Source organism: Anarhichas minor, unplaced genomic scaffold (genome assembly GCF_050575085.1).
Source record: "Anarhichas minor isolate MPS153535 unplaced genomic scaffold, ASM5057508v1 ptg000003l, whole genome shotgun sequence".
NCBI lineage: Eukaryota > Metazoa > Chordata > Actinopteri > Perciformes > Anarhichadidae > Anarhichas > Anarhichas minor.
In genome coordinates, this window is record NW_027466449.1 from 10,375,584 (window position 1) to 10,643,970 (window position 268,387).

The 268,387-nt window shown below is 39.7% G+C and overlaps 15 protein-coding genes and 1 long non-coding RNA gene across 36 annotated transcripts; 6 read left to right on the forward strand and 10 right to left on the reverse strand.

The window, feature by feature from the left end:
• The first annotated feature begins 11,462 nt into the window (after positions 1-11,462).
• On the forward strand, positions 11,463-59,275 carry xkr7b (XK, Kell blood group complex subunit-related family, member 7b). Its single transcript, XM_076091459.1, has 4 exons — positions 11,463-12,076; positions 53,667-53,866; positions 57,338-57,557; positions 58,468-59,275. The coding sequence occupies exons 1-4, from the start codon at positions 11,463-11,465 to the stop codon at positions 59,273-59,275; spliced, it is 1,842 nt and encodes a 613-aa protein (XP_075947574.1).
• Positions 59,276-68,282: 9,007 nt separating this feature from the next.
• Positions 68,283-78,247, forward strand: ccm2l (CCM2 like scaffold protein). The gene is made up of 11 exons (XM_076097098.1): positions 68,283-68,515; positions 70,806-70,973; positions 71,104-71,187; positions 71,894-72,077; positions 73,301-73,938; positions 74,128-74,257; positions 75,005-75,068; positions 75,497-75,653; positions 76,213-76,351; positions 77,156-77,303; positions 77,807-78,247. The coding sequence occupies exons 1-11, from the start codon at positions 68,486-68,488 to the stop codon at positions 77,937-77,939; spliced, it is 1,875 nt and encodes a 624-aa protein (XP_075953213.1). The 5' UTR covers positions 68,283-68,485; the 3' UTR covers positions 77,940-78,247.
• Positions 78,248-81,590: 3,343 nt separating this feature from the next.
• Positions 81,591-113,374, forward strand: cables2b (Cdk5 and Abl enzyme substrate 2b). The gene is made up of 10 exons (XM_076097099.1): positions 81,591-82,233; positions 92,803-92,898; positions 103,015-103,092; positions 104,019-104,127; positions 104,213-104,381; positions 105,297-105,394; positions 107,164-107,270; positions 107,430-107,549; positions 108,243-108,327; positions 109,011-113,374. The coding sequence occupies exons 1-10, from the start codon at positions 81,635-81,637 to the stop codon at positions 109,161-109,163; spliced, it is 1,614 nt and encodes a 537-aa protein (XP_075953214.1). The 5' UTR covers positions 81,591-81,634; the 3' UTR covers positions 109,164-113,374.
• Positions 109,770-121,549, reverse strand: LOC142955924 (uncharacterized). Of its 2 annotated transcripts, none has more exons than XM_076097190.1 (6): positions 121,466-121,549; positions 118,127-118,480; positions 117,580-117,702; positions 115,987-116,079; positions 115,778-115,815; positions 109,770-115,696 (listed from the first exon to the last, which is right to left on the reverse strand). In XM_076097190.1, the coding sequence occupies exons 1-6, from the start codon at positions 121,503-121,505 to the stop codon at positions 115,619-115,621; spliced, it is 726 nt and encodes a 241-aa protein (XP_075953305.1). In that variant the 5' UTR covers positions 121,506-121,549; the 3' UTR covers positions 109,770-115,618. The 2 variants fall into 2 exon arrangements, with proteins under 2 accessions (XP_075953305.1, XP_075953313.1); XM_076097198.1 differs by having other exon boundaries at positions 118,127-118,477; positions 121,466-121,548.
• Positions 121,550-122,767: 1,218 nt separating this feature from the next.
• LOC142960603 (uncharacterized) lies at positions 122,768-128,803 on the reverse strand. The gene is made up of 8 exons (XM_076102515.1): positions 128,791-128,803; positions 128,276-128,422; positions 127,996-128,088; positions 124,457-124,810; positions 123,905-124,075; positions 123,664-123,756; positions 123,485-123,522; positions 122,768-123,403 (listed from the first exon to the last, which is right to left on the reverse strand). Exons 1-8 carry the CDS (start codon positions 128,801-128,803, stop codon positions 123,326-123,328), a joined length of 987 nt encoding a protein of 328 aa, XP_075958630.1. The 3' UTR covers positions 122,768-123,325.
• Positions 128,804-129,413: 610 nt separating this feature from the next.
• On the reverse strand, positions 129,414-137,960 carry LOC142955747 (uncharacterized). 2 transcript variants are annotated; one of them, XM_076097102.1, is made up of 8 exons: positions 137,353-137,960; positions 135,879-137,024; positions 134,959-135,306; positions 134,346-134,576; positions 134,100-134,204; positions 132,061-132,098; positions 131,809-131,970; positions 129,414-131,133 (listed from the first exon to the last, which is right to left on the reverse strand). In XM_076097102.1, exons 2-8 carry the CDS (start codon positions 135,916-135,918, stop codon positions 130,960-130,962), a joined length of 1,098 nt encoding a protein of 365 aa, XP_075953217.1. In that variant the 5' UTR covers positions 135,919-137,024; positions 137,353-137,960; the 3' UTR covers positions 129,414-130,959. The 2 variants fall into 2 exon arrangements, with proteins under 2 accessions (XP_075953217.1, XP_075953216.1); XM_076097101.1 differs by having other exon boundaries at positions 134,959-135,309.
• Positions 137,961-138,085: 125 nt separating this feature from the next.
• Positions 138,086-146,126, reverse strand: LOC142955773 (uncharacterized). 3 transcript variants are annotated; one of them, XM_076097104.1, is made up of 7 exons: positions 146,018-146,126; positions 143,721-144,074; positions 143,107-143,277; positions 142,862-142,966; positions 140,738-140,775; positions 140,486-140,647; positions 138,086-139,810 (listed from the first exon to the last, which is right to left on the reverse strand). In XM_076097104.1, exons 1-7 carry the CDS (start codon positions 146,055-146,057, stop codon positions 139,637-139,639), a joined length of 1,044 nt encoding a protein of 347 aa, XP_075953219.1. In that variant the 5' UTR covers positions 146,058-146,126; the 3' UTR covers positions 138,086-139,636. The 3 variants fall into 3 exon arrangements, with proteins under 3 accessions (XP_075953219.1, XP_075953220.1, XP_075953218.1); XM_076097105.1 differs by lacking the exon at positions 146,018-146,126 and having other exon boundaries at positions 143,107-143,232; positions 143,721-144,271; XM_076097103.1 differs by lacking the exon at positions 146,018-146,126 and having other exon boundaries at positions 143,721-144,271.
• A 951-nt stretch (positions 146,127-147,077) lies between these two features.
• On the reverse strand, positions 147,078-160,571 carry LOC142955876 (CMRF35-like molecule 5). 9 transcript variants are annotated; one of them, XM_076097143.1, is made up of 7 exons: positions 151,581-151,755; positions 149,426-149,776; positions 148,874-149,044; positions 148,633-148,731; positions 148,420-148,457; positions 148,232-148,338; positions 147,078-147,204 (listed from the first exon to the last, which is right to left on the reverse strand). In XM_076097143.1, exons 1-6 carry the CDS (start codon positions 151,618-151,620, stop codon positions 148,261-148,263), a joined length of 777 nt encoding a protein of 258 aa, XP_075953258.1. In that variant the 5' UTR covers positions 151,621-151,755; the 3' UTR covers positions 147,078-147,204; positions 148,232-148,260. The 9 variants fall into 9 exon arrangements, with proteins under 9 accessions (XP_075953258.1, XP_075953276.1, XP_075953230.1 ...); XM_076097161.1 differs by having other exon boundaries at positions 148,633-148,725; positions 151,581-151,747; XM_076097115.1 differs by lacking the exons at positions 147,078-147,204; positions 148,420-148,457; positions 148,633-148,731; ... (1 more) ...; positions 149,426-149,776; positions 151,581-151,755 and adding exons at positions 156,374-156,411; positions 156,583-156,687; positions 156,819-156,989; positions 157,365-157,715; positions 159,506-160,571 and having other exon boundaries at positions 147,236-148,338.
• A 1,176-nt stretch (positions 160,572-161,747) lies between these two features.
• Positions 161,748-169,550, reverse strand: LOC142955809 (uncharacterized). Of its 6 annotated transcripts, none has more exons than XM_076097110.1 (7): positions 169,371-169,550; positions 167,408-167,758; positions 166,858-166,983; positions 166,611-166,715; positions 164,388-164,425; positions 164,136-164,297; positions 161,748-163,457 (listed from the first exon to the last, which is right to left on the reverse strand). In XM_076097110.1, exons 1-7 carry the CDS (start codon positions 169,408-169,410, stop codon positions 163,284-163,286), a joined length of 996 nt encoding a protein of 331 aa, XP_075953225.1. In that variant the 5' UTR covers positions 169,411-169,550; the 3' UTR covers positions 161,748-163,283. The 6 variants fall into 6 exon arrangements, with proteins under 6 accessions (XP_075953225.1, XP_075953221.1, XP_075953222.1 ...); XM_076097106.1 differs by having other exon boundaries at positions 166,858-167,028; positions 169,371-169,548; XM_076097107.1 differs by having other exon boundaries at positions 166,858-167,028; positions 167,408-167,755; positions 169,371-169,544.
• A 656-nt stretch (positions 169,551-170,206) lies between these two features.
• hsd17b10 (hydroxysteroid (17-beta) dehydrogenase 10) lies at positions 170,207-175,730 on the reverse strand. Its single transcript, XM_076097210.1, has 6 exons — positions 175,664-175,730; positions 173,540-173,704; positions 171,902-172,066; positions 171,178-171,306; positions 170,966-171,074; positions 170,207-170,663 (listed from the first exon to the last, which is right to left on the reverse strand). The coding sequence occupies exons 1-6, from the start codon at positions 175,685-175,687 to the stop codon at positions 170,473-170,475; spliced, it is 783 nt and encodes a 260-aa protein (XP_075953325.1). The 5' UTR covers positions 175,688-175,730; the 3' UTR covers positions 170,207-170,472.
• A 1,486-nt stretch (positions 175,731-177,216) lies between these two features.
• Positions 177,217-179,493, reverse strand: LOC142955971 (uncharacterized). Its single transcript, XR_012955982.1, has 2 exons — positions 178,868-179,493; positions 177,217-178,491 (listed from the first exon to the last, which is right to left on the reverse strand). It is a non-coding gene; the product is annotated as an uncharacterized LOC142955971 (long non-coding RNA).
• Positions 179,494-180,166: 673 nt separating this feature from the next.
• fam120c (family with sequence similarity 120 member C) lies at positions 180,167-202,251 on the reverse strand. The gene is made up of 17 exons (XM_076097220.1): positions 200,673-202,251; positions 198,428-198,674; positions 198,181-198,263; positions 197,529-197,657; positions 195,824-195,926; positions 195,635-195,699; positions 195,011-195,285; positions 193,422-193,584; positions 193,239-193,322; positions 192,927-193,098; positions 191,871-192,120; positions 190,477-190,591; positions 189,943-190,152; positions 187,826-188,060; positions 187,415-187,550; positions 186,623-186,686; positions 180,167-186,066 (listed from the first exon to the last, which is right to left on the reverse strand). Exons 1-17 carry the CDS (start codon positions 201,189-201,191, stop codon positions 185,800-185,802), a joined length of 3,117 nt encoding a protein of 1,038 aa, XP_075953335.1. The 5' UTR covers positions 201,192-202,251; the 3' UTR covers positions 180,167-185,799.
• On the forward strand, positions 200,561-208,215 carry LOC142955960 (isocitrate dehydrogenase [NAD] subunit gamma, mitochondrial-like). The gene is made up of 12 exons (XM_076097231.1): positions 200,561-203,162; positions 204,538-204,585; positions 204,868-204,873; positions 205,074-205,171; positions 205,296-205,411; positions 205,664-205,724; positions 205,878-206,010; positions 206,097-206,230; positions 206,336-206,438; positions 206,676-206,822; positions 207,399-207,554; positions 207,653-208,215. Exons 1-12 carry the CDS (start codon positions 203,094-203,096, stop codon positions 207,752-207,754), a joined length of 1,173 nt encoding a protein of 390 aa, XP_075953346.1. The 5' UTR covers positions 200,561-203,093; the 3' UTR covers positions 207,755-208,215.
• Positions 208,216-211,173: 2,958 nt separating this feature from the next.
• On the forward strand, positions 211,174-217,594 carry LOC142960607 (vasopressin V2 receptor-like). The gene is made up of 7 exons (XM_076102530.1): positions 211,174-211,258; positions 213,594-213,871; positions 214,326-214,571; positions 215,147-215,293; positions 215,393-215,690; positions 215,806-216,024; positions 216,731-217,594. Exons 1-7 carry the CDS (start codon positions 211,174-211,176, stop codon positions 216,913-216,915), a joined length of 1,458 nt encoding a protein of 485 aa, XP_075958645.1. The 3' UTR covers positions 216,916-217,594.
• A 2,099-nt stretch (positions 217,595-219,693) lies between these two features.
• On the reverse strand, positions 219,694-236,669 carry LOC142955977 (monocarboxylate transporter 1-like). Its single transcript, XM_076097248.1, has 5 exons — positions 236,496-236,669; positions 228,340-228,630; positions 222,506-222,649; positions 221,212-222,030; positions 219,694-221,005 (listed from the first exon to the last, which is right to left on the reverse strand). The coding sequence occupies exons 2-5, from the start codon at positions 228,554-228,556 to the stop codon at positions 220,728-220,730; spliced, it is 1,458 nt and encodes a 485-aa protein (XP_075953363.1). The 5' UTR covers positions 228,557-228,630; positions 236,496-236,669; the 3' UTR covers positions 219,694-220,727.
• Positions 236,670-248,691: 12,022 nt separating this feature from the next.
• Positions 248,692-265,949, forward strand: lima1a (LIM domain and actin binding 1a). 4 transcript variants are annotated; one of them, XM_076097260.1, is made up of 11 exons: positions 248,692-248,982; positions 249,930-249,975; positions 253,831-254,280; positions 255,372-255,461; positions 260,980-261,046; positions 262,416-262,510; positions 262,979-263,044; positions 263,211-263,262; positions 263,658-263,722; positions 263,814-263,947; positions 264,772-265,949. In XM_076097260.1, exons 1-11 carry the CDS (start codon positions 248,858-248,860, stop codon positions 265,892-265,894), a joined length of 2,313 nt encoding a protein of 770 aa, XP_075953375.1. In that variant the 5' UTR covers positions 248,692-248,857; the 3' UTR covers positions 265,895-265,949. The 4 variants fall into 4 exon arrangements, with proteins under 4 accessions (XP_075953375.1, XP_075953384.1, XP_075953393.1 ...); XM_076097269.1 differs by having other exon boundaries at positions 248,693-248,982; positions 253,834-254,280; XM_076097278.1 differs by lacking the exon at positions 255,372-255,461 and having other exon boundaries at positions 248,701-248,982.
• The last annotated feature ends 2,438 nt before the right edge of the window (positions 265,950-268,387 follow it).

Sequence of the window (268,387 nt, forward strand, 5' to 3'; positions counted from 1 at the left end):
AGTCTTTAAGAGGTACCTCATGTTACCCTCTCCCTGCTGAATTAAACCATTCTCTTCTACATCTCTACATCTTCTCTGCTTCTAATTCAGGGAAGAAACTCTACATTTTTTAACCTCCATACCTTTGTATTTTGACATGAATATTTACCTAAATCGCTTGTGTGACTTTGTGCAAATAGTGAAGCAAATACATTTTTGTTCAAAATTGTGGCCATCTAGCAGAACTATTAAAGCCCGTCATTTTTGCTACTGTCATTGTCTGGCAAGGTTCAACAGGCATCTATGATCAGCTCAGTCGTTATTTGAAGCAGCCCTCAACAAGTCAGTGAATTATCAAATTGTTAAAAATTGTCCTTCACCCGGACCTGAATGGACAAATCATTTGGTATATTAAAAACATGGCGAACCTTTTAGTAACCTTAAGACAACTTAACAACTTAAAAACATTTTCTGGATAAATCTAGGACATGCAATTTCATATTTGTATATATTGTATTATAAACACCTTTGAAAGTTTCGTATCAAACAAAGTTATTTTAATCCAAGCCGTGAACTTTTCCTAAACTTTTAACCAAGTAGTTTTGTTGTTACGTCATCAGGCAAGAAGCCACGTGGGCCAATCGGATATGTGCAATCACACATTCCCGGTAGATTCCTTTGCAACATGAAGAGCAAATTTCTGTTTACATGCAGATGGTCATGATAGACGACAACATAATTGTTGTTACTAACTTGAGTTGTATAATCATTGCTATAGGAGTAAACCTCTCTGCTGTGTTTTGGTGTCTGATAAGCCCTCAAATCGATGGAGCTATGTGTCAATCCGGCCTCTGTGGATCATATTTCATCATCTCACCGGCACCTTTAGAAACATGTCAGCTGCAGTAATGCAGCCTCTTGCATTTTTTAAACAGTCCAACTTTTGGTGTGATTGCAACTAAAGTCCACATATTTAGAACATAGTCAAATACGGGCCACGTCTGGCTTACGTTTGGTCGCGCGTTGCAAAGCACACTGTCACTGTCAGCCACAATGTGCCCGAGATAATTATTAGCTCCTTTTGGTTTTTATACTGTTCTTCTTTGGGAGAATAAAAATGTCAGCACAAAAGACCTGCAATCTGGCATGCAGTCTGTCACTGTACACGATTGAGTAGATGATGTGCCTGTGTATTTTTAACGTTGCATGTACATGTTTAGTTACAGATCAATTTAGATAGATCGATTCCTTGCACTTATTTTCCACTGTTTCACTGTAAAAAAAAGACTTTTCTTTGATAAGTCTACCCCTTATCCTTTCCCTTATGTCATTTTTCATGCACAAGGCATATTTGCATAAATGCCTGCATGCTACAAAATATAAAAATGAATCCATAATTCCCTGAGTGTGTTGTAAACACAGCAGCTGTTTTGTTTGTGTGGATGGCTGCAGCTCTGCTCTTCAGTCCTCTCAGCCCTGCAGCGAGTCTCCGTAAGAACAAAATCCTAATGAAGGGTTGAGTAATTACTACTTTTAATATACGTTATAATGGGATTAAAACGATCCCACATCCTCCCCCTGCCGTCCCCCACCAACCCCTTCTCTCTCTCTCTCTCTCTCTCTCTCTCTCTCTCTCTCTCTCTGTCTCTCTCTCTCTCTCTCTCTCTCTCTGTCTGTCTGTGTGTGCGTGTCCCTCGGTCTATCCTCTGTGTTCATTATTTATTTCAGGCTGTCTTTATGAATCAATTGTTGAGACAGTGAGCTCTCGAGGGCCAGTCAGCTGGACAATATACGTTGTGTGTTTTTATGTGTGTGTGTGTGTGTGTGTGTGTGTGTACACTTGTAGCAGACAGTATGTGTAGAGTTTGTACAGTAGGTGATTCTACTTGAATGTTTCTTCTTCTTTTTTCTGTGTGTGTGCGCGCGCACTCTGAACAGCATGCGACTAAACAACAGAAAGTGAACATGACAGCTGCCATGCTGCACAATCTCTCCTCGGATGAACCCCACGCACACACACACACACACACACACACACACACACACACTTGGACCACTATTATGAGGACCTTTCTAGGGATAATACAGTGCTAGCCCCCTTACACTCAACACTAACCTAAACCTAATTCCAGTAAGCGCCATTATTAATCAATTAATCCATCAACACAAAAATGATTGAACAATTTTTATTATTGATTTACTGGTTTCAGATATTTTCTCATTCAAATCCCAAAGAGAAACAATAATTAACTGGACTATAAATTCAGTAATAATAGTTACATTTGGCTTCAGGAAATTGTTATTTTATTGATTTTTCACAATCACGCTGCAGAGATCACATATCTCGTCTGGCTTGTAAAACATTGCTGAGAGGGAGGTCTGGAGTGCCCCTCGATAATAAGCCTGCTGCCTCCTCAACCTGTCCCTGGATCAACAGAAGATAACTTGCATCGCTGCCGATATGAATAGTTTAGATGCTAAATATTTCCCTGTTGTTTATTCGTCACCTAGTGTGTAAAGGCCTTTAATTAAGCTTCAAAGAGCTTTAAATAAGTGAGGACTGGACAAAATGCCCAGACTGTCTGAAATTGAACACTTCTGAAGGACTAAAACTAAAACCTGTCCTCACATCAACGCACACATACCCAAGCATTCAGAGGCATGTATGTAACACTATCTTGTGAGGACATCGCTGTTGTGTACAGTCAGCTTGCCTAACCCAGCATGCCTAACCTTAACATTAACACTGTGTTACTGGCCTTTCTGTTCTCCTCTCATCTCCAACTGAGTATAATGAGCAGTGAAAGACTGCAGTTGTCACTTTACACAAAAAAACAACAACAAACAAACATATAAACTAGAGAGAGCCGTCTCTTCTGCAGACATTTCCCCTGTTACGGGGGCGAATCTGGTTAACAGTCATCGCTTTAATGAAAAATAACCTTCTGGTGAAACAGCCATGGCAGAGAGTCCTGCCTTCTTTTATTCCCATTGGATGCTGAGAAGAAAAACTTTTATTGTTTATCATCTTTTTGATGCAATACACTTTAAAAAAAAAAAAAAATGTAGTTTCAGGATTACAGAAGCAAGTTGCTTAGCCATGGTCTGCTCAAACCAGCAGAAGTTTATTTTAAATTACAGTCAGGAAGGCTTGGGGAACAGGCCTGAGAAAATAGACATATCCAGCGTAGCTAAACCCATTCTTAACTGCAGCTAGGCTATTGTTAAGTTTGGAGAAAGTAATTCGATGAATCACTTTTATCAAATTGAGAATTTTGTTCGAGGATTTTTATTTTTTTTTTAGGGTGATGTCATCTGAAAATATGATGACAGGCAATCAAAGCTTCTTCTCACCTCGTTAGAAGCTTCAAATGTTGTGGTAGCCTACAGCCCTAATTTAAATACAACTTGTTTCTTTTTTTTTTAGAGCGAGCGAGAGAGTGATTTGAGTCGAGCGGGGTGAAATCTGAAATGAGCGAGTGTAGAAAACATCTCTGGGAGCAAGTTGTGAGAATTCTCATACGTCCACTCTGCTTTAATGACCCGCTCTGATTTCCATTACTTCTTTTGTGAAAATTCATGATCCCCAGAAGATGAATTCTACCGTTTTGGTGACCTCAAATTGTAATAGAACTTATTATTGAACCTCTTGGTTCTTCTGAAGGAATAAAAAAAAAAAGCAATGATTTGAATTCCAACACAAATTGAATATGCAAGTATTAATTTTCTACTGCCTATTCACTTGTTCAACACTTTAATAATGGTATGTAATCACCATAGCAGCTTTGAGAGAGGCTTAAGACTCATAACTCACACTAAAATCTTGACATAAATTCATGTTGCAATGACTTTCAAGCAATAAAAGCTAAAGATCATGAAAACTCTGATAGGAGAATCTCTCACATCAGAAATATATAGATGTTTTACAACTTCAGTCAACAAGTACCACCAGGGAACTCGTCATTAAAGGCTTATTTTGCATTATGATTATGGAAGTCTTAAACAAAAGGCTTAATGAATACTTCAGGTTTTATTTTGCTGAAATGAATTATTCACTGTTTGCTTCATTAACACCAATGAATTAACTCCAATTCCTGTGGATTGAGCAGATTCCTGAAATCCATCTGTGTTCCCAGTACTGTTAGAAAACAATCACAGAATTGTCTGTCTCTATGTCATACGTGCGTGTGTCCTATCTATCTATTTATCTTATCTGTCTTATCTGTCTTATCCATCTTATCCATCTTATCTATCTGATTCATCCTGTTTTATCGATCATATTATCTAATCTATCCTATTTTATCGATCTATCTTATTCATCTTATCTGTCTATCCTATCTATCTTATCTATCGTATCCCATCTTATCTATCTTATCTATCTTATTTAACCTATCTTATCCATCTTATTTATCCTTATCTATCTATCGTATTCATCTATCTTCTCTATCAAATTATCACAGATAATCTTCACACTGCTGTTTTGCTGTGTTGGTTTATCCACCTACAGCCCTCTGCTGTGAGAAATCATATTTATAAATGTGGTAAAAATGCAACGTTATTGCCTCTAGGATACTGTGTGTTGTGTGCATGTCTAATTGCAATCCTGCAGCATCCATGTTCATATTTAAAATTGTACTCTTTTAATTGCAATATGTACAGTAGATGCTCTAATAGTCATTGCCCAAAATACTTTTGGTCTCTACATTTAATTTATCCGTTCATGACAACGGTATACATTTTATAACTTACTCGTTTAAGGCTTTAACATATGCATATTTAAGGGCGTGGACAGTTTGAGTGACAGGTGGGTGCCATCTCAGGTTGTTCACCGCTAGATGTCTCCTCTGCTGTGTTGACTTGGCCGCCAAAGATCCACCTCTTTGGCTATTTTTAGATTAGCCAGGATTTAGGCTAGTTCGCCATTGCCAGGATAGTGACGGCCGGAGCCACCCACTTTGAGCTTCAAAACGGCTGCTCGGAAACTTATGGGTGACATAACGGAGAGTATACATCCACATTATGTACGGCCTTTGATTTACACATATAGCTGTTATGTGCACTCTTTCAATACAAGTTCAAAAAGTCTTTTATGTTCGCTTTCTATTTACCAAATTGAAATGTTTCAGAACTCTCTATCTTCCACTTCGCACGACATTATAACACATTAATTACATTTTTTTTGAGCGTTTTAGTTTGATAAAAAAAATTATTATTTGATTGTTCCCAACAAACCTATTTGGTAAAATGAAACAGAACATTTGTAGACATCTGTTTATGAGAAAAGTTAACATTCAAATACTATTGCCTAAAATCAACATGTGAAAATTCTTCAGAAAATCTAAAGACATTTATGACATTCACTCCCCAGATTATCTCCTGTATATTGACCTTGTTTGCTGCGGGTATTAATCTGAGTGAGGTGTAGCCAGTGTTGGTATATTGAGACGGTAACTTCCTTCCAGTCAACACTCAGGAAAGTAAAACCTGGGTAACTGAAAATGACTTGATTTTTACAAAAAAAGACAGGAGACCAAAAAGCACAACACAAACTTTTACTTGGGTTTTGCAACAAAAAAAAAAGAAAAGAAAAAAAACGTACTGCTTGTGTTTGTTAGAAGCAATTTAATAACATAAAAGCTGAGAAGGAGCCTCCAGCCTGATCAGCCTGCTCAGCCTGGATGTTCTCTGATGAGGAGGCAGAAAAGTCTGCTCGACGGATTTATGAGGGTGAAGGGGCAGTAATGAGCTAAGCTAGCTGATGGGGCCGAGCTAATGGACAGGAGACCGCTCAGCAGTTTGTATTCCATTCACATACAGCTGTCAGCTGGAACCCACATAACTGCACACTTGTTTGGCTGCTGGTGAAACAAAGACTGTTTCGTTATCACTTCACAAAAGATTCAATATTTCACATATAAGACTTGAATGATACTTAACGAGTTGAAATTAAGCTTTTTTTTTTTCCTTTTTCTCGTTCAGCTGAAGTTGACAGTCAAAAAAGGATTCAATGTTCATTCACATTCAGTTAAAATGTGATTGCCTTTCTAAATCAATTCACGAAATATCCTTGAAAGTGGCATCATTGTGTAACATATTGTTTCAGTTTAATAGCCACATGGTGAAAAACAAAACAAAAAACTAGCCACTTTCTGTACTTTAAAAGGTCAGTTAATGCTGATCATGATTTATTTAGTAGAACCATGGAGACAGAATGGACCCAAGAGTAACCTTAGTGTCTTTATTAAACAGGAACATCTCAGGAAATCTGCATTTGCCCTGATTATTATTTATTTCTCTTTGTCTATCGATGTTATTTGCTCTGATTTGATCAAACTGAAATAGTTCCCACAGACCCTTCATACATTTAAACACATCAAGCTGATAATGGGATTCAGCCATTCCTGCTTAGAAATACAAAGTGAAGCAGTTTTTGAGAAAGCTGACATTTTGGGATACTGAGGGCTCTCTCAGATCAGTGTATAGGCTCAGTGTAATTCTCCATGCTATGAATTACTTTAAAGAACTGAGTTTCATGGACTCCTTTAATGACTCCATGTGAGTTTCTGTTTCCTCATAATCCTCTTACTGATGCTGAAAGTGAAAGCTTCAGGATCTTCAGTTTGTTTATCTGACCACAGAAAGAAATGTTGTGTTAGTGTTTTTGTCAATCCAGCTTTCAGGTTTCTGTCAAAATTTTCAAATTTCCTTTAAGCTTTCTTTTGAGCTGTTTTTTTGCAAGATTTAAATTTCTCATCCTTTCTTTTCTTTCAAAATATGAAGATTTCTTTGAAGATTTCTTCAGAGCTTCTTCTCAACTTTCTGGGATTCTAGGTGTCATATATGTATTTACTTATCTTTCAGTTTTGAGGTAAATGTTTTTTCTACCGGATTTACCGGTTATTTTTTGACACGAATACATTTCTGATCATAATCCGTGGAAGTCTGATTAGGGAGTAGGTTGTGTTGGTGGATGGTTTAAAAAAAAAACACCGGACTTTCACAAGAAAACCAAAAGTCAACGTTGACTTTTCTTAATTCACATCCTTACTTAAATATCATAACAAGCATGCTTATTTTAAGCCAAACCGTGATTCACTAAGTATTTTTTTTTTTACAACGTTAACCATGTGTTTAAAACTGCAAAAGTAATCCGGGAGAACATTTTGCACTTTAGTTGTGTGGGAATGTAATTTTAGTGTTGGCCAAATAAATGTAAATTAGGGGAAAGAAAAGGTTTTCAAAATAAATGTAATTGAGACTCTACATTTCTGCTTTATTTGCATAAATAAGCCAACAATATTTAATAATAACAATAATATTGTTGGCCACTCCACGTGAGGGACATTTGTCTGCAGCAACCTGGGAGCTTAACAGACTCCAACCGTATGGATGCACAAAGTTGCGCATTCATTAGCCAACTCCCGTCTTTTCTGTCACTCTCCACTGAAAGTTACCAAGCATTTAAAAACAAAATGAAAATCATTATTTTCGAAATGGTGGTGGACTGGTGCAGATGTTTTAAGAGTCGCTCTGAAGCTCGGAGTCTGTGAGTGTTCACCAAAGTGTATCACAGCAGCAGCAGCACTGATCTGAGACCTCTAATTAGCTCCCTGTGCTCTCAAACTCGTAATGACCCTCATTTGTCAGGGAATGTGCAGCTTGTGAGCGATACAACAGAGTGTGTGTTGAGGTGAAGCAGAAGGAAGAGAACTGCGACTCCCAAGGGAACACAGTGGATGTGCACTCCCTGGTCTGATGGGGGCGCTCTAATTAAAGGCCAAAACTTAATTTAAAAAGGATATCTCAAACACGACAGGTGTAAGTGGAAAGTTATGATGCAATTCATGAGGTTTGATGGTTGAACACACTACACCAATTAAACAGATCACTGTAAAAAAATATATTATTTTCCTGTGAACACGGAAGTTTATTTTGAAGGGACACTGTGTAATACGCCTTAGCTGACATTCTGTTCCTGACCAGTCCAAAACACTAGAGCGTCATAGTTTGAAGAGTAGGGCCTCGGAACGAGCATCTGTACTGAGTACTTTAGCACTGTCACCAATGCAAACAATATTTATATGTGAATTTCCAAAAGGAGATTTATATTATAACAATGTTGTTTATGTTGGTGTAATAATTGATTAAAGGTGAATTTGGTGTGATCATGGCAAGGTTGCATTACCCAAACACACTAAGTAGGAGGCCCATAGCCAGAGGCCCCAAAATCCTCTGATTCACTGTTTGTCTGTTGTTTTTCGGTAAATTCATTAACTGCACATTTGCGATAATAATTTGAACATCATACAGTATCAACAAAGGATGGCCTTGCAGTATTGGCTACTTTTGAAGCCCTGTCTTCCAGAGAAGTCCTCTGCTCACATGTTCCTAAACAAAGTGGTGATAACGCAAACTACTGTTGGGGCTCAATCCAACAATGACATGCGTGGGGTGGACCCCGGGGCCCACTGCACTGAGGTGGAATTTCTTATAGTTTGAAGTGTTTCCCTGGTAACAGCAATATCTGTATGTATTGGACATATTTTGGTAATGATATGCTATTCCTTTGGGTTATAGAGCAATTTATTGTTTTTGTATTTTCCTACCTTGTTGTGATGGTAGACTGTATTGACACTCTTACTCTATATGTTTAGCCTGAATGGCTCCAGTGGTAATCATCCCCTAACCCTGGCAGGAGTCATTAAGAACTTTTATAAACAACTACAAACTATATTTAATTCAGGGTTGTTGTGGAAAACTTTGCATATAACTTTTTATTCTACAATAAATAATGAGAATGTGACAGCGTTTTCTACTCAATGCAGAAACTCTCTGTTTTTCTAAAGTGTGTCAGAGTCAGAGCTGTGATGATCTAGGTTCTCTAATTAGCTCCCCTTAGTCTCAGGCTCATAATGGGTAAGGTTTATCAAAAAGATTATTCAGACAAATCTGTGTATTTTTGATATATGATGTGAAACAAAGAACTAACACTTCCAGCTTTGAATTAAACAGCACTGAGCCGTTATAAATCATCTAGGGGAGTAATTTTAGTCTCTGTTGTTCAGACCGTTTAAATGTCTGAAATATGTGGGTGTACAGATGTTATAAATTGCTGCTATTGAAGGAGATTGTATGAAATTGAGGCTGAACTCTTTTTGAGATTCAAAGGACACAAACCTCATCTCAGATCATTTCATATTTCAAATTCAGTCCATTAATGAACAGTTTCAGGATAAGTTCTACCAGGATATTCAGAGTTAGAAAGTTCCTGTAACATGGCCTTTTGTTGTTATTTCAGAGCATATCAGGGCTCTTCATGCAGCCTCACCCATTTGCCAAATCTTGTTAATCTCCACACCAGAGCGAAACAGGGCCAGGACCCAAAACACACTGCGATGGGATTGCTGCTGAGGTGGTTCATGAGTGCGGCGATAGCTTCTGATTAACAAACTGGGCTTCGTATCTTGTTCCACAGATATTTTGAATTGAGCACTGTTCAGATAAGCCCTGTTTTGCACCGATGTGGAAACACAGTGACTGATTGGTTTATTGAGGGCAGTGAAGCGCAGAGCCGTAATTCACCAAAGACTTTTATTGCCTATTCTGCACAGAGTTTATGGAATCTTTTCAATTAGTACGGTCACTGCTGTAAACAGACTTGGTTGTTCGGTCTCTTGTCAGCTTGATGCATCACTGCTTCGTTAGAATCTGAGAAATGCACTTTAAAGGCCTCGACGTTAAACAGTTGCTGGTCTGGGACCAGCTGAGGAAGAGGAGACAATACTGAGGAATAAACTTCCCTCTTTAAGAGTTCAAGGATAAGTGTGGTATGTTGTCTTAATTCTTAACAAATCCCATGAAAAGACCAAACAACAATGAAGAAATCCAACCAATAAGTATTGTGTGTATAAGCCTGATATATCTTTTTCCTCTGTGCCGAAGCGCTATTGCTGTCTAGAAACAATTAAAAACACATTAATGAGCCACAGTGTTGCACTGGGTGACATGTTCCTTCATTACCATGAACACACAAACTGTTTGTTCAGACACAATCCAATAAACACGGTCCTGCTACTGGAAATACTCACCATCAAAGGCACTATTTCCTGAATTTCACCAATTCTTTTGAAAACTAAATTATCCAGTTTTAGCAAATTACTACTGTTAAAAATAAACAATGTGTATCAACTATATGTTTGTGACCCATTTTAAATAAATTGAACATGTTCCTTCATCTCTCCGCTGTCTGTAATGAATACACCAAAAATACTTTTTCTTCAGGAACCATTACGCAGGAAAGTTGAAAGATGCAGACTACAATGTTGTTGGTTTTGGTCCCATAATGACTGATCATATTTGAAACTATTCTCAATTCTGAAAGATGCATTTTGTAAATAGTCGTCATTTTGCATCTTTGTAGTAACTTTGGGACACTTTGTGATTGTATTCAATGTGTGTTTTTGGTAATGTTGTGTCTATTAACAGTCATTTTGCATCTTCTTGTAATAGGTTTGCATCTCTGTATTAATTTTGTTATTTTGTCAGATCAGAATCAGAAACGGTTTATTGCCAAGTACGTTTACACATACAAGAAATGTGGCTTGGTGATTGATGCACGGCAATAAACAGTGCAATATGAGACATCATTTAAAAATGTGAAAATTTACAATAGTATATAATGAACAAGCAAACAACAGAGGGGAAAAACTGTGGCATCACCCTTTAACCTTTCGGTTCCACTGAGGCAGCGTATTGTGATTTTTCTGGAGAGCTCATAAGAATGTATAGGCCTACTGTCAGAATGTGAAGCAGGACAAGACCTCAGCAAACCCTTTCTCTCGATAAATTAAACCAAAACATGTTGCTGTGAGTTACTTTCATGAAGACTGCTGAGTGCTTTGTCTCGCAGTCTCTCATCGAATAAAGGAGGGTCATGATTTTGAGTCAATGCACAGCACATTTATTGTCTGGAGGGAGATTCATCTCGCAGGAGCAGCACAGGAAACATTGGACAGGATGCCGGTTTACAACATTCATAGTAGGCTAAACATGACGAGTCCCCTCGGCGACAGCGAGTGCCAAGTCAGAAACTGATACTCCGCCTTATTAACCGCTTTAATATGAGTTTAACAACAGTCTTGTCATGTGCAGCAGCGTGCTGCAGAGGCAGCGCAATGTAACTGGGAGAGGTTTTTTATGGACAGCAACGCAAACTAAAAACCCTGCAGGTCAAAAATGTTTGCAGAACGCTGAATGTCCTGAAAACATCGCGCGGTGTCATGGTGTTAAACGCGCTGTTAGTAATGATGCCTCGCAATTAATTGGCTGATGATGAGGCTAGTTATGATGTAATCTCTCTCACTCTCTCTCTCCTGCACACAGCCAGCCCCCTCCCTTCTCTCTCTCTCTCTCTCTGTGTCTCTCTCTCTCTCTCTCACGTATCCCCACCTCTTTCTCTGTCTTTCTCTCCTATCCTAACCAACATGGCCGCTAAGTCGGATGGAGCAGCGGTGTCTGTGGAAGATGACAACACGCCCAGGAGCCTCTCGGAGCCGGGGAACCCCACCACCCGGCCCCGCTGCAGCGCCGCCGGCGGGAAACCCTACACCCTGCTGGACTGCTGTTGGGTGCTCTGCGCCCTGCTCGTCTTTTTCTCCGACGGCGCGACCGACCTGTGGCTGGCCGCCGACTACTACCTGAGAGGTGACTACTGGTGGTTCGGCTTGACGCTCGTCTTCGTCGTGGTGCCCTCCGCTGTCGTCCAGGTATTGAGTTTCAGGTGGTTCGTGTATGACTACTCGGATCTGAGCTGCGGGGACGGAGCAGCGAGCGGCAGCGGCACCGGCGCGGCGGCGGCGGCGGCAGGCGCGGCATGCGAAGCAGCCACGGCGGGCGACCACACTTTAAGCACCAAGGACAGCAACCAGCGCGGTGGGAGCGCGGTGGTGGGCAACGCCGCGAATGCCACCCCGGTTTGCACATCCTCTGTCCCGTCTGCGACGGCAGGGACAGTCGGAGCCCCCCGGAGGTGCTGCATCGTCTGCATGTGGGTCTTTCAAACCGTGCTTCACGTCCTGCAGCTGGGGCAAGTCTGGAGGTAGGACCGCTGGGGGTGGTGTGGAACAGGAGGGGTGTGCATGCATATGTGGTGGTGTGTGTTTAATATGTGCGTGGTGCACATGTGAGTATTGTATTCCCAAGTGTTGGAGATATGTGTGTGTGTGTGTGTGTGTGTGTGTGTGTGTGTGTGTGTGTGTGTGTGTGTGTGTGTATATATGTGTGTGCTTGCTACGTGTGCGCGCGTGCATGCCCGTTCACGTGCATGTGTGTGTATGCTTATCCTCCTAAATATATGTCCTTCTCATCCAGTGGTGACAGAAATGTGTAGAAATTGATCAGGAAAGAGTGAGATTCAGTTGCCACATTGTTGGATTTTTAGCATTCACTTTCACACAACAGTGATAGTAAATAATTACTGGCTTTTTGCCCATCTTCCTTTCTTGTCCTGGTTGTGACCGAATCTGGAGGGTTGCTTCCAGGCGCCTGAGCTCTATAATACTCAGTTTCATTCTCTGGTACCTCTGTTTCTCATGGTCCGGACAAGCTGACAGGAATACCATCAAAGCGCTGGCTGCTTGTCGCGTTAGTGATCTTGAAACTGAATCTTTTCTTCCTCCACACTCAGTGAGATTGATAAAATGTAAAATGAGAGGAGGCATTGGCAAAATATTTAAGGCAGCATTCCACCCACAACACATCCACACTAATGGTCCTATCCTGTGCTTTGAAGTGTGTGTGTATTCCCCCAATGGATATGTGGTTGGCTTTGAGTAAAGTCCTCCTGAGCCACGTTCACTTGATTTGAGATAACGTGTTTGACTATTTCAAAGACTGTAAAACATAATTAACATCACAACACCTCAGGTTCACACACACATTGTGAATTTGTCAGTACATCACACATGTGGTACTCTACAGTATGAAACCACAGTACATTAAGTCTATAACAATCAAAATCACATGAAAATGTCCTAAAATAAATGTAGTTTATTAAATAGGCAATAAAATGGCAGAACAACTTGATGTACAAACATGTTAACTAATATTTTTCATAATGACAAAAATATTATTATGTGCATCAAGTCTGAGCAGTTTTAAGACTCATTCAAGAGAGAGTCCAAGACCGAGACCAAATGTGCATAGTGAGAGCCAACAATATGGGTTGGGTCCTTCGGTGTTTGACAGTGATTGTGATCGGAACAGGAACAAAATAAGTGCTTCAATATCTTCATAACAACTTAGAAAAATCTATAATACATATTATATACGATTTTATTGGAAATACAACATACGTATACAATATTACAAGCTACTAGTGTTGGTCAAGTACTGTATTTAAGGTGCTTGTATTTGATTTGAGTATTTACATTTTCTGCTACTTTTTAGTTCAACTCCACTCAATGTCAGAGAGAGATATTGTACCTTTTACTCCACTACATTTAATTGACAGCTGTAGTTACTTTTCATGTTAATAGTCAACATAAAAACCACATGATCAGCTTCTAAAATACAATGTATTGTGAAAGGTGAAACCAGTGGTTCCCAACATTTTTGGCTTGTGACGCCATACATAGGGACAAAGAGAGCATATTTTTCTTCTCTACGTTAGTAAAAGTACAGGAGTATATTTACATCATGGTATTGGTAGTTAATCAAATGTTCTGAATATTCTTTCCACCATTGCAATGAAAGTATATCTTTATGTACATTTGTGGATAAAACTATACTTCTACACCTGCACTGTAATATTGAAGAATTTTTGGTGAACCGACACCTGACTGACAGCAGAGCAGCCTGTCTAGGCTGCTACAAGAGCAGCTACTGATGTTAGGCAGGGAAACTGATAAACAAAGAAAAAGGAAAGAAAAAAATCCAACTGGACTTGGTCAAGACCAAAGAGTGAAACAAGTCAAGAGTTGAAACACCCACGAGACTGAGACAAGTCTGAGATAGAAAAAAGAAACAGACCAGACTTGAGCAATGCAGGAATAATATACAAGCGTTGCAAACAACAATGTAACCTACTCCAGAAGCTTTTGAAAAACACACAGTCACCACTCAAAAATCCATGTCCTACCCAGCAGCGTCATTATTTTTTTATTGAATTTGATATTTTCGAGTCTTTTATTTTCTGCTTGTTCGTGTTCTGTGAATGTGGAAAGCTGGTGGAGTAAGTTGTGTGTTACAAGTTGTGTCAACTTTTTGGAAAACAGAACATGGTGTAAAAAATATACATGACAAGCTGTCGGTACCTTTTGAACTTGACTCTTTGCTGGTCAAACTCAGACAGCAGAGAAAAAATGGTTAAGGGCCTTGCTCAAAGAGTAGGATAAAGGATAAAATCACAGACCATCCTGCTGAAATGTCCTTCAGCCTACTGCTCCAGGGCTGCAGCTGACCTCTGACCTCTCTGTGATGGTGGAAGAAGATAGGAAACTACAATATGGGATGTTAAGGGATGTTACCTGAACTAATTAAAAAATGGAGCATGTGGGAATTCACACAAGCATAATTACATGCAGATTCGGTAATGAGCTGCATTAATGAACAACAATAAGATGCTGAGAGGTGGAGAATGAGCATGAGTTGGTTTTAATGTGATAGTTGCAGCCAGGAGAGTTGCTCAGTGTGACTGGGATTTGAGTGTGACTCCAGTTACAAATTTAATGAGCTGAGATGTATTCAGCACCTGTGGAAATGGCTCGCGAATTTCACCTGCAGCCAATCAGTCCAATTTCAGATTTATTTTCCCTCCACTGTGATTCAAATCTGATCTTCTAATCAATGTGAACTGCAAAATATCCTGTGTTCCCAATTCACATCTGCACCACATCATTGGCTCAATAAAAATCAAATCTTGCAGTGAGAAACCTACATATAAAATGCATTGTAATACTCAAAACGGGAATTTGTTGGCTCATGTCAATCACCTGAGAAAATGTGCCATCATTTTGCAATGTAGCAGCTGGGCAGAGCAGAGAGAAAGAAGAATGGCTGAACGAAAGGTAACTTGAATGGCATTTGGCCTAAATTTCACTAAAATGCCCACTGACTGCTTAAACCAGTCAGCAGACAAAATGTTGGCATTGTACAATCCTGCAAACCATAGGGTACATTGAACGTGTCTGGACAAAAACATGCAGGGAAATGCATAATGAATCGTCAAAATTGTGAAACAATTCATTAGGCTCACGCAACAAAACTACTTGGCGAAGGTTAGAATAAAAGTCATGGTTTGTGTTAAAATAACGTAACAATGTACTGTTACAGCATAATGTAACGAGTGTAAAAATACAACTAGACAAAAAATCACCCTTTTAGCATACTCGTTTATGTACCGCGATGTAACAAGTGTAACAACGTTAGGTACACAACGTTAGGTAAAACAACGTGAGGTAAACAACGTGAGGTAAAACAACGTGAGGTAAAACAACGTGAGGTAAAACAACGTTAGGTAAACAACGTGAGGTAAAACAACGTGAGGTAAAACAACGTGAGGTAAACAACGTGAGGTAAAACAATGTGAGGTAAAACAATGTGAGGTAAAACAACGTGAGGTAAAACAACGTGAGGTAAAACAACGTGAGGTAAAACAACGTAATGTAAAACAACGTAATGTAAAACAAGGTGAGGTAAACAACGGGAGGTAAAACAACGTGAGGTAAACAACGTGAGGTAAAACAACGTGAGGTAAAACAACGTGAGGTAAAACAATGTTAGGTAAACAACGTGAGGTAAAACAACGTGAGGTAAACAACATTAGGTAAACAACATTAGGTAAACAACGTAATGTAAAACAACGTAATGTAAAACAACGTAATGTAAAACAACGTTAGATAAAAGCACGTTAGGTAAAACAACGTTACGTAACAAGCGTGAAGTCAACGTATACTTTGGTTTCATAAGAGATAGTGGTCTTCTGGGTGAAAGCCCTGTGTTTGTTTGTAACCTACCGTAGACAATTTGTAAACACCTGTAATAGCATGTAACCTACCTTCAATAACGTTCGCTTGCTTCACTTGCTTCCGAACGCAAAAACGTCCACATTCATCGAATCAGTGGTCTTTATAATCTTTTAATGCCAACATTTTTCCCTGTCGTCTGTTGGCTGTTGACAAATCGTGTTTGCCAGAATCGATTTTGGCAGTAAAATAATAGGCTGTACCTTACATGTATTCATCAAAACTCAAGAGGGGTATTTTAGATGCGTTTGCTGTGCTTTTCTATCCCTTTTCTCCGTCCCTGGCTGCCTACAACCCCATTATATTTTGCAGAGACCTTCCTCGCCACAAACAACACAGCTTCAGTCGACTCGTGTTTATGTTTTCCTGACGAGCACTTTTAATGGTGAAGTTTTTTTTATCCTTGTCTCTGCAGTGTAAATTTAGTTAGAAGCATCAGATGCATCTTTAATCAATATATAACCTTTATTCATTCATAGTAGATTAGCAGCATCTTGTGTTTCTGTCTCCCTGTTGCATATCCTGCTCGCTAAACATGTTTTAATATTCAGCCTGTTTAAAGTGAACACTGATCTCATGGGTTTAAAAACCTCTTTTCCATTTTTGTTTTGCATCTCTCTGTCATTCATTAAAGGATATTTAAAGTAAATTCTGATAAAGAAACAGAGCAGCTAGAGATCACACTCGGTTTCTATCTTTTCCACACAAATATTATAATAATTTAAATTCCTTTCCAGATATTTCCTGCAGCAGTGCAAGGGCAGAGGGTTTTTCCACATTGACAACCAAACTAAATGTTTTTAATCATCCAATCTTGGGGGAAAAGTCCTTCTCAAAGGAGAAAAACAGACCAGTGTCAGTAGCCACGGCAGCAGGGCAGAGCCAATAATGCATTGTAGTACGAAGACAGGTTGAGGTTTGAATCAAGGTCGACTCACCTTTCCTCGACAGGAGACTCGCTCTGCTGTTGATATCGCTTCCTCCATCTACATTTGAAATCCACAGCTGAAAAGCAGCAAGGTCACATCTCTTTATCTGGTAGGTTGTTGAAAGGCGTTCTGGGGAATGTAGCGAATTTTTAACTGAAGCTGATGAAGCACTTTGGGAGAATGTGGATCACTCAAGAAGAGAATGTTTGCACCTAATCAATAGTGATCTTGATATAGTGTGTGTCTTGTACTGTAAAAAGATGAATTGATGTTGTATTTTAAAGACTTTAAACTGATAACAAATACAATGTCGGTGTATCAATTCAACGCATTCTCATTCCAGACTAGTCAAATACCAACGCATTGGTCAGTGGCCCGAAGCTTCAAACTGTGACGCTTTAAGTACCTCTTTAGCCTCACTTTTTGGACATGGCAGGGACGGCGTGATAAAATTCTTGACATGCGTTGTGTCTTTTTAAAATAGACTTCAGTCTTCACAGGAAGTAAGGTTTAGGCAACAACACCACTTAGTTAGGTTGTGGTTGCGCTGGCCATCTGTTTACATTGGAGTTAGCTGAAAGCCCAGTGCGTTGCATACAGAAGCTAAAGGGTGTGTCGATACCTGACTACGAGGGGTACTGACCAAGCTGCAGTATTTTACAAGTTAGAAGTGAATACTACTACTATGGTACGCCTTGTTAAAGCAAATGCAGTCTGATACATAAATCTGCAATAAATCCCTCCTGCATGAAGATTATGATTCGTTTTTGTTGAAACTGTTCCAAAGAGAACTATGGTCATTTTGGAGGAAGCAGTTTGTTGCATCATACAGAGAGGTGACATTCCCATCATCCTCATCTGTCAAAACAAAAAATGCAATTCAGACATTCATCCCCTTTTCCTGTTTTAAAATGCGTGTGAAGAAAAATCTTCAAACAGACAGACACACACACACAGAAAGACCGGTTGTGAGACAGAGCATAGACAGCCGATCAGACAGGTGGACAGACCAGCAAAAAGAATCATCCACTCCTGGAGTTCAATGGTCGGACAACGTTGCAGTTTTTGGGACAATCCAATTGGTTCCTGCTTGTGCCAGACCAGATCAATCAATCCCAGAAATAATTGAATCAGTTCCAAATGGTCACTCAGCTCAGGTGGTCTGCCCGTTAGCTGTGTCTGTCCGGCCGCGGCTAATAATCAGTCCGAGGGGATAACTGGCAGCATCAATGTAGCTGAATCATTTAAATCTTGGTGTGTGTGTGTGTGTGTGTGTGTATGTATGTGTGTGTATGTGTGCGAGAGAGTTCAAAGAAGGGTTGCTTCACTGTTCATTCACATATGAAGTGGTTATTGCGCTTAATTTTTGTTTTTTGCATTTTATTTCATGGCCTGTCACTCAGAGTCTCTTTAAATGATGGTTGCGTGGGGTAATAACCTATTGGCAGCCATGTTGGATAAATGACAGTAAAAGGAAGAATGTTAGCAGGTCTTCCTGTCAGACATTTATATGTATATGTATAGAATAACAAATCATCCTTTCTATCACACAAACGAGAGCAGATCAAGTGTCCGGTCAAACACAGGCAGAGGGTCCTTCTTATCTTGTATCTTTGTGTTAACATCAGTCCTTTTCACAGAGCCTTGCACTGCTGGATCATTGATATACTGCCAAAGAGTCCCATGATAAACTGAATCTCTAATTTCATCCACGACAAAAGATTCAGTTTTATTATGTTCTATTGATGCTCAAGTTCGTGTCACTTCTCATTTATTTGTCTTGAGATATCTTTGATTGACATTTATGTTTACAGTTATGGTCGTTCTTGAACTGTGTCCCAATTGACCCTTCTTAAGTCCATCCCACCAACAGTTAATGTTGCTATAGGTCTGACAAACTTGACAAAAAGAAATGTGGGGATGCCGGCTGTGTAGTACTATTTATCCGGGTGCTGCATTGTGTATTAGATAGTTTCTGGGCCTCATGCAATATAGCATCAAAAGCCAACCGCAAGGGCTTGAAGTTTTCCTGCTGGGATGTTAGACGTGTATATCCAAACAAATAGAACCAAAAGTTATATCAGGGCAACACGTAGCCTTGTAACCATGTACTTTTGTTGCATTTTTGTTCAGATTTGTTTACATTTCCGTTGTAATTTTAAGCCAAACCATTGTGTTTTGTTAACTAAACCTGACCAATACGTTTTATTGCCTTAACCTAACCAAGTCTATTTTGTTAGACCAGGGTGTGTTCAAGTGCAGAGATGACATCATAATCAGGTGATTAGAGACAGATGCGACACACCTGGGGAGAGCAGGAGAGACTGTGGCCTGAGTTTATGCGATGTTGAAACAATAATCTCAAGGTAATGATTTTCATTTAGGTATTTGTTTTGGACGATCACCAACAGAGAAAATCACTTGCAGCTGCTCCACAATAAACGCCTTATACTACACTTGATACATTTAATAAAAACATTTTTTATATTTGCTCAAGCTGTCACTATATCCTGACAGTACATGAAACAGATAATCTGCGGGAAACATAAACTAAGCTTGTGAACTCTAATGAAACTTTCAAACTAGGCATCACTGATCGTCTTTTTTTTTAACAGATTATCGTTCTCATGTACAACTTTCAGGATATAGTCACTGTTTTTTTTATTAATGTTACCAACTCTAGCTTCAAGCCATAATCAATTCACCTACCACGAACACTCTTACTGTGAAGCAGCAGAATGTGATGTATACTTTATCAGTGTATTATGTCTTTCTCAGGCTAAACTGGCACTGTTAGCTGAAAGCTAATTGGCTGGCATTTGTTATTGGCTGTGATGCTTTTTGAACTACAAGCTGTTTTTTGGTTGATGTTTGAGTTGTAACTTTCCTCCCTTGTGGTGGACAGCAGCAGGTGAAGGAACACGCTGAATTTCAAAAGGCATCTCTTTAAGAATTTATAGTCCTGGGACTGTAAATGCACATAGGTTTGTGTAAAATTCAATAGAGTTATTGATTATGAATAAAAATATGCCTGGAGGGATGTTTTGATGATCCACAGCCTCCTGGCTGCCTGTCTTGTCTGTTTGTATGTCTCTCTCTCTCTCTCTCTCGGTCTGTCTGTCTCTGTCTCTCTCTCTGTCTGCCTGTCTCACCATCTGTCTGTCTTTCTCTCAGCCTGTGTCTCTCCGACTGGTGTCTCTCTGTATGCTCTCCTGTCTGTCCGTCTGTCAGATTGTGCTGAATAATTCACTACAGTCCTTGAGGGAGCTGTCAATCATTTCCAATGTGCCTGTATGAGTGTGAAGGGATGTAGCGTTTGCTGCTAGCTTCCCCTGTCATCCAATCTGTCTCTGTCACTTGCTCTCTCTCTCTCTCTCTCTGACTCTGTTTACAGTCTATGTCTCTCTGCTTTTACTGATATTTGTTAACCTAAACTCAACACAGGTGGGGTTGGGTGGCATCGCAGGGTGCAGGGATGTCGCATTTAATAGTCTGACATGTGCTTCCCATCCCCCCCTTCAACATCGTCATGTTGTGCATCTGTGTGCGTCTGTGTGCTGTATGTAGGACAGCTCACATAGTTTTGCACATCCTCAGTAATGCGTGTTATTAGCATGTGCCCTGCAGGTGGGAACACACACACACACTGAATTGTGCGACTAATGAATTCACAGACACGAAATGAGAGTATGCACATATACCAACACTCTACTGTGATTAAAAGCTTACATGTAATGTTGGTTTTGCAGCCAGCGAACATCCAAACCACACCTGCACCCGTTAAATTGGCCGGTTCTGATGTTCCAACACCAGCTCTAAATTATATATGAATTTCCAACAACATCCTACGCACTAAGTAATTCATTAAGAAATATTTGTTAATTATTTTGTGATTGTTGCATGCCCTGTAACCGCAGTCATCAATGGTGAGACCAAACTGCCTATTACTGTGTAATTAAACACAAACTCATTAAGGCTGAGGAGGAGCAGGGTGAGAAGCTAGAACTAATCTCAGGAAACAATGTGTTTTCGAACATGTTCCAATGTTTTGACTGTTTTTATCAGTTAAGTCTATATAGCAATCAAAAGGAAGAATTGTGTGCAAAGCCAAGCCAGACCATTGGCTGATTGTGCACTTCTGTGTTGTCCGTTTTGAAGCATTCCTGAAAAAACAGGTATTTCATTTCTCAACTAGCGATATTAGTTTCGGAAGAATCAGAGTGTACATGTCACAAAACAACCCAGTCATCAATGTTGGCATTGTACATTTCTGCAAACCATGCGATACGTTGAATGACTATATTATTAAACCAAAAATGTGTTTCATAAATATGTTTCTTGGTTACGGTTAGAAAAAAGATTGTTAGTTTGTGGTAGAACAATAACACAACAACATAACGACGACTACCTTTCGCCGACTTTCTTATGAAAAAGCAGATAAGAAATGTAACAATGTTGCGTAACAAACAGTAACAACTTAACTAGCGTAAATAAATAACAACCGCCCATAGCGAACTTAGAAGACATTCCGCATTAAGTCACGTCTGACTTTCAACTTCACACGGGACACGAACAGCTGTCTCCTTGGAAAAATATTCCTTTGTTTGTTTCACGCATCCACCACCTCTGCCACACGCCTTCAGTGGACTTTCTAGCTTGTTATACTGGTTATTATACTAATTCATTTTCAATAACAGTTGCTCCTTATACTACGTTACTAGCTCTGACTGAATGCAATATTGTAGACGTTCAATGTATCCGCGGTTTGCAGAAACATACAATATCTACATTTGTTTCCTGGCAAATGGGTTACACAAAGCCTTTTATACGTAGATAGATGTGACGTGACACAAACGGCACATAGGTAGAACACATAATAACTGGAACACCACAGCGTTCTGTGTATAAACATCCTCAGCAGAGTTTGTGCCTCCTGAACAGTGAACCACTCGCTGCTTGCTCCGAGCCTCAGCGCTGCAGTAATGACCCAGTTTCTCCTCTGGGATCAAGTAAGTTCATCTTGTTTCACAGCCTTTTGCTCCAAATTAACTACAGTCAGAATATCTCTTTTTCACCATATGAATTTGATCATTATTAGCAGAAAAGCAGACTGTATTTCAATTTGTTTTTTTTATGGTTTGAGTCAGTTAAAGCCTGACAGAGGATAAGTGCATCCCTCCTGAAGGCTCCTTCATTCAAAAATTCATTGAAATTGCCGGCCTTTTGCAGCTGCTATACCTGCAAAAATAAGACAATTGAGAGAAACTGTCATTTTCAAAGCACCTGCAAAGGGTGAAATGCACCCTTAACTGTGCTGCTGAGCAAACAGCGTCTCGGTGCTCCTGTGCTATCAAATTTAGTAATATGCAGACATTTGGTGCAAAATTGGCCTTGTTCTATGCAAATGATAATCATTGGAAAAACAGTCCAATTCACAAAGATCCGTACTAATGGCCACACGAAGGTTCAGTTTCAGCATTGGGGTTAGGTAGCTACGATGGGCCGCAGTGCACGCTTTTATGACGGGCCCGTTACTTACTGAAACTTTTGTGTTTGAAAGGCGTAACTGCGTGCTTGGTTGGCAAATGTGCTTAGCGTGGCAATCTTGAAAGACTTTGCAACTAGGTTAACTACTGGATGTCATATTGTCTCGTCACATGATGAAATAAAGACTTGACATTGGACATCATCAACATACATATTATCATCATTCCATATCCGAATGACAAAAATACCAAAGATGCAATTTGTTTATAGATTGACAATTTTACCAAAAACTGTGACATGGGTTTGCGTTTTTTCGAGGGCATATGTAGCAAATGGTACCATATTCAAATTAACGTGGTCTTCTCGGAACACAATCGGCTGTAATACCGAGGTGGGAATCTGATTCACTCACAAGAATGACACATTGTTGGAGGACCCGCTCCCTAAATGGGGTGTCACACCCAGACTTTATGGGGGCAAAATATCTTTTGTGAATCTGACGGCGCAGATAACGGTTGCAAGTAATTTGCAATTCATATTAACCGTCGCAATCCATTATTTGCCAGCCTCAGTGCGATAACTCTATGGATGAGAGTGCAGCCGTATGTGGCACACGACGACCATCCTGTGAATAAATCAGTATCAGTAATATCTTATTAGTCAAGTCAAACCACTAATTGTACCAGCTAAATAGCAGAAAATTACACATCATCAGTAAATTACCTATGTATAAAGATCAGTCGAGGCCTTTTCTTCCGTGTCTGATTTCGGTTTTGGGATTAACCAATTTTATGTTGACCTCGATATATTCTCCTCATGGTTTCAGGGTAAAGCAACAGAAAACTGATGGTGGGATGGATATAGACATATAGAGATCTATAGATGGTGTAATCTGGGACAGAACATGGACTCGGGCCTGCACAGGGTTTGTTAGTTTAACTCTGTGTGCGCTTCAGTGACGCATGTTATTAGCATGTACCCTGCAGGTGCACACACACACACACACACACACACACACACACACACATAGATTTCTCTTCATCTTTTGGTCTCTCTCTTGCTTTGGTTCATACAAACACATTCAGACACGTTCTCCTCGAATGTGTGAACTTTATGTTCCAAGCCCAGAGGAGCAGTTGTATCGCTGTGGATTCTAGTTTTCTCTCTCTGAGCTCTCTGAACTCACACTCTCTGATCTGTCTCTCTGGATTTTCCTCTGTGCGTCTCTCTCTCTCTCTCGGTGTGTGTGTGTGTGTGTGTATGTGTGTGTTTCAGAGGAAAATCCTCTAAAGGAGAGGACCTTTTTGTCTTTCCAAACTAAAACACAGGGACCATTTTAGGCCTTAAGTTCAGGGCTCCAGTCAGATGATTGATCTGTAGTAGTAGAACCAGTTCATGAAAGATTTCCCATTTGGTGCTCCAACACTCATGGTAACCTTTTCTGTCAAAGACGTTTTGCATTTTATATGTTCACTCTTTTTGGAGCATATGCTGCCTTCAAATGGTTTTGAGTTTGTCTTTGACATTGGAAGTCGAGAACAAGAAACACTTGACAGTTGATTAAACATGTGAAACACTGTTGCTGTGCATGGACGTCATGCGACTTCTCTTTATTCTATTAAAGACAATGTGAATATTTTCCCCTCTTCTATTGCTTTTATAGCTGCTCCTCTTTTTTACACATCTTAGAACCACACACACTCATACCAAGTCACCGTGACTACTTTAGACCTGCAAGACTCCATTCAACACCATATAATCCATTTCAAGATTCAAGTTGTAATTACAGCTGTAATTCAATTTAGAGTTTAGTAATACACAGCATCAGAACAGGTTAAAAACACCTACATATTATCACCTTTATAAAGATTCTATGGACGACGTTTCATCAAACAGTTGCCTATTTACACATCCAGCAGTTACAGAGCAACATTGACCACATTGGAGTCATGTTTCGTCTTACCTGCTAAATGTTGATCCAATATTTACTCTCACAGCAACAACTCTAAATCACAGTTTGAACTATTGTGTTGCATGTTCTGGCTGAGAAAAAACTGAGTACATCCTATCAAGCCTAACTGTGGAACCCAGACAGCGTACGCACACATTCCCCTAATAAAACATGAGAGGAACTACAGGCTGCAAGATTCAACAGTCTTTCTGCACTTGCAGCCTGTAATTAACAATGATAGGATTTTAATTGTTTTTTTGAGTTTTCTTCAGATTATGTGTTTTTCTTAGTGTATAGCCAGTGTATAGCTTAGTGTATAGTAATACATGTTGTGTTTCTCTTTATCAGACCTATTTGAATCGATGGACAAAGCAGAAATGTTGGCAGCGACTTTTCAACATAAAACATACTACTGTATATCAATAACTGGATAAGCTGCGTCAGGCAGCATACAGTAAAACCAAGTACAGCTATTTCAGCCTGCAGTCATTGTGAACTGTACGTCGCTGTGTTTGTGTCTGTAATTTACACTTGCATCTGATCAGCCCTCTCCTGTTTGTAGTGAGAAATGAGGCCCTGAAGGAACAGGCCTTATAGATCGATCATCAACCTGTCCACAGTACAAAGCGTTGGTCCAATCCTCTCTGGACTCGACTCGTTGGGCCCCGTCATGCTCTCCATTGACCTCGAGCACAACTATAAAGAAAAGTATAGTTCTGGGAGGCTTTTTCTTCAGGAGATAAAATGCGTAAATAAGCTCATGGAAAACAGCCACATTTTATACATTACACCTTCATTGTGTTTGAATTAGTCTTGATTTAATTTTCACAGAACTCCAGTATTTGGATTGAAGCTGTCCTTTTCTACTTCTCACTTGCTTTCATATCAAATACTACTGAAGTCTATTTAAAGAAATAATTTGATAACTTTGAAACACTTCTTTCCGTTCTTAAAGACATCCACATCCACATGTAGTTCATCATCCAGAGTCTCTGAAGTAAACGTCATCAGGTGTGTAAATTCTGTCAGCTCGGTCAAACAAAGACACAAGTTTTCTTCCTTTAACTTAAAAGTATTGTTAATTGGTGTCACCTATTAGAATCGTTGGAGCTTTTATTTTGGAACAAAGCTTTTGAAACCGTCTTTAGAGGAAATTCAAGCATCGGGTTTGACTTCTGAGCTCTTAGAAGTTTTTGGGATATTTACTTTTAAAGACTTTTGGCTTCATGGTTTGTTTCTTATTTATTGAATAATAGCATTGAGCAGTTTAACTGTGCATTCATGATTTTGGCACCAAGAAGAGATTTTTAACTATACCGCTAGGTACTTCTCTAGCATCACTTTTGGATGGGACACTAACAGCTGCCTCCTGGGTGAAACTCTGTGTTCACTCTTTATACTACCTCAGTTGATATGGCTGTCCAATACTAATACAGTATCATACGGACACTAAAGGATGCCCTGGTGTGTCTTCTGGTTAAACACATTAACAAGTGTAGAGGATTGTGCAGCCTCAGTGGAGGTTTCGCTCTCTGCTATCTAGTTTCTATTGTTTTGGCTCTTAAAGAACAAGTTCCACCGCCCCTTCTGTCAGTCAAACCAGCTAAAGATTGCAAATCCTGACATGCAGACAATCACATCAAATCTAACATTTTCAGTCTTGTTTTCTCGCTTGCTCTACATGTCCATCTGTCTCTCTCTCTCTCTTTCACCTCGTCCTCCCTCCCTCCTCCCTCCCAACTTCTCTTTCTTTGTTGCTTTGTGTTTTGTACTTTGCTGGGTGAAAGAAAGAGAGGAGACTTGTCTGCAATTCACAGACAAAATACTTCTGTCGAGGCGTCCTCTTGAGAGAACGCCCGTTTTTGTGATTTCCGACATCCTTTCATTTCAAAAAGAGAGAGAGAGAGAGAAGTAAAAGAATGAGTGTGTGAATGTGTTGCTTGTAGATGATGGGGAATAAAAAGAGAAAATGCTCATAATCAATAGTGAAAATTACTGTGGATGAATGAAAGGAGCACAATATAGTAAAAGGCAGAGCGAAGAGAGAGAGAGCTGAGACTTAGACGTTTGATTTTTTTTTTCTTTTCACAAAAATCCAACGAAAACAATGTTTCATTACTGGAGCAGAGAGAGAGAGAGAGACTCAAAGGAGTTAAAGAAAGAAAAAGAGGGATTGAGAGTAAAGGCAAAGGAGTAATGAGACAAGAGGAGAATATTCCTTAACTGAGCGCTTAACCTCTTTTTGACTTGTCCCGATGCAAATTCATCTCTCTCTTTCTCTCTCTGGGATTTAGGGGAGGATGGATATGACGATAAAGAGAAGACATTAAGTAGGAGAGAATATCAGGTAGGGAATAAAAAGAAGACACACAGACGGATGGGTTGACGGCTGCGTTGAACCGAAGTCACTTCACTCAGAGTCCATGGTGTTCAGTCTCAAATCTCCAGTAGTCAGTCCAGTTCTCTTCCAGCTGCGTGCGAGTGAGTGTACAGTATATGCACAACCTATCTTCATACAACGGTTCACATTATATCTTACGAAAAGTTATTTTGTTATTTTTTATTTTTCTACGAATTTCCAGCAATATGAGCATGCAGTGTTCTTGGTTAGGGTTAAAATGACTTGGGCCAACACATGCGTCAAATTACGTAGCTTGGTCAGTGGCACTAAGCTTCAAACTATGACTCCCTTTGTACTCCTCCAGTGTCATTCAACTGTGTTTTTAGTTTCAAACAATACAGGAACACGCTTTGACCGTAATGCACAAACACGTGCTAAGTGAGTTTGGGAATCAGACGCCGAGGAGCACTGACCAAGCTGCGTTATTTGACACGTTGGGTGTGAGATCGGGTTGCTACGTAAGTGGCATTATTTAAAGTATGTAAGTTACGTGACAAATAAGTCAATGTTGACTTCTGGTTTCACAAAGAGCACAAAGTCAGGTGTTTTTAGACCCACCCATCCACCTCTCCTGCCTTACGATTACGTGAATTATATGCAAACTGTGGTGCATAACTCTTCCTATAGCTAGAAACAGTTTATGAGAACAGCCCGATATACACCAGTGTTTTGTTGTGCTTTAAACATTCACGTTCACATTCAGTCACAAGTTCTGCTCGCATTTTTATATGTTAACTCACTCAGAGTATTTAAGTAGCAGTAGTGCAGTGCCCAATGGGTCGATTGCTTGGCCTCCAGTATTGCTGCTTGCGACTTTATGGAGAGCTGTTGGCCCAAAAAACGTATCAACACATGACACTGAGCACCCTCGGGTCCTGAGCAAAACAGCTTCCATGACATAATTGCGTCCGCGAGCAATATTGTACATGTCATTTGGGTGTAAAAGCTCACACAAACATCCGCTTGCCTTGGAGCGGAATAAGGCATAGAATAACTCTCGAGCTTTTTTGTCGACAAGGATATTCTGCCAAAAATGCGTAATTGATCTGTGCAGGGCGTTTTTATGTGTCCAGGCACACAGGCTGCTCTCATTTGTTGTTTTGGTATGTTTATGAGTAATTATTGTGTGCGGTTTGTTTCTAAACGACGTATGCTAAACTGATGGATTTGATGAATGCTTCTGATTGGCTGCTATATATGCACAGGTGCGTGCTCCACTCAAGTAGAGTAGTTAGTCAATAAAACAAAAACATATGATGATTAATAATGTAATAACGATCATCTCACACTAAATTCAAAGGGCAAGTCTCACACATATAATGTTAAGAGTTTGTTTTGTCACTCTTGTTTTCGTTACTCTCTTCTTGTATCCTTCTTATCAGATGTTTTTTGCCCTTTTCCCTTCATTTCTCTTTTCTTTTGTAATTTTTCTCTCTTCAGGGACAAAAAACAATGAAAAATAAGTTTGAGCTTCCTTGCTCTTCTCACCTCTCCTTCTCCCTCCTGTTACATCAATATTTCATATCGGCTCTTTTGTTGTTGTTGTTGTTGTTGTTGGTTTGATTTGTTTTGGTCTTGTTGTCATGTCTCCTCTTGTTTTTCTGCAGAGACGTTTGCACAGAAACAAGGTTTGGGTGTGTTTATGCGTTTATATGCAGTGGTCAGTCCATTATTTACATGTACACACATAAAAAGCCAATTATTTAAAGTACACCTGAATGCACATGCCCACTGATCCATGCAGTAATATGGAATTCAGTATGACACAAACGCACACATTCTCAGGATAATGTAAACCTGCTGACCTGTAACATTGAGAGTCTCATAAATACAGACCACAAACACACAATCCCATAATCCCTCAAATCCAATTAGAACACAAACAGAGACAGGTGCTTGATGAATTAAAGGCTCACTTCTTCATTGAAACTGCAAACAAACAAACAAAGAGAACAGTGTTCATCCTGAAAAGTGGAAAAGACGTCAATGTGCAGAAGCAAGAAATAAATAAAGTGGATACAGTGAAAAACAATAAAATAAATCAAATTTTAAGAAAATATGAAAGAATACAACAGAGAACAGAATATTATATCAACATCCCAAAATCTCTCCAACTGGGGTTTTATCTCAATCTTGAGAATAATCAATAAAACCTACAATAAAATGTGAAGCAAGAGTAGATTAACAGCAGAGCTTCAATCCCTCAGTTCTGAGCTAAGAGTGACAATAAGATCTGCAGACAATCGAGTTGAAGACACGAAACACTTTTACAGAGTCTGTTCATGATTTTAAATCAGGGCTGCCAGCTGTCACGCACTGACTGTGAAACATGATTCCATCCCTACTTTGATTTTGCTGCTTGGGGAGAAGCGGCCCCCGCATTTTGCGTAGTATCACAGAAGTTTAGCACATGCTAACATTGTGAAATGGTGGCGGTTATGTTTAGTCAGCCAAACTATTTGGTATGGTTAGGAGAATCATGGTTTGGCTTAAAATGTGTATTACTTGTAACATAACCTAAGCTACGGACATAATGATGGTTACAATAGTATAACCTAGTTCCACTGGAAAATTGCATCAGGGTAGCTGGTCAATTAGAAAGTGCATCCCAGAATCGTGCGGACCCCATAGTATATATGGCAGGTCACATCGCTGCTCAACATCCTCTTCAGGGATCGGCAAAGCAGCAACAGGGCTCTGCTGGTGCTTATAGAACTAGTGTTACAACATTGTAACCTTGGTTCTAACTCATACAGGCCTATTAGTTGCATTTAGCCCAACTAATGCACGGGTGTCTATTCGTGCTTTTACGGTACCGGTACTTGGATCGGCCAAAAAGGATAAAGAAAGAATATCATTATAGTATTATATTATATAATTTCTCATATTTTATAAACATAAAACACCGTCAACCAACAAGACCTAATTGTTAAAACAATCTCCATAATATATTTTCTTAAACAAGTCAACAAATTTCTTCCAAGTCAATAGATTTCTGAAACTGTCAAAATGACCTTGACAGATTCAAATTTGAAGTAGTTTCACTGCACATTACTGTACAGGGAAAGTCAAATGTTATTGTCACACATTGGAAAAACACTTTTTTCTCATTAAGCCACTGTTTATTACTCAAGCTGCAAACAATGATTGTTTTAATAATGTATTAATAGTATAATAATAATTATTATACATTTTTATAAACTTTTTTAAATATTATTGAATCTCTACTAGATTGATATGTCAGCTACGGTATAGGTCTACAGACTATCTGTGTAGCTAGGACAACCAAGAACACAACCTATTTTCCTCTCATTGAAAACGAATGGAAAAAAAATGGAAAGTGTCCTTTTAGCTGAGAATGAACTACAAGGCTATATTTTAGAGCTCCCCAAAAAGTAAATAAATAATAAAAATAGGCTTTAAATAGTGTATGGCACAATCCCTGTCCGTCATACCAGTTCGATCATTACCTGGAAAATGATCTTGCACTACATAACTCCAGTTTATCACACACAAGCCACAACAAAACATTCAACACTGCACACATAATGCATTATTTGACACACAGAGTACAGGTCAAGGTGAAGTAGTCTGACTTACCAACACACTGTAGCTGTTAATATTGCTGCTTGTCTGGAGCGTCAACATGCATCAGGTCACTGAAATAGTAAAAATGTTTGACTCGGCTTCATGAATTAATCTGTGATATGTCTTGACAAAGACTACTTACGTACATCGTACATCAATATGTTTGTTTTTTGGAAGAAATCTAATTGTGCTGGATATGCTAGAATGATGTACTGATCACCAATGTAGGAAAAAAATGTGTCTTACTTTGGCTGCACGCTGACTTTAACTTGACAGAGCGGCTTTGCATTTTCTTTAAAAAAAAAACTTGAAAACATTTTCTGACATCCTTTGTCATAAAATGTCATTACATGTTCTGCCTCATAATCAAAGTCTCCCCGGCCGTGTAACACCTGCCGCTTTCATGAGTTGAAAGTGTTGAATTCTTTGAACGTGAGCATCCAAAATGGGAGGCATTAGGCAAAATGTCTTTTATTTCATTGCTGCAGTAGTTGTTGGTATAATTGAAGCCTGCTGGGAAGGCACAATGAAAGGGAAACAAAGGTCTCCACAATTTTCTGTTTTTCTCCCTCTGTTCTCTTTTTATATTAGCTCCTTACAGTAAAACTGGTGCTGACAATACAGCCAGAAGAGAGTCCAGCCTGACTGTGCCCCCCTGTGGGCAGAACAATTAAGATAGGAAGTGAGGGATGACGAGGAGGATGAGGAGGTGAGGGACAGACAGATGAAGGGAAGAAGGAAGAAGGAGATGAAGAGAAGTGGAAATGGGAAATAGTTAAGATAGGGAGTGAAGAATGGATGTGAGATGAGGACAACAGAAGGGAGGAAGGGGGGAAAAGGAAGAAAAGAGAAAAGAAAACAAGAGTGAGGACAAGAGGGCAAGAAAGGCGGGCAGATAAAGAGATGATTGGAGCACAGACAATAAAATGTCCCAATTTCCCATAATCCTTGCAGTTGTGAGTAAGTGCCCATAGAGCGATACGAGCCAGTAAGGCTTTGGTCTCTCCGCTGCGGGTCACAATGTTCCCATTTCTTCTTTTTCTCTGTTCACTCAGAGCAGAGATAACAGAGCAGCAGGCAGCCTGAGCCTGCAGCCTATACTGAGGGCGACAGCAGCACATAGGTCAAGGTCAGAGGTTCGAATCCTCAGAGCGGCGCTGGGAAGAAGAATGAGTAACACTGGGCTCCTGCACAGAAGAAAAGACAATTAAAGTGATGTTGAACTTTGGGTTGTTGTGAACGTGAGATCAGTTCTTAAAGACATACTCTCTGTACATGAATAAGAGGAAAAAAGTGAGTCCTATCTCTGGTAAAGGTGCTAGAAATGACTAGTTACCGATGCATAAGAAAATAGACAGCAAGAACAGGACATTTTATTTTACAAATCACATTTATACATTGGCTAAAAGTGTGAGTCTATAGGAGCTGCACGGTGTCGTTTTGTAAACAATGTTTAAATTGTTAGGGATTCAATCCCTTTATAAAGTGATGCCAACCAGAAGCTGCATGTTATGAAGACAAAAGCTTACGTTGCTGTTCTCCTCTGGAAGTAACTGACAGCATTAAGAAAAAATAATTTTCAGAACATTTCACTCCTGAAAAGCAAGCAAGGGAAACAAGGACATACGTACACCTTAGCCAGCCTGGTTTCCTAAAAAGTACCTTCCCATACAACAAAATGTCATTGTCAATTACATTTTGAAGTTAAAACGTTGTCTTCCATATTGCGTTTTTCACGAATCACAGGACTTTCACCCAGGACACCGCTGTTTGTGTCTCGTGTGAAACCAAAAGTCGATGTTGACTTAATTTATGTCTGTGACTTAAAAAATATAACAAACCTTCTTATTTTAAGCCAACCCAAGATGTTCAACTGAATATAACCAAGTAGCCTTGTTTCTTTTGTTTCAATTGAGTACGTTAACCGCACGTTTAAAACTGCGACCGCAATCCAGGAGGAAATGCGTTTCTCTAAAAACATATTGAGAATGCACTTTAGTTGTAACCGGACGTAATTTTGTAGGAGACTGGGTTGACTGTAACACAACCTCAGAGCTAACAAGGTAACATGTTAAATTGTAAGAAACATTCGGTCGATTTAGTATATGTTTTGGAGGTTGCCCTTTTGTCCTAGAAAATGTAGACATTTCAAGTTTTACAATTTTTCTTTAGTTCAAATACGAGATTGAGAGCATTTTGGTTGTCTATCAACCTCTTCTTTGTCTTTTCTTTGAAAGACAATAATAGCCAAAAGCCATGGCTGAGACTATGTGCATGTTGATGCGAATAGCTGCATGCAGGAGAAGTTTGTGTGACCCTGATCCATGCGTATGCATGACGAAGAGCAGGGCCTCGCACCCCACCTGCGTTGTCCCTGCCTAGAAGTTCCCTCACGTCTAAAGAGTGGTGCCCGCTCACGCCGGGTTTGTTCCGAACAAGTGCCTCTTTGGAGCGTGCTGATTGCTTGGCTCCCCGACCGAAACGTGATGCAGGGAAGTGAAGAAAAGTTTAGTTGTAACGTTAGTACATCCACAATCCAGTAGCAGAAGTGAACTGCAGTCACTGAGCCGTGAGTCCACCAGAGCCCTGTAGAATTCCTGATTCAGTTCTTGCTACTCTTAAGTTCCTGGGACTGTTTGGTCTAAAAAGTTCATTGGATGATGTTATGTGAGCAGAGTGACTTTTCTCTTTTAGTTGAAGCCCTGAGAGGAGCCCAGGGAAACCCCTTTGATTCTGACCTGAGGCATTATTAAAGCCAGTATTGTCATGTTTGCTGTGAAGCCTATATTCCCCTGCAGAAACACGGCCTGACATATACATCTCCCTCATCAAGCCCAGCCGTCTGCTCGCTGATAGAGGAAGAGAGAAAGAGGGAGAGGACAATATGATGAAGATGAAGACAGTGAATAACAGTGAGAAATAGAGGAAGCAACTGAGAGAATATAGAGAAAGAGAGACAGACGGTGGGGTGGAAAAAGGAGATGCATCCAGAATACAAAGCAGGAGATCAAACGGGAAGATGAATAAAAAGACAGCAAAGGACGAGAAGGAAAACGAGTGTACGTGATTCACAGAATGGAAAAAAAACAGAGGAAGTGATGAAAAAGACGACTGAAAAGAGAGATAAAGTGAGAACGAATGAGCAGGAAGATGGACTATAAAAAGACGAAACCCTATGGAAGTGTGTGTGACGGGGTTGACAAAGAAAGTAGAGTGGAAGGTGGAAAATAAAAGATATGGTTGATAGTCATTGAGGGAGTGTGTGTGTCTATATATTGTTTATGAGCATATGCCTATGTACTGTAATATTGACTCTGACCGAAGAAAACACACACACACACACACACACACACTGACATTTTCAGTGAAGATGTGACTCCTGGCTACAGATTCTCTACTGTCAGCAGTATCACACTCTGTGTGAGACACACACACACACACACACAATTCTCCCTTAAGCAATAACAGCGGTGGAACATCTGTTGTGTTGAATGCAGGCGGCAACCTCCTGTTCTTTCGAGTGAAGCTGTTGCGGAAGTGTCTTAAAACTTGTATTATCTCTACTGACCAGCAGGGGCCGACTCCTCCGGTTGCAATAGAAGTCAGAATGTATGGAAGTCTATGAGAAAATGACCCTACTTCTGACTTGATTTATTACCTCAGTAAACACTAAACATGGGTTTATGGTCTCAATCACTAGTTTTCATGTCTTCAATACAGCATGATGTTTATTTAGTTAATTATGGTCCCATTTAGAGTGAAATAAACTATAAAGCGGAGTATGCTTTAGGGCGGGATTACTGTGATTGACAGTAAGCCCGTATACAGCGTCTCTACGTCACTTCTCAGCATTCCAAATATGATAACTCAAGTATGTGCAAGATGATTTTAACAGAATTTAAGTGACATCAATCTATAATCTGATTTGTAAAATGCCTGCTGATTTAAAGATTGAGCTAAAAGAGGCACAAAAGTTCCACAGAGATGCAGAGAGGGTGGTAATACTCTTCTTTGCAACGAGAGACCTTGACATTAATGTAGTCGTTTGATTCATTGCTACAATAAAAAAGTATTGATTTTTGGAGCTATTAACCACTACACTACCACTCTGTAAGATCAACATTATGCCATGTCACCACATCTTAAAAACACATTAATTCAGATTCAACTGTAGCTTTAGTGCAGAGACGCTGCTCCACACACACACACACACACACACACACACACACATACACACACATCAACCCGCCCATCAAACTGTCAGCCTTCACAGAGAAATTCAACCCACTTCGCTGTGTTAGAAATGTCTGCAGAGAACTCTGAACAAACAGGACGCCTCAGATATACAAATGTGCACACTCAAAAACACATCAGGGAGTTGAGTCATAGGAGGGGAGGAGTGACTGTCAGAAAGATGGATGGATGAAACAATGAAAATCAATGAACTGTGTGTGTGTGTGTGTGTGTGTGTGTGTGTGTGCACAAGAGAGAGACATGTTACATCCAGTGTGTATGACAGATGAAGAATTGCAAAGTGAGGGAGAGAGAGAGAGAGACTGAAATGCAGTGGGTGTGTCTCGCTCTTAACGAGTTTTTCTTTTTAATTACCTTCGCTTGACCACAGTTTGTTTCCCGGGAACAGAGCCAGAAAATCCTACACACACACACACACACACACTGACAGAGGAACCACATGATTGATGTTTTGATGTTGTTGGAGTGTGAATTTCCTCTGATTGAAGCTGATATTAGCCATTCTCCCCTGATTTATTTAACACAAAGTTCTTCACACTCTATCCATCGTCTTTAATATCGTCCACCAGTTTATCGTCTGTAAAACTTGTGGTTTATTGTATCAGCTCGTCTTCTTTCTCTCTGTTTGCATCATCCTGTTTGTAGCTCACAGGCGTCAGTCTTTCTCCCCTGGGTTCTGTAGGATGTTGTCAGCCAGGTGTAAGTCGAACCCTGTACGGAAACGCCCGATAGCCAAGGCAGCGCGTGTCTGTCTCTCTCCTGAAAACACGAGCAATGAGGGGAACTTTTCCCAATGTGATGACGAAGGCTCAGAAAAGTCCAGAGCCACCAGAAGCTAATTTAAAATTGCAGCACGCCGATGAAGAAGCAAAGAACAAATCCGTTTGAAGGTTTCGTTCAGAAGGCTAAATATTTTTGATGGTGGGCCAGATTTCATGAAGTTTAACATCAACAGCTCGATGACTGAAGCGAACTAAATGTGTGCCCCTTGTTACCGACATTTTTTCTTGGTGTAAAATGTGTTTCCTGTAAAGTCAATTTCAGAATCTCTTACTCTCTGTCCCCCTTTTGAGTCGTCCTCTCTCTCTTTCTGTGATGACTTGTGATTGTGTTTATTCAGCAGAACACACAAAAACACATCATGTCACATTTGCATGCTGCACATACAACCACATATTAACAGCATTCCATCCTGGCCTATTTATTATTTGTAATACTTACCATACAAACTCAAACAACAACACACGCACACACACACACACACACACACACACACACACACACACACACACACACACAGAGAGAGTCTCATCCTGGTCTATTCATGGTGTGTATTCCTCATTAGCGTCATTCAGAGTTATTATAATGATATGAATGGACTGGCAGCTGCTGCAGCGATAAGGACTCTTTTCGGCTCATTCGCTTTGTGTGTATGTGCATTTTTTGTGTTTGTGTGTGATCAAGGGAGTACGGATGAGTTTGGGGGTATTTTTTGTGCATAAGTGGGTGGATGGAGAGAAAAAGAAGACGGGGGGGGGGGGGGGGAAAGGTGAGGAAAATGTGTGTGAAGGAGCACAGAAAAATTCAGAGTGTGTGAGTTTGTGTGTAAAAAGAGAGAGAGAGAGAGAGAGAACAATGCAGGCAGTATTCATGCATATGGTTTGTTATCTCTCTCTCGTATATCCTCTGCCTCGACACAATCCTTTCCGTTCATTTTGCCTCTCGAATTAGAACCCCCCTCCCCCTTACCTCCTCCTGCTCCATTCCTTCCCTAAGACACGTGCCCCATTTGCAATCTCCCCTCCCTTCTTCTCTCTCTCTTTTCTGTCCCGCCTTCATCAATCCTTTTAACTCTCCTTATAAAAAATCAGATTCTGTATTTCTTTGGGGGGGGGGGGGGGGATGCCGTTCACCTCCAGCTGTGATCTGGCCAGTTTTCAGCTGCAGCACAGACACCCTTGTGGTTTCTGAAGAAGCTGCAGCTTGGAAACTTTAACCAGAAGGTGAAATGCTGAACGCAAGCAGATGGAAAGAAAATGCTAATGGTTCATGCCAACTGATGTCCGTGTCGGAGCTCTTCGTCTTTGGCCCCAAAATAAAAGCTTAGATCTGGGAACATGGCAACACCACAACAAAGTTCGAGTGGCCAAGAAATAACAAATGCAGGTTGTAAACAAGCCAGCAGTCTATTAAGATTATCTAAACCACTTTATGTGGAAGTATAACTCTCCCACCACCTCCTCTTCCTCCTCCTCTCTCAAAGCTCTGCTCCTTTTTTCAAACACATGGTTAAAAAAAGTTACATTGATAAAATTTGATCTCATGGGAAGATGTATGAATAGCACGTCCCTTTTAGGACATATCACATGTCATGACTTAGCATTTTGATCTTTTTGTGTGTCATTTAACGTCCCGTCTCATTCCACTTGACTATTGGTTTCACACAGGTCACATCACCTGACTCTCAGAGCCCTGAACTTCTAATATTGCAGTGGCCTGAAATGACACGCTAAAAGCAAAACATGAATATTGATAACATGTAAAATGACTTTACAAATTGGCATGTTATTCATACACCGTTTGGTGATACCTGGCTGGTCGTACAGCGTTGCTATTCCAGTTCTCTTTTCGGACTGACAAGATGAAAAATTATAGTGTACACTAAAAATAGTTGCTGTGTGTGAACTGTCCACTCTCTGTCAATCATTTTAAAATGTTTTCCCAACACCTCCTAGTTTTGAATTGTGCAACAGAGATCTGCTTCATTTGAAATCTGGATGAACTCATTTTAAACATAGTTTTTCTAAAAATCTGATTAGAATTCATCTTACATGATATTTATACTTGTTGGTGCAACTGAGCCTAAGGGTCTAAATCTGGAACTTAGGTTTGCGTTTTCACCAAACCTAAATAAATAGGATAATAGCAATACTGGATGAAAAGTGATTGCTATGTTTAAGAACACTACATTTGAGACACACGTTCTTTTAATAAAAGCCTGAGGAGGTGAGAGGCAGAAACATCCCTGATTAGTAGATTGAACTGTACCCGTCGCTACTGAGCCAGAATATGCAGAAACCTTAAGTCAGTTTGCTGGAAAACACACAACTGTCACGTTATTTTCACGCGGCGACACAAACATGAACAAATGTTCAGACTGAAGCGGAACAACAGAGAGGAGATGAGCAGAGATAATCAGCAGGCTGTTAATGCTTTAATGGCTTCTCATATCACTGGACTGTGTTTAGTACTGGAGCTGACAGAGCTGATTAGAGACAGCGCGTGTGTGTGTGTGTGTGTGTGTGTGTGTGTGTGAGTGAGAGAGAGAGATTTTGAGATATGTGTTTGTAAAGAAGTGGTTGACGTTAGTGATAAAAAAAACTATGTTGGATTCAATGATGTTTCACGAATCTGCAGTTTCTCATCTCAGCGTGTCTCCAGTTTGAGTTATGAGAATCAATCTCTCTTTGTCAGTCGGTGTAGCTGCTGCTTCTTTTTTTAACAACCAAATCACTCTGAAGCCACCAGAACGCCTCCACTAATCCTGGCCGAACATTTCGCGAGTTTGTTTCCAAAATGAAATCGCCGCGGTTTGAAACAAAGCAACACCTGCTAAAAAACAAAAACTAAAGAAACAGCTTCTTGTAACACCTCATTCAGTCACATGTAGAGGGTGTGAGAAACGTCAGGTTCATTTTCTTTTTTAGCGTTTGCTTTATTTATGGAACTTCAAAACACACACACATTCAAAACTGAATTCCATTTTAAAATGAGAGAACTTCTCACATGGTCCCAACTGCTGTTAAAGACGGACACAAAACGTATCATATAGTAAAGCAATATTACAACAGAACTTTTTTTCAAACAATGACATCAAACCACCTAAATACAAAAATAACAAACACATATAAAATAATACTTGTCAAACTCGAGACCTTAAAAAAAAGGGAGGATTTCTAAACCACAGCAGAAACAGTGTTATAGACTTTGTTTCCTGCATTTTGGTGAATTTTAAAGAATGAAAATATCAAAATAATGAGTACACTTCAACTTCAGATCTTTTGATTAAATCAAACAATCGATTAGTGCCGATAAGGCAAGAGTACAGCATAATAGGTCCCTCTGGTGAACTTGTGGGAATCTCTTGAATAAACAACAGCTATTTTCAGTCATTCATTTTTTGTGCCTGCTTGAGTTGTTCCTTCTCTTCGTACTCTCCACTTCTCTCTCCGTCTCTAACTCACTGAAGGGCCTTTCACTGTGACGATGGCACCACTGCACTCTGACCCAACGTTTCCTCATACAATGCTTCATGATATCCTACGAAACGTTACTCCTCGTTTGCCGTGCGTTTTCCGATGAAAGCCAGAAACACTTGTCAATTTCATCTCGTTACACGCATACAAGCTTTTCAAAATAAACTACCGTCTTCATAGGAAACCCAGTTAGGTTTAGGAAAAGATAGTAAAATGTCCAGCGTTTTGGTTAAATAAGATTCCCATCAGCCTCAGCTCTACTAACTAACTAAGCTAGTGAACATAGACATTAAACCTAAACATCAGCATGTTGCCATGTCATTGTGAGCATGTTAGCATTTATTTGGGAAAATACGCTTACTGCCCCCAGGTTGACAATGGCAGGGCATAACCCTTTGGTTTTTACCTTTCACAATAAAATCCCTAATCACAAAAACACATATAATCAGTAGTTGTAAAACAGTGAGTGATCTCCGACACAGCCTTCCGCTTTAATTTAAAATATAATAACTTAGAAGCTTTACCTTCCAGCCAATCAGGCCTTAACCTTAGAATGCCAGCCCCCCCGCCCCATCCCCTTGTTGACAAACAAGCCTAAAAACAACAAAAAAGTTACAAAAAAGAGACTGTAGGGAGGAATATAGATATAAATATGGATGGAAATACTTTCCAATCTTGAACAATTGAGGAAGAAAGCTATATTTTATGAGCTTTTCTGACATTTCCAAGCTTTTTCATTTCTTCTTCCCCGCAAGAAAAAGGTTCAGGTTTGGGCGATGAGGATTTATTTGAGGTGAATGTAAAAGAGAAGCAGATCTCCATGTTGGCTGAAATGTGGGTCAGTATCCATGGCGACTGTTTGATGGGGGGAGGGGGGGGATGACATTTTGTGATGCTTAAAGAATCACACGCTGAACTGTGGGTGTGAGTTTGGCTTTCTGTGTGTACGTGCGTCTCTATGCATTTGCCGTATGCCGTTGTGGCGATTTTCAAGCATCTGCAATATTTCACCAGTGATGTATCTCCACAACGGAGATAATCGAGTTCTATTGGTGAACAAAATGAAAATATGCCAAGAAGAGTGTTTGAGGCAGGAAATATGACTACTGCCTGAATACAGTCTTCCTGAGTGTATACTTAGATATTTAACACATCACCCATCTGCTTTCAAAAAGCCTCCCTCCGGTGCTGCTGAGCTCTTGGCTTCAGAACGATGAATTCCTCTTCTTCAACCTTTTATGACCTCATTGAAGACTCATACCAGCGCTTCTAAGTTTAATCTCTTTTACTACACATCATTTAAAAAGTCTGCTTCAGGCTGGCGGTGTGATTGCGACTGACACCTGTTGCTGTGGTGCAGTGTGTTCACGGGCTGTAGGGACAAAGAATATCCTATAGAAAAATAATCAGAGGCTACCAAATTGATATGTTTCCCAAAAAGACCGGGTTTTGTGTTTTTGTTCCCGAGGTTTACTGCAGTGACATAACCATAAATTAAATGTGCTCATGAGATACTCATGAGTGTAAATGTGAAGAATGTGTATTAATCACCCGCTGACAAAAGTCCCGAACAAAGACCATACTGTATTCACACTGAGCCTTTGTGTTTGTGTTTGATAATGAAACTACTCTATACATTGGCAACTTGTTATTAAGATGAATGTCTTCAGGAGGAGCAATGTGCTTGTACAGTATATGTGCTGAGAGCCAAAGGCAGGGTAGGAAGTCAGAAAGTACTAAGAGACGCACTAAAACGTTGCTTTCTGACTTTTTGTGGGGTTTGTTGGCATTAAGAGAAATGTATTGTAGAGCACAGATACGTTTTTCACAACAAGCTCGGGGAAAAGAACAGCTGATGCAAAATCTCTAGACGACAAAGAAAAAAATATATAAAGAGAGTGAACATTCAATTTAGTTGAGCTTTATTCCAGCATTTCCAAAGTTTGCACTGATTGGCCTGAGGGGGGCGACACAATCATCCGTTTAATTGCCGTTATGTCGAGCAGTTTATCTCAAACTTCAGAGCCACCTCGTTCCGACTTCCTTCTGGCTTTTCTAAAGCTGCTCTGATTGGCCTGAGGGGGGGCGCAGCGTTTATTTATTCATTACTGATTGGCCGAGGGGGTGCCTGCATCACTTGCAGGGAGATGAAATGTTTATTCTGACACGCATAATAAAAAAATATGCATCGCAAACACAAAACATACACACACACTTCCTCTGACTCACACAGACTCTCTGTCTTTGTTCTTCTCCTTGGATTTCTCCCCCTCGCTCCGTCGTTCAAACACACAACTTAAAATAACACTTTCTCTCTCACACACACACACACACACACAGCTCAGTTGAGTGGCTATGTGGGACAGCAGCTTGGGGATAGACAACTGAACACTTTGAGTGGCACATGGATATTTATAGCGTGTGTGTGTCAGACAGCAGGTGATGGGTGTTGCCTTAATAGCAGCTGCAGATTTAGTGCGTATATGTGTGTGTGTGCGTGTCTTTACATTTATGCATCTGCATCACTTACAAAGATGCTGTGTGTGTGTGTGTGTGTGTGTGTGTGTGTCCGTGTGTGTGTGTGCGGTGGGAGAGGAAGCGACGACCAGGTGATCAGCAGCGCGCATGCTCTCACGTCTTTCTGTTTGTTTCTGTGGCACCTTATATGCCTGCGTAACCATGGTAGCGGTGTGTTGGGAAAAGCTATATTGGACAGAAAGTCCTAGACACCGCACACACAAACACACACACACACACACACACACGCTCGCACACACAGATAACGGATTGTGATCGGTGAAGACCATTTTTATTTCTTCTTCTGTCTGTCTGCTGAAAGCGACACACAGAGGTTTAACCTGCAGTCGTGCATTTTAAACAAATCTACTTATTTGTTTCAAGTATAATCGTATTGACAACAACAAACTTTTACCAACATGGATGGATGTAGAACCAGTGCTCAGGTGTCTTAAGCTGCAGCCACTAGATGTTACTCCAGGTAAACATGAAGAATATTGAAGTGAATTATAAAAATACCCAAATCTTTAAAAGATATAGAAAATCTGTATTATTACAAAGCACGTGTTGTTTTTTATTTCTGCATCAGGCCTACTGAATGAAGTGAAATGAAATAGCTATTCAGTGTTCTTGTTTGGCTAACATGTAAAGACAAAAATCAGGCACAAATAAATTGATGAATCAATCCAGATGAATTTCACTTGTGATCTAAATTCACATAATATCCATTACTGCAATGGTTATTTATTATTGATGTCATACCATGAAGCATAGAAGCACAGAAGCACACTGCATCAAAGAACACGTCCCTGACTCTCAACACCTGCAGCTTCATGAAATTCCGGCCGTTTCGCAAATGTAGAATGTTTCACTCGTTGGTGCCCGTATACTTCAGACTGAATGCAGGAGTGACAGTAATTCATCACTGGTGGTGAATCAGAACATTAAACTCAACCTGAAAAGCCTTTTAATTAATCATTTCAACTCCCACAATGTCTTTATACAACGTCTTGACAAGATGCATGAACTTGGCTCCTGCTCCTGTAATAAAAACCAGCTGTCGCCTGAGACATGACAACACCACCGTGTACTGTTGATGCGATGATTGTTTTAGAACGCTGAAACATTTGATGCCATCACAGACATCTCAATACCACCAGCACTCAACAAGCAAGAGGCATCGCAAATAACTGAGTTTTGGAGCGTTCAGCTGAATTAAACTCTTCATGGAAGTTTGAATCATAAAAATGATCAGTTTGTTCTGTTTTGAGGAAATTGGGCCTCAGAAAAATTGGGATGGAGCAAAGAGAATAGAGTATATATGGATTATATAATCACAACAGCTTCAGTATAAAGGTTTTGGTTATGAGCATCGTGGTTTAATAAGATATTTTTTTAAGACGTCCTATAAAACAAGTCATTTTTCTTTCATGCTTTCTTATTGATCTCTTAATTTAATGGTTTTTAGGTTCTAATCTTTTTAATTCTTTTGGGTCCCTGTGAGATTATTTTAATTTATTTTGTTCCATTTCTGTTCTTTTCATGTAAGGCAGTTTGTACAAGCAGCTTTTAGATGAACGTGATTAAAAAGCAAAAAGACTGCTTTTAATAAACCTCGTCTCGCTGCAGAGGAAGGGGAGCAGCAGTTATTTAATCTGTTTAAAACTGGGAATGACTGTTGAAATGTTTTTGGGCTGACCCTTAGCTGCAGGAGGCCACGCAGAAACTCAGCCTCCGACTGTGATTAAATGCTGTGAAAGTAATGACCTTCACAGTCTGTGGAGACACAGCGAGGAGAGGAGAGGAGAGGAGGAGTGGTGCCCTATTCCACCTGAAGCAAAGTGGTGAAAGATGAAAGAAAGGAAGGAAATATGGAAACTGAACAAAGGAAGAAAGGGGGGGAAGGTGAGGAAGGAATGGCATGGGGAAGGAACGAAGGAAAGAGGAGAAAGAAAAGGAGGTAAAAAAAACAATAGGGAGAGGGTAAGAAAGGTGAAGAGGATAATGGAGGAAGAACGGTGAAGAAGGAAAGATGGGGAAAAGGAAGGAGAAGAAGGAAGAAAAACGGATACGACATGGGAAATATGAAAGAAGGGAGGGAAGATTGAAAGAATCAAAGAATATCTCTCTCTCTCTCTCTCTCTCTCAAGCAAACGTGACTTTTTGCTGGTGTTAGTTTGTAATGTGTCTGTTGAGAACATGGTGGTTTATGTGGGTAATTGTTGCTGTCCAAAACAGCTGGAGTGCCACGTTAATGTAACATTTGTTTATTTGATTGGAGGTAAATTGATTGAAGTGTTAATATTTCACACAACAATCTGCAGAGCTGTTTTTATCTTATTCACACTTATCACCCTTTTAAAAAGAAATCTGGAACAGAAAGAAAATGTCTCAATTTTTGATCCCATCTACAGAGCTGTGATTGGCTCACTCGTGTTTTGAGGGGTTTTTTTCCATTTGGAGGAAACAGCCGTCATTAAACACAACACCAGATCTATTTGAATAGCCAGAGAGAAAAGAGAGAGGAATATATACAACGATAAATGAGAGGAGAGCAAAACGGAAAGAGAAAAAAGGTACAGAGACAAACAATAAGCAAAGAGGGAAAGGCAAAAATAAATAGGAATTTGACTCTGAGCATCCATCTCTCTTTCACTGCCCCATTATCGTTTATTTCTCTCTGTGTAATAAATATCTTTCCCTCTCCATCCATCCCCCTCTCTGTGTCTCTGATCGTTTCATAAACAGTGATTGATCAGCGCAGGCAGCAGCTCACCGATCATATCCTCGTCCATTCCTCTTTTCTCTTTTCCTCCATTACCTTTTCTTCTCTCCCTTCATTACCCTTTCTTCACGCCATAAATCTCCTCACCTTTCCTCTCCTTCTCTCTCTTCGGTTCCTCTTCACCTCCCTTCACCTCTCTTTATCACTTCTTCACGTCTTTCTTCACCTGGCTTATTTTTGTCCTTAGTTTCTTTCCTTGCCTCTTCATCTTTTTCCCCTTCACTTTCTTTCTCCTCCCTCCTGTCCTCTCTTCAGGCTCTTCTTCAACTTGTCATCTCCTCAGTTTTGCCTTTAAGTTCCTGGTTTCCTTCTTCCTTTTGATATGCTTTCAATTTCTTTAGAATTTTCCTTTCTTCTTTTTTTCAACATTCTACTTTATTTTCCTTTTCCTCTCTTTCTGTTCCTTAACTTTTTTGTTTCTTTCCCTTTTCCTCTTTTTCTTTTCCTATTTTGATTTCCCATTTCTTTCTTTGATTAACTTTTTCCAAGCTCTTTTTTCCTTTATCTTTCCTTTGGCTTAATTCCCACTCCCTTTCATTTTTATTTCATTCAATTTTATTTTCTTAACTCTATCCTCCTTCCTTGATCTGTCCTCCTCTCTTTTGTTCTTTCTCCTCTTTCCCCCTCTGCTTTTTCCGCCCTCCCCTTTTCTTTATTTCCTTGAATTTCTCCTATTTAATTCCCATCTTTCTTACCTTCCCTTTCCTTTCCTCACTCTTTTTCTCTGTCCTTTCCTGTCACCCATTGTTTTTATTCTTCTGTCTCTCCTTCTTTTCCATTTTGTCTCTCTTATCCCTCCTCTCATTTTTTTCATCCTCCTTTCCAATCTTTTTATTTTCTCCTTATTTAAACCCCCTGAGACCCACATTAAGACCATACCTCTGTACCTCAAGTTTTGTCCAGCATCTGTCTTGGACATGTCAGGGACGGCGTGTCAGTTTCTGCTCGCTCCATGCATATTTTTAGAATTGACTTCTGTGTTCACATGAAAGTGTTCACTTTTGGCAACAAAACTACTTGGTTAGGCTTAGGAAAAGATTGTAGTTTGGTTTGAAATAACTGTAAAATAAGGACGCTAGTTAAACAACTGGGCGTTAGTTATGAATGCAAGTGACGTAACCAAACTACGGTAAAATAAGTACACGTTGACTCAGTTTCACACGGGACATGAACCGCGATCTCGTCTTCAATTCAATTCAAATCAAATCATGACAGATTTGACAGTTATGTATTTTTTCCCTACTCCATAGCTTACATATTTCATCACAATTTGAATTACTTACTGGTATTCGTAAGGATCTCACTGCAAAAAAAATCGTCACCATTTTCCTCGACATCCTTGCCTTGAAAAATCTGCTCCCAATCCTCATATATGGCCTTTTTTATAACTCCTTACAGGGCGTTTATTGACTGAAGTAAAGAGCTCGCATGGACAAAAAGGGAATTGGCCTTAAGCACCGTTTCTCTAGTTTAATAGGAAGAAATTTCATGTCTCTAGCTCAAACCATTGAGGAGTAATGACGCTGCAAAGACACTGAAACACAAACATTGGGATCTTGATTACGATAGTAGATTACTAGATCATATTAGAATTGAGATTACGTTTCCCTTTAACCTGTACATCTCCCTCTGCTCCGCTCTGCTCCTGTTTCTTCCTCCTCCTTTTACCCCTCCTCTTCCTCCTCCCGTTCATTTTCTCCTTGAAGCCGTCACACAGCAGAACGACGGCTCGGAATTTTGTACAACTCCTGAATGACGGATATGAGAGAGGGAGAGAGGGAGAGACAGAGAGCAGCGGAGAGATAAAAGATCAAACTTGAGCCCTTGAGTCAAGTGATAACATCACCCGCTTCACACACACACACACACACACACACACACACACACTTTCCAATTAAACACTTCATCGCTCGATGTGATCTTATCTGATCGGCAGCTTTGGCAGCAGCGATCAATGCTCGTTTGCCTCCGTTGTACACACACACACACACCGACAAGCACACACATACGCACACACATACGCACACACATCATGTCCTCCCTTCCTGTCTCTCCTCGCTCTCTCTACATCATTCGTTCACTTTTTCCTCCTTCTCAGCTTCTCTGTCTCCTTTTACATTTTTCCATCGTTCATACTCACACATAATCTCATAACCTCGGTTTTTCTTCTTTTCTTCTCCTCTGTGCTTTTTCTTCTTGTTGTCTTTCTCTCTTTCCTCCCCTCACACTCTCCCATAATCTCACATCCTCCTTCTCTCTGTGCTGGGTTTCTCAGTGTGGCAGTCTAAGTAGGTCGGTGGTGACAGCTGAGCTCTACACAGACAGAGAGGCGACATTATTTCTGCTCTGTGTGGGCTTCCATACAAACACTCACTCACTGCTAGCGGCTCAACCTCTCTGCACTCAGTATACAGATCTATGGGCAGATCTAAATCACCGAAACCCAGAGGACCCTATGAGCTGGATATCAGGTCCACGCTTTGTAGTTCTCCTTGGCTCCACATCAGTCTGAACTCTACAGGTCCTGACATCTATGCAACATTTCGCTGGGACCCAACAGGATCTGTCAAGGCCTCTGAGAAGTTGACTTTATGAGGGGCTGAGAGACTGTGGCTGAGAGACTGCAGACAGAGAGAGTGGAGGAGATGCACTCTGCAGCGTGATAATAAATTAAACATAAACATTTAGAATAACTGATTAAAAAAAAGCAACAGTAACGATGCAGCTTATCAATACTTAATACTGAGTTTCGGAACTCATCGTAGGGATACATCAGGTAATGTAAAAATGCAAAAGGCTCTCGCTAGGAAGAGGATCTGCTCCCTATGTAGATATATGAGGCTCTTAAGCTAACAAAAATCACAACGGTTCTTAGTTTCATGTGATTATATGTGCATTATAGGCTGTGTGTATCTGCCTGCATGCATACCATGTGTGTTTTTTGCATGTGTGTTGTACGTAGAGTGAGTGAGTGTGTGTGCGTGTGTGAGTGTACACGCGTGTGTGTGTGTGCATGTGTGCATTTGTGCGCTGTAGAGTGGAACAGAGCCCAGGGCAGTCCTGTGTGTATTCAGTGTGTTTAATTTTGAGATCTTTGACAGCTGCATTATTCACAGACTAGCAGGAGGTTGACTGTTCTAACCTCCATCCACCCACTGCAGGGGGCTTGTCATCCCTGCTGGGGTGGGGGGGGACTGCTTGCGCTCTGCCATGATGCTGTCATAGTAACGTATGCCTGTGTGGCTCCATTACACCAGTGCATTCTTAAATATTCAACATCTTTAAGTTGCATTTTGTACCAGTTTAGAGGTAGAAAAAGAAAAAAACATGATCCTCAAAGTTAGACTGCAAGCCCGTCCTCGTCCCACAAGTTTTACGTTTGCCTAATTTGTCTGAATTACATTTGTTGTTGTTATTATTATGCTGATGTCACTTGATGTCCACAAGAGACGCATTATGTTGGAAAGATGAGGTGAGACTTAAAGCTGGGGTAGGCCGTACATATTTGGTATCATTCAACAATATCATTTCGGCATTCACTCAAAAATTCATATGCTTGTCATGACAATTTCTAACAAATGTCGATAAGGATAACATGATAAAGTGATGACATTTTGGACAGACAGACATACAACTATGGGGTGGTATTTTTAGTTTATTATCATTATTTGAAAGTCTATCCCTCACAGTGTCTGCCTAGAAACATTCTGTCCCTTGGACAAATGTAGTTGATGACCCTTTCTTTATTGTGTAACTTCAGCTCAGCAGCAGCATCGGTGCAGCAGACTCAACATGGCACCACATATAACCCAGAGCGAGCTCTGAAGGAAGGAATTCAAACGAAAAACGCCACATCCTCCAGTCGCCAAATGCACCGTAACATATAATTATATATATATATATATATATATATATATATATATTCTTCAGTTATTGCACAACATCTTCCAATGTGACTCAACCAATCAGAAGTGAGAACCAGGACAGTGTGTTTCATAAGAGACATTAGATCATGCTGGGTATATAGACACACAGAGAGACGTGCACACATAGAGCGGCAATAAATGCCACTGATTGCTGGCGTGATAATGGGCAGGTTGAGAGTCTCTTCAGACAAGTGATGAAGGTTAAAGAGCTCTCTCTCTCTCTCCCTCTCCCTCTCCCTCCCTCTCCTGTTAACGGCTGAAAGATTCACCGGATATGTAGAAATTTGCTGCGGATGTGCCCGAGTCAACTAATAGATCAGTGGCTCGTTAAAAGCCTGGTGCTGGTACCAATTTATCACCGTGGAGACTGACGAGGGGGAGGGTCAGAACTCCAGTCGAGTCTTTGATCAAATCATGGACGAGTTATTAATAAACACCCTTCTCTCTCTCTCTCTCTCTCTCTCTCTCTCTCTCTCTCTCTCTCTCTCTCTCTCTCTCTCTCTCTCTCTCGTCAATGGAGGATTTACAGTAATGGCCTGGCTGTCAGTGATGTCACAGCGGTTAAGATGTAGTTATAACATCAGAAACCATACAGAGATGTCATTAGTCTTGTGAGCAGTAGATATAAAAATAATCATGAGGAAATAATTGAGTGATTTAACATCATAACAGCCTCCTGGTACCAACTATCCACTTCAGTTATCATCATAGTTTTTATTATTGTCGTTTGGGAAACAAATCATTAATTATTCCTGACTCTAATATCTGTTTCCTGGCCTTTGTTTACTTCATCTCACTGTGTCCTGGGCATGCTGATCCATTTCAAGTCAATGAGCTGTAGTGATGGAATCTGCGGACAGTCAATTGATGCCTCAACAGTGTCAATAATTATTATAATCATGATCGTAATTATAAAAACGTTCAAATGTTCAGAATGTCTGCCAACAACTACAACATAATAACCTTTAATACATTTACAGCCACATGATGACTTCTCTTGTTTGTTTGACATCATGGAGACAATTGTCAGTCTGGTTGAACCATTGTAGCCATAGAGTGTATGAATAGAGCCTTCATTTTGTTATTTTTATTACACTACACTGCATTACAAGCATTTTTAAAGCTTTCAAATGATTGATTTCTTTTGTAAGTAGCTGTATAATAAGCGTGATAATGTACAGAAAATGATGTTAAAAGAGCTGCTGGTGATTTCAGTTAAATTACAAATCTTTGCCTCCGTTTCCTTTTTTGCTGCTGATCACTGTATTTCTGTTGACCTGTAAAATATATTTAAAGGAGATTTAAATGAAGTGTGTATAACAGTTTGATTTCTTCTCTCGCTCCTTGGGCTCATTCTTGGCTCACCATCACACTTGGCAGACATTCTCCAAAGACTCTACTCTCGCTCTTTTCACAAATGTTCAGGGTCTCAGAGGTCCAACTGTGGCCTTGTAGATAGTCTCCTTGAGTTGTTGCCCAGAGGAAAGGAAAGGGGAGGAGGAGAAAGTAGGAATAGAGAAGGAGAAAGAGGAGTGACGGAGGTAAGAGTAGAGAGACGATTTATATAGATTTTATAGATTGGAAGCTGGAAGAAGAGAGCACGCTCAAGGGAAGAACACAATAAATTGGTTGGAGAGAGAGAGAGACAATAGCTGCATGACATTGGATTGAGAGAGAAACTAAATAAGAGATAACAAGCAAAAGGAAAGGAGGCAGAAAAAGAGAAGGATTATGAACAATTCCTAGAGAAAACACACAAAAAAAGGTATAGAAGATGAAAGAGAAAGGCCTACTCAACAAGTAAGAAATACAACAAGGGATTGTTTGAAAAAGTCTAAACGGATAAATAGCAACAGAACAAAGAGAAATGTGTCAACACAGAAAAAAGGGTAGAGGAATAAAACACGTCCAAATTTTGAGAGACAACAAAAGAGAAACAAAAAAGAAATGATGAGGGAATTAAATGGTAACCAGACTTACACTGTGTCTTAATTCAAATACTTTTTTTAGTAAGCCTACACTTATGTAGTACACTGTGTACACTATGTACTTACTTTCGTTGTGCATGAATTTCGAATCTTCTTCCTTGAAACGGCAAATTGCAACGGAGCTTCACCGCAAACATTTGATCGCAATTTGTGCCCGCCAAAATATTTGCCGACTTGCATTCGAATAGTGCAATGTTCACTGGAGCAAACACAACCGCTAGAGCGTCCTCGCCATTTTCATGAGAGGCTGGCCCCTTTACTCCCACTACGTAGCCAAGATGGGGATGGTGAATGCCCAGAGTGTCCATCGTTCCACACCCAACTTCTTGACTGTTATGAGTACACCATCTGGGTACTCAGTGTGTACTGCCTTTTTGCCATACTTGTCAGTGTGAACGCACTTATGCATTCAAAATAGTAAGTGTAAGTACAGAGGTACACAAGTTGAGGCACACTAATAGAGTCTACAGCCATGCTAGAAGCTCTGCGAGACTTTACTAAATGTGAGCTAAAACATCAGCAGGCTGATGGAAACGTCAATATAGTTTTGCAGGTATTTAGTCATAAACCAAATTATTGGACACATTCAAATTGGCTCCATGTAAAATCAGAGGATTATATTTAACCCTGATGGGCACATTAATGTCACATGCACAAACATTGCAGTCTGGACCAAAGTAATTGACCCACTGAGCCGTCAACACCGCCGTCCACAACCAAAGAGAAAGAAAGCAGATGAACAGAAAAGGAGAGATAAATAAAGAGACAGAGATAAAAGGGTGAAAGTCAAAAATAACAGATACTGAGGTGGAGATTAAGATAGAGGCAGAGACACACAGGGACTGAATGGAGGAGTGCCAGTAGTGCTTGGACAGCAAATTATTTGCAGAGATACAGATTTCCAGGCTGCCTCGTTGGCCTTCCTGCCTGTCTGTAACTCTGTGTGTGTGTGTGTGTGTGTGTGTGTGTGTGTGTGTGTGTGTGTGTGTGTGTGTGTGTGTGTTAGAATATGCATATGAGGCATATCATGTGTGCGCATGTGTATTTAGGTGTGTAAGACAGTTTGCATGTCAAACACATACACCTGTGTATCCGTGCTTGCCTGTGTTTTGCAGACTTGAACAGCGTCATATATGCTGACGTGTGTGTGTGTGTGTGTGTGTGTGTGTGTGTGTGTGCGTCTGCTTACACTTCTAGGTTATTTTTACCCCTCTATTTAAAATCTGCTTGAAATGCAGAAGCGCAGGAAGTGAGTGTCGTCTCACTTTTCCTCCAGCATAGCTTCATCTCTCCTCATCCGTCCTGCTGCACTACTGCTACTGTCTGCCATCCTTTCACTCCCATGATGCCTCACTCCTTCCTCAAACACACACCAACACCAGATGCATTTCAGCCACCTTGTTTTACTCCTCCATCTGAGATGAGACCCCTTAAAATGAAGCAATGTCTACTTGACGAACCTTGCAGTCACAGACCTTAGTCTTACCTCAGAGTTGTTTTAAGTAACTTTCTTTTTTAAAACCTCCAACGTTATACTTAAAGCCTTTTTTTTTTTTTTTTTTAGATAAGTGAAAACAGTGAGAATTTGACTGTTTTTATAGAAAGTGCCTGTGTCTTGAAAGAAGAAGGCAGCTGGTAGCAGGTAGAAACTGTGAGTGCAGTGAGAAACATTCTTACTGCACTGACAGATTATCTTTTTTTTTAACTGTAATGAATCAAGTTCCACGCAAAAATGAAGCAGATTTTTTGCAGCGATCCAGTGACCTCTCAGGTGTGTCTTAGGGACCTCTTGGACCACTCATGTAACTGAACCCACGCCACAGTTTGTGTTTACTTCTCGTTCACCATCGGCTTGAAACCACGTCTGCCTTATAAGGCAGAACAACCTGTTTTCCAAAAGGTATCTTGTGTTTTTCTGTCACACTTTCTTACTCCACTCCTGTTCCCGACTGACAGCTCTTTAATGCAGACCTTGTGCTGCACCAGCAGGTTAAAATAATACCTCCAACAAAACAGACCCATCTCAGTTCTTTGAACGGCGCTGCCTCGTCCTCTCCTCACATCAAATATCTCTCCAAAAAACGAGGATACTAGTTGACCCGCTGCAACCCGGCAACCGATATTGTCGCTGACACAAAAGAAACAGCAAAACAAAAGCACAACAGAGTTAAACAGTGACAGGTGAGGGTCAAGGTCTTTCCCTGGAGATTCACACATCACTCTCAGGTGTTTTTATCTCCCAGGAGAACAGCGTGGTGAGGGTTCATATTTCTCCTGGAACATGTCATTTAGATTTGTTTACTGTTATAGCCTTGCACCCGTTTGAATTTAGATTGCTGCTCTGACATAATGCAAGAAAACCCTTGAGATTTTTGTTTAGCATTAGTGATGCACTGCCACTACCTTCATCACACACAAACACCTCAGTGTGAACAAAAAGCCTCCTTGACTGACATCCTGTTGTTTTTTTTCACTTTTTAATAAGTGATGATTCTGTGTATTAATACAGTACAGGGCTCAACAGTGAGCGCCTGGAAGTTCTCTACGATGTGTTTGAGGCGTGAAATAAGGCAGGCAGTTACTGAATCTCTCTTCATTTTAGATAACGGTTTTATCTGGAGTTTCGAGGGGCGACTATTCACAACGGTTTACGGGATATAGTTCCTTCACTCTTAAAATAATTATTGACACAGTCTTGTACCTTTGCCATTTTTGCATTATACATCATGCTGGAAAATCATTTGTTTCCATTTCTTTTACCAGTTTTGGGTTTTAGTTTTATATTTTCACTAAAGCATTCAATATTTGATTACTTTGAAGCAATTTTGAGTTTGAAAGCCTTGAATAAATTACACCTCATAATTGTGTTAACATTATCCTGTACCATTCAAATTACAGGCTAATATGATTTAAAATGTGTACACATAACTAATGATATCAACATCAATTTAAAGTGTCTATTGATACTTTTGTACAACACTAAAATACCAATATGACCATCTCAATATGCAAAATGACCTACATTTTTTGACCCCCTCCCGTTGCAGTCATTGATCGCTGTGGCGAGACGTTTTTCATATCAAACAGTGTCTTCTTTATTTCGGTGACACGGCATTAAAAGCACTCATTGTTTTCTCCACTCCTCGGCTCTAGCACCTTAATTCTGCTGCTGACGCTGTTAAAAATTGTAGACTTTCCTTTATGAATCTCCAAAAGCAGGACTTCAATATAGGAGATATGGGGCTGGACGCGTAGCCTTATATGGTAATATTGGGGCGTTAATATGATCATTTACAATTCTCATTCATCTGCGTTCATTTACAAACAGGCGGCATTCGTTGTGTTTACGATGGTCGTTTACATAGTTATCTCAAGTTAAAAGCATTTATCTGACGTGGCACACTCGTACCGGCCCACCAAAGTCAGAGAAAGTTAATAATATGAAAAATGTCTTGCATGAGGTCAAATGTACAGATTCTAAATCCCTAAAATGTCCTTTAAAATGATGTTCTGAAAGCAGTGGTAATGCAGGGCTGATAAAGAAGCATCGAGCATCACTATTCTGAACCTCTCTCGCCCTCAGGTACGTCCACGCTCTCTACCTTGGTGCCCAGAGCCGTTGGCACGGCAACGGGCCCCGTCGCCACTTCCACTGGCGGCTGATGTTCGAGAGCGCTGACATCACCATGCTGCGCCTCCTGGAGGCCTTCCTGAAGTCCGCTCCGCAGCTCGTCCTCCAGCTGAGCATCATGATCCACGGAAACATCGTCCTCCCGCTGCAAGGTGAGCGAGATGCACTTCCTGCTCCGCTGTGGAAAGTGTGACACGTCAGTGGAAGCAGGTTTCACTGACAGAGTGCCTTCGATCAATATGATGAAGTTGTACTCACCGAGTTGCTGAAATTTTGTGACACAGCTAATAGAGCCATGTCAGATTCAGCAGGAAGCCAGATCATTTAAACAACTTTACCACAGTTTTAGTACAATGTTTTTATTACTGATTAAGAAATTAAAAAATACGATAGAAGACTATGAACACATATAGACCCCGGTAGTAATAGGTCGGAATTATCCTGATGGTTATCTACTTTCTATTGGACCTATTTTATTGGATTTTATTGCAATTTCTGGTTGTTACAAAGGCTTCTCCTAAGAGAGAGAAAGAGCGTGTGTGTGTGTGTGTGTGTGTGTGCGTGTGCGTGTGCGTGTGTGCATATGCATGTTTAGACAGCAGATATCAGTAGTGGAGTCTATACTTTATTTATGCACCTCTTACAAGAAGCAGATTGGCCTTTGATGAATAAAACAAAACTCTCTCTCTCTCTCTCCCTCTCTCTCTCTCTTTCTCACTCACTCACTCTCTCACACACACACACACACACACAGACGCTCACACTGTACACACTCAGCATTCACACACACACACCTGGCGGCACCGAAGTGAAGAATCAGACACATATTTGAATTGTACGAATCACGGGACACATATGAAAGCTTAAAAACACATGACCAACAGAAAAGCTTACAAACTGAGTGATATGCATAATTTGTTATTAAGTCCATACTTATATTCTACGAGGGGACACGGGGACAGTGACTGTCTGTAACATCTCAGTGTAGCCAAGGTACAACATACAGGGGAGCCAGGGAGAGCTTGGCTCCTCTTAGTAAGACATGAGGTCCTTTTGAAAACATGATCTGTGAAATCTTGGCGGTCTCTAAACTACTGACAATATGCTATTTTTGCCCTGCATTTCTATTTTTCTGTGTTTTCATCATCATGGATCATGCGTAAAATTCGGCTATTATCGATGTATGATTCATTAAGGAGGGTAATGCATCAGTATTTTACTTTAATAAAGATACCGGCTTGTCATGACCAGCAAAGTATGGTGACGCAATATCAAAAACGTTATCTTTTTATTTAGTCAGCAGCGTACAGATATGTGAAAAAGAAGGGACAAGGGCAATAGAAAAGAAAGTGAGCTTCTCCAGAACCCCAGGGTATTCTGTAGTTCACACACTGAGTGTAACACAACGGCATGCATGACATGAGCAGCGACTACCGGGATCTTAGGCCGTGGTTACGCTTGTCGTTTCAGTGCAACTTTTGTCATCCGATCATGCCAGGACGCATCAACTGTCAAGTCTTTGCGCTCCGTGATCAGCTCTTGCTCGCTCTGGGATCGGATCAGCCAGACCGCATGCAGAGGGGGCCTGTCTCATTCTAAGCTCAGACCTCAGTGAGGTGTGGACAGCATGTGGGCACGATCGGGACAGTTTATCAAACGTACTGTAGGTCTCACATCTAAATTACCTTTCTTAACTCCTGCTGAAAATCGAATCGCTCTCCATGTGACATTTGAAAATCTATTTTGCGCGTGATCTTGCTTAATTTCCTTATTACTTACCTTAACCTTAGCCGTAACGAAATTCTACCTTAAACCCTAAAACCATGTCTTGAACCTCAAATAGACTTTTGAAGAAGTGAGGATCAAACACTTCACAGTATACAACACAGACTCTCCCACGTATCACCTTGGTGCTGATATGGCTCATTGGTCAGCAAACCAATCAAATTAACAAACTTTCAGTTCTGCCAATTAATCATCCAAGTCATCTGTTATTATAAATCCCTGCTGGTTATAGTTTCTCCAAATATTTGGGATGTGCTGGGTATTCCAAGCATAACAAACTGCATCTGTCTCTTTCCACCCATAATCCCCTCTGCTTCATTTCTTCTGTAGCTGCTTTGGTTTATTTCCTGAAGCCAGGAAACGAGTCATGTCATTGGTCTGGCTTGTAAACCCAGGTGGGGTTTATCAACTCAGCAAGAGAGGGTTGTTCCCTGAGACCATTGGCTGTGGTCAGCTTGGGATGATGTCAAATTCCATTTTGTATAAAAGGAAAAAATGTATCAAGCTAAGGATGATGTTGAAAACATCCACAGAAATCTCTCCTGCTGCAGAACACACTTAGGTACGAACCACTAATAACATGAAACCAAGAAACACTCTAAAAACATAAAGTAAGAAATGAATATTAAAACAAACTGAGATCAAAACAAAAATGGAATAATTTAGCACTCTGCCCGCTGTGAAATAGACGCGCTCTCAAAGGTGCCGTGCTGACATAAACATGGAGGAGTGAATTCCACAACTGAAGAACACAAGTTATCTTTGTGTTTCGCTAAAGCAACAATCAGTTTTGTTTGTACAATTATTATTGTTGTTGTTTTTTCCGATCTCTAACGACTTTGTAATTAAAGAGCATGAGCGGGCATTCAAGGTGTTTCAAGTACAACAAACAGAAAAACTAGATTAGAAGAAAAACATGACAATCTGCATATCATTTGAGTACGATGTGATAAAGCAAAATGTCCTGCGTTGCTTTTAGGCCATTTGATACAAGTGGCTAATCGAGTCCCTCTCCCGCCCTGCCTTTAAGAGTGACCTTATGGACCTTATGGACCTAAAAACTGCAACTCTGAGTCTTCAAGGCAAAAACTTGTTTTCAACAGCAGTAATCTTAGTTTTTTAAATATCAGTAAGTTTCTACATGAGAGGAATATTCAAGTTCTCTCCGATCTCTTCATAAAAAAATTACATTAAAATGCAGAGTCGGTGCAGCTCTTTCTCTGCTCAAATTTGAATGCCTTCTCAGTGTGATTCATGGCTAATTTGAGACAAGACTGCATGATTAACACACATGAATGTTTAATGTGTTTAAACTGCACTCTGGGCGGCTCACAGGCTCACAGTTAAGTGTGCGGGCTAATGATCCTTTTACTTCAATTGAAACTAGTCCAGGTCTACTTGAATGAGCGAGGAAGCAAAACATTTAAAGGTCCCATATTAGAATTTTAGCATCAATTGAGACGTTACGCCATCTTTTGGTAAACAGAAATTCTTTACCTTTGTGTTGTTTTCACTAGCAGTTCAGTTTGTTCTGGTCCAGGAAAAATATATCTTAAAGGTCTCAAACATTTGACAGTGATTGTCATGGTTGTCATGCTGTGAGGTATATGGTTAAAATTGTCACATTGGAGACACTTGTTCACATTCAATATCAAAGTTTCACAGTTCATTTGACTGAAATATTGGTATTTCATGTCAGTGTGTATTTGTTATAATTAGCCAGCTACTACCTTTCTTTATTTAACTTCCCCCTTCATCACCCAAATGTTTTTTAATTTGTGCCTCTTTCTTCCCTTCCTCTTATTGTTTTCTCTCTCTCTGTTCATCTGTCCTTCCAGGGCTCTCTGCCTCGGCCTCCCTGGTCTCTCTGGCCTGGATGATCGCCTCTTACCAGAAGGTTCTCAGGGACTCCCGCGACGACAAGCTGCCAATGTCTTACAAGGCCGTGATCACCCAGATGCTGTGGCACTTCTTCACCATCGGGGCGAGGACCGTGGCCTTTGCCCTCTTCGCCTCCGTCTTCCAGCTCTACTTCGGCATTTTCATCGTCAGCCACTGGTGCGCCATGTGACCTGATGCAAAAGAGTCTGGACCCACTATGAGAAGCTTAGTATTTGACAAAATGATGAATACTGACGAGTTTTTTTAATAGTTATCAGGAGAAAACTCTCAATTATAGTAACCAGAAAAAATATTTATTGTTCGAGTGTTTAGTACAAGTTTACAGTTATTACCCAACCATTGACTGGCTGCATTGACATCAAATTAATATTGTATCAGTGGTCTTGTATCTCAATGGCAGGTACACAAAAGAAATAGAAGATCAATTATTCAATAAATATGTGTCCAAAATTAGAGCCTTTAGATAGTCATGCTATGTATTTACTGAAATACATTGTCGTTTACAGTATTGTACAGGGAAACAGCTTGATTAGGTAAATCGTAAGTAAAAACTGTAAATATATCCTCTTTTAAAATCCCTAAAAATGCATTACATTACCCAGGTAATAGATTGAAATCGCTAAACATGCATCACATGATAATTCTTATGATTACCTGCGTTGCCAAATCTCATTGTTATTGGGAAGTAGGTGTTAAAACGTGTCACCGTACACATTTTGAGAATATGCTCCCTAAATTGCATTGAGATCAGTTCATTAGACTACAAGTTATATTATGTTATGACATTGGGGTGCATATATAGGTGTCCAAAATAAAGAGAATATGAATGTGCTCAGTGAATTTCATGTCCATCTGCTCATTAGAGTTTTAACTTGAATGATGGTCATAGTACAAATAATAAAATGCATGTCAGTATTAAAACAAAGAATAGGTGCTATGTTTTAGAAAATAGAAAATACACAGTCATTACAAAGTCCTTTTGAGGTTGTCCATCCGAATGACCTTATTATTCTTAGTAGCAGGACTCATAGTGCCGTTATTAAGGCTTTTGTTTATTGTCTTTCAGGTGTGTCATGACCTTCTGGATCATCCAAGGTGAAACTGACTTCTGCATGTCCAAATGGGAGGAGATCATCTACAACATGGTGGTGGGCATCATCTACATCTTTTGCTGGTTCAATGTCAAAGAAGGACCCAGTCGCCTACGGATGACTGTCTACTATTCTGTGACGCTGGTTGAGAATGTGGCGCTGACCGCCGCCTGGTACACTTACCGTGGCCCACACACCTCCGACTCCTACGCCCTGGTGGTGGTGTGCCTGGTGGCCTGCAGCTTTGCCCTGGGAACCTTCTTCATGTTGGTGTACTACTGCTGGCTGCACCCGGATGGGCCCGTTCTGGGCTCACAGTGGGGAGGGTGTGTGGATGAGGGTGCGGTGAGTGCAGTAGGGGTAGCGGGAGTGATTGATGCTTGCCTCACCCCATCCCATGGCTCCCAAACAGACATGGTCATTACCAGCCCTCCGAGGACTCTCCCCAGGACTAAAGACACGGGGGAGCCGGTTCCCGGAGAGCGAGACAAGGACAGAGACAGGGACAGTTGCCTGCCTGTCTTCCAGGTACGTCCCTCCCCTTCATCTTCTCCTGCACTCCTTCACAGGACCTCCTCCTCATCTCGTGCACAGGAGGGACCTGTGATCCGGATTGACCTCCCAAGGAAGCGATACCCGGCCTGGGATGCGCACTTTATCGATCGGCGCCTTCGCAAAACCATTCTGCTTCTGGAGACCTCATCAGCCGTCAGCCCGAGGATACAGTACAGGAGCAGCATGATGGGCAGCAAAGAGGTTTTAGAATATGAGACAACCGTCTAAGCCAACGGAGGCTTTTAAACTTAAAAGTGCAGTCTGAGACCAAGGTTCAGCCTGAGATCAGTTCTCATCCCAGGACTACCTATGCCCAGGAGAAGCATGGAAAGGAGACAGAGTTTCAGGCAACTCTTCTTTTATTTTTTTTTAAAAAGGTTGTCAGACTTGATTGTAAAATGTGAAGCGCAATCTGGGACCAAAGCTCTCCCCTTAGGGCGCAGTCCGGGAGTACGTAGCATGAATGAGCCGTGGGAAGTAAAGGGAGTAACACTGAACTGAGATAATCTTCGTCTTTTCTAAAAGCTTGGAGGTGAGACATTTGATTGCTCATCCTGGGACCAAGGAGTGTTAGATTTGGTTTCATCCTGCATGGTTAGAGCAAGAAGTAAAAGGATTTGAGGGCAATGAAGTTGCGGAGTTTGAGATAATTGAGAAACAGTCCGCTGCATGAACTTGAGCCTTGGACTCGGAGATTCAACAGAGACTTACCTGGGAACTTTTAGAGACTGGAGTTTGCACGGGACATGCAATCATTTGGTTTGGAAAGAAATTAGACAAGAATGGGGACTCACTATCTCATAAATATTGCTTACGTGATTTGCAGGGCAAAAGACGCCTAGACATCTAGGTTAAAACTAAGTTAAATTTGGTTGAAAAGTTCCGAAATCTGGGTGACGTATAAAAGGCTAAATATGATGTTTCAACATCCCTTAATTAAAATGTGTTAACGTAGTTATGACCAGTGACGCAGGACATAACTACAGGATGAAATAAACTAAAACTTGAATTAAACAATGACTGATGATATCTCACTTTTTAACAACACTTAGTCGGGTTTTAATCAAGACGTCTAGATTTCTTTTTACCTCCAAATCACCAATTAATTGCCAATTGAGTACTCTTTAATATTTAAAGAAATGCAATCACTTTGCAGAGTATACATACAGTGAATAGGAGCATTTGTCTTTGCAATTAGACAGAGATTAAAACATTTTACACTTGCTGTACCATCATGCTTCCAAAAGGTTGCATGTCCCTCACATTCTGTCCGTGGTGTCGAAAGAGAAATGTAGTCGTATACATCGGGCTCAAGTCTCATGACAAAACAAGGACCCATCATGTGAATGGCTCACAAGTGATTCTGAAATGTAAGCCTGAGATACAAGTGATAACAGCCAGCCATCCATATGTGGTACAAAAACAGCCATAGCAAAAGCTCCATTGATTACATCCCAGCTGCTCTGTCACCCCCAACTTGATAAAGGACTTAATTGGAAAAAAATCAATCAGGTCTGGATGTAAGGATGTAAGGTGGACGACTTCCGCGATGGCTACCCCCCATATGGCATGCTCTAACTCGCCACAAACAGGCCTGTGATGTACAGTTGAATAAATACAGATGTCAGATATAAGCTATTATAATAAGCTCTCGTTGATGAATGACTTTTGGATGAAGAAGCTTCATTTACTCGTAAGAGTCTAAATGTTTTCTTAGAATACATAAGATGTAGAGGTATAAAGGGTGTCATTAACAACCTCATTGTGCTATGAAAACATTTTCAACAGTAGCTGATAAACAAATGTCTCTTAGTCACATTAACAGACCTTAAGGTATCCTAAACAACAGTTTGTTGGAATGTGAAAACACTAGAACAAATCCAGTGAGCAGTTAATACAAGTAACAATATACACGCAAAAGAAATTGACAACAAAAACTCAGAGTTGCAAAGTACAAGGATTGTTTTTGCGGGCTAGCTAGTTAGCAAAAGCTGCTGTTTATTGTTACAGATAGGATGGTGACAAGGGTTTGGAATTTTTGAAAGAAGATGTTTACAAAATGAAACCATGTACAGGCCTTCAAAGTCGATAGAGTCAGGTTTGTACTGGTAAGTGACATCATCAGTCGACTGACAGGAAAAATGAAATCGTCAGATGAGAAATCCTCTTTGCTCCTTTTAAACTGCTGTTGTGATGCCCGCACAACTTGAACAAATTCAGCGGAGTTGATCGGCACACAACTTCAAGGGTTGAAGTTTAAAGGCAGCAGCTCCCAGGTGTGAATGTGTTACTATCAATTAGAAGCAGCTAGATGCTAAGAAAGTCCAGCATGGTCAGCAACAGTACCTGGAGGCAGAACAGTGAAAAAAACAAAAACAAAAAAAAACACTCTCATCAAAGCTAATTTGTGTCCTCTCTCATATTACACAACAGATCTCTCTTTGGCAGTCTCTTTGAAGTTCTTTGAAAAGTTTCTTTAAAAGCCTTAGGTTAGTCTGTGCATATAAGGTGACTTGTGATTTGTTATGAAGAGGACGTTCTTCGAGTCCATCCAAGAAACATTTATACCAATGTTGTGATTGTTTTAGATAAAGGCAACACGAGATGTTAGCATTTTTAGCAATGCACTCAAAAGCATTTCTCTTAACACCATTGCATTCCCTATGTGACTCTGATGCATCTCAAAAAGCATGTCCATCAAAACACCATTGAAGATGCATTTGAGATACTGTGTAGCTCCCAGTTCATGATGCAGTTTAACTTTCATTTATTTTTCCTTCGCTGCAATACCAAGATTTTTAAATGACAACCCAACAAGCATTTAGAGGATGTGACTGTTCAGGGGGTCACCAATGTAAGGTTGACTGACACAAGCACAAAAAAACAAAATATTATGGCACAGTAAAAAGTCATATTTAACTACTATAAACTTGTGTCAAAGTTGTTTAGATTCTAGTTTTTATTCGGATGAATATAAATGACATCTCAACTTTACTTTGGCACTTCCCTTACCCTTTTCAAAGCTGGGGCATGCTGTTGTGTTAACATGAACATTTTACGTTCCCTCCTGCTGCCACCTGGGACCAACACAAGTCTTTATTATGCAGCATCTAGGGTGGGTTTAATTATCACCTTTATGCTGATGACGCATGTGTATATTCTGAAGTGGCGAAGGGACTCCCAGTAGAAGTATTTCCAACCTTGTGTACTTTAGGTCGATGGGTGGAGCAAGTCACAAAGAGTAGTTTGTATACTTGCCTTTTAACAATGCGTTTACGAAGATAAGGGGTTGTGATGCAGTATCTTTCATAGACTTCATTCTACCTGTAGGATAAAAAAAAAGTGTATCCTGTAGGGGGCAGATCGGGCCGAGTCATCCCTGGCTGACACCAGAATATATAGTCGTGAGAATGTCTTAGTTACTTAGTTTGTCTTTAAAACCTTCCATCATTGTTGTTGAGAGGCCATGTTTCTAATTGCATCCTGCAGATGAGTTGCATTATTATCTGATGTTGTGAACAATCAACGCTCCGGAGCATTGGGTGCACGCGTGGCCATCATGCACACACTAATGCATTGTTAAAAGCAAGTATGTAAGCGCTCAGATCCTCAAAAGGTTTTTGATTGTATTCCCAATTAGACAGCAAGGGCAACATTTCCATATCAGCTCTCCTACCTGCTCTGCGTGAAAACTGTGTCTGTGGTGGGTTGAAATGGATAAATAACAAATCAGGAATAGAAATTAAAAGTCAATATCAGTAATAACTTGGTATTAGCATTGTCCTGACAGTGTTGTGTCCTATGAACTAGTGGATGTTGGTACAGTGGTGGCAGTCACTGCGATGTTAATGGTGCTGAAAACAACAATTCTATGTCATGTCAAGCATGATAATGTACAGATAATGCATATGGTAACCACCCAATCGTGGGCCGAGGGCGAGGCTTCGCGTTCTCTGATTGGATAATGAAGCCCTTTGTGTAGTCAAATAAAAGTAAAAAGTGGTGCGCTGGTTATATACCGACTTGAACAAAAACATGTTAAAAAAGTAAGCGAGTTCAAAAACTCAAATCATCTTTTATTAATTGATGCAAGTATTTATGTTTATTTATTTTTGTATTTGTTTTATATATATTTATCTATTGTTTACTCACTCAGTGGCCATGTCTTTGGTATGACTCTTATATTAAGATGTAAAAACTGAAAATAGATTTTCTTTTCTTTTTTTACTCATTCTATATATCTGTATATATCAGAGTGGCGCTATACTAGGACGTGTATGAGTGTGTGTGCTTTGGTTCGTATGTATGTATTGTATGTACAGTATGTATGTCAGGATGTGCTCTAAATTCTTTTGATAATGCTGCTTCAACATCCTCTGAGTGAATGAGCAGAAAAATAAACCAGTGGTGAAAATATCTATGACGCTGTTAAAAAAAGAGCTCAACAAGATGTGCTGATAACTGTAGATGGGAATAATACTGTAGTAAACATGGCTGAACAGCCGGTGAAATACACTGCTGTCTGTGTTTTCTGTTACAGCGTATGGAAAATAAATATGAAGTCATATATTGTACTTAATTGCAATGTTTAAGGTACTTGTACTTAACTTTACTTAACTTATTTATCTGCTGTTATACATTGGTATTATACAATATACCCATATTTCAAGGATATAAGTTTAGAACAGCAGATTTCAGATTTTTTTCAAACTAAGCCAATGCACTTTCTGGAACAAATCACAATTTCCTAGTTTTTGCAAACAGTTCATCAAGAACATTAGTTTTTTTATCAATTGGCTCTAAATACTACAGTACCCATGAGCCTCAAAAGCTTTGTATTTCATTAAACACTGCTGCTGAATTTTGTTTTTTATTTGACTTACTGAATACATCCAACAAGCTCTACAAAACCTGTAACTTATGTCTCGCGGTGCCACTGAGACAGAATCTAGCTCATTCTATATGGCTGTTTCTTACTGGCCGTGGTTTTTCTGTGTGTTTGGACTGTACTGAGGAGTTCCCAGGTGCGATACCGGAGTGAGGCGGAGCTGAAACTGAAGCTGGAGCTCCACCAACGCTTTCCGCTGAATCTTCCCGCCCGGTTTCTCTTGTTTCTTCTTGAATCTCCTCTTTCTTTCCTCTCGAGGCGACAACACAAAATCTCTCCCTCAAACCAACATTCTTTGATCTCTTTCTCACATCACCATCCCTCCATCCTGAGGAGTTGTTGTTTATTTGGCAGGCATCTCTGGAGATCCAGCAACCCAACAACAATCCCTCCTCCTCCCTTTTCTCTTCAAGACTTTTTCCCTTTGCTTTCCTTTTCCTTTGTCTGTTTTCACTCTGTTTCTTCTTCTCTGTTTTCTTTTACTTCGCAGCAGGAGGAACTCATGGGTTGAGTATTCCGCCCCTTATTTGACCTTTTGTTTTTCTTTTTCACTCCTTGCTTCCAAGCACTCCTTCCTTTTTTCCCTTTTTTCTCAAGTTCAATCAACCCCGTTCTCACTCACTTGGTCAGCGCCGCTCGGTGTCTGATACCGACGCACCAAGGCACTCTTTGAGTCCTTTGAGACACACCGGGCTTTCAGCTGACTCCAATGTAAACCCATACGCTTCATTCATCGACGGTCAGAGTAACTGAAGTAGTATAAAGAGCGAGAAAGTCCACTTAACGGAGGACAGTGTGGATCACCTTCGACACAGACTTTCGCCCAGGAGACCGCTGTTAGTGTCCATGTAACACCAAGTCAACGTTGACTTACTTTTGTTACAAAAATTACGTGACATTAGTTAAGTACATAACAAACATACTTATTTTAACTGAGGCTGCGATTTTAAAGCTAACCAAGTAGGTTTGGAAGAGACTGTATGACTGTATGCATGTAACAAGCAGAAACTGTAACCCTTGCCTTCTCTCCAGTCTCAATCCCTCTTTTACCTGTCTTCATCTTGATCCTCGCCTTCCTTCCTCACTGGTCAGCCTCATTGTTCCGCTTCTTTGTTTTTTATCTGCCCTTCCAATCAACCCTCCTCTACTTTCAACGTTTCTTCCTCGTCTTTAAGCTACATCTTCCTCGTTTTCTTCCATCCCTCTCTCCATCTTCTCTCCTTCCCTCCTCCCTCCTCTTCCTCTTCCACCTTCGTCTTCTCCTTGATTCTTATTTTCCTCCTTGTATTTTTTTCTCCTCTTGCGTCAGACCTCATGTGTGATTTTGAGGTGTTTTAAGGATTCTGCTTCTTTGATACCACTGATGCACACACACACACACATACACACACACACAGATGTACATGCATAAATTCACACATAATACACCCAATACACAGTCTCACACACACTTGCAAAGACACACACATTTTTGGAGAGATAGAGTTGATGCAGCACCAAAACACATCAAGATCTGACGTACTTTGAAGTTCATACAAGCATGAATTATTGTGTGTTTTTGTGTGTGTGTCAAAGAGAGAGAGAACATCAAGAGCAGGTGAGTTCATGTATATGTGCATTTATTTTGCATGACTCATGTGTCACTGGTGAATATAGTGTAGAGACCTGGCATTGTGTGGCCATTCTTAAGTACTGTAGATTAAAATTGATATAAAACAGTGAGGAAATCTTGGTTCCGCTGTCTCTCGACTCTCCGAGCTAATCGACTATCCCGTAGTTCCTGCCACGCTGCTAGCTCTCTCTACCTACTCAACCCACGTTACTAACTGCTTTTCACTTTGTACTGATCTCATTTGTTTTCATTCTAGGGATCCAGTTACTAAGTTAAATATTTTTCTCCAGAATACTATTTTGAAATGGCATGTTTTGATTTTGTTTGATCTGTCACTTAGAGTTGATCTTTGTTCAGAGCAGAACTTTTGATTCATCCTCCATTCATTTTGACACAGTTAAGCCCCTGTAAGTTTCTTCTCAGGGCAGAGAGAGAGAGCGAGAGAGAGAGGCCCCATCTTTGCCTCCCGTTGCCTAGGTAACTGGGCGATCGTTAAGCTGTTAGCCCTCCGGTCACCATGGAGTGGTTACCCTCACGATAGGTGTGTGTGTGTGTGTGTGTGTGTGTGTGTGTGTGTGTGTGTGTGTGTGTGTGTGTGTGTGAGTGTGTGTATGTGTGTGTGTGTTTGTCCACAACTGCATTTCGTTATATTGTCATCCGTTGCATAATGACAATAAATCTTTATTGTTTCCTTGAATGTGAGCATGGTTACATGGTGTGTGTGTGTGTGTGTGTGTGTGTGTGTGTGTGAAAGGTCACAGGTTTGATGTCATCTCTACTGCCTCCATCAGTATCCTGCTGAGAAGAAATATGTCTTTCCTTCCTTCCTCTCCTCCCCCTCCTCCTTCCTTCAGATGTCACAGCTCTGCCACTCTGTGGCCAAACCTGCTCATTGCACCTGAAGACTAACAAGTCCTAAATTAACTCCTAAATGTTTTGTTTCTTGGGAGTAAATCACCTTTGAGTCCCATTGGATGACAATATCACTGATTGTGGTGTGACTAGACATGAAATATTTCTTCTGAAGCATGACTTTTTGTTAATTTTTTTGACAGTCCTAGCAACATGAGCAAACAACCTCACAACATGTCTTTTTGATTTGATTTGCATTCATATTTTGATTCCAGTGTTGCTAAACTCTGGTTGGTGCAGTGACGTGTGAAACTCTTGGGATTCTGAAGATGTGTGTTCATGTACGATCCAATTACTGATAGGAAGCGTATAGAGTCAATAGCTTTGCTGTCCCGTTAAACTGGAAATTACATCATCACTTCAAATGCGATCAACACTAAAGACAGGAGCAAACTTGCAGCCAAACTTAAAAGTGCTGTTCTACAGCATAAAATTCTTCAGTAAATATCTCACTCATGAATTTTAAAGCAAAAATCATAAAAGGGGTCGTTTGTGAAGATGATCTTGCTGAACAAAATGTGTTATAAAGCTAATTTTCTGTAATATTCCAAAATTCATTTGAAAAGTCCCATCAAATTGCTTTCGAGGGAACCAGGGCGATGCTTGGCCTACGAAAATGTGTCATCCCTGCAGCACTCACTATTTAAAGTTACATGGTGTAGTAACAAGAATAACAAGCGAGAAAATCGATGGGCAGTTGGTGCACGAGTCAAACAAACGCAAGTCTTTGACCAAGGAGCCCACTGTTTATGTTAACTTTATGCTTGTTACGTAATGTTAGTTAAGAAAGTCCGCCAGGTTCAGTTGTTATTTATTTACGCTACATTGTTTTGTTATCATTCTAACAAAAACATTACCTTTTTTCTCACTTCAACCAAGTATTTTTCTTGCCTAAACCTAACCAAATCATTTCACAGCGTTCACCGCGTGTCATTGTGTGTTTCTGCAAGCGTGATACAAGGCCGATATGAGACGTATTCATGAAATGTCTTTTTGGTTCAGAACGTCAACATTCACTTAATCCTGTGGTTTGCACAAACGTACAATGCCAACACATTTTTTACTGGGAATGGGCGAGGGAGGTAAAAGAACAACAACTACCAATGAAATGCGGTGTACATCAAGAATAATGGAGAGAAGTTAAAACTGGATCAGTCGAGAAGTGTCATAATAAGAGCATGGGTTACTCTTCCCAAGTCTTTGGGCAGCTGAAGGGTCAATTTTTTATAATGTTCCTTGGTTGGCGTGAGGGAGATCTTAGGTTCAGATTCAAATAAATCCCACAGTCTCAGTCTCTGTAAATAGGTTTGCAGTAAACATCATCACATGATGTTGCATTGTGAACAGTGTCAATGTAGTTGAAAATGTAAAGGGGTAAAGAAAAGAAAATGCAGGTATTTTACAATCCTGGTTATGTTTTCATAGTTTATCATAAGCAAAATGAATGATAGGTGCTAATTATTGATGAGCTCCACAACTCTCTGTTAGTAAGTACTAATAGTTACTAACTCATAGTTGTTCGCACCTCCAAACCAAATTTTCCAAGGTTTTCAATAAAAGGAAACTTAAATAAGAGAAAATCTCTTAATTGTGTGTGTGCTTGCGTGCGTGCGTGTGCGTGCGTGTGTGTGTGTGTGCGTGTGCGTGTGTGTATGTTTGATCCGTGTAGAGAGAATGGGCCTTATCAGTCTCTGGTGGAGTTTCCTCTCGGACAGGAAGTGGGCTTCCTCTGCTTCCTGTTCTTGTGTGTGTCTGTGTGTGCGTGTGTGTGTGTGTGTATGGCCCCAAAAGAACAATCAGTGTAGAAACAAGAAAGAACAAGAATGAAGCAGCCGAGATAGAAGCAAAAATAACTTCAACAGAGAGAGACGTTGAAACAGTAGGAACGATGGAAAAAATAACTGGGAGACAGATACAAAGACAAGAAAAGACAAACTGAAAAAAAAAATACCTTCAGTTGGAGTGTGACCAGAACCAGGACTCATCTGACCCACAACAGGACCAGTACTGGGGGGGCTGAATCGCAATGGACTATGAACCCAAGAAATCCAAGAAGGTAGGCCTGCAGTCACGTTTGCTCTGCTCTGAGTGCCTTACGGCAAATCCTTTTTAGTGTCATTGTTGAGCCTTTGAAAAATGCTGCTCTTTCCAGCAATCCTTAGTTTCAAACAAACACAAGTGTATGCCTGGTCACACCAGCATTTAAAACGACATAAATTGTGAGGAAATCAATTTATTTCAATGGAGCGCAGCGACGCAGTCAGTGAATTCACTTGCAGGGGTGAAGTAAATCAGTGTGAATCTTTTGCAGTTCAGTAAACTCTGAAAGCCAGATTTACGCTGTTGACCAAGAGCAAACTGTTTCAGTGAGTTCAGACTGGTGGCTCTAAAAACTCTAAATAAAACAGCATGCGAAAAGAAAAATATTTTTAAAAGAAAAATGCAGACATCAGAAGAAGGAAAAAAGCGCAAACCTCCAAATTAATTTGCTCTGCAGCACTTTAGTTTTATTAAGCACATTCATTACAAAAATCCAATTATTTTCCCCTTTATGTCTCCTCAAAAAAAAAACTGGAACAAGCGGAAGAACAAAACTCATTATAACACTCGTCTGTCTTACAATGAAATCCAGCTGAGTGCAGAGATGTTCATCAGACCTCAGTCTGATATGCAGAAACCTGTCCTTGTAATTCATAAAGACAAGACAGGTTTTTCATTCTAAAAAGCTAATTTCCTCTCTCTATTCAGTGTGTCTGTGTGTGTGTCTGTGTCACGTTCATTCGCCTCACGCCTTCCAGCACCAGTATATCAATGTGTGTGTGTGTGTGTGTGTGTGTGTGTGTGTGTGCGTGTGTCAGTAGGTGTCTAACAGTGGAAGCTTTGTTGACAGTGAGTCTCAGCAGGGAGCTGTCAAAGATTACTGCTTGTCAATCACTGCTGGAACAGCCAAGAGGATGTACTGCATTAACACACACACGTACACACAAATACACAGAGGCATGTATGTTCACACAAATGAACTGTCTTCTATGATATTCTAGTTCAGATTCAAAACCAAAACCTAGTGACTAGAGACTGCTGGGATAATTATATCCATGATAGTGTACAGCATACTCCCGATTTAGTCATTTTTAGAGACTCCCCAGTTGTCGAGCTTAAAGTTTTGGCTGCGGGTAGGACTAGAGAGAAGGTCATGGTCATTAAAATCAATAGGTTACATCCACTGGCAACCAGTTCTCACTCCCAACTCGTGAAATGCCGGTGCTTGGCACCCTTTAGCGTCAGTATGAGGCACACTTTGCTTTCAACTGACTCCAATGTAAACCCGTCCTCGACAATATTAGACGGTCTGAGTAACGGACTTAGAATAAAGAGCGAGAGGGCAGGTGGGCGGGGTCTTGGGATGGTCAAACAAACACAAGACTGTCACACAGGACACTGCTGTTTGTGTCCCGTGTGAAACCAAGTCAACGTTGACCTATTTTAGCTTAGTTTTGTTGACTTATTTTATGTGACAAATGTACTTATTTTAATCCAAACACTTATCTTTACCTAAGCCGAACCAAGTACATTTTTTGCCTAAACCTAACCTAAAGTAGTTTTTTGCCAAAGTAAAAACAAAAAACAAAGTAAACGTAATTGGAACTTTATTTTGAAAAGACACTATGCAGGAAATTAACGGATCTGACACGCTGTTCCTGACACGTCCGACACTGACGCTAGAGGAGTACCCAGAGCATCATACTGTTTGAATTACCTTACACAGCAGGTGGATCACAAAATAATGCTTTTGTGTTCAGGGCGTCGACCAATGGCGGCTCCTGAAGACGTTAGCGTATGCTGCTATAGCATCAGTTATATCAGACATGGAGAGAATTTGTCCATTGAAAGAAGAACACAGATTGGCACTGAAGGCTTTCCTCGATGAAAAATGTGTTTTTATTGACAGATTGACAGATGATTAATCCAATCACCTGCCAATCATTCTCTGAAACTGCCTGCCCTTTTCCAAACAGCTTTCAATGACGGCTGCTCTGAAAGCTGGTTAACTGATCAAGTGTTGGTTTTTAACGAGTTGGGAGTGAGAATGTGTTGCCCCTGGGGACCAGGAATGTACTCAAAATGTTTATGACGACAATGTCGAGATAAGGGATTACTTGTGTGCAACATTTGGCTTGATGGTGGCGCTAAAGGAAAGGTCAGCAAAAAAGCTTGTCTTCATTATCACGGGGCCATGAACATGCAGAGAAAATGTTGCTGAAATGATGACACCTTAAAATGCTTAATGTCTTCTTCTCTTATCTTCTTCTCTGTCTCAATGCCTATATGCATCTCTCTCCTTTCAGAGTTTTGTCTCACCTATTAAGCGGCTTGTCTGGTCAAAATGTGGTCGCAGGCCGGTGGATCGAGGCAGCGTTTACCGACGCCCGCTGCACACTGTCCCTCTCTATCCCCCGGACTACCTCATCCACCCTGAGAGACTCATCTTCGACTATGTAGAGAAGGAGGTCAAGGTAGAACCTGAAATACACTACAGTACAACAAAATGCATATATATATATAGCAACTGTTTTTCATATTCAATATATAGTATATATATACACATACAGCAACAGTTGCTTGACCTTTCACCTCTCCCTTTAGTTCCTTGGTCACCTGACCTGGGTGTCGGTTTCACTGAACCCCTCCAGCCGAGACGAGCTGCTTCAACTATTGGACACAGCCAGGGTAAGTAATCAATAACCTATCTATAAGTAATCACTGCTTAGTTATCAATAACATAGCTATAATGAAGCATTTCTGTCGATAACGATGTACAACATCTATAACTAAAAAAAGCCAGGCTTAGTAATCAATATATTATTGATAATGAATCACTAATGTATAAATAATCCAAGCCAGGGTTATAATAATAATAATAATAATAATAATAATACGTTATAGATTTAAAAAAAATTGCAATGAAATAATATTCACACAGAGATCAAAGCTTTTAAAAGAAGAATGTTTTAAGAAGTGATGTAAAAGTGGTGATAGATTTAGATGGTAAATCGCTCCAGAGTTTGGGTGCCGAACTGCAAAAGTCCAATAACCCAGTTATTCCCAGTTAGTCACCAGTCGGGCTCTGGAAAAGCTCGGGAGGCAAATATCAACTGGTCTAAGAGGGAGCATGGGCTCCTATGTTAGTAGGTCTGTCTTATTACTAGGGGCCTGGTTATTTAAATCATTATTAATTATTAGTAATCAATAAGCAGTGATTGACGGCCAAGCTTAATAAATAATTGTATGTATTAATCATTTTAGCACTGATCAAAAATCATTAAATCTCTTATGAGACAATGCCAATTTTCCCAGTGTTTCATCTATCAGGGCTGCAACAATGTCTGAGTGATCCATAATCTATAATCACATCTCCCTGTGTGTTGGTCAGTAGCAGCTGAAGGTGCTGCCGTTGAAGACCAGCGTGGATCAGGACTGTATTCTGAGTCTGTCCGCTCGCTGTCTGCTGCTGACGTGGAGAGACAACGAGAAGCTGCTGGTGAGGATTCCCACACATGAGATCGCTGCTGCCTCCTACCTGAGAGACGACGCACTGCACCTGCTGGTCCTCAAGACAGGTGAGGACACACCTGATGACAAGACGTTGTCATTTACTGAAGGACAATAAGCAATGAGTGTGTTTTTAATGATGCCTCCACTTCTCAGTTGACAAAAGAGTATTTAGAATGGAAGATAAGCTCCTCACATCACAATTTTGATGATGTTTGTCACTAAAGTTTAGAGTATAGGGCTGTAATGGTTTGTGTATTTGTACTTCATGGTACAGGGGATATGGTTATACAGTGCCATAGACTGTAGAAAAGAAGTGGACGCAGTCAACGTATCGTCACCCATTGGTTTGCCGTTTTTAAGCCTCGAGTTCGGCATTTTGGTCGATACCATCTTGGTTTTTAGCCGTTGGATTCTGCTTGCAACAATAAGTGAGACGAGAGGGTTGAGCTAAGTACAATCGAACGCTGAATAAGACATTTTCAGTCGACCAAAAATGTTACAATTAACTTTCATGGAGCTGAAAACACACTGTGAAAGGGTTAAAGTTCTAAGACGAAAACACAGCAACTACCAAAACGGACCGTGGCAGCGACCTGTCAATCACAATGTTGCTTTATCCTCCACATTACTCTAAATGGGACCATAATTTACTAAATGAACATCATGCTGTGTTGAAAAAGATTTGAAACTCATTGATTGAGACCATCAACTCGTGTTTACACTGTTTACTGAGGTAATAAATACAGTGAGAAGTAGAGTCATTTTTTCACTGACTTATTTACAATCAGACTTCTTTTTATAATCTGAGGAGTTGCCTCTTGTGGCCATTAGAAAGAATGCAACAATACGACTAAGACCATGCAGAGTAAAAAAGTGTTAAATTAAGTTAAATTAGATTTCAGAGCAGTAGATGCAGAAATGTGTCGGCTCTAAGCAGGTATTTTTCAAACAGAACCTGTAACCCCGCAAAATGATGTTAGCTAGTAACAGGCCACCTTGCCTTTGGAAGTAAAGCTGGTTTACTGCTGTTGTAGTAAGCTCATTGGCCGGACAGGCAAACGTTTGCAGACAGACACACAGTTTAATCCATTCCTTAATATTTTCTCTTGGACTTCTGAAAAGGCGCCAATCTCTCTTCAGGGGCGGTTTTGCGAACAGATAATCAATGTCTTTTACTTGTTTTCTTTTTGTGTATTCGTTTTTGGTTTCGTGTGAGTGAAATTTGGTAGTATGGATCATCTCTTCTATGAGAACGAGAGCGTACACATTTTTAAACCTCATCCCACAGGTCTGAACGTGGATACAGTGGTTGCTGGGGACGACAGCTTGGACAGGAAAAAGCCAACGGGCGTGGATGGCCGACGTCAAACCATGAGCAGCAACACCGACCCTCGTCCGGCTGGGGGCACGATGGAGCGACGGCACACCATCTGTGGAGTCGACTGGAGGACGTCGCTGTCCAGGAGTAACCACGACAAAAACCAGAACGTGGAGAGAGGGGGAGGAGGTGGGGGAGAGAGAGGAGGAGGAGGTGGGGGAGAGAGAGGAGGAGGAGGAAGTTTAGAGAGGAAGAGAGTGGGGGGGAGCTGGGAGAGGAGGCAGCAAACACGCAAAACAGGTGGGAGCTGGGAGAACCGCAGAGCGAGGCCAATGAGTGGGAGCTGGGGGTTGGGGGTAGGTAGTGGTGGTGGAGGGAGCTGGGAGAGGAGGGGAGGAGGTGGTGGAGGAGCTGGAAGCTGGGAAAGGAGGGGAGGAGGTGGTGGTAGTGGTGGCGGGGGGAGCTGGGAGCGGCGGCAAGCCTGCACTGGAAGCTGGGAACGGGGGAAGAGCTACGGCAGCTGGGAGAGGAGGAACCACAATCCACTGGAGCCGACGCCCTGCCCTGACGCCTACTGCAACCTGGTCATCCTGGCTGTGGAGAACAGGGTGGGTCTTTGAGACTCCTTCATTCATCTTACACCCTCCATATATAATATAGTTGTTGTTTTTTTCTTTCTTTCCTATGTGGCAAATTGGGACTACAATTTAAATTTTGTTGTGCAGCCCTGTTGTAAAATGATAACCAACTCAGTGTGATGACAGCGTCTTTGTTTGTTTATGTGTGTGTCTGTGCAGGATGCTGCAGAGGAGTACTGTTCTCTGATCTGTCAGATGTTCCAGATCATTTACGGCCATCAGACCATCGAGTGTGTCGACAGAGCAGGGTTTCACCACTCCATGCCGGACCGCTATTGGCTGGAGAGAAGTGAGTGACACATGGGCTTTCTCTATGTCAAAAGTAGAGCAGAGGAAAAATAGTGGCAGAGTATAGGACACACATCTCATCTCATACTACCTATTTCTGGTTAGTATCCTGACCTGCAACTACACACGGCAGTAGGTCAGGATACACCACTTGTCAATGCTTCAGAAAAACTGCAATTTAATCACAACTTTGAAATCTAGCTTCATTAGCCTACTGGTAACGCTCTAAGAAAAGCTGCAGTACATCATCAGTATGTCTTTGCATTTAGTTTTAGTGAATACTGCAGCCTCTACATGGATGCTAACAAGGCGTCCGTGTTTGAAATTGCGTATACTGATGTATCGTACAAACTCAATTTGTATGTATTGCATACTGCCTTTATTTTGGATAAACTGACAACACATTGTAAATCTAAACAGTTACTTTCTCATCAGAAAACATTTTAAAACTTAATAAAGTGACATTATAACGGCTTTAAGCCTGGCTTAAAATCTCACACAACTGACGGACGGTCTCCAGGAACACAGACGCAGTGCATTGTGGGGCAGTCGAGTATGTTCAGTAAGCTTACGTCTCATACTCTTGCTAAGGTAGCATACATCCAGACATTTTTTGCGAGCACATAATACACATACTGTGCAGTGTGACAGCACTATTTTCTAAACTTTCAAACACAGCCAGCTGTGGGTCTCTTATTCCTTAGAGGGTGTTAATAGTGAAGTTTACACTTAAGCTCTGTCTCTGCAGGTGACAGCTGTCTGACTGACATGTCCTACGGTTATGATCCAGAGTTTAGCTGCTGCAGCTCATAGTGAGTAACATTCTGTCCTAACTGATTCTGTAACTTTTAAGGTCTCCAGATGAATATATTGTGTTATCAATTCACAAAATATCCTAAATATTTAGGCATTTCTTTTCTTACAGCCTTGAAAATCTTTACCACATTAAATAAACTTATTACCAACCGCTCTACTGTAGTTATGGGTTTTGGTACTATTGTCCAGACACGGAATGCATTTTAGATAAAGCAGAGGGTCTATTTGCAATTCTTTTTATTGTGAATTGAAATAATGTATGTGTAACTTAACAATAAAAGCCCAGACAACTGTATGATTGATCATTCAGCGACTGTGACTTCTATTAAAATTAATTTATCAATTACTCCGTCAATGTTTGTTGATAATGATAACCTGGCCATGGTGCGATAATATAGTCCGTCACTCTCTCTCGCTCTCTCAGTGAAGGCTCCCAGGATGCTTTTGAGCTGTACTACAGTGAAACGTACAGTGAGAGTTCATCTCTCTCGCTGCAGGACTCTCATCGCAGTCTCGCTTCAGCCAGTGAGGGAGGAGACAGTAACCCAGCCCTGCTGCTGATGCAGGAGTACATGATCACTGTGAGTATGTGTGTTGCCTAGAGAAGAAGAGTTTGCTGCCAACAAAAGCCTCAAGATATATTGAATGCTAAATATGAGCTAGGCTACTGTAATAGCAAGAGCGATACAACTTTACTCCAAATACACAGGGACAGTAACAAAAGGAAGAGCGGTTCTTGCTGTCTGTCTGCAGTCTAAAACAGGAATATATTCCATTGATATTTCTAATAGAATACCCATTATTCAACTATACATTTATTAATTGTCATATATAAATTGTATTCTCATAGAAGCGTTTTGATTCATAATCGTCATAGTTTGTTGGCAAGTGAATGAGTTAATGTTAGCTGCCAAGCAATTACTTTATGCAACTAATTAGTCTTAGCTCACAAGCTAACAAATGTTACCTATAATGACAAGAGGGTCTGTGAAACAGTTTTAACTGAACTACTCAGCCATGACCTAGCCAGAACAGTAGGCTAGGTCACGGCTGAGCTGAAATTGGAAAATGGAAACAAAGAAAAAATATTGTTTGTGTGTTTGTATGCTCTTCAGAGTCTCTCTTTGTGTGCATGTGTAGCTGCGTAACAAGCTGAGTCCGGTGGAGTTGCAGCACTTTGCGGTGTTGCTGAGAGAATATAGACTGGCATCAAACATCGACCACTTCTGCTACGAGCTCCTGCAATTGTACGGAGACAACCGCAAGTTCCTGCTGATGGGTAAGGCACATAGCGACTGACAGGGAGAGAGAGAGAGAGACATGCACACACACGTGCCACAGAGCTCATTAACAGACTGAAACTTTGCAGCAAGCCACAACTTACTATTCCTATTGGTATTAGTGTTGCAAAGGAAAGAGCAAGCGGCAACTTCCGGGTCTGAAATGTGAAGCCTGAAGTGCCTTAAACTTGCATTCTTTCTAATGGCCAGCAGGGGGCAACTCCTCTGGTTGCAATATTAAGTCAGATTGTATGGAAGTCAATGAGAAAATGATCCTACTTCTCAACTGATTTTTTACTTCAGTAAACATTGTGAGTATGAGTTTATGGTCTCAATCACTAGTTTCAAGTATCCAAGTTTAAAATCGGAATAATCTTTATTTAGATAATTATGGTCCCATATAGAGCAAAATAGACCACAAAACTCTCCATGAAACTTGAAAATTCATAAAACTCTCAAGCAAAGGGGATCGTTTTATAGTTGTCAATAGTATTGTAATTTTTTGTGATTATGATTGAATAGACTACAGATATCCCCAGATTGAACATCACGCAATTATTCCTTTTTTATGCTAAATTCATTAGAAATCAGAAGTAATGTTTTGAACCTTCAGGTAAAATTATTTAACAATAAAAGTAATGTTGAAATGATTTCAGTTTCTATCTTTCTTTTAATAAATGTTAAGCCCTACACATGTGTTGCTATCTCTCATAGTGCTAGAGAGGACACAACCCAAACACAATGCTGAACAACAAAAGTCATTTTTATCCATAAAAAACAGACTCGTTATCTTTGTTTCCCAGGCATGCGTCCTTTCATCCCAGACAAGGATGTCGGGGTGTTTGAGAGTTTCCTGGAGAGTATCGGGATCCGTGAGGGTGGTATTTTAACCGACAGCTTTGGACGCATCAAACGCAGCATGAGCAACACATCAGCTACGGCCATGAGAGGGTATGTAGATCAGGAGGTGTAGGTTATAGGTTTGTGATCGTCTCAAGGTTTGGTTTGAAACCCGCTTCTGACTGGTCTGTGAGGTTGCTTCTAAATACCACACTACTGTCTCACATTCCATCATCTCTTATTGGTATGGTGCATTTTGTTGAGCACCAATCTCCTGTGAGCCTATGAGAGATGATGGCCCTATTCTTCGTGACATAATTGTGTTCCTGAAAGGCTTTTGGTTTACATATTTGGGGAATAAGGTTATTGTAAAGTTAGGGTGTACCCTAACTTACCTCTATACCCTATACCCTTTTTCACAGTGTGGCGTTTGGTCATGCATTCTCTTACTTTGATGCAAGACCACTCCAGTTTCGACCTTTAGTAAACACAAAAAATACCTTTTATTTACTTTTGTAAAAGCAAGTTCATTCTAAACTGACGATGATTTGAATAAGCAGGAAGTCAGAGAGATGCGTTATCATTTACATCATCTGTCTTTTACCCCCCAGCAGGTATGATAACTGCTCTCTGGCCTCAGGATCTCAAGAATTCAACCGACGCATTACTGACATCACCCACGACATCCAGGCGCTTGGCTTCCAGGACACACACGGAGACATTGAGGAGGAAGACTACTACCTCTGATGCAGGGAATGAAGGAAAACAGAGAGCGATTGATTCCTTGTTGAATTCAGTTTGAACTTTGAATCTGCCACGGTGCACCTGAGCAAGAGCAGCGTGTCCACAGTTCATTTTCTCTCCACAATAAACCGCAAATATAAATCATCTGACAGAGGCAGCCTTTTTAATGTTGACAAATGCAGTTTTGAATGCATCACACAGTAAATGGACAGCAAAATGTATACTATGATTAAACTTGTAATAAATAACTGCTGCTAAAATGAAAATGAAAACTACAGATTGTGTATTCTAGTGCATCGGTATTTCATTCGTATTAAAATGTACCTGAATGAAACTGAATTTTCTTCCTTTGGCTATAATTTAAGAGAGAGATCAATGATATCTAAATGTGAAAAATGACATTTTCAGAAGGGTATATATGTCGACTAGTGTCGGACAAAATTATCCGAAATAAATGAAATTTCAATCTAAATATCTCATAACTATAAAAGATATAAAAAACAACATTATACAGTTATTACCAGGTAATTACTGTGCTTCAGTTTCCACAGTTTAAATGATAGTGGAGGTTCAACAGTGTTTTATGAAGAGTCTGATAATGTGACTCACTGTATTTAATTTCTTACCTTTAACAAATTTGTAAATGGAATCAGAAAATACAATCTAAATATATATGTTTTTAAATACATATATCACCATGAAGAGCTCCTGAATCCATTTTGAATCGAGTCTCTGTTACTCAATTTGCATAAGATCAGGGCATCTAAATAATTCACGAAGCTGCTTTCCAGTATAACGGTATTTTCTGTAGGGGCTGTAATACCTAACAGTGACCACATGGTGGCAACTGAGGATGAAAGCTGATTTCCATTCCCACTGGTGAGCTAAACAGTTATTAGTCAGAAATTATAGGATTATTTTTTTTTAAAACAGATGAATGATAGATGGATAGATGGATAAATATATGGATAGATGTACCATATTGTTAGTAAATGCTACTGTTTTGATATAAAAATATCAAAGAAAGTACAAACTGAGATTATTTTTATGAATGTGTTGGTATTAATATGATGAGAACCCCCCTTCTCTCTCTCTCTCTCTCTCTCTCTCTCTCTCTCTCTCTCTCTCTCTCTCCCAACCATACAGTCTATGCTCTCAACTCTGCATTGACCCATTATCCTGGCAGCAACATCATGACCTTCCCATGGTGCACTGCTTCTCTGTGCCCCCCGGTCCTCTCCTCTGCCAGACTCACTGAACATCAGAGCGGCAGAGTCAGTACAACCATGGGCTTCACCCGAGTCACGTTAGTCTCCTCACTCTCATGATGCAATAGACTCACGCTGTGTGCATTTACTTTTCAATTCATTTATCATGAACAGAGTAACTTTATTAATCAGCAGCAGTGAAAACAATACTATAAATGTAACAGGATTGATGGAACAAATACATAATAACGGTAAAAACATAGTTATTTAAATAGCATACATGCACAGAGAGTACTGGGTGTGATGAGAAAAGAGATAGAGGGAGGTAGAGAGAGAGGCGCGCGGAAAATAATGAAAAGCTTTCCTCTCTGTTGGAAGTTTGGCTAATTGAAGGCATATTGTAGATACATCTTGAACTGCTTCTAAAGGTTAAAGGTCATCAGAATTCATATCAGTCAAAATGATACCAAGAAATACTATTAGAAAATGTTCTGTTCTGTTATCAGAACAGAACATAGGAGATAAACTCTGAGGTCATTTAGAGCTGTGTGTGTGTGTGTGTGTGTGTGTGTGTGTGTGTGTGTGTGTGTGTGTGTGTGTGTGTGTGTGTGTGTGTGTGTGTGTGTGTGTGCGCGTGTGTGTGCATGAGTGTGTATTTGCATGCAGGCACATTGTATGAACCTTATCCTCATCATCGGATTACAGCTTTGCAATCATCATGTGGCGGCATTTACTATCATATCATCGTCATCCCCCACATACACAGAATCCCCTCCGCCTTGTGTCATCATGGATACACTGTTTACTATCAGTCCTAGGCAAAATATTATTTTGTGTTCTGCTACAACACAGTACTCTATTAAACCATGAATATTTGTTATGGTTTGCATTTGTGGCAGGAATGAACATTCTTTGAATCCATATTTCAATTTGGATAGTATTTATATATCTATAAAGTAATATATATGTCAATAATTATGTTTTATTTCAGCTGACCCACCAATGTATTATTGTCAAAAGTAATAACATCTTACAATAATCCTAAAAATATATTGCAATGCTACATCGCAGCCATGAATACAACAGACCACACCTAAGATCAACACTTAACAAAGGTACCGTACACCTTTCAGTGCACAGAGTGCAGTGCAGAAATGTTTTTCTTTGTTACAATCTCTATTGTGGAGCTCGTAGTTAAGGCCCCAGCCAGCTTCTTCACATGTACAAAAACATGTGTTATGATCAAACATGACATCATGCAAATGAAAAATACTTTCCAGTGACATCAAACTGAAATAAATGATGTCACTTTTTGGATTTCCATCCTGCTGTTGTTGCAGCTGGAAGGTCAGTTGTGTTGCATGTGTTGCTCTGCAGATGTAGGGGATCAGGGTGTTAGTATAAGATAACAAACTCCCAGTTTGCAGGGATTACAATGTGGCGTGTCCCACGGATTATATTTAGCAAGCTAACAGTCATACTATATAGTGTGGTCATCCTGCTGAGCTGACCAGGTGCCCCTCCGCCCATGTGTTGGTGTCACTGCAGAGATCAGTGCAGAGAAAATCCACTGAGGTTTCATAACAAAGTGCCAACAGCCAATCAACGCTGCTGTCAGGTAGAACTGCAGTGACAGCTCACTTAATGCCTCAGCAGCCCTGATACTGCAGAGATGAACATGTCAGAGGCATTACACGGACACTGCCGAAAACAGTAACAGGAAGATAACACCACTTGAATGCAGAAAGAAACAAAAAGAATAGAGCGTATACAATTAGCATACATACATTATATCCAGGTTGGAACCATAGTACCTTGTTGCATAACAATAGGACAGGAGTTATTTATAATATTTTTGTTTATCTGATTGTTTATATAACAGGGACATAACCTAAGACTTAAAAGCCACAAATCTAAACCATGATTAAAATCAACATTTAGTCAAAATGAGATTTTAGAAACAGACACCTAGTATCATTATCATTATTATCAGATTAGTTGGCTGAGGGATTCATATTTTTAATAGTGGATTTAAAATGTTAAAAGGCACTACACTGACTCTCTGGTAAAAGGATAATCTGCTTCCACTTCAAATATTATTGTATATTTGTTACATTGTTTTCATCTTTTTTAAGTGTATTATTGCTTTAAGGAGATACGCAAAAAAGTATGAAAAATGGTGACCAGGCCCAAAATAATTAAAAAAACATTTCTTGATCTCAATTTAAATCAATGTTTTATTAAAGAAAATATATCAAAAATACAATAATTTGTTATAGTGCATTCTTTACCACTTATGATCAGTATATTTACATGTTTGTAACAGAAGGAAGAGTTCAGAGCGTGGCGAAACGCACGTTATCACGTTCTCCTGTCTTGGCCAATGAGAGTGGAGGAGGGCGTAAAGCCGTCTCGCGCCGGGTAAAAGGGATTTGACAGCAGCGGGTCTCGAGCTGATCCTCCACTAGACTTCCTCGGTGGGACGGCGGCATGGCGGCGGCTGCTGCGTACGGCCAGCACAGCGCTGCGATAACCGCCAGCGGCAAAAAGACGCACGGTAATAACAGGGAACACATGCGGAGGAACCGGGAGAACTCGCGCCGGAGACAAGCAGCTCTTTTATTTCTTAGTAACATCTCTTTGGACGGACGGCCAGTCCAGAGTAATTCAGCCGACCACGTAGGAAGCCGTCACCACAAAGAGACCGACTTGGAGGGACTCGTCTCCGGCTCTGCAGCAGCGGGCGAGCTGTGTCCGGAGCTTGGTGCCACTGGAAGCTACGGGCTATTCTCCAGTTTGGCAGCGGCCGTGAGCTGCGGGGACGTTAATCCCTCCTCGGCACCGAGGATGGGTCTCCTCAACATACCGCCTATCCTCGTCCTGCCGTCGGACACCGGGTTTAACGGCGTGGGAAGCGCAGAGGTGCTGCTGGAGTGCCGCAGAGACTCGTTCCCATCGGGGAACAGTAACCTGCTGTCTCCGTCTCTGTCCAACGCCAGCATGCTGCCGTCACCTCTGGGACCGCGGAAGTCCTCCACACTGCTGTCTGTGCAGAGCTGCAACTCGGTGTCCTCAGAGCCGCGACAAAGGTGAGAGACACACGGCTATGTTTTTGTTATCAGTCTCAACGTTACCTTAAAGTTTGAGGAAGGAGATGGATGTCATTGGTCGTGTCTTTATCTGGGCTGTGTGGTCAAGTTCAGCTTTGGTTCAGAGTATTCGCACTCACGTTCCCTCTCTGTTTGAGGCTGTAAATCCACGGTGCCCTTCAGCGTTTGTGGTGCGTGTCACTGGTCGTGATGCAACTTTTCTCTTTAAGTTATCTTTTTCCTCACTGCCTGGAGGTAAAAGGCAGAAAGGCAACATTCTACCCACACATGCTCGGATGAAGTGCTCTTTGAGAGGAGATCATGACTAATGTTGACCTAAGGAGGTGGCCTGGTGTAGGTGTGGTCTTATTTATTGGGTTTAATTCATGCAAAGTCCTTCTCCGTCTTTAATAAGACATGATTGAAAAGTATGCATCATACTCTTATGCATCATTTTTAGGTTTTGCGTAATTATGCGTTATACTCCTAAACATGAGGTATTTAAAGTATTGTTTTGTATATGTACCTATTAATTAAATACATTAATAATGGATGCTCGTGCGTCTGCACCATGTTGATTTCTGGCAGCTGCTTGTATGCATTGTTTTTTTCATTGTAAACAGATAATGTGCATTTTTTGCTTATATGTTTACTTTGACAGGCTGTGTAGTGGCCAACACTGTTGACTCACAGCATGGGTTCGATTCCCGGGCTGGACGGGCCTTTCATGTCACCAACCTTCTATCTCCCCCTTTCTAAAACACTGACTCGAACTTGCCTTTTTGAACATGAAGATTTGTGATATCTCTTATAAATATATCATATGTTTATTCTCAGCCTTAATAACTTTGAGCTTGGTTGTAGTCTCATAGGACGCATCATTTTGATGTATAGCCTGCTGGAGGAGATGGTGGCTTTGTAGAGGGGAAGTGAACCTGGTGACAGTTAAAAACCACTAACAGACAACATGAAGTCAAGCTGTTTCTGTGGCACAGTAACCCAGAATCACTTTCATTTGGTGTGTTTACTACAATAACTCAGGATTAGTTTTGATTGTCTCTGCTGAGAGGGAGACATTCAGACGGAGAGAGAGAGAAATATGGGATGGCTGAGATCGGAATGATGAAGAGTAAAAGAGATTAATTTATATGAATGTGGTTTTATGAGGATGTGAGGTAGTGTGTTTGTATGCAGCATCTGGCAGTGGTTCAGACTGTGTGAGTGCTGATGAGCTTTGTCACCACGTTGGCAGCGCATCAAACCCTGAGAATCAGCCCCGCTGAGATAATGACTGCTTAACCTATTTACACCCAACGACAGGCTGGAAATTAGTGACGGATAAGAGCTCATCAGACACCAACCGTCACCTGCGGCTACTGCTGCGTGACTTCATTTTGTTTATGTACTGCGATGCTGCATAATACAGGATTGCATTGTTCTTCATGCCAAGATGGTTGTTGTCAGTGTTACTAATGAGTGTGATTCACACACTAAGTATTCGTTCGTGACCAGACGACTTTGCAACGTGAGGTTTAAAAAAAGGTTCTTTTGCAAAAGGCTTCATCTGATTATTATTGATTATTCAAGCATTTTTTTAAATAGATTGATTGATTAGTGAATTCCTAAAATGTCACAAAAAAACTGAAAAATGCTCCATCACCGTATTTGTTTGTTTTCCAACAGTCCAGAACCCCCAAAATATTCAACATATTCAATTTACAATGATATAAAAGAGAGGAAAAGCAGGATATTCACACATCAACTAATCAATGATTTGACTCATTATTTATTCTTCATAAAATGTAAACTTATATCAACTGATATATATATATTTTTAAATAAAATAAGAACATTAACAAACGTTTTTGATTGGGATCGGTTTAATTTAGCACATATTTCTACCAATATATCTACTGGGTGGGACACAAACTCTTTTTTTGTGGATGAAATATGGAAATGGAAATATTGTTCCTCAGTTTCTGCGAAGTGCAAACATATTTCTGAACTGCAATGTCTTGTCTTGTGTGTGTATATATTGTATATATATATATTTGTGATGAGCAATTATACCTCGATAATATTGTCTTACAGATTTATTGGTTGGACGCTACTTAAGAACTTCTTCCTGCATGTTGATGTAAACTGTATTTGAATTACAAATTCATAAATGTATTACCTTCCTTATGTCATTAACATGGTATTAGGGCGAATGTTTCTCGTAATTAAAGCTGCTGGTTTCTGCAATGATGTTACTTAATTATTGCAGTACTTACTTATTGATTTTAAAATACTTTTTTTGACATTTAGACAGCACAGCTGTGGTGTTGCGGTTCCTTTGCTGAGCGCCCTTCTCCTCACCTACACACTTCCTGGTGTGATGAATTTGGCTGTCGTCAGATACGATCATCAGTCACGCTCCGTTTAGCCTCGCTGTCTGTGACAAAGCTCCGTGTGAAGTCCTGCCAGCCAGCTAACCGACCAGCCAACTGCTTCATTAGCATGATCACACACTGACACGTATGATCAGTTTAGCTGTTTAACTGATGCTCTTTATATACAGGAAGCGAGGACACTCGGCTCGTAAAGTACACACTTCTACTACTTCACCTAAAATTGCTGTTGCATTAGCCCCTAAGGCTAAACTTGGTCTTTTTACTGTAGCATTAACATTGTTAGCATAGATTGTAGTGTTTTTTTTTTTTTTACACATGCTATCTTAAACCGATCATGGGATGAGGTGCGTTAATATCTGCTGCTTTTATTGGGGAAAATGTGCAAGTATGCATTGTGCGATTTTATTATTCGGCCGTGGAAACATAAAGTAAAAATCAGATAGGGGCTATTTATTGAGTGACTCAGCTAAGGATCCATTGCAAAGAACATAATTGGGATAGTCCTAGTGGACCCATGAGCAGTATTCTCATCGGTCAGTGTAAGGTCAGTTTCTGTGGAGAACGCAGTGAAACTCTGCTGACCGACAGCCCTGAGAGGACGTTCAGGCAGGTCTGGAGAGGTCACGTGATCCCCGAATGACATCATGGATTCAGTGACGTGTCCAGTCAAAGCCTCGACACTGAGGTAATGAGTGCTGTTCCTGGCTCAGATTAGGTTTTGGCATTTCCCCCTGATGACATCGGGCTAAGAAGGGCAAATATTCTTATTTCAAACGTTTACGTTTCAAGTTCTCTGCATCAAGGTCCATCTAAGACTCAAGGTTCCTCCAAGAAATTACATCACATAAGCAAAAATGTAGGCATGGGCGGACCATTTCCGCCATTTCCGCCATTTGAGTTCAAAGGGACACGGGCACAGTTTACAGGTGGTGTGATCGTGTTGTAACAAGCAGAACATCTCCATGATTTCAATTCTGCCTTATTAGTCACATAATTCATTTGTATTTTATTTGAACACTAGTTAAGAGACGGCGTATTACCTGCTGTTAAATGGCCAGGAAAAACAATGCTTGAATTGTTCCTGAACTCTTGCTATTAACTGATACTACTAACCCCAATCTTTGAAATTAGATTTCTTCCATATCGCCCAGCCCTGATTTACAGCCGGTTTATCTGTACAGTCTTTAGCCCTCTCTGTCTCTTCTCCAATGTTTTCTCACGGTGTCTCCTCCCTTTATTTTCTCTCAGCAGAATAAACATCATTTTAGGGTTTGGTTGTTCAAACGTTTCTTTCGTTCTCTCCCGTGTGTCTCTCTCGGGTTTCTTTCAAACTCCCTCTCTTGTTTCTGTGTTTGGAGTCTTTCCCTTTTCTTTATCTCTTTACTTCACACATGGGTTGAACTGACACTGGGGCAATATGGAGAAAATCAAATATCACAATATTTCTGTCCAAAACCTCAACATCGGTATTATGACGATATAGTACGATTGACCATCGGTGCTTTCACAAAAAAATGTACACAATGAGATTTTTGAAAACTCATAGGTAATGTGAATATTATGACTAAGTGGGTAAAAGCAAATGATAGAACAGCTAGAACAGTCTGGCAAGTTCCGAAAATCACATGACTTTACTATAATGCAGCCTTTAAAACCAGGAAAACACTTATATCGTTATATTACGATATCCAAAATCTAAGATAATATCTAGTCTTGTATCACAATTCTGTATATTGCCCAGTGCTAACTGATGTATGTTAAAGGTTGATACTGATGGGTGTAAAGCTGCGCACATTTTTTATTAACATTTATCATCAGAATTTGACAATTTTCAAAATATAATATGAATAATAAATGCTAATACTACCTTGAAATGTCTGTAATCAAGTACTGTGCCTGGTTCCACTGCTCCAGCACCTGTGTAGCAGTGTTTTGTCGACAAAAATTGCAATTTGGTTGATCAGTCCGACACTCGCGTACAAGCAGATACATTTTGTTTTGACTTTGGCCTTACATTTATTGTCAAACTCCTTCCCCTGTCTCATCACACACACATCAAACTTGACTGCATGTAAGTTTAAGCTGCTCTGTTCCCAAAACGTTGTGCTGAACTTTGTTTCCTTAAGCTGAATACGTATCAGATTCAGCATAAATCACTGATTAGACACACCCTCTGGACCAACACACACAACCCAAAGAGAGAAGGAATCTGACTGACATCATCGTGCGTGTGCGTGCGTGCGTGCGCGCGCGTGAACATGCACGACTCCAGTGAAAACAGAGCTGAACTCCACTCCCCTAACACACACATGATTTATCTTAATCATCAACTTTCCTGCAGACCGTGTCCTGAATGTGGATAAATCATAAGAAACACTTCACAAGATTATATTCATTATCAATAATCTGCTGATTAAAGTTAGCTAAACTGAGCACCGCCCTAGAGCCCTTGCAAAAGTATTCACCCCACTTGGTGTTTTTCCTATTTTGTTGGATTACAACCTGAAACTAAAATGGATTTTTAATTTGGATTTTGTGTAATGGATCAACTAAACAGTCAATGTTGGTGAAGTAAAATATATATATTTTTAATCCTGGAAAATAAAAAATGTATATAAGAGTCGTAGCAGCCAATGGCTGACTGACATCCACTGTATTTTTATATTTTGAATTTCACCTGGCACCTGCATTTTGTGTTTTCCTTTCTGTAAATAAAGACATTTTCACCATAAATGGATACATAAAGATTCACCTGAAAAACAGGAAATTAAAAAAACATGTCTCAGTCCACACTACAACATGAGAATGGTATTCATTGTGGATTACTTTAGAGAGTGGAACTTGTGACGGGTTAATGTGTTTTAAATGTATCACCATGTGTGTGAACAGGCCGCAGTCTTCCTATCACCATGTATGTGTGCGTATGAGGTCCGGTTTGATAATAGATGCTAATCACTCCCACACACACACACACACACACACACACACAGTCTTATCAGTCACATCCAGTTTGCAGTATTCTGTTCTCAGTGAACATTTGAATGTCGCCAACATGCAGCACGCCGTTCTCCAAAGACGCCCTGCTTCAAATGCATACAGTGTGTTTGTATAAACTCTTCTAATTCCATTATACCCCCATCTAATTAATCCCGTCCGTCACATAAACCCCTTACCCAGATTATGTCACATTTGGATTACAATCATAGTGAGAAGAACAACCCCATTAGCAGAGCTGGATTATACAAATTAATCTGCTAAAGATACTCTGCAGGTACACAGTCGGGAAAATATATATATATATATATATATAAATAAATAACGAGCAGCACGTGAATGCAGGGATTTTCCCGACTGTGCTCCGTTTAGATCTCTTCTAAGAAAGCTTCCTGAACAGTTCACGAGCAGTAAAAGGATTTATTACAATAGCTTCTGAAATTGTGGTAAAATCATAAGTAGTTAAACAAATCCTGCGGTAAATCCTGCAGAAGAAGAAGCATGAGGATTCTGTTAATCTAGTGATGTAAGACACACAACTGTGTGTGTGTGCGCCTCTCAGCCAGAGCTCCATGTAGTGTAATCTGTGGAACGTCCAGCAGTCAGTCTGTGTCGGAGGTGTGGACAGACACACTGCTGCCTGGTGTGTGTGTGTGTGTCTGTGTGGGAGGGATGAGGATTTAGACAGCAGGACATTTAATATGGTTTGTGGTTGGTCAATGACAAAGTGTGTGCATGCATGCGTGTTAGAGTTAGTATGGGTGGTGTTAAAAAAAGCTGTGTGTGAAAGCCTCTGTGGTCTCACACAGACCGAGGGAGAGGTGAAGAGACAGTGAGTGTGAGAGAGTCACTTACTTCCCTCTCTGTTTTTAGCTGAGCAGACGCTGCAGGTTTTAATCAATCGTACATGTTTCCTGAACTCGCACTACAAGTTTCAATTTACTTTCTGTACAGCTCGAGCTTGCAACTGCTATGCTCACACTGCACAGGTGAGCTGAGTTTATAACAGCTCTTTTTGACAGCCGCCATTTAGCAATTTGAACTGTAAAAGTGCTAAAACGGCATAATCGTGAATCCCACTGCACATCTGCTTTACCAGTGTGTCGGCCAGCAGGGAGCCCGACTAATCCTAGCGCACCTTGTCTACGAGTAAGTGAAGTTGAGGCTGTAACTAAGCAATAAGTCGTAACTCTAAGATAAGAATTTATATACCAACATCCTTTTTACACTCTGTGAAAATGTTAATTACATTTTCACCACAATAAACAACCACAATGTTTGGATTTACTGACGAATCGATGCCAGACGAATCAGTCAACTCCAACTCGGAGGAGTGGATGGATATAAACCTCTAGACCCAGTCTAGACCCAGGCAAGGGACTATCTGACCACTGACTGCACTTTAAAACACGGAGGAGGACAAAACACAGTGGCCAGAATCTGTGTTATTTTGTACAGCTTACAAGTGTGCATTGTTACTATGTGGTTAAGACAATACAGTGACTTCTGTAGATGACCTTATGAGTTAATATTGATCCCTGTCCCTACAGACAGAGAACAGATGCAGATTAAGCCAGTGTGTGTTGATATAAACCAGTGGTGTGTGTGTGTGTGTGTGTGCGTGTGTGTGCAGAGTCTATTCTGAGCTTCACTGCCTCTGATCAGTGGAAGCTGTATGTGGGGAGGAAGCAGCTGTCAGCTCGCTCATCAAGATGCAACAAGAGCAAATATCATTGATCCTCGAGGACGAGTCAGGACAGAGACGGCAGCGATGTGTTCGGTGCAGTATTTAGTACGACACCTGCAGTTGGTGTGGTGTCGGTGTTTATTTGTATCTTGGATTAAATTGAATGGAACTTTATCCCTTCTTAAAACATCTGGTCAGATTCTTTCAAGCTTAGAATTTCAGTTCAATGCCATCCTTTAAAAAGTGTGTGTGGTAAAAGTGTGTCATAAATATGAAGTTATAGCTGTTGAAAAATGTGATGCCTATAATAACTTCATACTATTTTTGCAGCGACAAAAGGAGGGATCAATGAAGAGAAAGATTATTTTAAGATTAAACAGCAGCTATTATTACTGTGACACTGGTGTTCATGAGTTTAAACTGAATAAAATGACTCGGCGTCCTAGAAAAGTCCATCACCACAGTCCCCAACAACAGGCCTGCAGCTGGTTCTAGGCCCCGAGCTGCAAAGTCACTGTTTCCTATTGGATTTCATGAAGCTCTTGTTAGTGTTTAAAGGTCATTCACTTCACTTAAATTTCACATCATACGGTCATTCTCAAACATACAGTTGGTGCTCTTTAATATATAGATATTTAAAAGTACTATTTTTCAGTAGTGGTAGTATTAGTCAGATGTTTTACTTAAAACTATTGTGAGGAACCCTGTTTGCCTCCAAAATGTAGTGGAGTAGATGTATAAAGTAGCATAATGGAAGTACTTCAGTAACATTTTGAGTTACTTGCACTGTAGTTAAGTATAGTGTGTATATATATATACTGTATGTTACTTGAATATTAGGTACGCTGATTTTGTTAACCGACCCCTGTGCCTAACAAGCCGCCCAGCTGCAGTGATAACCGATGCACAAACAAGTCATATCTATCACTTATTGCCAGCTGCAGGGTATGCACAAAGCAGGCAGCCGAGTCTCTAGTTCACCCGTACAGGAGAGTTGGCAGCACGTTGTTGCATACATTGTCATGGACACATTCTCCCAGTAAGTCTCCATCGCATCAATGAGTTTGGCTGCGAGATACTGTTGTAGTTTAGACATTGTCCTCTGTGACTTCACAAAATTAAATTTCACACAAATGTCTTAACAAGATAAAATGATGAAGTGAGGACATTTTGGAGAGTCATGAATGTAAACTGCAACATAACTTGCAGTTATTCTAGTTAATTGAAGCCCAGCCACACTGTCTGTCTAGTGAAGCCGTATTTATGACATAATCCTCTCAGCTAGGTATTTAAAATGTTTTGCAATGCTAGTGCATATATCTTTATAAGTCTCTATTGCTTTTTTTAATGTATAACCTGCTGTTTCCTTTCATGTATTCATATATTCATGCATTAATTCACTCTATTATCTGTTGTCGGCAACATGAATATTTTCTGAAGTCTGAAGCTCTGTCCTGCTCCAACATTTGTAATCGGCCAGACCTAATGTGACGGCAACGAGGGAAAGCGTTGCTGTTTTTGTTTCGGCTCGTTGGTCTTAGCTTGATGGCACAAGGATAAAAACATTTAAAGAAAAATGTCATATGTTCAGAAAGTCTTCTTCTAAACGTAGGTTAACTGTACTCCAATCATCATCATCATCATCATCATCATCCTCAGCAGCAAGGGAAACGACAGACTGGATGTTTCCATTCCCACAGAAAGGAAAGTTTCCACAACATCCCAGAGAGACAGAGCAGGTTTTCATGGAAATGGGCCGTCTGCAGATCCAAAGCTCAGATACTGGGACACATTTAGAAAGACTGTGAGAGCAATGGTGTCAGCCAGATATTGTTGATGTTTATGATTTCAGTGTTTTCCTTATGGACGCCTCCAAGCTGAGAGGAATGATTTAAAGTTAACATAGATTGTTATTGTATAGTATTTTCTATCATAAACCTTATTAATGGTCAGTCACTGCTGAAGAACCTCATGATTGTAATTAAGGGGTTTGTTTGTGGTCCATCCAAACATGTTGTTAACTTAAGTCCTAATTGTTACTTGTAGCAATCAATCAATCATGAGATGAGTAAGCTACAGTTCGTTACTGCTGCACTGAATATGAACCAGCTCATTATTCCTACATGTAACATCCTGGGGAAAAAAAACACAACAGTACAAATTGGCATTAAATGTCTTGTTGGACGTATAGTGTTTACTTGTTTTATCAGATGGCTCCTGATTTGAATTATCATTTTGCCAATGTGAGGACTTTTCATTTTGCCAAAGGTCTTGTGTGGCTGCTTGTGTTTATTCAACATTCAACATAATGTGATGGTTGACTTCGTTTGCTAAATGAAAAACGGATGTTTGTAGAGGAACATGGAGATTTTTCGTAAAGCAATAAAAAAAACGTTTTTGCCATTTGTAACAAAACTTTTCAAACAACAAGCATCCCTACAGCCTTACTACTTGCTAATGTTAGCATACTTGCACAAACCGAGAAGAAACGCATTAAGGATATCCTATAGAGGGTCAGGTTGCAGCTGTGCCCTGCTCAAAGGCACTTCGGTTCCGCTGGGAGGGTCCTGGGGTTGGTTTGAGTTTTTTTCAATTGAGTGACAAAAATATCAATGCATTGGTGACTTGCTTCGTTAAAATTAAAAGAAAACTCTTGAAACAGTGCTGTGCTTCACACAACATCCAAGTGAAACGGTGGCTCTAGAAAGAAGCCCTCACTCTTTGATTGATGTTGCTGCTCAGGACTACAAAACACTCTCACGGGACAGAGTGACGCTTCTCTTACCTCATAAACAAAACAAATGTGTGGATTGTTGTTTTGGGGTGGAATGTTAAAGGATCGTCAAACTACCCAGATGTCACTGCCACATCACACACACACACACACACACACACACACACACACACACAGCTCCCTCAAACATCTGCTTCACAAATGAAGCAGGTGTTTGTGTGTATGTTCAAACTCCATGTGGTGTGGACTCACCAGGTCAGCCATACAAAAACTAACAGATGCTGTCTGTCTGTTTGTGAGCACAAGTGTGTTCATGTTTCTACATTAGTGTGTGTGTGTGTGTGTGTGTGTGTGTGTGTGTGTGTGTGTGTGTGTGTGTGTGTGTGTGTGTGTGTGTGTGTGTGTGTGTGTGTGTGTGTGTGTGTGTGTGTGTGTGTGTGTGTGTGTGTGTGTGTGTGTGTGTGTGTGTGTGTGTGTGTGTGTGTGTGTGTGTGAAGGAGTTCAGCCCCGACACAGAGCAGGGGAGGGGCTTTAGCGTGATGATAAAGACTACAGTCTTTAGCCCCGGGGCCCGTTTAATACCGGTTTTCAGTAACCACTCATTAACAAAATGATTGTTCTTAATCACTGTACGCTATATTCAATTTGATTTCAGGTCTAATTTTGTGTGTATGCTTTAAATCCTTATTCATGAATTGCTACAATGTGAGCGAAACCCTTCATTTATCTCCATGTCTGTCTGTCTGTCTGTCTCTCTGTAGGACTCGTAACCTCTCCGGTGGCTCTCCAAGACCTCGACACACCAAGAAGATGCACTTCATCAAAAACATGAAACAATACGACACAAGAGGCAGCAGGTTAGACACACACATTATTCCGTAGTTGCTGTTGTCTGCAACACCACAGGTTCAAATCCCGTGGCCTGTCCAGTAATGCAGTGGTGGGTTTTTATCTCTTTTTAAAGGTAAAAGTTGAAAGTAGCACACATCACATTGTTCCACTGCTGAGTCTTTGTCCCGGTTTAGACGGGGTTGAGCAGCATGTCGATCCCTGCTGTTCACAGCGTGTAGCGTTACAGAGCTAAACCTAAGCACAGCAAGGTCATGGCAGTGGGCTTAGGGTCTAAATTCAAAGAAAGACACAGCTATTCTTTGTGCAATCTACCTTGTTATTCTTTTCAATTTTGTGTTGTTTTTTGACTGAGAGACCTGTGTTGTCGGGGGCAATATCCTTTTTTCTATGTACTCAGAGCTATAATCTCTGCAATAAGTCAATCCACTTACTCTAGACCTGTGGAGTTATTCTGATCACATCCAACTGGAACAAAAACCCTAAAATGTTTTCATTTAAAGCCACAAACGGTATTTCCTAACCTGAAATAGTATCTCTTAAATCTCCTATACTATATCTTCTACTGTATTTATAGTCATTTAAGGTAGTTCTTTGTAGGAGTTTTCTTAAGGTCAAAGTAACTTTGAGTATTCCACTCTGGCTTAGTCTCTTCAGCCTTGAACCGTTACAAACTGCCGACATGCAGAAGTGTGCAGCCTTCACTCTCCAGGTGAGGAACGGAGCTGAAGCCTGGACAATGTCATTCTGTCCATTTCTTCTTCTATCGTCTTCTATCCTTGTCCTTCCTTGTGTATAAATCAGAGCTCTGTGTCAAAGGAACACAGACATACTCATCAGATAATAATAGACTGAGGGCTGATTGTTTTAGAATAGATCCAGCTAAGAGCAGCAGAGCTGTTGTTTGTTGTTCAGCCAAGTCGCCATGGCATTACGGGGAAGAGACGGCGGCTTAAAGAGAAACGCAAACGTTAGAGTCTGAAGCAGGAGGGCTTAACCCTCCTCTGGGTCATGGGAGATTTTAAATGGGTGACCAAGTATGCATCTGTATGTCAATAACAGAGCTTCCAGCTTGCTGCTTCCAGCAGTGCTGCAGTTCTTTCAGTGTCATAGTCAAAGTAGTACAGTCGGACAATTGTTAAATGATTGTTGTCTGTATATCCATAACTATAGCTGTCACGGTGCACCTAAATGTAAATAACTTAATATAATAAAGTGAAACAGAAAACAAGCTTCTTATGGATTTACAATATCGGTACATAACTTGATGTATATTGTGCACTACTTTGTCCATTTAAACTGTCCCAGAAGATATAAAGTACCACCTACAGTATGTGTCCATTGATGGTATTTCTGAGTAAACTAACTAAACAAAAGCAGCACAAGTTTAATAAAAAACAAAAACCTGCTAGAATATACATCCTGTGTGATAATTAACTTTACCCGGACACATTTAAAGTTAATGACAGGAGGTCATTGGTCACACTCTTATCTCACCCTTTAGTGTTTTCTGCATCAACGTAGAGTTTATTTTAAAAACGATGCACATTTCCCTCTGATTTGTTAGGATGTTGACTTTGTTTTCCTGTGGGCAAGTCTTGGTGTAGCTCAGAAGTTACAGACCCTGGGCCATGGGTCCAGCTCCCAGTGGCATTCGTCTGGTGTTTTTCTTTAAAGTGATCATGGAATAATGTGCCCCCGGTGTTATGAAATGTGTGGTAATAAATGGAATGTGGAGGGGGCAGAATTCCCAGCAGAGTCTCATTTCCAGCAGACCTGTTTTGACGCTTCTGCTGTTTCCTCTGAGCTCCCCGGCGACTTCCTGCTCTCCACTTTTCCCACGCATCATAGGGAACGAGCTGAGTGTGTGACTCAGTGGACACACAACCAACAACGGCATTAAATCCAAACTCGTCTGTCTCATGGGACGGACAGAAGAGGAGGAGGAGGAGGAGGAGGAGGAGCAGCAGGGGCAGAAGAGGACGGTCACTTCTTCCACAGTTCAGTTATAAAGATGTGGCCAAGTTAAAAATGATTTATTCACAGTAAAACATTAATACTTGATGTATTTTTCCAGAAGACAACTACATATTTAGCTCTTTGAACCAGAGCGTTTCATTTACTTCCTTGGTTGTCTCCTTTGAATGATAATCACCTCATAAAACAGTTCTACCTCCTCCTGGGATGATGAATTACAGCTACAACATGAGATTCCCCACTTTTTAATTGCCCAATCAAATGCAAAGGATCTGATTTAAAACCCTCTTGTAACTCTAGACCGCTCAAATATTCCGGTTCAGTGGGGAATGCTTCACAGCACAGAAGCTAAAGACGCTCTAACTGTAAAGGTACTGTCACTGCTACAGAGATGAAACTGGAATCATGTGGCGTGTATTCATCACGCTCCTGGTGTGTAAAGGCCTTAAGTGTGCCGGCTCCGTAGACGGTTATAAGATTCAGATTTGCACCTCTTTGAAGCTTGTATTTTATTCGCTCATATTGTTTAATCCAGGTTATGTAACTCCTTCGGTAGACTTACTGCTCTCTCTGCCAGTATTCTGCTTAGCTGCAGAGCCGGTCGGTGTCTTAGATTTGGCTGTATTAGCGTCTGGTGCCGTTCCCTCGGACAGTCTCAGGATGGACTTGATGTTATTTCTGTGGTCAACCTCAGTTCTCTGTGGAGCTGCAGCTCAAACGCTGTGTGGTCTGTTTTTAATGTGTACGGCTGTCAGAAAAAGTCAAGGTTAATGATTTGAGGTCTACTGGCTGTATAAAGGACTAGTAGTGTGTATATATGTATGTATGTATGTATATATGTATGTATGTATGTATGTATGTATATACATACATACGTATATACATACATACATATGTATGTATATATGTATGTATGTATGTATGTATGTATGTATATACATACATACGTATATACATACATACATACGTATATACATACATACATACGTACGTATGTATGTATATACATACATACGTATGTATGTATATACATACATACATACGTACGTATGTATGTATATACATACATATGTATATACATACATACGTATGTATATACATACATACATACGTACGTATGTATGTATATACATACATACGTATATACATACATACATACATACGTATATACATACATACATACGTACGTATGTATGTATGTATGTATGTATATACATACGTATGTATATACGTATGTATGTATATACACGTATGTATGTATATACGTATGTATGTATATACGTATGTATGTATATACATATGTATGTATATACGTATGTATGTATATACGTATGTATGTATATACGTATGTATGTATATACGTATGTATGTATATACATATGTATGTATATACATATGTATGTATATACATATGTATGTATATACGTATGTATGTATATACATACGTATGTATGTATATACATACGTATGTATGTATATACGTATGTATGTATATACGTATGTATGTATATACGTACGTATGTATATACATACGTATGTATGTATATACGTACGTATGTATATACATACGTATGTATGTATATACGTACGTATGTATGTATATACATACGTATGTATATACATACGTATGTATGTATATACGTACGTATGTATATACATACGTATGTATGTATATACGTACGTATGTATGTATATACGTACGTATGTATGTATATACGTACGTATGTATGTATATACGTACGTATGTATGTATATACGTACGTATGTATGTATATACGTACGTATGTATGTATATACATACGTATGTATGTATATACGTATGTATGTATATACGTACGTATGTATGTATATACATACGTATGTATGTATATACGTATGTATGTATATACGTACGTATGTATGTATATACGTACGTATGTATGTATATACGTATGTATGTATATACGTACGTATGTATATACATACGTATGTATGTATATACGTATGTATGTATGTATATACGTACGTATGTATGTATATACGTACGTATGTATGTATATACGTACGTATGTATGTATATACATACGTACGTATGTATGTATATACGTACGTATGTATGTATATACATATGTATGTATATACATACGTATGTATGTATATACGTATGTATGTATATACGTACGTATGTATATACGTACGTATGTATGTATATACGTACGTATGTATGTATATACGTACGTATGTATGTATATACGTATGTATGTATATACGTACGTATGTATGTATATACGTACGTATGTATGTATATACGTACGTATGTATGTATATACGTACGTATGTATGTATATACGTACGTATGTATGTATATACGTACGTATGTATGTATATACGTACGTATGTATGTATATACGTATGTATGTATATACGTATGTATGTATATACGTACGTATGTATGTATGTATATACGTATGTATGTATATACGTACGTATGTATATACATACGTATGTATGTATATACGTACGTATGTATGTATATACGTACGTATGTATGTATATACGTACGTATGTATGTATATACGTACGTATGTATGTATATACATACGTACGTATGTATGTATATACGTACGTATGTATGTATATACATATGTATGTATATACATACGTATGTATGTATATACGTACGTATGTATATACGTACGTATGTATGTATATACGTACGTATGTATATACGTACGTATGTATGTATATACGTACGTATGTATGTATATACGTACGTATGTATGTATATACGTATGTATGTATATACGTACGTATGTATGTATATACGTACGTATGTATGTATATACGTACGTATGTATGTATATACGTATGTATGTATATACGTATGTATGTATATACGTACGTATGTATGTATGTATATACGTATGTATGTATATACGTACGTATGTATGTATGTATATACGTATGTATGTATATACGTACGTATGTATGTATATACGTACGTATGTATGTATATACGTATGTATGTATGTATATACGTACGTATGTATATACGTACGTATGTATGTATATACGTACGTATGTATGTATATACGTATGTATGTATATACGTACGTATGTATGTATATACGTACGTATGTATGTATATACGTACGTATGTATGTATATACGTATGTATGTATATACGTACGTATGTATGTATATACGTACGTATGTATGTATATACGTATGTATGTATATACGTACGTATGTATGTATATACGTACGTATGTATGTATATACGTATGTATGTATATACGTACGTATGTATATACGTATGTATGTATATACGTACGTATGTATGTATATACATACGTATGTATGTATATACGTATGTATGTATATACGTACGTATGTATGTATATACGTACGTATGTATGTATATACGTACGTATGTATATACGTACGTATGTATGTATATACGTACGTATGTATATACGTACGTATGTATGTATATACGTACGTATGTATATACGTACGTATGTATGTATATACGTACGTATGTATGTATATACGTACGTATGTATGTATATACATACGTACGTATGTATATACGTATGTATGTATATACGTACGTATGTATGTATATACGTACGTATGTATGTATATACGTACGTATGTATGTATGTATATACGTACGTATGTATGTATATACGTACGTATGTATGTATGTATATACGTACGTATGTATGTATATACGTACGTATGTATGTATATACGTACGTATGTATGTATATACGTACGTATGTATGTATATACATACGTATGTATGTATATACATACGTATGTATGTATATACGTATGTATGTATATACGTATGTATGTATGTATATACGTATGTATGTATATACATACGTATGTATGTATATACGTATGTATGTATATACATATGTATGTATATACATACGTATGTATGTATATACGTATGTATGTATATACATATGTATGTATATACATACGTATGTATGTATATACGTATGTATGTATGTATATACGTATGTATGTATATACGTATGTATGTATATACATACGTATGTATGTATATACATACGTATGTATATACATACGTATGTATGTATATACGTATGTATGTATATACGTATGTATGTATGTATATACGTACGTATGTATATACATACGTATGTATGTATATACGTACGTATGTATATACATACGTATGTATGTATATACGTACGTATGTATGTATATACATACGTATGTATATACATACGTATGTATGTATGTATATACATACGTATGTATGTATATACGTACGTATGTATATACATACGTATGTATGTATATACATACGTATGTATGTATATACATACGTATGTATATACATACGTATGTATGTATATACGTACGTATGTATATACATACGTATGTATGTATATACGTACGTATGTATATACATACGTATGTATGTATATACGTACGTATGTATATACATACGTATGTATGTATATACGTATGTATGTATATACGTACGTATGTATGTATATACATACGTATGTATGTATATACGTATGTATGTATATACGTATGTATGTATATACGTACGTATGTATGTATATACGTACGTATGTATGTATATACGTATGTATGTATATACGTACGTATGTATATACATACGTATGTATGTATATACGTATGTATGTATGTATATACGTACGTATGTATGTATATACGTACGTATGTATATACGTATGTATGTATGTATATACGTACGTATGTATGTATATACGTACGTATGTATGTATATACGTATGTATGTATATACGTACGTATGTATGTATATACGTATGTATGTATATACGTATGTATGTATATACGTACGTATGTATGTATATACGTACGTATGTATGTATATACGTACGTATGTATATACGTATGTATGTATATACGTACGTATGTATGTATATACGTACGTATGTATGTATATACATACGTATGTATGTATATACGTATGTATGTATATACGTACGTATGTATGTATATACGTACGTATGTATGTATATACGTACGTATGTATATACGTACGTATGTATGTATATACGTACGTATGTATATACGTACGTATGTATGTATATACGTACGTATGTATGTATATACGTACGTATGTATGTATATACATACGTACGTATGTATATACGTATGTATGTATATACGTACGTATGTATGTATATACGTACGTATGTATGTATATACGTACGTATGTATGTATGTATATACGTACGTATGTATGTATATACGTACGTATGTATGTATATACGTATGTATGTATATACGTACGTATGTATATACGTACGTATGTATGTATATACGTATGTATGTATATACGTACGTATGTATATACGTACGTATGTATGTATATACGTATGTATGTATATACGTACGTATGTATATACGTACGTATGTATGTATATACATACGTATGTATGTATATACATACGTATGTATGTATATACATACGTATGTATATACGTATGTATGTATGTATATACATACGTATGTATGTATATACATACGTATGTATGTATATACATACGTATGTATATACGTATGTATATACGTACGTATGTATATACGTACGTATGTATGTATATACATACGTATGTATGTATATACATACGTATGTATGTATATACATACGTATGTATATACGTATGTATATACATACATACGTATATACATACGTATGTATGTATATACATACGTATGTATATACGTATGTATGTATATACATACGTATGTATGTATATACGTATGTATGTATATACGTATGTATGTATGTATATACGTATGTATGTATATACATACGTATGTATGTATATACGTATGTATGTATATACATACGTATGTATGTATATACGTATGTATGTATATACATACGTACGTATGTATATACATACGTACGTATGTATATACATACGTATGTATGTATATACGTACGTATGTATGTATATACGTATGTCTGTATATACATACGTATGTATGTATATACATACGTATGTATGTATATACATACGTACGTATGTATGTATATACGTACGTATGTATGTATATACGTATGTATGTATATACGTACGTACGTATGTATATACGTACGTATGTATGTATATACGTACGTACGTACGTATGTATATACGTACGTACGTATGTATATACGTACGTACGTAGGTATATACGTACGTACGTATGTATATACGTACGTACGTACGTATATACGTATGTATGTACGTACGTACGTATGTATATACGTACGTACGTAGGTATATACGTACGTACGTATGTATATACGTACGTACGTACGTATATACGTACGTACGTACGTATGTATGTATGTACGTATGTATATACATACATGCGTACGTACGTACGTATGTATGTATGTATGTACGTACATGCGTATGTACGTACGTATGTATGTATGTACGTACATGCGTATGTACGTACGTATGTATGTATGTACGTACATGCGTATGTACGTACGTATGTATGTATGTACGTACATGCGTATGTACGTACGTATGTATGTATGTACGTATGTATATACATACATGCGTATGTACGTACGTATGTATGTATGTACGTATGTATATACATACATGCGTATGTACGTATGTATGTATGTATGTACGTATGTATATACATACATGCGTATGTACGTATGTATATATGTATGTACGTATGTATATACATACATGCGTATGTACGTATGTACGTATGTATATACATACATGCGTATGTACATACATGCGTATGTACGTATGTACGTATGTATATACATACATGCGTATGTACGTATGTATATATATATATATATATATAGAAGACAAAATGATTCATCACCAGCATGACACACTCAAAGATAAGTGTGTTTATGTTTTCACACACTGTGAATCATCTTCCAGTCTCTTTGGTGCCTGAGCCAAAGATAATGACTGTAAACATGTTCCTCTGAGAAACGAACCAGGCGAGGGTTGTGCAGTTTCTGCTCCACTGGGATTTCTACTCCAGAGGATCTGCAATAAGAAATACACGCACACACACACTCTGTTCCATTGAAACCCCGTTGTAACAAGTTGATAATAAGCTCTGGTGAGATGCAGGTGGAACACTTGGGTCAGTTAGGAAAGTGTCTTTTGAGGGTTCGGCAAAACATTCAAGTCCATGCTGAAGAGAGATATGATCCTTTTGTGGTCTTTTAGCTTCGTGTTGGAGCTCAGCACATCCACCGTGTTTGTGTTCCTGTAATAGCACTCTGAGGTACTGCAAGGTGTCTCATGTGTTCGCAGTCCAGTTTTAATGAGTATGAACCTGAGAAAACCCAGAGGGACTGTCACAATGCAAAAAAATATCATCAAACACGCATCTGTTTCACTTGTTTACAGGTTGAGTCATGTGTCTAAAACAGTTGAAAAAAGGAAAATATGTTACAAAATGAAATCAGTTTAGTTCTGATATTTATTGTGAATGCTCTTCATACATTACAAAATATAATAAAGAGCCAACGTGGTAATGACTGCATCAAAGTAGAACACTGATGAGATAAAATACCCGGCTGTGTCGACAACTGAGAGATGGTTTATTTGAACTGAGGGTTCTGCACCCAATAATGTAATAATTTCCTGCAAATGCAATCAAATGTGTGCTGAACCTGATCCAAAATCTAATTAAACTCAATCATAAAAGAACTTGAGCAATAACGTACGTATATTTGCTTGATAACAATGTACTGCTTGCCATCTGTTCCAAATTTCCAACTATGTTTTTTACATAACCTTTCTTCAAAATGATTACGTCATCAGTAAGAAAAGAAATAACCACCTGAAGAGTATTACATTATTGGTAAAATGTCAATATTATATCAATCTGTTACACGTTATATTCAGACGTGGGGTTTTTTCTCTGACCAGAGGGGCAATATAACCTAAAAACAATATCACCATTAATTGTCACATTTACCTCTGTGTTTAGTCCGCTAAAAGTGTATCATAAGGAAGGTTGCTGTTCAGCTTGACGATGCTAATTCCTGATGTTTCCTTTACAAACAGACAACCGGACAGATGTTGTAACAACCATATACCAATAACCACCAATGTGTGTGTTTGGTTGTGTTTCAGGATCGTGCTGATCTGTGCGAAGAGGTCTCTGTGTGCTGCCTTCTCTGTTCTGCCCTATGGAGAAAGCTTCTACCTCAGGTAATGAACACACCTGCACATGCACACACATTTAGGTCAGTGTCTGGCTGGATGAAAGAGTAGGAGGGGAGCTTAGGAGAAGAGCTACAGCTGGCCACAGAAAGAAGAGGGAGGAGAGGAAGTGATTTCCTTCCTGAGAGACGAAGAAAAAGGAGTTGCCTCTGGAAGACAACAATTTTTCCCATGTGCCTAAGAGCCTCCTAACTTGACTCGAGGACTTTTTAGCGGCTGACACACACACACACACACACACACACACACACACACACACACACACACACACACGCATACACTCAAAAAGAAAAACCACTGACATAATCACACATAAACTTTCCCATAGATAAAAACTTTACAGACACATTTACAGATAAACATGGAGCAGAAAGTACGCTTATCATGGTCTCTTATTCTCTCTGACTCCAACACATACACACACTCAGATACTGTATAAACACAGCTGAAAATACAGATGTTATTACAGTTATGTAAACTTCTCCTAATCCCTTTCTCTCTATCACGTTCAAACACACACACACACACACAGAGTTTCACATGGTAATCTACAACTGCTGTGTGCGTGCTTATGTCACGTCATACTCGCGCCACACATGCACATTGTAGGAAGTATCAGTACACGGGGAAATGACGTCACTTTGCTAGTGACGGTGGCCCTTACACCGTTACATGGCTGAAACGCCTCGACACCTCTTCCGCAAGATCAGTTTTTCATGATGCCAACAGACCAACAGCCATTGCCCTTTGAGGAATTTAAACTGCTGCAGTGTTCTGGCTCACATTTCTCATGTTGTGAATCTTTTATCTGAGCTGTCCTTAATTTACATTCCTGATGGTAAACCTGCTGCCAGGAACGACTCTGTTCTCACGTCACCTTAACAACCTCTCTCTCTCTCTCTGTCTTTCTCCAGTGACCCTACATTAAACCACCCGAGGAGGAGACACTCGTCTGGTAACATCTCCACCACCCTGGAGATGCTACCGGGGCTGGAGGGTTTCCAACTGGACACCTACGGCAGGGTAGATAAACACACGGTCAGATGTTGTTATGATTAGGGAGGTTTTTGATTCAGATCCTATGAATTCATCTCTTTTTCTGTCTCAGTCTGTGTCGTACGCCCAGTTCCTGTACTCTACTAACGCACTGGTGAGGCAGAAGCCGTCGTCGACCAGCGACCTGATGCTACAGATTCCAGTTTCCAGGAGTACACACAGCATGCAGGGCAGGAGCTGCCCACCTAGCAGACTAAACAGCGCTGTGGGGCTGGACCTGGGTAATGCATGCATACACACGCATTGTGACCTCTGCCAAGGAGGTTTGGTTTTTGGTTCTGTTTGTCCGCAGGATTGTGGAAAAACAGCTGGCCTGATTTTCATGAGACTTGGTGGAAGGGTGTAGCACAGGCAAAGGAAGAGCCCATTAAACTTGGGAGCGGATCCAAATGATGGGGCGGTTACACACATTATATTTCACTTTTTTTAACATTGCTTGACAGAGGTCTAAACTCTTCTTGTGCGCTTCTAGACGTAGTTATTTAATAGTATTGATGTGCCTTGCCATACCCCTAAATATTGGATTATACCATTACACCAAATAAAATGTAATATTGCTAGTTGATGTGTCCCTGCATTCAGAGTAAGCGTGAGAACATTGTGACAGGAAGTAGAAGCAGAAGGGGTGTGATTGTGGCTGCAGAGAGAAGGAAAATAAAAATACAGAAGGACTAGCAAACGCAGGATGGAGGGATGAGATTAGAGTGAGGTTGGGTGAAGAGAGCATAGAGAGAGAGAGTTGTTGCAGTCGTACTGGAGTTCTTGTTGTCTCATGCTTCTGCTATCTATAAACTCTCACCCACAGTGACAGAGCCCTGTATTATCCTCTAAACCTCTCTTTCTAATCTGGAACTGGAACCTTTCATTAACACAACACAGCTGTGCGTGTGTGTGTGTGTGTGTGTGTGTGTGTGTGTGTATGCGCGTGTTAGTTAGTGTGCATATTGATAGCAGGTTTATATTTTTAGTCCTCTTGTGACGCGTCTATTCAGTCTCTCAGCTTCCAAAGCTGCCATATTCACACATCTTTTCTTAGTAGGCTAACTAGTCACAAAAACCTCTAGCAATCATGTGGTTTATTGACAAATTAATTTCTGATTATCATATTTTTTATAAGTGTGTGTGTGTGTGTTAAGGTCTTGAAGATGTGACGGACTACGACCCTAACCTCCTCAGTGACCCCCAGTGGCCTTGTGGGAAACACAAACGGGTGCTGATCTTCGCCTCCTACATGGTAAAAAACACTTTTTGATTATTTCAAGAATGTGCTGCATTACATATCATTCTACATTTTGATTATAATTCTCCTAACCTAACTCCTAACATGTATCAGCAGTAAATATCCAGGGATTATTTATGCGTGACGACAGTGTTTGGTAGTTTTGTTTCTGTCTGTCATTTGGTTTCACGTCTGGATCTGGTTCAGTTTTGTAGGGATGAAAATGATCTTTAGAAGCTTTATCCAGAAAGTGACAACTGCACTACTGTGAGATTAAGAACAAACGTGCACCAACATTTTTAATGTTCAACAAGCAGAATGACAAAGTGAAGGAGAGACGGGCAGAGAGAAAATAAAGATGCAACGACAGAAGTGCGGAGGAGAAAGAAGGATTGAGGATTATAGACCCCTGAGAAGAGAATAATCGCTCCTGAGAAAATACATACACATTCATGTGTGCGCACACACACACACACACACACACACACACACACACACACACACACACACCTCTTTTACATCAACATAATTATCCTATAGGCAGCAGCTTAGTTTTATCCTTCCACTGAGATAAATGTAATACTACGGACACACACGCATGCTTTATCATTACTATTTAATCCGTCGAGAAGATCACCGCTGAGGTGGGCTGCTTTGTCACTGATCGTGCGTGTGCGTGTGTACTTGTGTGTGTGGTTCTGGTGATCCATTTTCTAAATCTGATATAAAATGTTTTCTCTCCTGTGTTTACGCGTGTATAGATTTTGACAGGACAATCTTTCTAAGTTCCTTAATTATGTTGTTTCATCTGTGAAACAGGTGGAAAGAAAACATTTAGGCAGGTGAAAAAAAATTGTTGTAGTCTTTGTTGTTGTAATACTTATTTCTGTCGACAAGAGGCTGAAGTGCACCCCAACCACATGTTCTAAATACAATTTAAAGCATTCATGTCTTCTCCCTGGTGAGATCCATTATTTCCATGTACTCTAAAGATGAGGTACAGGTGTTAGCCGTTAGCAACTTGTGTAATGTCACATCTCTCTTGGCTTTAAATGTATTTCAATAGGTGCTAATCTGCCGTTAGGGAAATCATGAATGCTTTTAGCCCTATTAAGAACATTGTGTAGTGGTCCACTTCAACCTCTTGTGGCATAAATGAGTATTACAACAACAAACTCACACACACACACACACACACACACACACACACCATAGAAAGTCTATCCTGGCAAAACCTTTTTTCCCCTGTTTACAGTTTAGTTTAGATTCAATTTAGAAAATGGTTCACCAGGTTCACTTGCCTCTCAGGACTTCTGTTATGATGTGTACCTGAAAATAAAAAGATGAACTACTCCCACCATTGTTCTCACACTCTAATTGTAAAGCTAGAGTCTTTTATAACAGTAATAAAGACATTCATTCATGTCTGTGAAGCAGGATTCAACCTACATTATTCCAGGTTGTGAACTGCACATACACAACACTTATTTTATTAACTGATGTCTAATATTTAATAAAATACCAATAAAAGCACAAGGATACTTAACAGGCATGGCATGGCTGTACTGTTGGCAGTTTGTGCTCAGAGTGAAGCAGTCGGTGTTTACTTCATCGTGAGGTTCAGTGACCGTTGTTTGACTTTTAAATGTCTGTGCTTACACTTTCACATGACGACACATCTCTCCTTTCCTGTTTATGCATTCTTCTCTTCCTCCGCTCCTTTTCCTTTGTTCTGTTTTCTCTGTCTTACTTTACATCTTCTCCTCTCGTCTTTCATCCTCCAGACAACAGTCATAGAATACGTCAAACCGTCTGATCTGAAGAAAGACATGAACGAGACGTTTAAGGAGAAGTTTCCTCACGTTAAACTCACTCTCAGCAAGATACGCAGGTAGTATTTGAAGTGAATTGACAAAATACGTTTAAATGTATTATTATGATGATAAAATACTCAATTTGTTTTTATATACAGCACGGCATTCTACATGTTGCTGAGACTACTGTAAGAATATCAAACCTGTCTGACTTTTATACGGTCTTTGTCTCTCAGTCTGAAGAGAGAGATGAGAGTAGTTGGGGAGGATTGCGGCATGCAGCCCGTCACCATCGCGATGGCGTTCGTCTACTTTGAGAAGTTGGTGCTGCAGGGTCGACTCAATAAACAAAACAGGTACTTTAACATATACATATATACATATCAGCCTCTTATGTTTATTTAACAGAACAGATATGCAACATGGATCGTCAATATGGACATTAATTGACGGTTTACGTGTTGAGTCCACAGTGTGTGGTGTCGGAGTGGCTCTCTTTTGTGTTCATTTTTAGTTAATATCATAAAAGTGGTAAAAGAAACATCAACACTTTCCTATTACCATTTTCATGATTTATTCAAGACATTCTATAGATTATTGACCCATCTCTGTTTAACACAGCTGCTAGCCTCTCGCAAAACTCAAAACTGAATTCTCTCCTTCATATTGACCGTGTTTGGTATAACTTTAATTTATACAGTTTTAACGCCACTTTGGATGTTGTTTCAGCAGAACTAGCTCGTTCTGGCTTCCATCAGTTAGTTGCACATACACCACGGGGTAAAGCAGTGCAAAACAAACAGTGAATGTTGTTAGACTGGACAGTTCAATCTAAATGAGGGTCTTTTTTTCTTTTTGTTGATATTTTGGATGTAAATGTGGTATCCCCATATCTTTGTCCAAAATCTCAACACTGTGGATGTTGCCTGTTAATGTTTAATGTGATGTGGCTGTTGTAATGAGGTACAAACACATGAATCTCACCTGTTCCAGGTCCATTAGTCATTATCTTCTCTCATGAGCTCCTCTTTACTGCTGTGGCTTTACAGGAAGTTGGTGTCGGCTGCCTGCATCCTACTGGCTGCTAAGATCAGCAGTGATCTCAAGAAACAGGAGGTCAAACACCTCATAGATGTGAGTCTCTCACTCACACACATATATATATACACACACACACACACACACACACACACACACACACACACACACACACACACACACACAATAGGATCATGGTGGTTACCTCTGCCTGTCAGTGAGCTCATGTTGCTCAGGTGCTTGTGAAGCTGATCTACCTGAGCAGATGGAAAACTGACTGGGTTTTTGGACGGTTAGAAAGACAAAACAAGTCTAAAGACATCATCATGTTGTTGACAGGTTAATGTAAATAATCTATTGATTACTGGGATGTATAATACTGATGAATCCTGTCTCAGATTACCAGATTTTATACTAATTATTAGTAATTATTTATTTAATTTGAAACTTTTATAACTTAAACCATTAATCAATGCTTTTGATGCAGTCATATCAGAATTGTGTTGATTTTGGCATTATTTAAGTAAGTAGGGTGGCCCTGTGGTGAAAAGAGAAGATACCTGATGACATGTTTTTACACTTGTGTTTTGTTAAGAGTTGCATTTTTTACCTCAGAGCCACCTTAAGAAGGTATTGTATCTCAACACTGAATTTTAGCTTCAAAAGGTACAAAATTCATCCTCTAATAGTCCAATAAAAAAGAAAAGAGAAAGTTAAAAAGCCATGTTGAAAGAAAGCATCGTGTCTCTCGTGCTTTTGTTTGTGTTGCATCTCTGTAGAAGCTGGAGGAGCGTTTCAGGATCAGCAGGAGGGAGCTGATATCGTTTGAGTTCACCATCCTGGTGGCCCTGGAGATGGCGCTGTACCTACCGGAGAGCAAAGTCATGCCGCATTACAGGAAGCTGGTGCAGCTGCAGCAGTCAAAGCAGTGACACGCTGATCCCTCCCTCCAGCGACTCTCAGAGGTACGAAGTGATCCTCCTCCTCTGTGCTCACAACGCAGACACCAAAGCTCATCCACACTGTGACGGTAGTACGACAGCCCAACGGCTCGGCATCACAGACAACATCGCCTGCTCTTCTCCCTCAAACACCAAAGTGACGACACACTGTGATCGATGGTTCAGCAGCAGGACTGATGCCTGGCTCAACAGCACCACGAGAATCACTGATCACTCATCATAAAGCTCAAAAGCATGTCTTTCTTAAAGGAAATTATGTTTTGTTTTGTTGTTGTAAGGTTTCCCTCACTATCTTAGTAATGGAAACTCTGCTGAACACGGCTCTCTAAGGGTTGCTGGTTGAAACTTTAATCATTTTGGTTAAATCTGAGTTTATGTGGAACGTTTGTTAAGCTGTGTTTAACAGTTGAGTAATCCTTTCAGACATTTCTGCAGTTGAGAATGTGAGTAACTATTGGCCCAAAAAATCCAAAGGTTTCCCTTCAAGTTTTACCGCTGCACCTGTAACCTCTTCAAGTTTTACAGGATAGCTTCACAGTTTTTCAAATCAGTGGAGACAATTAGTTCCAAACTAAATCTAATCAGAAGAGCCATTTTAAAAAACACTTTCATATTCACATCCAATCAAATTACTGCCATGGGGTTTCCAAAATTACAATTTCCCAAATTTCTTGACAACTTTAGAGTTGACTGTTTAACACTGTGGGCCGAAGACACTGACTGTGAGAACGAAGAAATTGGAGATAAAGGCTGAAAATAACCGTCCTTACTTTAGTTTAAATGTGCTGACATGACAGTTACTCAACAAAACGTTTTGTGCATTTGACAATCGTTGCTTTTCAAAGCATCTTAAATCAAAAGTGCCGAGTGTTTTCAGCAAATATAGCAAAGATTTGAACAACATTCACTTATTATTGTATAATGTTTTGTTGTGAGATTCAATTTAAGCAATACATCCATGGGAGGGAATTGATCGAGCACTGTGGTGACTGCAGTTCCCAGTGCTTCCTCGCATCCTGTCCTCTCTTCACACTGGTTTCACTGGTCAGAAGTTTAGTTTGGACTCTCGCTCGCATTGATGACATTGCGTCAGCACTTTTCTGTGTGCAGTCCTGATGTTACGTCCTTCGTTCTCTCTGAACGTCCAGACGGCTTTTTTCTGAATTATCGGCATGATTTTTCGAGGCTTCTGAAGATGTTTACACCACCACTCAATCGCTTCTTCACTGCTCCGATCGTGATTTCATTTATCAAGGGGTAGGTTATCATGAGCCCGCTTTACTGTAACAAATATTACGATGTTTAAGTGCCTTGCCTAAGGGCACCTGAATTTTGGTTGTTTTTCTATTTCGTCCGTCCGGATCCAGGGATTCAAACGAGACACTTTATCTCCACCTCTCCTCTGTGTTCTGACCTCTGTCTTGCTCTGATGTTGTCGTCCCTCCACCAGCAGACAGCTGCTCACTCTGGTGGTCACAGAGAAGCAGTGCATCCTCAGAAACATGCTGTGATGATGAGAAGAAGCAACAGATGAAACCATCACTGTCATTGTCGTATAAACACCGTGTCCGACATGCTCTGCATTTCAAGGCTTCTTCAGATGCAACCTGAAGGATTCCTTCTTTTGCCCAAGTTTGGGGGACGCAACAGGTGTTTCCTTTTGAGGGTCTCTCGTGTCCCAAAGCGATGGAACTCATGATGATACTATGTTGAATCAAATATGAACATTTGCTGGTTTTCTTGTTCTGACAAAACAAACGATTTGAATATGTTAACCTACATTTTATAGACCAATGTTTAATGAGTTTATTGAGAGAATAAATTACGGATGGAGGCTGTGAAACAAAGCCCTGAAACAAACACACCAGCTCACTCAAGGTACAACAGGCCTGTAACGACAGTCATTATTATTATTATTATTATTATTATGTTTTTGGGACAGGACGGCTTGTAAAGGTGGAAATAACTGCAAAGACGTTATTCATGTTTCTTGAAGGCAACTTGCTGTAGCTACAGACTTCCTGAGGCAACATCAAGTACCAACAAGACCTTCCTGTTCATAAACTACCTTAGCAAGAACTCAAATATTATTTATTCCGTTATTTATTATTTTACTGTATCATAAAGGGACAGATATTTAACCTCTATCAGGTGGTTTGTGCCTGTTTTTCCTCCATGCAGTGAAATCTGATTTATCCAAAACCAAAGTGAGTACTTTCTTTTAGAAGTGGTCACCATTTCCCACAGACGGCCATGTTGGAGGAGAGACTACAGCACAAACACTTCCTGTCGGGCCTCTGTTGTTTTTGCACTTTGCCTTTTTGCTTCACAATCCTGACTCTTAATTTCATCACTAAGTAACGAGGATAATAATATTTTTCTACATTAAATGTGTAAAGTATGTTCTTGTATTATTGTATATTGAAATCTGACCGATTCACTGAGATGTATTTATTGCTAATAATCCTCCGGATGAAGAATCATGTTTACGATGAAACTCTGAGCCGATGATGCAAAGCAGATAATTCAGTCGGAAACAAGGTTCTGGTTTTAAAATATGATTCTTCATCTGGAGGTTTCCCTTCAATGGTCTTCCTCTGATGTTGTTTTCTTGTGTGTGTTAAAGGCACTTTGTTGTATTTTGGAGTCTGAGTGTTGGAGCTGAGGAGCTGATGGGTACTCTCATGGTATCGTGTTTCAGGTTGTTTTGTAGCATAAAGCTGAGGGTTCAAGTAGGATTCGTTTTGGTTATTTCAAACAAAATGTTCTTTCCTCTCTGAGCGGCAATCATCTTCAAAAACACCAAGTGGGAAGAAGGGAATGACCGTTTCATTAGCTTGAATTAGCCAATAAAGGCTGTACCGAATAGTTCGAGGCTTCATTCATTACGTTGACATTCAAATTTTAAATCAACATTTGAATGCTGCAAAACCATGTTGTAGTATTCATAATATATTTGTCTTTCCTGCCATGCAGCCACTGTTTGCCATTCACTCTGGTGCATCATGCAGCACACTCTTGAAAATCAAGTTGTGTAACATCACAGTGAAATCTACTTCTTTTCTAGTCTATTAATTGTTGTGAGCTAATGAGAGGAAATATTTTCGCATGAGTTTGAACTAAAACTGCATTATAATTATTATAATTAATATAAATGTAATTTTTTTTGATTGTTGTACTCTGGTAAATGAAACCAGTGGCTGCCTGAAAGATGAGACAAACAATTTGATCCAAAATGTTTTTATTTGTCATTGGTCAGCAGAAATATAAATTGTACATAAGTTGAAGTTAAGGAGCTAAAACTTGGAGGAACATGAAGACATGTTCCTGTTGCAGTTTTGTATCCTGCTGTTCTAAGCAGTGAAGACGACTCCATGCTTCATAGTTTGCACTGTAACAGTAGAATCATGTATTTAAACTGTTATCTTTGTAAAAATCCATCAAGGAAAAAAAGCACATTTTGGCAACAAACAGCTGGGATTCTTCTGTTAAAGTTGGTGAAATAAGATTTAAAGAAGCACTATTACTAAATAACTATATGTTAAATATAAGCTTGAACGACGGCACACAATCGTCCAAAGTTGTCTTCTGAGATTTGTGATATTGATTCTATGCAGCCATCAGTCTGTCAGCTGACCTTCATCCTCCTCCTCCTCCTCAGTGTTTACCTTTAATGTGTCACAGCATTTATTTTCACCTTTTATTTTAACCTCACGTGTTTATGTTATTGTTTTGTATCAAGTAATTATTTGTATTCTTCTTTGAGCACTATAAGGCTGTAAAGGGAAATATTTACCAGGTGTTTGTCTTCCATTTATGATTATTGTTCTTACATTTTAAGTGCAATGAATTAGTTTTTTGTATGTTTTGGACATACGATATGGACAAGGCACGCAGCAGTTTGGCAGCATTGCCTTCGTGGCGTCACATGAAGTTATTCTGTGGAAATATTATTTATGTTTTTGGTTCAGCTGTTGTTGCCACATGTACTGATGCAGATGAAAGCAACAGAGGTTCGGGACATTAACTTGTGGTAAGAGCAATTCATATATTTTGTGTGTTTGCAACACAAAACTGAAGGATATTAGTGGATGAAAATATTTAATAAAAGATAAAGACCATGTACTGTTTAAACTGCCAATGTTATGTCAAGTTTATTTTCATTAAAAAAAAAATGTAAATTGCTTGTTCTGTTCCAATTCATTATTTTTACCAAAGTTATTTTCTTTCACTTCAAACAGAAACTGTGTCTTTACAGTTAGACATCCGCTGGTAGTCGTACTTGATGAAACCTGTTGACAGTAAAGTCGTAGATGAGACGGCGTTAACCCCAAATGATAATCAAAACACCATTTGGCTCCTAATAACTTTTACCTTACAAGTGCACGGTGTTGAAGCTACGGATGTAAAGTAAAAGTACAGATGAGCTGAAGCGTCTTCGGCGTGGTTGCAGTCAAAGCACGCTTCTACCCGAAGAACAGAGTAAACAACGTTATCGACATATATTATGACTTTTATTGATATATTATACTTTCACTTTTCTTTTTACTTTTTTCAGCACACTATACTATAACTTCTTAACTTTCTTCATACTATACATGACTGTTTCTTACTTTTTTGACAAACTATACTATGAATGACTTGATTTGACTTGACTTTTATTTTACTTTTTTTGACATACTATACTATGACTTTAAAAAAAAAAAAAAGATTTGTTTTTCTTTTTTTCACATACTATACTGTGAATTTATTTTTACTTTTTTCTACATGTTACACTGACTTATTTAATGACTATTTTCAACATGAAGGTTAAGCACAAGTTCAGTCAGGAAGACTCTCTTTACACACTTTTTCATTCATAATCTCTCAGTCTCTCTCTCTCTCTCCCTCTATCAGCTGATTTGGGGCGTTCACTTTAAAGTAACCAACCAGATTCTGCACAGTTCCCTTCAGCCAATCACATCATTGCTGTCAAACTTTCAAAGGTGTTCTCCTCTCTGCTGCTTCAGTTGTCAATTCAGCTCAAGGCAGATGCGACCCTCCACCACAGTCACCTCCAGTCAGCATCACAGACATGCTGCAGTGGATTGCAGCAACTCGCTTCACCACCACCACCAGTGTCTGGACTCCAGAGGGGATTAGGCCTCATCTGACCTCAGCATCCCATAACCCTCAGTCGAGTCCAATCGCCAAAGACTTTGTACAGTACAAATTTTATGCATGTATAATAAATTATTGTTAAATTCTAATGAAGTCTCCTGATTGAAATACTATAAAATTACTTTTTGATGACATTTGTCGGCGTTGACTTTGTTCATGACCTTTTTCAACATACTACACCATGACTTTTTATGACTTTTTCAACATAATACACTTTGATTTATTTAACGATTTTTTTCAATATGCTAGACTATGACTTTGATTAATGACTTTTTTCGACATACTATAACTATGACTTTTTTCAACATGCTATAATATGACAATTTTCGATATACTATACTATGACTTATTTAATGACTTTTTTTCAACATGCTATAAAATGACTTTTTATGAGTTTTTTCAACATGTTACACTATGACTTATTTAATGATTTTTTTCAAAAGTTGTATTATATTTTGTACTTTAATTGTAGATTTTTTGTCTCCATATTCACCTAATCTACAGAGCCTCAAAGTCCTGAAAGATGCTATTTTTCTATCATGTGCATACTAGTTATTATAAAATAATAACCAACAACAATGTCATTTTTCTCTTTGTTTTTGACACCAGAAGGGTTTTGTGTTCTGTGCACTAATAAAGCAAAACCAAGCTCTAAGCTAAGATATGTATTGAGCATTTTACATTAGAAATAAACAATTTTTTTGCGTCTTATATTTTGTTAAATGCAATCGAAGAATGTCCAGTAACTACAAAATTGATAGTATTGTACTAAAAACTGTTTGTTTATATTATGTGTTGATGTTTAAAAAAAATATCAGCAGATATACAGTAATCTGAATTTTTATAATCTAAAATATTGCCAGCAGTATCAACCACTGACTGCGACTGGCTGCTAGAGTGCTGCAGGGATGATGTAATTTATCAAACAATGTTTGATGCAGCACTCTTTTTGAGTTTACATATCTGTACTTCTCTCTTGTGGCTTTGTTATATTTCCCAAACTGGCCTGGTTCCTGTTTCTTAAGAAGGCACCACCTTACTCTCAAACATAAGATGTGAAGTTTGTTTAAGACCATATTTTTGAGGACATGTCCACAATCTGTTCTGTATTCTGCCACTGCAAAAATATTTCCTCTGCTGTACAATGAAGTTGTTACACGTTATTTTAGCAGATGAAGTGTAAAGATACTGTGACCTGAACCCAAAGCTAAATTCCTTCCACATTTAATCTTACTTGCTTCTGAAAACTGGCTTCAGTAGAAAGTTTAAACTGCAGACATTTCTAAAGGAGGAGTTCTGCTCTCGTCGTCTTCCTCTCTGATCTCCTCAGACACCCGGTTGGCCTGCAGGAGAACAGGTCTGTGTTAATATCAGGTGGTTTAAATATTAATAATGCTCAATATCCCAAATTTACTCAAACTCACCTCTGTGATATTAGCGTACACAGCTTCTACAGTAGGTTCTGAAAAATATGTGGTTCAGAAGATTAGGTCCACTGCTTACACATCTGGCATGACAGGCAAAGTGTGTGTTTTTTTCTGTGAAAAGTTTTAGACGTTCAGTTCCATTTGTGTGTGTGTGTGTGTGTGTGTGTGTGTGTGTGTGTGTTTGTGTGTGTTTCCTGTAGCCTCACCTTTGGGTTCACTCTTCCTGCAGATTATCAGCACAGCCGTTGAGAGTACGATGATCATGATGACCAGAGTCAGACGCACATACAGCAGCACACCTGTGGTTGTTTGAGCAGATGAATGAGTTTGTTTTACACTTTATTATGCAATATATCTGGAAGTCTGCATAACTGTCAAGCTAATAATAACATCAATTAAAACCTTCTGGCTACGAGCGCCCCCCAATTGGGGGGCGCTCGTGTTGAGGGTACCCCAAAATCAAATGCGGAAAATAGCATGATTATTAGTCAGTAGTGTGGACACGGCCACTTTTTTTTTTGGATGAAATAGCAACGTGTGGACAACAACATCATATAAGTCACTTATTATAAACTCCAAAGACAACTATAGGCTACTCATATAAGTATAACAATATCGTGGCATAAAAGCACCAAATCCGGGCCAGAAATCGGCGCTATGAGTACAGTAAATCAATGTTTGTACCCTCATGCTAACAGCTACCCAGTCATACAAAGCATTTATTAGCATTAGCACACGTGGCGGAACACGTAACTAACTTCTGTTTTACGATCCGTAGAAGCACTAAACCCGTTGTGGATGATCAAACGTACCTTCATGCTGAACTTCGCCGACAAAAATCGTGGTTATGCGCCCAAGTTTTCTCAAAATATGGATAATAACGTCGCGGAATTTCCGTTCCAAAGCTGTAGTCATTGCTGCCAACTGCATACTGTTGACTTCCGACTTGTTTCCAGAATAAGAGCGGTCAAGGGGGCTTGGGCGAGTGGTCAGACTGCCTGCGACCGGAAATTTCCGCCGGGGTACACGCCTCACTTCTGGCAACTTTATTCTATGAAATCTGTTGACGATCACCACCAAATTTGGCATGAGTCTTCCTAAGACGATGACGCGTCTAAAGAGGGGTTGTTTTTGGAAATCGACCGAGGATAGGCTGAGATCCAGCCACACACACACACATGCAATGAGAAAATCCTACAGATGACAGCCAAAACTGGCTCTGATGATGTTATGAATATGAATATGATTCCTATTATCTGTATTTGGATGTATTGAATCATATGAGTGATAAAGAAAGTGAAATATATAGTTATATAGTGTATAAAAGTACAATGTAAGAGCTGCAACAGCTGGTTCGAAAATGATGACCTCGCCTGACCCCTTTGTAATAAAAACCTCTTATTATTCACTTTATTCCACTCTAACCATTTTGTAATAACTACTGATCAGTTATGCTATGACTTAAGAAAGTTTTTAGGGATCATACTGCATTATTTCAATAACTTTTTATCACTGAAAGTGCATTTCTTCCAGGCGGAGCTGAATGTTTTCAATTTCAGCTGTGTAATTTCTTATTTTTCTATATTAACCAGTGACATATACATCAATCAATGTATATCAACACATCTCACAAGTGTTACCAGTATTCTAGCATCAAAATTATTAAAATAGACCTTGTAGTTTGGGTAGTGTACTCAAAGGAGTAGGAGTATGCAATTTCCGAGCAGGGGGCTAAAAACAGGCCTAGTAGTTAAAAGGTTAACATTTCAATCATTAAATTCATAATAAAATGTTCCAACCTGCAGCTGTCTGTTCCTTTTGAGACTGCTGGTTACCTTCAGGGGAGGCTGATGAAGGTGTGTAGCTTCCTGTACTGGAGCTCAACTGTGTTGTATTCTGTGTGGAGGCTGATGGGACTGATGCTGAAAGAGGTTTAAGAGTCACGTTTGGTTTTGAAGAGATTGGAGCTCAGAAACAAAAAGAAAACAATGAACACACAACTACACAATCAGATACTAATTGTACAAATAAATCTGTGGTAATATTTCACTTCAATAACACTAATTATCTGTGAATGCATCAATGTATTTCTAATCATACAGAGAAATGCAGAAGGTAATCAATGTGTTTGATGCAACACTATTCAAATCAGCTGTAGTGTTGGACAGTCTGAATGTATCTGATATGTTAGAGTTGAACTTCTGGATTTAATTAAAGGAGCATTCATCAGTTTTTACAATGATGAAAATATGCAGCTCTAAATATAATCGTTAGACTAAACACATCGAGGTGTTTGAAACATCAGCAGCTGTCAGTGAACAGTTAATTCTCTCAGTAGAAACTCACCTTCTTCAACTCTGATAACAATATCCTGGTATGATAGGAGTGGTAAAGATCTGTTCAAACCACATCTGTACTTTCCTGCATCAGACTTAGTCAGCTTTGTGATGCTCACATACAGAACTGTAGACCGTACTGGAAACGCTCCTTCTGTATATTTAATGCTGTATCTGCCCCTCTGAGCTGTGACATCCTCTGTTGCAATGAGAATGTCTCCTTCTTCACATGGTTGCTTACAGAAGATCTTCTTTATTCCAGAGAAAATGAAGGTACATGCAACTGTGATGTTTCCTCCTTCAGTTCTTGTACGGCTGATGATCTCTGCATTGATGAGACCAGTGTTTCTGCCCCGCAGTGCTGCTGAAAGGATGATCAATCAATAGTTATTATCTGGACTTCCCTTCCTCTACTGAGATAAACTACCCAGTTCAACTAGTCTGTGACTGAGGGGTAACAATTTAATACAACAATAATTTAATTTTGATTCTTTCAACCAAGATTTTAAGCATTCTAAGCAGGAAAAATATTATTATTAGAGTTTGGGGTAATAATAATATTAAAAACTTAGAGAACAAAGTCATACATTTAGGAGAGAAAAAACTATTTTCTGGATTAAAGTGGCAGATTTACGAGAAAAATAAACACAAATATACAAGAAAAAAACTTTAATAGTCTTCGAGATTAAAAAAACGTACAAAATTGTTTTTTCTGAAAAATAGTATTGTTTATGTCTAAAGGTGGACAACTCAATGAAAGATATCACTTCATTACCCAGTTTAGAATTGAAAGAAGAAAAGAAAAGAACAGGCTACCAGTGACAAAGGTTTATATGATAAATAATGAGTTAATTGTTTGAGTTGTGGAGAAGAGCTAAGACCATAAAAGTGTATACTTATTCTTACTCCTTCTCAGAGATGAAATATTTATTTATGTTGATTATTTTTGTTGGTTATGAGAATTAGTTAGACAGTTTGCTGTAATTACTGTTAATTTTATTTCATTGTTTTGCTGAGAGAGATGGAGTCTCTGCTGAGTTCATTAAGAGGCTGAGCTGACTACGTACACACACACACACACACACACACACACACACACACACACACAAAAACACACACACACACACACACACACACACACACACAAAAACACACACACACACACACAAAAACACACGCACGCACACACACACACACACACACACAAAAACACACACACACACACACACACACACACACACACACACACACACACACACACACAGTGCCTCTGTTGCTAGCTAGCTTGTAGTTAACGTCTGTACAGTTGGTACGTTGACTGTTTGGTGCGAATCAACACAAACAGTCAAACTGATACAGATGATAAAAGTCAAAAATGAGCTTTGTCTTCTTTCTGAACACACGTTTATTTTACAGTATTTGTTAGATGCACAAACATTATTGAATGAACATTATTAATGAAAACAAAGACTTTATGCCGATCGATTTAATTGATCCCAACTCATCCAATGGATGCAGCTTGTTTTCCAAGATTAGTTTTCAACTGAACTATCTGCAGCTGTAGTCAGAGTTACTTAAGAGTTTGACCCTTTAATTTAATTATTTATTTAAAGTCTATTTTGTTAAAGTCACCAGTACTTTTAATGATGTCATGTCAAAGTGAGCTAGTGGAAAGTAACCAAGTACATTTACCAAAGTACTGTAAGTGCAGTTTTGAGGTACTTCATTTCTATTTTCTGTTACTTTATGCTTCTACGCCACAACAATAATTTCATACCGTCAGTTACTCTGCAGACTTAGATAACAAATACAGAATATAATCAATATGTCAATTATAATGTTTTATTATAGATTATAATGAAACTGTATTGATCTCCAGGAGGAAATCAGCTAAGCAGCAGTACATAGTAATCAAAATCAGCTGCACCTCTACCAGCTGACACATTACAGTGATGAACACATTAATGCATCAATAATTACAATGCAGAATTATGAGCACATTAGCATATTAGAGTATTTTTTACCTCTTTACCTTTTACCTTTTTACCATAAATATTATTTATGTTTTTGGTTCAGCTGTTGTTGCCACATGTACTGATGCAGATGAAAGCAACAGAGGTTCGGGACATTAACTTGTGGTAAGAGCAATTCATATATTTTGTGTGTTTGCAACACAAAACTGAAGGATATTAGTGGATGAAAATATTTAATAAAAGATAAAGACCATGTACTGTTTAAACTGCCAATGTTATGTCAAGTTTATTTTCATTAAAAAAAATGTAAATTGCTTGTTCTGTTCCAATTCATTATTTTTACCAAAGTTATTTTCTTTCACTTCAAACAGAAACTGTGTCTTTACAGTTAGACATCCGCTGGTAGTCGTACTTGATGAAACCTGTTGACAGTAAAGTCGTAGATGAGACGGCGTTAACCCCAAATGATAATCAAAACACCATTTGGCTCCTAATAACTTTTACCTTACAAGTGCACGATGTTGAAGCTACAGATGTAAAGTAAAAGTGCAGATGAGCTGAAGCGTCTTCGGCGTGGTTGCAGTCAAAGCACGCTTCTACCCGAAGAACAGAGTAAACAACGTTATCGACATACTATATTATGACTTTTATTGATATATTATACTTTGACTTTTCTTTTCACTGAGACCTTATGCCAAAAGATTTAATTGATCCCAACTCATCCAATGGATGCAGCTTGTTTTCCAAGATTAGTTTTCTACTGAACTATCTGCAGCTGTAGTCAGTTACTTAGAAGTTTAACCCTTTAATTTCGTTCCTGATTTAAAGTCTATTTTGTTAAAGTCACCAGTACTTTTAATGATGTCATGTCAAAGTGACTAGGTGGCTGATGACTAGTGGAAAGTAACTAAGTACATTTACCAAAGTACTGTACTTACGTGCAATTTTAAGGTATTAATTCCCATTTTCCAAGTACTGTGAGTGCAGTTTTGAGGTACTTCATTTCTATTTTCTGCTACTTTATGCTTCTACGCCACAGCAATTATTTCATACCTTTAGTTACTCTGCAGACTTAGATTAAGTACTTAAGTAAAAATTTGAGTGTATGGCTTTTATTTGTAACAGAATATTTCTACAGTGTTATTTATAGTATTTCAAGATCTTAGTTCCCCATCATTGAGTGACTCATACAAACTCCGATCATCCTGTTTAACTACAGAAAGCAACAATGTGTGTTGAACAGATATGAGATGTAATGAAACACACTTCACTCATGAGAAACTGTTTCCCATCTACTGCAAAGCTTAACTGACCGACTGAAAGAAATAACATCGTAAAATAACAGAATGAAAGAAATAGAAAGTCAGCGTACTCACTGAAAAAGAAGAAGCAGATCAAAGTCTGACGAACGTCCATGTTTGAGGTTCTGATCGTTAACGCGGCCTCTCTTCAGTCTTCACTTCACTAAATGATAGAGCCCCTCCTCCAAACACATCACATTCTCTACTTTACTCTACTCCCTTCCTTGTGCATTTTTTCCGCTGTATTATATTTTGTACTTTAATTGTAGATTTTTTGTCTCTATATTCACATAATCTACAGAGCCTTAAAGTTCTGAAAGATATTATTTTTCTATCATGTGCAACTAGTTATTATAAAATAATAACCAACATTATATGTAATTGTTTTCTTTGTTTTTGATATCAGCAGGGTTTTGTGTTCCGTATACTAGCAAAGCAAAACCAAACTCCAAGTTAAAATATGTGTTACTATCGAGCGTTTCTGAGCATTAGAAATAAACAAACTTTTTAATTCTTGTATTTTGTTAAATGCAATCCAGGAACGTCCAAAAATGTTTGTAGTAACATAGAACATTTTTTATTTTGTCCACAAAAGAGCACTGACAAGTAAAATGTCTCACTCAGTAATATATTGGTCACAATTATTTAGAAATACACACAGAATTGATAGGATTGAATTAAAAACAGTTTGTTTATATTATGTGTTAATGTTAAAAAAAATAGAACATCAGTAGATATACGGTAATCAGAATTTTTACAATCTAAAACATTACCATCAGTATCAACCACTGTGACTGGCTGCTAGAGTGCTGCAGGGATGACGTAATGTAGCAAACAAACATGTATAATACTGACACTTTTTGTTCAGTTACTGACACTGACGCTTGAATTAGCCAATAAAGGCTGTACTGAATAGTTCGAGGCTTCATTCATTACGTTGACATTCAAATTTTAAATCAACATTTGAATGCTGCAAAACCATGTTGTAGTATTCATAATATATTTGTCTTTCCTTCCATGCAGCCACTGTTTGCCATTCACTCTGGTGCATCATGCAGCACACTCTTGAAAATCAAGTTGTGTAACATCACAGTAAAATCTTTTTTTTCTAGTCAATTGTTGTGAGCTAATGCGAGGAAATATTTTGAACTAAAACTGCATTATAATTATTATAATTAATATAAATGTAATATTTGTCCTGAAAGATGCTATTTTTCTATCATGTGCATACTAGTTATTATAAAATAATAACCAAAAACAATATAATTTTTCTCTTTGTTTTTGACACCAGCAGGGTTTTGTGTTCTGTACACAAATAAAGCAAAACCAAGCTCTAAGCTAAGATATGTATTGAGCATTTTACATTAGAAATAAACAAACTTTTTGAGTCTTTTATTTTGTTAAATGCAATCCAAGAATGTCCAGTAACTACAAAATTGATAGTATTGTACTAAAAACTGTTTGTTTATATTATGTGTTAATGTTTAAAAAAAATATCAGCAGATATACAGTAATCCCAATTTTTATAATCTAAAATATTGCCATCAGTATCAACCACTGACTGCGACTGGCTGCTAGAGTGCTGCAGGGATGATGTAATTTATCAAACAACATGTTTGATGCAGCACTCTTTTTGAGTTTACATATCTGTACTTCTCTCTTGTGGCTTTGTTATATTTCCCAAACTGGCCTGGTTCCTGTTTCTTAAGACGGCACCACCTTACTCTCAAACATAAGATGTGAAGTTTGTTTAAGACCATATTTTTGAGGACATGTCCACAATCTGTTCTGTCACAGATTTCCTCTGCTGTACAATGAAGTTGTTACACGTTATTTTAGCAGATGAAGTGTAAAGATACTGTGTCCTCAACCCAAAGCTAAATTCCTTCCACATTTATTCTTACTTTCTTCTGAGAACTGTCTTCAGTAGAAAGTTTAAACTGCAGACATTTCTAAAGGAGGAGTTCTGCTCTCTTCGTCTTCCTCTCTGATCTCCTCAGACACCCGGTTGGCCTGCAGGAGAACAGGTCTGTGTTAATATCAGGTGGTTTCAATATTAATAATGCTCAATATCCCATATTTACTCAAACTTACCTCTGTGATATTAGCGTACACAGCTTCTACAGTAGGTTCTGAAAAATATGTGGTTCAGAAGATTAGGTCCACTGCTTACACATCTGGCATGACAGGCAGTGTGTGTTTTTTTCTGTGAAAAGTTTTAGACGTTCAGTTCCATTTGTGTGTGTGTGTGTGTGCGTTTCCTGTAGCCTCACCTTTGGGTTCACTCTTCCTGCAGATTATCAGCACAGCCGTTGAGAGTACGATGATCATGATGACCAGAGTCAGACGCACATACAGCAGCACACCTGTGGTTGTTTGAGCAGATGAATAAGTTTGTTTTACACTTTATTATGCAATATATCTGGAAGTCTGCATAACTGTCAAGCTAATAATTACATCAACTAAATATTCAAATCATTAAATTAATACTTTATAGCAAAAAAATGTTCCAACCTGCAGCTGGTGTCTGTTCCTTTTGAGACTGCTGGGTACCTTCAGGGGAGGCTGATGAAGGTGTGTAGCTTCCTGTACTGGAGCTCAACTGTGTTGTATTCTGTGTGGAGGCTGATGGGACGGATGCTGAAAGAGGTTTAAGAGTCACGTTTGGTTTTGAAGAGATTGGAGCTGAGAAACAAAAAGAAAACAATGAACACACAACTACACAATCAGATACTAATGATACAGATACAAAGAAATCTGTGGTAACATTTCACTTCAATAACACTAATTATCTGTGAATGTATCAATGTATTTCTAATCATACAGAGAAATGCAGAAGGTAATCAATGTGTTTGATGCAACACTATTCAAATCAGCTGTAGTGTGGGACAGTCTGAATTCATCAGATATGTTAGAGTTGAACTTCTGGTTTTAAAGGAGCATTTATCAGTTTTTACAATGATGAAAATATGCAGCTCTAAATATAATCGTTAGACTAAACACATCGAAGTATTTGAAACATCAGCAGCTGTCAGTGAACAGTTAATTCTCTCAGTAGAAACTCACCTTCTTCAACTCTGATCTCAATATCCTGGTATGATGATGGGAGTGGTAAAGATCTGTGCAAACCACATCTGTACTTTCCTGCATCAGACTTAGTCAGCTTTGTGATGCTCACATACAGAACTGTAGACCGTACTGGATACGCTCCTTCTGTATATGTAATGCTGTATCTGCCCCTCTGAGCTGTGACATCCTCTGTTTCAATGAGAATGTCTCCTTCTTCACATGGTTCCTTACAGAAGATCTTCTTTCTTGCAGAGAAAGTGAAGGTGCATCCAACTCTGATGTTTCCTCCTTCAGTTCCTGTCCTGATGATCTCTGCATTGATGAGACCAGTGTTTCTGCCCCGCAGTGCTGCTGAAAGGATGATCAATCAATAGTTATTATCTGGACTTCACTTCCTCTACTGAGATAAACTACCCAGTTCAACTAGTCTGTGACTGAGGGGTAATAATTTAATACAACAATAATTTAATTTGGATTCTTTCAACCAAGATTTTAAGCATCAAAACTGTGTAACATTCTTACGACGGCGTTTTAAGGTCACTGTGATATTATTACAGAGTTTGGGGTAATATTCAGAGAAAAGACTCAGAGAACAAAGTCATTCATTTAGGAGGAAAAAACGATTTTCTGAGATTAAAGTGGCAGATTTACGAGAAAGAAAACACAAATATACAAGAAAATAAATTCTGAAAAATAGTATTGTTTATGTCTAAAGGTGGACAACTCAATGAAAGATATCACTTCATTACTCAGGTTAGAATTGAAAGAAGAAAAGAAAAGAACAGGCTACCAGTCACAAAGGTTTATATGATAAATATTGAGTTAATTGTTTGAGTTGTGGAGAAGAGCTAAGACCATAAAAGTGTATACTTATTACTCCTTCTCAGACATGTAATATTTATTTATGTTGATTATTTTTGTTGTTAATGAGAATTTGTTAGACAGTTTGCTGTAATTACTGTTAATTATATTTCATTGTTTTGCTGAGAGAGATGGAGTCTCTGCTGAGTTCATTAAGAGGCTGAGCTGAACACACACACACACACTCACACTCACACACACACACACACACACACACAGTACGTCTGTTGCTAGCTAGCTTGTAGTTAACGTCTGTACAGTTGGTACGTTGACTGTTTGGTGCGAATCAACACAAACAGTCAAACTGATACAGATGATAAAAGTCAAAAATCAGCTTTGTCTTCTTTCTGAACACACGTTTACTTTACAGTATTTGTTAGATGCACAAACATTATTGAATGAACATTATTAATGAAGACAAAGACTTCATGCCGATCGATTTAATTGATCCCAACTCATCCAATGGATGCAGCTTGTTTTCCAAGATTAGTTTTCAACTGAACTATCTGCAGCTGTAGTCAGAGTTACTTAAGAGTTTGACCCTTTAATTGAATTATTTATTTAAAGTCTATTTTGTTAAAGTCACCAGTACTTTTAATGATGACATGTCAAAGTGACTAGCTGGTGACTAGTGGAAAGTAACTAAATACATTTACCGAAGTATCCTAAGTAAAAATACAAAATATAATCAATATGTCAATTATAATGTTTTGTTATAGATTATAATGAAACTGTATCAGCTAAGCAGCAGTACATCAAGTAGTCAAAATCAGCTGCACCTCTACCAGCTGCAACATTAAAGTGATGAACACATTAATGCATCAATAATTAAAATGCAGAATTATGAGCTACATTAGCATGAAATAGGCCATTCTGCATAATGAGTACTTTTACCTCTGAATACTTATAGTACTTTTATTTCAGTAAAAATTTGAGTGTACGGCTTTTATTTGTCACGGAATATTTCCACAGTGTTATTTATAGTATTAGTATTAGTACTTACTTCTTCCATCACTGAGTGACTCATACTAACTGATCATCCTGTTTAACTACAGAAAGCAACAATATGTGTTGAACAGATATGAGATGTGATGAAACACACTTCACTCATGAGAAACTGTTTCCCATCTACTGCAAAGCTTAACTGACCGACTGAAAGAAATAACATCGTAAAATAAGAGAATGAAAGAAACAGAAAGTCAGCGTACTCACTGAAAAAGAAGAAGCAGATCAGTCTTCACTTCTCTAAATGATAGAGCCCCTCCTCCAAACACATCACATTCTCTACTTTACTCTATTCCCTTCCTTGTGCATTTTTTCCACTGTATTATATTTTTTACACTAATTAAGATTTTTTTGTCTCTATATTCACATAATCTACAGAGCCTTAAAGTTCTGAAAGATATTATTTTTCTATCATATACATACCAGTTATTATAAAATAATAACCAACGTTATATGTAATGTTTTTCTTTGTTTTAGATATCAGCAGGGTTTTGTGTTCCGTATACTAGCAAAGCAAAACCAAACTCCAAGCTAAAATATGTGTTACTATCGAGCGTTTCTGAGCATTAAAAATAAACAAACTTTTTAATTCTTGTATTTTCTTAAATGCAATCCAGGAATGTTTGTAGTAAGATAGAAACAAAAGTCTTTGTCCATAAGAGAGCACTGACAAGTTTATCAATATACAGCATATATTTATTAATATATTGGCCACAATCTTTTAGAAATACATTGATAGGATTGAATTAAAAACTGTTTGTTTATATTATGTGTTAATGTTTAAAATAAATATCAGCAGATATACGGTAATCAGAATTTTTATAATCCAAAATATTGCCATCAGTATCAACCGCTGACTGCGAGTGTCATGCCAGAGTGCTGCAGGGAGGATGTAATTTATTAAACAAACATGTTTGATGAAGCACTCTTTTTAGTTTATTCGCCTGTTTGTCACATGAGCATAATTTCAGTATGTATGCTGCTTCATGTGAACTGTTAACCATCTATTTCTTAGTGTTGAACTACATATCTGTACTTCTCTCTTGTGGCTTTGTTATATTTCACAAACTGGCCTCGTTCCTGTTTCTTAAGACGGCACCACCTTACTCTCAAACATAAGATGTGAAGTTTGTTTAAAACCACATTTTTGAGGACATGTCCACAATCTGTTCTGTATTCTGCCACTGCAAAAATATTTCCTCTGCTGTACAATGAAGTTGTTACACGTTATTTTAGCAGATGAAGTGTAAAGATACTGTGTCCTGAACCCAAAGCTAAATTCCTTCCACATTTATTCTTACTTTCTTCTGAGAACTGTCTTCAGTAGAAAGTTTAAACTGCAGACATTTCTAAAGGAGGAGATCTGCTCTCTTCGTCTTCCTCTCTGATCTCCTCAGACACCCGGTTGGCCTGCAGGAGAACAGGTCTGTGTTAATATCAGGTGGTTTCAATATTAATAATGCTCAATATCCCATATTTACTCAAACTTACCTCTGTGATATTAGCGTACACAGCTTCTACAGTAGGTTCTGAAAAATATGTGGTTCAGAAGATTAGGTCCACTGCTTACACATCTGGCATGACAGGCAGTGTGTGTTTTTTTCTGTGAAAAGTTTTAGACGTTCAGTTCCATTTGTGTGTGTGTGTGTGTGCGTTTCCTGTAGCCTCACCTTTGGGTTCACTCTTCCTGCAGATTATCAGCACAGCCGTTGAGAGTACGATGATCATGATGACCAGAGTCAGACGCACATACAGCAGCACACCTGTGGTTGTTTGAGCAGATGAATAAGTTTGTTTTACACTTTATTATGCAATATATCTGGAAGTCTGCATAACTGTCAAGCTAATAATTACATCAACTAAATATTCAAATCATTAAATTAATACTTTATAGCAAAAAAATGTTCCAACCTGCAGCTGGTGTCTGTTCCTTTTGAGACTGCTGGGTACCTTCAGGGGAGGCTGATGAAGGTGTGTAGCTTCCTGTACTGGAGCTCAACTGTGTTGTAGTCTGTGTGGAGGCTGATGAAGGTGTGTAGCTTCCTGTACTGGAGCTCAACTGTGTTGTATTCTGTGTGGAGGCTGATGGGACGGATGCTGAAAGAGTTTAATGCAGAAGGTACTCAATGTGTTTGGTGCAAAAATATTTAAATCAGCTGCAGTGTGGGACAGTCTGAATGTATCAGATATTTTACAGTTGAACTGTTGGTTTTAGGAGCATTCATCAGTTTTTACAATGATGAAAATATGCAGCTCTAAATATAATCGTTAGACTAAACACATCGAGGTGTTTGAAACATCAGCCGCTGTCAGTGAACAGTTAATTCTCTCAGTAGAAACTCACCTTCTTCAACTCTGATAACAATATCCTGGTATGATGGTCGGCTAAAACAAAAAAAGTTAGTTTTATATTTTGAGGCGATAACTTATACTTGTAAGGAACTACATTTTAAAGTAACTCATACCAACTATCAACATTATTCTGTGGTCATGTTTAACCACAGAAATCAACCATCTGTTGTTGGACTGAAATGAGATGTGACAAAACAGAGCCCATTCATGAGGAAGTGTTTACTATCTGCTGTAAAGTTTATCTGACATATTGCAAATAAAGAAAAAAGAAAAATAGAAAGTGAATGTACTCACCGAGGAAGAAGAAGCAGATCAAAGTCTGACGCTGTTCATGTTCGAGGATCTGATGGTTTAACGCCGCCTCTTTTTCTTCTTCACAGGCAAACCACCAACTACTCGCTTCTTTACACGAAGGAGCCCCTCGTCCAAACACATCACAGTTCCAATGCCTTTATCTGCAAGTTTATGTATAATTATTTTACATTAAAAGTACACTTGGTTGCAACTTAAAATGGCATTAATGTCATATTTTAGTGAACAAATGTATTATAGTGTCTGCGCTGCTCATCATATAACAATTTTTGTATATTATTGAGATTTATGTCTTTTTTTTGTCAAAACTTGTACAAATCTGCCAGCTACAAATACTTATCAATAAAAAAATAAAGGTTGAAAAAAAATAAAGAGTGTTTGTGCTCCAGTACAATAATAACTAATGACAATGGATTCCAGAAAATTCTGTAAACACAACACATTTGTTTTAATTTTGTAAAGAAAACAGATTTCTTTGTGTTATATGAAGAATGACAAGAGGGTGACAGAAATCATGCTGTAAGAAATGGTACAGTATAATCCATGAAGAAATTTCTTCCCATATCTATAACGTTAAGGCCTTAGCGAGCATTCTGCCCAAAAATGTAAGGAAACACATGTTATTATTAACAGTGAGATGACAAAATCAAAAGCCACTTCTTAAATATCAAAATACGGTAGATATTTTCACAGGACATTGTTCTCATGTCAAATAGATCCCCTAAGCAAAACCAATTATACTTTAAAAAATACAGAACAATACAGTGTCTAACTGCAATATCAATATAAATATATAGATATAGATATGTATTGATATATATATGTATTAGTGCTGGTCAAGTTAACGCGTTATTATCGCGTTAACGCATTCATTAATTAACGCCGACAATTATTTTATCGCTCGTTAACGCCGATTTTTTTTTATTATTAAGCGGACATTTCTAACACCAGGCAGCAAGCGGTGAACAGCTGTTTGTGTGGCGTCTCTTCCATCTCTTCCTGTTTCCTTCACCTACATTCCCCTGGGTCCCTCCATGTACAGCTTCTTATCACCCTCTATGTACCAACGTACATTTATAACAAATACCACACATATTACGGTAATCAGCGTTGCATATGTGTCTGACCAATAAAAGCAAAAAAAGCAAAAAAGCAATGATTCATTTCAATTATTTTTTTTGAGTTTTTAAAGTTGTTTTGTTTGGAATATGTATAATACGCCTATCATTTAGTTATCGCTACTGAAAATATAACAAACACTAAAAAACATGACGTAGATATGTTTGCAGTTTTCAAGAAGTATATTTCAAATTGCATCTATTACACACATGAAAATAAAGTTGTGAACACCGGCTGAATATCTATTATCAGAATCATTATAACTGTATTATAACTGCTACTGTGTAAAGGGAATACTGCTGTTAAAAAGCACCTTATTTGTTTAATGTGTTTGCAAACCAAATGTTATTGCACTTTTGTTCATATAGCAGTACTTTTAAAATAAAAGTGCGCAATACACTACTTTTGAATTCATTATTGAATTTTGCATAACAATGTCATTAATCGCAGAAAAATCATGCGATTAATCGCGATTAAAAATTGTAATCGTTGCCCAGCACTAATATATATATACATATATTTTGATATATGTATATATATATATATATATATATATATATATATCAATATATATAATGTATTTTGAGATATATATATAAATTTCAGCTTAGAGAAACATCTCATCTTCTCAAACCTAAATATATTAACTTTTTCCCCAGCAGTCATTGCTGTTAGGTGTCACATTTTAAATCACACTGTAAAACTAACAGTTAACAAATATAACCGTTTAAAAATAACGTCAGTTGTCTGACATGATAGAAACAGATTGTGGTGTGAACGTTACTCATTCAAACCCCTCTGTGTTCCTCTGCTGGCCACTGATGGAGAATGTGGCGTTGACAGCGTCTGTGCTACGGCTGATGTGAAGTAACAATGGAGTACAGGGGAGGTGAAGTGTCTTCTACCCGCGGCACGGAGTAGATAACGTTATCTGCATTACCACAGGGGGCGCTGTGGAGCGAGGCAGCTGGACCGTCTGCAAAATCTACGTCAGAGTAGATTAGTTTACTCGAAGCATCTTCAATCTGCAAGAAAACAAAGAGAGGTCAAAGTTCATCACTTAGGCTCTTAGCATGTGTGCTTCCTCATATCATGTAAACCGTTTACAGGGTTTTATCTCCAAATGTATTGAACTCAATGTCTGTAGTGCAGCTTTCACTCTGAGGACTTGTACCTTGAATCAATGGAAGCGTGAGGCTCTAGATATGAACAGAAACTGGCCTGGTTCCTGTTTCTAATAGGTTTCTTTTCTCTCTTGATGAAAAAAATAGACCGATGGAGTTTCTTTTCCAGCTTTATTGACTTAACTTAATATTTTTACCAAAGTTAAGTTACTTGGAATTCTTTTAAATTTGAAACAAACTGATGTAAAGTTCATTCAAACCCCTCTTATGAGGACTTGTTCACATTCTTCTGTCTAATCTGCCGTTGCAAAAATATTTCCTTTGCTGTACTTTGAAATAACATTTTCATTTGTCTCAGACCACGTCTCAAAACCTGGATCAAAACAAAAAAGGCAAATGTACTGTACATCTAAAAAGCAAAAAACAAAAAGAAGAAGCCGTCTTTGGGTGTGGGACAGAGAAATCGCTTTTGTGAAATGTGTGAAAATCGTAACCATGACCAGTTATTTTAGTGGATGTAGCCTTCATGTGTTTTCTAAGCCTAAAACCTAAAATCCTCCCACAGTTGCAACTTACGGGCTTCTGAGAAGTGGCTGCAGTGGCCAAGCTGTATTCATCTGAGGTTTCGACAGCATGTGGTTTGGCGTATTTGACGTAAGTGTAAAGTGTAGATACTTCTACAGGAGGAGATGTGCTCCGTCTGTCCTCCTCTCTGATGTCCTCGTACACACGGTTGGCCTGAAGGAGGAGAAGAGGGGTTCGTATTAATATTAGCAGGTTTCACAAACATGAAGGATGCTGTGATGTCCCAGATGTACTCAAACTCACCTCTGTGTCATTAGCGTACTCAGTTTCCACAGGAGGTTCTGAAAGGCAGTTCAGTATATCAGGTCAAAGAGACAACTTTGAAAAAAGCATTTTACGTCTTCTTTACAAAAAAGGATCCTGGAAAGGTTTTGAGCAGACCTCCACTCCTCTTGAAGAGAGTCGCCTTTGTGCTCTATTTGTTTGCAGGATTATCGTTATTTAATGTTATTCTTTCCACCATGATATTTGCTTTCAATCTCTTTCAAACAAACCTATATAATACCTTGATGTATAAGATAGTATACAGTATAGGGCTAACATAAAAATAAATACATTAATATAAGAAAAAAAAAGGAGCAGTGTGTATGATCTAGTGGCATCTAGTGGTGAGAATGTGTGTCAGAGAACTACGGTGGCCTTCAGGGAACATAAAAATGCCAAAGGCTCTCAATAGAATCAGTGGTTGGTATGTCCTTTCAGGGCTACTGTAGAAACGTGGTGCAATATGGTGAATTCCGTGAAAAGGACCCACTCCCTATGAAACTATAAACGGCTCATTCTAAGGTAACAACAACACGACGACGCTTAGTTTCACAAATGAAATGAAGGTATGAATATAATATTCCATTTCTGCCAATAAATCCTTAGAGTAGATTTTTATTTGCAGTAATACTGTGAGATATAAGAATTTCTTTCATTTTGCGTTGGGTTGTTTAAAATCTTTGTTCCATTTATCGTACAACTTTTGCAGGAAGTGCTGTTCCTTCAGCATGTTGTATATTCTGCCAATGAAATGTTTCTTTGTTCCTTCTTTAAAGATAACATCCTCCAAAGGTCCTGATCTAAACATATATATATTTGTCAATGTGAATTTATTCTGAAGTTCTGTAAATGATTGAACACTATTGTGCATAATTATATCTGATAAGTGTTAAACTCCCCTTGTAGTCTAAGTGCTCCAGTTGAGCTCCAGATTTTGGATCTTTATTGATGGATCTTTGTGTTCCTCGGGATACTAAATTGCACTCCTAGTATTTTATTCAATGTTGTTCATTGATTCTAATGTGCTTTAGTTCATAAAGAAGTAATATTTTATATTGTGTTTTATAAACAGAGATTTCAAAAGGTTTTGATGCTTTAATTGTTTGCTTCCAATAATTATCCAGGGTTCTTCAGCTGTGTAAATATAATATATAATATAATAATACGCTATATATAAGACATCTGAGAGGCAAAATACATTTGGAAGTTTTAGACCTCTTTCTGTTCTTGGATTTTGAAAAAGAGTTCTTCTCACTCAATTAGACCGGACTAAAGGGTGAGTAGGAATGAATAAAAATAATGTTTTGGGGGAATTAGAGCTCTAGTTTTGAAAATAAAGAGAAGTTTATGGTCAAGTTTGACCATTTGTTAATGCTACTTTGCAGCTCATTAATTAGAGAAAGAAAGTTATTATTGTATAATTGTGTTTTTGCAGTCCTTATATGGCAACCTTGGTATCTTTTATGTTCTTCCATTAAGAATGATTGCACTCCATCAGCCTGAATGACCTGTTAATGTGAACCTAACATCCAGTCACTGACAGACGTTGTTTGTCTTTAGACTCATTTTTTGCTTTTGTTCTAAATTATTTAACTTGACTTCTTTTTTTTCTCATAATGTTTACAAGAGTTTATTCTACTGTCTGGATCATCTCTATTCATGACACAGCCTACACTACAGCTTTTACAAAAAGTTACTTCAGACGCATATTGATGAGATAATAGCAGTTTAAATAGCAAATGATAACGCTCATTTGATTCTATTAAGTTCAGTTTGACACCATTTATAAAATCTTATACAGTATATGAATAGTTATTTTATGATATCACTGATATATCACATGAAATAATCTAGGAACATCTAGCAGGATTTAGCTTTCAATTGAAAATAGTCTGAAACGCTTCTGAAAGTCCCTTCTGCACGTTTCTTCATCAGCTAAATGTGTGTGTGTGTGTGTGTGTGTGTGTGTGTGTGTGTGTGTGTGTGTGTGTGTGTGTGTGTGTTTCCTGTTTCCTCACCTTTGGATTCACTGGCCCTCTTCCTGCAGATTATCACCACAGCTGCTAATACCACGACAATCATGATGACCAGAGTCAGACCCACATACATCAGCACACCTGTGGCTGTTTGAGCAGAGGAACAAGTTTGTTTTACACTTTATTATGCAATATATCTGGAAGTCTGCATAACTGTCAAGCTAATAATAACATCAACTAAATATTTAAATCATTAAATTAATACTTTATAACAAATAATGTTCCAACCTGCAGCTGGTGTCTGGTCCCTTTGAGACTGCTGGGTACCTTCAGGGGAGGCTGATGAAGGTGTGTAGCTTCCTGTACTGGAGCTCAACTGTGTTGTATTCTGTGTGGAGGCTGATGAAGGTGTGTAGCTTCCTGTACTGGAGCTCAACTGTGTTGTATTCTGTGTGGAGGCTGATGGGACGGATGCTGAAAGAGGTTTAAGAGTCACGTTTGGTTTTGAAGAGATTGGAGCTGAGAAACACAAAAAAAAACAATGAACACACAACTACACAATCAGATACTAATTAAACAGAAACAAAGAAATCTGTGTTAACATTTCACTTCAATAACACTAATTATCTGTGAATGTATCAATGCATTTCTAATCATACAGAGAAATGCAGAAGGTAATCAATGTGTTTGATGCAACACTATTCAAATCAGCTGTAGTGTGGGACAGTCTGAATTCATCAGATATTTTACAGTTGAACTTCTTGTTTTAAAGAAGCATTCATCAGTTTTTACAATGATGAAAATATGCAGCTCTAAATATAATCGTTAGACTAAACACATCGAGGTATTTGAAACATCAGCAGCTGTCAGTGAACAGTTAATTCTCTCAGTAGAAACTCACCTTCTTCAACTCTGATCTCAATCTCTGAGTATGGTGATAGGAGTGGTAAAGATCTGTGCAAACCACATCTGTACTTTCCTGCATCAGACTTAGTCAGCTTTGTGATGCTCACATACAGAACTGTAGACCGTACTGGATACGCTCCTTCTGTATATGTAATGCTGTATCTGCCCCTCTGAGCTGTGACATCCTCTGTTTCAATGAGAATGTGTTCTTCACATGGTTCCTTACAGAAGATCTTCCTTTTTCCAGAGAAAGTGAAGATGCATCCAACTGTGATGTTTCCTCCTTCAGTTCCTGTACTGATGATCTCTGCATTGATGAGACCAGTGTTTCTGCCCCGCAGTGCTGCTGAAAGGATGATCAATAAACAGTTATTATCTAGACTTCACTTCCTCTACTGAGATAAACTACCCAGTTCAACTAGTCTGTGACTGAGGGGTAATAATTTACACGCAGTACATCAAGTAGTCAAAATCAGCTGCACCTCTACCAGCTGCAACATTAAAGTGATGAACACATTAATGCATCAATAATTAAAATGCAGAATTATGAGCTACATTAGCATGAAATAGGCCATTCTGCATAATGAGTACTTTTACCTCTGAATACTTATAGTACTTTTATTTAAGTAAAAATTTGAGTGCATGGCTTTTATTTGTCACGGAATATTTCTACAGTGTTATTTATAGTATTTCAAGATCTTAGTTCTTCTTCCATCACTGAGTGACTCATACCAACTGATCATCCTGTTTAACTACAGAAAGCAACAATATGTGTTGAACAGATATGAGATGTGATGAAACACACTTCACTCATGAGAAACTGTTTCCCATCTACTGCAAAGCTTAACTGACCGACTGAAAGAAATAACATCGTAAAATAAGAGAATGAAAGAAACAGAAAGTCAGCGTACTCACTGAAAAAGAAGAAGCAGATCAAAGTCTGACGAACGTCCATGTTTGAGGTTCTGATGGTTAACGCGGCCTCTCTTCAGTCTTCACTTCTCTAAATGATAGAGCCCCTCCTCCAAACACATCACATTCTCTACTTTACTCTACTCCCTTCCTTGTGCATTTTTTCCACTGTATTATATTTTTTACACTAATTAAGATTTTTTTGTCTCTATATTCACATAATCTACAGAGCCTTAAAGTTCTGAAAGATATTATTTTTCTATCATATACATACCAGTTATTATAAAATAATAACCAACGTTATATGCAATGTTTTTCTTTGTTTTAGATATCAGCAGGGTTTTGTGTTCCGTATACTAGCAAAGCAAAACCAAACTCCAAGCTAAAATATATGTTACTATCGAGCGTTTCTGAGCATTAGAAATAAACAAACTTTTTAATTCTTGTATTTTCTTAAATGCAATCCAGGAATGTTTGTAGTAAGATAGAAACAAAAGTCTTTGTCCTTAAGAGAGCACTTACAAGTTTATCAATATACAGCATATATTTATTAATATATTGGCCACAATCTTTTAGAAATACATTGATAGGATTGAATTAAAAACTGTTTGTTTATATTATGTGTTAATGTTTAAAATAAATATCAGCAGATATACAGTAATCAGAATATCAGTATCAACCACTGACTGCGACTGGCTGCTAGAGTGCTGCAGGGATGATGTAATTTATCAAACATGTTTGATGCAGCACTCTTTTTGAGTTTACATATCTGTACTTCTCTCTTGTGGCTTTGTTATATTTCACAAACTGGCCTCGTTCCTGTTTCTTAAGACGGCACCACCTTACTCTAAAACATAAGATGTGAAGTTTGTTTAAGACCATATTTTTGAGGACATGTCCACAATTTGTTCTGTATTCTGCCACTGCAAAAATATTTCCTCTGCCGTACAATGAAGTTGTTAGACTTAGTTTTAGCAGATGAAGTGTAAAGATACTGTGTCCTGAACCCAAAGCTAAATTCCTTCCACATTTAATCTTACTTGCTTCTGAGAACTGTCTTCAGAAGAAAGTTTAAACTGCAGACATTTCTAAAGGAGGAGATCTGCTCTCTTCGTCTTCCTCTCTGATCTCCTCAGACACTCGGTTGGCCTGCAGGAGAACAGGTCTGTGTTAATATCAGGTGGTTTCAATATTAATAATGCTCAATATCCCATATTTACTCAAACTCTCCTCACACAGTTTAATGCAGAAGGTAATCAATGTGTTTGGTGCAAAAATATTTAAATCAGCTGCAGTGTGGGACAGTCTGAATGTATCAGATATTTTACAGTTGAACTGTTGGTTTTAGGAGCATTCATCAGTTTTTACAATGATGAAAATATGCAGCTCTAAATATAATCGTTAGACGAAACACATCGAGGTGTTTGAAACATCAGCCGCTGTCAGTGAACAGTTAATTCTCTCAGTAGAAACTCACCTTCTTCAACTCTGATCTCAATATGATGGTCGGCTAAAACAAAAAAAGTTAGTTTTATATTTTGAGGCGATAACTTATACTTGTAAGGAACTACATTTTAAAGTAACTCATACCAACTATCAACATTATTCTGTGGTCATGTTTAACCACAGAAATCAACCATCTGTTGTTGGACTGAAATGAGATGTGACAAAACAGAGCCCATTCATGAGGAACCGTTTACTATCTGCTGTAAAGTTTATCTGACATATTGCAAATAAAGAAAAAAGAAAAATAGAAAGTGAATGTACTCACCGAGGAAGAAGAAGCAGATCAAAGTCTGACGCTGTTCATGTTCGAGGATCTGATGGTTTAACGCCGCCTCTTTTTCTTCTTCACAGGCAAACCACCAACTACTCGCTTCTTTACACGAAGGAGCCCCTCGTCCAAACACATCACAGTTCCAATGCCTTTATCTGCAAGTTTATGTATAATTATTTTACATTAAAGGTACACTTGGTTGCAACTTAAAATGGCATTGTCATATTTTAGTGAACAAATGTATTATAGTGTCTGCGCTGCTCATCATATAACAATTGTTGTATATTATTGAGATTTATGTCTTTTTTTTGTCAAAACTTGTACAAATCTGCCAGCTACAAATACTTATCAATAAAAAAATAAAGGTTGAAAAAAAATAAAGAGTGTTTGTGCTCCAGTACAATAATAACTAATGACAACGGATTCCAGAAAATTCTGTAAACACAACACATTTGTTTTAATTTTGTAAAGAAAACAGATTTCTTTGTGTTATATGAAGAATGACAAGAGGGTGACAGAAATCATGCTGTAAGAAATGGTACAGTATAATCCATGAAGAAATTTCTTCCCATATCTATAACGTTAAGGCCTTAGCGAGCATTCTGACCAAAAATGTAAGGAAACACATGTTATTATTAACAGTGAGATGACAAAATCAAAAGCCACTTCTTAAATATCAAAATACGGTAGATATTTTCACAGGACATTGTTCTCATGTCAAATAGATCCCCTAAGCAAAACCAATTATACTTTAAAAAATACAGAACAATACAGTGTCTAACTGCAATATCAATATAAATATATAGATATAGATATGTATTGATATATATATGTATTAGTGCTGGTCAAGTTAACGCGTTATTATCGCGTTAACGCATTCATTAATTAACGCCGACAATTATTTTATCGCTCGTTAACGCAGATTTTTTTTTATTATTAAGCACATTTCTAACACCAGGCAGCAAGCGGTGAACAGCTGTTTGTGTGGCGTCTCTTCCATCTCTTCCTGTTTCCTTCACCTACATTCCCCTGGGTCCTAAGTCCCTCCAAGTACAGCTTCTTATCACCCTCTATGTACCAACGTACATTTATAACAAATACCACACATATTACGGTAATCAGCGTTGCATATGTGTCTGACCAATAAAAGCAAAAAAAGCAAAAAAGCAATGATTCATTTCAATTATTTTTTTAGAGTTTTTAAAGTTGTTTTGTTTGGAATATGTATAATACGCCTATCATTTAGTTATCGCTACTGAAAATATAACAAACACTAAAAAACATGACGTAGATATGTTTGCAGTTTTCAAGAAGTATATTTCAAATTGCATCTATTACACACATGAAAATAAAGTTGTGAACACCGGCTGAATATCTATTATCAGAATCATTATAACTGTATTATAACTGCTACTGTGTAAAGGGAATACTGCTGTTAAAAAGCACCTTATTTGTTTAATGTGTTTGCAAACCAAATGTTATTGCACTTTTGTTCATATAGCAGTACTTTTAAAATAAAAGTGCGCAATACACTACTTTTGAATTCATTATTGAATTTTGCATAACAATGTCATTAATCGCAGAAAAATCATGCGATTAATCGCGATTAAAAATTGTAATCGTTGCCCAGCACTAATATATATACATATATTTTGATATATGTATGTATATATATATATATATATATATATATATATCAATATATATAATGTATTTTGAGATATATATATAAATTTCAGCTTAGAGAAACATCTCATCTTCTCAAACCTAAATATATTAACTTTTTCCCCAGCAGTCATTGCTGTTAGGTGTCACATTTTAAATCACACTGTAAAACTAACAGTTAACAAATATAACAGTTTAAAAATAACGTCAGTTGTCTGACATGATAGAAACAGATTGTGGTGTGAACGTTACTCATTCAAACCCCTCTGTGTTCCTCTGCTGGCCACTGATGGAGAATGTGGCGTTGACAGCGTCTGTGCTACGGCTGATGTGAAGTAACAATGGAGTACAGGGGAGGTGAAGTGTCTTCTACCCGCGGCACGGAGTAGATAACGTTATCTGCATTACCACAGGGGGCGCTGTGGAGCGAGGCAGCTGGACCGTCTGCAAAATCTACGTCAGAGTAGATTAGTTTACTCAAAGCATCTTCAATCTGCAAGAAAACAAAGAGGGGTAAAAGTTCATCACTTAGGCTCTTAGCGTGTGTGCTTCCTCATATCATGTAAACCGTTTACAGGGTTTTATCTTCAAATGTATTGAACTCAATGTCTGTAGTGCAGCTTTCACTCTGAGGACTTGTACCTTGAATCAATGGAAGCGTGAGGCTCTAGATATGAACAGAAACTGGCCTGGTTCCTGTTTCTAATAGGTTTCTTTTCTCTCTTGATGAAAAAAATAGACCGATGGAGTTTCTTTTCCAGCTTTATTGACTTAACTTAATATTTTTGCCAAAGTTAAGTTACTTGGAATTCTTTTAAATTTGAAACAAACTGATGTAAAGTTCATTCAAACCCCTCTTATGAGGACTTGTTCACAATCTTCTGTCTAATCTGCCGCTGCAAAAATATTTCCTTTGCTGTACATTGAAATAACATTTTCATTTGTCTCAGACCACGTCTCAAAACCTGGATCAAAACAAAAAAGGCAAATGTACTGTACATCTAAAAAGCTAAAAACAAAAAGAAGAAGCCGTCTTTGGGTGTGGGACAGAGAAATCGCTTTTGTGAAATGTGTGAAAATCGTAACCATGACCAGTTATTTTAGTGGATGTAGCCTTCATGTGTTTTCTAAGCCTAAAACCTAAAATCCTCCCACAGTTGCAACTTACGGGCTTCTGAGAAGTGGCTGCAGTGACCAAGCTGTATTCGTCTGAGGTTTCGACAGCATGTGGTTTGGTGTATTTGACGTAAGTGTAAAGTGTAGATACTTCTACAGGAGGAGATGTGCTCCGTCTGTCCTCCTCTCTGATGTCCTCGTACACACAGTTGGCCTGAAGGAGGAGAAGAGGGGTTCGTATTAATATTATCAGGTTTCACAGACATGAAGGATGCTGTGATGTCCCAGATGTACTCAAACTCACCTCTGTGTCATTAGCGTACTCAGTTTCCACAGGAGGTTCTGAAAGGCAGTTCAGTATATCAGGTCAAAGAGACAACTTTAAAAAAAGCATTTTACGTCTTCTTTGCAAAAAAGGATCCTAGAAAGGTTTTGAGCAGACGTCCACTCCTCTTGAAGAGAGTCGCCTTTGTGCTCTATTTGCTTCCAGGATTATCTTTATTTAATGTTATTCTTTCCACCATGATATTTGCTTTCAATCTCTTTCAAACAAACCTATATAATACCTTGATGTATAAGATAGTATACAGCGAACATAAAAATAAATACATTAATATAAGACAAAAAAGGAGCAGTGTGTAGGATTTAGTGGCATCTAGTGGTGAGAATGTGTGTCAGAGAACTACGGTAACATAGAAATGCCAAAGGCTCTCAATAGAACCAGTGGCTGGTATGTCCTTTCAGGGCTACTGTAGAAACGTGGTGCAATATCCGGACTCTAGACCTATAACCAATTGATAATTGATAATTATTTCATTTTGACGGAGCGTTTCAATATTTACTCGTGCAGCTGTTCTAGCCTTTATGGTACTCGTTCAGCGGTCCGGGAAACACTCCAATGCGTTGTAAATATTCTCATGTGATGCTACTCAGCCAATCAAATATGTGTATTCTGACAAACTTTCCGACTAGAGTGAGATTCACACACACGGGAGAGACGGGCGAGAGACAGAGTCGATTTTTATTTGCAGTAATACTGTGAGATATAAGAATTTCTTTCATTTTGCGTTGGGTTGTTTAAAATCTTTGTTCCATTTATCGTACAACTTTTGCAGTAAGTGCTGTTCCTTCAGCATGTTGTATATTCTGCCAATGAAATGTTTCTTTGTTCCTTCTTTAAAGATAACATCCTCCAAAGGTCCTGATCTAAACATATATATATTTGTCAATGTGAATTTATTCTGAAGTTCTGTAAATGATTGAACACTATTGTGCATAATTATATCTGATAAGTGTTAAACTCCCCTTGTAGTCTAAGTGCTCCAGTTGAGCTCCAGATTTTGGATCTTTATTGATGGATCTTTGTGTTCCTCGGGATACTAAATTGCACTCCTAGTATTTTTTTCCAATATTGTTCATTGATTCTAATGTGCTTTAGTTCATAAAGAAGTAATATTTTATATTGTGTTTTATAAACAGAGATTTCAAAAGGTTTTGAGGCTTTAATTGTTTGCTTCCCATAATTATCCAGGGTTCTTCAGCTGTGTAAATATGATATATAATATAATAATATGCTATATATAAGACATCTGAGAGGCAAAATACATTTGGAAGTTTAAGACCTCTTTCTGTTCTTGGATTTTGAAAAAGAGTTCTTCTCACTCAATTAGACCGGACTAAAGGGTGAGTAGGAATGAATAAAAATAATGTTTTGGGGGAATTAGAGCTATAGTTTTGAAAATAAAGAGAAGTTTATGGTCAAGTTTGACCATTTGTTAATGCTACTTTGCAGCTCATTAATTAGAGAAAGAAAGTTATTATTGTATAATTGTGTTTTTTCAGTCCTTATATGGCAACCTTGGTATCTTAAATGTTCTTCCACTAAGAATGATTGCACTCCATCAGCCTGAATGACCTGTTAATGTGAACCTAACATCCAGCCACTGACAGACGTTGTTTGTCTTTAGACTCATTTTTTGCTTTTGTTCTAAATTATTTAACTTGACTTCTTTTTTTTTCTCATAATGTTTACAAGAGTTTATTCTACTGTCTGGATCATCTGTATTCATGACACAGCCTGCACTACAGCTTTTACAAAAAGTTACTTCAGATGCATATTGATGAGATAATAGCAGTTTAAATAGCAAATGATAACGCTCATTTGATTCTATTAAGTTCAGTTTGACACCATTTATAAAATCTTATACAGCATATGAATAGTTATTTTATGATATCACTTATATAGCGTGTGACATAATCTAGGAACATCTAGCAGGATTTAGCTTTCAATTGAAAATAGTCTGAAACACTTCTGAAAGTCCCTTCTGCGCTTTTCTTCATCAGCTAAATGTGTGTGTGTGTGTGTGTGTGTGTGTGTGTGTGTGTGTGTGTGTGTGTGTGTGTGTGTGTGTGTTTCCTGTTTCCTCACCTTTGGGTTTACTGGCCCTCTTCCTGCAGAATATCACCACAGCTGCTAATAACACGACAATCATGACGGCCAGAGACAGACCCACATACATCAGCACACCTGTGGCTGTTTGAGCAGAGGAAGAAGTTTTTTTTACACTTTATTATGCAATATATCTAGAAGTCTGCATAACTGTCAAGCTAATAATAACATCAACTAAATATTTAAATCATTAAATTAATACTTTAAACAAATAATGTTCCAACCTGCAGCTGATGTCTGTTCCCTTTGAGACTGCTGGGTACCTTCAGGGGAGGCTGATGGAGGTGTGTAGCTTCCTGTACTGGAGCTCAACTGTGTTGTATTCTGTGTGGAGGCTGATGGGACCGATGCTGAAAGAGGTTTAAGAGTCACGTTTGGTTTTGAAGAGATTGGAGCTGAGAAACAAAAAGAAAACAATGAACACACAACTACACAATCAGATACTAATGATACAGAAACAAAGAAATCTGTGGTAACATTTCACTTCAATTCTCTGCGAATGTATCAATGTATTTCTAATCATACAGAGAAATGCAGAAGGTAATCAATGTGTTTGGTGCAACACTATTCAAATCAGCTGTAGTGTAGTGTAGCTGTATTCTCTTTTGACAAAGGGTTATTATGCCTGAATGTATTTACTCATAGTAGTCCACTGGCAGCAGGGGCTGAATTCATCAGATATTTTACAGCTGAACTTCTTGTTTTAAAGGAGCATTCATCAGTTTTTACAATGATGAAAATATGCAGCTCTAAATATAATCATTAGACTAAACACATCGAGGTGTTTGAAACATCAGCAGCTGTCAGTGAACAGTTAATTCTCTCAGTAGAAACTCACCTTCTTCAACTCTGATAACAATATCCTGGTATGATCGATAGAGTTTAAAAGATCTGTGCAAACCACATCTGTACTTTCCTGCATCAGACTTAGTCAGCTTTGTGATGCTCACATACAGAACTGTAGACCGTAATGGATACGCTCCTTCTGTATATGTAATGCTGTATCTGCCACTCTGAGCTGTGACATCCTCTGTTTCAATGAGAATGTCTCCTTCTTCACATGGTTCCTTACAGAAGATCTTCTTTATTCCAGAGAAAGTGAAGGTGCATGCAACTGTGATGTTTTCTCCTTCAGTTCCTGTACGGCTGATGATCTCTGCATTGATGAGACCAGTGTTTCTGCCCCGCAGTGCTGCTGAAAGGATGATCAATAAACAGTTATTATCTGGACTTCCCTTCATCTACTGAGATAAACTACCCAGTTCAACTAGTCTGTGACTGAGGGGTAACAATTTAATACAACAATAATTTAATTTGGATTCTTTCAACCAATATTTTAAGCATTCTAAGCAGGAAAAATATTATTATTAGAGTTTGGGGTAATAATAATATTAAAAACTCAGAGAACAAAGTCATACATTTAGGAGAGAAAAAATATTTTCTGGATTTAAGTGGCAGATTTACGAGAAAAATAAACACAAATATACAAGAAAAAAACTTTAATAGTCTTCGAGATTAAAAAACGTACATATTTTTTCTGAAAAATAGTATTGTTTATGTCTAAACGTGGACCAGTCAATGACAGATATCACTTCATTACCCAGTTTAGAATTGAAAGAAGAAAATAAAAGAATACAGGCTACCAGTCACAAAGGTTTATATGATAAATATTGAGTTAATTGTTTGAGTTGTGGAGAAGAGCTAAGACCATAAAAGTGTATTCTTATTACTCCTTCTCAGAGATGTAATATTTATTTATGTTGATTATTTTTGTTGGTCATGAGAATTAGTTTGACAGTTTGCTGTAATTAATGTTAATTTTATTTCATTGTTTTGCTGAGAGAGATGGAGTCTCTGCTGAGTTCATTAAGAGGCTGTGCTGAACACACACTCACACACACACACACACACACACACACACACAGTGCGTCTGTTGCTAGCTAGCTTGTAGCTAACGTCTGTACAGTTGGTACGTTGACTGTTTGGTGCGAATCAACAGTCAAACTGATACAGATGATAAAAGTCAAAAATGAGCTTTGTCTTCTTTCTGAACACACGTTTATTTTACAGTATTTGTTAGATGCACAAATATTATTGAATGAACATTATTAATGAAAACAAAGACTTCATGCCGATCGATTTAATTGATCCCAACTCATCCAATGGATGCAGCTTGTTTTCCAAGATTAGTTTTCTACTGAACTATCTGCAGCTGTAGTCAGAGTTACTTAAGAGTTTGACCCTTTAATTTCTTTATTTATTTAAAGTCTATTTTGTTAAAGTCACCAGTACTTTTAATGATGTCATTTCAAAGTGACTAGGTGGCTGGTGACTAGTGGAAAGTAACCAAGTACATTTACCAAAGTACTGTACGTGCAGTTTTGAGGTACTTAATTTCTATTTTCTGCTACTTTATGCTTCTACGCCACAACAATTATTTCATACCTTTAGTTACTCTGCAGAATTAGATTAAAAATACAAAATGTAATCAATATGTCAATTATAATGTTTTATTATAGATTATAATGAAGCTGTATTGATCTCCAGGAGGAAATCAGCTAAGCAGCAGTACATAGTAATCAAAATCAGCTGCACCTCTACCAGCTGACACATTAAAGTGATGAAGACATTAATGCATCAATAATTACAATGCAGAATTATGAGTACATTAGCATATTAGAGTATTTTCATGTTTTAGTGAATAACTTTTATATTTGATGATTTTAATGTAAAGTGTCTTTGAGTACTCTGAAAAGCGCTCTATAAATAAAATGTATTATTATTTATTATTATTATTATTTTTACCTCTGATACTTTAAGTACATTTTGATACATATAGTACTTTGACTTAAGTAAAAATGTGAGTGCATGGCTTTTATTTGTAACAGAATATTTCTACAGTGTTATTTATAGTATTTCAAGATCTTAGTACTTCTTGAGTGACTCATACAAACTCCGATCATCCTGTTTAACTACAGAAAGCAACAATATGTGTTGAACCGATATGAGATGAGATGAAACACACTTCACTCATGAGAAACTGTTTCCCATCTACTGCAAAGCTTAACTGACCGACTGAAAGAAATAACATCGTAAAATAACAGAATGAAAGAAACAGAAAGTCAGCGTACTCACTGAAAAAGAAGAAGCAGATCAAAGTCTGACGAACGTCCATGTTTGAGGTTCTGATGGTTAACGCGGCCTCTCTTCAGTCTTCACTTCTCTAAATGATAGAGCCCCTCCTCCAAACACATCACATTCTCTACTTTACTCTACTCCCTTCATTGAGCATTTTTTCCACTGTATTATATTTTGTACTTTAATTGTAGATTTCTTGTCTCTATATTCACATAATCTACAGAGCCTTAAAGTTCTGAAAGATGCTATTTTTCTATCATATACATACCAGTTATTATAAAATAATAACCAATGTTATATGTAATTTTTTTTTTTTTTTTTTTTGACATCGGCAGGGTTTTGTGTTCCGTATACTAGCAAAGCAAAACCAAACTCCAAGCTAAAATATGTGTTACTATCGAGCGTTTCTGAACATTAGATATAAACAAACTTTTTAATTCTTGTATTTTGTTAAATGCAATCCAAGAACGTCCAAAAATGTTAATGAACACCATCTCCATTACAAGCATTTGTGGACTGTTTCAAGTAAATAAGAGACACACACTAAGGGTTGAATGTCTTATTGTGTTGTGTTTCTGGTGGATGTTATGTACTCAGGTAGTTATTGAAGGTCGGGCCTGTAGATACAAACATATTAGTTTGGTTATCTTTACCTAAAGGATTGAGTATAACCTGTTGTTTCATAGTTCTGTCAAATAACCTGTATATTCAAATCATTTAAATCAGCCTAAAAGAGTCCCCAGGGTACATGAGCACCATTTTATAGTTCCGGGAGGTACCATTTATTAATTAGTAGAGGGGTGGTGTTAAAGCTGAATTATCTGTTCGGGCTTTATGATCTCTATTGTGATGTGTAACCACAATAGAGATCATACAGATAATTGACATTAGGATGTTAAGAATCCATTTTAATGTAGTTGTTATAGTTTAGGTAACTGTGTTGTCAGGTAAGGGGCATACTTACCTATATTGTAGTGGGGTTGAGGTCCTCGTCAGTGGCAGGCTATATAAGGCTGCCATATTAAATCTAGTCTGTCGCTGCCAGGATCATGTGCTACCAGTGGTCCACCATGTAATGAGCTGTGTCATATATTTATTATCATTGTTGGTGAAATAAGCACCTGGTTGGTTTGTCTCTGTGTCAGTCATCCTGCTTCCAAAGGTCCAGCCGCTGTGTGGCCAGCCTAACAGTAACATAGAAACAAATGTATTTTTTTCACCAGAGAGCACTGACAAGTTTATTACATTTTTTTACCTGTAAAATTTCTCACTCAGTAATATATTGGTCACAATTATTTAGAATTACACATAGAATTGATAGTATTGTAATAAAAACTGTTTGTTTAAATTATGTGTTAATGTTTAAAAAAAATATCAGCAGATATACAGTAATCAGACTTTTTATAATCTAAAATATTGCCAGCAGTATCAACCACTGACTGCGACTGGCTGCTAGAGTGCTGCAGGGAGGATGTAATTTATCAAACAAACATGTATAATACTGACACTTTTTGTTCAGTAAGATCGTCTTCGCAAACGAACACCACTTTCATGATCTTTAAAGGGTAAATACAGTCACCATAAGTAAAACGCTAACAAACTACACCGCGGTCGAATGACTTCAAGTCCCCACCACTTCAGTAGTTTCATTTAGCCACTTGTTAGCAGCCACCTTTTTTAAGACATGTAAAAGTTTCAAAATTCAAGAGTGGGATATTAACTGACTTATTTTATGTCACGAACTGAATTAATAAAAAAAAAAACATTGACTTTGAGATGAGGTAACCTTTAGTTACAAACCCAATTCTGGGTGTTTGGGCTCATTCCTGAAGCACTCTTTTTAGTTTACTCGCCTGTTTGTCACATGAGCATCATTTCAGTTTGTATGCTGCTTCATGTGAACTGTTAATGATCTATTTCTTAGTGTTGAACTACATATCTGTACTTCTCTCTTGTGGCTTTGTTATTTTTCACAAACTGGCCTCGTTCCTGTTTCTTAAGACGGCACCACCTTACTCTAAAACATAAGATGTGAAGTTTGTTTAAAACCACATTTTTGAGAACATCTCCACCATTTTGTTCTGTATTCTGCCACTGCAAAAATATTTCCTCTGCTGTACAATGAAGTTGTTAGACTTGATTTTAGCAGATGAAGTGTAAAGATACTGTGTCCTGAACCCAAAGCTAAATTCCTTCCACATTTATTCTTACTGGCTTGAGAACTGTCTTCAGTAGAAAGTTTAAACTGCAGACATTTCTAAAGGAGGAGTTCTGCTCTCTTCGTCTTCCTCTCTGATCTCCTCAGACACCCGGTTGGCCTGCAGGAGAACAGGTCTGTGTTAATATCAGGTGGTTTCAATATTAATAATGCTCAATATCCCAAATTTACTCAAACTCACCTCTGTGATATTAGCGTACACAGCTTCTACAGAAGGTTCTGAAAAATATGTGGTTCAGAAGATTAGGTCCACTGCTTACACATCTGGCATGACAGGCAGTGTGTGTTTTTTTCTGTGAAAAGTTTTAGACGTTCAGTTCCATTTGTGTGTGTGTGTGTGTGTGTGTGTGTGTGTGTGTGTGTGTGTGTGTGTGTGCGTTTCCTGTAGCCTCACTTTTGGGTTCACTCTTCCTGCAGATTATCAGCACAGCCGTTGAGAGTACGATGATCATGATGACCAGAGTCAGACGCACATACAGCAGCACACCTGTGGTTGTTTGAGCAGATGAATAAGTTTGTTTTACACTTTATTATGCAATATATCTGGAAGTCTGCATAACTGTCAAGCTAATAATAACATCAACTAAATATTCAAATCATTAAATTAATACTTTATAGCAAAAAAATGTTCCAACCTGCAGCTGGTGTCTGTTCCCTTTGAGACTGCTGGGTACCTTCAGGGGAGGCTGATGAAGGTGTGTAGCTTCCTGTACTGGAGCTCAACTGTGTTGTAGTCTGTGTGGAGGCTGATGGGACTGATGCTGAAAGAGGTTTAAGAGTCACATTTGGTTTTGAAGAGATTGGAGCTCAGAAACAAAAAGAAAACAATGAACACACAACTACACAATCAGATACTAATTATACAGATACAAAGAAATCTGTGGTAACATTTCACTTCAATAACACTAATTATCTGTGAATGTATCAATGTATTTCTAATCATACAGAGAAATGCAGAATATAATCAATGTGTTTGGTGCAACACTATTCAAATCAGCTGTAGTGTGGGACAGTCTGCATTCATCAGATATTTTACAGCTGAACTTCTGGTTTTAAAGGAGCATTTATCAGTTTTTACAATGATGAAAATATGCAGCTCTAAATATAATCGTTAGACTAAACACATCGAGGTGTTTGAAACATCAGCAGCTGTCAGTGAACAGTTAATTCTCTCAGTAGAAACTCACCTTCTTCAACTCTGATCTCAATATCCTGGTATGATGATGGTGTTAAATATCTGTGCAAACCACATCTGTACTTTCCTGCATCAGACTTAGTCAGCTTTGTGATGCTCACATACAGAACTGTAGACCGTACTGGATACGCTCCTTCTGTATATGTAATGCTGTATCTGCCACTCTGAGCTGTGACATCCTCTGTTTCAATGAGAATGTCTCCTTCTTCACATGGTTCCTTACAAAAGATCTTCTTTCTTGCAGAGAAATTGAATTTGCATCCAACTGTGATGTTTCCTCCTTCAGTTCCTGTACTGATGATCTCTGCATTGATGAGACCAGTGTTTCTGCCCCGCAGTGCTGCTGAAAGGATGATCAATCAATAGTTATTATCTGGACTTCACTTCCTCTACTGAGATAAACTACCCAGTTCAACTCTGTGACTGAGGGGTAATAATTTAATACAACAAAGGTTTTATTTGGATTCTTTCAACCAAGATTTTATTTAGCATTCTAAGCAGGAAAAATATTATTATTAGAGTTTGGGGTAATAATAATAATATAAAAAACTCAGAGAACAAAGTCATACATTTAGGAGAAAAAAACTATTTTCTGGATTAAAGTGGCAGATTTACAAGAAAAATAAACACAAATATACAAGAAAAAAACTTTAATAGTCTTCGAGATTAAAAAAACGTACAACATTTTTTTGCTGAAAAATAGTATAATTTATTTCTAAACGTGGACCAGTCAATGAAAGATATCACTACATTACTCAGGTTAGAATTGAAAGAATAAAAGAAAAGAATACAGGCTACCAGTCACAAAGGTTTATATGATAAATATTGAGTTAATTGTTTGAGTTGTGGAGAAGAGCTAAGACCATAAAAGTGTATTCTCAGAGATTTAATATTTATTAATGTTGATTATTTTTGTTGTCTATGAGAATTTGTTAGACAGTTTGCTGTAATTACTGTTAATTTAATTTCATTATTTTGATGAGTGAGATGGAGTCTCTGCTGAGTTCATTAAGAGGTTGAGCTGAACACACACACACACACACACACACACACACACACAGTGCGTCTGTTGCTAGCTAGCTTGTAGCTAACGTCTGTACAGTTGGTACGTTGACTGTTTGGTGCGAATCAACACAAACAGTCAAACTGATACAGATGATAAAAGTAATAAATGAGCTTTGTCTTCTTTCTGAACACACGTTTACTTTACAGTATTTGTTAGATGCACAAACATTATTAATGAAAGCAAAGACCTCATGCCGACCAATTTAATTGATCCCAACTCATCCAATGGATGCAGCTTGTTTTCCAAGATTAGTTTTCTACTGAACTATCTGCAGCTGTAGTCAGAGTTACTTAAGAGTTTGACCATTTAATTGAATTATTTATTTAAAGTCTATTTTGTTAAAGTCACCAGTACTTTTAATGATGTCATGTCAAAGTGAGGGAGCTGGTGACTAGTGGAAAGTAACCAAGTACATTTACCAAAGTACTGTAAGTGCAGTTTTGAGGTACTTCATTTCTATTTTCTGCTACTTTATGCTTCTACGCCACAACAATAATTTCATACCGTCAGTTACTCTGCAGACTTAGATAACAAATACAGAATATAATCAATATGTCAATTATAATGTTTTATTATAGATTATAATGAAGCTGTATTGATCTCCAGGAGGAAATCAGCTAAGCAGCAGTACATAGTAATCAAAATCAGCTCCACCTCTACCAGCTGACACATTAAAGTGATGAACACATTAATGCATCAATAATTACAATGCAGAATTATGAGCTACATTAGCATATTAGAGTATTTTTTACCTCTGATACTTTAACATTTTGATACTTGTAGTACTTTTACTTAAGTACAAATGTGAGTGCATGGGTCCTATTTGTAACAGAATATTTCTACAGTGTTATTTATAGTATTTCAAGATCTTAGTTCCCCATCACTGAGTGACTCATACAAACTGATCATCCTGTTTAACTACAGAAAGCAACAATATGTGTTGAACAGATATGAGATGTGATGAAACACACTTCACTCATGAGAAACTGTTTCCCATCTACTGCAAAGCTTAACTGACCGACTGAAAGAAATAACATCGTAAAATAAGAGAATGAAAGAAACAGAAAGTCAGCGTACTCACTGAAAAAGAAGAAGCAGATCAAAGTCTGACGAACGTCCATGTTTGAGGTTCTGATGGTTAACGCGGCCTCTCTTCAGTCTTCACTTCACTAAATGATAGAGCCCCTCCTCCAAACACATCACATTCTCTACTTTACTCTACTCCCTTCCTTATGCATTTTTTCCGCTGTATTATAATTTGTACTTTAATTGTAGATTTTTTGTCTCTATATTCACATAATCTACAGAGCCTTAAAGTTCTGAAAGATATTATTTTTCTATCATATACATACCAGTTATTATAAAATAATAACCAACGTTATATGTAATTGTTTTCTTTGTTTTAGATATCAGCAGGGTTTTGTGTTCCGTATACTAGCAAAGCAAAACCAAACTCCAAGTTAAAATATGTGTTACTATCGAGCGTTTCTGAGCATTAGAAATTAACAAACTTTCTTGTATTTTCTTGTATTTTGTTAAATGCAATCCAGGAACGTCCAAAAACATTTGTAGTAACATAGAATATTTTTTATTTTGTCCACAAAAGAGCACTGACAAATGTCTCACTCAGTAATATATTGGTCACAATTATTTAGAAATACACACAGAATTGATAGGATTGAATTAAAAACAGTTTGTTTATATTATGTGTTAATGTTAAAAAAAATAGAACATCAGTAGATATACGGTAATCAGAATTTTTACAATCTAAAACATTACCATCAGTATCAACCACTGTGACTGGCTGCTAGAGTGCTGCAGGGATGACGTAATGTAGCAAACATGTATAATACTGACACTTTTTGTTCAGTTACTGACGCTGACGCTTGAATTAGCCAATAAAGGCTGTACTGAATAGTTCGAGGCTGCATTCATTACGTTGACATTCAAATTTTAAATCAACATTTGAATGCTGCAAAACCATGTTGTAGTATTCATAATATATTTGTCTTTCCTTCCATGAAGGCACTGTTTGCCATTCACTCTGGTGCATCATGCAGCACACTCTTGAAAATCAAGTTGTGTAACATCACAGTGAAATCTTTTTTTTCTAGTCAATTGTTGTGAGCTAATGCGAGAAAATATTTTCGCATGAGTTTGAACTAAAACTGCATTATAATTATTATAATTAATATAAATGTAATATTTTTTTTAAATGCAGATTAAAGTTAAAAAATCAGTGTAACTATTTTAATCATCAATAATCGTTTTTGTTCAATTTTAAAGCTAAAGTATTTGAATATTTGCTGGTTTTAGCTTCTCAAACGTGAGGATTCGTTTCCTTTAGACAGTTTGTCGAAGACAACAAGCAATTTGAATACAGGGAAGTTAAGAGTCATTTTCCACTATTGCATGACATTTTATTTATTAAACAATTTAATCGACTTAACGAGAAAATTATCTACAGATAAAATAAATAATAAGTTGCAGCCCTAAAGTACCCCCCCCCCCCCCCCCACTAGAGCAATTTGATTGTTGTACTCTGCTGGTAAATGAAACCAGTGGCTGCCTGAAAGATGAGACAAACAATTTGATCCAAATGTTTTTATTTGTCATTGGTCAGCAGAAATATAAATTGTACATAAGTTGAAGTTAAGGAGCTAAAACTTGGAGGAACATGAAGACATGTTCCTGTTGCAGTTTTGTATCCTGCTGTTCTAAGCAGTGAAGACGACTCCATGCTTCATAGTTTGCACTGTAACAGTAGAGTCATGTATTTAAACTGTTATCTTTGTAAAAATCCATCAAGGAAAAAAAGCACATTTTGGCAACAAACAGCTGGGATTCTTCTGTTAAAGTTGGTGAAATAAGATTTAAAGAAGCACTATTACTAAATAACTATATGTTAAATATAAGCTTGAATGATGGCACACAATTGTCCAAAGTTGTCTTCTGAGATTTGTGATATTGATTCTATGCAGCCATCAGTCTGTCAGCTGACCTTCATCCTCCTCCTCCTCCTCCTCAGTGTTTACCTTTAATGTGCCACAGCATTTATTTTCACCTTTTATTTTAACCTCACGTGTTTATGTTATTGTTTTGTATCAAGTAATTATTTGTATTCTTCTTTGAGCACTATAAGGCTGTAAAGGGAAATATTTACCAAGTGTTTGTCTTCCATTTATGATTATTGTTCTTACATTTTAAGTGCAATGAATTAGTTTTTTGTATGTTTTGGACATACGATATGGACAAGGCACGCAGCAGTTTGGCAGCATTGCCTTCGTGGCGTCACATGAAGTTATTCTGTGGAAATATTTATGTTTTTGGTTCAGCTGTTGTTGCCACATGTACTGATGCAGATGAAAGCAACAGGTTAGGGACATTAACTTGTGGTAAGAGCAATTCATATATTTTGTGTGTTTGCAACACAAAACTGAAAGATATTAGTGGATGAAAATATTTATAAAAATATTTAATAAAAGATAAAGACCATGTACTGTTTAAACTGCCAATGTTATGTCAAGTTTATTTTCATTAAAAAAAAATGTAAATTGCTTGTTCTGTTCCAATTCATTATTTTTACCAGTTATTTTCTTTCACTTCAAACAGAAACTGTGTCTTTACAGTTAGACATCCGCTGGTAGTCGTACTTGATGAAACCTGTTGACAGTAAAGTCGTAGATGAGACCGCGTTAACCCCAAATGATAATCAAAACACCATTTGGCTCCTAATAACTTTTACCTTACAAGTGCACGGTGTTGAAGCTACGGATGTAAAGTAAAAGTACAGATGAGCTGAAGCGTCTTCGGCGTGGTTGCAGTCAAAGCACGCTTCTACCCGAAGAACAGAGTAAACAACGTTATCGACATACTATATTATGACTTTTATTGATATATGATACTTTGACTTTTCTTTTTACTTTTTTCAGCACACTACTATAACTTCTTAACTTTCTTCATACTATACATGACTGTTTCTTACTTTTTTTTCTGACTTTTTTGACAAACTATACTATGAATGACTTGATTTGACTTGACTTTTATTTTACTTTTTTCGACATACTATACTATGACTTTAAAAAAAAAAAAAATTATACTATACAAAGATTTGTTTCTTTTTTCACATACTATACTGTGAATTTCTTTTTTCTACATGTTACACTGTGACTTATTTAATGACTATTTTCAACATGAAGGTTAAGCACAAGTTCAGTCAGGAAGACTCTCTTTACACACCTTTTCATTCATAATCTCTCAGTCTCTCTCTCTCCCTCTATCAGCTGATTTGGGGCGTTCACTTTAAAGTAACCAACCAGATTCTGCACAGTTTCCTTCAGCCAATCACATCATTGCTGTCAAACTTTCAAAGGTGTTCTCCTCTCTGCTGCTTCAGTTGTCAATTCAGCTCAAGGCAGATGCGACCCTCCACCACAGTCACCTCCAGTCAGCATCACAGACATGCTGCAGTGGATTGCAGCAACTCGCTTCACCACCACCACCAGTGTCTGGACTCCAGAGGGGATTAGGCCTCATCTGACCTCAGCATCCCATAACCCTCAGTCGAGTCCAATCGCCAAAGACTTTGTACAGTACAAATTTTATGCATGTATAATAAATTATTGTTAAATTCTAATGAAGTCTCCTGATTGAAATACTATAAAATTACTTTTTGATGACATTTGTTGGCCTTGACTTTGTTCATGACCTTTTTCAACATAATACACTTTGATTTATTTAACGATTTTTTTCAATATGCTAGACTATGACTTTGATTAATGACAATTTTCGATATACTATACTATGACTTATTTAATGACTTTTTTCAACATGCTATAAAATGACTTTTTATGAGTTTTTTCAACATGTTACACTATGACTTATTTAATGATTTCTTTTCAAAAGTTGTATTATATTTTGTACTTTAATTGTAGATTTTTTGTCTCCATATTCACCTAATCTACAGAGCCTCAAAGTCCTGAAAGATGCTATTTTTCTATCATGTGCATACTAGTTATTATAAAATAATAACCAAAAACAATGTAATTTTTCTCTTTGTTTTTGACACCAGAAGGGTTTTGTGTTGTGTACACTAATAAAGCAAAACCAAGCTCTAAGCTAAGATATGTATTGAGCATTTTACATTAGAAATAAACAAACTTTTTGAGTCTTTTATTTTGTTAAATGCAATCCAAGAATGTCCAGTAACTACAAAATTGATAGTATTGTACTAAAAACTGTTTGTTTATATTATGTGTTAATGTTTAAAAAAAATATCAGCAGATATACAGTAATCTGAATTTTTATAATCTAAAATATTGCCAGCAGTATCAACCACTGACTGCGACTGGCTGCTAGAGTGCTGCAGGGATGATGTAATTTATCAAACAACATGTTTGATGCAGCACTCTTTTTGAGTTTACATATCTGTACTTCTCTCTTGTGGCTTTGTTATATTTCCCAAACTGGCCTGGTTCCTGTTTCTTAAGAAGGCACCACCTTACTCTCAAACATAAGATGTGAAGTTTGTTTAAGACCATATTTTTGAGGACATGTCCACAATCTGTTCTGTCACAGATTTCCTCTGCTGTACAATGAAGTTGTTACACGTTATTTTAGCAGATGAAGTGTAAAGATACTGTGACCTGAACCCAAAGCTAAATTCCTTCCACATTTATTCTTACTTGCTTCTGAAAACTGTCTTCAGTAGAAAGTTTAAACTGCAGACATTTCTAAAGGAGGAGTTCTGCTCTCTTCGTCTTCCTCTCTGATCTCCTCAGACACTCGGTTGGCCTGCAGGAGAACAGGTCTGTGTTAATATCAGGTGGTTTCAATATTAATAATGCTCAATATCCCAAATTTACTCAAACTCACCTCTGTGATATTAGCGTACACAGCTTCTACAGAAGGTTCTGAAAAAGATGTGGTTCAGAAGATTAGGTCCACTGCTTACACATCTGGCATGACAGGCAAAGTGTGTGTTTTTTTCTGTGAAAAGTTTTAGACGTTCAGTTCCATGTGTGTGTGTGTGTGTGTGTGTGTGTGTGTGTGTGTGTGTGTGTGTGTGTTTCCTGTAGCCTCACCTTTGGGTTCACTGGCCCTCTTCCTGCAGATTATCAGCACAGCCGTTGAGAGTACGATGATCATGATGACCAGAGTCAGACGCACATACAGCAGCACACCTGTGGTTGTTTGAGCAGATGAATAAGTTTGTTTTACACTTTATTATGCAATATATCTGGAAGTCTGCATAACTGTCAAGCTAATAATAACATCAATTAACATTTCAATCATTAAATTCATAATAAAATGTTCCAACCTGCAGCTGGTGTCTGTTCCTTTTGAGACTGCTGGGTACCTTCAGGGGAGGCTGATGAAGGTGTGTAGCTTCCTGTACTGGAGCTCAACTGTGTTGTAGTCTGTGTGGAGGCTGATGGGACTGATGCTGAAAGAGGTTTAAGAGTCACGTTTGGTTTTGAAGAGATTGGAGCTGAGAAACACAAAAAACAATGAACACACAACTACACAATCAGATACTAATTATACAGATACAAAGAAATCTGTGGTAATATTTCACTTCAATAACACTAATTATCTACGAATGTATCAATAATCATACAGAGAAATGCAGAAGGTAATCAATGTGTTTGGTGCAACACTATTCAAATCAGCTGTAGTGTGGGACAGTCTGCATTCATCAGATATGTTAGAGTTGAACTTCTGGTTTTAATTAAAGGAGCATTTATCAGTTTTTACAATGATGAAAATATGCAGCTCTAAATATAATCGTTAGACTAAACACATCGAGGTGTTTGAAACATCAGCAGCTGTCAGTGAACAGTTAATTCTCTCAGTAGAAACTCACCTTCTTCAACTCTGATCTCAATATCCTGGTATGATGGGAGTGGTAAAGATCTGTGCAAACCACATCTGTACTTTCCTGCATCAGACTTAGTCAGCTTTGTGATGCTCACATACAGAACTGTAGACCGTACTGGATACGCTCCTTCTGTATATGTAATGCTGTATCTGCCCCTCTGAGCTGTGACATCCTCTGTTTCAATGAGAATGTCTCCTTCTTCACATGGTTGCTTACAGAAGATCTTCTTTCTTGCAGAGAAAGTGAAGATGCATGCAACTGTGATGTTTCCTCCTTCAGTTCCTGTACTGATGATCTCTGCATTGATGAGACCAGTGTTTCTGCCCCGCAGTGCTGCTGAAAGGATGATCAATCAATAGTTATTATCTGGACTTCACTTCCTCTACTGAGATAAACTACCCAGTTCAACATGTCTGTGACTGAGGGGTAATAATGTAATACAACATTTTTATTTTGATACTTTCAACCAAGATTTTAAGCATCAGAATTGTCTAACATTCTTACGACGGCGTATTAAGGTCACTGTAGACAGAAAAAAAACATTATTATTACAGAGTTTGGGGTAATATTCAGAGAAAAAACTCAGAGAACAAAGTCATTCATTTAGGAGGAAAAAAATATTTTCTGAGATTAAAGTGAGTTAAAGTTTACGAGAGAAAAAACACAAATATACAAGAAAAAAGTCCAGTATAAAACTGATGAGAAAAAAAATTCTGAAAAATAGTATTGTTTATGTCTAAACATGGACCAGTCAATGAAAGATATCACTTCATTACTCAGGTTAGAATTTAAAGAATTAATGAAAAGAACAGGCTACCAGTCACAAAGGTTTATATGATAAATATTGAGTTAATTGTTTGAGTTGTGGAGAAGAGCTCAGACCATAAAAGTGTATACTTATTACTCCTTCTCGGAGATGTAATATTTATTAATATTGATTATTTTTGTTGTTTATGAGAATTTGTTAGACAGTTTGCTGTAATTACTGTTAATTATATTTCATTGTTTTGCTGAGAGAGATGGAGTCTCTGCTGAGTTCATTAAGAGGCTGAGCTGAACACACACACACACACACACACACACACACACACACACTCACACACACACACACACACTCACACACACACACACAGTGCGTCTGTTGCTAGCTAGCTTGTAGCTAACGTCTGTACAGTTGGTACGTTGACTGTTTGGTGCGAATCAACACAAACAGTCAAACTGATCCAGATGATAAAAGTCAAAAATGAGCTTTGTCTTCTTTCTGAACACACGTTTATTTTACAGTATTTGTTGGATGCACAAACATTATTGAATGAACATTATTAATGAAAACAAAGACTTTATGTCGATCGATTTAATTGATCCCAACTCATCCAATGGATGCAGCTTGTTTTCCAAGATTAGTTTTCTACTGAACTATCTGCAGCTGTAGTCAGAGTTACTTAAGAGTTTGACCATTTAATTTAATTATTTATTTAAAGTCTATTTTGTTAAAGTCACCAGTACTTTTAATGATGTCATGTCAAAGTGACTAGCTGGTGACTAGTGGAAAGTAACCAAGTACATTTACCGAAGTATCCTAAGTAAAAATACAAAATATAATCAATATGTCAATTATAATGTTTTATTATAGATTATAATGAAACTGTATCAGCTAAGCAGCAGTACATCAAGTAGTCAAAATCAGCTGCACCTCTACCAGCTGCAACATTAAAGTGATGAACACATTAATGCATCAATAATTAAAATTCAGAATTATGAGCTACATTAGCATGAAATAGGCCATTCTGCATAATGAGTACTTTTACCTCTGAATACTTATAGTACTTTTATTTCAGTAAAAATTTGAGTGTACGGCTTTTATTTGTCACGGAATATTTCTACAGTGTTATTTATAGTATTTCAAGATCTTAGTACTTCTTCCATCACTGAGTGACTCATACCAACTGATCATCCTGTTTAACTACAGAAAGCAACAATATGTGTTGAACAGATATGAGATGTGATGAAACACACTTCACTCATGAGAAACTGTTTCCCATCTACTGCAAAGCTTAACTGACCGACTGAAAGAAATAACATCGTAACATAAGAGAATGATAGAAACAGAAAGTCAGCGTACTCACTGAAAAAGAAGAAGCAGATCAAAGTCTGACGAACGTCCATGTTTGAGGTTCTGATGGTTAAGGCGGCCTCTCTTCAGTCTTCACTGACAAACCAGGAAGTGCTCACTTTACTAAATGATAGAGCCCCTCCTCCAAACACATCACATTCTCTACTTTACTCTACTCCCTTCCTTGTGCATTTTTTCCACTGTATTATATTTTTTACACTTATTAAGATTTTTCTGTCTCTATATTCACATAATCTACAGAGCCTTACATTTCTCAAAGATGCTATTTTTCTATCATATACATACCAGTTATTATAAAATAATAACCAACGTTATATGCAATGTTTTTCTTTGTTTTAGATATCAGCAGGGTTTTGTGTTCTGTATACTAGCAAAGCAAAACCAAGCTCCAAGCTAAAATATGTATCACTATCGAGCGTTTCTGAGCATTAGAAATAAACAAACTTTTTAATTCTTGTATTTTCTTAAATGCAATCCAGGAATGTTTGTAGTTAGATAGAAACAAAAGTCTTTTTCCTTAAGAGAGCACTTACAAGTTTATCAATATACAGCATATATTTATTAATATATTGGCCACAATCTTTTAGAAATACATTGATAGGATTGAATTAAAAACTGTTTGTTTATATTATGTGTTAATGTTTAAAATAAATATCAGCAGATATACAGTAATCAGAATATCAGTATCAACCACTGACTGCGACTGGCTGCTAGAGTGCTGCAGGGATGATGTAATTTATCAAACAACATGTTTGATGAAGCACTCTTTTTGAGTTTACTTGAGTTTACATATCTGTACTTCTCTCTTGTGGTTTTGTTATATTTCCCAAACTGGCCTCGTTCCTGTTTCTTAAGACGGCACCACCTTACTCTCAGACATAAGATGTGAAGTTTGTTTAAGACCATATTTTTGAGGACATGTCCACAATTTGTTCTGTATTCTGCCACTGCAAAAATATTTCCTCTGCTGTACAATGAAGTTGTTAGACTTGATTTTAGCAGATGAATTGTAAAGATACTGTGACCTGAACCCAAAGCTAAATTCCTTCCACATTTAATCTTACTTGCTTCTGAGAACTGTCTTCAGTAGAAAGTTTAAACTGCAGACATTTCTAAAGGAGGAGATCTGCTCTCTTCGTCTTCCTCTCTGATCTCCTCAGACACTCGGTTGGCCTGCAGGAGAACAGGTCTGTGTTAATATCAGGTGGTTTCAATATTAATAATGCTCAATATCCCAAATTTACTCAAACTCTCCTCACACAGTTTAATGCAGAAGGTACTCAATGTGTTTGGTGCAAAAATATTTAAATCAGCTGTAGTGTGGGACAGTCTGAATGTATCAGATATTTTACAGTTGAACTGTTGGTTTTAGGAGCATTCATCAGTTTTTACAATGATGAAAATATGCAGCTCTAATTATAATCATTAGACGAAACACATCGAGGTGTTTGAAACATCAGCAGCTGTCAGTGAACAGTTAATTCTCTCAGTAGAAACTCACCTTCTTCAACTCTGATCTCAATATGATGGTCGGCTAAAACAAAAAAAGTTAGTTTTATATTTTGAGGCGATAACTTATACTTGTAAGGAACTACATTTTAAAGTAACTCATACCAACTATCAACATTATTCTGTGGTCATGTTTAACCACAGAAATCAACCATCTGTTGTTGGACTGAAATGAGATGTGACAAAACAGAGCCCATTCATGAGGAACCGTTTACTATCTGCTGTAAAGTTTATCTGACATATTGCAAATAAAGAAAAAAGAAAAATAGAAAGTGAATGTACTCACCGAGGAAGAAGAAGCAGATCAAAGTCTGACGCTGTTCATGTTCGAGGATCTGATGGTTTAACGCCGCCTCTTTTTCTTCTTCACAGGCAAACCACCAACTACTCGCTTCTTTACACGAAGGAGCCCCTCGTCCAAACACATCACAGTTCCAATGCCTTTATCTGCAAGTTTATGTATAATTATTTTACATTAAAAGTACACTTGGTTGCAACTTAAAATGGCATTGTCATATTTTAGTGAAAAAATGTATTATAGTGTCTGCGCTGCTCATCATATAACAATTGTTGTATATTATTGAGATTTATGTCTTTTTTTTGTCAAAACTTGTACAAATCTGCCAGCTACAAATACTTATCAATAAAAAAATAAAGGTTGAAAAAAAATAAAGAGTGTTTGTGCTCCAGTACAATAATAACTAATGACAATGGATTCCAGAAAATTCTGTAAACACAACACATTTGTTTTAATTTTGTAAAGAAAACAGATTTCTTTGTGTTATATGAAGAATGACAAGAGGGTGACAGAAATCATGCTGTAAGAAATGGTACAGTATAATCCATGAAGAAATTTCTTCCCATATCTATAACGTTAAGGCCTTAGCGAGCATTCTGCCCAAAAATGTAAGGAAACACATGTTATTATTAACAGTGAGATGACAAAATCAAAAGCCACTTCTTAAATATCAAAATACGGTAGATATTTTCACAGGACATTGTTCTCATGTCAAATAGATCCCCTAAGCAAAACCAATTATACTTTAAAAAATACAGAACAATACAGTGTCTAACTGCAATATCAATATAAATATATAGATATAGATATGTATTGAAATATATATGTATTAGTGCTGGTCAAGTTAACGCGTTATTATCGCGTTAACGCATTCATTAATTAACGCCGACAATTATTTTATCGCTCGTTAACGCAGATTTTTTTTTATTATTAAGCGGACATTTCTAACACCAGGCAGCAAGCGGTGAACAGCTGTTTGTGTGGCGTCTCTTCCATCTCTTCCTGTTTCCTTCACCTACATTCCCCTGGGTCCTAAGTCCCTCCAAGTACAGCTTCTTATCACCCTCTATGTACCAACGTACATTTATAACAAATACCACACATATTACGGTAATCAGCGTTGCATATGTGTCTGACCAATAAAAGCAAAAAAAGCAAAAAAGCAATGATTCATTTCAATTATTTTTTTTGAGTTTTTAAAGTTGTTTTGTTTGGAATATGTATAATACGCCTATCATTTAGTTATCGCTACTGAAAATATAACAAACACTAAAAAACATGACGTAGATATGTTTGCAGTTTTCAAGAAGTATATTTCAAATTGCATCTATTACACACATGAAAATAAAGTTGTGAACACCGGCTGAATATCTATTATCAGAATCATTATAACTGTATTATAACTGCTACTGTGTAAAGGGAATACTGCTGTTAAAAAGCACCTTATTTGTTTAATGTGTTTGCAAACCAAATGTTATTGCACTTTTGTTCATATAGCAGTACTTTTAAAATAAAAGTGCGCAATACACTACTTTTGAATTCATTATTGAATTTTGCATAACAATGTCATTATATCGCAGAAAAATCATGCGATTAATCGCGACTAAAAATTGTAATCGTTGCCCAGCACTAATATATATATACATATATTTTGATATATGTATATATATATATATCAATATATATAATGTATTTTGAGATATATATATAAATTTCAGCTTAGAGAAACATCTCATCTTCTCAAACCTAAATATATTAACTTTTTCCCCAGCAGTCATTGCTGCTATGTGTCACATTTTAAATCACACTGTAAAACTAACAGTTAACAAATATAACCGTTTAAAAATAACGTCAGTTGTCTGACATGATAGAAACAGATTGTGGTGTGAACGTTACTCATTCAAACCCCTCTGTGTTCCTCTGCTGGCCACTGATGGAGAATGTGGCGTTGACAGCGTCTGTGCTACGGCTGATGTGAAGTAACAATGGAGTACAGGGGAGGTGAAGTGTCTTCTACCCGCGGCACGGAGTAGATAACGTTATCTGCATTACCACAGGGGGCGCTGTGGAGCGAGGCAGCTGGACCGTCTGCAAAATCTACATCAGAGTAGATTAGTTTACTCGAAGCATCTTCAATCTGCAAGAAAACAAAGAGAGGTCAAAGTTCATCACTTAGGCTCTTAGCGTGTCTGCTTCCTCATATCATGTAAACCGTTTACAGGGTTTTATCTCCAAATGTATTGAACTCAATGTCTGTAGTGCAGCTTTCACTCTGAGGACTTGTACCTTGAATCAATGGAAGCGTGAGGCTCTAGATATGAACAGAAACTGGCCTGGTTCCTGTTTCTAATAGGTTTCTTTTCTCTCTTGATGAAAAAAATAGACCGATGGAGTTTCTTTTCCAGCTTTATTGACTTAACTTAATATTTTTGCCAAAGTTAAGTTACTTGGAATTCTTTTAAATTTGAAACAAACTGATGTAAAGTTCATTCAAACCCCTCTTATGAGGACTTGTTCACAATCTTCTGTCTAATCTGCCGCTGCAAAAATATTTCCTTTGCTGTACATTGAAATAACATTTTCATTTGTCTCAGACCACGTCTCAAAACCTGGATCAAAACAAAAAAGGCAAATGTACTGTACATCTAAAAAGATTTAAAAAAAAGAAAGAAGAAGCCGTCTTTGGGTGTGGGACAAAGAAATCGCTTTTGTGAAATGTGTGAAAATCGTAACCATGACCAGTTATTTTAGTGGATGTAGCCTTCATGTGTTTTCTAAGCCTAAAACCTAAAATCCTCCCACAGTTGCAACTTACGGGCTTCTGAGAAGTGGCTGCAGTGGCCAAGCTGTATTCATCTGAGGTTTCGACAGCATGTGGTTTGGTGTATTTGACGTAAGTGTAAAGTGTAGATACTTCTACAGGAGGAGATGTGCTCCGTCTGTCCTCCTCTCTGATGTCCTCGTACACACGGTTGGCCTGAAGGAGGAGAAGAGGGGTTCGTATTAATATTAGCAGGTTTCACAAACATGAAGGATGCTGTGATGTCCCAGATGTACTCAAACTCACCTCTGTGACATTAGCATACTCAGTTTCCACAGGAGGTTCTGAAAGGCAGTTCAGTATATCAGGTCAAAGAGACAACTTTAAAAAAAACGTCTTCTTTACAAAAAAGGATCCTGGAAAGGTTTTGAGCAGACGTCCACTCCTCTTGAAGAGAGTTGCCTTTGTGCTCTATTTGTTTGCAGGATTATCTTTATTTAATGTTATTCTTTCCACCATGATATTTGCTTTCAATCTCTTTCAAACAAACCCATATAATACCTTGATGTATAAGATAGTATACAGTATAGGGCTAACATAAAAATAAATACATTAATATAAGACAAAAAAGGAGCAGTGTGTATGATCTAGTGGCATCTAGTGGTGAGAATGTGTGTCAGAGAACTACGGTGGCCTTCAGGGAACATAAAAATGCCAAAGGTTCTCAATAGAACCAGTGGCTGGTATGTCCTTTCAGGGCTACTGTAGAAACGTGGTGCAATATGGGGAATTCCATGAAAAGGACCCACTCCCTATGAAACTATAAACGGCTCATTCTAAGGCAGGGGTCACTAATAGGTGGGCCGGTCCGGATCTGGACCCAGACGACGTTGTATCCGGACTCTAGACCTATAACCGATTGATAATTGATAATTATTTTATTTTGACGGAGCGCTTCAATATTTACTCGTGCAGCTTTTCTAGCCTTTATGGTACTCGTTCAGCGGTCCGGGAAACACTCCAATGCGTTGTAAATATTCTCATGTGATGCTACTCAGCCAATCAAATATGTGTATTCTGACAAACCTTCCGACTCAAGTGAGATTCACACACACGGGAGAGACGGGCGAGAGACAGAGTCGATTTTTATTTGCAGTAATACTGTTTGTGAGATATAAGAATTTCTTTCATTTTGCGTTGGGTTGTTACAAATCTTTGTTCCATTTATCGTACAACTTTTGCAGTAAGAGCTGTTCCTTCAGCATGTTGTATATTCTGCCAATGAAATGTTTCTTTGTTCCTTCTTTAAAGATAACATCCTCCAAAGGTCCTGATCTAAACATATATATATTTGTCAATGTGAATTTATTCTGAAGTTCTGTAAATGATTGAACACTATTGTGCATAATTATATCTGATAAGTGTTAAACTCCCCTTGTAGTCTAAGTGCTCCAGTTGAGCTCCAGATTTTGGATCTTTATTGATGGATCTTTGTGTTCCTCGGGATACTAAATTGCACTCCTAGTATTTTATTCAATGTTGTTCATTGATTCTAATGTGCTTTAGTTCATAAAGAAGTAATATTTTATATTGTGTTTTATAAACAGAGATTTCAAAAGGTTTTGAGGCTTTAATTGTTTGCTTCCAATAATTATCCAGGGTTCTTCAGCTGTGTAAATATGATATATAATATAATAATACGCTATATATAAGACATCTGAGAGGCATAATACATTTGGAAGTTTAAGACCTCTTTCTGTTCTTGGATTTTGAAAAAGAGTTCTTCTCACTCAATTAGACCGGACTAAAGGGTGAGTAGGAATAAATAAAAATAATGTTTTGGGGGAATTAGAGCTATAGTTTTGAAAATAAAGTTTATGGGCAAGTTTGACCATTTATTAATGCTACTTTGCAGCTCATTAATTAGAGAAAGAAAGTTATTATTGTATAATTGTGTTTTTTCAGTCCTTATATGGCAACCTTGGTATCTTTTATGTTCTTCCACTAAGAATGATTGCACTCCATCAGCCTGAATGACCTGTTAATGTGAACCTAACATCCAGTCACTGACAGACATTGTTTGTCTTTCGACTCATTTTTTGCTTTTGTTCTAAATTATTTAACTTGACTTCTTTTTTTTCTCATAATGTTCACAAGAGTTTATTCTACTGTCTGGATCATCTCTATTCATGACACAGCCTGCACTACAGCTTTTACAAAAAGTTACTTCAGACGCATATTGATGAGATAATAGCAGTTTAAATAGCAAATGATAACGCTCATTTGATTCTATTAAGTTCAGTTTGACACCATTTATAAAATCTTATACAGCATATGAATAGTTATTTTATATCACTGATATATCACATGAAATAATCTAGGAACATCTAGCAGGATTTAGCTTTCAATTGAAAATAGTCTGAAACACTTCTGAAAGTCCCTTCTGCACGTTTCTTCATCAGCTAAATGTGTGTGTGTGTGTGTGTGTGTGTGTGTGTGTGTGTGTGTGTGTGTTTCCTGTTGCCACACCTTTGGGTTTACTGGCCCTCTTCCTGCAGAATATCACCACAGCTGCTAATAACACGACAATCATGACGGCCAGAGACAGACCCACATACATCAGCACACCTGTGGTTGTTTGAGCAGAGGAACAAATTTGTTTTACACTTTATTATGCAATATATCTGGAAGTCTGCATAACTGTCAAGCTAATAATAACATTAACTATATATTTAAATCATTAAATTAATATTTTATAATAAAATAATGTTCCAACCTGCAGCTGGTGTCTGGTCCTTTTGAGACTGCTGGTTACCTTCAGGGGAGGCTGATGAAGGTGTGTAGCTTCCTGTACTGGAGCTCAACTGTGTTGTATTCTGTGTGGAGGCTGATGGGACTGATGCTGAAAGAGGTTTAAGAGTCACGTTTGGTTTTGAAGAGATTGGAGCTGAGAAACACAAAAAACAATGAACACACAACTACACAATCAGATACTAATTATACAGATACAAAGAAATCTGTGGTAACATTTCACTTCAATAACACTAATTATCTGTGAATGTATCAATGCATTTCTAATCATACAGAGAAATGCAGAATATAATCAATGTGTTTGGTGCAACACTATTCAAATCAGCTGTAGTGTGGGACAGTCTGAATTCATCAGATATTTTACAGCTGAACTTTTGGATTTAAAGAAGCATTCATCAGTTTTTACAATGATGAAAATATGCAGCTCTAAATATAATCGTTAGACTAAACACATCGAGGTGTTTGAAACATCAGCAGCTGTCAGTGAACAGTTAATTCTCTCAGTAGAAACTCACCTTCTTCAACTCTGATCTCAATATCCTGGTATGATGGGAGTGGTAAAGATCTGTGCAAACCACATCTGTACTTTCCTGTATCAGACTTAGTCAGCTTTGTGATGCTCACATACAGAACTGTAGACCGTACTGGAAACGCTCCTTCTGTATATGTAATGCTGTATCTGCCCCTCTGAGCTGTGACATCCTCTGTTTCAATGAGAATGTCTCCTTCTTCACATGGTTGCTTACAGAAGATCTTCTTTCTTCCAGAGAAAGTGAAGGTACATGCAACTGTGATGTTTCCTCCTTCAGTTCCTGTACTGATGATCTCTGCATTGATGAGACCAGTGTTTCTGCCCCGCAGTGCTGCTGAAAGGATGATCAATCAATAGTTATTATCTGGACTTCACTTCCTCTACTGAGATAAACTACCCAGTTCAACTCTGTGACTGAGGGGTAATAATTTAATACAACTATAATTTAATTTGGATTCTTTCAACCAAGATTTTTTTAAGCATTCTAAGCAGGAAAAATATTATTATTACAGAGTTTGGGGTAATAACAATATAAAAAACTCAGAGAACAAAGTCATACATTTAGGAGAAAAAAACTATTTTCTGGATTAAAGTGGCAGATTTACGAGAAACATAAACACAAATATACAAGAAAAAAACTTTAATAGTCTTCGAGATTAAAAAAGCGTACATATTTTTTCTGAAAAATAGTATTGTTTATGTCTAAACGTGGACCAGTCAATGAAAGATATCACTTCATTACCCAGTTTAGAATTGAAAGAAGAAAAGAAAAGAACAGGCTACCAGTCACAAAGGTTTATATGATACATATTGAGTTAATTGTTTGAGTTGTGGAGAAGAGCTAAGACCATAAAAGTGTATTCTTATTACTCCTTCTCAGAGATGTAATATTTATTTATGTTGATTATTTTTGTTGTTTATGAGAATTTTTTAGACACTTTGCTATAATTACTGTTAATTATATTTCATTGTTTTGCTGAGAGAGATGGAGTCTCTGCTGAGTTCATTAAGAGGCTGAGCTGACTACGTACACACACACACACACACACAGTGCGTCTGTTGCTAGCTAGCTTGTAGCTAACGTCTGTACAGTTGGTACGTTGACTGTTTGGTGCGAATCAACACAAACAGTCAAACTGATACAGATGATAAAAGTCAAAAATGAGCTTTGTCTTCTTTCTGAACACACGTTTATTTTACAGTATTTGTTGGATTCACAAACATTATTGAATGAGAGGTTTATTAATGAAAACAAAGACTTCATGCCGATCGATTTAATTGATCCCAACTCATCCAATGGATGCAGCTTGTTTTCCAAGATTAGTTTTCTACTGAACTATCTGCAGCTGTAGTCAGTTACTTAGAAGTTTAACCCTTTAATTTCGTTCCTGATTTAAAGTCTATTTTGTTAAAGTCACCAGTATTTTTAATGATGTCATGTCAAAGTGACTAGGTGGCTGATGACTAGTGGAAAGTAACTAAGTACATTTACCAAAGTACTGTACTTACGTGCAATTTTAAGGTATTAATTCCCATTTTCCAAGTACTGTGAGTGCAGTTTTGAGGTACTTCATTTCTATTTTCTGCTACTTTATGCTTCTACGCCACAACAATTATTTCATACCTTTAGTTACTCTGTAGACTTAGATTAAGTACTTAAGTAAAAATTTGAGTGTATGGCTCTTATTTGTAACAGAATATTTCTACAGTGTTATTTTTGTATTTCAAGATCTTAGTTCCCCACCACTGAGTGACTCATACAAACTCCGATCATCCTGTTTAACTACAGAAAGCAACAATGTGTGTTGAACAGATATGAGATGTAATGAAACACACTTCACTCATGAGAAACTGTTTCCCATCTACTGCAAAGCTTAACTGACCGACTGAAAGAAATAACATCGTAAAATAAGAGAATGATAGAAACAGAAAGTCAGCGTACTCACTGAAAAAGAAGAAGCAGATCAAAGTCTGACGAACGTCCATGTTTGAGGTTCTGATGGTTAACGCGGCCTCTCAGTCTTCACTGAACCAGGAAGTGCTCACTTCTCTAAATGATAAGAGCCCCTCCTCCAAACACATCACATTCTCTACTTTACTCTACTCCCTTCCTTGTGCATTTTTTCCACTCGAGAGTCAATTACCTGTAAGTTTATGTATGATTGTACATTAGAACTGTGTTTGTTTGCTTGTAACTTGATGCAGTAATGTCATGTTTTTGTCTAAAACTCTAAAAAAACAATAGACGGATACAAAAATAATCCCTCTCAATCATCACTTATGAACCACTAGAATAGTGTGGTGAGAGACCCCGCCCTCTGCCTGTGCTTTCTCTTTTCTTATTATTCTTGCCGTGTTCGGGACTCTTCTGAGCACTAGAGCCCCATGTGGGCGTGTAACCCTCAGCCAATAGCCAGGCTGTGCAGCCGTACTCATTTCCAGGTCAAACACCACCACTTTGTCACATAAATGGAGTGTTTGTATTTTCAGGACAGAATAAGGCAGACTGCTGCAGTAGAATAAAGCATCACAAGAGCGTGCACCATTAAAGGTTCTTTCAGTCTATAGAACTCATCTGCTGATAATTGGTACAGGATAATCCCTGAAGCTATTTCTTCCCACATTTTCCCACAAGAGAAAATTAAGAAAAATGTTTTCGCATGAGGTCAAAGTTCCTAATTTCTTCTAAAGATCAAACTTCTGGTTCAAGAGGATTTGAACGATGCTGTAGTGAAATAAAATTCTACTTTTAAGACAAAAAATAACTTCTTGGAAAAGATAATCAAACTCATCTGGAGGTTTATTATAATCTGGATTCGTTTACAAAACAACCAAAGTTGAGTGCACAAACTACTGCAATGCTCTGAAAGATGTACAGATATTTTACACACTTTCTCTCACACTGTATGCAGCTTTCTACAACACTATTGCACCAGGCAGCCACACACACGAACACTCAGACATAAAAATGTTCTCTGAATTCGACGAAGGTGACGATCAACACCTTTTTGTTGACGTGGACACACACACACACACACACCATCCGTCTCAGGGCTGCATGCGAATGGCTCCGTCCAGTCTGATGACCTCTCCATTGATCATAGGGTTCTCAGCCAGTGATGTCACCAGGTGGGCAAACTCAGCGGGGTCTCCCAGGCGAGAGGGGAAGGGCACCTGGCGGGCGAGGAAGGAGCGCACCTTCTCTGGGAGACCAGCCAGGAGGGGAGTGGAGAACAGACCTGGAGGATGAAAGAGACAGAACATTGAGATGTATACACCAAGGAAATATCCTTATGTGGTGTTCAGATCTTAAGTTAACTCAGATCATGCACTCAATGAAAAGTACCAACACAACAATGTTAAATACTCCATTTAAAGTAAAAGCTGGAAGAGCCGCCTGCGAGTTCCCGGACACTTGCAACAGCAACAGAGAGAGTTGTATATAAGACAAGGACGGTGTGTCTGCGTTGCTCCACCGCTGTAGGGGATGAGATCTCAACGGGACACGATTTCTGTGTGCCGTTACACTCCTAACACTGACCCGGTGCTATCGTGATGACTCTGATGCCCATGGGTGCCAGATCTCGTGCAATGGGGAGGGTCATTCCTACAATACCGCCTTTAGAGGCGGAATATGCCGCTTGGCCGACCTGGAGAGGAAATGGAGAGCACAAAAACAAATTTGAGAAATGGAGCGACCACTCAGTTGTTTCTTTAATGCTTTTTTTTTTTTTTTTGTTCATTTCAAATGACCTGTCCATCAAAGGCGGCCACGCTGGCTGTGTTAATGATGCAGCCTCTGTGTCCATCTGCATCCGGCTCGTTCTTCCCCATCGCACCCACAGCAAGACGAATCACATTAAAGGTTCCTGCAATGTTCACCTGCAGAAGACACACAGATGTTATTGTGGTCATTTTAACTCCTTTATATACTGCTGGGTAGTTAAATCTGCAGTAATGCATCATGTTCAATAAGATCATCATGTGTTTGTGGAGTCGCCGTCCCGTGAGAACCACGCATCTCTAAAAAGTCAACTTTTCATGAGCTCAGAATAACGTTTTCAGCTTTGTGACTGTTTTTTTCCGACTGATCCAGGAGGATTTTTAAATAGTTTATTTAGTTAAATAGTCTCTAAGAAGTAAGAGAATTTTCTCAACACATAGTGGAACATTTAATCTTTCAGTTTATCACAAACTATCAACACGTCTGGAGATACATATTACATAGATTAAAAACATAATCTGAGAAGTGACTAAAGCTGTCGAACAAATCTAATGCAGTAAAAACATATTAAGATTTACCTCTATGATTTAGTAGAAGAATAAAGTTGCATAAAAATCTAATTCTCGAGTAAAGCACAAGTACTTTCAATTTGTTCAGAAGTGCAGAGCTTTAGGTAACGTAGTTACATTCCTCCACTGGAACTGTCACACAGCTGCGACTGATATTCATTTTTCTACTGATCTACATCCTTACATTGATCACACGCTGGAAGTCCTCCAGGCTGTGAGGGAGGTCCTTCTTAAAGTTATACGTTTTAACGGCGACAGCGATGCCGGCACAATTAACTGCCAGGTCCAGCTTCCCAAACTTCTCTCTGGCCAGGGTCACCGCCGACTGCACGTCCGCTTCTGATGTCACCTGAGGAATGAGAAGGCTGAGAGGTAAATATCACCGAGCAGACGCGTGTAAATGCCCCAAATATAGAGACCGGTTCTTTGGCTCAATTTGCATCCAGCAAGTAGAGGAAAGTCTGGCATAAATAATGTGGAGGGTCAACATGTATCACATGCACCAGTACTCATTATGTTGGATGATGTGTGAGCGCCATCTGCTGAGCTCAGAGCATCATTTTAGAGCTCATATTACAGCTGCAGCCTTGATCTGTATTTTGTTTCTCTTACGGTTCCCACAAGACCAATTAGTACATTTTCACAAGTTTCCAGATTTTATATCTTCCCATAAAAGTTATTATCCTTAAAGATTTTATGGTTTTTCAGCAAAAAAGCGTCTCAGTGTATTTACTTACTTACTTTATTTATACTGTAACAGTCTATATAGTTGTTTTTATGGTCAGTGGCAGAGTCCGCCATACCCGCACTGGATTCAAGGTATTTAACTACAGAAGGGATTACAAGGACACAATGCATGCATGCATGTAATCCAGGTTTAATAATTGTATTTTTATCTTCATGGTATCAGCTTCACTGTTTACTGCTCCCGCTACAGCCGTAACAGCTAATGCTAACACAGCCTTTTCCTACTGCTGCTGCTTCAGATCAAACAAATTCAAACACAGGGTGGCTTTTATTGTGATGGAGTCACAGGAAACTCAGTGCATTTGTCACAGAGGACAGCGCTGATAGAAATCAGGTCGCAGTTGCTCATGATACGATGGAAGAAGGCAGCGTATTGACCGACTTCTGTACAAAAAAACAACGTGAGAAAGAATTAAGAGACTTTTTGTGTGATGTACTCTCCATAAGAAATATACTCCACCGTTCAAGTTTGTAATCACGTGCCACAAAAGCTTAATTGTCAGATGTCTGCTCGATATGTTTTAATGGTCTTTCATGCTTTCAGGTTGTAAGTCCTCTTTACAAATAGATGTTATTCTGTATGAAGGGTTTGTTCTGTACATGGAGAACAAAACACCGTACAATGGTTCAACCAGACAATTGAAAGTGCAGAAAGAGACGAAGGTCCTTCTGAGCAACAGTTCAATGGGAATAGAATTAATCACCAGTTATTAATTAAAGAAACTGGAAGCTTAGCATCAAAATGTCTGCAGATTTAAAGAGGAACAGCTTCCTGTTTCAATGTCAAAAGAACAGTAATAGAGTCTGCAGCAAGCTGGAATAAACATGTTGCTTTAGCAAAGCTCTTCGTCAAACTTCACAACAGAAATAAAAGGTTAGTGTAGGGTTTTTATATAGATATATAAATATATGAAATATAAAATGACATTTGTTGTTTGAATTATACTGTTTTTATCTGTTAAAATGTGTGTGTTTTTAAGGAAAGAAGCAAAGAATCAATAGAACAGCTTATTAATAACTTCTTTACTGTAATGTACAGGTTTATTGATTTTGCATGAGTGTGTTTTGGACCCACGTCTGCAGGAGCGAAGGCACAGCGGTCCCCCAGACTGGCTGCCAGAGCCGGTCCATCAGAGGAGGGCAGGTCCAGGATCACAGCAGACGCTCCGTTCTGGATCAGACGCTCCACAGTGGCCCGGCCCAAACCGGACGCACCGCCCGTCACCAGCCCAACCATACCCTACGCAACACACGCACACACACAGGGACACACACACAGATACACACACACACAGGGACACACACACACACACACACACACACAGGGACACACACACACACACACAGGGACACACACACACACACACACACACACACACACACACGGACATGGACGCACCAGAGGGTGGAGGGTAGTACAGGATATAAAAAACACAGGAAAAAAACATGGGTCACTGAGAAAGACGGGTAAAAAAAAAGATCAAAATTGCTGATTGATTAAAAAAGCAGAGGTATCACTTCATCACTTAGGAGTTTGACAGATAGGAAGTAAAGATTATTATTACTCAAGTGATAACTGTTTGTGGAGCTGAAATGATTAGACGACTATTTGATGAGTCAATCAACTTAAAGAGAAGATAAGATAGAACTTTATTAATCCCGAAGGAAATTCTTCCACCAGAGATTGCTCAAAAATTATAACAATATCATTAGAAAACAAACCAGAGTAATAAATATAAAGTTTATAAGTAGTAATACTGACACCAGTTACAAAGAGAAATTTTCACGAAAACCCCTAAAACCTAAATTATAATATGCTGGGGTTTTTTTTGTCTTTTTTTTTTGCTCGCTAGAGAAAACACAGCTGAACGCGCTCACTTTTAGTGTTTTGGACGATGTGTTTGCCTAAAATCTAACGGAACTACCAATACGCACAGTGCAGAGTACATCGCCGCCACTCAGCGGCTGTGACGCGGGCAGACAGCTTAGTCAGTTTAATTGTTGTGAAATGTCTTATATGATACTTTAGAGCCAGTTGGGATGCATTCATTCAATCACACAGTACAGCAGTGGTCCTCGCAGACACAGCTGGCAGAGATCTGCGGTCTACTGAGTGCAGCTTTCCAGTTCATACTGTTGTCATTGGAACTACTTTATATCCAAGACTGAGTCACAACAGTTGACAGTGAATTCTATGGATTAGTTATTGCTGAATCTTTTCAAATGGATCTTTTTCACATCACTGAAAACATGTTTTTAATTATTTAGTTGGTCTCTAAACCTTCATCTTAAATGTGTAGAGTTTCAGACCTCTGGTAGCTCTATGGAGCTAGTCAGCTAGTACACACGTATGTACCCGATACTGGGGTTAAAGTACTTCTTAAAAATATTTAACTTATGGGGAAATGTACTTGACACGTCTGTTATACCTCAAGAATACACCATGCATTTTGGTGAGTAGCACTGAATGTAAACAAAACTTGTGTGTCGTTGGTCACTTTCCTGTGAGAATCTCTCAAAAGTAAACTTGTCATTAACTCAGAATAAACAGCCCTGTTTTCAGATTTGTGACGATGCATTCTCCAGCTGTTTATTTAGCCTAAGCAGTAGGAGAATGTACTCAACACATAAAGGACTTCCTTCAGTTTATCACAGACATTCAACAACAACACATGTAGAGAAACATGGTTTTCAATGCACAGGGGGATGAAAGATATAATCTGAAAAGTAAACAAACACTGTAACTAGTGCAGGAAAATGTACAATATTTCCCTCCAAGATGTAGGAGTACGAGTGTAAAGTAGCTTTAAGAAGAAATACTCAAGTCAAGTACAAGTACCTCGAATTTGTACATACGTAGAGCACTTGAGTAGATGTACTTGGGCAGACAGTACTAATGTCAGGGACCAACGACGTTATGTTTGTGGACTAAACCTCCAAACTCTTGTCTCAAAGTCTCCAATGTCAGTGTAACCGAGAAGACAAAGGTTGACAAACACGCTGCTGTGTGGACTCATTAATTCCCTTCTGTTGTGTTACACAATGAAACTTCGTAGTTACGAGGAAAATAAATTAACAAGGAGAAGACAAACACACACATAAAGCCCAACACAGGCGTCTAACAAGTGTAACGCGTCCTATATGTATTATAAGTCATGTAAGTGTTGCAGTGTGGAGATTTTTCTTTTTCTTTTCTCACCTTGACACACCGAATGTTCGCCATGTTGGTTTATGAATGGATCACCGTCTTCTTCTTTAGTGTTTAATCTGGGTCGTTAAACCAGTTTAGTGCTGCATTACCGCCACCAGCTGGACTGGAGTGTGTAACAAGAGATTATTCAGGAAGAAACACTATTTTAGGTTATTAAAATAATGTCACTTTATAGGGTATAGTAAAGGGTTCATAATAAAGCCGATAGCCCTGGTGGGGAGACGATCTGATACTATTTTCTTAATATAAGATGTATTCACTGGGATATGTAGTTCTGCACCAGCACACCCTGCACGTGGATAGTAGGAGCTACCACTTGATATGTTGAAGCACGGATTAATTTAATTAAACAATAAAAAACAGAATAAAAATTAGATAAAACAAAAATAATGAATTATAATATAAATAAAAAAGAACAAAACAAAATTGTATACGATTAAATACAATTATGGAATCAATAGAAGAAGAAGAACCAACAACGTAACAACGGACCTGTTGTTAGTGGGGTTCTTACTTATAAGGACAGTATAATACTATACAGCAAGTGTGAGAGTAATATCATTCATTTTACGACTTTAGCTTTTAAGCCCCGCCTACTTCTGTCTGTTTTGACCAATGGGTGAGCGTATGAGGGAACGCCTGCTCTGGGATATGAAGGATGATGTCCAATCACAGACACTCTGCTGCTCAACAAGGTCAGCTCAGGCGACTCTTCAGGAAGTTTAATAAGTCAAGTTCATCAGGTTTTGTCTTGGTTACTGACTTATCTGCGGTGGAAGACGTACTTAGATCTTAAAATACGACGTTGAAGAAATACTCTCCTATTCAAGTAGAAGTCATGCATTCAAATTTTATTAAAAGTACAAACGTTTTAGCAGAGAAATATAAAGTAAAAGTACTTATAATGGAGAATAGCCCATTTCAGAATTATACATATTATATTACTGAATTATATTTGTTGCACTGTCACCTTAATGTTGATGCTGGGAAATGTGGAGCTAATTTTAATTGCTTTATATAACCTACTGCTGGGTAGCTTGTGAATGTGCCCCCAGTGATCAATAAAGTTGTATCTTAATCTATAATATTACATCATGATTTATCTGTTAATTAAAATGTGTGTTATTAATCTGAGTCTGCAAGGTCAGTTAAATTAAATATAATATAAAGGTACAATGCTTCCCTCTAAAATGTAGGAGAGACGTATAAAGTATCAGAAAATGGAAATACTTAAGTGAAGTACATGTATCTCAGAATTGTACAGTATTGTACTTGAGTACAGTACTATTTTATTATTCTATTATTCTACCTACCTTCCCAGGGAATAAGGGTGGAAAATAAGGAATTTTCTAAAAACCTGGTACATTACGTTATCTATCTATCTCCTTATTTTAGTATACATATATGTATATATTATAATTATATTATATATATTGTCCAACCTGTTTCATCATTCAGTTAATACTCCTTCAATTGAGTCACTCAGGCTGAAAATAAATGTCCCAGAATGACATTTAGTAAAGCACAAACACATTTAGAGGTACAACTGTTATCTCCTTTATTTTAAAGTGAATACAAAATTACAGCATTTAAAATACCACAAACTTTCTACAATTACTTTAAGAATCTATGACGACGACAATGAAATAGATCACAATTTCCAGCAAATCTTCACATACTCAGCAGGTGAATGGAGAAGGAAAATATATAATTTATATTCCTGATGAAGCGATTATTCTTTTGGTCCAACCAACAGTCAAAGCCCACAGATACTTAGTTTAAAGCTGCAATGATTAATCAAATGAGAGGAATGTTTCACCTATTTAGACAATCTTTTGATGATTTCAGTCATTTTCAAACAAAGACACTTCTCCGGTTTCAAAATTTCCAATGTCAGGATTTTCTGCTTTTTTATATCACTGTAAACTGAATACTTTGGGGTTTTAAATTGTTGGTGAGACAAAACAAGGAGGTGTCATGCTGGGCTCTGGTTATACGCATTTTATAGACTGAACTAATCAAGAAAATAATCTGCAGATTAATCTGACACACACGCGCAGCAGCTGGAACACAGTGAATTATGCTGCCACGCTGTGGAAGGCAGTAAGTTGTATAGTTGTATCTCCAAATTAGGGGTTGCAAATATCCCAACACCCCACAACAACACAACTTACTACCTCACCACAGCACAGCTACAGACACGTCTGCGCTGGGACGTCGTAAATCCGGCCCAGGGAGGTTATTAAATAGCAATAATGTCAAGAATTTTACAAATATCTTAATATCTAATACCTCAGGATTCTCCTTCTACGACTGAGAAACTTAAGTAATAGAAATACTGAATTCATGATACAGGTGTTTTCTTCTGATAAAACAAGGACAGCAGAATATAACGAGCTAAATTAATCCTATGTTCATGATGTAATTTAGGAGCACTGTTGGTCACCAATGGCAACAGAGGCTTATTAAGTCACCGTGGCAACTGAACATGGATATGCTGGAGATCTCCATCGTGAGGGTTTTAGGATGCCGTGAGAAAGACAGTAGGCTGTATAGTTATCTCCCAGATCTGGTGTGATCCTAAAACTATACAAACTACTACCTCATCCCACAGCTCCCCTTTCATCCGTTGAGTTCAAATCATTGAAGGTCTTTCATTTGAGTCCCCTTCTATCTGTTTAAACATGTCGGACAAGGACACGACTAAAGGAATAGGATGTGAGAGGACAGGAGAGGTGACCAATCTTCAAATGATGTAGCCTATTTCTCAAAAGGCTTCCTGTCCTTGAGGAGTGTCTCCAGGGCCAGACGACTGCCTAGGGGACAAGAAAAAGACATGTTATAAAGGGGGCCAGGACGTGACGAACTGGCCTCGACACCAACGAATATTAAAACAGCAATCATTGAGCAACCGCTAACATTTTCTTAGCTTGTATCCTACATCAGGTGAGGCTAACAGGCTAACCCGGACACCAACTCAGCCATTTAAGCTAGTTACCATTAGCTGCTCATCAAATAAGCGCTTGTTGACATTACGATATCTACTAAATTAGTAAGAACTAAAACGTGTCACGAGGTATTTAATTTTGGCTTTTAACTGCAGCACCAGCCTTTGAAGTGAGCTAGCCAGCTAGCTAGCCCAATAGTGTTCGCAAGCTAGCTGACAGCTAGCTGGAATTGGCGGTTCTCGACCTCTCAGTCCTGCTGTCACATCCGTCTGTCGCGCGCAGCTCCCAAGTGGTTCATCTGTACCAGTAACGGTTGGTGATGTTCCGCTCGATGCAGCGGATACTCGTACACTAAGTGTCGACCTTTCCTAACAGAAGTATCGCAGCGAGATGTTTCGATGCCTCGCTTCACCACGCCAAAAAAAAAATCACGTGACCACCCCCCAAACGAGGCCTCGCTACGTCACGGTCGTGTCAGTGGCGAATCTAGACTCTTGGGGGGCCGTGTGCAACTAACTAGCAAGCTGAAAGTATGGGGGACGAAAGCTGCCATGTCAAGAAGTGGGTGTTAGCGATGGGTAGGATGAGTAGGAAGCTGGATGGTGACCTTTAAAGAATAAAAATAGTAACATAAGTACACAGCAATAACATTTTTTTTTCAGCACTTCTGACTGTTTCATCATGGACGCTGATTTAATTGAGCCATACAAATTTACTACCAACAGTTCGACCAGACTTCAGTGATTAAGGCCAACATTTTCTCTTCATCTTGTCACAGGGTACTTTACCCTAACTCTTGCTAGTTGTCTGTTTGGGAGCAGGTCACCCATGGGTTCACCTCAAGCCTTCATGTGAGCCCAGGGGATTCTGTGTATCACCCACCAGCCATCTTTCCCAGTGGAGCGAGATCTTTCAGTGGTTCCTGCCGGCATGCCTAAATATCGCGAGATTTACGGTCTATAAAGGCGCAGGGAGCGCACAGAACGAGACTTCAAGTGCAAACTGCCCCAACGAGCCACACAGACCATATATCAAGTATATTTGGTGATATTTTTAATGCAGGACTTAATTAGGTAATAGCTGAAACATGAAAAGTTTACTTTTTATACGTGGTTCTCAGGATAGCGACGCTATAAACATGATTGTCACAGAATATGCATTGTTGTAAATAAAAATACCCCCTAGCATGCACATGAGTTAAAATAACAGTAAAGTTCAACAAATATGCAATATTATTAATCTAGAAACATAATAGAGCACAGGGAACACTTCACTGCACAACCAATACTTGTTATAATTTAAGTACATTTTGCTGAGAATATACTTACATATTTTTACTTGTATTTTCAGTGTGGTACTTTTACTTGTAAAGAATCTAAATATATCTGCCTCCACTCGTATTAAAATCACAATTTGGTGTTCAGTTCATTTCAAATAATGGTGTCTTTGCTTTTATAATCTTAGTGATCATACTGGTGTCTAATCTTTCTAAATCAAAGCCAAAGTAAAAAAAAAAAAAAATCAAGACACCGGACACAAGAAATACTTTTTTTACTAAAAGAATAAATTTTATTTCAGCACTGTAAGTCATTTCCCAACCAGTACAAACATGACTGCCATCTTTGTCTCTTTCTGAACCATTCCTCCCCTCCCTCTGTGAGTGAGATCAGACCACCAACAGCCAGACAAATAAAAATAAAAAAAAGCTTTCTTTTTTTTCTTCTCTTGTCTTTCCACAAACTGTCCGGTGCTTCCATAATGCTAACAATGATGACAAATTATACCAACCATAATTATAAAAGCAATAATGATGATGATAATATTTCTATAACAATAGTATTATGGATCAATTTGAACCCTTTTTGCTGCACAGGTAGTTTCGGGTGGCCCTGGGTACTGAAGTACATGCATCGGTACACTCGTGGCTGAGGGCACAGTTGACCAACATGACAATAGCCCATACTGATCAACTTGAGCCCCTTACTGGGACTCAGCCGTTGGAGGGTTGTGAGGGGGTGGGATTATACTGGAGTTTGGGGGGCTGTTGAGGTTGGCAGGTGGCAGTGTAGAGAGATACTTGACAGATCAGGGACCTTTACTCAAACTGGACAAAATGCTGTGAGAATCCTGAAAATATATCAGAACAGGTACAACACAACGGATGACTCCTTTCCACATTCTGTATGACAGACAATAATACTGTTTGACTTCCACAATACAACATAGTACATTTCTATTCTGGGACTTTTGGTTCTCTTTAACATTGCCGAGCTCTTCAGAGGCGCTCCCATTTGATAGGAAGCGAGGCAGGATGCTTCTATCATAACTCGTATCATTTCATCATCAGTCACAAAGAAGATGAATTTTCCTCAAGACACATCAGCTGCGATCCAGACAAGACAAGAAACTGGAAATACATTTTTTTTATGGATCATAAAAGCTCAAAGCGATGGATCTGTTGAGTGTTTTAAGGCTGCAACGATTATTTTCCCAATTAACAAACTCATAGTATAGTCTAGAAAATGTCACAAAATTTCCATAAGCCATGTTTTTGATTTTGTCAGTTTGTTTTTGGTCAATCGACTAATTGGTTAATTGAGGAATCGTTTCAGATCTTAAAGAAAAGCTGGAAGTTAAGTTGAGTTCTAATCTATTCGTAGACTAGTTGTTTCATCCTCATACAGGTGAATTATTTCTTGCTTGCACTATGACATCTATCAGGACACCAAGTAATCTCAGATTTGTGTTTTGAGGAGAATTCATCCACTTTCAGCAGCCTCCGTGCCCACGTATGAAGAAGCTTAGTACAGCAATGAGTTGCTCTGTCGATCTGAGTCTGGGGCGTTAGAAGGCAATTTTGAGAGAGCACAACAATTACATGTAAAAAAAACAAAAACGCAAAAGAGGGCGCCAAAACCCCAGCGTGACAGAAAGCATATTTGTCGAGTGTTGTTCCTTCCTGTGTATTAGTGTCGATCTGAGTGTGTGCAGTAGTTCACGCAGCCTGAATTCGGTCAATGGAAGAAGATGTGACTGAGTGTGAGCAGGAGCTGGGGAATTCACCAACAATGCCTAAACACTTGGTCACATGTCCAAATCTGCCTACTCGCTCACTCAGTCAACACAAACACACTTCCTTCCTTCTTTCCCTGTCTGTCTGTCTCCCCACTTAAAAACACAGCTACCTCACTTTGACTTTGTCAGATAAATCACACGTGCTGCAATGTCATTTTATATATATATATATGTGTGTATATATATATATATATAATCATACTCATCAGAAAACTTGTTACTCTGGGGGAAAACCGTCGATGTCGGAGTGGGGGAGGGGGCTTTATCGGGGGTATACGGGGGATGCTAGGTGTACTTTGGTTCTCAGGTGTTTACAAGAGACATTTTGCTGCTTTGTGCAAGGGCGCAGAGTTCAGCTTAGATTGATAATGAGTCGACCATGAAATTGTTATCAGGGATATTATGAAAATCATAACATAGTGCAGACGACAATTTTCATTTCGAAAAAATGGGCAATATTTACTTACGTACATAATAAACGGTGGTCTAAAGATGCCATATAAAATACAGGTAAGGAAAATCGCAATCATTACAGTTCAAATCTCTAGGTTGGCTAAGCGTATTTCAGTACTAACTGAAGCAATGGTAGAAGGATTAGATTAGAAGATGTAATAACATTAAAAATAGTAAGAAAAACACATTTGCACAATTGAATAAAACCGTTTTGATTTTTTTTTCTGATTTTTTTTTCCAGACTCTGGCTAGATACATACAGAAACTGATTATCAACGTTAATATGACCTTTACTGTTAGTTGGGTTGATTAAGGGGCGGGGCAGCCCAAAGAGAAAGAGAAAAACGGCCAATAGAAACGTTCCTAAAAGGGCTAAAAGGAGAGGCAGAGAGGGAGGTGATAAGAGTGAAAGAGAAGAACTGAAATACAGGAAGTGACGGGGGGGTTAACCTGTGTGTAAAATATGTGTATGTGACTGCTTTTAATGGGAATCAGTGGGTGTGGTGAGTGTCTGTAAGTGGATGCATGTACTCGATGAGGAAGATTAGGGGGCTGAGAGAAGAAGTGAATGAACATTTGGGGGGAGGAAGGGCAGAGAAAAAGTGTCATAGCAGGGGGGTAGGATAACAAGCATAAAAATCACTGATCAAATATCTATCAAACTAAAACAGACAAGGACGAGAGAGGGACACTACATCATGTATTGTGTTGACTTTTTTTTTTCCATACTAGCTACTGTGTAACTCAGGGTTTAACATCTATGTATCCGTGTGTGTTAATGTCTTGTGTGAGTGCTGTGTGTAGATGGTCGTTGCTGTGCCTACCTGGCAACATGTATTTTAAATCCATGCAAACTTGAAAATGTGGGATTTGTCTTTTTTGGGGGATCAGTAGAATGTGTTACCAAAAATGATCTCTGATGAACTGACGACCACTCCACTGGGAACTGAAACTGCACAAAATCACTTCAGCACAAAAGCAGAGAGAATGCTGGTGGTAACAAATGCAACTGAATACCTGTTTGTCGCGTGTGTGTGTGTGTTTGTCGTGTGTGTGTGCATTTGTAAATGTTATCTGGCGAGCGAATCGAGAGAGGGTATCGTATACCAGATCACACTCTGGCTCGCCACAGAAAAGACATCTTCTAACAATGTACTGTTGCAATACACATATTTGTACTAATGTCAAAAGTTGAAAGCAGTTAAGTATATGACTCCTAGTAATTCTAGACTTAGTATTTCGGCCAGTGGAGCTATATTCTCTAGCCTAGTCTTCGTGTCTGTGTATTACGGTCCTGTGTTAAGCCCGGCGCTGTTACCTACTCTTAACCTACAAACACCTACAGCACTTGTATGCTTAATCCCTACCAAGAACGGCTATAAAGTCAGTCCAGACCTCTGGTTTCATTTGGTGTAAGAGACGGCGGCGCGGCCCTGTGATGATGAGCGTAGGCCTACGCTCAAGGCTGGGTCAACTGTCATGGTTGAGTTCAGAATTGAGGGGATGTCTGACGCGACTACACCAACACTTACATATATATATATATATAGTCAGGGTTTCTTCCTTCATAACAGCATTTCATAAGAGCTTTTCTTTTTGCCATGTCAATTGTTGTTGCACACGATCGAGCACAAGTCATCAACATAGTAAGAAAATAAGGTGCTTCTTTGTTGACTTGCCTTTGTTTCTGTTTAACACGGTGAGCTCATTTCAACCTCTCTCAGGAAGTTTATAGAGATTACAATGTTCGTGGCCAGCATCTCTCGGGCAGTATCTGTCGGTCTACTGCTTTCACATCTGCAGTTGTGCTACCGGCTATTGGTAAGTTGTATTTCCGTAGTCAGATGAAACCTACTATTGGGGGACATGTCTCATTCTCTACAAACATAAGTGCTCTAATAAAACAATTCATTATCTTAGAAGTCTCAGATTGTGTGCGGCACACTTAAGTCCGCCGTGAGGTCTCCCTCTCTCCCGTCATGTGACATGTGATCCGACATGTAAAGCCTCCGCCCTCGTTCGGCGGAGGTACTTCAGGGCAGGGAAGTGCTTCCTGCTGGTCTAAAGTGACACACCAGAGCTCTGCGGGGCAAGAGCTCGTGGTGTTGGGCTATCATCATGACAACCGTTACTCAACCACCACCAGAGGGTGGGGTGGGTGGGTGGGTGGGGGGGTCTTTGAGGCGTAGTCGCCAAACCCCCTTTTATATCACCGGCTGCCTCAATGGGCTAGCCTTTTTTTAAATACACTTTGGAAATAACTTTAGAAATCTGAAAAGATTCCCAGGAATCCTTGATGTGGAGAATCAGGGGTCCTTCCAGCTTCATTGCAAAAGGTCATGAATGAACGCGTGAGGTCAGTCTGAGGAAACTCTGCCAGGCAGTAGTTACCCAAACCCTCACGCATTCATTTCCATCTTTTTCTGGGCAGTATCACTATTTTCTTTTTTTGGCCTTAACTCCAGAAGGTGCTTCAAGAGTTTTTTCGTTTTCATTTCTTTATCACCTGGTAGAAGACGGTCCAGTGTGGTTTAACATTATTTAAAACAAAGTGCTTCTTTGTCTGAAACCACTCTGTTCACATTCTGACGTCTCTCAAATAGATCTCTACCTTTTAACTGCAGTTCTACATGTCATAATGATTTACTTAGGCTCAGACTGTCAATTCATCTGTATATAGGGGCTTGTTCAAATTCATTATATGTAAATACAACATTAAGTGCTTCTGTTGGGGTAATACAATCAAAGCGTTGGGCGAAAGGGACAAAGGGGGGGATGGGAAGATAATATAAGAATGCACTTTCTTTTGGAGGAGCGGGGTTATATCTTACATACTTAAGGTGCATAAAGTCATGGGGTCTCTGAGTGCTAAGCACTAGGCTATGCTACATGGGTTAAAATAAGATATCACGCCAATACCATGTGCAGAAGTGATAAATAACCAATCAATCAATAAAGGGGTATGTTGCTAGTAAATATACTAACATTGTGTGTTTAGCAGTGCTGCTAGAGTACGGGGGTCACTGCACAGAAGAATGGTACATCACTTTGTTAAAATCTAACTCACATTATCCAGAGTCAAACTCCGAACATCTCTCTGTATCCATGCAAGACAAACCTCACACGAGACGGCAACAAACCGCATCAACACACATCTACCAACCATGGCAACCAGGCCGACAATGGAAACCACATCTGTCACCGTAGCCGCACGCTTAACATCTGTGTGCAGAGATTCAAACAATGGGACCATTAAAAACACAAAATAAGACATTTTACCTTGACAGATACCCATACTTAAGATGGGAAGGGGGGCTTGTTTGAGTGGCGGGTCGTAATGGGGGGGGGGGGGGTGGTTCAAGTTTATTTTACTCTGAGTGCGGGAGGGAGGCGTTTAGGATATTTCGAGGGGTGGGGCGCTTACAGAGTCATGGAGAAAACCTCTCTTCATAAAACAATGTAAAACCACATGAGAAAACTAAGAAGGAAGTAACGGCTAACTGCTTCATCACAGGGAGCAGGAGGCGGAGCTTCACCTCCTGCTCCCTGTGATCACGTGCACAGCTAGCATGCAGGGCTACAAAAACAGGGAAAGGCAGTCAAACACAGAGGACTCTCTCAGAGCAGTGCATCCCGTGAAGAATCCCGTTACTCCTCCTTCTGTAGCGCTCCGTCTGACGGGCAGTCGTCAAGGCAACAGGGGGCCTCCACCTCCACCCCGTCTGATTGGTTGTCTCTGCTGGCTAAGGCACACGGGATTGGCTGGACCAGGGGGGCCAGATCATCCAAGGGCTGGCCGATGGCGGAGGCCGCTGAGCTGCCGTTCAGCTGCTGGGTCGCAACCTCTGGCGTGGAGGCCGCCTCCTCCTCCTCTGAGGGCTTTGGGGGACTGCTGGATGGGGGGGGTGGCGACGTCTGGAGGACGACAGTCGGACAGAATTTTAACAGAACAGCAGGAGGCAAGGATTTACAACAATACCAGTTCATGCATATCCTCAACAACCTTTCCTTATTTCTATCTGTGTAACATGATAAGTGTTGAATTATGGGAAGTACACGTTAAGATATATATGTCGGGGTCTGCTGCTCCTCCCTGAATTGAGGCCAATGTGAACTTGAAGCACATGGACGGGCATGACCTCGACCCCTTGTGCATCTGTATCTGTTTTACCCTTTCCCTGGACATCTGTGTGGACTGACTCTTACCCCCTCATCACTATTGACATGTTCACAAACAGATACAAGTTGATGTATTAGTAGAGCACCCCTTGATGCTTTGCAATCTTATAACCAATGTATACGAGACGATAAACCCTTAGACCCAAGTAATAAAACAAGACACAAAAAAATAACACCCGAAGGCAAGATGGCAAGTGTGAACGTGATAGACAGAGAGGGAATTTATAGCTGTGACCACTATTCATGTTGAAAAATGTACAAGATTTAAGAGCTTTGTATAAAGGTCTGCTACCTGTGTTCTGTTGGTAGGTGGCTTTTTCACCGCCCTTACTTTAGCTGGAATCTCTTTACCCCTCCTGTGATGAAGAAACAGAAAGACGTTCAGATCAGATAGTAGTCTGCTCCAGGGCTCCATCCCACCAGCGGTTCAGACTTCACACAGAATTGGTAGCAAAGTAAATCCATGCGGTCAGTTCACTTCTATTCAACTCTGGAGAACTTTGTAAAAAGCACATTCACGCTCTGAAAGAAACTGCTTCCAGTAATTGTAAACGCAGTAATAAACTAATTTAGGCAGCAAAACTAACTGTAGTTAATAAGCTTGACAGTGAAGCTTAACAGAGGAGTAAATGTGAGTAAATGTGCACAGCGTCTCTGGACTGCAGCTCTGCTCGGCTTACATTTTCGTGAATGTAATAAATATTGTATATATTTTATATAGCCATCCGCTGTTAATCATAATGATAATTTGTATGACCCTAAACGCCCGATGCTGATATAACTGTAATCCGCGTATCTCATGCGCACTCACTATCTCTGGTTTTATCTTAAAAAAGGACGGCGTTTGGCCACATTATGGAGTTAATAACTTGATTATTGGCTTTGGTGAAGGTGAAGACGAAGGTGAAGTATTTTGGCTGACCAACACAAACTTCAACCAACTCTGAACGGTCAAAGGAAATAACTTGGTCCAGAGACCAAGACCAGAGCCTGTACACAGTTGTGGATAACAATGGCTTTCCAGGGTACCAACTTAGCATCAGCTCAAGCATTTATGCTCAAGCATTAATACACTCTTACTCACCCTCTCCCGGCTCCCACTGACACCACCTGCATGTTGAACCCTCCTCTTCCACGGATTGGTTTGTTCCCAGCCCACTGGCCAACCACCATGCCAGCTATCTCCAGTTTCCCTCCCTGAGGGGGGATGGACTGAAGGCCTGAACAAAAAAAACAACAACAAGTGACGATACTGAGCCTTCCTTTATGCATTGCAATGTACAACAATAGAGTACATCAACAGCATACGTTTTGTTGAGAGTTCATACTGATTAATTTGAGTAAACTTGGTTTTCCAGCTTTTCCAGTGTGAACACAATACATACTCAAAAGCTGTTAGACCGTGTGTAGTATGAAATTAGGGCAAAGTAAGAATGTCTACATTGATTAAAAGTATGCTTAAAAACGTGCGTAGAGAAACAAACCATCTCTGTACCTGGGAAGGCTCTGGGTCTGTGCTGGGCCGGGTGATGCGGATGATGCAGGTGATGATGATGAGGCATGCCCATGGGGCGAGGTGGGTAGAGGGGAGGCATGGGGTAGAAAGGGGGCACCATAGTAGGGGGAAGGAAGGCAGGAGGTGGGAGAGGAGGGGGAAGAGGAGGGCGGGACAGGTTGATGCCCTCGAGGATTGCCTGACGCATCTTCTCCACCTTGGACACCAGCTCTTCCTGCAGAGCAGAGAGACAACTGTGACCGAGCCTTTGAGCTACAGAGTGATTAGTGTGAATCCATCTCACAGCCTGGGAACATCTGAGCAGGGACACTGAATGGTAGAATTGTCCTGAGCCACATCATGGCCGATCGAGCGCCACTCCTTTCTTTACTCGACTCTCCAGCTATTTATCCACCCCGGCATATTTGCAGAGCTGTTAACTTTAATTCATTTCAACTTCATAGTTTGAATCATTTGGAAAAAGTTGGGCTGAATTCATAAGGCTATAGTTGTTATTTCAGTGTGTGATATTGTGTCTTATCTGAATGCAAGCGTCTGACTATCGGACATCGGACGCTCTCGGTCCACACTGAATCTGTTAAATATTCACTTCTATTACATCATGTAAACAAACCACATACCTATCAGCTAGGGCTGGGCGGTATACCGGTTCAACCGGTATACCGCCACTGGTATACCGCCACTGCACGGCCACTGCACGGCCCGCCACTGCATTAAGGCGGAAAAAAATACCGTGATATACCGTGAAACCGGTAGAGTTTTTAAAAATACCGTGATATGGATTTTTGGTCATACCGCCCAGCCCTACTATCAGCTGTGTGCTCAAGATCAGACTGGAGATATAACCACTTAAAAAATGGGTGATACTTCCTATCTTCCTACGTTTGTACTTTTTAGAAAACACACGTTTGATATTGTGATATTTACTAGACATGACGTACAATATAGCCAATAGCAAGTACCGTATTTTCCGCACTATAAGGCGCACTTAAAAGCCTTTAATTTTCTCAAAAAACGACAGTGCGCCTTGTAATCCGGAGCGCCTTATATATGGATCAATTGGTTAATTGGTTGATCCATACTGGTTGTACACGGCGCTCTGTCAAAATGTTTCAGTACGACTGGTAAACTACAAAGCCGCACCGCGGTAAACACCGGTACTGTGCTTACTCCTAGTCCAACACCACTTGTGTGTATAAAGACCCCAAAATGGCACCTTTCAAGAGACACGCTTATGACGCTATTCTATTCTATGCGCCTTATAATCCGGTGAGCCCTATATATAAAAACAGTTCTAAAATAGGCCATTCATTGAAGGTGCGCCTTATAATCCGGTGCGCTTTATAGTGCGGAAAATACGGTAGGTTGTTATTAGTGATGGACATTTACCTTAATAAGGTAAATGTCCAACCAGCTGCCTCCTTATTTAGGTTTTTGTAGTGTAATGGAGGTTGGGACCCCTCAAATAAATCTGAGGGGCTTGCCATATATCTGCATTAATATTGATATTTTCTCAAAGTTTTACTTCGATGCGAGTTTTGGGATCATTTTACCTCATTGAGTATCAAACATTTATTCAAATCAGATAATCTGAGAAGTTTAGAGATCAAAACGGAAAGACTTTTGTCACCTTCAACAAGGGGACGCAAAGGAATTTTATGGGGTCACATGGCAAAAAAGTTGAGAACCACTGATATTTTCGACTTCACAAATCAGCCGTTCCTCGTCCACTGCGGCACTTTCAAAGCGAGAGATAGGAATAAACAGAAACTAACAAACGTTCAGCTCAAAGCGGCGTGCAGCCAGTTAAGACATTACAATACAAAATAGTGCCATCAATCACATTTTGTCGCCGACACTTGTTAGGACACGGTGTACGATACATAACTAGACAGGTAAGTATACGTTTTGAATCGAATTGGGAACTGGCAGATACCCAAAATAAAAGGACCCGGATCGGGGCCAAACTAACTTGATTTGGACATTACTGCCCTCAAACAGGGAAGGCACTGAGATATTTTATGAACTAAATTTCATTAACTTCTAACTTCGTTAAAAAGACACATCCATCACACAGGATAACATACTGTACATACCTGACCCTCGCACATGTCTAGCAGGGCGGACCGGTCGCGAGCGGCCCGGGACAGTTTGCTCTGAAACAGTTTGCCGTCAAAGAAGCCCCAGGGGCAGCAGTGTTCCCATGGCAGCGGCTGACCGCACACATCGTTGACGAACAGCGCCGTGTCCACGCCGGCCATGAAAAGAGACGCCAGCTGCACGCCGCGGGAATCCACCTTCTCCACCTAACGGCAAATATACAAATGAAAAATGTGAACATTTTTAAACTGGAGGCAGTTCACAGATACGAGTCGTAGAAAAGATGGAAGAAGTGTTAATGTGAATCATGAGGTATTGAACACAGGAGATGTAGCTTGTAACACCAAAATCACCTAAATTAGTCTTTAGGGGTGCAGGAAGATTCATATCTTTCAGCAACTAAAGTCTGTGCAACTCAAAGTGCCCGACACAAAAGAACACTAGTAATAAAATTGAATTGTGCAATACTTGTGTGCAGAAACCCAAACACTGATTGCCCAACAATGAGGAAGTGAGGAGTGGGGTCTCACCTTGAGCTCCTGTAGCTGGTCGGGTTCATAGAGTTGGCTGGAAACAGCCTGAGCCAGAAAGGCATCTAGCTCATGTCTCTGGAGGATCCTTCCTCCAGGCCACTGCATCATATACCTGAAAGAGAAGGAAAGCAACACTAACGTTAGAGCAGGAGCACAGAGCTACAGTGTACCCGTCTACAGTTACATTGATAGGATTAGCACTCTGTATGCAGCAATAACCTTACATGGCTTTCATTTAGAATTGTGCCCAATGACATAACACAACAGTCCATATTCCAATGGTAAGACTGATCAGCGCAATATTAAATATGTCCACATCACTCATGACAAGCAAGCAGAACAGTTTAGATTAAGATCTCTGCAGTGAAGATGCACAATGTACTCTGAGAAGCATAGTATGTATGAAGTATTGCTTAGTTTGCATCAAAATCACACAGAGGTCGCGTTGAGTTCTGTGACTACGGGTCACAGCGCCGTGCAGCTGCCACAGACTGAGCGCATGCTGCGGGATTTCCTCCCGGTGAAGCGAGTGCTTGCAGGACCGGGTAATCCCACATTCACAGAGTCTGGTAAGTCTAGTCTCCCGTGTGGCAGCAAATCGCTGCCACAACCAAAACTCAAGTCATATTACAAGATAGATATAATCATTTCCAAAATTCAAAACTAAAACTGTGTATGAACACCGGATCTATTATAACTATTCACACTGAACGGACAGCTAGTGGTCCGTGAGGAGATGTTCACTGATGACAAAAAGTGTGTTAGAATCACAGACTGCCTTTAAATACTTTAGCCTCTTCTTCTCCGAAAAATATTAAAGTGAAGGGTAATAATAGATTGACTTATTTTTACAACCCTGTCCGTCAACATTATGGACAACGAGAACGTTTAACTTACCCACTGATATCACACTCGTATTGTCATTTACTGTCAATCCACTAATGGGGAACATTCACATGTTGCGTCAAAAACGTGTGGAAAACACCAGCCGTGTAGCTTTAGGTTTCTTTTTTACCAAGTGGAAGATCAGAAATTCCCAATATATACAAATATATATATACAAATTGCTGCCGACAGATTAATCGACTGATAACTTCAGCTGTAGTGCACGGTGAAAAGAACAGAGCACAAATGTTCAAATAGAAATATACAAAGCCAGTGTTTTATTCTTACGAAGGTGTTCCTGCAAAGCTCATACTGTATTAAGGACACCACACACACACACACACACACACACACACACACACACACACACACACACACACACACACACACACACACACACACACACACACACACACACACACACACACACACACACACACACACACACACACACACACACACTAGGTAACTGAACTAAACAGCAGTGGTGTAGAGCACCATCATACCTGAGCACACAGCACATGAGCAGCAGATGCTGTGGGACCTGTGCTGGGTTGAGGAGGGCTGGGCAGTCAGAGCGTAGGCAGGCCAGGAAAGCCCTGGTTCTCCTGGAGCGGTCCTCACTGGCACGACCCAACCACAGCCGCCGCAGGTTGGGGCAGGTCCACTCCCGGAAACACAGGGCCGGGACCAGCTCCGGAGTCAGGGCCGACTTGGCTTTACCGCTGCTCCACTCTTTGACTATTACTGGAGGAACTGTAACGCAGAGGCAAGAGAAGTGTGTTAAAAATGTACAGGGTTTAGTTTAAAAGAACTGATGCAACCAATGTAATGATGCAATCAATTAGATACAGTGATACAGGTGTTTCAGTGCCGGGCTTTGGAGCAGACTGATACATTAAGTGTTGTGATATTATTCTAATCATGTCGCTTAGAACTCCTCCAAAGCTGCTAACAGGGACAGAGCAGGAAAGGGTTCAGTGTGTCCCTCCAATATTGGCTATCGATGTCCTGAAGTCGGGGTTTAATTCCCATGGAAAAGAACTGACCTTTCTTTCAGCAGACACTTTCGACTGCTTTGGTTTTTTGGTCAGACATTGTACGATTCTTGGAAGTGCGCCTTACCACAACGTTACATGTAACAACTGAAGCGAATAATAAGCTGCCAGATAAACAACCATAAACAATCCAACTTCTTTTTTCCCCACATTTTATGAAGCCAAAAATTGGAGCTCCTCAAATGGCCCCTTGAGGCTGGTTAACGTCTTCACTAAACTGCATTAAGAATAGTGCTTTCCCTGACTGGCCACAGAAAGTGAAAAAGTATCGTTTAGTGTGGCTTTGTAGCCTAACTTAAGAGAGAACTTACGTATCGCGACCAGCTGCAGACTGCTCAACTCTAAGCACAATTCACTCAAATAGCAATTCTAAATCAATCAGTGATTGAGTCAATGTGCTTGGGATACTTTCCACCACTCAATAAATATGAATATATACAGAAAAAAACCCAACAACAATCTGTCCTCCTTGTTGCTCCCCTCTATCTACTCTTAAGGACCTACCTTCCAGGGGAGCCCTCTTGCGGAGAGCGAGCCTCTCCAGGCGGCGGTGAGTTTCAGCCAGACTGAAGAGGACGCCGTAGGCATACTGTCTGCCAGCACGGAACAGCAGAGAGGCAGGAGGCAGCTCAGCGTTACACTCATCCTCTATACAGACTGGCATCTTCATCTCTCCCTGCCGGGTGCAGCGGGTGAAGGGAGGAGGAAGGACAGAGAGATTACAGGGTGGCTCTGACGACGTCGATACATTAACTCCATCTCTATTTGATGATGACTTAGGGGCCTTGTAAAAGATAAGTGAGGAAAGCAGTTTACCTTGGTCAAAATGTGGTAAATCTGGGGGTACATTAGTCCTCTTCGGTGTCTGTGCTCAGCTACTCGAAGAACCTCAGCACTGACCTGATATCAGGGGAAAAAAACAGGAAACATGGTGACTTTTTAACACAAACATTTGGTTTGAAAATGTTTTGTTTTTTTCAATCTCTCATGGACACACACCTGAGGCAGAGGGGGTGTGGTTATGTCCATGTGACTGCGTGTCGCCATAGACAGCAGTGACGGAATGTGTGATCCGCTCCCGTTGCCCTGTGAACCGTCTCCAGGGGCTGAGCCCACCCTTCCAGCAGGATCCTCCCACCGAGAGGGCTTGTCCGTCAAATGGCTGACAGAAAGGGTTTATGAGTGTTTCATCAAAGTGGCCTGGCATTCAATCGTGGGTGTGTGTGTTGAGACAATATCACCGTTTCTGCTGAGGAAGCATTTCCTCAACAACATTTTGAGCTGATGAAACACGTTTGTGTTCGTTGCTCACTTTGTTTCAATATTTGCTATTGCAGCAAAAGGAAATTGGCAGTAGCATAAGGCTCTCAGAAATTGAACACGCTAGTCCAAGTCGTCCCTTTTCAGACTTTTAAACCTTATTTCTGGAAGACTGAAAACATGTGAAAACTTAAAAATCATGGGACGCCCTGCTCATCCATCCTCCTCTCAGTAGCTGTAATAAGGGTGCTTTCACAGCTGTAGTTTGGTTAATTTCATTTAATCCAAGGGGGAACATTTTTTATATTGTTGCATTTCAGTTCTGGTCTGGTTCCTGTTCAAAAGGAGTTAACATTAAGTTATACAGACTGACAGGTAACTCGTTGATTTGACAGTTTTGGCGATCGTCATTCTGCATCATCAGGACCCACGAGAGGAAACCAAATTCCAGCAAGTGGCAGAAGTTTATAAAGCACTTTAATGCTTCGGATGTGTACATTTATGTTCTTTGGAGACACACAGGGCACATAACGAAGGGATGTTTTTTTTAACGTCATTCTTCCCTTCGCGTTGAACTCCTATAGACTCATCTGACATTAGAAGAAGCTCAGCAACAACATATATGGTACCCATTCAGTGTTTCCTGGTTTAAGAAACTGAAGAAATGACAAGATAAATACTTATTATAGTGCTCTTAATTAGGCAACAATAAGGCTGCAACTAAGGATTATTTTCTATATTGATTAATGTGATTATTTTTTTAATTAATCCATGAATGGAAAACAAATGGTCTGAAAATGGTGAAAAATGTCTGTCCTGAAGTCAAGGGGGACTTGTTTGGTCCAAAACCCCAAAATATTCAGTTTACACATGTGGAGGACAAAAGAAACCAGAATTACTAAAATAGTTGCAGATTAATTTTCCGATGATTGATTAATCGACGAAATAAATTGTTCACACGAGTCGTAAACAATCCTACGCAGCCACCACTGGAGTCTTATTCTATAGATAGTATAATACTTGTAATATGTGTGAAGCCTAATCTTTATCTGCAGCTGTGCAGAAATACAGGGTTTAAAAAAGGCCTTCTGGACTTAAATAAATAACTTGACTAATGAGCCACAAATCTTTAATTACAAGCCTGTCAGTGAGCACTTTCTCTACTTTTTTCCACATAACATGAAAGCTAAGCTCTCCTTGTGATTAGTCAAAACATGTGTTCTGTAAAATTTTGCTCCACCTAAAATGCCACAATCCCCCTTTTCACTTGAACACAGTTAGGGAGATAAAACCCAAACATTTTTAACTTTGCCGTCTCTGTATCTTACTTCGTGTTGCTGTCGTTGGGCTCATCTCCATCCGATGACGATGAAGGAGACGGAGAGGGAACAGACTGAGTGGTGGTGTGATGATTGGGTAATCGATTTCCCCCCTGAGTGGAATCATATGGAGCCGACCAATCGGAGAAGCCCATCTTGCCCACCATTGAATCGTTGCAGTCTTGGGATGGTGGCGGCGGGTTCTGGAACAGAGGGGCGGAGCCAGGTCCATATGGAGCATTTTGATAGGGTGGCTTTAACCCCGGCATCTGGGGAGGAGGGAACTGTGATTGGACGGAGAGGAACAGAAAAAAGGAAAATGGATTTTAAAAAAAAGAGAGAAAAGACGGAGCAAAGGGGGGGAGGGAGGGGGAGATGTAGTTTACTGTCCTATTTTATTTCAGATCTAACCCAAAGCATCTAATCGAGGCTGGTGGGAGAATTTGGGACGGGAAGGGCTGCACCCTCCGTCTCTCTCAGCCAATTTTTCGCCCTAAATGAGCACATGCCACAAAGGGATTTCAAAGAGGGGAAAAAACGTAATCCATTCTGTTACATGTAGATTCGTGTAGAGACCAGACAACCAATGACACATCAAAGAGGAACAAAGGATCACCAGGCTGAGGAATCTACCTGATTCTTTCCAGGCTGCATAGGTCCCATGTGGCCAGGTGGTCCCCCAAATCCAAACCCAGGTACTAAGCAGAAAAGAAAACATGGATGAGAATGAACATTTTCTTCTCATAAATACATATTTAGTGAGCCGAAAATGATTACATAACGATTATTAGTTCTGTTCTCTAGACTTTTTTTACTACTCACAGATGAAAGAGGAAGGCCCCATGTTGGGCGAGCGAGGTTTGGAGGCAGCTGAGAAATACTCCACAGCTTTCTTGAATCGCTCCACTTTGTCCTCCATACGAGACTAGAAAGGGAAAGAAAGCATTATGTTGACTGCTTAGTTATTGTTAAAGGGTAAGGACGGCAATATTTCCTTCTTATAGTCAACAGATCCTATGAAAACAATCTCTGGGGACTATTTTCAGCAGCGGATGAATACACATTCGTTGCTCTGAGGAGTATTTCTAGAAGGACAGTATATGTGGGATTGGGTGAAAGTGAACAGCAGTGCCACTCAACATGTCACTCAATGCAACATTGTGGCTCATTAATGTGTTTGTAATTGTTTTTGAACAACAATGGAGCTCTATGGCGCAGAGGAAGAAGATATATCAGTCTTCGGATGCTCAGATAACACTTCGTAGAGTAACACCAGACTTATCCCTTTTTGGTCCAAGTCCAACAAATCGGTCAACAGATGGCTTCTGAGACTGATAATGTTATAGAAGGACATACTGCTGTAACTCAGAGAATCAGCTGTTTACTGAACTCACTGTACATCCTGGCAGTGCGCCTCAAATGTGCACACTTCACTTTGAATATTTTGCTGAAACATTTAACTACAGAATATCAAGTCGCTGTAGATCTGTAGTTTTGATCACATGGCTTTCTGGGGCCTAAAATAAGAGGATCGGGGAGGATGAAAGTAAATGTGACGACATTTGAAAGAACAATACCCTTTATATAAATCAGAAATAACACACCAATAAAATTACTTTGATAAATAAAAATAAAAACATTGTTTTGAAGAAATCATAAATTCATTAACAAAAAATAAAAAAATACTTTTGAGGTTTTATTTTTGCTAAAAGGTCCCTTTGAATGATTTAAACTAAAAATATATTTTGACTGAACGGTCCATATTCATTTAGGGGCGGCTTTAGTTGTATATTTTGGGCGGTTCCGGGATTTAGATGACAAAAGTTAGTTGAGAGCCGTGGCTGGAGACAGTACAACCAGTTTTAAGGTATGTGCAACATGGTAGATTCATTTAGCTGACGTTGGCTAAAAGATAAAGTGGAATTAATATTCTGACATCGTCTTTAAATTGCTTGTTTTTTCAAACCAGCAGTCCAAAACCCAAAAGGATTTTCAGGTTCCTGTCATATGTGACAAAGAAAAGCATCAGATATTCCACTTTAGAGATGCTGGAACCACTACATTTTTAGCATTTTTTTGATTAGACTATTCGATTGTCAAAATTGTTTATTCATTTTCTGTTGATAGATGAATCAACTAATTGTTTCATCAAGTAAAGTTTTAGCCAGATTCAACCGGGATGAGGATTTGATAAACTGCTACTGAACCCTACTTGCTCAATCATAAACATACTGGAGACCAACAACGCAGCTCTGATGAACTGAAACTACATAATCCTGTAAAGCACATGGATGTATATGAAGTGTAGCGCAATGCTATGGTTAACACTGATGTGTGAGGAAGTGCAGATGCTGACTCAGGGTCTTGTGTCAACAGTGATGACCTATTTAACCATCAGCAGCAGTCCGGAATGTACGATCAGAAATGAAACATGTAAATCTATTTCAATCAATTCAAATTAAGCCCAATAAAGAGGTTAGCAGAAACTAATCAGTAATTATCACAGACAAAGGGGCACACCGCCCACCTGTGACTGTTTGAAGACATCTCTGGCGATGGCGTCCAGGTTTCCCAGGTCTTTGATGGAGGAGACGTACTCTGAGACGGCCTTGATCACCACCTCGCAGGGCGGCAGCACTAACTGGTGAGCTCGCACCTAAGACAGGAACAGTGCAAAGGTTTTAATCCACATATACCTGGTTGGCATATGATGGTCAAAAAAATGATAACAGTACAGATCGCATAGTCTAAATAACATTACAAAATAGTGCAAAGTTTAGACTTCACACAAGTTTTATGTTTGCAGACGAAGTTTAATAAAAATAATATGATGTTCTGAGGACAAAAATATCAATATATTTTTTATTCTGGTGTGAAATAGTTGGGACATTATTTCTCCTGATAAATTAACTACATTTTATTCCAATAACTTAATCATTCATTCAAAATATTTCAATCAATTTCATGATTTTAGGATGCACGCTTCACAATAAAAGCCTTCTATTGATGGAAAAGCATTATGTCCCCAAACCACTGAAAATATTTCACATGTTGAGGTAAATCAGAGCTCATGTCACTATTTTACTAAATATACAGTACTGCGTGATTCTTGAAGCAAATATTCTCACAGCTTAAGCTGAGGTTGGCAGAGGTCTTTGGACTTGATAATAATACGATACCTTGAGAGAAGCTAGTGGGTGTTCTGGTCCCAGCAGACTCCAGTGGAAGGCAGCCAGGTCCTCATCAGGCAGAATATGATTTCCTGGGAGACAGAAACTCTTTCAAATGTTTGCTGCATAAATGAACATGGACAATGGACAACGATGGGCGCCAAAAAAACAGCTTACAAGTAGGTGTGTGTATTTCAGTGAGAGAAATGTGGGATGCGCGTTTGATTTGGTGTATTCGTGTGTGTACGCTCCTTACCCAGCAGAGCAGCGAAGCAGGGCAGGTGCTGTGTCTTCAGCCCGAGCTGCCTGGCGGCCTCAGACAGCAGGTACTGGTGTGTGGTCAGGTTCTTGCCATTCCAGCTCAGTTTGAGCGCGTGCGATGAGAAGTAGGCGGGTACGTTGCACAGGGCAAACTCAGAATCCTGAGCAATCAGGCCGGCGAATCCAAAGTCCCTGTAGAGAGACAGCACTTCCTGGTGGTGGTCCTCCAAAGTCTGTACAACCTGTGGATGCAGAGGGGACAAACTCAGTCTGCTGGGTCATAGAAAAACTAACTCTAAACAGAGTTTGAAACAGTTTATACCTTTCCAGGAGTAACCTGGTTTGACATGGGTCAGATTTTGATGTTGTCGTCATATTTCAAGTAATGCAGCACAGTAGTTTAGATTAATTTGCTTATCACTTTAACAGAAAATGTCTCTGCAACTATTTTGTTAAGTCTTTATGTAATTTTTTAAGCAAAAATGCCCAATTTTATGCAGTTTCAGCTTCTCCTATGAGAGGATTTTGAGCTCTCTAAACTTAACTGAAGTCCCTTCTGAATAACTTAATAAAGACCGTGAAATAGGATCCTAACAGAGTAGAGATTTGCCCAAGATGGACGGGCATCTGTGAAACTGATCAGCTACCATGCTAGCAGTCACTGCGATATACTCAGTTTATGATAAGGATAGAGGTCACAGACAGTTGAGCTGACACTTTGTATACAATCACAATACTAAAGCTCCACAGCCCTCGCTAAAACACATCTGTGCTGCACCAATCAGTTCCAAATCACTGGTGATGATGCAGATACCTGGACCTCAGGCGACACCATGGCCTAAGAGCACACTCGTGCAGAACCCAATGGGTGGGTGAGGTGCACGGTTACGCCAGAGCAAGCAGGAGAACTTCTGTGTTAATCAGTGTGAAAACGAAATAATTACATTCAAGTTACTCTGTTAAAAATCTATTTAATGAGCTGATAATCAAATCTCTGTCTTCAAATGAATGCAATATGGGGCAGTGAAGGCACGGTTGATTATGAGGAAACTGTTTCACGACTTGTTCAAATGTATTCACATTCCTTGTGTCACTCACCAATAACACAACTAAAACTAATCACCAGTGTTAACAACCAGATGTGCAAATTCAAATAGACAGACTAGGACATGTAAAGCTGAGGACAAGAAAGCTGCATAGAGAGGAACAGCAGTGACTAGAGTAAATGTTTAATTCAGGCAGAGGTGAGATACTCGAAGTTGCAGAAATAGGACCGTTTCTCAGGATACAGGCATGAAAAAAAACAATAAGTACACATGGGAACTGTGAGTAATGATGCTGTACTCACACAAGGATCATCAGAATGTATTCTACTGTAATGTGGGTGGGATTTTCTACCCTATCTTCTCTTGATACACTAGGGCAGTGTTTCTTAATGCTACCATATAAGCAGATGGGAAGGAAGATCACAAGCAAGGAGACAGCTAGGTAAAGATAAAGGTAGGGAACCATGAAAGGCAATCAGGGGTTTTGCTGCGTTTATGGCAGGCCTTGAACATAACTTTATCAGTCACTTTTACTTTTTCAAAAACATGTTAAGCTATTCTTTGCCCTATATTAGGGGAGTAAGGAGAATATAGCACACCCACCTCCTATAATTTTACACCTAAGCAAATACTATTGTGCCAATAGGTTTAATGCGTAAAAAATTTTCCCGTAATATTCTCAATCACAATCTATCTGAAATGCACAAAATAAGTCATTACAAATGTACTGCTGACAGGCAATGGGGACCTACAGTCTATCACCACTCAGCTGTTCAACAACGTATGAAAGGTTCAATGAGTTCATGTTATGTAACATATAGTCTAGCGAGACTAGGTCATGTTGCACCAATGTACAGACTGGTTCAGCCAATAGCTGCTGCTTCATATATGCACTGGACACTTTCCTCCACCCAGTAGACCAACACAGACACCCATGAGAGCAAAGCAGGCCAACTACAGGCACGGCAGTCTGTTTGATTTGCATGTATAATATTAACACAATTACAGATCGACTCATTTCAGTGGTGAGGGCCAGTAGTTGCACTTGCTCCCCAACTGGAAGGAGTTAAAAAGGGCGCTGGATGATGTAAGCTGCTAAATGGGCGTGCAACAAGAAAAGGGCAAGTGTTAAATGAACAGAACGCCATACGACCACAATACTCAAAACAGTCATAATTCACACATATTGCTCACCCGCACTCGGAAGCGGAACATCGCGAGGCGGACGCAGTGGCTGAGGCAGGCCGGGGGCAGGAACCATGCCCGGGGAGGCGGGGTGGCCTTGCTGCCGACGTGGTTCACTATCAGCTGCGCCGTCTGTCGCTGGCCCTGAGCTCGCCGCGCCCACTCGGGCCAGCGCTCCTTTCCCAGTGTGCCGTTGAAAACCACGACCAGCTCCAGGCCACCCTGGTACAGGCAGGCCTGCGACAGGGCGGCCAGGTAGCCCAGCATGGCGTTCCACTCGCCCCCGCACACCCAGTCCGTCTGGTAGCCGCCGTAGAGGCGTTGCAGGCCGGAGTCAGCGTCGATTAGGATCCTGGCAGGCGGGGGCGGGGGAGGCATGGGCCCGGGGTGATGTGGGTGGTGGTGGTGTGGATGGTGGTGGTGAGGGGGCTGGCGAGCCGCGGTACGGGCAAGCTTCAGGAGGTCCACCGGGACCGCGGCCCCGGGACACCGCTTCTCTAAATACTCTTGAAAACCCTGCACTCCCATGACGGTGTTGTTGAGCCTGTGTGTCTGGCCGGGAGCGGGCTCTGAATACGTTCTGTACGCCGTGTTTGTAATGTGATGTGGGGCGAGACCGGAGCTAGCTCTGCACTTTAGGCGAGCTAACTGGTCTCCGATGTAATGACTAACTGTACTTTAGTTAACCCTGCAAAACTATCTGTCACCCAGACTATTGAAATGAGCCACCGTGCACGTGTGTACACGTGTGACAGCAATCGGTATTCTACTTATCCCGTGATATATATAAATGACAATTTCTCAGTTTTGTGCGTGGGTGCTCCGTTTAGTGTCCATCCCGGTGGATTTTTGGTGAGATGCCAGCAAGGCCAGTGTAGCTACCTACAGCCAGAAAAAGTTGAACACATTTCCTGCTCCCATAATTTGGCTTTAACATAACCAGCTTCAAACAGGTAGTTGGCAGCAAATAACGGAAATGCAGCAAGGTGGTTGGATTTGAATGAAAAATGCCAATAAAATAGTTATCCTGCTGATTTGTGCACATGAAACAGATGCAGAACTGCGCATTAGTTAACGTTAGCAATCCACAGGCTGGATGGCCAGTTCGCGGACATGATGTTGAACCGAGCAGCTTGCAAAATCGTTATTTTTTAGTGTGACAGCTGAAATATTTGACATTTATTCTGCACTATCTCAGGCAAATTTCCGCACATTTGTACTGGTAGCTCGTTGGCTCGCGGGTTTTCCGAATATCAATTAAAACAAACTAACAAGCTACGTCCCCGGCTGACTGGCTAGCTGTACTAACATTTGCTAACTGTGTGGTTAGCCGTTAGCTGCTGGCAGGGTCCCCGGCGTGATTTGACGCGTCAACTCCCGAAGACAAGTCCGGGGCGGACACGACGCGGAATGAGATGGATGTTTGACGAAATAAAAGAAAAGTAACTAAAATAAAATAAAAATAAAAGCCCGATGGTGCCTCCCTCGCTTTCTTCCACACTCACGGCTTCATGTTGCAGAGGGGAACATTACTTCCAAGCGACATCAGCCATCTTGCGACTTCCTCGCGGCCCAGTGGAGTGGGAGGGAAGGCGGAGAGAGTGGAGGGAGGAGGCGCGACCGCAGGGTATGCTGGGAAATATAGTCTAACAAGTGTATCACGTCCAACTAGAACAGATGTGATGGGAAACAGAAGAAAACTACAACTACCAGGATGAGGATACCGACGGTTAGACGAAGATAAAAAAGCCGGAGAGTAGAATTTTTCCAAGTGGCCCACAACTGATTCAAGTACTAACGGCGTTATTTTATGAGTTACCCATCTGATTCTGATCATATCGCTTCTTGCATATCAACATGTAACGCGATATAATCGTAATATAACGCTATCGAACTGCTGTTACGGTATGCCAACACTGATGCTACCGAATATTGAATACAGCAGTGGAAATATAAGAAATGAAGATCAGCAAATGTAATAATCAAACATTCATTAAAAAGCTATTAGAAGATACATTACTGAGTGGTGTAACAGGTAGAATGGCGACAGTTCATGTTAAATCTTGTGTGTTTTTGTCGCCTCCCGGTGGTTCAACACAGTGCTCTCGGACGGAAAAAGTGCCACGAAAAAAAATGGGGGAACAAAACCTGAAACTAAGTAGGCCATCGGGCCCTCGAGGCTGTCTATTTGATCTACCATGGCGACACGAAGCTAGCTAGAATGACTTCAACTTCTCGAGCATCCTCTCGGAGAAATATAGTTTATTCTGTGTGTGTGTGTGTGTGTGTGAGTGAGTGAGTGAGTGAGAGAGAGAGAGAGAGAGAGTGAGAGTGAGTGAGTGAGTGAGTGAGTGAGTGAGTGAGAGAGATTAACGGTGAGCGCGCAGCACGCCCCCGTGTCCTTCATCCATCCCCGGGGGAGAGTGAAACATGATGGCCCGGTCAGTGTGCTCCCTTTCCGGAACACTGAAACTCGTGTTCAGCAACCGGTTAACCAGGGTAGGAGCAGTCTCTGAGTTCACCAGCATGTAGTTAACTGTTAAACAGACTCTTTTATTTATTTATTTAAAACATTCGTAGTGGTTTAACGCTACTAGTTAGTTTGGTGAGCGACGCTAAGCTGATTAACGGTTGGTTGGCTAACTGAACCAGCTCGGTTAATGTCGCTGTCCTTTCAGCACCACTCTGTCAACTTAACATGAAGAGCAGACTGAGAGAAAATTAGAGAAAATGTACTTTTTCTGCAGACTGAGAGAAAATGTACTTTTTGCAGCATTCCTCTTTTTCTGCCATGCGAGTTAAAACCGTAAATGTATACTTAATCGGCTCCCTGCAGGGTCATACATTATTCAACCACTATTACAACAGGTCGACCAGTGGTGGATGAAGTATTCAGGGATTTTACTTAAGTAAAATGAGCAATGCCAAAGTGTAAAAAAATACTTTGTTACAACTCAAAACCCTGCATTCATAATCTTATGTAGTAAAAGTATTAGCAACATGATCGACGTTTAGTACAAAAAGTAAAAGTAGCCTATTCAATATACAGAACGGTCTATTTCAGGATAATATATACTATATCACTGGATTATAATGAAGGATGGATTCATGTGTTCATCACTCATTTTTACAGGTACAGAAGGAGAAAATACTTTACATACTGCTGGATGGCTTAATTTGTGATAATAATGCATACTAATTCACCAGTTGAAGATACCTTGTAATAATAATCTGAATATGCAAAGTCACGTTTTTTGTAAAATAAATGTAGTGGAGTAAAAAGTACAATAACGGCTTCCAAAATTAGTACTGTATAAGTATAAAGTAGCATTAAACAGCATTACTCATGTAAAGTACAAGAGCCTCAACATTGTACTTAAGTGCAGTATTTGAGTACATGTACTAACTTCGCTGATAGTTACCGGTTAACAACTTCTACCCACTGGAAAGAACTGAAGACAAAACTGACTCAAATTCTATAACAACACTTTAATATACATAGTAGGTACAATGTTTAATTTAGCCTATTACAGGAACAGATAAACAGCATATTTACAGGATAGATTTATGCCATTTTTCAGATATACCAGCATTAACAACAACCTAAGTAAATTTGCAATGATTGTTGCCAATAAATTCCTATAATTAGACTAGATTTAACTTTATTGTCATTGCACAGAATACAAGTACATCCAACCAGAAGTGCACAAAGCAGTAAAGCGCAGAGTAATGTACATATGTATGTATGGTGAATAAATAAAATAAAAATAAAAAGATATATATTTAGAATAAACAGAAAAGGGTAGATAAGATAGGTAAGACCACAGATCTGTCATCTTCTCTGCAAATAACCACCTTTTCTCTGTATTCTCAGGTTTATGGTGCAGCTACATGTAATCAGAGACACAAGTCCACTTACACTGTGAGTTGTTCAGGATTCATTCGAAAAGGAGCTCAAGCAACACACACCTTGTTTACCTTATGACCTTCCCAACCTTATAGCCCCACCGCCTCAAGGGATTCAACATGTCTTTACTGCACGTCCACAGGAGTACCAACATTGTTTTTGTCCCGTCAATGTGCTTGTAATGCCACCAGGAAGCTGCTGGTCAGCATATGTCTTCCCCTTCCTCTTTGTCCTGTTAACCTTCCTGTTTTCTCTCCTCCGTTCTGAATCCCTCCTTCCTCAATCCACCCACAGCAGACCATAGTGAGTATGGCTGCTTACGACACACACACAGACGAGTAGCATATGTCTTATTAGAAGTTATCAGAATTGCTAAAGGATTACAATAGCGTGTCTTTGTGGTAGCGTAGAGTCTTCTCAGTAGTTTTGTAGGGGATGCATCTACTGGGTTGTATAAAGAGGAGTTAGAATTTCTGTGTTTTGTGTATGTGCGTGCGCTACAGCCTCCACCAGCGCGGTATGGAGGCCGGCACACTGTGACTCTGATTCCCGGTGATGGCATCGGACCAGAGCTGGCCAACCACGTGTGTGAACTATTTCGGTGAGAATTCACACGCAGGCATACAGTGTTTGAATTAAGTCAGTCACAAGACTCGTACTGTTCGGTCACCACATGACTCAGCGCCGTCATATTGAAGTGATCTCCATCTGTTCTCTGTTATCAGGTTCTGCTGTGTGCCAGTGGACTTTGAGGTTGTCAATGTGGACTCGTCCATGGACTCAGAAGATGACATCGATAACGCCATAATGGCCATCAGACGCAATGGAGTTGCACTAAAAGGTTAGTGTTTTATATGAAACATGTCCGTACAAGAACTTGTCTGTCAATGTTCATGTAAGTCAGAAAAAGATCATTATGACAATGTATATCATATACACTCAGTTCCCAATTCATTAGCTCTGTTCGACTTTCCGCATTTGTAAAGCAAAGAGTGTACTTCAAAAGAAAGTCCAGGCATTCTGCTATATGGAGTTCGTTTATGTCTATATTTTAGTTCTCATTCTTTAGATGTAACTTTGTTTGTTTATCCAGGTAACATTGAGACCAACCACAACTTGCCACCGTCCTACAAGTCCAGGAACAATCTGCTCCGGTAAATTTTTCATTAGTTTTTCATTACTTTCACCACACTTTGGCTCTTTGTGCCTGTTCTCATATTCCATCAATCTAGCACCATCTTTCTGCCTCTCCATCCATCTAATCTATCCTTCTCTTTTGCTGTCTTCGCCTCATCCTCTCTCTGCAGCACCACTCTGGATCTGTATGCCAACGTGATGCACTGCCAGTCTCTACCAGGAGTGAGGACACGCCACAGAAACATCGACATCATGATCATCAGGGAGAACACAGAGGGAGAGTACAGCAGCCTGGAGCACGAGGTGTGTGTGTGTGTGTGTTCATAATCGCTTCACAAATCATCACAAATCCGACCTCCACGCATCTCGTTCTCTCTGTCTCTCTGCAGAGTGTACCGGGCGTTGTTGAATGTCTGAAGATCATCACCAAGACCAAATCTTTGCGCATCGCAGATTACGCTTTCAGAACTGCTCGAGCCAAAGGACGCCGACTAGTCACTGCTGTGCACAAAGCTAATATCATGTCAGTTTCTCATGGCTCAAAGGCCCCGACCATGCCTGTTTTTATTCATCTTTCTCCGTTAAACACATGATACATCTTAATGTGTGTGTGTGTTTGTTGGAGCAGGAAGTTGGGTGACGGCCTCTTCCTGGAGTGCTGCGAAGAGGTTGCGAGCGGTTACCCTGAAATCACCTTCGACAGCATGATTGTGGACAACACCACCATGCAGGTAGCTCCGCCATGTCTACCCACTGTTATACAGCTCATCACATTATGCAGTGTTTATATCCTCACCGTCATCATGTTCAGTCCCTCACATTTCTGTTGCTATATTAAATCTGAAGGCTTACATTGAATCACACGTTTGAGCCCAGTCTCATGCTGGCCGCCTTATTCATAGTTGAAGAACTTCTTTCGGCAAAAATGTAACAATATTCTGAGATTATGTTTGATTTGTGTGTGTTAGCTGGTTTCCCGGCCCCAGCAGTTCGATGTGATGGTCATGCCCAATCTGTATGGCAACATCGTGAGCAATGTGTGTGCTGGGCTCGTTGGTGGACCCGGCCTGGTGCCTGGAGCCAACTATGGAGAGGACTATGCCGTGTTTGAGACGGTGAGAGGATTCACATCAAACTGGAAATCGAAAGGCCAAGAAATAAATTACAGAGACGATACAATATTCACTCTCCTTTAAGTTCTGGTCTCCACCAAACAACTCATGAGGGAAATATCTGGCTCTTAAGCTGCTAAATGCTCCACTATGTTCACCAGCTAGTCTCTTACTGTGTCTGTCTGTAATTCGGTGCTGGGCCGGTAGTGTACAATGGGTTTATCTTACAATGGGTTTATCAGTTTTGCTGCAGCTGGAAACGACTCGACGAATGGTGAGAGAGAGAACCAAAACAATTATGTCATTGCCCGGGTAAACTATGAGCTTAAAGACACTAAAATGAAGATGAGGGTTCTTTCACATTCTACATTTGATCCATTGTTTATTAAATGCAAAAATACATATGATAAGAAAATCTATTACTCTTACTTCTACAAACGTCTTCAAACTTAAATGAGTGCAAAGTATTTTCAAAAAATAAGTATTTCAGCACTGCAGTGACATTGTAAATAATCGGATGTTAACCACATCCTTACACGTTCTTCCATCTATATATGCAACATGTTCCTCTATGTGCAGGGCACCAGGAACACCGGGAAGAGCATTGCTAACAGCAACACAGCCAACCCCACGGCCATGCTGCTGGCCTCCTGCCTGCTGCTGGACCACCTGAAGCTCCATGCCTACGCCAGCATGATCCGCAGAGCCATCATCTTCACCGTCACTGAGACTCAGGTACAATCACATCACACGCTTCAACATCTGACTGATGGCAAGTTACCCAAAAAATGAATAGAGAATATTCTGCTCACATTGCTCTCTTTGTCCTCCAGCTGCACACCGCTGACCTGGGAGGCCAGGGCTCCACCTCAGAAGTGGTCCAGTCCGTCATGAATGCTGTTCAGAGCACCGGGCCCCTGACTCTGAGCATCTAGAACAAACACACATTCATGTGTAAACTCTCTCACACTTCAGAGTGTGTATAATAGTGTGCCTCTCTTTAGTCTTCTATGCAATTTCCTATTAACAAAAGCAAGTGTTTGGACAGTAATTCTGACATGGAATGCAATGGTTGTTGTCTTAGTAGAGTTTCCTCATCTCCCGACGGTTTTTTGAAGTTGTTTGAGCACTTTGTGCATCTATACTTTACCTGAACCGACCATCATACTGTTTACTGTATGAAACCATACACAATGCTACACCTGTTTTCTGTTACACCCAATCATTTCCATGTTTAGAAGTTGGTTTTATGTATTAATTATGATGTGAAATCAGATATTCTTCATGCATTTAACTTATTTTCCAACCAAACACTGTCTACTGAAACACCGACGTCTTACTGAATGTATTGGGCATTCATAAAGTTAGTCGAGCTAATAAAACCCACGTCCCCGTAGTTTGTTTTCTGAATTGTCTGTGCAGATACAAACGTATATTAATGCATGCAGCATTGGCTTGTCTCGGCCACAGGGAGGCCACATTGTCTTGTGTAATCCCTACATTCAGTTTGTTGTGACTGAGTGAAATGTTTTAAGAGTAGTAGTTGTGCTCCACACAAGTTCCAGAATGTGACCGCTGAAAACTGATGTTTATTGTTAAAATATTTACCTGCCTTTCAAAATCAGTTCGAGTGTATTAGCTGAAAGAACACTTGAACATTACCTGTTAAGGTTAGGTTGTTTCAAGTATGATCGTAAACTTAACAGACTTCTAAGAACAAAAATCTCCACGATGACAACTATTTGGCCGCAGCCAAGCTGTCGACTTTTTTTCTCTGATAATTGATATACATGGAACACAATTTGAAGGCAGAAGCTGTTGTGTTGAGCTAAACAAAGAGGACTAACCCAACACGTTAAGCCAAGTTCACACTACACAACCTTTAAAACCGTCAGATTGCTGTACTGTTTACACCATATTTTTATTTAACCTCAAAAGACCAAAAAATTGCTCAAAATAAAAACAACAATGTATGAAAGCTAAAAGTAAAAAAACAGGATAATAAACATGCTTTGGAGAAGATAATAAAGTAAAATAGATAATACAATGAAGTGTAGAAATAGAAAAAAATGGATATATCCTTCTTAGAGATTTGAAACCCTTTGAGACGGTAGAGAGTGAAAGTTTAAGATCTTTTGCAGATTATTGCATAATAAGGTGAATAAGGTGATAATTACATTTATTCTAGTTTAGTTCTGATTAAGAATGTGACGCAAAAACCTATTCTGTGAAGGAGTAATGTACTTATTCAAGTTAAAAAAATATATATTCAAATTATGCAATTAAAATTCAGTTTTTATTGCAATTATTCAAGATGAGCAATTCAAATATAAACAACTCACATGCGGTTTTTAGTGACACATATTTCTGCCCATACGTCTAGGTTAATGTTTAAGGTTCATTGTCCTAATTCAGGGATTTTTAACTCCACTAAAACCGTGCTATGACTCAATAGATGAGAATCTAAATGGATTAACACTCACTTCTAAGTCATGCCACTCTTCCCTACAATGTGTCTGTCTTCTCTCTCAAGGTGTCAGCAATTATCTCCCTCTCTTCTGCTGTGCAACATCCACTCCCTCACAGGTGTCAGCTATCTGCTGTGCTGTAAAGGAGCAGTCTGCTCTTTCATTGTGCAAACTGAGTGCAAACTGTTTGTCTTGCTCCTGTTTCTACCAGCTGAGGAACATTGCAACATTCATGTGACTCTCATTTAGTTTTCTTTACACTGACTTCCCGTTAAATTTAGAATTCAGTTCTTAATACTTGTGATCCCGTTTAGAGCCGTGCATGGTCAGACACCCGCCTACATTAAAGAGCTACTGCAGCTCTACATCAGCAGCAGGTCTCTGAGGTCCTCAGATCAGGGTTTGTTGGTTGTTCTTGGCGCCAAGATCAAGAAGAAAGGAGACTGTGCTTTTGAGGTGGTAGCTCCTAAACTGTCTCTCATTGGAATTAAGATTAATGGACGCTGTGTACACTTTTAAAAAGCAGTTTAAGACCCATTCATTTAGAATTGCTTCTGTTTAGTTTCTTCCATGCTTTCAGCTTGATATCTATGAAGCACTTTGTGACATCTGCTCTTCAAAGGTTCTATATAAATAAACCTATTGTTATTATTATTATTATTAGTAGTAATAGTGGTATTATAATTCAAGCAAAATTTATGAAAACTTCTTCTAGTACTGAATAAATCCAACAGGAAGAATGAAATGAATGGCAAAAAACAAAATTTAAGAGTTGAAAAAGTGGGATTACCCCACACAGAAGGCAGATAAAAAAGATAAATCTCACATTTCTTTTGAAAAAATACCAAGTGAGTTTACTGTAATACAACCCAAATGAAGGTATTCTGCAATTTATGTTAATCCACTGCTGAAAAGAACAAATGCATTATTTACTAGATTCACTTCTTCAGGAGGAGCCAACGTGCCATCGAGTCAGAGACGCACTGACACTTTGTCGGTTTTAGACTTTTCATGAGATTTGTTAGACAATAACAAACTTTTTCATGATACTGTTGTGTTTCTATATTTTCAGAAACAATTCTGGGGAAACACATCTCTACTGGAGTTAAAGCCCACCTACAGAGCTTTCCACAAACATAAGACTTCAGTTTCATAATAATATCAAAATATGAAAAGCTTGAGCAGCCTCGTATGTTAGTGTGTGTTCATGTTATTGTGTGTATGTTTAAAGTCACTCGGCGGGCCCCTCGGTAATTAGAGGCTTCTCCCAATGAGGGAGCAATTGGGGTAGGCAAACAGATTACTGCAGAAAGAGAGGTGGAATGCAGGAGACAGAGGGGGGGGGGAGGAAAAACCAAGGAGCAGGGGTGAGAAAAGGGCAACTCTCTTGTTGCTTCCTTCTCATTTCTCTCCATGAACCTAACATCCCATCTGTCACAACATCTGACGCCGTCTCTCCTCCCTCTCTATCTGAAAAATCACACGTATCAGTTGTATGTTTGTATGAAAGGTCTTTGATCATTCTGGGAGGCTAATAACAGAAATCTCATTTGATCTGATGGTACACGGAGCTTGTGTGCACTTCTGTCCGGCACTGAATGTGGATCAAAGCAGGGCCAACGGCAACGTGGTTTATATCTAAACAATCAGCAGGAAATTACATTAATTCACCGCTGCAGCCTGGGCATCATGTGCTTTGATCAACCCACCGAGGACCCCCCCTCCTCATTTGACTCCTGCTTTAAATCCAAGAGAGGCGAGGAGCGGGAGAGATGTGTTAAAAAGAGGAGGGAGGAAGAAGGGAGGAGATGGGGAGACAGGAGTCAGCAGCGTGAGTTGGCAGAGGTCACCCTCGGAGTAATAAGCAAGAGGGAAACACAGCATGGATGCGCTTAGTGTGTGCAACAGCAGATCAGGTTGTGCTGGATCCTACAGATGCTTCACGGGACGCTGAGGGCGAGGACGAGATGAGTGAGTCGTCTATGTTTGCTTGTGCTTCCTCCTCTCTGTTTTCTGCTGAAATGGGAAATTAAAATTGGCACAAAAAAAGTGTCTGTTACTTTTAATGAGGCTGTAGAGGTGACAGATGGATGTTTATTTTCGTGTTTAGAGTGAGAATGAATCTGTTAAAGTTGACAGAAGATCATTTCTGAGAGGAATAATCTAGACAAGACCGGTAAAGATAAATACTCAGAGAGGATTGATTTGAGCTTTTTGTTTTGTGAAAAGAAAAACAAGTATTAAGCAGCAGGTGTCCAGTGCTCTAATTGGATTAACATTAGCCAAAAGACATCAACAGACTCAGAAAACCAGTGACTCAGGTGAAATGAGGATCAGCTTTATGGGCTGAAGTAGATTCTTTTTAAGCACCTGCGTACCGTTTTTAAGTGTTATCCAGGGCTGTATGGACAGCTATGAAAGTAATACGTTTCATACCTTCAAACTGAAATGTCTACACTCTAAAGGTGCCACTAAAAGCTTTTATTTTTTTAAAGGAAAATATACGTATCATTACACATTTAGAGGTTTGCCATTTTGTAAACAACAATGTTTTACTACTGTGTGTATAATGTGTACTAACAGTTTCCAGTCTTGTATTTAGCGGCAGTATATTTAACACAGTAAAAGTACTCGCCCTGCAGTAAAATGTAAAAAAAATATATTCAAATTTATATTCATATTTTGGACTTTTCTCCAATCTTTACCTCTCTTCTGGGACATATCGGATGATTTAACCTTTAAGCATCACACATATTGTTTAAAATGAATCCATGTGAAAAGTTTAGAGGGAAATGTCTCTTTGCTGGAACTTAACTAACAGCTCATGGTCATTTGAAAAAACATAGGAGGCCACAATTAATTTAACTTTGATTTTCTTTTGATTCACACAGGACACAAACAGCGTTGTCCTGCGTGAAAGTCCTGTGTTCTTTGATCCATTCATCATCCAACCCTCTCCCTATACATATAGACTTCCGCAGACTCGTTTGAAACATATTTGTGATAAGTAAACGTAATCCACGACAAAATACATTTCCATCAAAATGTAATTCACAGTGCAGTTTAATTGTGTGTAATGTCATTTTTAGGAGACACGACTGTCTTATCATATGCAACTGCTACAGCTTTAAGATAAACGTAAGGGATTAAAAATTACTTTATTTCCCTTGTTGCATTAAATGGAAATATGAAAGTAAAAGTACCAAAACATTTTACTTAAGAAAAGTGCTTGTCCCTACGTTTGTTTTTCTTTGCACTTGTTTTTTTTTCGGGTTTTGTAGAACGTGCAGTTTTGTAGAAACCCCTTACTGTCAGTTAGTAACGTTGATCACTGGAGATTAGTGGAGCAGCTGTGATCTTATTAGAGCCTGCACCTTTGCACTCAGTAAATAGTCCTAGATGAGGGGCCCTCTCTGCATGCCTCTGCGATTGTGTGTGTGTTCAACTGTAACAGTGTATGAAGGCGCTGCTGATGTAAACATGTTTCACCTCTCATTATTTTACAATTAATGTGCTCACGCATTCTTGACCCGGCACATACATCCCTCTTAACTTCAGCTGTGTGTGTGTGTGTGTGTGTGTGTGTGTGTGGGATGTATACAGGCAGCATGAGGTCATATAAAGTGGACGTGGTACCAGATCTGACCACAAACAAGCAGCTATACACATACAGAGTGGACTGGTTATAAACAGACTGTGAACCGAATAACGCTCATGTCTATTTCATTCACTAATTGGGTGAACTATCACACAATAAATAAATAGGCAGTGGTGGAAAGTAACAAAGTACATTTACTAAAGTATGTACTTCAGTGCAATTTAGAAGTAATTATTTACATTTATTGTAGATTTATACTTTTACTTCACTGCAATTCGGAGGTACATATTGAACTTTTTACTCGACTACATTCATCCGACAGATAATAATCACTGGTTACTTTGAAGCTAAAGATTACATAGAAAAAACAACATATGATATGCTTATAACATGTAATACTAAACCAATGTTTCCCAAACTTTTGAGCTCGTGACCCGGTTGTGGCTCCTTGTCATGTTTCTGAAGAGGTCAAATTGGAGACAAGCCTAGAAAATGAATCTAGATTTGTGTAGCAGAAATGTGTGTGTTTTTCTTGTAATTGAGTATTTTCACATTGTTGCATTCTTACTTCCTCTTGGATGCGTGCTTACCATCTGGCACCTGCACACTACAATCCCATTTCCTTGAGGATCATAATGAAGTTCTGTCTTAAGTGAGGACAGTCCTATTACTCTCCTTTTCTGACATGCATCTCTCCTCCTCTCCCAGCCAACACGTCGGTCTCAACGGTAACAGACTCACACCCGTCCACCGGCTGGTCAGCGGTCTCTGTGACCCCCGCGGGTACGAATGTCACAGACTGGGAGCGCGATGCTCTTCTGGCTGTGGCCGAGGTCGTGGTGCTGACGGTCATCTTGGTGATGGCGCTGCTCGGTAACGGGCTGGTGCTGGTAGTGTTGCTGAGGCAGAGACGACACCACAACAACCCGCTGCACCAGTTCATGCTCAACCTCTGTGTGGCCGACCTGGTGGTGGCACTGTTCCAGGTATTAGAGTCGCAATATACCGGCAGTGATGTTTAAAAATGAAATACTGATATCATGTTAATAATAAACATGTGAAAATATTGTTAAACAATATCCAGCGCCTTTGAAATACTTTTTTTATATACAGTTATGGTTACAGACGCTCTCCAACCTTCCTATAATCGTATTTTGTGAGTAATTAATTTGCCAATAAACAGACAAAACGCATAATAAACAAACTTATGGATGAATTTGACAAATTATTATCATAATTTTAAAATGTTCACTAGATATCGCGATAATATCGTTATTGTGAATTGTTTTGGCCACAATAATCGTGAAGTCTAATAAAATAAAAAAACTGATAACATGACTGCCCTAATTGCAGGTAACACTCTCTCTCTCACACACACACACACACACACACACACATCATCTCACTCCACCCTTCCTCCCCCTCTTCTCCCTCTCTGAGGTGTTGCCCCAGCTGGTGTGGGACGCTAAAGGCAGCTTTCCTGGCCCGGACATCCTGTGTCGCCTGGTGAAATACCTGCAGGTCCTCGGGATGTTCGGCTCCTCCTACATGATTGTAGCCATGACGGTGGACCGACATTACGCCATCTGCTGGCCCCTGCTGGCGCACCGCAGCGGGGCCACCCAACGCTGGAACAGCTTCATACTGCTGGCCTGGGGTCTGTCGCTGCTGCTCAGCCTGCCACAGGTAGGGAGATACAAGAAGGGAGACACAGGTAGGGAGACACAAGAAGGGAGACACAGGTAGGGAGACACAGGTAGGGAGACACAAGAAGGGAGACACAGGTAGGGAGACACAGGTAGGGAGACACAAGAAGGGAGACACAGGTAGGGAGACACAGGTAGGGAGACAAAAGTTGGGAGACACAGGTAGGGAGACACAGGAAGAGAGACACAGACAATCTGTGTTAAGGCTTTTAAGGCTAACCGAGGGTTCGATTGTTGCTGTAGTTTAATATTGTGATTGTCCTTGAATATTAATCGAAATATAAAGCTAGGAATCTCCGTCTGTACCTGTGTGTGTGTGTGTGTGTGTGTGTCTGAAGACCTTTCATACCATGCTGGGGCCTCAAGCACATGCAGTGTCGAAGTTGGTGCAATTTGGACAGCAGGGCTGTCAAAAAAATCGAATAGAAATTTTGTTTAAAATAAATAAATAATTCTGCATCATAGTTTTCTTCTCTGTATACTTTTGTAAAAACACTTTAGATTTAGTTCCCTCAAAGTAAGATGGCGGCCCACACAACCTCTTTACCCCTCCAGGTTTTCATCTTCTCCCAATCAGAAGTGGCTCCAGGTGTCTACGAGTGTTGGGGCAACTTTGCCGAGTCCTGGGGCCTCAAAGCATACGTGACCTGGATGACCCTGGCTGTCTTCATCCTCCCGGTCCTCATCATCACCGTCTGCCAGGTAGAGGTGGACGGACCGGACCAGGACAGAATTTATTTGTAGACACCGATGATGATTTTAATACAGCTCAACATCACTAAACGTCTCATTTTCCCTCAGGTGCGAATCTTCATGGAGATCCACAACAATCTGTACCTGAAGTCAGAGCGCCGCCTGTCCCCCGCCTCCTTCCCTCCATCCAGACGGGACAGCCAGAGAGGAGGAGGAGGAGGAGGAGGAGGCAGCAGAGGGCGGTCCAGTCTCTCCCCGTATGTTTCTCCACTCAAGTTGAACAACCCCGGGAGTGACACCAGCTTTGACCCCGGATCCATCTATCAGCACCCGCCCATTGGTCCACTCAGGTCCAACAGCATGGTGTCACATTGTGATATTCACACCTGCACTGCTGTTCACCCAGGTGAGATCCACACAGACTGCCGAAGTTATTCTGTTCTATTGTGGCAGACGTTTTAACCCTTCTCGGTTCATGCATCCGCATCTTGTGTTGTGCCCGTTTCCTGTTTTCCTGTCAGCTGAGCTGCAGCCCGATGTGCTGCCGGGCCCTGTAGCGCCCTCTGCTGTCTGCTGCCCCCCGCCCAAAGCCCCCCCGGCCCGCGGTGGAGAGGTATCAGCGGCCATGTCCAAGACAGTGAGGATGACGCTGGTCATAGTGCTCGTGTACTCGCTCTGCTGGGCCCCTTTCTTCAGCGTCCAGCTGTGGGCCGCCTGGGACCCCAACCCACCTCAGAATGGTAGCACTTTTCCCACCAAACATGTTACAGTATTTACAATTGCGTTGGCTAAGGTTTCATACCAGTTTGGAACTTTTCCTTTTAACACAAAGTTCTGTCCTCACATACGAAGTGTCTGTTGTATGCAGGTGTGGAACTGAAACATGAAAAGTAATGCAGTTTTGTGTTAGTTAGTACTTTGAAACGCGTTATGCTAGGATTGATTAAACGTTCCTCTTGAATAGAAAATGTGTCGGTATTTTAAAAAGAACAATTTCATATTGAGTCGGGTTTGCTGTATTTTGATAGTTCGTGTTTGTATAGAGTTCAGAAAAAGTAGCTCAAGTATACCTGTAGGTCAACGCTAGTTAGCAATCGTAAAAAACTGTGTAGGAATGTAGGAGTTACTAAGTCAGATTCTAAACTACATTATTTTTATTTGCACAGCATCTTCATACAAGTCTTACTCTTCATAATTTCAAACACTGACTTCTGCATACATTGTATACTCACAGGGGCCATCTCTCTGCATTGAGTACTTTAACTTTTGCACTTTATTTCAATTTTCCTGATAATACTTTTGTACTTTTAAGTAGTAATCTAGTATTTTGCAGTTTGGAAATGGTACTTTTTAAAGCGTTGGACTACTTCCTCTATCACTGAATCTGATCAGGCATGTCCAAACCTCTTCCTGTGTGTGTGTGTGTGTGTGTGTGTGCATGTGCAGGTGTGGTGTTCACCTTGCTGATGCTGCTGGCCAGTCTGAACTCCTGCACCAACCCCTGGATCTACTCCGCCTTCTCCAGCAGCGTCTCTCCGGAGCTCCGCCTGCTGCTGCTCTGTCGCACTCACTCACAGCGCCGGGGCTCGCTACCCAACGACTCCACCACCACACACACCTCCAACAACTGAACAATACACACCATCAACACAGTCGGCCCGGAAGGAACTATAGTCTATGAACAGCAGCTCCCTTTCTTGTCCAGGCGAGATAGCGTGGTGTGGAGGATACAATCCACCTCCCAGCACCTCTAAAGTTCACAAGTTGTATCTCATGTGTCACGTTATACTAATCCGCAATAAAATCAAAGTGTGGAAAGACATTTCTCCATTTGGAAGGTTGTGTACCTGACAAGCAGCCAGCAGAGACTCTAGTCTAGTTTCTGCTTTTATCTAAAAAAAAAAAAAAAAAAATAGTTGACAAACCCACGTAAAATCACAACTTCTCATTTTTTAACTGAGTTTCTTTTATAGAAATGAAAGAAACAAGTTATAATGTGTCCATTAGAGGTGCTACACACCAGCTCCTTTTGGACAGGGCCAGCTGTTTCCAGTTTACTAAACTAAGCTAACCGGCTGCTCACTGGGCAAGAAGTATGTCGAACACGGCTAATCATATTGTTTTCCCCACAGCGTTAAACTATATTCCTACAACCAGTAGTTTAGATGAAAACTGCGGCAATATGTTTTATAAAGTGTAATTCTTGTAAAAGCAAGTGTTTGGGTGATTTCTCCACACTTGACTGAAAGAAATAAAATCAATTTTCTTCATTTTTTTTTTTTCAACAGAAAATAAATAAAAGAAAATGTTTAAAAAAAAAGTTTATTCACTCTCTCAACAGTCATTAAAACAATTCATACATACACATAAAAGAAAACTGCCACAAAAAAAACCCTGTGGAAAACGTTAGCATTCACATATTTCAATGAAATGATTTAGTTTCAGTCTTTGAAAGTGTTACCTTCCTTTTCAAATAGTTTGATCAAAGGCAAAATAACTAAAGGTTTACGTCAATTTTGAACCAGTGTAAATCCAATTTGCCTGATGAATAACAGTATATTTCACAATATTAGAATTTGTAATGAATTGGTTTTAAAACGAACGCTCATATTTGGTCAGTGAAATGACCAAAACCTTGTTCACACAGGCAGGAACAGGAAGCACTCAGTGTAAACGTGCACCCTGTAACACATTTGTATTCCCACTTGAATGTAAAAGTTAATACAAAATAAAGAAGTGTTCCATTACAGAGACATAACTGTTGTATCTTTCATTTGAACAATTTACATTTTTTTCAGATTATAAAAGATAAAGCTGGTTATATTCGATATTTTTGTTATTGTTAACAAATCCTATGTTAGTCCATCTCTCTGTCTAGTTTCCTCTTCCTGTCTGTGGTTCTGTAAATTCATTAAAACAGCTTACAAATAACCACATATCTCCCTAAACAGCTGGGGAGTTTTAAGTAATATAGTGCATTAGTTTGGGACCATTTTCTTCAGCAAATGAATACACATTAGTGAGAACAGAGCAGTGTATGTGGGACTCAAAATAAACAATATTAAATACACCAGGCATTGATACACAGACAATACTTGTGAGTAGAATCAATTAATTATTGGTTTTAGTCTCTTTGTGGGATTTGTTGACAAAAAGAAAAAAATATTCATCCCCATCCTAACCGTCTAAGTCTGTAGTGAAACAACAACAACATCAAAGTTATAAACATCCTTCAAAATTATTACTTATTTTCAAAGTTGTAAACAAAATGTTTAGTAATAATTACAGTTCAGTTTTGTTTAAAGTGGGGTTGTATAAGCTACTTAGCCATAGTCAGTGTATTATAGACACCTAAAAATATAATATCAGTTTAAGAGTACGCTATATTTATAGATTTTATATACCGTGCTGTCAGACAGCCCTTTCTGATGGGGGACTGAAGGCGTGATACCAGATAAAGATATTAGTTTGTTTGTGCTATTGTGTGAATCCAAACTGAACCTTCAACACTGAAGTCACACTAGAACACAAACTAAATGACAGAAGAAGGCAGCGCTAGACCGGCAACTACCGAGGTCTGCCTGCTAAAATTACACAAAGATGGATTTCACAGCTTCAGTTCCCCGTCGGACAGGCCTGTCTGACAGCAAGGTTAAGCGGGGAAAATATTCCAACTATAGCGTACACTTAAACCGATTGATTTGTTGTTTTTTTTAGGCGGCTAAAATCGTTTTGACTGCTGCCCCGTCCACAGCATCACTTTGCTCCCGTGCTGCTACTCCTGACATCTACACACTGACTGACTATCCAAACTATCCATTTAAACATTCTCCACCAAGCAATATTTAGAGGAATTAAAAAAAGAAGTTAAAACTCATATACCAAATTGTGAATTATTCAAAACGTGTATTTATTTCCCCCAAAATGAAAATAAGTCTATTCGGGCTGAAGAGGTCTCGTGTCTTCTGTTCCCTTCAGTCTGAACTCAACTTGTTCGCAGTAAACTCACTCACTGATCAATGCAGAAGCGGAGCTAAAAACATTACAGATCTGATATGACACATTCTGTTCAGTCCAGAGACAAACTGTGAGCCCTGTTTGATCATTTGAAAACAAATTAAATGATGAAATCTGGCTCCAGTTTAAACTGTCTGCTCTCTCGCTCTCCCTCCTTTCATTCACTCAACAATTCAAAATCCAATACTTGTCAAGATTGTCATTGAATAATTTGCTAAAATAGATAATTTTTTTAAGATCACAAAGGTTTGTTGATAGAACTGTAAACTACAATGTGTTATTCGCAATAATAATAAAAAAAACCACTATCAGGAACGCAACTCATATAATCCAATATAATGAAAATTTAGGATTGCGAGCGATTTAGTTCCCCCCCCCCCAAATTTGGCACCACAGCCGGGCCGTTCAGAGCACCACATACACACCTCGTCAACCCGTCCATCTGGTTCAATAACAGCCCTTTACCCGTCCCCTCCGGAAAAAAGAAGAACAGCGCGTGGTGTAACTTAATATCGTGACTGCTGGTTACACAGCAGGTAGGTCTGTGGGGCGTCACCGTGTGACCACGTTTCCTTCTAACGTGTCTTTATCAGCACGACGACGCACGAGCTGCTCTGGTTGGAGGGCGTAGAACACAGAATTACACACAAAGTGCACAAATATTTATGTACAAGCAAACGTTAACAGTGAGTCTGCACTGTGACCCGCTAGACTTTTCAAAAGATTCCTACATTAGTTCTTAACTTCCTTACTTTCCTATATCTTTGCATTGTTAAGCATTTTGTGCTGTGTATGTATACGACTCACTCTGGTGATGAACTTCCACCCAAATTGTTCTTCATTTTTGAGCATAAATCTACATAAAAAAAACTGGGAATTTTGCCCTCTGATATAACGTGTGAACAGATTTACTGTATCTACATTAATATGAATGTGTCCTTTTAATTCATGTCCAGCCCTTGAGAAGGGAAGCAATGTAAGTATGTAGTACGTAGTATGTGAGAGTAAATGTACAGTACTTTCGTACCGTTTGAGCCTCAGCTTGACTCGGAACCAAGGTCGAGTGTGTCTGAGTGTGAGAGGTTCTGAACCCTTACGGCCGGCTGACCCTGAGACTAAAGTCCTTATTAGTTTACTGGATTATTATCTTACAGTCATTCTGTCTGTTGTGCGTCTATCTGGTGTTTATATAATATATATATAAATGGTGTACTCCTGGAGGACTTGAGTTCACAAAAGGCACGTCAAAGAGTTGTCAACGCGATGAAAAGCAATTCTCAGCTTTTATTAAAAATAAAAGTTTCTATGGCTTCAGGGTTCTGTACACGGATCGTATCTCTCTATTAAGACGACGTGTGGCTGCTGCAACTCTCGTGTGTGTTTCTGTGAAGTGTGTGCCTCCTTCTTGAGTCTGTTTTTTTGTTTTCTACACCGTGTCCTCGTCCATCTTGGCAACTTCATCCAGCATGACAGCAGCTGACCCCGCCGGCTCGTCCGATTTTGACGAAGAGGGAGGCGCCAACATGGCGGTTTGCTCCTCCTTGGCCTCCTCCCTCTCTTTTCTCTCCTCGTTCTTCTTCTCTCGCGCCAGCAGGCGGTAGTTGATGCCCATCCCCACAAAGAGGACCACACTTGCGACAATGAGGATGATGCCGGAGGAGATGTAAGTGTAGTCATAGTGCTGGTAGTAGTTATAGAAACTACCTGAAGGGGGACAGAAGAGAGAAGAGTCAGATTTAACATTCATTTTGACCATGTTTTTATCACTGGCCATTATATCCCAGCTGCATATGCTGTGTATGTAATGTATTCTCAGAAAAACTATTTTTGAGAGAGAGAGAGGAGTTGACGCCGTCTAAATAAATACAACCTTCCACCCGTCCCCTTTTCCTACATGTTGGATGTTTTACCTGTTAGCGGTGGGCCCAGCAGCACCGGTCCACACTCCACTATGGTGACCAGACCCACGGCTGAGGAGAACCTCTGAGGTCCCACCAGGTCCATCAGTGTCTCAAACAACACTGAGCTCAGCCAGCCAAAGGCAAAACCGAAGAAGATGGCGTACACGACAAATCCCGTGTAGTCCACCGACAGCGGCGCCAGCACGTGGCACACACCGTTGTAGAGGACGGCAGCGGCGAAGAAGTAGTGTATTCTGGGCCGGATCCACTTGGTGTTGGCCAGCATGCCCATGGAGGGCCGGGCGAACATGTCGACGAATGCCAACACCGACAGCAGGAAGGCCGCTTTCTCTTTGCTGATGTCCTTGCTCTTGGCGTAGTTAGAGAGGAAGACGAGCGGAGCGAAGAGGCCGAAGAACATGATGACGTTGCCGAACAGGTAGAGCAGGAAGCCGCGGTGTTTGAACAGCGTCAGGTCGATGAAGGAGTTGATGGTCTGCAGGACCGTCTTCTTAGGCTGCGGCTGTACCGAATCCACCACCGCCTTGACCTCGTCCGCCTCCGAGTCGAGTGTGGGCGGCTGCGGTGTGGGTGCGAGGGGGCGCATCAGGGCGCCGGCCACGCAGCAGTTGAGCAGCAGTCCTCCCAGGATGAGGAAGCTGCCTCTCCAGCCAAACGCATCGTACAGCCACGAGTTGAGAGGAGCCAGGGTGGACAGGAACACGGGGCTGCCTGCCATCGCGATGCCGTTGGCGATGGGACGCCGCTTGTAGAAGTATTTACCGATCATGGTGAGGGCTGGATTCAAGTTGAATGCCAGTCCCAAACCTGCAGAGAGAGAGAGAGAGCGAGAGGAAACAGAGGAGGCATGAGCAGAAGATGACGGCAAACAAAACAGCCGTCCACATACAGGTGAAGTGAGAAGTTGGATGTCTTTTTACCAAAAAGGGTGCCATTTACATTCAACATGTGGATATGGATATGTGGGGAATAGCATTAAGAGAACTAAAGCAAAGAATAGCAGAAGAACACATAAAAGTACAATATATGGTTGTTGTATCACATTTTTATCCTGTCTCTAAATATATGAGAATTGAGAAGTCACAATACTGATCAATGGACTATAAAGCTGGAAGACATCACCATGAAAACACTTGAATAAAGAGTTGTGTGAAGATATGTTTCAGTTTAAATGGACAAACACCAGAGCCTCTAGTAAGTAAAGAGTGATTTGAACAACTACACTCTACTCTGGTTCAACTTCAGAGGGTCCATTCATGTTGGAAGCGAGCAAAACACTGACCTCCCACTACTCCTATGAAGAAGTAGAGCTGCGGCACAGTGTTGCAGAAGGAGGCCGCCACGAGTCCCGACGAGGCCAGAACCCCTCCGACAAAGATGATTGGTCGACTACCAAATTTGTTCACAAGGATGCTGCTGATTGGACCTGGAGAGACGCGTGAGAAGGAGAAGTGATGTCATACAAAGCATTGATACATTATAGTGAATGAGACGAAAACAGGAGGATTTTCTACGTGTCCTGAACAAATTTAACATTTTTTGAACTTGACAAAAATACTTTTGAAGACGGTCTAAGCAGAGTGTAACAATTCATCAATTAATCTGCAGATTAATCAATAAAGAAAATAAGTGTTCCTTGCAGCCCTATGCACACGTACATGATCTATGCAGGTAGTGACAAAGACGTACTGGAGCAGTTACAACGTGATTGCATCAGCTCACCATTTAAACCTTTCACCAACAGGTGGTGCTATGGTGGTAGAAATAAAAGAGGGACAATGACTTGATTGTGTAACAGCAGCGGGTTGCATGGATGTTACATGGAGGAAGAGGGGGGGGGGAGGAGGGAAGGGTGAAAGGGTGAGGAGGAGGGAGCCAGGCAGTGCAAGGTATGGCACATGTCAACATAGGAGAGGAGATAAAAAAAAAGAAGTAGAGAAGGAAGCAAGGAGGAGAAGAAGAAGAGGAGAGAAGAAGAGTGAACAGAAGGGGAAAGGAGAGAAAATACAATGAGAGAAGATGAAGAAGAAGAAAGGATGAAGAAGAGAAGAGGAGGAGAGAAGAAGAATCAATCCATCATTATTTATAAAGCACCTTCTCAATAAATTAAATGCACTTCAAAGTGCTTTATAAGCGATTGATAAAACTCAAGTCATGTTAAAGTAGTAAAATACGATCAAATATGATGAAATAATATTGATCACCAATAAAATGTGATCAACCAAAAACAAGTCAGAAAGTTATAAAATGATGATAGAATAAGTACAAATAATGATTATAAAACACTACATGATACCCAAACTAAATAGGTGTGTTTTGTTTAAAGATATAAATGTATTCAGCTCCTCTGGATGTTCCAACGACTGAAAGCAGCTTCACAAAAGACTTTTGTTCTGCAACATCTAAGAGAAGAAGTGGAGGATCCAAGGAGCCTTCCTGGTTCATAGATAGTCCTGCGGCCATGCAGTGATTAAAGACTAAGAGGGAACCAGTGTAAGGACTTAAGGATAAGAGCAGAAGAGAAGCAGAGGAAAGGAGAGACGAGGAGAGAAGAAGAGGAAAGGGACAAAAGGAAATAAGAGAAGAAAGGAGGAGGATAGAAGAAGAAGGAAAGAAGAGACATGAAGAGAAAAGGAAGATGAAACAAAAGAAGAAAAGAGGAGGATAGAAGGAAAGAAGAGAGAAGATAAGAATAAAGAAGATACATTTAGAGAAAAGGACAAGAGGAGGAAATAACAGAAGAAAAGAGGAGAAAAGAAGAGGATAGAAGGAGAGAAGAAGGAGAGAACAGAAGAGAAGGAGAGAGTGGAGGCAGTCCACGTGCTCAGCTTGCGTGCCAGCCTCACTATGAATGGTCCTCACATGGACTCAGACTGAATCTATTCAGCAGCTCTGTGTGCAACTGTACTGCTTCATTCCTCCGGCATCAATACTGAATATCATGTGCAGAGCCGAGACCACTATTGATTGACTATTTTGATTATCAACTGTTTTATTGAAAAAAATGCCAAACATTTTATTCTTTCCAGCCACTCGAATGAGAGAATTTGCTGCTTTTCTCTGTTTTACACGTCATTGTGAAGTGAATAATCAGGAAGATTACATCAGAACAAGTCTTACTGGAGCCTAAGCTTAAGAAACATCACCGTAGTGAAAATCAACGAGCGCTTACAAAACATGAATGGCATTGTTGGTTTAGAAGTTATTTTCCAATCCAGACAAGCTGACCGACTCTCGATCATTGTTGAACCACAACGGTGCAATTAGGCTCTAAATATTGAGCCTTCTGCGGTCTACTCAGTGGTCAGATTCAACAGGTTTAAACTGTGATTTGTCATTCCATAGTATGTTCAGCTGATCATCGCACAATGACAACAATCGTTAGCTGCAGTACTAATTATGTGTGACAGAAGATGGGAAAACTAAGATAGCGGACACTGAGACGAATACCAAAAGAAAATATGAATGATGTCTGAATCAAACATCGCTACCATTCTGCTCTGGGCTGGCATCCATTACCTCACAACCAGCGGGGGGGCCCTTCACACAGACCGTCGCCCTTGAAACTTGGCAGCTGGCCACGGTGGCCGCTCTGGAAGCACTAGCGTTCACTCACGCACTCGCTAAATACCGCTCTAGTTTCTGGTGCCGTGTCCGTCAACGAGGGTCTGACGAGCTGGCACAGAGCCCATCTTGGTGGGCTGCCTTATTCGGGGGTGGTGGGTTTCCATGTTGCAGGCATGCAGTAGATAAAAGAGGCTCCACCAGAACACACATCGGACACAAGTGAACCTGTACAAGGACAGGAATGACTCTGCGTCATGACTCCAACGCTCACGCACACATAGACAAATGAGTAGTGACAATCTTTGCTGCTGTATGGCATCACACAAAGAGGGCAGTGAGTAGTGTCCTCCGTGATATTATATAAACGATCCCCCTCCCTCCATCTCTCTGGGAGAGAACAGAACACTGAGAGGAGGAAAAGAAGAGGTCCGTCCTCATCTTCACTCTGACACAGCGTCCACACATGATTAAAAAAAAAAACACCACGTGTCGAGAGCGAACCCAACTGTGACGAGCTATTCCTCCGTCTAACTTTAGCTTTTGCTTCCTCTGCAAAGTGTGTAGATTTGATTTTGTATTACAATCTGGTCTTTGTTCATTCCATTCAGCCGGTCGTTACAGAGCAGATGCTCAGATTTAGTGTCAAACTGAAGAGGCAGAGCATCAGCTGGTGTTGAGTCAGTCCTTCCAACAACAACAACAACAACACAATAGGAGAGGGACAGGAGAAGCAAACCCACCAGTTAAATGAAACACATTACTATAAGAATCTGTCATGGAGCTTTATTATTTATTATAACACCTCTATGGCATCATAAAGTAGACTTTATGGCAGCACAGTTGTACTGGATAGCATTAGATTGTACAGCTGTACCTTGAAGTGGCTACTGAGTAGTTTATGTGTTTATTAATTAATTATTACCTTTGACAATAATTTCACTTCATAGTGTTTTGTCATTCTTTTTCTAAATCGGCTTAAATCTCAACTCTCCTTCTCATGCTGAATCATATCAATATCCTGTAATCCTGAGCACTATTATTGCATTAAAACAAGCTGATGTGCACTCATGCACAAATCCACTCACGCACTCTTTCTTCAGGCACCGGCTCATTTGCCTCCATACAAGAAGAGAGAAATCCCACAGATCATAAGAGAAGTCACACACACACTGTGAGGCTGTGACCAGTAACGTAAAGTGACAATAATCTAAAACAAAATACTGAGGAATTAAGAAAATTAAAACGATGTTTTTGTTTGTAATTCCAACACACCCGTAAAGCCATCAGGCCTGTATTTTTTGCAGCGTGTTTCATGCCTTGACACTAATAAACAAAAGAGGTGAAAGAATCACACTCTTCCTTCATGCAGTGTGTGTGTGTGTACGTGCATTTCCTCATGTGTAACTAGTAAGTAATGTGCTTATGGTAATTCACGCCCTACGACTTCACTCCTACAGTACAAGTCAGCATCATGACGTCAGTAACTGGTGATCCGGCCAATCTTTGAAACAGGGGAGAAGAAAATTGAAAAAATGAGACAAAAAGAAACTACTTCAACATCTGGCTCCTGTTACGCAACTTGACTCCTCCCCTCGGTTTCCCCCTCAGCAGTTTCCTCTCCTAAACCTACTGTGAGCTGGCACACAGCTCTGAAGAGGATGAAGGAGTAAGTGGAGGGAACAGAGTCCATTTTTAGATATAAACTGAGACGGAGAGAGCAAACCAGATGACGGCGTCCTGCTTTAAGGGTGTGCTGGTTATCAGATACACTGGGGCAGAAGGAGAAAGAGTGGGTTTGAATTAGGACGGAACTCGCTTTGTGTCAAGACACAGAAAGAGAGAAACCTGATCTGAAACTAGAGCAGAGTTTTGCTTTCCTAAATCCTCCCTCAACATGTAAATGGAAAGGCTGTTGTTCCAGCAGTGCAAATAAAAGAGCCAGTAAAGAGGTACTGCACACAGTTTTTTGAGCTGTAACGCATTCTTATATTGGTATTTCCTGGGTAGAAAATGACTCAACCCGCCATCTACTGTTTAAATGAGCCCTAAACCTGGCAAGGCCAATGCTAGGATAAAGTCGACCGGTTGGGACTAATCCATCTCATAAAATTGATATGAAAGAAGAACGTTAACCTCTAATCAGAGGCCACACTGATGTAACAGAACAACTGCTGCCTCAGTCCCTCCCCGCCTATCGGATGGGTCTGGTACAGTGAATATTTGTAAGCACTGGCAAATGTAAAACTATGTAAAAAAACTATACAGGAAATGAAATTGAATGCAACTCAACACCGCCTTCCGTAACTTTCCTGAGGGACTTGTCTGAAGGAGTTGAGCAATGATCTACCTCTTCCAGTTCATCTTTAATGACTTTATGAACGTCACTATTTTGTAGACTTTATTAAACATATTCCGTCTGTTCTCTCCGGCCCACATGTCAAGCAAACATTCAGATTTCTGCAGAAGTCCGTCCTCTCCCACTCATGTCAACCTGTGTCCATTTCAACAAGTGCAACCTGCGCATGCAGCCTGTAATCTACTGTGTTTTGGTCTGGTCTGGGTCGGATTATGTTCTCACTGCAAGCGAAAAATAAAAGGGTTCGTTTGGAAACCGTGGCCACGCACCAGAGTACGATTACTGCAGTTACAGCAGGGGTTGAACCGCACCAGAGTGTGATTAAAACAGACCGAGTGTTGGCTTGTTAAAGAAAACACAACCGCTAGCACCACCATGAAGTTCACGTTTGGGTTTTTCAATTAAACTCTTTTGATTGTAATCCCTATTTTTGTATTTTGTAGATGTTACTATAGTTTTAATGCCTTCTCCTACAGCATACTGTAAACCCTGGGACAGAAAGGAATTTGGTCATTAATTCAATGTCTTTGTTTATCTCCAGCAGCTTTAGTAGGAAAACAAAGTGCGCCTTGTTTTCATATCTTGTTTGCAATCACTCCAAAGTATCCGTTTCTCACATTGTCCCCTGCTCTCCCTTCAGCAGTGAGTGTTATTCAAGCTGTGACTGAATGAGAGAGAAAGCGTACGCAGATGGAAAGTCGAACGCAACCTCTGGGCTTGTTTGTTTTTATGTTGCTTCAGTGAAGGGTGAACGATAAAGCGTCACGCTCAAGTCCCGAGAAGAGCAACAGGCTTAAGAAACACGACCAGCGAGGCGACGCCACGACCAGCGAGGAGACGCCACAAGCAGCGAGGAGAAAAAAAATGGACTCTCGAGTTTTGTTCACAAAAAATGCACTTAAATAAAGATCAAACATATTCATTCCTTAAGAGGCAACATACTGCCAATCCACCATCTCAATAATCAGGACCTCTGATAACACAAAGGGCAAAGTAACAACATGTCAGCTATTAGATTGCCACTTTTCGTTGCCGCCGTTTTCAAACAAAGTCAAGTTAAAGTTTGTCTCAAACGTATAACCTAGAAAAATTGAATAATAGGAATAAAGAAAAGAGATTTCTTTATTATAGAACTAAAACCCTTTCAAACACACACACACAGACAGACACAGAAACAGACACACATCACTCACCTCCAGCATACATGACAGCCAGCATGATGGAGGAGATCCAGGACACCTGACTGGGTGTGGCATCAAAGATGACCTCGATCTCTTTGAAGAACACAGTGATGGACTTGGGGAAGGCGTAGGAGAAGCCGATGGAGATGAAGGCCCCCAGCACCACCGCCCAGCCCCAGCCACCTTCAGGAGGGGTGTACACCACAGGCCCAGCCGGCGCTGGAGGCATGTCTGCTCGCGAGGAAGACGAAGAAGAGGGGACGAAAAGGCCGGACCAGGTGCACAGAGATCAGGACTCACAACCTGTTGGAGGAACAGAGCAGAGAGCTGGTAAATATCAACATAGATGGTGTAAGAAGGTGAAGGAGACGAGCACACATTTCATCCTTTGCTTCTTAGCATTTTTATCTAATTTGCTGCGAGATGAAATATGTAGGGATGAGGAAGGAGAGAGGGAGGACGGGAGTGAAGAGTTGGAGAAGCTGCACATGGAAAAATAAGGAGGGAAACAAAATATTTATGTTTGTGATCATATTGTCAAGTGCTGTCATTATGAGAAAGAGCATCTCTGCCACATGCCAACATACCAGCAGAGGATAAGCAGATGGCATATTTATCTTATTAAGCAGTACAGAAAGATTAGCCCATGACAACTTAGGTGTAAAATGCTGATTTTCCCCGATGTAGTTTGGAGCTGGTGAAGCATACTGTGATCGGTGTCTTTTGCCATTTTAACCAGTGCAATCACACCAAACCACAGAAGGGATGAGGCAATTTGTTGACAAATACATCAAAGTACATAGAGAGTGTCTGCACGTTGCAAGAATGGCCGTTCCTTGAGCACTTGAAACACTTGAGCAGCAGCCAGATAGAAAACTATTTGTAATGTCAGTGCAAACTCAATATTTTTCTGTGTGGAAAAATGTGTTTACTTTAAAGAGGCATCAATTAAACTAGCATGGTCTGTTATCGGGTCTGAAACTCAAGTATGGAATAGGCCTTTTTCACAGCAAACACTGTAAATTTGCCAAAAGAAGAAAAAGTCCAGATGTTACTATCAAAGTGTCCCAGTCAGCCATGACAGTGTGACAGTGAGCCAGGATGCGTAACACAAACCACCGCACCCCCAAAAGTGCAATATACCCATCACAACATCCTAAAGCCCAAAGTGACATCTTCAAAGGTCTAGAGATGTTCAGTTTACGACCACGTAAGACAAATGCTCCAGATTTAGAAGCTGGAACCAGAGAAGTTAGACAAAAACAGTTTTTTAAGCTCAGAAGACTCTCACTATTTTTCTTCCAAAATAAAAAGGAGAAATTTCCCTGGAACTGTGCCGCATCACGAAAAACCTGCTAGTGTGTCGACTGACATTCAGAGGAACCTGAAGAACCAGTACTTTCATTACAACAATGAAATAATTGAGCAAACCTGATCGTCCAGTGACTGACAGCTCAACCTCGTCTCACGCAGCTTCCAAGCAGCTGCACACCAAACTGTCTTAAGTATATGTCTAAAGCAGAACTCAATGCAGCAGTTGAATAAACATTTTAGAAACATTTCCAGTACAACACACCCACAGTTACCAGAACAGCTGGAGATCCATGAGCTTCCTCAATGAATGCATCCATCTATAGATGTCCTCGTTTCCCCATTTAGGCCGCACAGAAACCAGCTATTTATGGTCGGCTCTCAACTCAACTCTGCTACTGTTTGGGCCTTTTACCTTAAATGGTCTCCGGATCACAAATCTGCAATCCACACAGGGACTTGACGCTCAATCTGTATGGTGAGACTAAATTCAGAGAAAAGCTGAGTGATGCCGCCATAAGTGGAGATGTAGAAAAAAAACAACATTGGTCACATAAGCTTATGTCCTAAAATACTGCAAGAGGACCGACTAACCTCGTTAGAACTAACGAACAGCCAGGCGGCTTGTTTTCCTACATGCAGCGTTTAGCCTGGATCGTGCTGTAAACAGCGGTTACACCGCCAGCCTGTAGCAGTACATCAACTGGTTAACTCAGCTCTGTGGTTCACAGTGCAGACAGGTGACGCTCATCACGGGAAGCTAAACCTTGTGGCTTTCACTTCTTCCTGCTTCCTTTTTTATGTTCATGTCTCCTCACCACAAAAGAACAATGCTTAGAAACCAATCACAAAGACTGACACATATGCTAACGCTACATAAACAAACGCATGCATGAAGAAACACATAACAACTTAAACTAGTTATGCTTTTGTCCTCCTTTAACAGTTCAGTACATTTGTCTCCAGGTAGAGAAACGCTGGTCAAACATAGTGAGACAAATCAGATGTCTTTTTTAAAGCCACATGTTTTGCATATTTTATATTTATTCTCTTTTATTGCTGAGCTTTCAGTTATTTCCTTCCTTCCAGGCAGTTGCGGTTGATGCCAGTACACTCAGTGACATCTTTGCTATCAAAATTCAATCGCTGGTCTGTTTAACATGACAGGGTTTTCAGCACTGAGAATGATAACCTACCTTTCAACCACTACGCACACTTTAGCTCATCGTTTTGTTTTCCTTCAGTCGGCACAAAGACTGCACGGTTGAGAAGTTTTGGTGGAAAACGGCGTCTCAGAACGGTGCCTCTGTGTTGATGAGATAATTGTACGCAGCCAAACCTTTGCTCGAGGCAGGAAATCCATCTGTGAAGAGTGCGTCTGCTTTATCTCTGTCACAGTTATGATTCTGTCAAGCAGCAACGCAGCAGCAAGCTGTGGGCTGTGAAGACAACTCTTCATGATTCAGGTTGGGCATTGAGACTGGAACGGGTACAAATATATTTTGGTGAATTCATTGACTGACAAGCTTTTTGATTCCACTCTCACACACACACACAAACATACCAATCAACCTGTGTGATTCCTGAGGATGAAGCCATCGTATTCGGATTTATTACAGTATATAGCGATCGCAATAACCTGCCTTTCAAACGGTACAATACCCCTTTTCATTAGTGCAGATACTTAAAGAGTGAGAGACGTATTTATATAGAGATGTGAACGCGTAAACACACTGTACAATAATTCACTTCTGTTGTTTTATGGCTTCTTTTCACATCCTCCATCTTTAATTGACATTGTCAAAATACGTTCTGTTTTTTTAACTAATAAAAAAAAGGACACATTTTAAAGTTCCATGTTGTAATTTATTCTTCCATTACTTTTGATGTTTTAGGTTTTCGTCATAGAAAACCTAGCAACCATGGATGTTACAGGATCAGTATCGAGATACTTTAGGCAGGTCATGTATCGACGTCTTGACTTTTGTATCGCAAGAGGTGAACTGCTCTGCACACAAACAAATTCACAGACTCAAAACGATCATCTTAAACTCACGATGAAATACAGAGTCGTGGTGAACTGTGAAAAATGCATCGGGTCGTATTTCCACGGATCTTGCCAATACTTCATCGATACATCTGTGAAACAAGAACGAACGATACAGTCTGAGCCAAAGCAGCCGAGGACACCTGAAGGCCACCGTAGTTATCCGACACGATTGGAAGGGGAGGGGTGAGCTGAGGGGTTGGTTGTAGTTGGTTGTAATCTGCAACACACCACTAGATGCCAGTAAATCTTACACACTGGGCCTTTAAGTAAGGAGCCGGAAGTATTAAAAAGGTCCAAACTAATACAAGAGACATCCTCAGACTTAGATCTATGCAGGTGACAATTCCTGTATTTTTTCATATTGCAGAAAAAAAAAATATTGCAATTAATGTTATTGTTCTTTTTTTCCAATATCGTGCAGCCCTACTTAGGACCAACAAACTGTCAAACTGATGACGTCAAAAAATCCAAGCAGTCAGCAGATCCGATAATGTGCACAAGCGGTTTCACTTCCTCGTTACTCGTCTCTTCTGTCAGTGACTGTTGACGCACGGACCTCAACAGTAACAGTCGTGAAACAACTTCTACTTTCAGTCGGCCCGTCTTCAGTGTGTGTCAGTACGTGAGAGCTCAGACTCCTCAAATCAATGATGATGAAACGTCATCCAGGGGCCCTGGACTTACCGGCCCTCAAATGTTGCTCACAGAGTTGTTTGCAGCAGAGCCCTTCCTCCAATGACCTCACTGACAATCATACCGTCACATGCTTGTGTAAAAAACAATATATATAATTCATCTCTGCAGTCATCACTGGATTTGTTCCTCTGGAGCTACAATTTAAGAGGGACAAAACAAGTATTATAGTGCTACTGATCTAGGAAAATATTTTACAGAAGCTGCTGCTCTCCTTTTGTTTCTCGTCTACAGTCGTCATTTATATCATAAAAGTAATTGTTCTCAACACAACCTGCGACTGAGCCACAGAGGAACAGGAAACGTGTCTACGGACAAACATAAAATACAAAAATGTTTTTCTCACAGTGATCTGAAAAGAGCATTCAAAACAAATACTCTGTAAAAAATGAGACTAAATATATGGAGTAAAGCTGGTCTATGCATTTTCCATGCCGTTATGTAGGCGACACTGCGCTTTAATGAATGGAGAAACAAACACAGGACGCTAAAAGATGCAGAAATATTGAAGTTCCTCTCTTCCTCGCGGCGCACAAGCAATGTGCTCACTGTGCCTAAAAATGCAACGTCACTGCTGGTCTCAGCTGTCTGATCACGCACATTCATGTGACCTCGTTTTAGGTCACGCAAGGCAACAGGCCCAAAACACACCCACACCGGCATTTATTTCACTTTGATATCTACATGCCCGAGTTGCAGAATGTGTGCCAGGACATCAACTGCCATGTAATTGAATTGGTGTCATAAAAAATACTTGTCATGAAACCACTTCCACTGTCAACACTTCTGTGCAACCAAATAATCCATTATAAAGGACACATCTACAATAAGTCCAACTTAAAACCTATATAAATATCATCACTATTGGCCCTCCCACCACTCTTCCAGCTCAGAAGGTGGATTCAGAGTCCCCCTATGGTTCCCCCTCGCTTTCTATGCGTGTTTCTGTAATTTTAATGCCCGAATTACATCTAGCAGTCATAAAACCGTAAAGCAGTGACAGTGACTTCAGTCCCCCTCAGTCATCACCCATTGCTGTGTCTTTATGTCCATGTTGTCTCCTGCGCATGGATAGCCAACAGATAAGGGTGCTGACATGCAGCTCCAGCCTCAGTCTTTTACTGTGTATGTAGCCATGAAGTGCATATTTAGAATCCCTTTTACAGGGTTATTGTTTTACAACAGGTCAATTGGAAACTTTAAAAAGTCAGCCGAAGACGAGAGATTTCAACTAACTTATGAAGCCAACGTTTGCTTAACTAGCTAGCTAGCCAACGGCTGATATAATCAACAAAACGGTCGCCCCCTAGAAATGAGAAGTCTGCGTCTGTTGACCTCTCAATTTAAGGACACATTTACTGCGAGTTATAAGTCTGCCGCTGTCCCCGTTAGTAAACTAAATACATTCAGTGTGAGGAAAGAAAGCTCGACAGGTCAAGCAACGCCAAGAAGCTTCGTAGGAGTTTTGTATGTCAGACACAGACGGCACCCAAATCAGTTGAACCAGTTGTTCCAGTGTTAAGAAAGACAGATAATCAGTTCAGGGCCTGGACTTAAAGGGAAGCAGGCTTCACCAATGGGACTCTCCATCTCACGTGAGGTCCCAGTGCTCTGTGCTGGAGCTTTTAGGTGTGTGTGTGTGTCAGCAAAGCAGGACAACTCTTGAAGGAGTTCTCAAAGAGGCCATTCATTCTGCAACGACAAATGCTCCCTTTACCAAAGTGTGTTGAGGGGCTGGAGTTACCTGAAATGTCTTCAACAACCAGATTTTCAGGAGAGGAAATGTTAGAACCAATATGTACAAAATCCTTATTCTGTAGGTTTTTCTTTTTAACAGTTTGTGGGATAACTGACCCAATAATTACATGGTTCAACTCCAGGACAAATACTGACACAACAATGATTAACATGTTGTCTGGCCAGCTGGGTTTCCCAAATTATCTACGTAGTACACAAAAGACAGGATACTCTTAGAGAACCTGTGATGACGGGGAAGGGAAGGAAGGAAGGGGGCTTAGCATTATTCCTTTCCTTGAATGAGTGAAACTAAACAGTCATCATGACTCTGTGATTATTTTTACACAGTCAGCATGAAATATCTCTGAACTCTAATCACACAAATAACAAATACAATTTCAGTCCTATTACCGAGCACTATACATATAATCTCTTCAGCTAAATGGTTGTTAAAGACTTGTCAGCTTAGCATTGACCACTCTAACCTCCCAGGCATGAACTAACTTCAATGTGGCCCCATCCTTCTCTCAAACACTTCCATAACCTGAGTGCATTCCCGATGCGTGCACAGACAGTCACACACCCCTGCTTGCTCAAATGTGCAGTTTGCCCGGCCTCAACCAGTTGTGCCTGGCTCGTATATGCATACTCACACATGAAGAAACCCGCTCAAGGGCACTGTGTTGCACAGATTTAAATATTAGTTTTTCCTTGTGCAGAGCTTGTGGAACTTCCCAACACTGTATAAATTACACTTCATTTCCCAGATTTTGGGAAGCATGTGAACCGGGCCCTCCCAACAACAGATGTTTTAGGTCTATTATGCAACCACTCCGTCAAGTACAAATTATGATCGGAGGGTTTTTCCTTTTCCCAAAACAAAAAAATGGTGAAATGTGGCCGGTTAACTTTGGGGATTTAAAGGCCAACAAATAAATAAATGAGGCCCGGCAGAGACAAACAACTTCAGGCCAAAGCTCGCCACACATCTGGTTCTACTTTTTTTTCTTTTGTTATTAATCTTTACCACACTTTCTCTCACACACACACACACACACACACACACACACACACACACAGAAAGAAAGAACAGCATCTCACACACCACTGGTGTGTCTCCACTCATTTGCTCTCCCTTTCTCTCGGCCTCAGGCTCAACCAACATGCCTCATCCGTTCGCTGGATTTTATGCAGAATCTCTTATATTTACTCCAAAAATCGACAAACAAACTCTCTACTCAGTAACTGATGCACCTCCAACGTTTAAATACTACCCATGTAATCCACTACTTTCTGCATTTAGGAAGTAGATACCTTCCAACAGTAGAAAGCTATGAATGCAGCAGGTCAGCCTGGGTGAAGGTATATATGCTTATAAGTCAAGAAGCCTTTGAGCTTTTCCTGGCAATTCATAGCAATAAACATTATGCATAACAATAAAGACTGCACAAAGGAGGAGCACTTTCTGCAGAGAGTCACTCTCGGGCACCAGGACAATACAAAAACACAACTGGATAGGTTTGTTTTGGAGGAGCAGCCGTAACCCGATGAGACGCTTCCTGAGAACAGAAACTATTAAAATCCCAAGTCCATTTCATAATGCACTAAGATCTGAGTAATATAAAACAAGTTTGCAAACACCAAGAGGGAAATATTCAACTGTAAGCCCGACCCTTCTGAAAGCAGGGTGGATGTTATGAATCCTGCTCCTGTGCCACCACACACATGGAAAATGACAGAGCAATCACTCACTTTTTTGTAAATATCCCCATGTAACAAAATGACAATGACAAAAAACAATGAGGACTGCACGAGAAGCAGCGCGTGTGGCTCTCGTGTGATCTCTCCATTGAGCTCCGACCAGCATGTGAAACCCATTCAGCTCTGTGCAGAATATTTAACACGTTAGGCCGCAGTCAGACGCACTTTAAGCAGAAATCACAGCTTACGGTGATCTCTCCGGTGCTGGCTCTGTGCCGAGACCCCACTGAGAGACCCGGAGCGACGGGCTGCAGCTCAGCAGCAGGCGGGTCAGATGCCGGGACAGTCCAGCCTCACTTTCTTCACTTGTGCGTGTAGAAATAGAGCCAGGACCACGACACGGTGAATGAAACCACTGTCGGGTTAACGCTGCCCGGTAAAGCTGGTTGTAAATGATGTAACGTAAGATGAAATAATAACGAGAGCGGAAGCAGAGAAAGATGATGAAACTGGTGACGCTAATGGAGGAGCGGAGCTAGCTAATTTACAACTTGAGCTATAGTCACACGTCACAAGTTGAGCTCGAGATGTGAGCAGGAGCCAAAAAAAGAGCCGTTTAATTCAACAGCAGCGTCTTTGTCTCGACGGTTAGTCCACCGCACGCTCGTTCACTCACCGACGGTGTGTGTTGAGGGGGTTCGGCTTTCTCCGGCGGAGGCTCGGTTCGGCTGAGAGTCGGTGTCTCCCGGACACGGGGTGTCCTTGCTTCTGACAATGGCCACACGTTGATCCTCCAGCAGTAGCTCGGGGGTACCACCGCCACACACACACACACGCTGGACAACTTCTGGGATGGTGATGATGACACCGCCACCAGCACGCATGCGTACGAGAGCTTGAGCGGCAGCAGAGGAATCTGTAAAAAACGCACGTGCAGTAGCGTATGGAACTGTAGAGGCAGGCGCGGTTTAAATAGTGGTGGAGGAAGTACTCACATTGTAGAAATACTCTGTTGCTAGTAAAAAAAAAACTGCAAAAGTACTCATTATGCAGAACGGCCTTCTTTTACAATATATTATAGCCTATTACTGGATCGTGAATGCATTAACGTGTACATTTCCTAAATGTTGCAGCTGATCATGGTGGAGCTTAATTTAAATACTCGATACCCTGATGGGTAGCTGTAATGTCCCGAACTCATTCATACCAATACAACTGTGCTTTTTCTACTATGACATATCAACATGTCTCCCGAGAGTTTCTCATCATTTTCATGAGACACCAAGTCAAAAGCACGAGTTACTTTCTCATAATTAAGTCATGAGATAATTATAATTACAAATAAGAACAAAGTGCTGCCCCCCTGCTGGTCTTTTTGGTCATAGTCAACTAAAATGTCTTCAGTCGATTAGTCGTTTTTTATGCTTTTATTTTGCTGAATGACTTATTTCCAAGAACCTCGTGAACACATCACCGATAATCACAAGATTTAAAGTGGTGCTTTTGTTCGATTCTTTGTGAAGAAACTCAGTTGTACATGTCCGTCAATCAAATCAACTAATCTAGTCGACAAAATTAGAGAGAGGAATGGACAGGATGTCATTCATACAGTATAATGCAATCCAATACAACAGCCCTGCAATACCTTTGTGAAGCTGTTAAACTCTGCTGACAATGTGAGCGCTGCTACATCAACTCATTTTTGAGAACATAATTTGGTTTTGCATTAAACTGCACATTGTTTTCTGTTATATGGCGGTATTGATAATATTAATAGTAACCTATTCACGTGGCACTTTTTCAAAAAGTAGAAACAAAAGTTAGTTTACAAAACTAATAAAACAGATCCAAGCATAAGCTAAAAAAAATTAAATGTGACCCAGATCTGTGTTTCTTCTTTTCTTCTGAACCACACTATTCCTGTTAACCTTTGTCATTAATTCCCCCACCGCTTCTTTGGTTTTCTTCTGAGGGACCAATATGCTAAAATCAACAAACAATGCATGCTGCCCTGATATCAAGTCATTCCAAAGTCTATGGACCCGCCTAAGAGGCGCTATCACCACTGTATTTAAATTCTAGAACTGCAACAATAAGAAGAGAAGGTCTCAGAGAGTGGGGAGGAACATAACTTGTCTTTGAAAAAAAAGTGACTAGATTAAACATGCGGTTGAATGAACACCTCTGCTGCTCAGACAGTGTGTTGGAAAGGTTATAAGCTTCAGAAGGCAGATCTATCGTTTATTGTGTCCACACCCTCATGCAAAGTCAACATTGGCAAACATTATTGTGTTGAAATCCTCCCCCCTCATCTGTGAGAGCAGAATTGCAACTTCATTACAATTGCAGTGAATGTAAGTGAGTGACGACCCCCTGACATCCGGCTCTCTGGCCCTTTCTATCACTAATATCTGTTACTGTAATCACCAGGAGCACTAAATAAATATGTACACTGAAGAGGTAGTTCACAACAGCCCAAGTAGTGCAGTGTTTCTTCATTTTCATAAGAATATACATGTAAAAGATGATTTTCTATCATGTGAATATTCGCTGCTCTACACTCCCACAGCATACAACAAGCCACTTTCATGCTCAAGCACAGTTCATTGAATTAACATTCTTCATCCTCCACTTAATAAAGAAACCACATGCTCTTGAACCCGTACCAGTAAATATAATCTGATCTGCCCCCGCAAGACCGCGGATACTCTGAGAAAAAGATGAACTCTTTGCTCTGAACTTGGGAAGTCTGGAACGGCTCCACCTCTTTTGTTTGACTACTGCAACCATCACCAATCTTCTGTGAAATGTTTCCAGCCGACAGCATGCGAGGATGCTTTTGGCACAGTCCCTAATTAGAATATTCATTATGTTTCTGCTAATGAGGAGGAGAAAGATGAAAGAGGCGGACACCGGCAGAGTTTGGACAAATGACAGAGATAAGACACCTTTGTCTGTCTGTGAGGAGTTTGAAATGTCCTGACATCCCATATCAGGACCAAACCACTGAGATGTCCGTGATTTAGCTCCAGTGGTGAAGGAAGCATTCAGATCTTTTATTTAAATAAAAGTACGAACACCACACTGTAAAAATACTCCATTGCAAGTAAAAGGCATGCATTGAAAATGTTAGTTCAGTAAAAGTACATGAGAATAATCAGGAAAATGTATTTAAAATATTAAAAGTAAATGCTATCATATAGATCATCAGACTATGATTACTCATGCTTTCATGTAAAAACAGTATCTTTCTGTTGTAGTTGGTTGAGGTGGAGCTCATTTTGTAATATTAACTAAGGATTGTTTTCATTAGGGATTAATCGGCGTATTATTTTCTCCATTAATCAATTGATTGTTTGGTTTCTAAAAAGGGTGAAAATAGTGAGACATGCTGTCACAGTGACCCAAAGCCTTAACGGACACCTTACCAATGTTTGTTTTGTCCAACAGATAGTCAAAATGTTCAAACCTCAACATTATTAAATAATTAAAAGGAAAAGCAGCAATTCTTCACATTTAAAAAGTTGGAACCATAAAATGTTTTTGCCTTAAAAATCATTTCAAAATAGTTGGCAATGGATTTTCTGTCAATCATCTAATTGTTTCAGCTGTACTTGTATATTCTGTTGGGCAGTTTAGTTTATAACAACGCATCATATTCTATAAGCTCTTCTTACATTTTGTGTGCTAAAATCCTAATTTGCAAAGTAACTAAAGCAGTCAGATAAATGCAGAGCAGCAAAAAGTCCATTTAGAAATTCTCCTCTGAATTGATTTAAGACTAAAGAAACCCACGTGGTTACATCCCTCCACTGTTTAGCTCTGAGACGCTCCTGTTGGACTCTCTCTCTCTCACCGGGTGTCCGATTTCTCCCCAATATTTATCTGACCTCTTATCCTGCAACAAGCAGGACGTCCAACGCTGTTTGCCTAATGGTTGTCGCTGTCTTTTTACAGGGCTCACTACGACAATAAACAGTTCAAGGGGGATGGAGTCACACGCTGCTGACTTGTTGTTTCATCCCAGAGGGTGAGGAGAAAAACAGACAATAGAGAGAGGCCTTAAAGAGAACAAAAAGTAAGGGGTGGGGGGGATGTGAGAAGTTACAGGAAAAACTGATAATGAGAAACAGATTGTGTTTTGGGGAAGGTTCAGCTGGAGATTTTGGGGGGGGGGGGGGGGGGTGCTGTGAGCGAAAACAGCATTTCTGTTCCTGCTTGTCTTCAGTAAAGGATCTCAGTAATTTTAGCACCGCGACAACAACAACAACAACAACAACTCCAGAGTTTTTAATCAAAGCCAGATGTGCAGAGTCCACTGTGTCACGGCACACATGCTCCTGTCAAAGTAACAGGCGCATACAAATAAGATCCCTCTTCTACTGAACATGCATGTCTTTCTGTTGATGTTTGTCTGTTGTCTTCTATCTGAAGTCTATCTGAGACTTCTCTTCTGACACATATTCAAAACACACACGTGCACTCATACTGAGCAATGTGTGCATTCAAACATATCAATACAAAATGTAAATTCCCTTCCTTGTAATAAACCGATGTAGCATCATGTTTATTTGCTGCACTGTGTCGCCCTGGAGATTACATGGACAAAAGTAAAACTATTAAAATAAACTTAAAATAAGGTTTTTGCACAATATAACTGTATTATTTAAACAATGAAGAGTGTCAGCAGATTAAATACTAGCTGGAAGACTGTTTTTGAAAGCTGAGGTGCCAGTACAGCAAACACTTAATCAGCCTTTGACTTTAACCTGGACTCTGAAACAGCTAGCAGGCCTGAGAGGCCGTTTTGGACGGTTAGGACTTGAAAGTCCACTGACTAGTCATGCTGGTAAATGTTAGCTTGATAACATGTTGACCTGATGATGGCGGTAGATGAAAAAATGCTTCGAGCTGAATGCTGGTATGCGGTTAGTATGCTCACATTCTCAATCAATGACAATGCTAACATGTTGATGTCAATGTCAACCATGTTCACTATCCTACTTTAGTGTGTCAACATGCTCCCATTGGAGCTTAATGGGACTATATTCATTTAGTTGGCGTTCCTACAGAATTTGATTGAACAATTTTTTTACTAAAGTAAAAGATAGATAAAAAATACACAAATATCAACACAAAACGATAGACGCACCGTTCGTTTGTGTCTGTACAGATTGAGTCGTGGCGTCCACCCAGTGTGACAGATTGAGTAACTCTGAGATTTTTAGATGTGTGCTGGAAACTGGTTAAACTCCCAGTATTGATCTGTGTGTCACCCACTGTGCCGATGAACCCTTTGGCTTCCCTCACCTGTGTCCTATAGATAGTCTCCTACCTTTGTCCCACTTAACCTTTTGCTCAGTCTCAGTACTCTAGTGCTTTTCTTTTCACATGACAACTGTGGCTCGGTGGGAGAATCGTCCTTCAATCAGACGCCCCGGCTCCGCTAGTGTTGATGTGTCCTTGGGCGAGACAGTTAACCCCATATTGATCCCGCAGGCATTCACGCCCATTCAGGCCTGAATTGGCCTGCAGTGTATGATTGGGTGTGAATGATGACATGTAGTGTTAAAGTGATTTGATTGGTCGGAAGACTAGAAAAGTGCTCTACAAGTACAAGCCCATTTAAATAGGATTATTGAAATGGTTTCCACAGAATGAGGAAATATATGACCAACTGGACTTTCCAAGTTGCACAAAATGGAAATACTCAAGTTAAATTTAGTACAGCACTTGAGTACATTTACTTTTATATTCCACCACTGCTTAAAATAAATATGTTTTACATGGTCTAAAAAACTCTTCTCGACTCTGTTCATACAGGCATAAAACCACACGGTCATCACTGCGCCAAACAAAGGCGTGTACTAAACAAAACCACACGATTCCTACTGTGTTCCTGTTTTGTTTTTTTTGGGGTTCATATGCTTTGTATCTGCCCGCTCATGAGAAAGAGTACAAAAAAATCCAACGCTTCTGGCGTTGGAGAATCTGGCCTTTATTTAACCAGCAAAGACACGTCTGCAGAAAAAAAAAGAAAGAGTGAGAAAGAATGCTGAATGTTGAAAAAGGGTAGAGATGGGGGAGATAGAGAGAGTCTCTGCTGGGCCTCAACTCTGACAGACTTGGACGTGATGCTCAATGATTAATGTGGCAATAAAATGTTGAGAAAAATGAACCCCTAACCCTAACCCTACTTCTTCAAAAACTCTTTTGGCCTTTTGGATTAGCTGTAAAATGCGTTGTCACAAAGCCGAAAACAGAGCTGATTTTTTACTCAAGTAAGGTTATAAATCCAGGTATTTTACTTGTAAGAGTATTTTCACGGTCTTCTTAGCGAGCACAAACACAATAATTGGGTGAAAAACGTTTACAGGTTTACCCAAAGACACTGTGTTACAGGTTACAACTATTCACACAATCAGACTCAGACTGCTCTGGATCAAACCACGGGACACCCTGTCTATCCGTTTCGTTTGGCTCTCAACTTAACTGACATTTGCTGAGATGTTTCCTGCACCCTGGAAAGAAAAAGATCCCAAAACTCCAAATTCAAGCCATGTGCAAATTCCACCCATGTTTGTTCTTCCAATCACAGCAGAGGTGGAGTAGTAACGTCCTTCCCCTCCAAACTAGGTCGTCGGTGTGAAAAACAACCCTGCATTTTTCCTTTTCCACATGGGAGTGTGTGTGCATGTGAGTTGGTTGGCGGTCCTCCATGTCTTTATGTGGACACAACCATTTGCTCTTTGATGTCAAGGTCCTTAACTGTACATGCACTGTGAAATGTGCACAAACACGTGCATGCACATACGGTAACAGACTTACTTATGCATTTCCACATTTGAACAGAGATGTGCTGATGTATTGTCATGCACAGAATACATGTATTAATTTGTTTTGTGAGAGATATATAATATCAATATAATTTAATACAACTACATAACTTTTGAGCAGAGCCCCTTTGAGAATACATTTTTGAGGCTGACACAATCTGATAACAATGTATATGTGGATATTTGCTTTTTTGATATAAACCCATAAAGGAGTGAGTGTGACGTTTCACAGCTGTAATAAAAATGTATCAGTGCTCTCTGGTGGACAAAATATGTAATAAAGACTGTTTCTAAATTACTGCAAACATATCTTTACTGCAACTTTTCGTTAGTTATGGACATATATATATATATAGATGTCTGTGCTAAGCTAATATTTGGCTGATTTATCTGCCAGAGTCTAATTGTTCATTTATGATATACCTCTGTAGTCTATATTAACACTGGTCTAATGTAAAGACGTGTGTGTTCGCCTCCACACATGTATGAAATTCCTTTGCTGCAGAGAGACATCTGAGGATTGTTTAACACTTGTCCCACAAAAATGTCTGACCTTCCTTTACGGTGTTTTTATCTCCAACTGCCCCCGACTCTTCTTTCCACTCGGCTCGTAAATTTCCTTCTCTGCGGTAAGACAAAGTAAACATGAAGACTTTAGTGTCTCGATGTTCATAGCAAGAGATAATACAGTATTTACAGTTACATGTGGTACTGTATATATCTACTGTACATGTCATACATCCAGCTGTTTATTCTGGATATACTATTTTACAATTTCATGACTAGGGCTGAGAAATATATCGATAATCCGAGACTGCACTGACCTTTCCATATTCAAATCCCAAATCAAAACCCACTTTTTCAAAACTGCTTTTAATGTGTGACCATTACTGTGTATGTTATGTTTTTAGTGTATTGCTAAAGATGATTTTAATGTAAAGTGTCTTTGAGTACTCTGAAAAGCGCTCTATAAATAAAATGTATTATTATTATTATAATATATCGATATTGTGATATGACACTTGATTTTGGATATCGTAGTACAACAAAGTGTTGTCTTTTCCTGGTTTTAAAGGTTACGGTCAAATGATCTTGTGAACTTATCAGACTGTTCTATTATTGCCTTTACCCACTTAGTCATTATATCTATCTATAGATAGATAGACAGATAGATAGACAGACAGACAGACAGACAGACAGACAGACAGACAGACAGACAGACAGACAGACAGATAGACAGACAGACAGACAGACAGATAGACAGACAGACAGACAGACAGACAGACAGACAGACAGACAGACAGACAGACAGACAGATAGACAGACAGACAGACAGACAGATAGACTTTATCACAGATGTCTGGCAAACAGTTGTTCTTGCCTGCCTTCTAGTGGCTTAACAGGAACATTACATAATTACCTGGTATCAACTTTAGTTGTATTGCTACAACGCCACCTGCTGGACTAAAGTATAATTTTGAACAAACCATGATTGTCCAAAGAATTACTGTCAACTGCAAACTGAATATATAAAGGGAGTAATATGAGATGTTGTAGTACTAAAGTATGAACAGGCCATTATACATTTCTGTAACATCCCAAGTTGATGAGGTAGAGACTCTTATTTTGTTAAAGTACTACACAAACTGCAATATCAGCAGTGACCAAGTACATTTAATCCAAGTACAAGTACAAGTACAATTTGGACGTACTTGTGCTCTATTCAAGTGTTTTTATTTTACTTCATTTTTCTACTCCACTACATTTCAGAGGTAAATACTTCCACTAAATGTATTTACAGCTTTAGTTACAATTACATAGCAAAACACTTTAATGCATACTTTGATTAACTTTAATAGTAAAATGCTGCGTATTGATGAATCAGTATTAATACCTAATGATAACACTCACAGGGGGCAGTTTTCTGCAGAAGCAATAGGCTACTTTTGATGATTTAGTTCACTTTGCTTGATAACACTTCAGCACGATTAGTTATGAAGGATTTTGAAAGCAGGACTTTTACTTGTAAAACAGCTGTAAAATCCAGCCAATAAATGCCCACAGTTTAGTTCAGGTATTAATCCTGTACACAAATGGATCATTTTGTGTTAACGGCTGTATCGCAGCCTCTCCTGTCAGACAGATGATAACTGTCTGAAGTGTGAAAGTCCCTAACAAACTACCTGACACAGCCCAGGTGAGTATGAGCCATGATGAAATACAACTTGGGCAGAAATGAAGTAATTGTAAAGAGGACAAAACATGCGTTAACAAGACTTACCTCAGTTCACAGCGGTCGTGTCGAGACAAAATGGTGAGTCAGTGTTCACCTGAGCTGTAGTCTCAGGACAGGACAACCTGTCTGATGTTTGTGCTCGTTAAGTACAAGTACAATTTTAGGTACTACGTTATATTTCTACTACTACTACTACTATTGTACTTTCAACCTCATTTATTTGATCATATCAGTCACTTTGCAAATTGAGATTATTAATAAAAATGTTCCAAAATATTTCTATTTGTGTGGGAATATGTCAGTAGTCTGTATCTTTTAATGTATTACTACACCTGTCAGCAAGTTATGAAACATTGACCACTGAAACTGGTTTCTGTGATTAAACAGATGACTGGATGGACAGTAAGAGAGGACTCATCCTTTCTCTTTCCGTATGACACCGTGAGTCACGACACAGACGATGATCTGCAGATGATTTCACATCTGATGAGCGAGTCCCTGCATGCGCTGTGGCTTTGTGTATTCATCTGCTTAGGTCATTGTGAAGTCTACATTAAACCTGGTCTGGCTGTGAAAACAAATATCCCTCTTGGACGAAAAATCTAAATCTGTGGTTATAGGGATTTTTTTTCTTTTCATAATTTCAATATAAAATACCGTTCAGTCCATTTTTGGGGGGGAAATACACACAAAAAACAATACTCGGTCTTATGGCATGTTTTGATTCAAAGTATTCCCATAATTGAACTATATCCATGCACTGCATTCATGTAACTCTTGTTTGTATCTACACCTCCCAGCCATAAATACCGTACTGAACATAAAACAAACATTCGCTTTTTAAAAGTCGCAATTGATGTGATTTTCTGAAGTGAGATGAGGCCGGCCCCTCTCTGCAGCCATCATGTGTGTGGGATTAGACTGACTGACCGTTAACGTGACTCTGATGCAGCTGAAAGTCTTTAGTACCACCACAAAAGACTTAATTATCCCAGAGGACCTCAATGTAAACACCTCAAACATGGTGGTAAAAGGGAGTATAGAAGGAGAAGGTATTTTAAGATTGTAAATGACAAATGTCTATAGAACTATTAGTTGACAGAAAATAATCTGCAGCTATTTGATAACTGATTTTTTAAGGAAAAACACAAAATATTTTGGCTTCTTATGTGAGACTTTGCTACATCCTTTCCTTTAAATTAAAGTAAATTGAATATTTTGAGGTCTTGGACTGAAACAACAGCATCTTTAAAGTCACAGGCAGCAACAACCCAAGAGAAGAGGAGGCACAACTCAGACACCTGTGACTATTAACATCAGTTATTGATTAAAAAAAAATCGTTAAAATGAATCAATCAAATATGTAAAAATATTTGTAAATACTAATGACAATTGAAGAACATTTTATAAAAGATTAGAAGGGAAAAACAGGTGAAGAGAAGTTCAAACAGAGGATGAGAGGCAGAGTGGACCAGTCCAAGTCTCAAATCAAAACTGGAAATGTCTTCATTAGTAAACTCTCCTTAACGTATTTACCACAGAGGTTCCTTTCTTTGTTGTTGCAATAATACACATTTTGTTCAGTAAGATAATCTTCACAAATGACCACTTTTATGATTTATGGAGCATAAACGCGATTGCCAGAAGTTAAAGGCTAACGTTACCACATAGTTAAAGCCTTGAAAAGACAACAAAACAAAACAAAAACTTAGCTTTTAAATCCCCACTCCCCCTTCTTTGAGAGTCGTCATGCAGTATTGTGAATGAGTCACATCCTCTGAAGTCTTGACCTTGTGAGAAAGTAGGCAGTCAGTCTCTGTAATTCACTCAACTTCCAGGAATCCAGTGTGGGATCCCCCCTTCCTCCCCCTCCCTCCCTCCCTCCCCCTCTCAGTCCTCCTCCCCCCTCCTCCCTGCTGCTTGTCTGCCATGTTGGCTGCTCGCCTCACATACCTCCAGGCTGCTCACACTGAACGCTGCTGATTGGACGAGGAGGGAGAGAGCTCGTACCTGCCAGGTGGAGGTTAGTGCTGCTTCATTATTGAATAGGCTGGTGGGAGTTAAATGGGAGTGTTGGGAACGCCTCCTTCTTCCCTGTCTACTCAAAAGCACTGGTGGCAGCAGCTGAGGAGTTAAAAAAAGAGAAGGAGAGAGACAAGTAGCTGACATCTGAAACCCACCTCAGGGAGTAAAACAGCTGTGATAGCCACACAGGTAGGTGCTTTTAAAATGTTGCCTTGATGAAGAGGAAACCAGTCAAGTTAAGCTATTTTTTATTTAACCGTGTGTTTCTCTGAAGCTTGAAATCAAACATCCATGACTTCTTTTCACTTTCATTAATATTAAAATGAGGTTGGGGGTTAATAGTTAATGGGGTTAATAGTTGCTGATACTGTGGTCCTTTTGTTGCCTTTGACACATGACTTTAAAAGTTTGCATGCGTCTGTTTTATGTGCTGCTTTGTTTGTAATCTAAACCTTGTGACAGAGGAGACTTTTGTCTGGACAGAGTCACTGTCCTCGTTCATTTTGTATTCGACCTGGTAGCGGATCATTTGTGATCCTGGGCGTGTCGATGATGTGAGTTTGAGAGGACTCTGGTACATGGAAAGTTTGCTAGAGCTGAAACGATCAGTTGTATAATAAATTAGTTGATCAACAGTCCGATAGAAACAGTTGGGAATCGATTTTGTTTCAAGTCATTTATGAAGCTAAATGAACAATCGCTGTTTCATCAGATAAAAGACTTGATTGGAGTAAATGAAGCAACAAGTAATTGGGCAACATCCCACAGTGTGTGTGTGATATTTGATTAATTATTGAAGCCATTTTTAAAGCAAGAATACCAAACATTTTTGGGTCATCTGCTTCTTTTGTCAGTTAAAAATAATTTCATAATTGTTTATGATTTTGACGGGTTATTAAGAATGTTCTTAAACAACTTAATTTGCAGCATTGTCTGGTTCCAGTTCTGACTTTGAAAGCAATATTGCAATCTCAAATGCAACAAAATGTATGTATTTTGGGGTGCATGTTTGCTGTCCCTATTTTCGTACATTCTGCCATCACTGGCACTCACTTTTTGTGTTGCCAATTTCTCAAAATGGCAAGCAACCCTTACCGAGGAGCTCTGATGGCGGTGGAATATTTAACATAAAGCAGACCGTGTTCTAGGAATTAACGAGCCACAACATCCCACAATCGTCCACCTGCTGGGTGACGTATAGAGACCCTGGAGGCTCTGCCATCTCCACCCCTCTCATTGACCTCATTGTTTAATTCGTCCGGAGCTTATATAACTCACGGCTGACAGTTATTTATTGTAAGCTGACGGTGCTGCTGCATGTGTCTGCTTGCCCTCAGCCTTGAGGCTGTGAAGTTGCAGAAGCACGTAGAGTCGTGCCTGTAAGTGTGCATGCAGAGGGTGTTTGTGTGATGCAGGCGTATCAGTTGTCTTGTCTGCTGGTAGTTTCCCTTAAGGCTCAGTCAAAGCACAGTCGCACAGGGAACAGATGGTCGATGGCTGTGTGACGCGCTCTATTGACTTTCTGACTCAAATACTGGGGCTGGTCCATGCTGCAGTGACGGCGACAAACAGTCAAATGTGGAGTCTGGCAACAATATATTGATCTCTTGGTGATGTTTTGTAATGATGTAAAAGCCAGGCCTGTCTGAGCTGAGCTGTGTTTAACTACGCACATGTGTGAAGATAAGGGGCAAGTGTCATCAAAATTTAAATGTACAGGAAGGGTGGTCCTTTCAACTTTAACTCTCCAGTTTTAGAGCTGCAAAACTGCAGAGAAGGAACTACGATCAAGAGTTTAACAGCAGTACTGAATAATGTGATTATTTGCCTTGTTTTCATCCGGCTCAATAAGCTCTTTTTTTGTGTGTGTCCTCTCAGAGTTACGACGTGTGTTTCTGGAAAGCTGACAAGACAAATTGATTGCTCAGACGTTTAGCAAAGATGGCCTCCACCGCTCCATTCAGCCGCAGACCGTGGGCGTCCCAGTCTGTGAGGGTCACCGCCAAGGAGATGTCCATCGTCTCTGCCCGGGGGAAAAACAACGCCATTGCAGAACGCTTCTCTAAGTAAGTCTAACCTTCGCTCACTCTTCCCCTCTGGCTTCCACCGCGGATATAATTAATAATTCACCAGCAGCCACTCAGCAGATAACACTTTATTTTTTTTATCCCTCACTTCAGAAATGAGGTCAAGGTTCTTCCGCACAACACTTTCTTGCCACTCAGCTGTTTTCAGTTTCCTCTTTTCTGTAATTTAATCACGCCATCGGCTTTAACCAGTTACTCCAGTTGTGTCATTTTTGGGTATTGCAGACTTTTAGATTACTGTAAGTGCACCAACATTCATGGCTCGCCTCTTTTACCTGTTACACGTATCAAGTTCCTCATTTGTGGATTGAGAAGGTGGTTGCGTGGTAGGATGTTTACACTCTGCACTTTCTCCGTCTGACCACTAGGGGATAGTACTGCTCTGTTTGAGGGCAAAAAAAAAATAATGAACAGTTTACAATATTTTTTTGTTCCATCAACTGTGACATGGTTCAATTTAGTTTTTGTCACTAATCCACATTTTAAGAATGGATAAACCTGCAACATACTGACATATTCCTAAAATACACTTATATTTAACATGTTTTGTTGAGTCGCACAATGAAAAAAAATATATATTTGCTCCTGTCTTGTGAAATACTTTTCTTTTCCCCTCTTCAGATCTCTTGACTAAACAATTTGACAAGACCGTTTAAGACAAGGTCTAGATTATCTGTCTTTACATCAGAAGCAGAGGCGAAACAAAACATGAAATCTACTTGTAACTTCCTCTGCCGCCTCACAGGAAGTGACCAAGTGACTTCCTGTGAGGTGGGCCGAATATTTTCCATGCATGAAATCATCTAATGTTCTTTGAGAGGCCAGAGATATTTCATATTAGTTTCCTGGGTGTTTGGACCAGCAGTTTGTGATGATGGGATCTCCATAAATGTTCTCCCATTCACTCCCAACGTCCTCCTCCTCAGGTACCAGATGGCAGCAGAGGAGGGAAATGCAGAGAAGAAGAAAGCGGTAGGTAACTTATTCAACGTGAAATATGTCAGGATTCACTCCTTCACAGTAGTGGAAGAAGTGTTCAGATACTTCACTCAAGTAAAAGTTGCATTGAGTTTCATTATATGTTCAATCTTTTGTTCAGTTAAAAGGAGTACTGGGTGAAGGTAAATTATAATGTGTTCAAATTTAGTTTTTAGGCGAATGAAGGCAGTTGTTGAAGGAGATGTTTTCATAGCAATACAAAGAGGGAATTAATGACCCGTTTAACTTCTTAAAACTAGCTCAAAGTGTTATTGTTTTGTTTTGGAATTTCACTGGTGTGGGTACAACTACAGATTTTCTGGCATTGTGTATATTTGTTGATTTTTTTAATTTTTTTGGATGTAGCTTGTTAAAGCCCTAAATCCGGAGTCCATGCAGGTTTTGGAGGAAATTTGGCTTTTTTTTTTTCTACCAAGACGGCACGAGAGGAAAATGATGTCATTGTAAACAAATGTGAAATTTGTTCTGTTGAATTCAGGCTTTTCAAGAAGTAATGTCAGGAAGCCAAAATGAATAGTGCCATCTCTGTACACTGGCAAAAAAAGTAGAACAGGCCTTTTAGATGTGGATATGACCTCTTACACTTCCTCTAACGGTGAGTGGGCAATTTTTGTTTTGTTTTATTTGGCCTGGATAATCTAATTTTAAGTTATTTACACAAAAGGTAGCGCAAAATGTTCATACAAGCACCTGCATAAAAACGCATAGCAAAACTGCACAAAGGGAACCGTAGTGTTTTTAAAAGGTAAATCAGACTGTAACAGCGATTCCCATGCTGGACTTAATTTGAGCTACTTCATGAGCCGTTAGTTCAACGACCTTGCACACTGATGGGTCCATGCACCCGCACTGTTGTTTTTCATTTTTCACCAGTTATTTTTTTCCTTCTCAGTGGGCATGCACAGACGAGGCTTGATTTAACATCCTCACTCTCCTGTTGGTGTTTTTCAAGACAAGCTGCAACTTAATCCTTTTTATTAGTGCACGGAGATTTGTGATCTGTGTCCAACCTTAGAACATCTAACCAGCCATAACACACTTGTGTGGGCATGCAGCGCCTGTCATTTAATAATAATGCAGCATATTTTATAGATTGATCAGGAGTTTTGTATGTAAAATCAAAGTAGCTGGTAACTATAGCTTTCAGATAATTGTAGTGGAGTAAAAAGTACAATATGTGTCCTTCTGAACTGTAGTGAAGTAAAAGTATACAGTAGCTGAAAATGGAAGTACAAGACTTGAGTAAATCTACTTTGTTACTTTCAACACTGCTCCTTCTCTGCAATTTAAGGCTATAAAACTTTTATTTTGAGAAATTAATCTTAAACATCTTGTTCAGCATCTCCACATACACAGCGGCAAAAGTAGGTGAGGCGTATTGGCATCTGCTGTCATGCAGCGGTGGTCGCAAGACTCCTTGGTCCCACCTGATCTGTGTGGGAAGGCTTGTTGGATGCCGTCACTGAGGGTATGGAGCACAGCAGGAAGGGTGTGCAGGCTCAGAGTGCTTCTCTACAATCTCAGCTATGCGTTTTGCTTTTTCCTCTCTGAAACATCGGTTGTTGCGGCACTTTGCTTTTTTTTTTATTGCCTTATTTCTGTTAAAGGACATTTAAAACTCCACTGATCCTCTGCGGTTTCCTTCAGTGCCACCATGAAGTTCACATTGGTGGTTTTGAGTCAAATCTCCCAACAACTACTGAATTTATTGTCATGAAGTTTGGTGACTTTTCCTCTGGTGCCATCATCAGGTCAAAATCTCAATTTGGTGCCTCAGCTGTACTTTATCTTAAGTACTAGCAAATATTTACACGCTAACATGCAAATTTACTGTCTTCTTGTGTTGCTGGTTACCTCCCAGTCATTTTTAATGCAGAACTTTTGTGATTGCAATTTTGTCGTGTTTGATTTTTGAACTGGGTTCCTGAAATAAGTGTTCTGTAGCATTCCTCCCACATTCCCCACCATAGAAAAAATAAAGAGTAGAAATGGGAAAGGTAGTCGAAGGTGTTACTGTCGACTCCAATCCCTAAAATAAACATCAGATAGAGATGCAAAGAAGGCTTATCAGAACCTTGTTGTTTATCCAGGTTTCTGCTCTCTGCAGTTCTTTGTGGAAGATTTCATTTTTTTTCGAGCATGCTCTCCTTTTACCTTCTCATTTCCTGGACTTATTTTCCCTCACTGACTGTCTCTGTTTCTGATTTTCTCTCCCTCCCCGCCCCTAACTCCCTCATTCAGTCCACTCCCTCTCTGTTTCCTTCCCTCCTTCCTTCCCTCTGTAGGAGGGGGGTGGGCTAGTTACTTCATGCTGCTCTGATCACTTCTCAAGGCGTTCACATCTGGGACAGCTTGTAGCCGGCCAGCAGACACACTCAACACACGCATACATTTCAAACACACAACGCCAACTGGACAGCCGGGTCTTCAGCGTCTCTCTCAGGTTTTTAACTCGCTACTTTACTTTGGTGGGTTTTTCCAGCTTTTTGTTCTGTGTCCTGCAGTTTCAGGTTTAGAGACTTGCATGCTGAGCAGCTCTTTGTCTGTCTCCTTCCTTCTGTCTTTCATAGCTGAAAGTGTTTGCTTGCATGAATGCTAACGTGTAGTTTAACGTGTGTGTGTAACAGTGTTATAGTTGGTGTTTTTAGCTTCATTCAGCAGTCTTGAGGACCAGGTGGTGTCACTCCAACATTGATGGAATTCATTGAACAAACTAAAAGTGTTTGTGTTCTCTGCCAAAGCTTTAACAGAAATAGTGAGTCATCCTGTTGGTTTGTGTTGCTGGCAGTTTATCTTCTGCCTTCCCACTACTCTGTTTAAATACTCATGCAGCCAAATTCTTTGTTAAATGCTCCTATTCTGCACGAGAGGACATCTGACTAATCGATTAAGCAAACTCTTTTACTAAATGTGAAAGTTAACGGAGTCTATCTTGGGTTTTTGATTGTTTGAAGACCTCACCTTGAGTTTTTGGGATATTGTAAGTGGACATTTTTCACTTTTCGGATACATTACAGACAATTAACTTTTATGCTTAAATTAATCTGAATATATTGCCACCAACATAAGTTAAAGGCCTTTTTTAGATCTACAACCTGTTATTAGTTGATTAACTTTGACATTTTTAGAAAAAATGGCTCCAGCTTCTCAAATGTAAAGGTTATATGCTTTTCCTTTTGCTTATGTGTGATAGTTTGCAAGTAAGCTCAAAGATTTTCATTTAAAGAGAAGTCGGTATGTATCACCGAATAAGGTTACACAATGGTGATTGAGGCTATGGTCCACAGATGAAAGCGCTTGCATTTCCATTATTGTGAACTAGGTGTCTGTGGGGACATTTCCGGTGGAAAAACGCAAGCGGCGTACAATTGGGGAAATTCGATTTTTAAAACAAACTGCAATTACCGCTTATCCCCATAGGTTCCTTCAAAGACAAACGAGATCTTCCAAATTGCAACTAAATATCTTTGGACTGATTACTTGCGTTTCCAGAATATTATGGGCGATGTTTTTCTGACATTTCAACGACAAACCCTGAGCAGATTAATTGATAATGAAAATAATTGTTGGATCCAGTCGTACATACACCGTCCTGCTGCCTGACATACTCGCTCCTGCTTAAAATAGTCCTCAACAAACCCAATATTTTCTTCTGTTTGCTTAAAATTGCTTAAAAACTGTTTTGAAAAATGAATAACATTATTTGAGAGACATTTAGGTCTGCAGTAGGAACCAAGGTGTTTGGAGCTGATAGCCACAGACTGAGGATGTCAAAGTGTTGATCACTAAGTGTGAAGTGCTTTTTTTTTAATTTTTCGTTTTTCTCAGCAGGTTGCAGAACCTCTTCCCTCCACACTGCGCAGTGGGAATCTGAGTGCTTTAAAGAAACGTTGGGAGCAGCAGCCATCCAGCCACAGACCCCAACCTCAAGCCTACATCCCAGCTGACCCTCAGAGCCACATCAGCCAACCAACAGGCCCCAAACCTACACCCACATCACAGATTGAGAACCAGCCAGACGCCTCTAAAACCATCACACTGTCACAAGACCAGGATACTGAGCCGAAGACGCTGCTTCACTCTGAGACCAGTGAGATGAGCACCAGCCAGCTGCGTTCTGCTCAACACGAGGATCTGACCGACATGGAGAAGCCCAGCAGAGATTCAGAGGAGCGGGAGGGACCAACAGCAGCTGAAGTATCTGACTCTGAGATGCCCAGTGTCCCCCTCAACAGCCTCAAGTTGATGTTTGAGAAGGGAGAGAACCTGACCGACAAGGTGAGTCTTCTATTTTCACTAATGATGACCAGCAGATTGTCCTTTTTACCTTCATGTAAACATCGCGTTTGGTTTCTCCATTTCATGTGTTGGACTTCTGTTCAACGCCTAGGGAGGTATAAGTTAAGGGTCTGACATTTTCGTTAGTTTCATCTCAAACAGAAAACATCGTGATTGGTTTCAGTTTAAGTAAAAAAATATGCTTGTTCTCAAAGAGGTCAGATCCCTCCAGTATCTTCATGCTGCTAGTCACATGGTGCAGCTTCACTTCACCAACCCGTATCTCAAAACACACACACGCACTCAGCTGACTTGCACATCCTGTCGGCAAGCATCGGTGACCGGAGCCTCATGCACCCCGGGGCAGCTAATTGTTATTTGTGGAGCATAAAAATCTTCTAACGTCCAGTCATGCATTCACTTGAGGCGTGTAAAATGTAAAGAGCTCATACTCGAGGTGTGACATGTTAACAACGACCGTGCTGTGTTTCCTCAACACAGAGCGCCCATTTACAACGGGAAGAGAACATTACGAGCCATTATGAGGCATTAAGAAGCAGACTGTTTCTGTATTCACTGAGTTTTTAAAATAAACCACTTACTTTGTGTTTTGTGCTCTATACTGTACATGATTGATTAGAAAATATGGCACCACAGTAATTGAGGTGCTATGGTCAAGATTTTGATATCAATCATGGATCACATGACTTGATCACTTGTAGTGACAAACTCACAAAAATCACTCAAATACGCAGTTCCCTTCAGATCCACAAAGCATTTTGTGGCCATTGGCTCGGCTCACTTTCGCTGCTCTGATAGTGTTTTTAGCGAAAAACTTTGCACTTTATGCAACCTGCACAGCCTGACTGGATGCTGTGAGATGTGAGCAGCTTCATTAGAGAAGTTGATTGAGGCGACGGCATCTCCTGTAACTCGGAGCCAACTCCCTCAGGCAAACAGCCACTCCTCTGAAGAATTTCTGCTCGTCCATTCCTGTAAATGTATTTATTTTTTTACCAGATAAGTCTGCCCTACAAAATGTCTCAAACACTATCACCACTCACGTGTGGATCTTTTTTCTTTTTTTAAAGGATGGGGACGGTGTTACTCTGTTTTTTTTTGTCAACAAATCCCACAAAAGGACTCATTTCCCTGACTTGGACTGGTTGACAAGTTTAAAAGTAAGAAAACAGTCAAAATTGGTTAAACGTCAGATATTCTAAGAACAAATCTTCTTTTAAATGCTGCTGAAATCAATGTTTCCGCTGCGGTCACCCGGTTAGGAATGAGCCTCCCAAAGCCGACGCATTATGAGGTGTAATATTTGAAACGGCAGTGGACTGTGGTCTAATAAAGTCATGGTTTCGCAATACTTATCGCATTAGTATCTTAGCGTGCAAGTTTGATTCATTGCGCTAGCGGGTGTTTGTGCTCACTGTCTGTGGCTCTCAGCCCGAAAATAACTGGTTCCCACTGAAGAAGTAAATCTTTATAAACTTGTTTTTTTTTTTTTACAAAAGCTCGACAATTTCCTAAAACAATGTTTGCTTTCATTCACTTTCTTGTCAAGACTTGGATGAGAGAATCAGAACTACTCTCACAACTGTACAGAAGTATGAAACTACGGCTAGTTAATCTTATCTTAGCACAAAGACTGGCAACAGACCAGCCTGGTTCTGACGAAAGCTCACTAATAAACAAATTGTATCTAGTTTTGTTTAATCCTCACTAAAACCAAAGTGTAAAAATGACACGTTTTGGTGGTTTTACTGGGAGTTATACCAGTCAGCCAGGCTAGCTGTTTCCAGTCTTTATGCTAAGCTAACTAGCTGCTGGCGTCACAGCTTTAAGAGAGATATCCACCTTCTCATCTATTCTAAGTATATTTGCAAAACTGTCAAAAGTATTCCTATAAAACACTCAATCTGGAGTAAATAGTGCATTTGTTAGGGACTACTTTCAGCTGTGGATTAATCCACATTAGGCGCTCCAGTGAGGACTTGCAGCAAGAGGACTGTATGTGGGATTGAGAAGAAGAAAATTACAGAATATCAACAGACTTTAAACCTAAGATGGTTTGTTGAGGTTTCGTGGGATCCGTGACAAACAAAGAAGTGGTTCTTGCCAAAAATATGTCGTCGGAAAACAAAACAAATGTGCTTTCATCACAAGACTGACCACCTACATGTGGGCTTTTAAAAAAGGGAGATTGAGGAGCGCTTTGGGGAGTCTTTTTACTACATGTTGCGTAGTTGTCTTACCAAAAGAGGGATTGTTTAGGGAGATCATAAAGCAGTAATACAAGATCTAGTTCTTACAATGGTGTCCACTGTATAGCTGAGGCCGGGCCTTCGGCTTCTCTTTGTTGAGCTCCTCTTCTCAGGGCAGATGATGTAATGGTGCCGGCTGGCAGGCTCATGACTGCAGACAGCTGATCTGCACTCTGAGCCTCTTCAGACGGTCTTCCCCCCCACGGCCATCAAAGCTCTCCTCTTCCCCTCCCCACCTCATCAATCATCCTTGTTGTCCACTTCTCTGCTCCTCAGCCCTCCGTCCAGCTCCTCCATATTTTCTCTCTCAACCCTCCCTCCTCCTCCTAAACCTCGACCTCCAGTATCTTCTTTTTTTAGACAACATGGCTGTAGGGGTAGAAATGTTGGTCTGTCCTCAACTTTGGTCCAGTCGAAAATTACTTAACTATTTGGTGGATTCATTGACATACCATTTTCCACAGAGATTCATGTTCCCCAGAAGATAAATCCTACTGAATTTGGTGATCCCCTGACTTTTATTTTAGTGCCACAGCAAGGTAAATTTATCCTGTGAAATATCTTAACATCTACTGGATGTAATGCACAACATTTTCCAAAGACATTGATGACATTCCCTTCAGCCTCAGCTTTAATTTGAGTGTAGTGCTAATTAGCAAATGTTAGCATGCTAACATGCTTAACTAAAATGGCTAACATGCTACACATCAAAATATTAGCATGTCAGCATTGTGAGAATGCTATCATGTTGATGAGTTGCGTTGCTGTAGATTATTTGACTCCCCCCACCCAGCCCGTATCTCCCTAACCCCCCTCCCTCCCCTCTTCAGGCCGGGGAAGCATGCAGTCGTGAGGCGCTCCGAAATTAATTGACCCTCACCCTGCTTGCCTAGCGAACCAGCCCCTCCCTCCCACACACGGCTCAGCCACCTATCCTCCCCCTTCCCTCCTTCACTCCCTCTGTCGACCCCCCCCCCCCCCCCGCACCAGCTGCTTCCCCACCTCCTGTCCCAAAGGACGCCACCGCAAACGCCAGCCGCTTTATTCTAAGACTGGGGGACCGGGACACGGTAAAAACAAAAACTGCACACACCCTCTGAACCGTCTGTAATACCATGGCACACTTTGCCCCCCCCCCCCCCCCGCCCGCCCCCCCGTCATCATCCCCACCTTCATCCGGCCACACCCCTCTTTTGAGCAGCCCCCCTTGTAGCACCTGCTCCCTGTCGCCTTTCCTATTCCCACCCAGTCTATGTTCCCTCCTCCCCATCTCCGTCTCCCCTGTCATAAGCCAGATCGAGGCTGCTCTGCTCAGTCTGTGCCTCCTCACTGCTGGTGTAAAAGTCTGCTGGATTCAGTCGTACTCTCCCTCTGAACTGGCTTCACCTCCCGGCTCTCTGCTGACATTTATCCCTTCTGGTCCTTTTTTCTTCCCCCGGTCGCCTTCACGAGAGGTAGCTATGGTGTTTCCATTCAAATCGTTCAATATGGGGTTTCTTGCTTTCTTTGTTTGGCCTCTGAACAGGCACCCGGCTTCATTACCCTGAGACACGCCGTCTACTTTCACTTTTTCTGCCTGTTTTTGTTGACTTCTCTGTTAGATTAGGATGTTTTCTCTGCAGCTGAATGAGGCCTTTCAGTCGACACGGCTGCAGAAGTGCTTGTAATTAAAACAGCCTCTCAAAGGCCTCTTAGTGGGCTAACTTTATCAGTGGCTCCTTGAACGGTGTCGTTTCACTTTGAATAATATTATTGAGTGGCTTGGGTATATTCCCTTGTTTAAAAGATATTAAGTCATGATGTGGTTCCCTTCCTCTTCTGTCTTTGTTTTGCATAATGTAAGAACATCCTATTGTTTTAGGTGAATTGTGTGTTTGTGTGTGAGGCGGGTTCAGGGACAGGGTGGGGTTATTACGGCAAGTCAGTCTGTAAGAGAGCTTTAATGGTATCAGGATTAGCGGCAGATTCTTTGTCTAGCCCACTGATCAGCCTCCTGAGACCCAGCCTGGTCACGCATGGCCCGGCTGCTTGTTTACATCCCTCCCCCCCCAACACACACCCACACGCATGCAAACCAGTCAGACACCCCCTATCCTACAAAGCTTCACCTCCAGTTTCTGGAAGATAATCCATCCTCGGGGATAGATCCATTATCATGATGACGGCTGTTTCTTTTGTTGTGATCTCACTCTGTTCTACAGGGCCAGACGCACTCTGAATCATAATTGAACACGCATGAACGCTCTGAGTCGCCGTGTGTTATACGTATGAATTATTTAGGACTACGTGCTTGTATGTTAAACTCACTCCTGACTCAGATGCTCAGATTTGGCAAAGACTCTCTCTCAGATGACATCGTCTGCGATGGCCTCATGCTCGTACTACTCACCTGTGTCGGGCTCTTAAGATTATAATATCATAAAGCTTAAAGGTGCTATTTAAATAAAATGGATTCATGTAACGATGCATCAAATGACTACATGTTTGTGTCATAGACTAATCCACAGAGCATATGACTCAGCAGTTCCCCTCGGAGTGTTTTTCAATTGTTTTAGTATTTTTTGTTGCTGGTTTGGTTAACTTTCATGACTCTCAATATGTCTGTTGGCTAAAATGCCCTGCACACTACGAGTTGGGCACCAAATCGCAGACGGACACAGTTAGCAACTAGCAGCCTAAGAGCCAGATATGGTTGATTTGAGCTTTCGCACCGCAAATAAAGACATCAACCAATCGCATTGTGTGGCACGGGATATATTCAAAATGCACACTTAAGTGTACAAAAACATTAAGCCTTCGAGTTTACCATTACAATATTAATGTTGTTTACAGCTTGTCGTGGTGCCCCAAAAGTGGCCAATAATTAGTAACGGCAGGTTTAAGTTATTGGTTCAGCACTACATTTAGTTTGTCTAATGGTTTTGACTTGAACTAAGCATACGTTTGTAATTTTACATATATACACCACATTGTGCAGATGTTGTAACAGGATAAGGCTATTCATGTGTCATATTGTCGACAAATCCAATGAAATGACGCAAACCAAAAATTTCCTATTAGCTCATTTCTTTTTTTGGGGTGTAGTTTAAAACCCTGAGCAACAGTGACTCGGATATCGTCTGTGAGAACTGATGAGCATCGACTTGTCTGAAGCATACTTGTTGTTCTTCAGTGTTCACCTCAACCTCTGCTTTGTTTATTCTTGTGAAATCTTTCCCAACTTTTACTTGCTGCAGCCTGCAGACACTCTGAGCCCGTCAGGACTCGGTGTTCATCGGATGTTTGAGGCCAGAACACAACCTGGCAGTGATCAGTGGTGGAAATTTACTTCATGTATTTCAGATGAGTCAATCTAGTCTTAATAAGAGCAACTTTATCCAGGACTGAAAAACGGTGCTCGTTAACAGATTGGGCTTGATAATCCACATCACTACTGGACATAATCACTGGGCTATTATAAAAGGAAGCGGAAAAACGTTGCTGCAGAGAGGTGGTTCAAGATGCAACAGCTAATTTCATGACGATGAGGTAAAATCTACAAGAATCGATGTCTAAACCAAGAGTACAAACATGGTGCAGAGTAAGACCACATACTCTGTGTAATTGGTATTTTTACCTGAGTAAAAGCTACTACCACCTCGGGCACTGACTCTGTAGTAAACGCAGAAGATGAAAACTACATCTTAGTAGGCATTTTAGGGGTGAATCTCTAGAACAGGTTTCTGGACCTTCGATGTTTCTCACACACTGAAGCCTAAACGTGTAGAAGCCCAATCTGACCTGCTGTGTAATCGGTACGTGTCCTTATGTTGGCATGACTGTTGGTGGGAGTAGTTTGACTGCTGCTGGAGAGTTGAGACTTGTGACTTCACCAGATTAAAGCTCTTTTTTATTTCTTTTTGGAGGGGGGGGGGGGGCTGCAATATATTTAAGGCATGTACTCTTTAATTGAATTATCAGGTTCTTTAGAGACTGACCAGGCACACAACCATGAGCCAAATCAAGCTGAAGAAGAAGATCCTGGTTAAATTCTTATATTTTTATTTTCAGGTTTATTAATGGCAAAGAATGTATTGTAAAATCACGACCGACAAATGATCAGTTTAATTTGTTTTCTGGCCGGCGATTGTTGACAGACTGTCTGAGGCTCCGTCTCTTTGAGCTCATAAGGGGATTAAAGTGGTTTGGACTGAACAAACACACACACACATGTGCGTTACCTCTGAGTCTCTCGTGTCCTTGCGTTTCTTTCTATACTTTGATCTTCCTGATGGACAGTGTTGCTTCCAGCCCGTTTGGTCGGCTGGCTGAAACATGTGAGCATCAGCAGGCTGTGTGTTTGCAGAAGTCATGCAGTACACTCCGAAGTTTTTATTTATTTTTTTTTTTTTTACTGCAGTGTGTCTGACTATATGAGTTTTTTTTGCAGGTGCCGAAAGAGCAAACGAGCAGAAGAGACGGTGGTAATACTGCCAACATGGACCAGTTACTAGGAGGTACCTTTGTTCTTTTGGTTTTGTAATTTTGGGGATTTTATTTGTGATGAAAAGAAAATTAATTGGAGAGAGATTGGGAACAATAGTGTGTGTGTGTGTGTGTGTGTGGCTAATAAGTTTGCTGTGATAATATATAATTGAATGATATTTAACTCTTTTAAACTCTGCAATACACCAGTGTCTACATTTGTAATTTCTTTGAGTTGTAATTTCCCTCAAATCTGTACGAGATAAGCTTTTAGGTCATGTAGGTTAACTAACCAAAATTATTGAAATTGTGTCATGAATGTAAAAAAAAAAAAAATACTAAAATGTCTTTCATCAAATTTGACTAAATAACACAAAATGTTTTGATCCAAAAGATTTCTAAATGTAGAAACGTGAACCAAATATTTCTTAAAACTAAGTATTTTGAACTATGGTCATAAAAGTGAGAATATCTCAAAATGTACAGAGAACGATGGCATTTTGATAGTTTTATCTGAAATAGAAATATTTCCCCAGAACCTACATGGTATTTTTGTGCTAGTACGTTTCACACGTAACTTAGAGTATTGACGTCATCACAAGCGAATTAAATGGTCTCTAACTGCACAGTTGTTCTTTCGGCTTTTTTGCCGAAAGCAGCTGCATGTAAACAAGACGAATACTGAACAGTAAAGTTAGCGGCCAGAAAATCAAAAGTCCACCGATCACCCTCTGGTGATCCATTGTCTGCATATAAATATCGATAACAGCTGCTTGAAAAACAAATGTTAACGCAAATAGATATGTATTTTCTTTAAAAACATCCACTGCCCTAATGTTCGCAAATCCTCCATCTGCACGTCATCCAGCATTGTTGGACTTGTTGGTCACAAAAACAATGTTCTCTACGTGTTGTCCTGCCGTCTTCTGGATGGATTACATCCTTTCCAGAAGTGACCGCTGTAGAACCACTGTAATCAGCAGACTGCTTCAGAGAGCGCAGGAAGTCAGACGGAGCCCCCCCCCCCCCCCCGTTTCCCTCCACACACTGCACACGACTCCTGACCTCATGGTCCCGTCCACAGCCTGCATGATTAACCAGCAGAGTCTGCACTCAGTCTGAACTGGGATTGGTGGAAACAAATTATATCTGAATAGGAAAATAATTTGTCATGTGATGCAGAATATTTCAAACAATCAAAATGCCGTCAAACTTATTTTTTAGCTTGTAAAACTCCAAATGCAGCACAAAGTATTTCTAGTTTGCTCTAAAATGTCAAATGTGTTTTCTAAATGAGTACAAGCTGCTCTGTGTAATGATCTGTGTTTTAAGTTTAATGGTTACCATCAATCTTTTGCATCAGTTTTACATTCTCAGGATTGTGTGTTGTTGTTGTACCAGATGGAAGTCTCGCAGAATCGACTCCCCTCCGGGACAGGATGGCCCTCTACCAAGCTGCCATCTCCAAACAGGAAGTCCCTCCCACCTCAGTAACTGTGAGTACTCGTGTCAATCATCCTCCAAAACAATGCATTTCATTCCTACAGTTCTAAAAGTCCTGCGTTCAAAACACGAAAGGCTCATAGCATATCTAGTGCCTCCACACTGCTCTCAACAGCTGAGCCAGCAGCTAACGGTGCTAGGAGCGCTAACGGTGTGAAAACAATTGCAACAGTACAGACGGCGCTAACGGGGGTGACCGGAGGGTGGGCACCGCCAGTAGTCGGGATGGCATTATCAGCATTAACTTGTGTCTGACAAGTGAAACACTGAATCTCGAAAGTGCTGCTTCAACTATACACATTCGAATAGCTTTCATGGTGACTGTTTTTGTTCTGTTGTCAAAATTCAATCACCCAAACTCTGGACTGGAGTCGAGGATGAGCGCTTGTCTTGTATAAAGGAGCACTGTGGGTTTAATGTTCTATATTTTGTTACTGAACTTCCCCTCTTGTTTCTGTCAGAATGATCAGCTGGACAGTTTCTGTGGGAAGCAGAAGGAAAACGTTCCTCCGTGCACTCTGGACCTGGTGAGGAGTCTGAACTTATTTTTGTGATTTTCAAATGAATATAAATGACTTCATATTTCAGACGGGGTGGATGTTTCGCTGCGTCGTTCGTCTGTTAAGCGTTCGACTTTGAAACGAGCAACAGTTTGTGTTTGCTCTCTTCACATCGTTTCTTTTCTTTTTCCAGAGTTCAGAGTTTGAACCAAGCAGCAGGAAAGGTTTTACCCCAGAGAGCAACGGTAATTTACTTTCCATGTCTTCATATCATGACTCCAGGTGATAGGAATTCTCCCCCCTAATTACAACTTGGCAATCGGCCCATCATTAGAGGGCATGTTTGGGTGTAGACAAAGGATGGACAACATTTTAAGCGCTTAAAGTAAATTGTTCCAATGAATTATTCAGAGATTCATTATTTATTTGTAATAACTGTATCCACTACATACCATTTTGAGTACTAAAGTACTATATTCAATGCTTTATTTGAGATTCCTGAGCATCTAACATATCAGTCTGTGTAAAAGTCAAGAACTCTGCTTGTATTAAACATGTAAATGGCTCCATCTAGTGTTCAAAACATGTCCCTACCTTTTCTTTTTTTTTCCTCATTCTGGTCATGTTGTGCTCCCAACAGGCTCTGCTACTGGTACACCTGTATCCTCCAATCAGAGAGACTCCTCCCAGCCCAAGACTCCCAAAGTGAGTCCTCGCAGGAAACGACCTAAGACACAGAAAGACGCACATTAATGTTTTGCTGCTGTGAATTAATGGATGTTCTTTGTGTGCGTAGAGCTTCTGCCTGCCTGTGAGGGAGACCTGTGTGGCGTGTCTGAAGACCGTCTATCCTCTGGAGAGGCTGGTGGCCAATCAGCACGTTTACCACAGCTCCTGCTTCCGCTGCTCTCACTGCAACACCAAACTGAGGTGAGGATGACACCGACGTAACGATAGTTTCTGAAAGAGACGGAGGGAGTAGACTTCAGAGGGTATTTACTGACTGTTTGCAGACATTTTTTGGCACTTTGGAAACTCTTCACACAGTTCTCTTTACCGACATGAAGCCGAGCACAACAGTTGATCCAAAGTAGAAGCAAAAGCAAAACGCTTCTCTCTAATTGAATACATCAATACAATTATCATAAGTAGCTGCAGGCTGCTAAAAAGCGCTGATCAATGGGTACAGATAAATAGAGAGATAATGAAAGGTAGTTAAAACTAAAATAAGAATAGAATAAAAAGAAGAAATAAGAGCGTTTTTAAAATTCATTAATGCAACCAAAACAAGAACATGTGACTCTAACCATAACCATTAACGCAACACTAACAACCAGTTGCATTACAACACATGTAATTATTTTCTCTAAAGCAGCTTATATTTAGATTTTCATTAATAAACCAGCAAGATGCCATTACAATAAAAGAGTGATTTGTCTTGACTGCATGGATTGTTATACCTCACAATGTCCGTTACAGAAATGCTGCTTTATTCTCCTAAGAGTCAAACACTGTACAGAACAGCTCCAGATAGACATGAGACGGTGTTGTATGGCCAATTATTGATTTATATATTTACGGGGTTTTTTTTGTGTAGTGCTGCAAAGGTGGTTCCTAAAAATCTAGAAGTCAGTCAGCATTTTTCTACTTCCAGCTCCCTCGTCTCAAAGGATTTCTGGTTAGATGCCTGAAATTAAGTCTGTGATTAACTAGCTTGTTTATATTTTCTGCTTGGTTTCATTTTTATTATTTAGTTTGGCGAACTACGCCTCCCTGCACAACAACGTCTACTGCAAGGCGCACTTCTGCCAGCTCTTCAAGGCCAAAGGCAACTACGACGAGGGCTTCGGCCACCGGCCCCACAAAGAGCTGTGGGAGAGCAAAGGGGAGAGCTGTGAGACCTCTCCACAGTCCACCACTCAGACCAAGCCAAAGATCCAAAACCCGGCCTCGGACCTGGACAGCCCCAGTGTGGAGGACTCCCCGCTGGCTAAAGTCAACGTGCTGATGGCCACTATGGAGGCTCTGGGACAGGGATCATCGGAGAAGTCCGACAGACCCAGTGAGACCCGAAAGCTGAAAATCTCCTGGCCGCCACGAACGGAGCTGCAGGACACGACCGGCCCCAGTGGAGCCACAACAACCGTAGAGGAGGGGACCCCCGGTAAGCCCGTCCGGGCTAAGTGGCCCCCAGAGGAGGACTCTCTCTCCTCAACCCCAGAGCAGTCCAGAGAGACGCCCTGCCTGCGCCAGACCTCTTCCTTGAAGGAGCGCAGCATGCCCTTCACACTGGCAGGACAAGCTCCTTCTCCTGATCCCAGGAAACAGAGTCCGCCACCTCCTGTGGACGACGGGCAGCTCAGTCCTGAACCCTCCAACATGGAGCTGCAGCACGGCGGCCAGTCCACAGACAGCCAGACACCCACTGAGGATAGCTGCGTGGATGTCCACACCAGCTCTGGAGAGGAGCAGGAGGGGGAGATGAACACTGACAACATGGCTCACCAACATCATCTCACCAAAGAGGAAGACGACACCCCGGATGAACAACCTGAGGAGGAGCAGGAGCAGGAGGAGCAGGAGCAGGAGGAGGAGGAGGAGGAGGAGGAGGAGGAGGAGCAGGAGGAGAGGATGGAGGAGGAAGATGGAGCTGTCTTGGAGGAAGAGATGCCGCCTCTGAAACGGGAGGAGACACCGACAGACATCTCATCTCCTGAAGGTGAGGCGGTGGCCAGCCAGTCGTCTCAGGATGTGGGGTTCTGGGACAGCGAGGAAGTGGAGCAGCAGCAGCAGCAGCAGCAGGAGGAGGTGACGGTGGAGGATTTGATCAAACGAAACCGATACTATGAGGATGAAGAGGAGGAAGAGGATGCATAGAATGATTGATCAACAAGATGACAACCATGGACACTTGGAGGACTTCTTGCCATTCCTTCTTTTTTTTTAAATCGTTTCTTCTTCTCTGCTTGATAGAGTTGCTGCAGTGTCTAGTGTGAACTCTACTGAACTCTGTATTTGTGCCTCTTTTGAACACTTTTTGAAATAGTTTTTACAAGACTGTCACCCTGACATGATTTGTTTTTAAATGTACAAAATTTAAAATTACACCCCATGTAATGAATATCTTTAGCACAGAAATGTCTAATTGTTATGATACAGAATTATTTTTGTGTAATTTTCTATTTTCATTGACTGCCTCCTATATCGAAACAATAACATAATCCTATTTTTATTCCAAGATGTGGGATTGTTACAGGCAATGTAAATTCTTAATGGAGTCACTTTTAATAGGAACGATTAAAGAAGACATGTTAAAGACATGTCACTCTGTATAAGAAGAGTAAGCCCAGCACTTTGGTCTGTTACCCTTTTGTCAAAATAATGGGGTTGGTTAGTTTTTGAGTATACATCTGTAATCTTTCTCTTCTTTTCAGCTGCCATTCTGTATGTACATGTTACATTTAAAAAAAAAAAAAAAAAAAAAGTGTTCCTTTTTTGCTTTCCGATGTCAAGTTATAACTGGATCTGATGAATGTTGTACTTGTTTGTTTTTTTTAAACCAGGGGACCAAATATCCTAGATTACTACTGTTTGAATAAATTGTTTTTAAAAAAAAAAACAGTCTGAGTAGCTATTCCTGTGTTAAATCAAGTGAGACTCCAGTATTTGGTTCCTTATTATAAAGTGCCAAGTTGGCTTTGAGTTTTCAGTCACAGACTGAGGTGCTTTGAGCTAATGTAGCATGCTAACCTCTGGTCCCAGGGGCAGTTGCCCACATTGCTACAAACATCTAAGGACATGTTCAACATGTAGCAACATATTCACCCTGCATACACACATAGCTGATAGACGCTCTGCTAAAGGCATATAACACTTTTCTTACCTAAATTAAGCAACATTTCAACATTAAACACCTCAAGCATGCTAAAACTGTACATGTGTGCATAGTACTGCTAACATTAGCAATTCTGCTACTTCATGCTATGAAAAGTGAGACTACAGATTCCAACAGTAATAATCTTTTCACTTACTCAACCAGCAGAAGAGAATAAATATAACTTTATAAAGCCATAACTACAAATTATGACTTACCTTAGTGGTTTTGGGATTTAAAATCGTATCAATTGGCATAAATTGTGCTAATTGCTACTCAAATGTCACTGGATTACAGTTGTTGGTATTCATGCATGGAGGAGCATTTTACTCTGCCTTCCTCAGCCTTCTATAACACACTGTTATAAATTGCTTACTTACCGAAAACTGACCTGTGGACAGACAGCAGTGCAGAGCTTCTAACGGAAATCCCCCAGAGTGAGAAAAAAATCCCCGAATTCAGAATTTGAATTTCTAGCACGTCTGCCCATGCGCAGACAGGAAAGCGTTTGGATAAATAACTGCAGATGAGAAGAACTGAACAGAAATGTGTCTTTAATGTCACACTTAGGTTAGGAAGTTGGTCATTCATTTGGTCTATGTACAAAGTCATAACACAACACAAGCAAAGGACAAACCTGTTGAGCAAACCTTTCATATCATCATGAAGCTGAACCACTATAACCATTGAATTAGTATCGGTAAGTAAATGTTTGATAGTGTGGCGTGACTGTAAGTTAACACTTGATGATAAACATGAAAAAAGTATCTGGCAGTGCAGCCATTTAAAAACAGCCGCAGAAACACACACATACGCACACACACACACACGAACCAAGTAGGCCAGTGAGATTTCACACACCGCCCAGCCCTTCCTGTGCCAGTGAAAGAAAAAAGATGACACTGTCAGTGACACTGCAAAAAAGAAAGAACTCATTCCCCAACCGAGCAAACAGTGCAAGAGAAAGAAGGATAGAGCAAATGCAATATGCAGGCTGACTAGATGTTGTAGTTTGAGCATTGAGAAGCATTCATAATAACATGTGAAAACGGTTTATGTCGCCGTCTGGTGGATGAATTGTGGTACTGCACCCATCCTAAAGGCGTTAGACTACAACACGTCAAACAGACCAATGGCAGGGTTTTCCCTTTAGTTTTAGGAAGTTTAGGCGCTGTGTTATTTGGAATTTGGTCATATAACAAAGTGTTGGACAAATAAAAAAAATGACCAGAAGGTGGCGCTAGAGGAAAAGTCATAAGGATTCATGGATGTTCGAACCAAATTTCATGGCAATCCATCAAATAGTTATTGAGATATTTCCCGCAGTGATCCAGGAACACACTGAACACATTACTCCCTTCTTTTAAAAGACATCGCAATGATATTTCCTGTTGAATAAAAAGTTGTACAGACCGACAGCTGAACTGAAGACTGAATCAGCGCTGATGTGTTCACTTAACCTGTTGGCAGTAATGAAGTGCCTTTGAATGGTGATA

Coding starts and splice junctions, on each gene's coding strand:
- xkr7b (XM_076091459.1), top strand. CDS start 11,463: ATGGCCGCTAAGTCGGATGGAGCAGCGGTGTCTGTGGAAGATGACAAC. Junction 12,077..53,666: donor CAGCTGGGGCAAGTCTGGAG/GTAGGACCGCTG, acceptor TCTCGCCCTCAG/GTACGTCCACGCTCTCTACC. Junction 57,558..58,467: donor ATTTTCATCGTCAGCCACTG/GTGCGCCATGTG, acceptor ATTGTCTTTCAG/GTGTGTCATGACCTTCTGGA.
- ccm2l (XM_076097098.1), top strand. CDS start 68,486: ATGGACTATGAACCCAAGAAATCCAAGAAG. Junction 74,258..75,004: donor CCGCTATTGGCTGGAGAGAA/GTGAGTGACACA, acceptor CTGTCTCTGCAG/GTGACAGCTGTCTGACTGAC. Junction 75,654..76,212: donor TGCAGGAGTACATGATCACT/GTGAGTATGTGT, acceptor GTGCATGTGTAG/CTGCGTAACAAGCTGAGTCC.
- cables2b (XM_076097099.1), top strand. CDS start 81,635: ATGGCGGCGGCTGCTGCGTACGGCCAGCACAGCGCTGCGATAACCGCC. Junction 103,093..104,018: donor GGAGAAAGCTTCTACCTCAG/GTAATGAACACA, acceptor GTCTTTCTCCAG/TGACCCTACATTAAACCACC. Junction 107,271..107,429: donor ACTCTCAGCAAGATACGCAG/GTAGTATTTGAA, acceptor TTTGTCTCTCAG/TCTGAAGAGAGAGATGAGAG.
- LOC142955924 (XM_076097190.1), bottom strand. CDS start 121,505: ATGGACGTTCGTCAGACTTTGATCTGCTTCTTCTTTTTCA. Junction 116,080..117,579: donor AAAGGAACAGACAGCTGCAG/GTTGGAACATTT, acceptor AAACAACCACAG/GTGTGCTGCTGTATGTGCGT. Junction 115,816..115,986: donor CAGGAAGAGTGAACCCAAAG/GTGAGGCTACAG, acceptor CATATTTTTCAG/AACCTACTGTAGAAGCTGTG.
- LOC142960603 (XM_076102515.1), bottom strand. Junction 128,089..128,275: donor TTCATCAGCCTCCCCTGAAG/GTACCCAGCAGT, acceptor AAACAACCACAG/GTGTGCTGCTGTATGTGCGT. Junction 123,757..123,904: donor GGAACAGACACCAGCTGCAG/GTTGGAACATTT, acceptor AAACAACCACAG/GTGTGCTGCTGTATGTGCGT.
- LOC142955747 (XM_076097101.1), bottom strand. CDS start 135,918: ATGGACGTTCGTCAGACTTTGATCTGCTTCTTCTTTTTCA. Junction 135,310..135,878: donor GATCTGCTTCTTCTTTTTCA/GTGAGTACGCTG, acceptor TCATCCTTTCAG/CAGCACTGCGGGGCAGAAAC. Junction 131,971..132,060: donor AGTACGCTAATGACACAGAG/GTGAGTTTGAGT, acceptor CTCCTCCTTCAG/GCCAACCGTGTGTACGAGGA.
- LOC142955773 (XM_076097103.1), bottom strand. CDS start 144,123: ATGAAGGGAAGTCCAGATAATAACTGTTTATTGATCATCCTTTCAGCA. Junction 142,967..143,106: donor GGAACAGACATCAGCTGCAG/GTTGGAACATTA, acceptor CTGCTCAAACAG/CCACAGGTGTGCTGATGTAT. Junction 140,648..140,737: donor AGTACGCTAATGACACAGAG/GTGAGTTTGAGT, acceptor CTCCTCCTTCAG/GCCAACTGTGTGTACGAGGA.
- LOC142955876 (XM_076097115.1), bottom strand. CDS start 159,545: ATGGACGTTCGTCAGACTTTGATCTGCTTCTTCTTTTTCA. Junction 156,990..157,364: donor TGAGATCAGAGTTGAAGAAG/GTGAGTTTCTAC, acceptor TGTGTTTCTCAG/CTCCAATCTCTTCAAAACCA. Junction 148,339..156,373: donor TGTACGCTAATATCACAGAG/GTGAGTTTGAGT, acceptor GTTCTCCTGCAG/GCCAACCGGGTGTCTGAGGA.
- LOC142955809 (XM_076097106.1), bottom strand. CDS start 169,410: ATGGACGTTCGTCAGACTTTGATCTGCTTCTTCTTTTTCA. Junction 166,716..166,857: donor GGACCAGACACCAGCTGCAG/GTTGGAACATTA, acceptor CTGCTCAAACAA/CCACAGGTGTGCTGATGTAT. Junction 163,458..164,135: donor CAGCCACTTCTCAGAAGCCC/GTAAGTTGCAAC, acceptor GTTTTCTTGCAG/ATTGAAGATGCTTCGAGTAA.
- hsd17b10 (XM_076097210.1), bottom strand. CDS start 175,687: ATGGCGAACATTCGGTGTGTCAAG. Junction 172,067..173,539: donor GTGCCTTCGCTCCTGCAGAC/GTGGGTCCAAAA, acceptor CTCATTCCTCAG/GTGACATCAGAAGCGGACGT. Junction 171,075..171,177: donor TGGCCGCCTTTGATGGACAG/GTCATTTGAAAT, acceptor TTTCCTCTCCAG/GTCGGCCAAGCGGCATATTC.
- fam120c (XM_076097220.1), bottom strand. CDS start 201,191: ATGGGAGTGCAGGGTTTTCAAGAGTATTTAGAGAAGCGGTGTCCCGGG. Junction 193,323..193,421: donor CCACACCCCCTCTGCCTCAG/GTGTGTGTCCAT, acceptor CCCTGATATCAG/GTCAGTGCTGAGGTTCTTCG. Junction 188,061..189,942: donor TAGACATGTGCGAGGGTCAG/GTATGTACAGTA, acceptor TCTGCTCTGCAG/GAAGAGCTGGTGTCCAAGGT.
- LOC142955960 (XM_076097231.1), top strand. CDS start 203,094: ATGATGGCCCGGTCAGTGTGCTCCCTTTCCGGAACACTGAAACTCGTG. Junction 203,163..204,537: donor TCAGCAACCGGTTAACCAGG/GTAGGAGCAGTC, acceptor CTGTATTCTCAG/GTTTATGGTGCAGCTACATG. Junction 206,011..206,096: donor ACAGCAGCCTGGAGCACGAG/GTGTGTGTGTGT, acceptor GTCTCTCTGCAG/AGTGTACCGGGCGTTGTTGA.
- LOC142960607 (XM_076102530.1), top strand. CDS start 211,174: ATGCGCTTAGTGTGTGCAACAGCAGATCAGGTTGTGCTGGATCCTACA. Junction 211,259..213,593: donor TGAGGGCGAGGACGAGATGA/GTGAGTCGTCTA, acceptor CTCCTCTCCCAG/CCAACACGTCGGTCTCAACG. Junction 216,025..216,730: donor CCCCAACCCACCTCAGAATG/GTAGCACTTTTC, acceptor GTGCATGTGCAG/GTGTGGTGTTCACCTTGCTG.
- LOC142955977 (XM_076097248.1), bottom strand. CDS start 228,556: ATGCCTCCAGCGCCGGCTGGGCCTGTGGTGTACACCCCTCCTGAAGGT. Junction 222,650..228,339: donor GGCTGTCATGTATGCTGGAG/GTGAGTGATGTG, acceptor GCGTCTCTCCAG/GTCCAATCAGCAGCATCCTT. Junction 222,031..222,505: donor CTTCATAGGAGTAGTGGGAG/GTCAGTGTTTTG, acceptor CTCTCTCTGCAG/GTTTGGGACTGGCATTCAAC.
- lima1a (XM_076097260.1), top strand. CDS start 248,858: ATGGCCTCCACCGCTCCATTCAGCCGCAGACCGTGGGCGTCCCAGTCT. Junction 248,983..249,929: donor ATTGCAGAACGCTTCTCTAA/GTAAGTCTAACC, acceptor CCTCCTCCTCAG/GTACCAGATGGCAGCAGAGG. Junction 254,281..255,371: donor GAGAGAACCTGACCGACAAG/GTGAGTCTTCTA, acceptor CTTTTTTTAAAG/GATGGGGACGGTGTTACTCT.